The sequence below is a fragment of the Homalodisca vitripennis genome, chromosome 1 (assembly GCF_021130785.1).
Source record: "Homalodisca vitripennis isolate AUS2020 chromosome 1, UT_GWSS_2.1, whole genome shotgun sequence".
NCBI lineage: Eukaryota > Metazoa > Arthropoda > Insecta > Hemiptera > Cicadellidae > Homalodisca > Homalodisca vitripennis.
The window spans coordinates 77,876,730-78,093,156 of NC_060207.1; the positions used below are offsets into that span (position 1 = coordinate 77,876,730).

The following is a 216,427-nucleotide window of genomic DNA, read 5'->3' on the forward strand; positions in this document are numbered from 1 at the left end:
GTGCTGGATTTATCTGATTGATTTGAAATTTCAGGAGACTTTAATAAGCGCCCCACACTTGTTATTCAATTGTTACCATCGAACGATTCGATATATTAATCAACTTGGACATTACATACAAATTGTACACAAAAAGATTTACAATGCATTAACAAAAAGAATAATACATAACAATATTTAATAAAATATATTTAAGAATAACATTAAAAAATAACATACCAACTTTCACCTAGACCTACATAACCGTGAAACTTTACAATATTTTTATATCTTGCCTAGATATAAATTAGTATTTGTGAGATGAAGGAAAGGATTTTCCCCATACAAGCGCTCTCTCCTGTGATCAAAATTCACGAAGGTGATCTGCTAGACAGTCTGCTGGTATTCCACTTCTCAAACTTATCTTGACCACTCACCAGAACATTTAATTGTTTAAGTATTTGCACCAGCCAATGAATCAGTCAATTTTTTAAATTTAGCTGTAAAATGTGCAAACCCATGATCAGCTAAACTAAAATGAGACTTGCACAAGTCTTTTAAAAAGTTGAAATCATATGTTAAATTAGTTAAATGTTAATATTGAATAATTAATTGTATAAAAAGAATGGAAACATTCAATAAAAACAATTTAAACATTCGATAAAAACAACCGAATAGCAGTTGTAGGCCACTTATTAAAGTATATCCAAAATTAAAGCTAGAAAACATAACATAAAATGTGGTCAGGAAATTCTAACCAGTAAACCGCCTGCTTTGAGAGGCAAAACAGCATGAGGTGTTTTTATTAAATTGTAATAAAAAGGAGAGCAAATATAATAACAACAAATGTGTAATTTGTCTGTGCCACTCACCAGTGAAGTTCAGAATCCAGAATAAGGAAGGGGCAAGAGAGATGTCCAAGGGTTCATCCTCTATCAATGGAACAAGTTGACCCTTGAGTGAAGTGCCTCCAGGGTCAAATCAAATAAAATTACCCTTTATTATATGTTCATAAAGAACATAGTACTATAATTTTATGCATATTGGTAATGTACTCAACAAGAGATTTTATATTAGACATTCTATTCATGTTGAAGGAACTCGTTTATGAAGTAAAAAGGCCATTCAACCAACCAGCTGTGGAGTCTTGCCTTCAATTCCCCATTTCTTTTTCTTAGGTTTCTTGGCAGTGATTAATAATTTAATACCTTTATGTCTTTGCCTTTTCTTATATTAAGCTATACAGTGTGCTGGAAGAATTATAGACTTGTATACAGCCTGTCACTGTGTTTTGTCCATCAGCATACATCTCTTTGTAGAGACAGATGATGGTTGATATTCCAAGTAACTTAAAAACCTTTCTCTACAGGTGTCTAGTCTCTGGATTCTGATGGCCTTCTTTTGTACAAGCAGTTTTTTATATTTGTTCTGAAAGCTGCTCCCTAGACAGCAAGGCCATATCTTAAGTGGGCTACCCAAAGTACATTGTTTTGGTTATTGTTAGGTCATTATGGCTTTGTCTTGTTTGAGTGCTTAGATATTAGAGTTTAGCTATTTACAAAGATTGTCTGTATAGACCAGGTTAACATGTTATCAAGCGGTATGCCTAGGAATTTGACTTTCTTTAATTAAGACACCTGGATATTTATATTTTCACATTGTCCAAAACCTAATTGGATGTTTTAGTGGGGTTGGTAATTAGGTGATTGTTGTGGCAGTACTAATAGGCTGAGTTAAGAGATGTTTATGAATTGACAGCTAGGTTGTTGTTCCACTTAACAGCAGGGTGGTGTTGTCTAGATACATGATGGTACTATAGTATATCTAAAGATGTTGGGACAGGTTGTTGGTGAATAAGATGAAAAGTACCTGTCCTAGAAGAAAGCCCTGTGGTGTTTCTCAGGTTACTGGCAGATCCACAGATTGTACACTAATTGTAATAGTTTTTATTCTCTGATGTAGTTCTGACCTTTCCAAAATATGCCTAGGGTCTTAGGCTTTTTGAAAATGAGATTGTGACTCAGGCAGTCAAAAGTCTTAAAAATTTCAAGAAAAGCGCAGTTAAAGATTTTCTGTATTCAAAGTAATATATTACAGTTATGATGAGTTTAATCATTACTGTGTATTTACGAGTATACTGTGCTCATTGCAGTACATAATTAATCTCTTAAGAACTATTTTGTTCAAAGAGCTTAGAGAAGGTCCAATAGCTACTAGCAGACTGTGCATCCATTTATGTGTTTTGTACTTCATAGGAATTGATTGATCTTGTTCAAAAGTGTTATAAATATTACTTTGATTTTTATGTTTCTCACAACGCATATTAAATTTGCTTAATTTATATGAATTACAATAAAAGTGTTTAATTTGTGTGTCTTGGTATACCTTTTGTTATTACCTTATTTTTAATATTTTTAAAGTTTCGTTAGCAATATTAGTAAAGAAATTTTTTATTTGTGCTTAAATTGGTACTAGTCATGGACCATTTTACCATCTACCAAAAGACTTGTTTATACCATTGGCTTTTTTTACTTTTACATTGTTCATAATGTCCCATACAGTCTTTGATTTGGTGTCTGCATTGTTGATATACTAGATTCTGGATTCCTTAAAAAACAAAAAAGTTTAGTTTTGAAGATAATGTATGCTTCTTCTGCTTATAGGAGCATGGTTTACTGGTTCTCAGGCTCCTTGTTTAAGTAAGGCCTTAATTTAGGTTCCTACGATATAAGCACCTGGAGAATTTGGTTTGTTAAGTAGATATGATTTTACAAATTTAGGCAGTGTGATCTGAAAGGCCTGTGTTTCTCACATTTGTGATAATGTCTATTAGATCAAGATTTGTACATATGAAATCAAGGTATTATATGAGGTTATTATACGGGGTCTGTATAATAAGTAACCGGACTGACTTCAGGAAATTTTTTATTGGCAAAATATGTACAATTTTTCTTTAGAAATCTTCAAAGTAGTCCCCATTGGAGTCGATAACACGCTGATACCGTATTTTCCAATCCCTGAACGCTGCCTGGAAGTCGGCAACCTCGATGTTGTCTAGAGCCCTCGTCGTAGCACGTTGAACGTTTTTCAGAGTCCTGAACCGCGTCCCCTTAAGGTGTCTCTTGATCTTGGGGAACAGAAAGAAGTCTGGTGGTGCCATATCCGGGCTGTAAGGAGGCTGTGGCAACGTTGCCCTCGACTGTTTTGCCAACAGTTCGGTGACGAGCAGGCAGGTGTGCGACGGTGCATTGTCGTGATGGAGAATCCACGAATCGGCAATCTCCGGACGGATCGGTGAACCCGGGCGGTTAGTCGACGGAGCACCTCTCTGTAGTACTGGCCTTTTACAGTTTGACCGGGTGGCACAAACTCTGTGAACAATGCCTTTCACGTCAAAGAAAGCAATGAGCTTCACCTTCAAGCAAGCAAGACAGCAAGAAGTCGACTTCACCTTCGATTTGCTCATGCGCGCTTTTTTCGGTCGTGGTGACACCGGTGTATGTCACTCCGAACTCTGCCATTTCGTCTCAGGATCGTATTCAAAAACCCACGTCTCGTCTCCTGTAATAACGTGGTTGAAAAACTCTGGTTCGGTTTGCAGTCGATCAAGGATTTCCGAAGCGACAGCAACACGACGCTTCTTTTGCTCATCAGTCAGGTGTTTGGGTACCAGCTTCGCGCAGATCTTCCTCATGCCCAGATCGTTCTTAATAATGTTTTGAACGGTCATCTTATCAATTCCGACCTCATCTGCGATAGCCCGAATGCTCAGACGACGATCACTGTTCAACACATCACGCACTTTTTGCACATTTGTGTCCGTGTGACTCGTTGATGGAGGACCGACGCGCTGTTTGTCATCGCGGCCGTCCCGGAAATTTTTATGCCACTGAAACACCTGAGTTCTGGACAGAGCATCCTCACCGTAAGCCTCTTGAATCATTTGAAAAGTTTCCGTGGCCGTTTTCTTGAGTTTGACACAAAATTTAATGCTAAAACATTGCTCGATCGTACTCTGCATTTTCACTCCGACGGGGTAACTGAACATGCACTCCGCTCTCGCTCGATACTAACTCTCCAAGCGCTTGGAGGCAACTGCTGAAGCCTGGTTCCCTTTCACTAGACCCCCCACCACCACTACAGCACCAGATACCAGTTAGCAGACGCTTTGATGGAGCGGGGCAGGCTCAGTCCGGTTACTTATTATACAGACCTTGTATGAGTCAGGGGTTATTCTAGTGTAAGACACGTCATGTTATGAAGAGCTAGTATGTAATTCAGTGTTGCTGTATTTATGTCGGGACTCGTGATATCAATATTTATATCTCTAATTATAAATGGTAAGTTCTTGACTATGGTTTCCTCTAATGATTGTGACATTATGTTGGGTCTATCATCGGTGTCTCATGTTGATGATCTGTGCATTCCTACTATGTGAGTCGTAGTGTTTTTTAGTTTCACATCTTCACTGCTACTGTACACTGAGTGACACTGGCTACTCTTAATATGGATTTGAGCCTACTATAGTCAACATGTAATGTTTGAATGAACATGAAATGAAAGAATTCAATTTTCAATACTAAAATATTTTAATTGTTCATACCAGTTACTGCAAATTTTGTAGAAATCTATTAAGGACTGATTTCATAAAAATTATCATAATTGATACACCCATTGCTAAAAAAATGAAGTTTAGCATTATTTATATTATAATCTGCTTATAAAAACAGTATCGTTTAGTGTTCACTCATTCTGTTACAAGAAGAATGAGCCAAATGCTTAAAAAAGGTCTCACAAGAACAAAGATTCAACACCACTGAAAATTAAATCTAGTGCTTTGGATACCTTCAGGATGTAGTCCTTCAAAGATTGTAATAGGTTAATAAATCAAATAGTACGACAATCAACTCTGTGTCCAACAGGCAGAGAGAAAAATAGTGTTACTGAAGATGTGGCTTCAACATTTACTACAATATATTTACTACAAATACCTTGTTTTTTCATAATTAAACCATTATCAGACCCATATAACAAATAAAATTTAATGCGTATAAAAATTCAAGAAAAGGCCAAATACTCTTTTGATTGATCTGCGAGAAAACCGACTTGAAGATTAAACGTATACTGTATTATTATACTTTGAAGAACAAACGCGCAAGATAAGATATAATTTGATGTAATTTATATATATATTATAGGATATTCACCAGCGACTTCCTGATGAGATGATTCTTGTAACGATAGATGTAGAATCGCTTTACACGAACATTCCACATCAAGGTGGTCAGGAAGCCACCACACATTTTCTTGAAAGAAGGCCAAATAACAATAAACCTTCAACAAACTTTCTAACTTCACTCATTCATTTAATTTGAACAATGAACAATTTTAAATTAATGGATCAGAATTAACTCCAAATTAAAGGAACGGCAATGGGTACTCGAATGACCCCATCATATGCCAACCTTTGTATGGAATTTTTAGAACAAAATTTTCTTATAACTCTAAATTTCCTTCCTCTATAAATTGTGGCTCAGATTTATAGACAACATTTTTGTAGTCTGGAATCATGGGTTAGAGAAACTTCATCATTTCCTTGATAGTTTAAATAACTTTTCATGTCTTAACTTTAATTGGAATATTAATCACAAAATCATCACTTTTTTAGATGTTGAAGTTTTTCTAAAAAATCATATTTTTAAAACCAAAATACATCTTAAGGGTACTAATAAAATGAACTACCTACATTACAGTACCTGCCATTCAAATCATGTCAAAAAGTCCATACCAAAAAGTCTTTCCATTAGAGCCAAATCCTTATGTACAAATGCTTCAGATTTCAAAATTTACAAAAGTAAACTTACTAAAGTTTTTTTTAACAGGAGATACCCTAAAAAAGTTTTGAACCGGCAGCCCAGACAACCTAAAAAGATTACAAATACTCCAAAATGATCTTAAATTTATAACAAAGTTTTATCCTGGTTTGCACAAATTCAATAGAGTTATGAAAATTGGCTATGAAATTTTAATAAACTCACCCTTAACTGAGGCCACCTAGAATAGTATTTAAGAGACCGAAAAATTAGAAGAATATGCTTGGAAAGTCCAATATTCATGTTGGAAAAATTCTGAAAATTTATCTTTTGGCTATGAACCATGTAATAAACCACGTTGTGGTATTTGCCAAATTATGGATAAGACTGATCAATCCCAAAGTAGTGTAACTAAGAAAACTTATCCAATAGCTGGTAAATTGGACTGTATCTCCAACAATCCAATTTACCAGCTAACCTGTAGGTTTTGTCCCAATGGGCAAACCCCAAATTCTTTGCAGGTAAGAATGTTCAGTCACCGTTTTTCTATTAATCACAAAGACGAAATATCCAGTAGCCTTACACGCTATTTACCATAACAAAAGGATTGCTATAAACTCAAAGCTATAAGCAAAATTACACCTTGTGCAAAATAGCTATCGAAATGATTTGAATGTAAGGAATAATGAATTGGCACACCAACTTATATTAAAAATCGAAACTACCATACGGACTTAATATTCGCAAAATTATTGTTTTCCACTTGAATCCTTAGATTCTGATCTACAAATTTACCTAAATTCAAAATTATATTATACTATGTTACTATTTTTATTAAATAAACAACTAATAAAAACTTGTTTAAATGTAAAAATTGTTATTTACATTTAGAACATTTATATTATCAGGTGTTTCTTCCTTTGTTTGTTTATTTTATTCAGTGAATGTTTATAAAGTGTACTTGATAAAGTTGTAATTACAATGAAATATTGTACAGTAATAATTGTAGTTTTCTTTTAAATCTGCTCTAAGAGAATATATATATATATATATATATATATATATATATATATATATATATATATAATTGATTAAGTTTACTATCAGATGTAAAATAATCTAAGCATCTAATTTAACATTAAAAAATTGTCCAAATTTACAATATAATTGTTCCTAAAAGTATTATTTATTTTTAAACCTATTCACTTTGAATACACTAAAATAACAAAAACAATAAAAAATTATGCTGTAGTAAATTTATGACGACTGAAATGTTATATAAATAAAGCAGGTATCAGTCAGATAAATGAAGATGAGCTTGACAAAAATTAACTGTTGAATGTCCTATTGATTTGTTTTACCTAGGGAGTTTTTTGTAGTTATGAGTCTTCTGTCTATCTGTTCATGACAGCAAGTAACAAACTAAGTAATCCTATTAAATCATTTGGTCTTATTTTATTTCATTTCATATACTTCTCAAGACGAAGCCATTAGCAGTATACTATTGGTGACGTCAAACTGACGCTTAGAGCAGACCTTGTCAGTTATAGATAGACAGCAGATTTCAACAATAACTATACTAAAGAACTCAATAATTTCAACCTTTGAAGTTCTTTATTAACTCAAGTTCCATTCCACCCAGCTTAGAACTATTCTACTGTGGATCACACAATTACCAAAGAATACGAGGGCTGTCCAGAAAGTAACAGATGTAGCCTTAAGTGGCTGTGGCCACTATCTTTTTGTAAAGCTCCTATACTCAGTATACATCCATGATAGCATGAAGACTGTGCCTCTCATATTTCACTCTCTGTGATGTTAAAATCTGCTTTGCAAAATAAAATCTTGCCACTTGTAAAGTTTGTTCTCTGATAAGGTTTTTGCTGATAAGAAACACGTAACAATATAGATTTATTGTCCAATTTATCATGTGTAAGGAAAAGAAATAGTGAATGACAGCTGAGTGAGACAATTAATTGTGCACTTGGCCTTTATATTTTGTTAATTATTATTTCAAAACATCTGTTACTTTCTAGACAGGCCTCGTACACCTTCTGCCCATATCAAAATATTTGGGATGACTCCCATTTATGCTAGTAAACTATCAGTATAAAAGAAATGTACCCATTTAACTATGGGAACTATGGTTTCTCTAGATAATAACTCTAGTGTTAATGTCACTAAGAAATTTAGCTTTTGAGCGACCCATTAAAAAGTGCTAATTTTTCCATCCAGTTGTATATTTAAATGTTCAGTTAAAGTACAGTGTTGTATTTTTTAAATTAACTCCTTTTATTCTGAAAAAATAGGATAATGCGTAATTTTTTTATGATTAAGTTATAATTTAATACTTAAAACAAATATTTTGTTGTTTTTAAACAAAAATCACCAGTTGAATGTAAATTTTAAAGCTGTTGGTGTATCAATTCATATTTGTTTTACGGAATATGTGTATCTTAACTTATTTCTATTGTTTTGTAATATTATTTTTTCTCCAATAAATTGTAAAAAATCAAATTTATACAAACCACCATTGTTAGGAATATATAGGCCAAGATAAGGTGGAGGAGGCACATCCGTCTTTTCATCATTAGTTGTTAAATCGTCATCAAGTATATCACTAATGTCATTAAATTGTAATCCACTTGTACTTGCAGCCATCAGAAAAATAAATAGTACTAAATGAATAATTCACGCATTGTTTCAATACTATAAACTAGCAACTAACTCAATCCAAAGTAACAAAAGTTATGTATTTTCACGTGAAAATGAGGCCTAAAACTGATTACATTATTTAATTTCACTTTATTCTCATATTTACAATAGATTAAAAACTAAAACAAACTTGTATTGCGATGAAAACAACAATAAAAGTACAAAGAACCCCGATTCACAGTGGCTCGACTAAGTTTGTTTACATCGGTAGACAATTCAATCAGCTGAATTTTTCTTGCTCGTCTACAAACCAGTAAATGTACTGTGAAAAAACCGCTGCAATATTGTTTTAAACGGTTGAAACTACTCCCGAGAAGTAGCAGCACAATGCAGAGCAAGTAGAACCCACCAAAGTAATCTCATACGTCAATGAAATAAGATGTAATACATGCATTGCCAGTGTTTCGTCCGCTAGCAGAACTAAGCACACCAGGCAGTGCCTGTGTTTCGTCCGGAAAGGTTAAAGAGATATGTTAAGGTATAAATTTCCAGGTATATAGTTAAGACCTTTTATTATTTATATGACCATTAAATATAGCTGTATCACAGAAAAACTCCCCTACTCTACTCTATTTCGGAGTACGAGAACAAACAAAAAAAGTCCTTTGCAACAATGTCTGAAATCAACTTGTGAACTTTTTACAACAAAGTAATTATAATGTACACAGACATGTTATTACATAATACAAATGGAACGTAAAAATCTTCCTCTTCATAAAATTTTCTATTTTAACACTCCATTAATAATAAATAGATGGATGAAACAGCAGAATTTGTGTAAAGCTTATGGAATCTTATGCATACTAAATTGAATTTCATTAATGACATTGATATTAGCTAGTAATGTCAAGCATGTGTTAGAATTTTTATTTAGGGTCCAGAGGTTAACAAAGAGTAGTAACTAATTACGAAAGGCAACTGAAATTAATTTTGCCATACAGTAATCAATTGAAAATGCCTTCAATAAAATAATCCTTAATATGAAAATGATACAAATACTTAACTATATGGTAAATCAAACTACAACATTTTAAAATTGTATAAGCATAACATAATGTATAATATGCAAGTGTTTCTGAATTTAATGTCAAAACTTTAAGAGATAGTTTTTGGATTGTTATAAATAAAACAGCTACAACAAAAATTACCCTAAAATAATGTTGGCGCAGTCATTCAATCTTATCCAACATTTTCTGATAAAAAATAACAATATTCTGATTCATTCAACCAATTTATACATTTTTATGTGTGAATGCATTGATTCATTAATTCAATTTCTTACATTTCCAAAGAAGTGACTTTAGGAAAAAACAATTGGCTCATTAACCAATTTCTACAAGATTTCTTGGTGAAACATTATAACACATTGGATCATTCATTTAATCTTTTGCTTTTCTAGGAGAATCATGACAACATACTTGGGCTTATTAATTCAATCTTATCAGTTCTTTGTGAAAATGACAATGCACTGGCTCATTCACCCAATCATACTAAACATTATGTTAGTAAATTATGGCAATTAATTTACAGCATTCCTACAGTCTAGATATAACTCTTTCTGATTTTTGTTCTTCCTAGAAATAAAAAATCATATGTAGGAAGCTTTCATTATGCAAAATGTTAAACAAAATGCAAAGAAGATTATGTAAGCTATCTTCGAAGACTAATTTATAAAGAGTTTTTGGAAGAGGAAGAAGAGTTGCAATAAAAGTTAGTAGCTCATGAAGGAAAGTGTTTGAAAAGAAACACCATAATTTCTATAGTGACTTATCTTAACAAAAAAGAAAAAGATGATAATGATGTAAAGATGAGTTTTAGTATGGACTCGTCTTCAGACTAAAGCACAATGTTGGATATTGGTACTTTCCTGACAAACCCCATATATCAACAAAAACTATTCCCAAAAGTGTTGACAAAAAAATGTTGAAACACCTTGTATTTTAAAAATACTTTGTAAAACCACTATTTATATTTCGATATTTTTAAATTTAATAGTTAATTCTATTATATCAACTGCATATAATAACTGATACATTCAACTAAAAATTAATGTTTACATTTTATATGTATTATATTTAGTTGAATGAATACATTTAATATGTAATACACTTATGCATAAATTTTAAATAGGTATTATTAAATAAGTCAAGTTAGTTGGGCTGGGACTTAAATTTGGTTACTTTTTCAAAAAAAAAAAAAATATATATATATATATAATGAATGTTTAGTTATTTTTTTCTAAATTTTCTGTTTACTTATTATACTCTACAAGCATTTCTTACTATAGTGTGTGCTAAAATACTGTAAAATAAAAATTAACAATCACATCTATGGACCCTAAAAAGCACTTCCCTGTGATCTACTTGGCTAAGACTGATAAGTGCACTCACAGTTGTCTAGCACCTAAAGCTACACTTAAAATGTTAAGTAACAATAAATTTTGTATAATAATGTTTGGAGTATCTAAACAATTCTTTTTAGTATTTGTTATTTGATGTAAAGATTGATTTGACATGAAATGTAATATTATCAAAATTATACATGTTTACTTTCATGCAGTAAAACTTGTTAAATAAATTCATACATATAAAAATCTGATATTAATTCAAATTTGTACAATATTACTACTCAATAAATACTGTTATAAGATACTTAGGTTTTTGGTGCACAGCGTTCAAATGAACAAGATTTAGTAGGTTCAGTACACATTGAAGAGGTAATGCACTTAATTTTTTATTCTTCCAGGAAATATAACGTATCTATTTGCACAATTTTGAGCAACAGTAATAAGCAAAAATTTCTCCTTGAAATAAAACATTGGCTATTTCCTTGGACAAAGTCTACATAGTAAATGTTTCTGAACGCATGTAAAACCTCTAAGGAGCATATTTAGTGGTTAAAATATGGTATCTTTCCACCTATGAACATTGATATGCAATTGCTACCTTTCAAAGTTAAAACCTCGTAAGTTAAACTTAGCAAAATATTTTTTATTAATGTAACCAAAATAATTATTAAAGCATGAAAGTATTTGTCACTAAGGATTGCTTTGTGAGTAACTACATTTTGGTTATAAAACATTTAACCATCTGAGTATTTTTTGAGTTCTTAATTTGAAAGATGCAAAACTCAGGTTAAAATTTAAAAAGTTTAATCTTTGGCGATAACATCTGTAATGAGAACTCAAAAATAAACATGGAAGTTATTTTTTGCTATGACATATTGTTCTTGAGGAAACTGAGTTTGAATCTAAATATCCTCTCAGAGGAGTAGTAAAGATGGTATTCAATGAGGATACTTGCAGTCATTGCACACATATTAGAAAATCAGTTCTCTTTTCTTTGCACAAAATTTCATGAATTTCTTTCCATGACCCACGCCTCACCTCCTGCACATACATTCTTTAATAAATCGAACTCTTACATGAAACTTGTGTTACCATTTTCTAATTGAATTTGGTAATAATTTATATTGTATTACTAGATGACTATGAGAATATTGTTACTGAATAAAAGTGGTTGAATCTTATTTGGGTGGTGGAAGGCACAAATACAGAAAAATCTATCTTTGGTTTTTTTCGTATATAAAACAATTTTTGTAAGCTAAATTGTGCAGCTTAAAAGTTACTTTCTGACTATTAAACATTATATATAAATTAACACGCTGACTGCGGAAGATGCATTGTGGCACAGAAAGGTAGGGGCAGTAGTTGGTCTCACTTGGAAAGAGCAGCAGTGAAGATGTAAAACTTGTGCTGAACTCTAAAATATGCATTCATGACGTTTTTCATGCTTTTAGAAACACCTTGTATGACATATCTACAGATTTTTGAGCTAACAGAACACAGGTAAGTGTTGCCGTTACTTTCTATCTCAATCACGTAATTTAGAAATTATTATAAAAGTTGGTAAACTTTCAGAATTATTTTGAAACCATAACACATTAACTCAAATATGATAGTTAAAAATAATGATAGCTACAGTACTACAGTATTTTAAGGGAAATTAAGCACAAACGCAATATATTTCTAAAACAAATGTACTTAAAACAAAATCAATAACAAAAATAAGTTTTTTTTCAAAACTGAGCAACTGCACATTACTAATTTAATATGTGAAATGTGACAATCAGTAATACTACATTATTTTAAATATAAAATCCATTCATTCATACGACAACCCGTTAAATTAAACCTATGTAAACAAAGAACATCCTTATATTTACAGAACATTCAGGTTATATAAAATCCTCTCATAGGTACACGACACAGCAGTTAAATCAAAACAAAACCAATGAATGCAGTAAGAGGTGTAACTCATAGCCGTATTATACCACAATCTATGAATAAGCACACAACCAGAAAACACAGGAAATGTTACGTTCAAAGCTGTTACTTTTTTATGTTAGGCTCACAAGTTATTTCACCCTTCAGAGAGCAGCAGTTCAGCTATCAAAAATGATTCCATCAATTCAACACTAAACACAACATCGACTCCAATGACTGTTAAAATCTCAAGTAAATTAATATCAATGTTCAATAATGTAATATAAAAATGATGATGTTTTAAGAAATAAATTATGATGACTGAACAGATGAACTATTAGTTAAACTTAAGTCAATAATAATAGAACAAAAATAAAGTTATTAGTCTATAAAAAATAGTAGATATTGAAATGTTCAGTCAAGTCAATCATAAGGGAATCAATGTAAACAAAAATAATGTCCTTAGATAATAAAAGAAATATTTAAATATTCAAACAAAGACTTTTTGATTAGTATTTACATACAAATTGATTTTTTTATCATATAGTATAATAGTACTTCAACCCTTTGGTATTAATTGTGTGAAAATCTATTCTATGGAATTGGCCAAGTAACTCCAATGGCAGCATATGTATACAATCTATGATATAACATAAATAAAATATTAGTATAAACATTTATTCACTTTGGAAAATGAAGCAAGGAGAGTGAAAGAAGTTTGCATTAGTCTAAGGAGCCAAATGTAGATTATAATTTTGTTACATTACTTAAATTTCAATTAAGAAAATATTGGTTTTTTTTAGTACCAAAGGGTAACTGTCAGTTTTATTACTTAAAATACAAATATATTATACATCACATAACAGCTATGATAGTAATAATACTAAAACTTAAATGCTTCATACTTTATTTTTAATTCAATTTTGCTTTTTACCAAATTTGTGTTGAAAAAGATTTGTGGCATGATATTTTGGTGTATGTTTACTGAAGATTTTGTTCAATATTTCGATGTTCCCACTAGACTATTACGTTAGCAAACAATAACATTACCGAGATATTTCTAATTACTGTCTATAATTCAAACACAACTAAACTTATATATACAAACTGATGGAATTTATCAAACTTAAGTTACACTGTTAAAATTTAATTTAAAAAAATATTTTTTATTTCATAATATGATACCTTGAACACCACAACATTCTTTGAATAAATAAGAACTTAAATAAGACTGCTGAATAAACTCAATGTACACATTATATTATTGCAAAATACACTACAATATCCATTATTAGTATTATAAAGGCCTTCTTATTAGTGACAATTTAAATATAAATAATTTTACAAAATTATGAAACGTCTACCATTTCACAGTGAGTAAGGGAAAAATAAATAAAGTACTGTCCAATAAAGAAATAAGAAATTAAATTAAATTTAAAAATCAGTTCAGCAATCTAGGAAATTGGCTGCCATTAGTAGTTCCAGTGCGATCTGGGGAGCAATCGGAAACTCTGGTATTTCAGTAGAGCTGTTGGTGTAGCGCACTTTGTAAGTAAAGTACATACAGACTTTCTGGAGTACGTGTGATCTGAAACATCCATTCATAACATGATACAGAATAGCAATCATTTTTACATATTGTAATGCTACAAACATATTCAGATGACCATATTAGTATTATAACATTGTTCATTTTTACTTCTTCACAACTTTAACATTATTCCCTTTGATATATTTCCCTTCAAGATCCTACAATTTTTTTTTACATAGGGGGAATGCATTTACATGCGCACCGAGGTGGGACTCCCTTGTAGACTACCCACTAAACCCCCTACAGGCCACGGAGGACCCAGGCCGAAACCCTTTCGGATGACATCTTGCCTGGTCCGTGTGTCTGGATGTCCCATCCAGAGCAAAACAACTTGTTTCGGAAGATAGGGGTCAGCCAGGCATCCGTGTTCACGCATGCCTCTGATGAAGGATCGCATGTACATGAGTGGTGACTGCATTCCATGCATCAGCTCCACAATGGTGTCTGCCGAAACATCGCCAACTGTGGTGACGAGCGTTCGCCTGGCCTAGGTGAAGCACCCGCAAGCGAAGAAGGTGTGATGAACATCATCATCCTCCTCCGGGCAGTAAGCACACCGAGGCGACCTAACTTTTCCCATCCTGTAGAGGTACTTCCTAAAGTAACTGTGCCCCGTCAGGATCTGACACAGGTAGAAATCTACCTCCCCATGGCCACGATCTATCCAGAGTTGAAGCTCTCGAATGAGACGGAAGGTCCAGCGACCGTCCGATCCTTCCGTCCACCTCCGCTGCCAAACCTGCAGAGTCTCCATCCTGGCAGCAGCCAAGGCATCCTCTCTACCCCGCTCGGCAGCCTCCCGAAAGAGGGTTTGTCTCTCGATGGCCAGCAGATCAATAGGAATCACTTAAGCCATGACCACCACGGCTGAACCGGAAGCGGTGCGGTAGGCGCAGGCGACCCTAAGTGCTGCTCTTCTCTGCAGCGATAACAGCCTTTGACTGTATCGACTTATCCTCATGACACCCACCTAAACCTCTGCGCCATACAGAAGGGTTGAGTTTACAGTAGACATGAGGAGGCGTATCTTACTTGACCTAGGGCCTCCTACGTTAGCCATCAGCCTACTGAGAGACAAAACCACCTTAGAGGCTTTGTCGCACATTGCCTGGATGTGCTCCCAATACCGAAGACGGCAGTCGAGTAACAGACCCAGGTACTTCAGGTACTTCGCTGCAGTCCTTGTCCGAACCTCGACACCCCTCACATTCATAGAGATCAGAGTGGGGAATCTCCGTCGAGTGAGCATAACGATCTCGGTCTTGGCGACCACCAGCTCAAGTCCGTGGCTCGTCATCCAGGCATTGACTCGAATCATTACCCGATTAAGGCGTAACTGGGCCAAGTCCGAAGTCCTCGCCGTGATGACTGCAGCTACGTCATCGGCATAACCCACGAGGAAGACGTCGTGGGGCATCTCGAGACGAAGCAAACCATCGTATGAAACATTCCATAGGTCTGGGCCGACCCGTCATTTCAAACAAAATTTAAATAGCCCACGGTATTCCTCAGGGTTCTATCCTCGGGCCTCTCCTGTTTTTGATTTATGTCGGCGGATTGAATTCAGTTATCCAGCATGGAAAACTGGTTCAATATGCCGATGACACGACTCTTTGTTTTAAAAGTAAATCAATACAAGAATTGGAAATCACCTCTTTCATGGAATTGAACACATGCATTCAGTATTTCACTGAAATGAATCTAAAAACAAATCAGTCAAAAACAATTGTAGTAAATTTCAGCCTTTGTCAGCATGATCGAGTGCGTCCGGCCGTATTTATGGACGACAACCTTCTCGAAGAAAATAATTCCACAAAGTTTTTGGGAATGATTCTGGACGAAGGACTGACCTGGAGTGATCATGTTGACAGGGTCTGTGTTAGAGTTACTTCAGGTATTTATGCTCTGCGCAATCTAGCAAAATTTTGTTCCTCAGATGTTTTAAGAATGACCTACTATGGCCTAATCCATCCTCATTTTGCGTACGGAATAAGACTTTGGGGAAGTTGTGCAAAAAAGAAAATGGAGCGCGTCTTTAGACTCCAGAAAAAAGCTGTCAGAATCATTGAAAATTAATAATCAAAATCAATTTAAAACGCGTCTCAAACTCCTTTTGGTGTCCAAGGCTTTCTACTCTTGAACGTTTACGCCGTGTTGAAGCAAGCGACGGACGCCCTCAGCCCAACTAATTAAAGAAACGATGAATCTCCATTCACAATGTAGATTTTGCATACAAATGTTTATAAAATATTGCTTTATTATTGACATAAATAATTTTATGCCAAAAAAATATTGAGCAAAACATTTGCAATTTCTTGATATGCTAAAAACAGCAAAAACTAGTGTGGTACGCAGTTCTCACGTGTTCCCGCTCCACTACACCACTGTTCATGAACAAACTTTTGCCGACGTGAAAAGAGCCATAGATTCCATCTATAGAAAGAACGAATACCCGGACCTAGTCCCTAACTGAATCCTAACCTAGTTCATCCACTTAACGCAAAAACAAAATATATATTAATTTAATAACATAAAGATAAATATTACAAATACAGATTTTAAATGAACAAAAAAATGGCGATTATGGTAATAATTATCATTTATAGTGGCCATTTTCAGGACTATACTCAGAGTTCTGAGAAACCCTATAGATGGTCCCCTACCTCAAAAAAGTACAAGCTGATTTGGATAAAACTATATATAAACATTTGAGACACAGTCTAATAAACTACAATATAAGCCTTATTCTTAGCCCGCATCTATTTTCGGAGATATATTGATTTTACAAGTCATATCCCCCAAATTGTTTCTTTGTATTGTTACAATCTTAACAAATGCATAAATATTTAATTTACAGTCTTTTCAGATTAAATCTCCCACTTTTTCAATGTTTATATGTATGTTGTTGATCATCATAAAATCATCATATACTGGACATCAGTAATCAAAAACTTCTTCTAATTCATCTTTAAACTACTTAAATGACTCAAACTTGAACGTTGCAAACATTCACAACCATATAATTGTTTCAATAACGAATCCAGAGTTACTGTGGGAACTTTCCAAGTTCCACTAAAAATTTAACATTAATTTGTTGTAATTAGTTGAGCTATAGCAAATTCACCCAAATTTTACAAACATTTTAGTCAAAATCAGCAAACATTATAATCATTTTATTTTGTTGGGTGAAAAAAACTTTGGTTATCAACGCCCTTAGTTAAAACTGACACCTACTCATAATTTGGTAGTGTCACATTGCTATACAAACTTATAATATACAAAACAAAAACTAATTTGTATTGTGAAAATATTATTGCTTATAATGATCTTTTTTCATCAAAATGGCTTTAAAGGGGCCAACTCGATAAAAATAACAATCAGTAATGATAAAAACTACAAACTTCATAACAATTTTATAAATAAATAAATTTATTAAAATTTAATAGTTAAAAAATTAGATCACATGTATTAGACAAGTATACTTAAGGGAAGAAAGCAGTCTCTCCATAACTAGCTCATCATCACAAAATATCTTTTAAAGAAGGATCAATAACACTGCACAACCAGAGAACTTCACATCAATTTGTTAATTAGTCACACATTTTGTTGATTCAATGACTACTAAAACTCAACACAGACGTAATATAATGCTATATCCATGTATGTATATAGTAATTATATACTCCTGTACCAAAATTCATTCACCCCTCCCCACCACTCTAATCTCCCCTTCCCATCATCCACCAATCAGCCCCATACAGAAACACATACATTAATTTACACCTTATTCACAAGGACCAAGCTATTATTTAACGTTTAACTTTTTTCTACTTTGTGTTTTTCTATAAACTATAATTTCTTCAATAATCAATCCATTGTTAGTTCTAAAGTTTGCATAATATGGAAATAAAAAATCGGGATTTTTAAATTATGCCTATATTTATTTCCATAAGATTATAGACAATAACAATAGATTTACGATAATAAATAATAAACTTATTGGATTTCTTTCAAATAAAAAAATTACCTTTAGCTTACTTAGTAGTGGATTTCTTCTAGTTTGCCTATGAGAAAAATCATAAATTACTTCATCAAAACTAAGGCTGTTATATTTCAAGGCAAAGCACTGCCGCACTAACAGATCATTTAAATATTTTAAACAATGTAAATATTAGAAAAAAAGCTTCTTACCAAGCAATTGATTTTTAAACCTGCCATTGCTGTTCCAAAGCCAACATGAGAAATGGCCAAATATTTTAAACCAACAGTTATTTGGGATCTTCTTGCAATCCTGGGCACGAGCAGGTTATGCACAATCGTTCCAACACTGGACTCGACAGTTTGCATGTTTCAATGAACAGGCAACAGTTGTGTTAAATTCAAGGTCTGTTCACTGAAACCGGTGTTAAAAATTAAAGTTTAACCAGTGGTTTACAAAATTACTTGCCTAAGACAACGACTTTAATAAGCTCCATAACGTAATCATAGCCAAATTTCTTGAATTCCGGTCAAGAGTAAAAGTACAATGGTGACTAGGTATCAACTTTAATTCAAATGCTTCAAAAATTCTAAAAATTACATAATCAAAAATATTACACTTGTAACTATATTTTATAAAAACGTTGGTCTTAATAGGATCAGAAGATTTCGAATTACAAACTTTTGTAGTTGATTAAATTTTTAAAAGCAATAGGTAATTCTCGAATTGTATACATCATGTTCCTCTGTGGTAAACATTATATGTTGATGTTGATTTCACATGAGCAATATCCACAGGTATATTTTTTTTATTGTTCATCACAATAATCTAAATTTAATACCTAGAAAACTTACGGTATTTCTCGGAAGTGAATTTCATTAGTTTCATTTTCAGCAAATTGTCCCGGTCCACTAAGCATGGCTTTGATTGTGCCTGACATCAGAGCATGTTCCCTTTTCACGATGAATTCATGTCCATCTGAAGATATTAGTTTAACATACATAGCATCAGGGCCTTCACATCCTCCAAAGATCTTCTCCTCCTCCTAAAAAACAATAACAATAGTTTGCAAAAATAAGTATTACCTTCTAAGTATATATAAGTACACTTATACTTCTTATTTATACTTACATGCTAGTATTGAATATTCTAATATTCAATACTAGCATGTGTATGAACACTTCTGGTTTGAGTGACCACCAATTTTGACACCAATATGGAGTTTGTCTTGTTGCCACAATAAAGAAAATTCAACAAAAATATATAATTATGCCCATTTAAATGTATTCCAGTCTAAATATTTTTTGTGCCATAGTTGGTTTGCCTTGTTTTCTCGTTTAACCCTTTTACTGCCGGCCATTTTTTTATCGTACCAGTCAAAATTGCCAAGGGGGAAAATCGCTGTTGTGCATTCATTTACAAAAAATGCTGTATCTTTTTTATTTTTCATTAGATTTGCATTAATTTTTACTTTATTTACTCGTATTTAAATGCTGTTTTTCAAGTAATAAAAAGAAATTTTAATTTGAAACAAACTCATTATTTAATTTTAAAAATTATGTAAATAAAAAATAAATAAAAAAATAAAAATTGTGTTTGGCATCTGATAATTTATTTTTAAAATTATACTAAAATTTTGAGCATGATATCATTATAAACTAGAGCAATTGCTTAGAACATATACCAAATTTGAAGGTGCTACCTTGAAACATAGCTGCACTATGAGGATTTTCCCAAAACTGGTAGGCCTCCTCTAGGCCTACCAGTGGAAGTTGAAGGTAAACTTATCTGTGCCACATCCCCCTCACTATCTAATAACTCCTCATTATCTGATGGTAAGATAAAGTCAGGATCGTCATCAGTGTCATCCACATCACTTTGATTGTCATCAATAGCCCTAACACTAATATCAGAATCGTTCTCGGCATCTGAATCTGACAAATTCTGAAGGAAATTGTCACTCAGTTCGTCTTGCACTTGTACACCACCATCGATTAGACTGTTAATTATTGTTCCCTCACTCACAGGAGAGTTAGATGTAACTCTTTTACTCATTTTATCCTTGATCAACAAAAGTAACACTTCAAAAAACTTTCGATAACATTGTAAACAACAACAATGAACGAAGATTTCAGTAATCTAACCCGATCATCTGGTTTTGACAGCTGTCTAGGTAGTTCGTCAATTCTAGTCAAAGACGACGAAAATAGAAATCCAAAGTTCTTCAAATGGCTTCTTTCATTATCCTTTCCTCCTAAACAACCAAAATACCGAATATTTCGGCATTTGAACATAACAGTAGCCAGTAACAATAAAAAAAACAGACGTCCAACATATCGGACGTTGGCGTTTTCGGCAAAAATGCCGACGTCCGATATGTCGGACGTCGGCAGTAAAAGGGTTAAGGAAATATATATACATACATACATAGATAGGTTTGAGAAGTCTACTTATGTCAAAAGACAACTAAGTTGGGTTTTATAATAGTCTAAATTTATCCCTGGAAGCGTCCATCAGAAATTTTAAAGTGTGCTCTAATTTTTGTAGTTTTTACAGGGTCTCTTTGTAAATTTTGTATCAAATCCAATATGTAGTATATGTATAAAGTGTTATATACCATTTTCTTATTAAGAATCAAAGAATAAAGCTACATAGTTTTGAAGTAATAATAAAAATATATTTATTTCTACAGAATATATTATATTTAGTATTTGACATGTGAAAAAAATATATTACATTAAATTATTTGTATTACAATAAAATATAAGATGTTTCCAACAGTCTGAAATAATCAAATTGTACGAAATTTAGTTGTGGAAACAAAAATATATAGTGTTATGGGATTCAAAAATAAAAATGGAAATAATCTTTATGTTTATAGAGAAAAGAGCAGTGGAAGATTTTCACCCATTTTCAGTTACTAAGCAACACAATGAAATAACGATAATAAAATTGACTCTCATGCAAATTAATGTGTTTTATTCTACCTTTTCATGAAGTTAGTTGATGTATAACAGACGTAAGTAAGTTTTTTATTAAAAAAAAGAAAACAAGATACAATACTTCTACTTCAGACTCATCAAAATCAGTCATGTCAAATTCCATTTTAACGTCATGAATATCACTCGCTATACAAGGATAACTCATTCTGAAGTACTATATAATCAATACTGTATGATAAAACTTTGCTCAATTCAAATAAAAAAACTTCTGAACCAAGAACACAATGATTTGTTTACAAACAACAATTCCCGCTGCACAGAGGTTAACAACGAATTCATATCTGGAAAAACCACACAAATTTTAAACTAGAAACAAAATTATATTAAATTAAAGACCTCTAAACATTAAAATAAACTCATAGGCTTTCAATTAACATATAATTTAAAAGTATTTAATGGGTATTAATGCCTTTTGTGGTAAAATACGAAACAACCCTTTTGGGATCGATCCCACTTTAGAGGCTACGCAATCGACACCAAACGAGTCGGTCGACGCTTTCAGGGTTAAAGTAACTTTGTCTTTTGATACCTGCATTACAATATTGACTAAGCACTCCATACTTAATATTTGCTAAAATGTATAATTAAAGTATAATTTTACTTTAATTTTTAATTTTCTTATCTGGATATTTTCTTACACTGTGCTCAACAGTGGTTGTAGAAGAGATTGAAATAACAAGTGTTGCTACTTTATAGTAGACTATAAATATAAACAAATTATCGTCATAAAACAATATTAACATAGAACAGTTAACATTAAATTTACTAAATTTAACAGGCTCTTTCAATTAATAATACTTGTTTGCTGACATGTTTGACCTAGATGGAACTTTTTACAAGTTTGGAGATCAGGGGGGCGAACTCCAGAGGGATTTTCGAAATAAGAATATGCATATATTTAGAAACATAAGAATGTCCATATACAGTTTCAGTACAATCTGTTAAATAGTTTAGCATGAAAGCATAACAAACTTACTTTTGAATTTAGTATATTAATTAGGATATGAATCCAAATCACGCCAGATCAAAGAACGGATGCTGGACATTTAGTATTTTAGTTACTTTTTATTGATTTATAAATATTTAATATTAAATGTACTAAACCATATAAAAACAGAACCAATATCATAATATGATCCACTAAACTATATTTCAGTCTGAAATGAACATGACATTTTAAATTTAATATATTAACTTAACATTGAATTTTGTTCTTTATTCAAGCAAATTATAAAACTGAATTTGATTGAAACATTTTGCTAAAATATTTTTACATGATATTTTTAGAAACATCATTAAATGATATCATCATAAACAGGAATTTAAAAATAATTTAATAATAAAATGTTACAGTTAGAGCATTGTTTGTGGTTAAAATAAAGTTGAAAAAATACATGAATAATTAACTTAAATGAATATTTACTACGCCAACTATGGTGGGTTTGTGTTCAACTTCTAAGGTTAAAAACTACAAATTAAATATATTCTTAAATTTACCAAACAAAAAGATAGGCTATAGTAAAAATCTGAGAACTACAAACATTTGTTTATTATTTAACAAATACAGCTTTTGCTGTACAAAGAAACAAAATTATCAAGCCTTTCAACTAAGTAGAATTTGCTAAGGTTCTTTTTAGTGCTAAAAAATAAAATATTTGATAGTAAGATACCTATCAAATATATTTTAGGTAAATACATAAGGGGTATTTTAGGGGTAAGTCAAAATTTTTAAATAAGACACACTAACAAGTGACACCTCATTTAAAAAGAAGAAGGACACTAACTAGAGGTCTTTAATTTTACTCCATAAAATTTAGTGGCCAATTAACGTGTATGAATTGTTTTATAAAACACCCACAAGTTAATTTAAAGTTATTGTAAGGCAGAAAAAATTTACTCACTAGATATTTTGAAAAGATACAGCACAAATTCATAAAGTTATTACAAAAATCGACAACCATGAATAGCATAGCATTCATTAGGTTTGTTTTGTCTGACTAAAGTCCAGTAGAGTCCTGGGAATACCAATAGCTGATTTTGTCATGTTATCTCTTATTGCTTACCAGTTAGTGTGTGAGACACATTCAGTTCATTTATTGTATCTCCTGGTAACCAATAAGAGATGACATTACATGACATCGCTAATATTTCATAATTTTCCATTTTGGAAAATAAAGAGAAAAAAACAAGTTTTTAAGTACAGTGGGGACAGATTGCAGTCAGGTATTGCGGGTCAGAGGTCTGCTGTGCACTAACTTAGGTATGAGAATACAATTTTGCTAGTATACAGGGTCAGTTCATCTTAAAGATAAAATAATCATCTGTTTACTGCCAAGCACCTGATATACAAGTAAAACCAACAGACACCCTGTTGATGACAAATACAGACATAGAAAATATGAACTCAAGTAGAACATTATTTAACGCTAATACACACAAAAACTATAAAACATGTTAAAGCAATCAGTATATTGCGTATTGCCAATCAGTTTTTGTCTGCCCATAAATGCAGCAGACTCACGACGATGTTCCGAAATAAATATAGACAAATTACTATATAACAAAAATACTATTTATTAAACTATAAACTCATTTTTTTACATATCTACTTTTCATACAAAAAATATAACCAAAACACGTGTTAGCAATCGGTAATTTGCAACCTTTCGATCAGCTGTTGTGCAAGAATATAATTATTTGGATTTTAGGTTTAATTTCATCACATCACTAGCCGTAATACTGTAACCATACCATGACTTTCCAAGCGTATTTAAAACAATTCTGTTAGTATCCGAATCTATAAGCCCGGTATCAATTAGCAGAATTGATCTATTACTAGTACAAATTACAGCAACATAAAATTTCATGTAAAACCAACACTCTATTAGCTCGACAATATTAGTTAGTCAAGGTTTGGATGTGGCTGTAATATCAAAACCTCCATTTCCTTCGTTAAATTATACTATGTAATCTGATGACCAATCTGATTGTACATTAAGAGCCACACACCAAGACCACAAAAGACCAAAAATTCTTGACTGTGTTTTTGGATGTTCAGAGACCCTTATCATTCGGCCCACTTTAAATGCCTGAAAGTAGGGGAGATTAACACGACATAGGGTTAGAATTAACAAGATAAACTCCACTGTACTGGTGAAGGCAACCTTAGATTAAATGGCTTAAGGTGGGGCTTGGGAAAACATCATCGATCACACACACTAAAGTAACCACACACTGTCCACGAACTCTTATTTCGGCTTAAATCATTCATCTTCATTCAAATTTCCACAAATCAAATCTCGTAAAATACGATACTTGGACTAAATCAACTCCTGATTCAAGAAATCGTCAAATTATTTCTTGTTTTTATAAGTTCTTAGAGACAGAATAACTGTTTTTGAGATTTTTATAGTTCTACAGGTAGACTCCTGGCTTATTCCCGATTTACCCAGTTGGGCGGCCACTCTGACTTTATAATCAGGAATAAACACAGCCATCGACAAAAATCAGGCTAAACTTACAATGATGTGCATCTGGCCATGTCTCGTTCATTCATGTATTTACTCAGCTGTTCACACAATGATGAATAAAAAATTATATAGGCCTAGACTCTGTGTATTTATATAATATAACAAATAAAACAGTATAACGCTTTGTTACCTTTTACTATTTAGAAGGATAAATATATTTGATAGCTTGTGTCGTAAATAAAACATGTTGGCTACAATCACCAATTGTTTGAAACACCAAACAAAAGATTTTACTATATATGAATTATTTTAAGTAGAACGAATATAAATCAATTAACTAATTAATATATTTAATACATTATTCAAAGAGCTGGCCGTAATTAATTGTAAATAACTATAGTTAGAATGTTTTTTTATTTGATAGCTTAAGTATTTTAAGCCCATAATTTGGTACCCTGATTGTATCATAACAACTTACTATTCTGCTGCCTAACCCAAATCCACAAAAGTGCTTAATTTCTTATAGCCTTTTCCATTGTAAACAGAAAACTGGTACAACATGTAGCTGATGATTGCTACAGAACCTCATATACACATAATATCAAGAACAAAATGTACTAGACTGAAGATATAAAATCTTATATGAAGCTCTCTTTCTACATATAGACAAAATCCAGTTTGATTATAGTGTATATCTGTCCATGGAATTAGGCTGAGCATTAGTGAAATCCATCAAACACGAACCACGTCTCTTAAATACAATATTTGGGATTAATCAAACATTGGTTCAAGGAGCTGTCAAACTCCAAGATGAATTTAAGGACTAAGTTTGGAATTTTAGACAAAAGTCATTTTCTTAGCAGACAATATTAAGTTTGATTATCTTATATGTCTCATGTGATAAGGCTGAGGGTTAAAGAAGTTTATAATTCAGGGGAATATTTCACTATGTAATTGAGCTAAGGCTTGATATTTTTATGAAACAACATCTATATAACTTTTAAAATAATGTATGTACCTCCATGTAATATGGCTGCGCATTAGGGAAGCCTATTTAGTTATATTTTTATGCTAACTATTAATTTATTTAGATGAAGCTCACTTATAGGATAAATATTATGTTAATGGGATAATTTTAAATTAATTATTTACATCTAGGCTAAATACAAATAATTCCATTTTTAAGTTTAAATTACTTTATCAGGACTAAATGATTGATTAACTGCTCTTATTAACAAATCATTGTTTACTGCCTCTAGCCCATCAAATAGGATAATTGTTTAATACAAATTGCTTAATATAACAGTAACCTATAATTTGGTTGCCAACACTCCTTGAATTTCATGAATTCCGAATTTAACCTCATTTGTAATGACATATGTTGATAACACAACTAACAAATGACACCATTATAAGTAAAGCTTTAGCTTCACTGAATCAGGCCAATGTAGGCTATAACCTGGCATTAGCCTATACTTAAGGAAAAGACATGGAATATATATAAGTAAATAAACGTACCTTTTTATCATCATTCATGTCGGACATTGTATTTTATGACACCTGAAACAACAAACCCATTTCAAAAACGGAAATTTCTCTTTTATGAGCTAAGCTGCTAAGTCATTATACATTTGGAATTAGGTTATGTTTATAAGCCAAGTAATAGAATGTGAATTGAATACTGCATTACGAAAGTCAAAACTATTACACAGAACAATGTTTAATCACAATATTTACTATTCATATGCGAATTAATGCACTTTAATTTAATATACTATTTATTTACCTAATTTTATGTCCTTCAACAGTAACAAACACCCAATGGTACCAAAATATTTTTACTTCCTGTTAAGCCAAGGCCATACATATCCAGTACAGCGCTGTGATTAAGACGGCTTTGTCCAATCTGTTAGATAACTATATTTTACTTGCTTGTTACATCGTGAAAAATGTACGGGAAAATATTACGATAGCATTGAACATGTATTTAGAATTTAAAGGAATTATACAAATTACTTTGAGTTCTCTGGAGCAGAAAATAGTGTTCACGTCGCAACTCAGATGCGCTGATTTGATTCAATAAATGCTACTGGCAGCACATAGGATACTAGCAGAACATTACAGGGAAATTGAAACCTTTTTTATAATGCGTCCCAAGCTTTTCTGATATTTGTAATGCAAATACATTTTTTAACTTTTGAACTACTTAAGGATATAATGTCAAAGTGGCCAGTAAGAGAGCAAAACAGATTCTCAGTGAAATTGCCCTGTACACATTTATGTATGTAACATTTAATGGAATTCGGTTGAGTATATCTCAAAATTGCAATAGTACCTACTAAAACATTTCAAATAAGTGTGGTGGAACGATGAACGCAGAAACCATAGCTTCTTAGAGCTTAACTCTGAAATAGCATTGATATTGCGGAAAAATGATATGAGGAATTCAGTTTCAAAATGGGCCTTGTCCAGTCAACTTCATTTTGCGTTACTGACCAAAAACTGTTTCGCCATGTAATAATGTTTTAATAGCAAAGGTTAAGTAATACCGTAGGTATTTAGTTTAGTGTTACATAATATTTTTCTAGACAGGAATCATTAAAGCATGCCGTACGTATGAAAAATAAAATAAAAAGAAAGTATAAGACCTATTTTGAAACAACACCAGGTACAAAACACATTATGCTGCAGAAAGTAGAGTACAAGACCTATTTTGAAGGAAAAATAGTAAATAATTTTTACAAAAATGAGGGCTTCATAGATATCACCTCATCCTTTGATTTTTTATCGGATCATTCGCCTTTGATGTTGACCATCAGCTCAAATATTATGTTAAAGGAAAAGTCTCCTACACTGGCAAACAAAAGTACTTACTGGAACCAATAACGGGATTTATTAAATGTCATTCTAAAGCTGGACATTACTCTGAAATCAGGCGAGGACATAGAAAAAGACGATCAAATGTTGACTTCTTCTGTACAGTCTTCTACCTGAAAACCAAATCCTAAGCTGAAGAATGTAGCTACACGAGTTTAGTTAATTATAAGTTGTACATAAAACAAATGATTTCCTAGAAACGTCTCTTGCGAACTATCTTGCTAACTTCATGCAATAGTAATGATAAAGCAAATTGTAATATAACTTCAAGACAATTGACAAGCATTTTCAAAGATATAAATAATTTCAGAAATTCACGGCAGACCTTTGTCCCTTCCGAGATGAGTGTCTCGTTTACTCGTTGTGAAATGTGACTAAAAGGATAAATAAACCTCAATCATCAATCCCTCCTATTTCTAAGCCTGATGGTACTTGAACGAAAAGTGGGATAGAAACGAGAACTACCCAGAAAAGAGATGACTTTTCTAACTAAATTGTTTAATTCCATTATAAGAATTGAGTACACTCTATTTCAATAAAAGGTAGCAGAAATGGCTATTATCCTGTATCCTGGAAAACCCCTTTATCAGTTTTCTTCATACAGGTTAATAAACCTCTTATGAATTCCTTCCAAGATTTTTGAAAAATAGATTTTTAAACGGTTGCAGTCATTGATAACTGAGCTAAATGGGATTCAGAATCATCAATTTGGATTCCGATGTCAACATTCTACAATTGAACAAATGAATAGAATGGTCAATGAAATCAAGTAAACTTGAAAAAGGTAAATCCTTTTTGTAGCGTTTCTTGATGTAAACCAGCCATTCAACAAAGACTAGTATGATGGCCTTTTGCTCAAGATGAAATTACTTCTACTTCATACATTCTACAATGCTACTAAATTCTGTGTGTCTGAAAGATACTTCGGAGTTAAGTTTTAAAACTATTACACAGATCTTGCAAGATTTTTTAAATTCCATATCTGATCGGCTCAAACGCTGTAGAATAAAAGTAAATACAAATAAATCTGTGCATGTTACATTTATTCTTAACGTGGGAAATTGTTCACATGTTAACTACAACATTCAATTACCTAACTCAACTAAATGACGTAAAATTTTTGGGAATCTACCTCAATTGGCGATTAACATTACGAACACACATTTTGTAACAAATGACTGGGGCTAAATACAAAGTTTTCTAAATCTATTGGCTCTTTAGAAGAAAACCAAACCACTCTCCTGAAAAGGTGTTACTGTACAATGTTGTCTTGAAATCTCTCTGTGCATATGGGATTCAACTATGGGGTACTGAATCTTTATCTAATCTGAAAATAATTCAACGTTTCCAATACAAAGTGCTGAGTACAATACTGCAAGCTCCATGGTTAGTTACAAATGCATGGATTGCTTAAACTTGGAATTACTTATTTAGAAGAAGAAATATCAAAGTTTAGTTTACGCTAACATAACTAAGCTTAGAGGACATCAAAATCATCTTGCTTTGAATATTTTGGACAATAGTCAGCATTACACATGACTTAAAAGACTTTAAAAGAATGACTTCCTTGATTTAAGTAATCGCTTTTAAGTAGTTTGTTATGTTTCAGGTCTTTAAATACTAATCATCCATTGTCTTTTTAAAATCTCATATTTACGTTTTGTTCATTGTTATCGAATAGATTGTAAACAATAAATAAAAGTAATAAAACATACAATCCTAGATTTTAAATTAATTTTATATTAATTTTAATTCATTCATGAACTAAAAAGGGGGTGCAATGTAAGCAATATACGAGTATACTTAAATATCATGTTCATGCATACACACACGGATTCAGCCTAAAAGGAATTTACCATTTAGAGTAAAATCCCAACCAAAGTACTAATCTGATTAACTTAAGAAATGTTGATATTGCACATCAATTCATTTTAAAAATCAAGGCAAACAGATTAGTTGAATACAACATCAGTCTTTTCCCCTTCTTTTATATACATTTTTAGATGTATGTAAACATTTACAAAAATTCTACGAACAGCTGGTTGGAAACTTGTTTACACTATTTATTTGCAAAGTTAATTTTGTTAGGCCTATGTTATTAATTATTGGTTTGAGTTTTGTTCGTCTCTTTTACTAATCAGTGTTTTTCTGATGAACGGTTCTGGGAACCCGAAAGTTAAAACACGAAAACTGATATTTTTATAACTCCGACCTGCTTGTAAGAGTATATATTACAACTTTGAAGGCATTTTGTGGCTTAACCGTTGGAGATATAACAAAAAGTGACCGTCCTTTTTTGTTGGAAATTTAATTTTGTGTTCAAATTCAAAAATTAGGGCCCTTGGATTTGAGCTAGGCCCTTTTAGTTTAGCCGGCACAGACCTTGGGAGGCAAGACTGCACAGGTCCGACATTGTGAACGTACTAGAGTAATTTAATTTAAGAAATAGTTGGATTTTTGGAATTATTAAGTGGTTTCAAATACTAATCTAGTGTAAAATTTCGAGTTTCTGTTATACCAGGAAGAGTTCTCGTTTTTGTATAATCTTTGCAAGTCAGTAAAACAGGGGCTTTAAAGATAAATGTTATTTGGCTATCTGAAGAATACTTAACCAAAGGTGGTAATATTCATCAGCCGAAAAAGTAGATCAGGATGTTTCATGTCACCCAGAAAATATTCTCAGGGAGGGTAAGGTTAACGGGGTTAAAGAACAGGGGCTTCTATCATTCAGCGAGTAAAGTCACTTATATTAAGTAGATGAATTGGTCTATCCAAGATTTGTATATAATAGACCATATTATTTGTCAGCAGAATAGCGGGATTAGTGGGTTTAATTTACACTGAAGATTATATATCCAAACCAAGAAATTCCCGGAAGGGAGGTTTAATGTTATTGTTGGCCAAAAGAACGTGGTTCTTTTCTAGTAGAATTGATGTCTATGATACAAGAATATGTGTACTGTAGTTTTTATCAATACAATACGTTGATTAAGCGCTTAATTAATTCAGGATATGATCATTTCATGTCAGAGTTTTGACAATGAACCTCTATTTGATGAATTTAATTAAAAAAAAAAAAAAAAAAAAACACTTTGTCTTTGTCCCTCTTTACTATTGACGCTCCTCTAAAGCTCTTCCAATTTCCGATATGGGATTGTAGACTTATGCTAGTCACTCGTTTATGTAGTATTATAATCTCAATCTTCAACTGAAATGAATTGCGCAAATTAAAAAAAAAAATTAAAACTCCTAACATTGACAAATCACGATAAAGATTTGTTAATTGAGAGCGTTTTTCGGACTTACGGAAGGTATATACGACAAAAAGCTACTTGAAATTTGTTGTATATCCTATTATTTTCTTGTTAATACAAATATTAGATTCAAAGCTAGTTTCAAGGTATCTACTATAAACAGTTCGGCTACTATCGCTTCCAGAAAGAAGTTCCTCACGTACAAATGACAAAATATTTGTATTTAAATGGGGTTTTCTGCCAGTGTAATGAAGATAAAGCAATGGGTCACGTGACCTTTTTTCAAATCACATTATTTTGTATGTGAAACAAATTTGGTTTTAAACCCAAATAAATAGTTCGGCTGCAATTAATTGAGCTTAAAACACAATTCGCACGATAAAATTACAAAATGGTTGCATTTAATAGCGTTTTGCAGCCAAACTGTGCAGGGTAGGGTAAAATGTTACTGGACAGTTTTGTAGATAAAATAATTTGATAATTTGGCTAGTCAGTTAGATTTGAGTTATAAACCACCGTTTGATAGCTATCGGGCTCAAATCATTATTTTAAACGTAAACAATCTCTGGAATTTCAAATATTTCAAGTCACTAACGATTCGCTCGCTATTTAGGTCCATAAAAGGTCCCGCAAGGGTTAAAAATGTGTCAAATTACACGTATATATATCCAAAATCTTTCAAATTATCAGCAGTTTATAAAAATATTATGTAGCGCTTCAATATAAATCTCTTATATTATTTTAGAGTTATATGTTGCATACATTACACATAAGTTCATTTTAGTAAGGAAAATATATTAAATTTAAAATCTAGGATATGTAATTATATGTATTTTATACGAATTATAGTATTCTTAATTGTTATAATACTTCTTATAACATTAAGAAACTATTAGTTATTATAGTCACGGCAGTAACTTGTTGTTAAATGATATTATTCAAGAGGCGTTGATATAGAAGTAATGTCAATGTCAGATATTGTTTTCCATAACCCAGTTTTTTCAATTATATTTGTCAATTTTGTGTGTGTTTAGGAGTGGTAGAATTTGTATGTGATTTCGTGTAAAAGTTTATCAAGTGTGTATAATAATAATAAACTAATGCTTCGTTTAACACTATAACACACAGTGTAACACCAATTCAAGACAAAATAAGTTCAGGTTTGTGTTCATAGTTTTGTTAGTCTGTATCACTATCATATAGGTTATATAAAAAATTTAGGCTATTTTTACATTGAATGCAGCCAGTGTCTTACTGTAAAATTTGTTAATATTTTCAAGTTTTAATTTATTTTAATTTAGCAAATAATGTGGCATGCCCTAACTCATATCTAAGCTAGGCTAGCTGACCCAAATTGGATTCCAGTAATCAATATCAAATTTTAATGGTCTTTAGACCCTAAATACTTTTCAACCAGCATAGATATTTTTGTAAAATTATGTCTATTTTATCCCAAAGCTAAACTTAAATTCGTAAATATTTACTTTGCCCACTTCACATTATTTGTTGTTTTTTGCAGTCATATGTTTTAAATTCAAATATGAATTTAATATTTACAGTGATCAAACAAATTATTATAACCAAAATTAGGAAAACTGAAGACGATCATATTTACTCCTCTCAAAGTTGCAGCTGTTTCTTTCCCACAAATTTCACAAAATGGGTTTTTCGGTATGAGTCCAACATGTTGAAGCCACGAAAAAGCAACCTCGTCTAGGTTTCAATAACAATCATATGTTTTAAATTCAAATATGAATTTAATATTTACAGTGATCAAACAAATTATTATAACCAAAATTAGGAAAACTGAAGACGATCATATTTACTCCTCTCAAAGTTGCAGCTGTTTCTTTCCCACAAATTTCACAAAATGGGTTTTTCGGTATGAGTCCAACATGTTGAAGCCACGAAAAAGCAACCTCGTCTAGTTTTCTAAAATTAACTGCCATTTTTAATAATCATGGAATTACTTATGTAAAATTGAAATATTATTGTATGTGTATTATTTTAGAGTGTTTACAGCTGTTGATATAGATTAATAGTTAATAGTTCAAAATAATTAATCAGTATCGATTGATTATATCGATGGTTATGATTAAGTAATATCGTTTGCCAATTTGGAGATAAAAAACCGGGTCTGCTTATCGTACCCTAACCAACAACTATTATGAACAATTTTAAAAAACAAACAAAGCTGCTAGTTGATACCAACCCCGTCCTTTCTAAAATGCTATCTATGGTGTAGTACCAACTCACACATTTATTATTTTCGAACTGAAGTCAGAATTTTTACATGAAATTTTGTATAGCCTTAACTCTCAAATGTATTCTTAACAGCCTACTGATATTCAAATTTTTATTCCCCTGTCAATGACTTAAAGTCGTGTTTGATCAGTTGTGATGCCATGAAGTCTGATATGTGGTCTAGTGTTGATGCCACGCTTTGAGGTTATTAGTGCCAAAATAAACTAATATTGTGTACCATACATTCTAACTATTGTTGTAAATATGAGCTTTATATCTTTAGAGCATAAAATGAAGTGAAATTCATACTTTTCACTTTTTGTATTATTTTTACAAGTGTGTCTAAAACAGTTTTATTATAGTTTACATACGTATTATAAATATAAAAAGTTAACAGGCATTCACATGATCTAAGCTTGAATTTAGGTACTATAATAGATGAGTCGCTTTAAAAGCGACCTGGACGAAAATTTCTTGCGCATAGGGGGAGGGAGCAGCAGGAGCTCAATCATGCATACCGCCACCCCTTCTTTCACTGCTCGATCTATTTCCTTTACAAGACACAAGTGGGAACTGAGTGCTTTGTTTCCCTGCATTAGTGTTTTGGAGCATCACACTATGTTTTGTTATTATCGTTGTTATGGAATATCAAATATTATTATTTATGTTAAGAATATTCCATTGCATCTTTTTAATATGTTAGTATAATTAAGAAGTATTTTAACATATGTTTATTGTTGACAGCTGTTGTTATTATTACTGGGTTTGTAAAACAGTTATGTAACACATACCATATGAGTGGTAAAGTGGCGACTGAGGAGTGGTTGGTAAGGAATGTGGAGGGGAGAGTGGGTCCGCACTTCTTTTCCCTCTCCACATTTCTCTCTCTCTCTCTCTCTCTCTCTCTCACTCCCTGTCCCCCCACTGTTCACTTAACATGTTGCTTTCAAAGTGACTCATCTATAGTTCGATGGATGTTCTTTTTTACCAGAAGTGCGGGAAAGTACTACCGAAGTATGCACTGATGGCCAGAGGCATTTCCGATCGGTACTTTCCCAACATCAGATTATGTGTCAGGTCATCCATTGTGATCTGAAATATTATTAGTAACCTATTTATGACAAACTAATCTAAATTATACATCCTAATTATAACAAGTACTAGATAGGGACAGAATGGCCGGATAGAGTACGATAAGGGGACCCGGTTTCTTATATCGATATTGACAAACAATATTACTTAATTATAGCTTTCAATATAACCACCTGTTACTGATTTTTGAACAATAACTAACTTGTATAAACTATAAAATCTTTTTCATGTAATAAACGTATTTTCTATTATATATAATAACAGGCAGTCGAAAACTCATGGAGGACCATGAAACGAAGTTTAAAAAGTGGCATATCAGCCAACCTGCTTGCAGATCATCTCTGTGATTATTTGTACAAAATAAAAGTACGGTTTTCTAGAGAAGAAGATTCAACAACTTCTTGAAAGCGGAAAATCATTGCTACCCAAGAGAAAATATATAAATAATTACACATGTTTTTTATTATTATAAATGTTTTTATGTTGTTATAATTTCATTATTATTTACAACAAAATTTGATTGTTTGATTGTTATAGCTCATTTATTATTTATAAGATTATTACTTTGTCCATTATATTAATTATTATAATTAAAAATGTAAATTTTATTGTGAGTATAGATATGTTGATATGATTTATAAACACGTATTCGATAAATTAATATTTAGTAATGATGATTGTACTAATTGATATAAAAACCGGGTCCACTTATCATACTCTACCCTAGTGGCCTCCTTAACATTTCCTTTCGGAAGGCAGAAAACGAAAACAGATTGTCACAATGACATGTAATTTAAACAGTAACTAAAATAAAATTCGTTCTTTCTAATAATGTAGCTTTTTAGGTCCCTAGTACGAAAAAATAGTGGCCTTTCGGATAATACCAAAGTTTGTTTCGACGGTTTTGGTTTTGTTTGAAGTACTAAACTAATGAACTAAAGGACTATTTTTATCAATTTTAGAGTTAGTATCACCAATGATCTTAACACTGTTGTTTGTTTGTAGTTATTTTACTATCTTTTTATACTTCACGCTTTTTATGAGAATTTCTTATCAAAATATTTGTCAAACAAATATTTTGTATTTTTGTAATGAATATAAAATGGATAATATAATAATAAAATATTATCTGTTCAATGAAACCTGTGTTAAATTTAAAGTTTTTAAGTGTTTTACAAAACTATACATCCAAGATAGTAACTTCAGCTCCATAACGTAACCAATGACAAATATTTAAATGCTCCGATCTAGAATATAAGTTACTGTGGTATTTGATAATAATTTTTATTATTATTATTAAAAATTTCTTAAATTACATACTCAAAACATTACACTTGTTCTTTTTAAAAAAATTGGTCTTAATTGGATAAAAAGTTTCCGAGCTACTCATTTTCAAAGTTCCAGTTTGGTTGAAACGCACCAAAAACCGGTTTTTTTTTTACCGAAATAAAAAGTAAAAATAATTGTATGTAAATTATTTGTGTTATATGTCTAAACCCCAAATTAAACAAGCTATTTTTAACATAACTCTTGTTATTATAGCTTTTCTACTAGTTTTATTGCGGTTATGTTCAAACTCTAGTATCTTTATTTTTTGAACCGAGAATAGTAGAGTGGTAGGCGGCACAGTGGTGGTGGATTCCCTCCAGATAAATATGTATTGATACACACAAACTTATATATGGCATAACTCATGAGTAATGTATAATATGACACATGTAATTATTTTTATGCTTTGTAAATATTTTATTATGAATATGAAAAATAAAATTTAAAATCTTGCTGCACCAAAAATCATGCGTATGATTATTCTATTTTGAATACAATTTCAATGCCAGAAAGTATAATGCTGTTCTTTGTTTAAAGGTTATTTTTGACGATGGAAGGATTGTGAAGGAAACAGGATTTTTCCGGACATTTGCCATCGTTCAGTGAAACAAGAAAACAGTAACACTACGTTTCGAGATCTGCAATCTGATCTCTTCTTCAGGTAAAGAACTAACCTAATACATGGATGTATTAGGTTAGTTCTTTACCTGAAGAAGAGATCAGATTGCAGATCTCGAAACGTAGTGTTACTGTTTTCTTGTTTCACTGAACGATGGTATAATGCTGTATCTTACAATTGATTTGACATAAGAATTGGGCTATCTAAGGAAATGAGATCTAAACAGTTGAACATTTACTAGGTGTAAAATCTATATTATGATGCTCTTCAATATAGTGGCTGACATCACTAACTGCCCAGCCTTACTTCACAATATTGCTATCACAGGAGGCACAGCTTGACCTATATCCACGGAAGCTCTAACATGGCCCGAGCCAAAAGTATATAGTATAGTGGGGTGGATCTTCTCCCTGATGCCCATGAGTATTTCAGAAAACTATGGAGTCCTTCTTGTGTAATGTATAACCTGATACGAGTTTCTTGCTGTATTTTTTTATTTAAATGTTATTGTTTGTAATTTTATAGGTTGACTACTGTATATAAATACAGTAATTTACTGCATTTATTAGGGTTACTAGTTAATGGTTTTTTTAGTAATGCAATTAAAGAAATGTTGAAGAACAAATAAATGTTAGTTTCAAATTCAATTTTCATTGGTTTTTCAGGAATTTTATAAACCTGGACACTGAGACTGTATGTGACAAATTATGTTACAAAGAGAATATGACAATTAGTGTTGTTTTAAAGGGACATTTTATTGGAGATCAGTTTTTGAAACTACACTGCCACAAACCTTATATACAATTGTTTTTTGGACTGTATCATCTCTCAATCCTTAAGATATGGCTATAATAGTGAAATGATCTTGAAATTGACTTCTATTCGACAATGTTAAACCTTGGACAATTTTACGTATTTAGTAGTTATATAATATTAGAAGATGTCACATTTTAAATGTTAAGACGTATTCAAATTTATACTTTTTCTTTTAAAGTGTATAATTTTTAGTCCAATCCAAAAAGTACAAAAAATGAAATTTCTTTTGGTTATGAAAAACTATTAAAATAACTAAAAAGCATTTTGATTGGTTTATCTTTACAATGAGACATATCTCATAACAAATAAGGACATAAATGTGTTTGAATATTAACATTGCTCTCAAAGGGTTGAAATCAAGACAGCCATAAGTAAAGCCGGCCCATAAAACTTTGTTAAGATATTAATTTTGGTAAATCTTTTTGCATAATTTTAGAATTTTGTAAAAGAGGTAAGTTTTTAATTTTTGGTTTTTTTTTTATTTGAGTAAGTTTCTACGGCTCTCTATATCAAAGTGTTAACAGTAAAATTGAAATGATATTCCTAAAACTAGAAATCTTTATAGAACTTTAATTTGTTATAGGAACTTCCTGAGGTGCTTGAAAAAATTGGTGCTGTAATAACGGTAAGTCAACAGTTTGTTTTATTCATAGATGTGAATAGTAATTTTACTTCTATATTTTTGATGAAAAAATCTAAAGCTGAATTGGATTGATAATAGTACCAAATGATAATGGGTTCATTGTGTGATAGTAGTTTGGGGGTTTCAGTTTGGCTGATAATTGTATGTACAGAAAGGTGGAAAAATATAAGTTTTGCTGAAACAATTTTTAGAGTGTTTTACATTGTTGTATAATACTATCATTGACTGGTTCGAACATGGCATGAGGGCTTATTTGCTGACCTCATTGAGATACCTAGGAAATGTTTTTTACTGGAATTATCTATAATGTAATGCACAAGTCATAAATATATGTTTATTAAAGTAAAATATAAGTCTGTTAAACATAAGGTAATTGCAACTGGCATTTAATTAATTCTTGTAACTTCTATCTGCTATATTGTCTATAAATTCAGTGGTTTTTACAATTGAATAATAAAGTGTTACTCATTATTTTTAATCTGTTGTTTTATCTGAATTGTAAATGGTCAAATATATTAATTTCTTTTAGTTATTTTATTTATTTATGTTTGTAATTTCAGTCACAAAACAGATTGATTGGTTTTGTAGTAATGTAAGTAAAATAGATAGAACTAAAATGAAAGATGTGGAGTTTGTGGCAAATACATGAGAAGAGAAGGCATGTTTTTCCGAGGTCTATGTAAAGATAATTTTAATGTATTGATTTTGTATCAATACTCGTCAATCAGAAGTATGAAAGTGAAGGGGATGTGATTTTTGAAATTACTGTTATGAAGGGGTAAATGCTGAAGTGGAAGCAATGACATTAACAAGGAACTAACAACTACTTTTAATAGGAACTTCCTTAATATATTGAATGTAATAAATAAATAATTCACTCTATCTATCTGTCTACAGTAATATATCTAAATTTGTATTAATAGAACGTGTAAACATATAACGTTTACCAAAGTTTTGTTAAAGTTGGTTGATTAGGTTTTAATATATGATTTTTAAAAGAAAATGCGTACATACAGACAAAAATTGTATGAAATAAACCATTGGTTGCATTTGATTCTTTGCTTCATTTACCTCAGCAATAATATCCTACAGTTTTTGTAGAGAGTTTTGTTATACCTTGTACATATTTTTTGAATAAATAATTGAATGAAATGTGTTAGTGAGCCATCAGTACTGGCATTTTGACTTTAGTCCAATGAAAAGAATTCGTACTGGGGTTTTATCCGGAGGTCACTATTTTTTAAACAGCTTTTGTTCCCAAGGACCTACAAAAAGTACATTATTAGAAACAACAGTTATTATTTGACTTACAGTGAAAATTGCATGTCACTATGACAATATGTTCTTGATTTCTGCCTACTGAAAGAAAGCAGTTGTCGGCGAGAAGGCGGCCACTTTGTCCCTATTTGTTATAGGCTATACCCTTGATTATGATTCCTTCTGAGTTCATAATCATGGGTATAGCTTGATCCTCAGGAAAATTCCTAATCAAGGGCTGTACATCCATACGTATTATAAATATAAAAAGTTAAAATTCGACATTTACGAGTGCTCACGAGATCCAAACTTTAATTTAGAAACTATTCGTCTCTCGAGAGTTTTCTTTCTTCACCAGGAGTGTGGAGAGGCTACCGAAGCATGCTCTGATAGCCAGGAGCATTTCCGATCAGTACTTTCCCGACCTCAGATCACGTACCAGATCACCCAATGTGATCTGTTGTTGGAAAGGTTGGATTATCTGGTATGTGATCAGAGGTCGGAAAAGTACTGATCAGAGATGCCCCTGGTCATCGGTGTGGATTTCGGTGCCACCCCTCCTTTCTGGTGAAAAAAGAAAAAAACATTCCTCGGAACAGTACCCAAATTCAAGCTCAGATTAGGTATGTGCTCGTAGAGATTATCTTTAACTTTGGTACTACTAGTAACATATTTGTGTTAACTTAATCTAAACCTTCTTATATGGAGTAATAGCAGTTAGAAGATATAGTAGGGCTGAGTGGCCTACTTCTCAGCGACATTGCTTCCTTTTAAGAGTCAGAAAACAAGAACTGATCGTCATAATGTCATGTAATTTTCAGAGTAAGTCAATTAAAGTCTGTTCTTTCTAATATTGTAATGTTTTAAGATCCTCGGTAAGAGAAACTGTACCAAAAATAGTGGTCTCCGGATAATACCAAAGTACCGAATAGCTGAACATAACTAAAAACCATTTAACTCCTCAATTTTTGATCCTAGATTTCTATTAGTCTCTTTGTTTTGGAAGTATATTAGTCCTAGTATTCAATATTTTGTTGTTTTATTTGATACCAGCAGTTACCTCCGGCTTCACACACAACTTTATTTTGAAAAACAGGTAAACCATTAGCATATTCGTTTTTAATGATTTTCCAAAATGTTGTGTGATAAGTGATATTCACTCTCTTGATACAGTTTAGATTTAGGTTTAAGATGGGGCCCTGAAGTTGGAGAGTGAAACTCTTAATAATATTTCATGATATCTTATTGAATAGCTGTAACGATTTTAGTAACAATTGAAATATTTTAGGCCAGTGTAGAGAAATCCAGTCCACAAGAGTAAAAGGAGAGTAAAGACAAAAAGTCCTTAGCTTTATCGTTTAGCGTTAATCCACTCATGACATAATAAATTATAGAGTTTTACTGTAATTAATTAAAGTTCTAATAAAAAGAAAACATGGACAAGAAAAGCTTCTTCACTTAACATCACATTGTAGAGTGTAATTTACTTTGTCAGATTAAAAACAACAAACATTTCCTATTACCTGTTTGATGTTTGAATGTGTACTAATTACAACACAAAAAAACTTTAAGGCTGTTTTGAATGACGTTGCACTTTTGCAATCTCTATTATTTCAGAAAGGCTTGAATGAAGTTGCACTTTTGATTTGCACTTTTGCAATCTCTATTGTTTCAGGAAGGCTGTTAAACAATTTGGGTCCAAGGTATTTAACTAATTTTTAAAATATACTAGTCTGAAACACAGGTATGATAAGATTACTCTTGTGCCTAGTTCCAAATCTGTGGATATGAATTGGAAAAAATTATCAAAAGTGAACAAACAGACTGAATATATGAAAATAGAAGATAGAGTCAACAGGCCCTTGGCAGGGAAACGTCTCTATAGCTGACAGGACATCCCAGCCCACAGATGATTTGAATTGCCCACTCTGTAATTTAAGCACTTTTTGAAGTGAAGACTTAGTAACTGTTTCCCAGAACATAATGCCGTAACTTAAAAGAGAGAAAAATTAGCTGAAGTATGCAAACAGAAAAATGTTTTTATGGAGGAAGATGGATAATTTTCTCAAATAATATAGACAGCAGCTGAGTTTGGAGCACAGAACGTTTATGTAATGGTTCCAATTTAAATTTCGGTCGATATGAAGTCCCAAGAAACTGACAACATTTGACTTCATTATAGAAATGATATATGGCATCATCAGACTGTGTCCTTAGATGAAAAGTCACTATTTTTGTTTCACCTGTATTCAAAAACAAGGATTTTTAAACCAAATGATTATTTAGACCTGAGGAAAGTTTCTGGTTGAATGCAGTTTCTTTTTCTGATTCAGCATTTACAGCAACACTTGCTCCGTGTGATGAACAACAGTCTTTATAATACTGAAAACATAATTAAAACTTATGCTCTTTAAAAAAATAGAGTTATACTCTCAAGTTTTCATATAAACATCCGTTTTATTTTTGCATTTAATTCTAATGAAACAACCAAAAGCCTGAGGTTATCACATTAACAAAATTGAATTGTGCGTTAGTTCATTTTTCGAATCTCTTTTAAAGTAACGAAAAACAATCACTTTGTGAACCAACTTAAGTATCAAAAACAGCTTTTATGTACAGTACGATAAAAAATTATTTCTTAAAGTATAAAATAAATAATTTCTTTAAGTTTTAAGAAATAAAACACTTTTGTAAGAACTACTTAACTCATGGTAGTTTATGAGAAATGTTGTCTATATTGTAAATTAAATATGATTTTACAGTTCCAGTTAACTATAACCAACAAACAATTTTACTATAGTATTTAGAAGGGGTTATATAAACTTTGATGTAGAAATGTCAAATTACTTTACAGTATTTCAGAATAGTAAATACTTATTCAATGGAGATTTTATTCTACCATGAATATAAACCCAAAAAACCTATATTAACTTCAAAATACTTTCTATATTTTTATTTACTACGGGTTGGAATGTGAACCCCCTTGTATTAATATTTTTTCTGTAGGGTACTTTATTATTTTACAGTATAATATTAGTGGGTTTTTTAGACGTGCTTTGCCTCTAATTAGGCCTACAAATTAATTAGTTAAGTGTTTACTTCATTGCCGTAAGTGGCCGCTGCCGGCGCGGCGAGGTGGGGGCGACATGTGTCTAGTTGAGGCCATCTGCCACCCGGAGCGCCACGGTCGGCGGACCTCCACTGCGCTCGCTTCGCTCTCAATCAATACCCCGTACTGTTGGCACTTGTGTTGTGTCATCCCCTCGGTTGTCCGTGTTTTATATGTAACACCAGTTTGTGTCAGTGGCGGTGTACACATACGTGTTTATGCAGTGTCAGTGTGAGTCATCATGTGTGGTCATTGGCCTTATCACTTTGTAGACGGACTGTTTATATCACCCATTATCAGTGTTGTTGGCATAGGCGCCGGTAGCCGCAGTGTTAGTAGTGCGTGTTGTGTTTATAATCGTATCATCGGCGCGATAGCCTTTCTACGGTGTCGCATACTGGTCGATTAAAAAAATAAAATATGTGTAATACAATTTGGGAATCCGTAGGCGTTGTATTGACATCCCCATACTCTCTCACTGGACGATTACATTATATACGTACTGTTCGGGATAAATGTTAAGGGGATGAGAACGCTAACGCATAATATTTGTTATTATAACAATTTAACAAGTCTCAAATTTATCCCTCGTATTGAATAACATTCGTGTATGTTACAATTAATTAGTATCTACATTCAGATTCAAATAACCCGAGAACTAAGAAAAGAAATATATTAATTAATTATTTATTTACTGTTCACCTGTAGAAAAATAACTGCTTCTGCCAACATCACTGTATAAATTATATCTGTATAAGTAAGGACTGAAAGATACTTCAGTGACGTTTTTGTTTGCCGTTATATTTGAGAGGTTTGTCGGGCGACATCTCATACGAGAACGGATTGTTTCAGTTCGCCGAAAAGCCGGATATCCTGAACCGTCTTATCAGTGAGTTAAGCCAACCGCAGCATCTAGATAGATAAGAACAACACCGTTATCGACTCTGTTGCGTTTTGCGGGTAGTCCAAGCTACGCGGATGTCGTGCTGTTCGTTTGTCAAATTTCTTAGAAGGCTACTTGTATGTCTATTTGTTTCTCCATCTTTGTCGCGGAGGTTGGAATTGTTTCAATGCTGTGTTTTTTAATCGAAGAATAATTTGCTTTATATTTGGCTAGCAGTAGCGTTGATTTAGAAACAATAGTTTTGTTTAACTAAAATTGATATAATTTCTTTTTAAATCGTGTTGTACTATCTAAACGTTATTAATATGGGTGGGCCTAATATTTGTTGTTCAGTGTATGTTGCAATCATGATATAACCCTCAAAGTAAAACAATAAACGGGAAAGCATTTAAAAATTCCAAGTAGTTTAAAAGTCCATTGCTATGAAGAATTATTCCTACGGTAACAATAATTGGTTCGAATTATCCCTGGCATAATCGTTAGATAGATAGTACCCATGCCAAAGATATAAAACTATTATACAACAACTACCTCTCCTAAACAGCGATGAAAAATAAAACCAGTTCTTTTCGTGGGAAGTATTTATGGAAGCCTTTTGTTATTTGCGCGGTTCACTCACTATTCTTGCACCGGGCTGTGCTGCTCTAGAGTCTAGACTGTATTGTCGTCAGTGAATGCACTTTTTTCCATCGTCTGCGGCCACTAGGAATATTTTAGAATTGTTTCTCAGAAGAAGGAGATAGTGCGGCTTCGTTGTGTAATCGAGATGCAAGCGCTTGAAATCATTATTGGTCTGCTTTATTACCAGGCAGGATTTTGCTGGCGATGTAATAGAAAATACAAATTAATAAAATTAAGATTTTTAATTGTTCTGTTGTGAGAAATAATGGTTAAATTTGGAAAACTACAGGTTTATTGTACAATGTTTATTAGTTTTCTATTGGCTTGACTTTTAAGGAGTTTATGCTTTCGAGAAATCTGTAATGGAATTACGTAAAATGACTAATTCCAATTATTGTTGGAGCTCTGTTTTTTGTGGATGCGAGCGGACGTAATTTATCCCAATATTACTAAGGGGATAAAAACAAGCCAACTAAGCGAATTGAAATTCCAAATCGAATAATATAGGTTAAGAATTTGAATCTAAAATTGTTAGTGCAGCGTAGGAGTCCAAGACCAATGACCAACACATCGGGCTGCGTTTGTCTACAGATATAGGAAGCACGTCAGTCAGTGATGTGTGCGAGTGAGAGAGAAGAGACAGAATGATTGTTCCCTGCCATGATTGCTGATGACACATTCATGTACCGCCGACCTGTCTACAGAGGGTTCCAGTATCTGGAGACGTAAGTTGATAGCTGACTGTTTACCGAACATGATAAGATGATTAGTGTTTGTACGGCACTGTCTACTCACTGCGGGCGCCGAACAGGGCACGTACACACTGGAGACGGCTGACAAACAATCCAGCGGCCGTAGTGTGAAGACAGGGACGTAGCAAGGTCACAAAAAACACGTGCGGCCTTGGGTCAAAGACCGTTAAATACCCACAAACAATATATTAGACGAAAAAACTTTGGTAAAAAGGGTAAAATATAAATAAAATAATTTATGTCTATGAGTTGGCAGATTAACTTAAGCCGCGTTTACACCGGAATTGGCAACTAAAAATTGCCAACTCCGATTGCCGACGCTAGTTGCCGATGGAAATTTGCAATTTGTATCTGCAACCATGAACACAGTTTGCTTAATTTTTACTGCAACTTGCAACCAAAAAAGTAGACAGTATATGGAATGTCGAGTGCGGAAGAGGTTGTACTTGCTGCGGCAGCGTGTGTTGTTCTAGGCAAATTGAGAAGACGGAGAAGATTCTGGGTTCGACCTTCATTGCAGGCAAGAGCAAGGTATAGTGGCAACGATCTACTGAATGACTTAAATAGAGATGATACAGATCCTTTTACGGGAGAATTGAGATGCGATGGCAGTATAAAAAAACTGTGTAAGAATGTCGAGCAACGATTTTGAATGTTTAATTGTTGGTATTGGACACATAATTAGCAAAAAGGATACCAACTACAGGAAAGCAATTCCAGTGCGTGAAAGGTTAGCTATAACTTTGCGAATTTTGTGAACTGGCGACTCTTATACAAGCGTCAGTTATTTGATAGTTTCAAAAAGTGCGATTTCTCTCTTTGTGCCAGATGTTTGTGAGGCTTTGATAATATGTTTCCTGAAGGATAACATACAGGTGAGTAAATGTTAAATACCTATCGACTACGTGGAGCCGATAGGTGGGAGGGGTAGCGGGGTTAGTTACAGACTCAAGTCGCCGCTCAATTTGGCACTGCAACTCGTATTGCCGACCAAGGTTTGGCAACCGCCTTTGATCTTTACCGACTTCAGTCGGAAAACCAAATTTTGGTTTGCAAACTCGTAAAATCGGTCTGCAACTACAGTTGGCAATGCGAGTTGCAGTTGTTTTAAGGCGTTCGACTAAAAATTGGCGATAAAAGTCTGCAATCATTGGTTGCCAACTCCGGTGTAAACGCGGCTTTATACATCTCCAATCAAACAGCACAGCTCTAAGCCTTGCCCTAAGTTCTTTTTCGCCATACCTTGATTCGGAGGTGTCGACGTAAAGACACCCGACTCGGAAATTTCAAAATAATGTATAGTATGATGTTGATCAACTCATATAAACAAGTTGTTTGGGCATATAACAGTCTTTGATCCTACCTTAGTAAATCCATTGGGGGTGGTTATTTTGTGAAATAATATATTCTTAATTATAATTATTGTGTTGTTTGTTATCAAGGCAGTTCTTAAATTGTACATTGAATTGTCAATAGTAGTCTGATATTCATGTTTTAATTTTTAAGATATACTAATATACTTGAGAGCAAAAACTTACTGAAGGTGTAACATTTATTTATTGCAGTTAGCAGCAGGTCAACGCCGCATCTCTGTGTTTGAACAAATGGTTATTTGTCTCTGTTGTCTTATTTAGACATTATTGTAGTAGAATGTTTCCTTAGTCGCGATACTAAGTAAAATCTTTCTATATTTATATTTTTTAAATATATTAACACTTAAAATGTGTGTTTTGTTTTCATTATTTAACGTAAAGAGGTTAATTTTGAAAATTGTCTGCAATATTTATAATGTATTTTTGGGACATTTTTACAAGATGTACAATGGTTTAAAACATTGTTTGTTGATAATTGAGAATTGTATCAGAAAGTCTTAGACTATGAAAAATTCGAATATCTTACATAAAGAAGTAATTTAGGACCAAGATCATTTTAAAAGATTCAGTTAGTTTTTACATAAAACTGTTTTATTCAAAATCGTTCAGAACAAAAGTAAGAATTGTACAGCATTTAAAGAGATCATTTTAAATATCGCGCGTGTAATTTTGTTACAAACTAGAAACTGAAAATATTTGGCTCTGTGGGAAATGCATGTACCAATATTATCTTTACCCTAAATGTTGTTTTCTGTCGAAATTATAGATAAATCTTCATAACTGTCGAAGTTAAATACAGGGGATATGTTCCTCATTCTATAAATGTATAAAAAAATGTATATATTCTTTGTATTATAAGAATGAAATGAGGTGTAAAAAAGAATTACTAGTATACATGCAATCTCAGCGAAGCTTGGTACGTAACATGCAGTGTGACGTGACGTACTCTTATCTTGTTTTACTTAATATTGATAAGTCTATACACGGACATAATCCATGCTTGAAAGTCCAATATTTGAAACACTTGATTGGAGACTGAAGCCCCCTAAGAAACTGTGGAAGGTCACGTTGTATCTATTCGTCTATAAAAGGAAAGGTTGAGTTAGGGGTGAGTTTTTGTATGGATGAATATTACCGCACTCAGCCTTTACCTGCCACTGGCCCGCCCCCTCTACGGTGATGAGGGGAAGTATCCATTTACTGTAACCGCGTGAGATCAGCCAGGTGGAATTCTTATCAGATTATTGGAACTGATCGTCGGATCGGTTAGTCGTCAGGTCGATCAATTGTGGTACGGCAGCACGTACACATTTCGTATGCGATTAGTTTGTATCACGTAAACTTGTCATTCAATAATCGAATACGATTTTTGTATAGGTTAAATTACCTCGCTTGGCGATAACTTATGTCAGGTTAAATGTTGATGATTGGTCGTAAATACATCGAAACAGATCGACGATCGATTGATTGGTGGTTTATGTTATCGATTGTATCATGACGGAGATCGATGTTTGAAAAGTTGACACTTTGTATCTGGTAAATTGGTTGTGATTAGTCTAGTTGTCTTAGGTAGATAGAAATATGTGTGACGTTTTACAGTCATCCAATAGTCGATTGCTTTGCATCTGGTACTGTCAACTGATGGTGATTGGATAATGTAGACATCAATGATTTAGTGATACTTGGAAGAAGAGTTTTGCGCAATCCACATGTCGATGATTAGTTCGTATCAGATTAACGAGAGGCGATTGATTCTTTTCAGGTTGATCAATAGTTGTTAACCGTTCAGTAACCAGTTTGTGTCAGATCAACTAGTTACAATTAGCTGTTGTCAAATCGATCAATAGTAGTTGTCCACCGTTCGGCCATTAGTTTGAATCAGTTTATAACATTAGGTAGTGTTGTAGTGATCAATAAAGTCGATCTGTTTTGCGATTAGGTTTTATGATGTCTATCAACTGGTGTCAATCAGCTAGCGATAATTTGTTGGTTTGCAGATAGGTTTGTCGGTTGGTGGGGGTTTTACCTTATTGTGTAAATCCAAAGTAAACTTTTTTAAAGAAATGCGCTTTATGAAACTATTTCAACTTGTATGTTCTGTTAAATAAATGTGTACCATATACGGTTTTAGTTATATTCTATTTCAGTAGTATGTTTATGTGACTATAGGGGGTTGTAAATGTGGTATATTTTATTGGTATTGTAAAATTCCTTTGTTTAGACCATGATATAACCCTAATTCTGATATATTTCCTGCTAAGCGATAGAAAACGTTTGTTGTGATAATTTTTCTTCGTGACTATAAAAAACTATATGTGTATCATATACTGTTATTAATACCAGAACATTAACAAAACTTAATTTTAAAGATATTAACGACCATTATGTGTAGTGTAATTTAAATAATTTGAAACCTCTTGATAATAACACTTAAGTAGAAGAATTAATATGTCTCTGTATTTTTTTGTAAATGCACTTTACATAAAATTTAAACAGAACAGAAGAACATCAATTGTTGCATCAACGAAACGAAGCCTGTTCAAGGATACATACGAAATTACTGGCAAGCTCAAATTGGTTACAACTCAAATAACCAATCTGCCAACAAACAATCTTGGATGACAATTTAATCATAAAGCATTGTATGGAATGACAAAAGCGTGATTATAAATTCAGTGACTGACTGTGCATGAAACATTAGTTCAAGGGTTAGGGCAAGGCAAGGGCGATACAGTGTATTGTACTTGTGCGGGCACCATTCTCTAGGGCAGGGGCGAGCCCTTGTGAGGGGAGGCTTGTGTTACGTGGTTGCGAGGGTAGACTGTACATTACTCTCTATGATTATATTACAGTATTATACGATACTGCCCTACATAATATTATATAGTACTATTTTAGAGCACATCTCTGATACTTCGTGAAACTGTTACTATAAAATACCATATAGGCATTTTATATATTAACAAGCGTAGTTTTCGCTTGTAGTGTGTGCTTCTTTTTGCTTAAAATTCATATTTCACAATCTTTTAAAGTTAATATGTTGTAATTTGGCGTGGCAGTTAATTTTAATTCGACAACTTGTGCAGGATTGAAGATGATACATTAGTCTCAAAATGGCGCTCTTGTCGACACTAATGTAAAATTTCAAGAAGGCAACACAATACCAAGGACTTTCAACAAATTAAAAAAAAAACATTGTTTAAATACTTTAAAGGATTATTTTGAATACAAACTTGGTTCGATACCATCTTACTAAGCTTATTTATATTTTATTTTATTTATTAATTTTGTTTTATTTACATGCAACAATACAGGTTACACACCCAATTACATTGTGCATGTTTAAATCAAGATGACATGCAATAATATTCACACATTCAAATAAATTCAATCCAGTCCAGTGTTCCACCAAAATAGTTCCATTAAATAGATAATTAAGCCTAAAGATAAATAACAGATACATATATATATATATATATATATATATATATATATATATATTTACGGAAACAAGGCACTTGATGGTCCTGTGTTATACAGCGACCCATGCAGGTCCATCAAGCCCCCTATTTAAAACCTTCATATAACCTTGTTATGAATTTGTTCTCAGCATACATTTATGTTTTATAACTTGCTTGATAAATGTATGCTAATATTTTTTAATATATAAAAACTTTTGTCCACATGCTGGTCCGCGTGTAATGAGCGGTCCATGTTGGTCCTTTTTATACACCGTACAATTAAGCGGTACATGTTGATCCGCGGGTCGTGTGGTTGGTGGTGGGAGAAAGAGGGGAAGGGACCTGCATCTGCCTTTTGATTGTAATATATTGAAAAGACCTGTACTTGCCTTTCGTTTGTAAAACTCCAAGTTGTAAAGCATTAATTTCACATATTTTATTTCATTTTAAGGTAATCAATAATATTACCTTAGGTGAAAGTAACAGAATATCTTGGATAATCATTAATATTAAAACATAATTGCTGTTGCATCTGATCTGTGGCCTCCTTATTACCCACAGACATTTATTGTATTTCATAATATTAAACATATATTTCAATAGAATTACATTTTCTAAATCATAAGCATTAAAAATATTTTCAGTTTAAACTATTTCTATATTTACAATTATAAATAGATATGGTAATGCGCATGTTTTAATGTAAATAAAATTTATCTATGCTGTGCCTTTTTTCATAATACCGTTTTTTTAATTTTTTTAAGGGTCGCGTTTCTGTAGTGAATTTAACATACTGTAAAAGTTAATTGAGGAATATTATGCCTCAAGCGTCTCAATTATTGCTGGGTAGTTGTGTGGCCAGCAAATCAGCGAAAGGATTGCATTGAAATAGATAAAACAACAGCTTCATTTTGCCAGAACATTATAAATTTTAAATCACTCTTCAAAGTATGTTTTATTTTAAAATTTTAAACATCTACATCACATATATCACCCTAACACACTATAAGAATGGAAACATTCTACATTAATATCATTTTAAAAATAATACACCAATCATCAATGATGAACTTAAATATAAGAATTGGTTTTAATTAAACTAATTTTCGAATATGATCAGGGACCAGGAATGTATACACGTATAGGCCTACTAATTCCATACTAACTGCTGAATTACATCTACCCATTTATACTATAAGATAACCAGCAACATATTTTTCTCCTAAATTTATAAATACGGAATGAAATGAAAAATAAATGTTGTACATTTTATAATAAATCTGCCATAAAAAATTTAATTATAACTATGTGATATTGAAGGGAGTTGAATTCACTAAAAGTTCAAAAATAAACATTATACCAAGTTTATAAAAATCATGTCTTAACATGTCAATTTATTGCGGACAAAATCTTGAGCTGATCTTGTAAAAAATTATTAGTTCTCAGGTACTGCACTTAATTGTAAAGTTTTAAAATTTATTCCTTTTTCCTAAATGTTTTATAGATATAAGTGCGCACAAACTGTATTATTGTATTAAATTCGCCTATTTTTAGGTCATTGGCACCTTTAACAATTTTAAGAATACAGAAGGCCAATGCGCAATACTGTTTCTTATGTTACCCCTTTTTATTGGCCCTTTAATTTGTAAATATCGAATGTAACATGTGATGTTAGTCTTTCACTACTTTAGCCTATACTGGTTATGGTTGTATTTTATTTAACAGTCATACAAGAATTTTACTTCCTCAAATTACATATTAAATGTTTGATTGCAAGAAACCACTGAGCACTAATTTAAAGTTACTGAATTTGGGAAGAAATATTTTGGTATTACACATTGAGATATTACACAAGCAATAGCATAATATAAAACCATAAAATGTAGCTAAGGTCTGTTCACACTCTACATTCACAGATGGTATAACTCTTCGTTATACTCTGCATTAAAAGATGGTAAATAAAAGTAACATAGATCTTTTCATATTCTAATTATGTATAATTCTGTATTAAACATATCGGAGTTAGTTAATAGTATACGAGGGTGTTCTGAAAAGTTTACTTTCTGAACGTAAAGATGGAAGGCTCGTTAACAAAAGCTACTGAATTTCGTCTGTTGACAGTTACTAAAAAAAGTTTTAGCTATTTTCGACGTGCCGTTTTTTATGTGACAGTCGAGTCAGTTGATGTGAGTGTTTTTGTGATACGGACACGATTATCGTGCTGCCATTAACTATTTGTGTTTGACAGGCAATACGCCTTATTAAATCAAAAATGAGTTGGATTATGTGTATGGAAACTCTGCACAATCATTTACCTCAGTGAAATTTTGGGCTGCTTCATTTAAAATAGCCATGAGATCTTGAGAAACGATGAACGTTCGGGACGTCCAAAAACTGCAACTACCCATGAAATCATCGACAGAGTTAACCAAATGGTGCTAGACGACAACCGAATTAAAGTGAAAAATATATTAACATTTAGGCATGAGAAAGTTGTCCGCGCGTTTAATGTCGCGTTTGCTCACGTTACACCATAAAGGTTCGAGGATGAACATTTCCAACGCTCTTCTGGCGCAGTTTAGGTAAAATAATCCAAATGCGCTGATTAATTACTGTAGATAAAACTTGACTACACCATTATACACCCGAAAAAATAACAAAAGGGGAACAGACTCAAAAAAAGAAAAAATGCTGCTTCATTGGTTAGGAAAGAGATGACGACTGTTTATGCGATATTAATAGAATTAATGTAATAGATTAGCTTCAAAAAGGAAAACCATTACAGGAGCATACTATCCATCATTACTTGACAAGGTAATGGTAGACATTTTTTAAAGAAACGCCCACATTTGTAGAAAAAGAATATAATGTTTTCACCAAGGCTACGAACCTTCTCGTCCCTTAGCGGTTATGATGGCGAAAAATCCATGAATTACGGGTTTTAACTGCTTAACCATCCGTCTTATCAGATCCAGTCCCAAGCGAATTCTTTTCCTTCATCTCAAAATTGCGCTCGGAGGACAATGTGATCATCAAATGAAGAGGCAATCACCTTCGTGAACAATTATTTTTCAGAGAAATATTCCGAGTACAATTTTTACGGGTTACAGAGATGGTATCGCTGATAGAAGTGTGTAGAGTGACAAGGAGACTATGTTGATTTTTTTATTTCACAAATTATGTCATGTTTGTTAGGTCGGAAACTTTTCAGACCACTCTCGTAGATATAAAGCATTATTAATGGCTTTTAAGACCTACATACATTGAATGTAGAAAATATTTGTCAAGTTCATAAATTAGGACCAATAAAACGGATGGATATCAAAATTTTATTTTTGTACGTAATTTAGAACTTTAGGAAAGGAAAAAATATATTTTCATAAATAATTACTTATTTAAAGTTACACATATCTTAAAAATGTCTATATTTAAATCAAATATAATTTAACAATTTTATTATGAATAAAATAAAAATATTCCCACAAGCCACTTTTCTAGCACGTACGGTAAAATGTATTATCCTTATTATCAATGATTTTTAGGCCTGGATATAACATGAAGGTATTAATAATATTATAAATGGAAAATTGCTTATGTTTCTTTGTTTTGCTTTAACTATTTAACCCATTGTACTGCAATTTTACGTAGACATTCTTAGGGTTCCTTGGATGAATATATGCGTATTATTATTTCGAAAATCTCTTCGGGCTACGCCCTACTGGTCTATAACATAGCTAAAAATTCAATTTTCCGTCTCTACAGTTACAAAAATTAGTTAATTAAAAGAGCCTCTTACATGTCAACTGTTGTAAAATATTATTTGCACATTGATTATTTTATGATTATCATTATAAATTTCTTTGTGTTAGGGAACCGCCCCAAATAGAGAATGGCGTGAAAGTACCGATAAAAAGGTTTAAAAATATATATATTTTTAATACATATCAACGTTTTTACACACCTAATGCTTAAGCCGAATAAGGCTGCTTTACTCATATGTGCATTGCACTTGATTAGGGGGTCTAGCCTATAATAAGCCCTCCCCCCAATTCTTTCACACTACACAGTAATAACAGCTAAATATACTCTTATGAGATAAATATAGAAGAGGTTTCCAATGTTGCTTGATTTTGAAACTTCAACGCCGCGCCTTAGTTTTCCGTATACAGGGTGAGTCTGACCACCCGTGCAGTATTTACAGCTGTCTTAATAACTGACTTTCAAACTTTTTCTATCTCTTTTCTCCATAATTTGGCCTCTCCGAATCCGTTAAAATTATTTTTAATTTTGAAAAATGCCCCCAAAGGGCCCAATTTGGGGGGTAGGGGTACTTTTTGGGGAATTTTCAAATGTAAACATGGGTCATGTGATACATCAATTTAAAGGTCTTATTACACCGAACATTTTGGCGCAAACAAAAGTTAATTATCTTTAACCGTATGTACAGGGTGTACCAAAACGTTTTGAAATAGGACTTTAAAATAAAGTACCGTGTTACCCTACCTACAATACGGAACAGCTCCAGATTTTTTTCCTAACTTGCTATTGACCTATTTTTCCATGAAATATGTGGTACGGGCATTTTTCACTGGATTTTCTAAATTTCAAAAATATTCAAAATTTAAGAATACAAAAAATCCTAACACTCAAAATTCTTAAATAGCAACATATAATAAATTTTATATCAAATAAAAGGTCTTTTTAAAACAAACTTTTTTTGTTTTTAACTTTTTCCCCCCTATCTCTTACTGTTTCAAAATGGCAGCCGAAAAACTGAATTACGTATATCTGTTTACAAAATGTAACAAATTATTTTTATTTGAACAAACAGGTTTTTGTGATTAAATAAACAGAATTTGTTATGAAATCAGGCCAAAATTAAGCATGTTTTAAATTTCTAATGTGGCCCAATATTTTTGTAGTAGTTTCCATGTTATCTTTTAAAGATAACATTGATTCATGTATGCACAATCTCAATGCAGTCTTGGACTAGAAAGGTACTTTGTACCACCCTCAACAGGCTTATCACTTGCGGTAAGCTGGCTAGACATCTTTATCTGACAAATGTGATAAGGCTACCCTTAGTCAGTTCATTGGTGTCTGCTGTTAAGGACAGCTTGTGGTTTTTCGAAATGCCGTACACAAATGCAGAGGCATTCGATATGCTAATGGTGTTAGGCGAATGTTTTCAAAACTATGTGGCTTCTGCGAGGGTATATGCCGAACGGTTTCCAAATAGAGAACCTCAGTCACGAATGGCCTTTCAAAGACTTGCTATTCGAGTTCGTGAAACAGGACAGGTACAGCCTGACAGCAATAAGGGAAAAACGCTTGCAAGGCCTGTAAGAAGTGATAGGGCACCAGAAGTATTGGCGGCAAATGATTCTTCCAGAAGAATAGCTATTGATTCTGGTATGAGTCAAAGTTCAGTGGTGAGGATCCTGAAAGACAATAAAATGCATCCCTACAAGATGTCCCTGCACCAAGAACTTCATGGTGATGATGGCATTCAAAGAATGAATTTTTGTTTGTGGGCAAGAGAAAAGTTGCTACAAAATGAACATTTTTTTCGCAATCTACTATGGTGTGTCGAAGCTACATTTCGGAGCAACGGCGAAGTTAACCGTCACAACATGAGGTACTGGGCTCATGAGAACCCCCACTGGATACGAGAGGTTGACAACCAGAGGTACTGGACTGTGAATACTTGGTGTGGTATTGTTGGTAGGAGAATTGTAGGTCCTTTTTTCTTTGAAGGACACCTAGATGGAGAGACTTATAACAATTTTTTAATTAATCACTTGCCTAACTTATTAATAGATGTATCTGACGAAGTTGTTGGCAATATGTGGTTTATGCACGACGGTGCTCCGGCTCACTACTCGCACAACGTGCGACAAACGCTTGATGAACAATATCCTGGAAGATGGGTTGGAAGAGGTGGTCCAGTTAACTACCCACCAAGATCCCCTGATTTGACCTGTATGGACTTTTACTTTTGGGGTAGGCTGAAAGACTTAGTTTATGTTTTACGACCGACAACACCCGAAGATATGATGCAGCGAATCCGGAATGCTATAAATTCAATCAGCCACGAAGAAGTGTTGCGAGCTGTAGATAGCTTAAGTTCCAGATTAGAACTGTGTTTAGCAAATGACGGACTACAATTCGAGCACCTTTACTAGCAAAATCAATGAAAGGTAAGATTATGGCTAGTTCAGAGGTCATTCAGAGCTATTAAGCAAATTAAAAATTAAAGGACATATTTTTATTTCATATAATTTAAAATTAATTTGTTACATTTTGTAAACAGACATACGTAATTCAGTTTTTCGGCTGCCATTTTGAAACAGTAAGAGATAGGGAAAAAAGTTAAATACAAAAAAAGTTTGTTTTAAAAAGACCTTTTATTTGATATAAAATTTATTATATGTTGCTATTTAAGAATTTTGAGTGTTAGGATTTTTTGTGTTCTTAAATTTTGAATATTTTTGAAATTTAGAAAATCCAGTGAAAAATGCCCGTACCACATATTTCATGGAAAAATAGGTCAATAGCAAGTTAGGAAAAAAATCTGGAGCTGTTCCGTATTGTAGGTAGGGTAACACGGTACTTTATTTTAAAGTCCTATTTCAAAACGTTTTGGTACACCCTGTACATACGGTTAAAGATAATTAACTTTTGTTTGCGTCAAAATGTTCGGTGTAATAAGACCTTTAAATTGATGTATCACACGACCCATGTTTACATTTGAAAATTCCCCAAAAAGTACCCCTACCCCCCAAATTGGGCCCTTTAGGGGCATTTTTTCAAAATTAAAAATAATTTTAACAGATTCGGAGAGGCCAAATTATGGAGAAAAGAGATAGAAAAAGTTTGGAAGTCAGTTATTAAGACAGCTGTAAATACTGCACGGGTGGTCAGACTCACCCTGTATAGTTGTTTTAATGAAATCAAAATCTTCCTGAAAAATAGTAACACTTACAAAGTAATGTGTTTTTTGTTATGGTTAATGTTAGCAAAAAAAAATACAAATATTGTCCTATTTGTGTTATTTTTACTTAATAATTAAGGTTAATAACATAATGTTAACAAAAATAAAAAAAATGTTTAACGTATTTAAAATGAGAAATGAAAATAATAAAATTGTTTCAGCTTTAAAGAATTTCCTTAAGATGTGAACCTGGCAATCAGCGATAAGATAGATGGTCGCTTAACAATGCTTTGCGGATACCAATCCAAGAATAAATGGCAGATTTTCCAAACAAACCTATATAGAGCACACATAGTAAATATTGTAACAGTTATGAACGAATGAAGATTACTCCATGTAAGAAAAATATCATATGGGAAATCCACCGCTCCTTCCCAGGAAAGGAAGCATCGCTATCAAATGCTCCTAATCTCTGTTATGTATATACGATAGATAAACACTCAGTAAATCACGTTAAATTACTGATTACATCCTAGAGTTTAGAATATTTGTTTGCACTAATTCTGGTGCATAAATCTTAAAGCAAGGCGTTATTAAAAGTGTGTCACAAAATTCTGTGTCTGATAGTACTTAAATGATCCCTAACTAAATACGAGTATGTCCTATAAGGAACTGAGACCTATTTGATTGGATTTAAACTATATTAACATTTAAACGCTACGGGACACCAATGCACAATACTGTTTCTCATTTACCATTAAATGTTAAATACATAGTGTAACTTTTGATGTTAACCTTTCACTGAACCCATTTCGTTTATAATTAACTGCATGTTATCCAACGATCATACTTGAATTCCTTTCTCCAAATAACATATAAATGTTTCCGTCTTATTGCAAGAAACCGCTATATACTAATTTAAAGTTACTAAACACGGGAGGAAGTATTTCCTCACTACATAATGAGTTACATCAAATCATAGATACGAGCTTTTCACATATTACCTCAATATAAATCGTAAGGTAATAAGTTAATAATATAGGAATACAGCAATATTACAGGATTTTTACGATTAATATATGTGTAAATGAGAAAATGTTTGTGATGAAGTCCACATTAAACGGCCGATGCCGTTGATAAAAAAGTGAATTTTGTACTGTACGTAGATAAATAGTAACTTCAGGACGTGACATTTCTTAATTTTAATGATTTGAGAAAATTAAATTTGTTAAGGTTAAATATAGCTTTAAAATGTTTTTACAAAATATATAAATAGTTAAAAAATATTTTATAAATAAATTCCTGACATTTTCTTCAGCCAGACTATTTGCACCTACTTTAAAAATTCATATATTTATCATTAACAGTTTTTAGTTCTGGTTATGAGATGAATCTAAACAATTTTTTAATACCCAAAATTGCAGTCATTAGGAATAATAAAAAAGTCAACCTTAAAGATCGGCTGCCAACACAGAGTTAAGTGGGAGCGAGCGTTAGTTATTGAAGTGTTTTAGAAAAACTCATGAATGAATCCCTGACCAAGTGCAGGAGGTGCTGACCACGGTCACGGCACGCAGGACAAGAGTACTATTGTCGCGTCGTAGTGGTAGTAAGAGTACTATATTGGTCAGCGGGGCGGATGTTCATTCTTTGTCATTCGACTGCTCGCTCTCTCTCGCCCACTCGCCCTGTTCTTGACAGAAGACTGGAAGCGAGTTTCCTCGGTGTCTTGCACCTGCACTGAATGCACTGTATGCTTTGATCGCAGAGCTGAAAACTGTGCACTGAGCACCGAAGTAATAGAACCTGATCTGTTATGCAGTGATGAATATACCGAGACAGCACCGCAGTGGTCATCTATGCATTAGGTTCAAGATGCAATCTAACCTATACTTCAGATTGAGAACAAGCAAAGTCCTTTCCTTCCTCTTTTCAATCAGCTTTCATTGCGCCCTCTCATGAATGACGTGGTAGGTAAAGTCAATCAATACATTAGAACAGCGTTAAATAAAATTATCGCATGAGTATTGAATTGTTTTTACGATGTAAATGACACTGTAGACAGGAAAAAGTACGTTAGCTGAATGATGAAGTAGTTAATATCTACGCATGTCTATATTTTAACTGTAATTAGGATTTTAGTCCAATGTAAATTTTCATGATAGGCAGGAGTTTGGAAAATTATTGCTTTATGACAGATTTTTGATTATATTTCTATCTAATTAGCCAATTGGAATGGAACATCATGTAAGTTGATATTATGTTAGGCCAACGGTTTCAATGGTTGAGTGTTCTGAGTGGCGCGTTTATTATCTAGAAATCGATAGCCTGGAGTTATAAATATCAGGGAACCGCTCCAGAGAGAACAGCTAAATAAGACAATACTCTTGAATTGAAGACGATAACGCAATTATAATATCTTAACAGTGCATATTATTAAAAAGAGTATAATAAAATGTTTTCTAACTGTGTCGTATTTGTTAAAACCTTTCGAGCAAAATAAAGAGTTTCACAAAGAAATGCTAATTTTCCACAATATAAAATTCCTTTGATACATAAAAAAATCATTGTAGTGTGTTGATGATTTAAAATAAATTTAGACATACTAGTATGCACAAGGGGGCAATTTGTTAGGTCAAAATATTATTTTTTTAAATGTTGAATTTATTGTTAGTTAAATAAATTTACCCCTTTCCTAAAAAATATCACAGCTAACAGCTAAGCATCCACGAAACAAATATTTACTTTTTGTATATTGATAACTTCTTCTTTAGTTATTATTTATTTGATGAATATCCTGCACAAATAATTACTCAATAGAAAAAATTAGGTATTATTAATCTACAGTGTACAATTTTGTATACAAGTTTTGTGCGCAATACGAAACAAAGATATTATTACCACTCTCTGGCTAGTGCCTAACCAAACTCTATATAGTGACAGACACAGACCATCATGAAACTCGGTGTTCCTCAAATAGATATGAAGCTTCATGCACAATTTCAAGTCAATAGCACATTTACTTATCGGAATGTCGTTCGGAAAGACAGACAGAGAATCATAAATTAAGTTTTTCCAGCCCCTCGAGTTACAGGCTTCACTAATTTTGAACCAATAGCACTAACACTATTCATTAATTTAATAAATTTCTAAGGTTTTAAATTTGTTTGAACTAAATTTTTGAATTGTACATAAACAATGTTACATTAAAATCTATCACTTAATCTTTAAAGCAGAAATGTGTGTCTTTCCGTTTGTATCTCGGGGGATCTATAGAACGGTAAATTTAAAATGTGGGAGGTTTATACAATCATATTTAGTATTATTGCCAGATTTAAGAACTACATTGGCTTTTTGTATCAATAAAAAAGGTCATGGATGTATTTAAATATAAAACTATAGACTTTAATAGATGATTCTACGAGTTTTTCACTCCGGAAGCAAACCGATATGAACCTCTGGAAATTCGTCTGATTCGTAAAGAATCTGCTTTGCCGGCCGAGTCTCGGTAAACAATATAATAATATTTCATATTACTCTATATTTAATTTTTATATAACATTTATCAAAGTTTTTTTAATTCAATCCCATCCTTCCCCATCAAAAACAATACCATACTTTGCTGTTTTTTTTATTAAGGACATCTTAATAAATCATTATTACCAGTTTTCCTTAAAAAAATTTCTCCATAAATATTATACATCTCGTCACTTTACAGGAAAAGTTAAATTTTTTCTTTGGCGCTCAGTGCAGGACACTGTCAATATTAGCACTATCAACAAAACATTTACTGTACTCTAGATTTAATGGAACTTTACAGTATAAAACATGTAAACAATAAAATCACAAACCACGAAATTCCTTTATATGTAGCTAGATCGGGGTTTGACTTGGGATAATCACATCGACCACGCTTGTGCAGAAATTGCATCAGAAATTTTTGCTCTTCGCAATTTGGCACAGTATTGCTCCATCGGAGTCTTGAAAACGGCATATTTTTGCCTAATCTATCCTCATCTAGGGTATGGAATTAAACTTTGGGTAGCTGTGCAAAACACAAGTTGGAACGGGTCTTCAGACTCCAAAAAAGAACTGTGAGAATGATTTTTGGTTTGAGAGCCAGAGAGTCATGCAGAGATGCTTTTAGGGAAGTCGGGTTACTGACTCTGTCCTGTTTCTATGTTCTCAAGGTGATCCTTTACTCCAGATCAAAGTGCGCTTTGTTCGAAGGGGGGGGGGTTTCACCACCATGGCAGTATAGGTAACTTGATAACTTTCGAGTCCAACAACACAGAAGAAATGCTTTCAGAAATTTGCCTTCTCAAGTTGGTGTCGGACTAATAACAGTCTCCCTGAAGGTATTAAACAACTAAATTTAAAGATCAGTTCAAAACTATTTTGGTGCCAGAGGCATTTACTCTGTTGACGAGTTCATGATGAATCGCTGAGACAATTAAGAGCACAAAAATTCAAATTCAAAAATCGTTTTGTCACACCTGTAAACGTTAATAAAATAATAATAATTATTTTAACAATTTTTACATCGTATCGCAATAGCCAATAGTTAAAGTAAATTTACACGATTTTATCTACACATTAACGCAACCTCATATTCAAAATTCACACAATTATTCAAGACACAATCGCATTGACCTCAGATCCAGCACTCTCAAATATCCCAGTGGCTTATCATGAATTTATCAACAGAGTAGAAAGCCTTGGACACCAAAAGGAGAATGAGACGCGTTTTAAATAGATTTTGATTATTGGAAATTTTGATTTCTTCAGAGAGCCTGTTGATTAATCTGACACCAACTTCTTGCGGTAGATGTTGCGCTAATGTCAATCTGCGTTGATGAGTTCGTTATCCCTGCCTCTAGTGTCATATTGATGACCGTTCCTGCCACGAATCAAAATGCACCTTGATCTGCAGTACATGATCACCTCAAAAATATAGAGACAGGGCAAAGCCAGCAATCTCAACTCTCTGAAATATTCCCTTCACGACTCTCTGTAATTCAAATTTTCAATGATTCTGACAGCTTTTTTCTGAAGTCTAAAGACGCGCTCCATTTTGTTTTTTGCACAACTTCCCCAAAGTCTTATTCCATACGCAAAATGAAGATGGATTAGGCCATAGTAGACCATTCTTAAAACTTCTGGGGGAAAAAATTTGGCTAGATTGCGCCGAGCATAAATAGTTGCCCCTCGGTTCGGGCCGGCAAAGGACGATTCAGAAGCCTGGTTCCTGGAAGGACAGCAATTGTTTAAGTTTATCTTCTGTGTGAACAGAGCCCTTTCATAGTCCCGGGAGTTAATATGGAAGTGAGGTCATTAGATACCGTCAATATCTTTATAGTTATAACGAGAGAATAGCTACTGAGTGGTTGGTAGGTGTTCACATTATGTTCGATTGATTTCGGTTTATTGAAAAGACTTATCTGGCAATTCTTTCACCGTTCTTTATTTTACAGGAATTAGTGATTTTAGTTCATCCTGCCCAGTTTGTATGAATTGCCAAACTAGGAAGGATGCGTTAGATTTAAAAAAAGATTGCATTTACGTGTTAGGAAAATAATTCTGTTTTATCAAGATCCATTTTTGCACATATTTAATGTAATCGAGATTTGTAGTAGTATTTGGATAATATATAACTAAAAATTTAGTTATCTCAAATAAATATTTTCCCCGTGAAAACGATTGTTTTTAGCACTAAATATTAAACTTTGAATAAATCACTATTTACAAATAGTTTAAAAGATTTTACCAGATAGTGTGAATTCCTATATTTTAAAAATTATTAGAATAAAAGTACCAACTATGCCTACCCTGGAATAGCAATGAATTCTCTATAATTTGCGAGCGGATGTGACAAGTGTATCGTTAAAACATGTGACATTTGAGTCAAACAGCAAGAAGAAGTAAATCAATTCTTGATTTGCTCATCATTTTTAATTCTTCATGCTCAGTTCATGATTCTTCAACCTTTTATCACCGGGTAAAAAATATACATGATTATTAAGCATACATTCAGTATAACTACGTACCTGACTGAGCAAGTACAAAAAAAACGACGCGATCACAACATACGTAATTACTGCAGCTGCCGTCTTATTGTCGTCTGGTAGATCCAAAGATCCCAGTCGGCAAGACAAATTTTAAATTGCTCAGTTATCTATCTAGTAGTTGTATACATAAATGATCGGAAGATGCGGCTTTGCTATCGTATGTTCAGTAAAAGAATGACCATCAGTGCACTTTGCTATATCAGTTTGGTCGGCCATAAACTTACCGTCATTTAAATTCTGACTACTGCCGCAAATTATATAAACCCCATGGTTTTGATATGAAAAGGGGTTTTTTGGTTATAGTTTAAGGGGAATTTATTTTTCATAAGGTTTTAATGTGATATCAATGCAGCAGAGTACGGTGGCCCGACCTAGTTGTAGTGTTTAGAGCATTCGTTGCCGGACCTAAAACTTTGAAGTAATAATAGCGCAAAATCAATTCTCCTCTGTAACCGCTGCATCGTTTACTAATACAATCGTTCTTCTCTGTACCGAATTTCCTCCTTATTCTGTTTCATAAGATCCTTGTATTGATTGGTCACCTATGTGGACGGACAGGATACGACTAGTAAGGGTCTCTTAAGAAATACAATTGGTATGCAAGGCCCCATGGCAAAATCTGACTCAGATGCGTGGCCGGAAGCCAACTAGCATTACTTCTTAAAGCAATGAAGTTATCTAGATGCAAATATAAATTAATGAAAAAACTGAAGGCTCTTTAATATATTTTTTCTAAAAGAGGGATTGATACCCGATGAAAGCGACCTTTGAAGAAAGTAGCCGCGTTAAGTTTGCCAGCTATTTTATTTCAATAAGACAGTAGATATGTTAAAATTAGCCTCCATATGAGATGCATTACAGTCTATTGAACATATTAACGAAAAGAGGAAGGCTTTTTCCAGTTTGGAATGCCTATTCTATTAAATTTGCGTTCTTGAAATACTGATCTGGAACAACCATCATACGATAAACAAACTATAAAGCTAAACGTGGCAGCAGTAGTTTCAAACTGAGGCATCGCCGGGTTGATCTCATTTCGTGGAAATGTAGACTAAAAACGTGGCTGATTGTGCTTTTACTTTTTATATCAATGGTTTGAATTTTAATGAGAGTGCGTTTGTGGTTATATCAACCAAAATGCCAAAGCGCTGATGGTCAGTTACAACAGGCCGGCGACGAAACCGGCCCTTCTGAACCGGGCGGTGTGGCTCGCCTGGGTTGACCATTCAGGGTTGCGTGTTGTTAGTCCTATTTTAAATCGATACTCCGAGCGCCGCGGGGACTACCTGCCCGGACTAACGTGACTTGCAAAGAGTCCCAAGTATCAGGAAGTCCTTATAGAGAGAAAGACACACTGAGGTAACTATTTTTGAATTAAGGGCAAGTCTGCATTTTCAAACATCACAGCAGGACAGATTATAAAGTATAATTAAATTACATTCTAACCAATATAGGTTAACATTTCTCCGATATACTATTAATACGAAGGCATTATAAAGGATATGTTTACTGTAAATACAACTGCACAAATTTTTAGACAAATAATCAGTAATTGTATGTGTTTTCGCCGCCTTGTATGTGAGTGGTTGACCTCCATTGTGTAAATTTAGGGTCCACACACAAAGTGTGACACAAACATATTATAGCGATAGGGAAATAACCACCATAAAAGTTAATGCTCGTATACCAATATAAGTGGACAAAAAAATCTATTTAGTTTGTTGACAATTTTAATTTCAATATTCTAATTATGCCACAGACTCTAATGTCATATTAGATACTCTTTGTATTTACAGTTTTAGACAAACTATTAGTCATCAAACTGAGATCTGACAAAAAGATAGATCTGAGATGATAGTGTATTTCCTCCCCAGGCACGGAATATACAACATTTTCGTAAATCTGTTTTCGTAGCAAATTAGCATTTTATTTTTCAGTTTCTTAGAACGTTGATACGCTGAAAAAGTAAAGGTGATAGTTTTTAAGTAAGAAAACTAACGAAAAACAATGCATAATAAAAATTGGAGTAGAGTGTTCTCGATATATTGATGTTAGATCGTTAGAGAAATCGTTAAATCGTTAATATGTCTTCGAAACTATTCGAGACTATTTAAACAAAGCTCACTTATCACTTTGTAAGAAGCTAATTTTGTTTAATAATTTTTTTAATTAATAGACAAAAAAAACTTCAAGATACTTTATATCTTACAATTCAATGGCCCAATAGAAATAATAGTTATTCACAGTTAAAGAAGTTTTAACTAACATAGAGTAGATTTTGACAGGTGGGGACCCTTTTGAGTGCAACTTGGAAAATTGTTACTAATCTTCGTGATATAAACGTCAGATGTAAGAATTTAAACTCAACGAATTTATCTCGCACGATCTAAAAGAAATTTCTACAGTAAAACTATAATACTAACTTTATGGACTGCTCGGCTACATATAATTCGAATTACCTTTATTCCAGTAAACATTTCATTTCATTTATTTGTTTCCAAACAATACATACATACATTTGACGTACAGAAATTGCAAAAAGATAAATGTACTGGAATACTTCCTGCAGAGACTCCACGTCGTTGTACTTAACTCCATCAATTTCCAGTTTTCTAATGAGATTTCTTCTATTAACGGAATCAAAGACCTTATCTTGGTCTATGAATGTCACTATAACGTGTTTTGTTATGTATGTGAAATTAACTTAGTAACATCAATTAAAGCATCGGATGTACTTTTTTCTTCTCTAAAACCATAATTTTCGTTAGCTACAATGTGAAGCTTTAGGTAACTCGGTAACTGAATTCTTACACATTTCTCGAGAATCTTATCTATTTATGTCAAAAGTGACATTAGCTTAATGTTACTGTGTTGTGATTTTAGACCAGACTTATAGATAAACAGGTCAGTCTTATAGGATTCAATCTAGATCTGTTAACTGTCATGTTATAATACGAGTATATTTAGTTAATTTTATTTCTACAAAATCGAATTGTTTGAATCCAGCTTTCTTCTTGTCTTCTTCTAGTCAAATAACATGTATTTGTCTATTCCTTAACTCGCCTTTTTTACTATCCTCAAACATGTAAGGTGTTTTCTCAACTGATTTTAAAATTAGCAAGGCCTTTCAAATCCTAAAAAAATTTAATTTTAACCTTGATATCTCGATAACATAAGATTTTTTTAAATATTGAGAACATAGTACATTTATGAATAACGTGAAATCTACTGTACGTTACTGGACTAGAATACATTACTCAACTCCATTACATAAAACACTATTTTATTAAAAACAATAATACATTTTGTTCATCTAAATCCTAATCCTCATAACGCCTCGACAACTTTTGCCTTTCTTTATTTGTTCGAAAAGCAGTTACCGCCGTTGAGTGAAATGAGCATAATATTTCTCTCTGTTCTGTTTAATTACGGTTTTGACGTTACCGACCATGATACTCTCAGGGGGACTTACGGTAGTATATTTCAGTCTATAGGCTGATATATGTTTTCTAAAAATTAAATACTTGAATATTTTTCGTGATATAGCATCTCAATTCTCTGTTATTAATTAATTTATTATTGCAATTATATTGCTTTCCACAACTAACACATGTTTAAAAGTCCAGAACAAAGCTTCATAAATAGAAACAAGAATTATATAAAAATTAAAAAATTGAACTTAAAAATTTATAAACATTTAATTGTTTACTTAAGTCCTACATTATTTATGCCTCAAAACTCAAAAGTTATCTGATCGGAAAGACTTTTTACTGTTTGCATAAAGTTCTCGAGTTTATTTTGATATCATTAAGAGTTTCACATTTACTTTATGATAAAATTTTGTTACTATTAGTCTATTATTTATATATTGTTTGTGGAATTTGATGTAAATAAAATATGTTCTTTTATTTAAATAAAAACTTAAGTAAATAAAAATATACGAACTTTAAGTCAGATATTTTGATAACAATAATATAATGATTAACATGATATTTCTTTACGTTGTTTGTGGAATAATGGTTTTTGTAAATATTTCATTAAAAGATGGTATAAAATAAATTAAATGGGTTTATTACGTAACTTTTTGTGTGTTTTAAGTCACTACCAAAGGTTTGAAGTTCATTATTTGATTTTTAAATGTTGGTCAACTATAAAACACCTTTTTATAAGCGAAGGTGTCTTATTATATTTGTCAACCCCTAGAGGTAGCAGACGGACTTGTCATTCCGAGAAATTATAAAGCACAAGTTTTGTGTTTTACTATTATGTCAGCTGTTATAGTTAAAATATCGAAACAAATAAAAAACAAAACTGAACTACGAGTGTGATTCATTGTTTGACAACGAGTATAAATTCTGTTTAACGTAAGTTAAAATATAAGCCTACTTTGAATGTTTGTATCAATAACGGGAGAGGGGTTACCCCAAAAGCCTCCTGGATCCGCCTTTGGATAGGAATGGTCATATAGTCATATAGGAAAGTTGTAAGTTTCGCTTAACATATATTTTATCTAAAACAAATTATGTTGACTGAGAAATGCAATACATCACTTTCGTTAACATAAGTAAGTATTAAATAAAACGTAGGCCTAATGGCGTTCTATGTGCTGTGCATGTAGTGAGGATGTTTGTATATCTTAAATAGATATATTTATTGTAACGCCCATGTGTTGTTTGTTTTCTACAGTCTACTTATTCAACACTCCGTAATTTATTAATGCAAAACATTGTTTGCATGAATGTAAAGATCAAATGAGTATATGGCTATTTCACAAACCTTCCATGAACACAAATCTCCCCGTAAGGGAATCGTTCACCGGAAATAACTGCGACTTTGGTTTTATTTAATATAGTTACTGCACCGTAATGCCTCTCACCCATAACAAAACACATCCGCTGGTCTAGTGAAAAATATAGCGGGCATACATTGGAATGGCCATTTTGGAAATCCCCATTGCTTCATTATTATCAAACTTCTGTAAACTGCGGTACATTGATGTAGAACTGCTAATTTGCTCGTCACCCTACAGCCCTCTTTCTAATAAAGTAATTATAAAAGTCCTTTGAACAAATTTTGACCGTGAACGTGTTACCCCTACGATACCCTTAAATCTTTTACGGATATTGGTTTTATTAAGTACTTGATTCTTGAGTGCTATTATCGTGTTTGTTTCGTCCTTTAACTATATAAATGCGTTTGAACAGAACAATCTAAAATTAAAATATATTGAAATATCTGTATAGAAATCAGATAAATTAAACTTTAAATTCATATAACTTGATTTCCCTTAATTTATTGAATGCACAAAAATACACATTATACTTATAAGGAGCATAACGCTAAAATATATCGAAATAGTTCATCTCCAAGTTTGTGTTGTTTGGTAATAATTCCACCTGTCATTAAAATATATTTAGGAGTTAAAATAAAAAAAGTTTAACATACAAATATATTATGTCTGAAAAATGCTTGGTTTAGGAAAATTTGTTTTCTAAATTATCAAGTTCTCCTAAATACTAATAATATCCTACTATGGCCATTATAGTGATTTATCCTCATTTAAACTGGGAAGTCCAGATATGGGGGAAATATTTGATCTGAATATAATTTCATTCTCAAGGTACTATAAAGCAATACGTATATTTTTTTCACGAAATATTATAGGTCTTCTTGCAAACCATTGTTTAGATAAAGCAGTATTTGTAACTAAATCCTATAATTTGTTTCATTAGCCCATAGGCACCTTAGTTTTTTTATAGTTGTGGCAGCGAACAATTCCTCTTGCCAATGGCACAGTGTAACGGTTCGGGATCAAGCAACGCCGAGCGTGGCAGCTGCTTGGATAGGTAACCGCCGTTTTAAAATTGGTCATAGCAAAAATTTAAAAATATGATTGTGTTCTTATACTATAATTCAATAGGTAAAAACCGTAAAAAACAAGCAATATAATTCTTTGGGTAAATTTTGGATTGCTATTGAAAGAAATGTTAACAGTCAATACGTAACTTAGTAGTTTCAGAGGCGTAAAGAATACAAGAACGGCCAGTAAGAAGTTATGTTTTTATATGTTATCATTCAATCACATTCATTACTCTAGATAAATTTAATGAATATTTACTGTTAATAATGAACGTACTTGGGAAGTCCGCCCAAAATCATGATCATTACTTTACCCTTTATAAAACGGGATTACTTTTCCAAGTTTGAAAGTGATTGGGAAAATGCCCTCATTAATATTCTGATTTATTATACGAAGCAAGGGAAATATTAAATAGGCCAAATAAATTTGAAGGAATTAAGCTAGAATGTTATCACTGCCGGGAGCCGAGCCGCCCTTTATATCCGTGAATACGTGCTGGAGTTCGGGGCCAGTTATAGATTCTACCCGGAAGTAAGCGTCCACCAGGTACTCAGTATCTTTCGTGACGACCCAGGTTACAGGAAAAACCGGGCTAGGCGGTCCCCGACGTTCGCGTAATATTTCTTGCATAAATCTGCTTCATCTTTTACATTTTAGAGTTTTAACCTTTCGTTGACCCTTGATTGATATGATAAATTAATTTGAATCCTTTCTTTATCTTTGTTTATATCCATGGCTATTGAAATATTTTCCCACATATTTTAATTTTTCGAGTAATTGATTTTATTGCAGTAATTACCTAAATTTTTGAGGAACTAATTTTTTTGTTAAACGTCATGACCATTTGAAATTGGGTTTTCAACGGTAGCTCATCTAATTTCTGGTCTAGATTGATCTGAGAAACCGGTAATTATCCAAGGTATTTCATATGGTTAATAAACTGCCTATTTATCATCAGAAATAAAATTTTTAACATGTACATATGATAAAAGGTTGTAACATATATAAGAAATATATGTATGAATATAACAATAGGTGTATAGAATAAGGAAACTGAAATAAAATAAGTTTACAGGTATATATTTAGTAATTCCGTACTCAAATTGTTGCGAATAGAGTGAATTTTAGAAATTAAAATCAGACGATCAGCATACCTGATTTAATGTACCTGAACTCATTTAATATACATGAAGAATGAAAAGTGAAATAACAAACTTAGAAAAATAATTTTTGAAAGCAAAACTAACTTTTAGGCTCTATAAAATGAAACATTAGGGTCTTCGAATCTGTACGTATTAATATCCTACTGATAATCAAAGTATACTGTCAAGAAAGTACACACGAGCGCGGCACTGGCATAGACGAAATTTTGCAAGGTTTTACGTCACAGTTTTGTTAGAATTAGTTACTGAAGAACACTTTTAAGTTACCGATAAATAACGCCTTACAGTGAGTTGGATAGTTTATTTATCTGTAAGTTTTACCCCTAAACCTACTCGCAAAAATAGCAAGGTTAGACTTGCAATACAACTGTGCAACTCCATTTTTGACACACCCACAGAGCGACGAGCCGTATGAACAAGAAGTAACTATCACATCTTGTCTACCTGCGTGGCAGCAACAGTAGGGTCGCGGCACAGCATCTCAGTACACATTGGTTCGATTCCCACCGACAGAAGCACCTTTTTGCTGTAGAGAAACTGTTTTTATTGTTAATCTAATAAGTTTTATTTCTTATAAATTTATTACTTAAATTCTTTTAATAATCGTGACTTTTCATTTTATCTATTTATTTATTCATTAATTTATTATTGACAAAAATATGCAATTTACAATAGAAAAAACAAAAACTGGGAAACCCTGTATTCTTTTTAACAATTTTTAAATACAGACAACATAGAATTTAAAAAAATGGAGACATATCTTGGCGATGTCTCGGAAAAGATTTGCAGCGCATCGATTAAAACTGATCCAAATATAACGGCACTGACTCTTTGCAATAAAAACACAGCAGTGAACACCCAGTCACCATGCGTTCCCTTTTGTCACCGCTGTCCAGGACTCGGTCTGCGACCGACGCTGCTTCACCTACTCCGCCTGCATCTGACTCGCCGCCTGCCTGCTCCACGCCTGGCCCGGACCCTGCGCTGATCGCCACTCCATCCAGATCCTCCACCACAGAGTCATAAGGTATATACAGAGTGCTCGCGCCCATGCTTTCATGTGTTTAACAACTTTTGGGCTGTTTTGTGAACTGTCCGCTTTAGAGCGCGACGTGAGCTTGTGTCCCAGCGGGCGTTGCCATATCGTGCCCCGACGGGCGGCGCGGCGCGGCGGGTATGGAGTGGGAGGGTGGGAGTGATGAAGCGGGCCAGTATCCCTGTGTCCCAATCTGCCGCACTCAGCTCACTGTACCTTCGGATAAGCAACTGAAAAATCAGTAACAGCCTTTCAAATTAAAGTTCCTTGGCATAAATGTAATGAGAGAAGCCGCATAGAGTTATATTGCACAACATTCGATAAACTGACGGACCCGTTACAGTATTGGTTATTTCTAAATTGGCAACTCTAAGATGTATACAGAAATAATGAATGGTCTCAAACAATAGTAGTGTATTTTCTGTGAATTAAACCATTAATTAGAAATTATAGCATCGTAGGTACAAAGTTAAGACTGCATTGCTTTTCTTAAGTAGTCCTGGATTAGTTACAGTTTTGGGAGCACTGACCTAAACATTAAATATGACATTGATATATACTGAGATAGAAAAATCCGTAACGAGAAAATGTATTATTTGTTAATTTAATGCGAGAAGAATATGACACTGTATGTATAACAAACGAGGTATACACAATATTCACTACAAGTGTTATCGTTATTAATTACTTGTTATTATTTCAACTTCATAATGTAAATCAATATAAGAGTGCGTGTTAGTATTAGTAAGTAAGAGGTATGTTTTAGTAATATGTTAGTATTTTTTATTAAATGGTATTATGACTTCCGTGTAGTATAACATAGCATTTATTAAAACAGAAAGTTGTAACTGAAGAAGATACGCAAATGTTAAAAAATTCTGTTATTTGACGTTTGAATTTCACAGTTACATTATTTTTCAAGAAATCTTCTAGAAAAATTTTGTTCAAGTTAATTTTTTCATTATTTGACTGTCAAGTTGTTGATTTGTACTATATGTTCTTTTACTACCCAAATGAAGTTAGCATCCGGAATATTAATTTTTCGGTCGATCGAATTATAACCTGATGTAGGAAAGTCATAAATTTTAAATGTTACCTCAACTCCAAACAGTTTTGCTCGATTACAAAAAAAGTATGGTCGGGTGTAACCCTTTTTTCAGGAAACCCTGATTTGATAGGACTGTCTCCAACAAAGCTTAATACTAACAAAAAGGGTGTGAATATCACTTTCGAAAAGAAGACATTCTTTCGAGTGGCAGAATAATTCAAGGAGCCATACCCATTTGTTTTGAACCAGCAGAAGAACCACCAAGAGCAACTACGTCGGCAGATGCGATGACGTCTCCCCTAACATTAGCAGTCGAGCCATACTCACCAATGAGATATGGGATAAGATCTGCCGTAGAATCGGTGATAGGTTCTCCTGCAGTCAGCACGTCTTCAGCAACATTTTCAGTACAACAATCACCAGCCGTCGGACATTGGATTCAAACCGCGTCACCTTAACATCGCAGCAATTTTATAAAAGCCAAAAGATCGTTATTTGGAACTAATCTTAAGACAACTCTTGAGCGTAAATTGAAATCTAAGGATATAGACTTGGCTACCAAGAGATCCACTACTTCTCGGTTGAAAAAAAAATTAATGAATACTAAAAAACATAGAAAATGTGAAGAAAGAAGGATAAAAGAATTTAAAAGTAAAGATGCAGCAGTGCTGTGCAACATGCAGTTTAAAAGTAAAAGGCAACCCTGGACGAAAGACGAAAGAAAATTTCCCTCAGCTCTTTTACCCATAGCATATTTCATACCAGAATCTGGATTATCGTCAGATACTACAAAAGAAATGGTTGAAGATTGTGTCAAGAAGTTAACTGAAACTGGCCTTTGTGTTAAAGCAGTAGTGTGTGATCAGTGCCCAAGAAATACTTTAGCTTTTAGAAAATTAGGCATTTTAGAAGATAATGAGACGAAATTGACAGCCAATCCTCTAGTATTTCATCCAATGGAGGGGGGCCAGTTGTTGGATCGAGAGGAACATCACAAGAAGAGGATGTAGTCACCATAGAGACCTGTTCACAAGTGTATTTTGCGGGTTACATTGCTCAAAGGTATTTCAAAAAATTTAAGTGTAGACAATGCTTGCAAAAAATGTGCAACCTATCATCCAAATTAACGAACAAAAAAGAACTCTAGATTCTCAACAAATCCTTTACTACAATAAAAATTGATGAAACAAGTGGACTGTTGGCACCATCAGATAGCCTTATGCACGTTGTCGATGCTGCATTTAAGGTTTTTAAGATGAAATACCCTACATCGGCTCATAAGTTAAATCTTATTCGAAGACTAGTAAACATAACAGACAAAGTGGTTTTATTTGAATCTATAATGTGCAGTGCGTGTCAGCATAGTGACTTTGTGATGAAGTCAGTGTTTCAAATTTTAGTTCATAAGCAGTGCAAGTGGTCAGGTCATTCTACGAAAAAGAGTGCTCTAGACAAACTTAAAGTGTTAAAACGTGTATAAATCTTACAGCATGTTCAGAATTTGGAAGTAACTAGTAATATATTTTTGCCTGGTATGTGTTAGTTTTTAGAAAATTAGTAGTAATGTTTTTGTAAACGCACATCTATCTATTTTCCAATATTAGAACGGTAATGTCATCGCATAGTTTCCAGTTTCAACACTATTTCTACTTAAGCATACCATTAATTAGCAGTATTTTATATTTAAATTGTTCAAAAACGGCGTAATTATACAGGGTATTATTGTAAACGGGTTAAATAAAAAAGGGTTATATGTGTAAATTTTTGTTCATGTCTCACAAGAAAGAAAAGTTTCCATAAATACGAGTATTCCGCAAACGCTCTCATCATTAGTAGTTATTACTTAAACAGAATAATTTTGGACGACTACAAGAATCCCACAGACCTGGAAAGTCAGGGAAGTGTTTCCAAACAGGTGAAAAGTCAGGGGAAATGTAAAAGAATTATAAAAAGTCAGAGAAAATCTTATGTCCATAAACTTAAGAATCCAGAAGCTGGACAGTTATTTAAAGTGAGCTGATATCCAGAAAATTAACATTTCTTTATTTATACTTCTAACATTAATTGTTAAGTCAATCGGTCAAACCGTTTAAAAGTTCTAGAGAAAGAAGGTGGATACCTGGCAAGTGGAGCGGTTCCTAACATATTTTTATAGTAAATTTAATATTTTATTTTGACCTAACGCGAACTCTGAACTGTTTTAGTGCATTTTTGTTACACCTGAATCTTGTTTGATGTTTTTCTCAGATCCACAATTTAGTTTTACAATAATTTATTTGGCTGTTTATAGTTTACTATAATAGGATATTATTTTTGTATCGACCATCAATAGAAATTTGTGCAACGATTCATCGGTTTAAAGTAGACACTGAATCTTAATTGTAACATTAACAGATCACATTGTATTATATTTCTTTTTGTTTTCAATGTTGCAATCGTTGTTATTATTGAAATTTTGTATTTGATAGCTGTATTTACATCTTGCTTTGGATTCCTTTGTGTATTTTTATTCTAACTATGTTCAATTTGATGTTAAGTTTTTTGCATGAAATTACGTAATTTCTTTTAAATAGAGTTTCTAGTCTTACATTACTTAAAATACCACATTTTAACTGTCAAATGCTTACTACTCAATGTATAATATTTATTAAATAATCGTATTCTCGTGAAAAGGGCATACATGATAAATCTGCTAACAATATTTCTAAACATTGTATTTTTATAGGAAACAAATAGTATTGTAAATGTACAATTTTATGAAGGACATTTTATTATTTGTGAAATAATTGTTCTAAACACAGTTATTGACATCAAACACAGTAAACTCTTTGTTGAATTTTATGTTTTTATTCCATTACTGCTCCTGTATGTAATTTCCCGTTTTTAATAATTAATTAGTTTACTACTCACTTATTTAGCGCAATTTTAGTTGTTGTAAAGCAAGTTAAATAGGTGCATATAAATGCAGTACAAAATAGGCAGGAAGAAAAAAACGCTTGCTGAGTAGTAACGTAACAACAGGGGTTTGAGAGAAAGCCGAGTGCCGGGCCGACCGACTCAGATTCTTTCTCTACTACAGTACAGAGCGCGCACGAAGTGGCAACACAGGGCTCGAGCGAGATGGTCCACGAGCTGCCACCACCCCTGTCGTCGCTGCTTTGGCCGAGTCAATTTTCCCTATGGCGCGAGCACTCTGTATATACCTTATTACTCTGCGTCCTCCACATAGATCAGTTCACCGGCGGGCGAGACTACTACGTTCCACGCGTCTACGGGAGAGAAACCGACCCTTGTCATTGCAACAAAACCTGACCTGCTCGCTACTACAAACTAGAGGTGTGCCTTTGGAGCTGGAGCTGTTTCAAATCAGCGCTCCGCTGCTGGAGCGGAGCGGAGCAGCGCTCCGTGACTCTCGAAACAGCTCCAGCTCTAACCTTATATATTCATATAATTACTCTCTCGGAGCGTCTGTGGAGCTATCAGCTGTGGCCTACAACTTGTTGACAAACCAAAACAAACCAGTTTCAGTTTCAGTAGGAGTTCTAACGTAGACATACAGTGAAAAGTGATTATTTTTGTGCGGTTTACGAGTATGACTAGTATTGATTGGTTTTTGTGCAGTTAATTAACATGGCATCAAAAGTACAGAAATCTAAGACAAGTTCAATTTGGTCTCATTTTACAGTTATTGATGCTAACCTTAAAAACTGTAGATGTGAACATTGTGGCTTGGTTATGTGCTACCGTACATCAACGTACAATTTGAAGAGGCATATTGAGAGAAAACATGTCGGAATTACTTTGAGTGTTATAAGTTCAAAATCAACAAGTGTAAGTGATCGTGATGTGAATGTTACAACCAACACTGGACCTACCGATTCAGCCGCTTCATTTAGTAACTTTGCAACTGAAAATGAACCTCAACCTGGTGAGTTGCCTTCTAATCAATTAGATAAGCCAAAGGGAAGTGCTAAACAAACCACTCTATCGAGTTTTATACCAAAAAAAATGAATAACAACCAAAAGAAAAAGGTAGAAGAAGCTGCGTTTCTAAAGCTATTTTACAAAGATTTCCAACCGTTTTCTATTGTGGAGGACTCTGGTTTTCGGGAATTCGTTACAGCTTTAAACCCTTCTTTTGAAATTCCATCAAGGAAAGTGGTTTCAAAAAACCTAATACCCACCACGTACGACAAATGTAAGCTTCAAGTAGCTGAGTTAATGAAAAATGTGGAAAACATCTGTTTAACGACAGATGCATGGACATCTACGATCAATGAATCGTATATAGCTGTTACAGGGCATTTCATTACCAATGATTTTGTGTTGAAATCAGTTCTCTTAGACTGTATTTTAATGGAGGGCTCACATACTTCTAGCCATTTAGCCGAAGAAATCAAGAAAATAACGAATTTCTATAAAATCTCAGACAAAATCTTAGTTGTTGTAACAGACAATGCCTCCAATGTCGTTGGAGCCATAAAAAATGTTTTAATGTGGAGTCATTGGCCGTGCTATGCACATACTCTTAACCTAGTGGTTCAAGATGCCATATCAAAGGTAGATACAGTAATCACCAAATGCAAAAAGATTGTCTCATTTTTTAAGAGAAGCAACGCAGCCACTGAAAAACTATTAAAATACCAAATCAACAATGGCGTTAAAGACCCTAAACGCTTACTTCAAGATGTAAGTACGAGATGGAACAGCACATATTACATGCTTTGTAGATTTGTTCAGTTAAAAGAGGCTGTAATAAGCACTTTGGCATTGCTGGACAAAGACTTGCCATCTTTAATTTCTAATGAATGGAAACTTTGCAGTGACCTTTGCAAAGTCCTAAAACCATTTGAAGAGGTCACAGCAAAGATGAGTGGGGAATCCTACTTCACTGGAAGTCAAATAATTGTTTTGACGCTTGGGCTGCAAAATGTTTGCAGCAAACTATGTACACTAAATTTGCACCCTGATGCAATACAGGTAGTACAGAACCTGCTCATGGGGTTATCAGCCAGATACCATGACATTGAGTACAACAAGTTAGTAGTACTTAATACCTTTTTGGACCCAAGGTTCAAATTGTATGCATTTTCTGACGACAAATGTCAACAGTTTGCTAAGAATCATGTGATTACGGTCGTTGCAGCTATGATTTCCGCCACTTCTGCCACCGCAATGGAACAATCCCCTCCTGGTACACCATCTTTGACTTTGACCAACCAATCTGGTCCATCACAATTTGAAGAAGAAGAATGTTCAGTATTTTCTATGTTTGATTCTGTAATAAAATCTGTACAAAGGCAGACTCCCGGAACTCCCAACGATTGTGCTACCGCCGAAATCGACAGGTACATCGCTGAACCACCACTTCCCAGAGAAGGCGATCCTCTGTCCTGGTGGAGGATTCACGAGGCAGTCTACCCAAATCTCAGCAGACTCGTTAAAATAAACATGGGGTTTGTGGGTACGTCAGTACCTTGTGAAAGAATTTTTTCCCGAACGGGAATAATAATAAGTGACCGAAGATCACGTATCAAATCCATGAAAGTGACTCAACTTGTGTATCTAAATGCAAATCATGAATACTTGTGTAAATAATTTGTATATTATTTTATATTTTCTGTTACCGTACTATTTTTTATGTTTTATTACTACAGTGTGAAAATAAATATAAATAAAATGTACGTGTAGTCTTCTTACCCAAAAATTAGATTTTCATAATACGTATTATAAAAAAGTAAGTAGTAATTAAAACTGTCAGCACCTTAGCATATTTGTTTACAGTAGTATTTGCTGTTTATAACATAACCAAGCAATAAGCTCCAATCTACAAGGGAGCAGACAGATGCCGCACATCGCGCCGGAGCGGTTGCCGGAGCTGGAGCTGTTTAAAGAGCTAGCTCCGCAAACGGAGCCGGAGCTAGTTTGGCTTCTCCGCTCTCGGAGCTACTTGGCACACCTCTACTACAAACTCACTCGAAGTGCCTACGCCTGTCGCCTCTGATGCTGACGAACTTGCGTCAAAAAAACTGCAGATTAAAGGAGCAGATAAGGCAGCTCAATGTCGATCTGATGAGGGTTGTCGATCATTCCATTGAATCGGACACAAGGCTTCTTCGGTATACAAATGACATTTTTGTTGCGAGATCTTCGCTGTCCGGAGTATCAGCGGGAGCTTCTATAAGAGACTGCGCTGTTCAGTGCGATCCACCGGTGACCACCTGCTGTCAGGTCTCACAGTGCTCCGAGACTCGCGAGCCCGTCACCAATCTGAGGACAACTATTCAGGTACTCGAGGCAGAGATTGAATTTCTACGGGCCGAGAGGGAGGTCCAGGGGTGTTCCTGCGGCTACTCTGAGGCGACGGGTGATTGGATTGTCTGTTAAAATAAAAAATATGTTCCTATTACGACCAGCAATAGATTTGAACCTCTCGAAAATACAAACGAAAAACCACCCATTCTCAAAACCATCGCAACCACTAATGCAGCTCAACAAAAATATCCCTGTACAATAACCTGCAACAATGGTAAACCATCCGGCCAACACCCTCCTCCAAAGTCTTCTCCTGGTAGAAGGCCAAAATTGAAAGGCAACATTAAAAGAGAGTTGCTTTCCTTCAGGAATGTTGTGATTGAGGGTGACAGTAATACCCGTTTCCTGGCCCGCATTGTGCAGCGCCGCGTCTCATCGGCTGCCAAAGTGACTGGCATATGTAAGCCTGGGGCCAAACTCCTGAATGTAACGTCCAGCAGCCCCTCGCCTCCCTCTAGCTGCTTCCTCCTGCTCGCCAGAACCAACGACATCGCTGCCGGTGACTCACACAAAATCTATAATCGCCTGGAAGAAAGAGTCACCGTTCGACTGAGTTCGGCCGATGTCATCTTGGCAATGATCCCTTATCTTCGCGATCTGCTCGTTAGCCATCCTGTGAACCAACGGACCATTCTCGCCAATTACTACATAGAGGAGCTTTACGTGAGACACTCAAACCTCAAGCTCCTCGATATCAATGATATCGGAAGTAACTGGTTCACACGGATGGCATGCATTTGCAATTGCCGGTTTAAGAGCTGATGGTCGAAATGATAGTGGAGGGCTTGGTTGCTGCTGTCGGACCGCCTGCTGCGCCTGAGTTGTCTCTAACACTGCCTAGTGCCCGCTGCCTCACCTGCTGCTTCTGATACCTGTCAGTCGCTCGCCAGTCCTGCCCAGAACCGTCTCATGCAGCATGACACTTCATCAAAGCTACTTCGCCTATAAAACCTGACGAAAACAATATTACGCTTTCCTGTCAAAAAAAAAACGAAGAGCCTATGACGAATGTAAAACGAGAGAGGGGTATCAGATCCTGTTATTTATTCAGAACACGTTTTCAGAAACCACTCAAAATTTTCATAAAATTTCGAAATTCAAAATGATTCATCTAAATGCTCAATCCGCTACCAATAAGTTAGAAGAGTTGGACCTCATGTGCGATGAGCGAAAACCTTATATTATTGTAATATCGGAACACTGTTTTACAACCGAAACATCAGCATTTAAAACAATGCAAAATTATGAATTGGCACACATTTTCCTTCGTTCCAATTTTAAGGGAGGTGGTGTGGCAATCTTTGTAAAAATCCCCTTGAAATTTGAAAAAAATTAAGTAATTCATACTCTAGAATTTGATTTTGAGGCTGCTGGTATTAATATAAATTTAAATTCATCCGAAAAAGTTAATATTGTTGAAATATACCGTCCAAACAACAACCGAAATTTTATTTCATCCTTTTTTGGAAAACCAGAGAGACTGCTAACCAATTTTTGTTTTCAAACAATCAACTATTTCTTTTAATTGGCGATTTAAATATAAACGCACTGGATTACCCCGACCCCCACACTCGGCGGCTGCGTGATATTCTTCAATCTTTTGGTCTAAATTGGTCAGTGAACTCTCCTACACGAGTATGTGCCACGACGAGTACAACCATCGACAACGTTATCACCAACATCCCGAAAGTTGACGTTGTCGTATTCAGTCCTGCCATCTCTGATCACTTCGCTCAGGAGATTGATTAATGGACTTGATCCGGTGACTAGGCTTGCAGAAAATACGGTACAAAGAGCTCTAAACCCTCAAAATATTAACGAGTTAATTTATTAACTTAAGCGAGAAAGTTGGAATTTTTTAAATAACATTCAGTGTCCAAATAAAGTTTACACTGCTTTTAATGAACGCTTTCTCTATTATTTAAATATTTCATGTCCTTACAGAAAATTTGAAGTACGCAGTAAGCGACAAAAGAATACTTGGGTTACACAAGGTATTCTCACATCTCGTAAAAAACTCAAATTTTATCACTAAATTTTTATTAATACAAACAAAGAAAATTTTCAAAGATTCTTAAAAAATTATAGAAGAATATATAAGAAAGTTATAAAAGCTGCTAAAGCCTATGAATTAAACAAACTATTAAAGAATACCGAGAACTTTTCAAAAAGAGCATGGAAAATAATTAATTAATTCGTAAAACGAGAACATCCAGTACAAAAATAAAAACAATGTTTACTGCTCGTTGAAAACCAACTTATAGATGATCCTCAAAAAATTGCTGACGAATTTAACAAGTATTTTGCCTTAGTTGGTTCGTGTGATGAGTGCTTCACTGAAACCCTCTCCCGCAACCTTGGTAGAGAACCGGTATCGTCTATGATCTTGACCCCTGTCGATGAGGCTGAGATGGCTGGTATTGTGCAAAAAATAAATTAAAAGAAATCTTGTAACAACAGTGGTATGTCCATGTGGCTAGTCAAAAAATGCTCCAAGGGTACCTTGACTCTACTAAAAAAGTGTTAAACTCCTCATTTCTATCTAGAGTTTACCTGGATGATTTGAAAACAGCAAAAATTGCCCTGACTTTTAAGAAAGAAGATCCTCATCAAACCAAAAATTACCGCCCAATCGCAATCTTGCCAATTTTCAGCAAAATCTTTGAAAAGACATTTTTGAATGAACTACAAAGTTTTCTGGAAAGATTTGACATACTGTGTCCTGAAAAATTCGGCTTCCATAAAAACAAATCAACAACTGACGCGGTTTCAAGTCTTGTGGATATTGTTGTTGATGGTTTTGAGAGACGGAATAAGGTGCTCGCATATTTCTCGATCTTTCTAAGGCTTTTGACACTGATGCATCAGTTAGCGACATGAAGAATACGGGGTCTACCACACAGGTGGATCTCGTCCTACATAAGGATATAGACCAGTGCGTGCAGATCTCAAATGCCATGTCAGGAAAATTGAAAATGGCAAATGGCGTCCCTCATGGATCGATCCATGGGCCAGTGCTTTTTACTGTTTACGTTAACAATTTAAACTCATCGGTCCAGAATGGAAAGGTGATTCAATATGCTGACGATACGACTCTCTGCGTTACTGCAAATTCTTTGCAGAAGCTTGAAATTAATTTATTTGTCACAGTGAATTCATGCATCCAATTTTTTCGGAAATCAATTTGAAAACAAACAGCTCAAAATCAAACACAATTGATTTTTGTCTGAGACAGCGTGAGGGTAGTGCACGACCTGCTGTCCTGGTAGATGACAAACTCTTAGAGGAATCTGACTCCATCAAATTCATAGGGATGTACCTAGATCGAGGTCTGACCTGGGACAATCATGTTGAAAGTGTTTGTTCCAGAGTAACTTCAGGTTTGTATGCTTTGCGGAATCTGGCAAAACACTGTTCTCACGACATCCTGAGAATGGCTTATTTTGCCCTTGTTTATGCGCACCTTGCATATGGAGTAATACTCTGGGGCAGCTGTGCAAACATCAAACTGTGTACGAATCATTTCAAAATTAAAGAGAAGAGAGTCGTGCAGGGATGCTTTCAGGGAGCTTGGTTTACTGACCTTGCCCTGCCTCTACATCTTCGAGGTGGCTGTGTTCTGTAAATCAAAGAGCACATTGGCTCAGGGAAGGAACATTCACCAGTATGAGACAAGAGGCAGGGACAACTATCGCAGTCAACCACATCGAACGGTGGCGTCTCATAATTTGCCATCCAGGCTGGTGTTAGGTTGATTAATAGACTCTCTGAGGATCTTAAAACATTGGCAGTACCAAAAAAATTTAAATCTCGTCTTCAATGTCTATTGGTGTCAGGTGGTTTTGACACGGTATGTGAGTTCGTGGAAAGCCGCCTGTGAATAGAAAATTAAAATCGAAACACGTTTTAACAGGATCCGATTAGCTATTGCATGTTTGTCTGGATGAGGAACGTTTTGTATGTATAATTGTGTGTGAATGAGTAGATAGGCTAATACATTGGCTAATACAGACTGCTTCTATACAATATTGTATGCTGTTAAAAGGCAATAAAGACTGATTTGATTTGATTTATAAAGCACTTTATTCTATGTTCGACAATATGCCCTGTACAGAAACCCGGCAAATCTTGGTCCGAGAATGGTGGGGGATTTCCCCTCATTCGAGTATTTAGTTCGTTATACTCACGCTAGGCGAGCTACTGTACAATCAAATGAACTTTACAGGCAAGCAGCACTTCTTGGTCCAGGATGTTACACGCTCTATACAGAGCCTCGTAACTTGCGGGTCCGGACCAACAGGTTCAAGGCCCGGACCAGCATGAGGCGCGATGACCAACAAGGTACGCACGATTTACGCTCCTGGACCAGCAAGTGCTGAGGTTCTAAACATATATATATATATATATATATATAACAACGTAACTATAATAAAATTATAAACAAAATAACAACAATAATAAATAATCATAAATATTAACAAAGTCAAGATAAGCCATAACAAAAAGAACGTGTGTGTGTGTGTGTGCGCGCGTGCGCGCGCGAGTATTTTAGGATATATCGGTGTGTGTGTGTGTGTGTGTGTGTGTGTGTGTGTGTGTGTGTGTGTGTGTGTGTGTGTGTGTGTGTGTGTGTTTTAGGATATATCGGCTTTATTGTAATCATTTTGGCCTCCAATGTAATATATTATAAATATAACCTACTATTATCAGGTGAGTGGTGTTGTTTAACAAAAGATGTTTCCTTTTGCGATGCTTATTCTTGTTTAGTGTTATTTGATTATAATGTAAACTAACTGAACATAATGCCGATCCAAGTTTCTCAAGAAAAATAAGGCCATCCGTGACAGTGAAGGTCGTGATATTGGGATTCTACTTAATTTTCAGCGTTGACACGAAGTCAGCATACTCGTATAACAGGATACAACACCATCATGCAAATTCGTTGTACAGCTCAAATAACCAATCTGCTAAAAAATCCTATACGACAGTTGGATGCAATTGAATTGGTTCCGTTTTGGTGGTATAGTGATGGCTCATACTTTAGCAGTTATTGTCTTGCGGGATCGAAAATAAAAAGTTGTACAAGTGATCTCAACTTTTTAAACGTTACTTTACTGTACTTTACGTTTATAAAAATATACGGCTAATTTTCAAGTTATTCTTAAGAGTTTCTAGGAACCTTTGTTATTCGATCAAGACACAAGTGAAGACACTTCTGTTGGGGGTAAACCCACAAGCCCTCACCACACTACGTCACAGACACGTGGAGCGTACGCAAGTTTGATTGCGTTCCTCCCAAAAATAATGTGTATTACAGTACCATTCTCAGCTCAGTTGCCAAAGCAACAACCACGGAGCAAATCGAATACATCCGCTAAGCGAAGACGTTTATGGAGATGGCTGCTGGACATTGACGAGATGCCGTAAGCCAAAATTCGGCTATATGGACACAATCGGATTTTTAAGCTATAGAAACTGTCCTACTAATCAAAATATTTTAACGGATGATTTCAAGGCCTAGAACATATTAAAATAAGAATGGTATAACAGATTCTACAACCATCTAGTGGCAAAGCCATGATTCCCAGTTTAGATGAGCGGCCTTGGCGGGCAGAACCCTCCCACAAGTCATCCTATCCCAGTGATAGGTGTCTCAGAGCAACGGGAAACTTGTTGGAAAAGGTTGTAATGGATGGCTAACAAATGAGAACCAATACTTCGGGCAGGAAAATTCACTGTTTCTGATCATAATCCAATTGAACCCTACGAAGTAACATCGACCGACCCATTTGGTGTCGGATCACGTAACTTTCAAAGCACGATCGATACCGATAGGGTCGATTCATATTTTACCGCTAAAGGCATAATTACCGATCAAAGACCTTTAAATTATACATCAATCGAAATGATTGATTTTGTTATATCCTGTTTCTAGTAAACAATCTGTGTGGCTTTCTTGGATGTGATTGTGTTGTCAATCTCTGTGTGCGGAGATTGTTGTTTGTAAACAAATAATTTTGTTGTTTGTTTGGAAACTTTTTTTTTGAGTTGAGCAAAGTTTTAATATACACAGTTGTTTATATAACTCCTCAGAATGGGTAATCCGTTTAGATCAAGTAATATTCGTAACATTCTAATGAAATCTGACATAACTGTCTTTGTACGTTTTCCTTTAGCACTATAATATCGTAAACGATATATAATTGCGGTAGAGAAACCCTTGTGTATCTAGGATAATACCGGAATAGCTAAAGAATCATCCCTACGATACAACAGGAAACCCTTTCAGTCAACTTTGCAGATTTAGAACGTGTCTGTATGCCAGTTTTGTTTTACAGCCGTGAATATTAAAATATATTCAATTGTCAATTAATATCCGTATCATATTTTACTTTGGTGAAAAGTTTGTTATTTTACCCGCCCGATTTCGTGACTGTGACTCTAGTGTCTGTGCTATGTACACGCGCTAACTAACCAGCCCTCATCGTAACACAATGGTTCCCTCGTGTCACATTATTATCTCAGCCCCTGAGGCGCTAACCGCCACGACGTGCGGCTTCACACAGACCTCCGCTACCTTCGCCCCACATTATAGGGTACGGCTGACTCCCCTTGCCACTGATGTCAGAAAGTATCCACTTACCGGTTCACACTATCGACACGAGTATCCTCGCTTTTTCACCATTCTCCCTTGGTCGAAGTTTGGCCGTTATTGAACTATTCACTCTTTTAATGCGGATTACTCGTGGAAGGTAATGATTTTGGCTGATATTTGGACAAAATAGTCCAGGCCTAGAGGGAAAATGTGTGTTGTGTAAGCTCACGGTCTAAGTTTTTGTGTGATGCCGATGGAAAAAGGGGCACAATTTCAATGAAGGGTTGAAGGAAAGGGCAAAAAAATTAAAATAACCGTCACGCACTTTAAGCCACCTTAGCACCTAACAAGAGAATAACAACTATTTAGATGATAATAGCGACTTCCTGTCTCTTTATTTAGTTAGCGGGTGTTGAAATTACTATAGTTTAAGTGTCTGTCGGTCAGTTATATTATGTGTATAAATCTAACTGGCTAAACATTATTCAAAAATTATCATAATATTAGAAAAATGTAGAATGAAAGTCAATGTTAAAGTCGGTCACAAGATCTGATTTTAGCGCACTCTTGCAGGGATGCTACAGGTCAGGGAAATCAGGGAAGTCAGGGGGAAAAACAGGACTGGAAATCAGGGAAAAGTCAAGGAATCCGGTCTCAAGTCAGGGAAAAGTCAGGGAATTTCGACGTTGGTCAGGAAAAATATAAAATCCCTTTACACAAATAAACTTACTGCCGCCGCGCCGAGTCCAAGCCTGCAGACGACGCGGCGCATATTTTACTTCTGTGTTGTAAAAGATCATTTAAGTCAATCTTTTTGTACGTATTAAACTGTGTTCACTTTATTTTTTGCTTTTTTTATATTTGCCACCCTGTTAGCCTCAACACCGCTTTTTTCCACCCATTAATTGCCAAAAACCCTGGGGATTGCGTCGGAAAAAGTCAGGGAAAAATGAAAAATTTGGTCTGGAAATCAGGGAAAAGTCAGGGAATTTCATTATTGGACTCCTGTAGCAACCCTGTCTTGGGTTTAGTACCCTACTTACCTCACCGAACTTTTTAAAATTATTTAAACAGAATACTACTAAGAAACGTAACTCAATGAACACAAATGTGAATTTATCTTGTGACAATTTAGTTTAAAATTTCTGTATAGACAAGAGTGAGTTCTGTGGTGCTCTTGTCCAATCATGTAATTTGGCTGAGCGTCATTGAAACCTATCACTCTTAGTTGGGCAATTATTGTTTTGTCTGTCAGGAGATATGAAAATGTCTTTTCTGTATGATATCTGTCTCTCTATATATCCACAGGACATCACAAGAATGGAATGAGCTGTAGGCTGTAGCTAAATGTTGCATGCAACCTTAGCGGCACCTGTACTCGACGCGTGGTGTAGCTTACGCCTACCTTGTAGCAACAGGATGTGACCCTTTCGATATCCTTCCATTTCGACCTTCCTAAAAACAAACGTGACTGGGATAAATTTGTTCCTTCGAATAGCTAGGTTGTATGTTTGTACAGTGCAGATTGGTTATCGGCGGCGTTTGGACTAAAATACCATATACAACTGATGGTTACTTAGGGATAATGGGTGGGAGTGGGTACTATAACTCAGTTTAATCCAAATTCAATAACAGTAGGAAAGTTGATTGTTGTTTTATAGAAATAAAAATAGTTTTAAATCCACATTTATATACATATTTATATCTTATATGAAAGTGATAACACGTGAAAGTTGAATAGCCAAAACATCAAAACAAAGATAACAGAACTACTTCAGTCATCATCGTTGGTTGGGCATTTTATTGTACAACGAAAAAGATTACTGCCGGCATAAAACTGCTATCGTGTTGAATTTTCGTTTATTGATCTTTAGGATTCTTGTGTAGAAAAAGTGGTTCGCGGAATCCAGTCCGTCTCTGCCTGTCCGGCTTCGATTTTGTCTGGACAATTTGACGATTTGTCATTGTTTTTATTAAACATTACGGCAACAGTCTTACGTTTACCTCACGTGACGTTGCCAGAAAATTAATGATATATATATATACGATATGTCTCGTGTATATATATATATATATATATATATATATATATATATATATATATACACACATATATGTATGTATGCACGTATATGTATATTCATTATATAATGTTTGAATTGTTTATAACAACTCCCTTTTGAGGATTTAAGTGTCTTGAGTTGATTTCATCCAATATGGTAACCAGTTTAAGTTTCCTTTGTTTAAACTATATTGATTATTGCTAGATTGGTGTCAGAAATTGGTTTATTTTAGTCGTTAGTTTTATTTAATAGGAGCTTTTAATTGAGGTATAAGTAGATGGGTTGTTCCATTCAGCATTTTTGAGCTGCCCTATTCCACATTTTGGGACAGAAGAAGGCTAATTTCCACTGTCAAATTACGACATATGCACGAAAAAAATCTTAACTTTTCTATAGAAATATAATCGTATGAATGAATGAATATATATAGCCTTTGTTGTCTGGCATTTGTGATCAGACTGTCTAGAATTTTATTCTTTCACGTGATAGGTACTACCTCTAGGTAGTTGAAGTATAGTATACAAGTGTAAGTTTTGCTGGCAGATAGCGGAATTTGTCTATTCTACATCCATAAAAAATTCCCATGTGATTAAAAACATACAAATAAGATTTGAAAATTGTAAACCGTTGAAAATTTAATGGTGGGAGCTGGAGAATGTTTAGCCTCCTGGTATTTTATATATTTATGACATATATAAATATATGGACTTTATTATGAATGTAGAAATTTGCGTTGTTTTTACTTGAAATATACGTACTTTTGTTTCGTACCATGACTTTATAACCTGTTAAATAATGGTTTGTTTATAGAGGAGCAGCTGTTTCCTTGCCTCTGTATTCCTATGGTCCCATACAATTCAACACATTCAGTACAAGAATGTGAACGTGTGATCCGTGCGTCTAAACAAAACATTCGTAAGAAAATCTAAAATCTATAACTAATTTCTTTTATTAAGCACATTTAGAGAGGACAGCCGAGTAAGGGTGTGTGCGTTTGGCAGTCGAAGGAAAGCATAATATCGAGAAGGACAACAGATCGTGTGTGGACCGATAATTATCAGGGTCACTGAGGTCACTGACAACACAGTGCAGTGCTGCACCAAGATGATAGTAGGCTATCAGTGTTAAACCGCGTGTAGTCCGGCATAACACAGTGACCAATGCGATATACAGGGCGAGAAACAAGTTTGAATATTAACAATAAACAAAACATAAGGTAGAAATCAAGATGAAATGGCGATTAATAGGCCAAACTCATCTTCTTGTATTTTTCAGTTTGTATGCGTTTTGAACCTTGTTTTAGGATTTACATTTAAAAAAGAGAGCAGATACCATTTCTCGAAATGTTCCAATTATTTTTGTTTAGCTTAAAGATAAAACAGTTGATATTTTTCTTTCTTTGTCGTGGCATTATAGATGCAGACACTTAAAATTTAAAACAATATCGGAATTGTTGGCACTCAGCCATTAGTTGTTGAATAAAAAAGGTTGAAAGCAATGATGATGTAATAATTGTGGTCGGCTTAGTAGACTCGTTACTGGCGTTCGTCGTCAACGAAGTTCGACTATCTCAATTACTCTGGGTCGATCCGTCTTGTACAGGACAATAGCTTGTTTGTTGGTCTAGCTGCAAAACCGTGCGTCAACTATTCTAAAATATTTCTCATTTATGCTATATTAACGTTTGTTTACTGTTTATCCCGGACGTATTCTGTTGTTTTTACGTTGTAGTCAACAGATTTACATATTAATAACGCTTTAAGGTTTTTAGTAATCAAACCTGTAGAATTATTCTCATTAAAATGAGGCAGTATTTAAATCCCTGGTTATTTCAATAAAAAGTGGAAAATGCAAATAACGAACTAGAGTCCTGGCACAAGGACGACTCCTGGTCCTGGACGACTTTATAATGTGCCCGCATTGACGGGAACCGGTGACAACGGCCGGCCGACACCTGCCGAGCTGGCGGTGGAAAAAATTAACGGTTTTTATTTTGTGTAGTTTGAAATTGTAATGCAGCACAAAATGTGTTGAGGTTTCAACTGAATAAATCCTTATTACCACGACAGAATAAAATGCAAAATGCTCTTTCTTACAGAAAAGTAAACGATTTGTACATAGAAATGAGGTGCATAGAAGTGAGGTGCACCGATCCTAGTCGGTAAAACACGTTATGGATGTTTTCAAATGTAATGGTTTAATATGTGCGCGCGTGGGTGAAAATGTTAAGTCGTATTGGATGAAAACGTTCTTTCTGATTTTTATTCGAGTGTTTGTTATTCGGCCGAATCCGAATTAGGAGAATAAGATTACTGTATTTATTTGTAGGTTGGGTTTCATGTAGTAAAAAATATCTTAGTTTGGCAAAATATTTACTATTTACTCCAGAAAAATGAATCTCATAAGCTCGTTTACAGTTTAAATCGAATTAGAAGCTGAGTTTAAAGTTGTTAAAAAAATTGTAGAGTCTAGGCCTAACGTATGGTACCACCCATTCGTCGAGTCGTCAAATGAAAACAAGATATATTGTTGTCGAGGTAAAATAATTAATTATTATATTAGATTTCAAATATCTCCTCCAGTCAAACAAAATGTGGGCACGGTTAATTATGGTTGATTAATTATACTTCGGGATATTCGATCATGTCATTTTAGCGCTTCTAAAATAGGAGGCGAATAATGTTTATTTTAACGCAATATGTCCTCGAAATAATACGTGTATGCTTTACCAGAATTAATCTCGGATCTTGAGGATTTTTGAAAGTTTTATAATGATGTAAACTGTCCCCATTTCTGCTGTTGAGAACCACCACAATTTGCAGAGTGTACATTAATAGCCAAGGCAGCTGACATGACTGATTGTATAATGTGAGTGCAGTCAAGGATGATCCTGTAAGCGCTAAACACTTGTCGTAGAAGGCTACGTAGATAAATGTCGCTGCACTCTCCTTGCTCTCGTTATTATACGTATTAGCGACTGTCGTGGTGGCTGCGCCGCGGGTAGAAGGTCGGCTCAACAGGAGTTCAACATCCAACTTCTCACCTGACGGCAGCGTCAGCAGTGCTGAGGCAGAGGCTTCTTGTCGAGGGGGCACCGCCATTTTACACGCAGGCCTCGTCACATCGCCAATGTTACATCGACGTTGTCGTCACTACCGCTATACAATACTTCTCCATAATCTATTAATTAACAATCAGAACTGGTAGTGTATATCAGCTAATTAAGATAAGTGGAAGGAGTTTTTTTTGTATAAGCTATATAAGCACTTAGTGTTCTTTTCGTATACTGATGTATAGCAAAAAGATATTTGTGAGCCTGTACCACATTTCGTCATAAGCTCACAAAATTTTGAAAGGATATTAATATAATGCAGCTTGTGGAAATGAACAGTTACAAAAAAATCCAAATAAGTTGAAACTTGTATCTTATAAATATCTCAAATAAATTCGTTAGCATGTTTGCTACCCCATTCCGTTTCAATATGGCGGCCATTTGAACTTACACAAATTCACAACTCCGTTATTTATGAACCAAGAAAAAAACAAAAATTGTACTAAGTAATATTTATTTTAATATCACCAAGAACAAGTGATAGGAATGCTGGCTGGAACAAGTTCAAACTTGTACAAAGATTGGTGATTTAATAACCTGACTACGTTTGTCTGCCCACGTGGTACGTCATTTCTTTCCATTATGACGGCTGTTTACACTTTTTAACAATTCACAACTCTGTCATTTAAGAGCGTATAGGAAACACTAAAACAGTTCTGTAATGCTTATAACAGTTCCTAAATTTTTTGTTACAGTACAGTTTTCAATATTTTGAATGCATGTAAATCCCACGAGAATTTAATAAATTTTTTATTTCAGTTGTTATAAAATTTACCTACTTCAACCGACTGATCCGAAAGGACTACACGGGTTGTAGAATAGTTTATTAGTCCGGTAAAATAAGGATGCAACCTCGGAATGAAAGATAATAAGCTAAAAATTTGCATACGTCTTTATTTTGATAGTATAAAACTTACCTCAAAAGTCTCATATAATCACGTGTACGCGTCTTTAGATATTTAAGGTCAAAGTTCATGAAAATCAGTTTTTTGCAAATATCTCGTTTACCTTACGCTAAATGACTTTGAAGGTGGTTAGAGAAATTGTAGAACGGAAAATTCTCTTTCAACTTTTGTCTGAAGTAATTTTATGTACGTTCAACCCTTTTTGAGATACAGCGCATAGAGTAGGGGACCGCTTACCTGTATATACGGCATACGGTAATGCGAGGTCAGCCAGTAGAAATACAATAAATAAATGAGTTATATTGTTTAATTTATTCACTACCTATTATTATTATTATTACTTAATACTATTATTATTTTTTAACATTATTATCATTATTTTTAGCATTATTATCATTATTATTAATATATTAATGTTAATGTAATATACCATATTTATAGATATTAATTATATGAATGATGTATTCTCTGAATAATACATATTTTATTTTTACCAAACATACAATATTAAAAAGAAATATTTCAAATGAAGTTTAATTATATATTTATTTATTGATCCAATAATCAATTTATTAAAATTAAAAATATAAAATTTTGTTTTCATGATTAATGATTAATATTTTTTGTTTTAAATTTTCTTCTTGTTCATCGTCTTCTTCTTCTTCTTCTTCCTCTGGCTGTTCAATATCGGATTCATTATCATCATTCTCGTTTACTAAATTATCAGAATAGAAAGATTCAAGAATATCAGGTGCATATTCACTTTCTTCATTGAAAACCATCTGAAGTTGATGAATCGTTGAGGCATGATTGTCCATTACACTGCCCACAAATTAAAGTGCATCGCAATCCTGATTTCCTGCATCCGCAATTAGAAACCACAACCTTTCTTGCAATTGCAAAATATTGTATTTCAGCAGTTCATCTGGTGCTGGTGGTAATAATGTTGTTATTGGTTTCCAGGAGTTCATTTTGTAGTACCCAGCCGAATTCCTGGCATTTGGGTTTGATAATAGACACGAAGGATATGCTGACGAGCTGCTGTACTTAAAGGAGGAAGACTTGATAACTGCACTGGTTGTTTTGAGTCTTGTTGATTTGATGAACTGGGTGTATCGAAAAGAGTCTATATCGTCTTCTGATTTCGGAGCATTATACGTTGCTAAGAAAATACGTACTCCATTTTCAAATCATTCTTGTACAGAGCAGTTTTTTTGTTTAAATAGTTCAGCTGATTGATTTAAAATCGTGATGTTTTTCGAACATTTTAATAAACGATATTTTACCTTTTTCATAAAGCGCAGAAGTCGTATCACATCCACTAAATGCGTGTAAAAAATAATATGTGTTTTCTTAGAATGAGGGTATTTATCAAAACTTTTCGTTCTATCACGCACTCCTATCAAGATAACTAGCAAATCAGTATCTTCGCCTACAATGACAGAAGTTTTTTTTAAGTTCAGACTCCAGCGTCTACAATAGCTGTTTCTTCAATGAGAACATCAGCATCATCTTCTGGCTTGTTTTGTAGTGATATTAACAGTTTTTAATTTGTTGATAAGCATGTCTATAAATATTTCTTATTAGATATATATTCGATAAACTTTTTCTTAGCTGATTGGCACCTCCATTGTTTCATCAAAGCTGAGTTCGTAAGATTTTGAAACACCAGCAGTTTTTTTAATTGTTCCATTGCTTTAAATGTTTTTAGTGTAGTCTGAGTAACCATCAAATACAACAACGATACTTGACCCATAATGTGTTTTGTAAATATTTGACGTATTTATTCAAAATATCATAGATAGTATCATCTTTATTCCATACAACGCGATGCAAGACAAAACCACCATCGATGATAGGCTATATGTTGTAGTGGTTTCGAATCGGTATATTAAATAATAAATATTTAATAATAATGATAATAATAATAACAATAATAATAGTTTTGAGTAATAATAATAATATTCAATGAATAATTAACAATATAACTCATTTATTTATTGTATTCTACTGACTGACCTCGCATTACCGTATGCCGTATATACAGGTAAGCGGTCCCCTACTCTAGGCGCTGTATCTCAAAAAGGGTTGAACGTACATAAAATTACTTCAGACAAAAGTTGAAGAGAATTTTCCGTTCTACAATTTCTCTAACCACCTTCAAAGTCATTTAGCGTAAGGTAAACGAGATATTTGCAAAAAACTGATTTTCATGAACTTTGAACCTTAAATATCTAAAGACGCGTACACGTGATTATATGAGACTTTTGAGGTAAGTTTTATACTATCAAAATAAAGACGTATGCAAATTTTTAGTGCTTATTATCTTTCATTCCGAGGTTGCATCCTTATTTTGCCTTATTTTACTGAGTTATATGTCAAAAGCTTGAGGTATACTCGTATTGTGAGACCAGATGATCTAAGTAACTTGTAGCGATGCTTCCGGTAGTCTGGTAAAAATGCTGGTGACAACTTTATGAGCTTTGAAGTGTTTTTATGTGGAAAGCTGGAGGTGTGTCGAAGGTCTAATATAAACATGAAGACAGTAGTGTTAAACGGATAATGAAGAATATTACTGTTTTACTTTGTATGAAAAGCAATGTGTTACTAAAGGACACGAACACCAATATCAGGAAGGGTATTTCCATCGTGGTATCGATCAACGTACAGAATGAAATTGAAATATTTTTGGATAAGCATTAACTTTCAAAGGTTTCAAAGCTTTTCATTAACTTGAACCGAAAAACTGTGGGTTTAACAATTATGTGGATTTCCAAAGAAAGCGCGACCGAATAACTTTTTCGCTGTTTAAAATTCTGTATAACCTATGCGAACGTAAGATACTGTAACGGCTGTTATCGAGGTGTGAGGCATTTGCAGGCACCAAAGACGAGCATAAATCTCAGTCTTCAGCCATTTGTGTTGAGAGTTTGTTAGCCAGTTCTGAATACCTCATACAAATGTACACGAAGCCATTTAAATTCAGATAACAGTGACTAGTCCAAAGTAAATTTGCCTGTTTTAGATTTAGGCAAGGGCAATTCTTAGGTACTTCAGAGCACTCTTTAAGTGGCCTATTATGCGGTACAAGGAATATTTTAAATTATATATAATGGTACTTGAGCATTACGTTTTATTTTCTTTGCGATTGCACATTCTACTGTGATCTGAAATATGATGTTGGAAGAGTAAACCACGAAAATTTACTGTTGGAAGTACGTGAACTAAGATCGTGATGTAATAAACAAAATGAGGTAAAATGGGTTGTGGGCCCAATTGTAATTTCCGGAGTCAGTTTTTTGTGAATCTAATTCATCACAGCACAGGAAATAATTGCATAGCCTTTTACGTACTATTCGTGTAATGGCATTTACGGGACTAATACCATGTCGGACTTGATGAAGGATGAGATATTTCAAACAGACGTATTTCTTTTACGTGCGGAATTATCAATTACTAGTACAGTGTTCTATGTGATTTTGTGATAGCATTAAAAACAACTTATACGCTTCATTTTTATTACAAAACAATCTTACAACTAAATTATCTTGTAAATTCATTGACACAACCTAATACAACCTAATGTCATTATTAAAATTAAAAATTGAAGAAGTTTCTGTTGTTTGTCTTATTAAAACCATAATATAAATATAATATAAACTTTACCTGTATGGGCGTAAACTCATTTTTCGATTTGGTTGACTCATATGATTAATTTGTTACTAAGCTAGCCGTTGGTCTATAAATGGCTATTTTAATTTTAATAGCAGGTGATGTGAGTTATTTTAAAGAGCAGCATTTGAACAGTGAACAGCTAAATAGTATAAGTTTACGTACATCGAACCTATATCTAATACTTTTTCGGTGACATGGTGATTTGTCGGGTTAATCGGAAGTCAGTGATTTCCTTACTACAGGTTTGATATTGAATTAAATATTTATATAGTCGCTGTCCGTCTCAATCCATTTGCATTTTGGCGTCAATCACCAGATTTCCCTGATACGGGCAAAATCACCCACTACAAAGATTACGTCAGCGGCCGCTTTTGTCCGCGGAAGAAGTAAATATTTTACAATCTTGACGTCTTTGGTCCCTTATAGGGTAATGGCTTTGAGGAATAATACCTTTGGACGACGGAAATAAAAGTATCGATGTTGTGCCTCGGCGTGACACGTCAGAGGTCGTGGAAAGCAAAGGGCTGTCCTTGCCTTGGATAGGTCAGGGAGCAGCGTGCAGATGCAGGACAAGGGGTATGGCATTGAGTACATCAGGCTCTTGGAACACGATCAAATTGTGCGGGGTCGATGTTGGAGCCGGGTTGTCTGATTCCGGGTGCCTCGGGCAGACCACCCGCTAGTGTAGCGCCGCAGTCTGTGTTCTCCCATAAACTTATTTCTGTCGAGATATCGATTACCGTGTCGGTCGATACAGTAATATGAAATACAGAGTTGTTTAACAAAATATTTACTGCTTTAATAAATATTAAGGACCTGTCAAGTCCTAATAATCGGGTAGTTGTTTACCCGTTCGTGCGAAAACTCTCGATAGAGAGATCCTACAGACTTGAAACTACCAAGTACATAGTTCCGTCTGAGTGCAAACAAGAACTCTCTTAATTATAAGGAGCATCAAAAGGTAGCAGAGTTTCAAGTATTTTAACATGTTTAAATTGGTCTTAACCCAGTCTCTTTATTTCGTTGGTGGACGTTAATAAATGTTTTTTTATTATAAATGTGGTCGATTGGTTATATTATGTGTATAAAGCTCATTGTATGAGCGTTAGCGAAGCTTATCACTCAATTGGCAGAACATATTTCATTTCTGTTTGTATATTTGTCAGTCAGTCTATCTGTTTGGCTGCCCGCACGATATCTCGCAGGCGAAGTGACCTGATAATTTGTATGCTACATTTATACATTAGCGTGAGTTCGATGATGGTGAATGTTACTTCATGGGATTTGGCTGAGCGTTAGCAAATATTATTACATTGGTCTTATCATGATGATAACGGGAGTAGCAGAATAAACACATTTGTAAATAAACCGAGTCCAATTATATGTCATCTCAACCTGTGATTGTTATTTACAGAGTGAAAGGGGGAAAAATTGGAACATAGTTGAAAGTAAGTGTTAAAGATTGGTGACAGTATTTGATTTCGAACTTTTGTGTTGCAATACACCCCCTAACTCAACGGAACTTAAGTTATTTAAACACTGCTATGAAACCTAACTTAATGGACAAATGAATGCATTATATCAAGAATTCTGGAGAAGCATTTCATCTGTGGACATTAACTTTTGCATAAATTTCGTTTTTTCATAGACAAGAATAAGGTCTATGGCATTGTGTGTCTACCCATGGAATTAGGCTGTACGTCATTGAAGTCTTATCACACAGTAGGCGTACACAATCTCTCCTTAGTCTGCAGGAGGGACGTAAATAACTGTGGCATATTCACAACTGGTGGATAATTATAATACACCCTGCACTAGTAAGAAAAACTATTTGGTTGTAACGTTTTTTATTATTAAATTATGAGGAGACAATATTAAAACCAATGTAGCCAGCTAAGTTTGTGGTCGAACGTACTTTACCTCAGCTCAACGTAATTTATCTTGCAACCATCGCGTAAAGTTATGCAAGTTGTAATATAAATTTTAATTTTCAATTTCAATATTTTTGAACTTACGATAAAGCAGTGCGAGATGAGTACAAAGTGTAAGTACTTATTCTTAAGAACTCATTGAGACATTTAATAAAACAATAGATCCGCCCAGCGGCAACGGAGATAATAGCGCCAACATGGCGCTATGTGTTTTTTATTTTTTCTAAGGCTGGTTTGGTCTACTGTGGCAACGGTATAACGAAGAATAGAAAATGTGTAAACAAACTACATACAATCATATGACATTTAAAAGTAATTATTAACACATTTGATGAAGATACTGTGTTTGTTGGTTGTGCAACTGCTCAAATGTAGATACATAGATTAATGCCAATAATGGGGGATACACTATCTAGCGTCAAAGGTTAATTGAATTAGAATGTTATTTAAGTATTTGCCATATAATTATTGTCCTCAGAGGTCATGTTCATTAAAAGTTCGGACGGCAAACCGTAATTGAAGAACACTCAGCTTTGCAAGCACTTTTCAGATAAAAATACGGGATAAATCCTTCATTAAGACCTTCTAACAGATTGATACTTGTTTCTTTACCGTAAAAGTGCTAGCAACTCGTAAAGTTTATAACTTGTAGAATGTAGAATATTTAAGTAAATTGTAAAATTTTATCTATCTATTTATAATGCTGCCTATTTAAGTCTAATTGAAATTTTTATCTTCATTGTATAGAAGATAAATTACAATATGTACCTCAAGATTATGTTAATGCGCTTGATCTTTATTGGTTTCCAAATAAAGTGCCACATATAAGAAGTTAGAACATTGTAGTTGGTTACCGTCCTCACGTCTTTGGGACAAACCTACAAACAATTTGTACAAATATTCTATACGATATTTGTACAAATTATCGTAGGGGAGGGGAGGGGTTCTGACTACACTGTATGCATTAAATTACATTTTATTTGTATATACAAATGAATATATTAAGTTGTTATTCTTGGTACTTTTATGTATACAACAAATACATAAGTAGCATTCTGAGTACTCTTCACAGATACAGCTTCCATAAAATAAAATTGATCACATGACTTGAATATTCGAGATGTTACTGGTTTCTATATTGAGAATAAAAAACAATATCGCAAATACTAAATTATATTACGATGCATATTAGTCTTATTTTTAGTATAAGGTTTTCCTATAGTTCTACGGCCTAATATTAGTTCATAACAAGTGATATCTTGAAACGATTCATCTCACAGAAATCATCGGCAACAACAGTAAGATAGTAGGATTGTTGAAAGTTCATGCAACTAGTTCAGTTACAAAGCTAGTCGAAGTAAATAATATTTCTGGAAAAAGTCAATCTCTTGCTTGACTGTAGAAAATTAAGTAACCGAGCAAAGAATAAAATGGCATTTGTCTTGAAATGATGTGATTTTTATTTAAATCCCAACAAGTGCTGTGACACCGGTAGTGAATTTGATTAATGGATTCAATATAACCGAACTATTGATAACGTCACATGGCAATTTAGATTATGTCCTAGCAATGCAGTTTAGGTTCAGGTTCAATTAATTGGCGCTGATAAGTACGAAGTACGTTAGTGGTCGATGCGAGATATTACATAGAAATTAATTAACTTACACTTTACACAGATGAAGAAATGATTTTACGAAAAGCGTAGTGTAAAAAATTTGTGTGAAGTTATTTCTATAGACAAATTCAATATCCCATGCGAAGCCAGGGTAGAGTCACTGTTGACGACAACTACAACCCAGTAACAGATAAATAGGACAGCAGTAATGAAGTTGTGCGCACATCTAAATCGATGAGTGAATCGAGTTAGTGGGGCCGGGGGCGTTAATCAAAGTGAGGCGCCAGCCCGTGTACACGGGTCCGTGACAAATACTTGCTGGTCGCGTAGTTAAACGGTTAATTAATAAGTCGTCGGTTGACTCGACTATGGTGTGGTGACATGTAGACGTATGACAGCCGAGGTGTCCGCGCGAGGTCATCAGATGGGAGCTTATCACCTGCTCCGCCGTATATGGGCCGGACCTGCGGCCTCGCGGAGCGACCTCGGCCGTCCGGCGTTCGGTTATTATCGCTGTACTCGCCACTCATTATTTATGGCATTAATTCCGTATTCCGACTTGATACGTGGCTTCATGTTTACAACCAGGTGGTCTTCCAGCCCGGTGTTTTGGAACTTGTTTTCGAGCGGATGATAATTTTAGGAATTTGAACATTTTAGATAAAGAGAGAAATAATTTATATTTTGATATCTGATACATTGATGGAAATTTTACAGTGACATAAAAAATTGACATGACTTCTGTGGAAAGTCACCCTTATTCTACAGACGTTAAACATAAACTGCCAGTAAAAACATCCGCGTATACACAGGTGACAACCCTTCATATATGACAAGACAAGTCAAGACAATTCTTTATTTTCACATTCATCAAGAAGGAAATGGCGTCAAATACATATTATCTTCAAATTTTTCCCAGGTTTGTTGTTATTAGCTGCCTAGGTCTTCACATTCTCTGCGAGTCGGTTCTCCAATTCAAGAATTCTTTTACTGAGTAAAAGGGTCTCTCTTGGAACCAGGAGTGCAGGCTTTTCTTCAACTTCCTTCCTTCCATTTTCTTCAGCTCGTCAGGGAGATTATTGAAGAATTTTTCTCCAGCATAGGTTGGTTTTGTTTCAGAGAGAGTTGACTTGTGGATCGGCAAAGTAAAGTTATTGGCATGCCTAGTATTGTAAGAGTGAATGTCTTGGTGCTGTTGGACATTATGAGTTGTAGCTATCACAATACACTCTACAATATAAAGGCTGACTACTGTTGATAACCTCCACTCTTTGAATACCCCTCTACAGTTCTCTCTAAATCCATATAATGTACATACATATATAGACTTAGTCCAAGAGCAGAATACAGCCATTGTATAAGGAAAGATCCGGGTGTTTCTTGTAATCTACAGAGAGGAATCCCTCGTAAGAAAAAGAAGAAATCGATCTCCAGCCTAGTTAATTTTTGTTGCTATCGAAATTGGATGGTGTCAAACGGATTGAAAACATGAAACGATACTTTTTCTCAGATAAAATTGTACTTAGCTCTACATACTTAAAACCGACAGCCAGACTACTAGTTTAAATACATTAAAAGTCATCACTGTCGGTCTGTGTATATAAACAACCTATAACAATTGTTTCACAGCTGTTGTTTTATTTGTGGTCGAACGTTTGTAGTGGTGAAGAGTGACTAGTGGCTAGACGAGACGTAATTAGTTGTAATTGGCCGGTGTTTCTGGTGACCTCAGCTTGCGAGTAGCGTGTCTGTGAACGTTGTACTGAGCACAGCAAACTGTCTTAGAACCGATTTAGAATTTAAGGACGGGCCCATTTAATTACGTCGTCGCTGTTTTACTTTTCGTTTTAGTCTGGTTGGGTTGTGAAAGCCAACACGTATCTCTACACGAGCCGAGTTTGTGTACCAACAGAGAAAATATACACAGCGTGTAAAAAACCTCCCTGGTGCACTGACGTGAGACAGCTGGGGGGTGGTGTGGGGAGGGTCGACTCCACGCCGATTGCTCGGGTAATCACACTGATCGATACAATACTGACAACATGTAAACAACTATCGGTCGGTTCTGCGCTCTGAACATGTCTGTTGTGCCAGTGGTTTTTATGTTTTTGTTGTTTCCAGTGTGCCACAGGTGCAGATTATGACTGTAATTATTGGCATTACACTTTAGAAAGATTGGTTACAAAGTGTACATCGGTCACATAAAAGATGAAGTTCTGACAGTAATACGGACCGTATACAAGTGTAAAGCTACAGACTGTGAATAGATTGAGCAAAGACTGAAGCGATCAAACATTTATTCACATTGTATCAGTCCATCCTGACATAAGTTGTTAGGCGTACACGGTGTAAAGAGATCGAACGTTTTAAAATCCACACGAGTAAGAGAGCAGGTCAGGATATTAAACACTTTACATTTCGTCATATGAAAATCTACCTTAGCGAAACACAGGTAAAACCCCAAACACGTAGTAGAATTTCACAAAACAAACGTATTTGAAAGAATCACATAATATTATCTAGGAATGAAAAATGGACACGATCTACTATTTTTTTTGTTTTTTTTTTTTTACTTAAAACAAAAGTTACATTTTCAAATTTGGTTAGAATAACTGCAATGTTACCTGCAGCAATTATAACGCAACAAAAGAATCAGTCATCCTCAAAATATTGAGGAAAGGTGAGTTAGTGCTATCAAAAGTCATTACCGTAATCTTGGCAGCTAACAGAAGGAAAGTATTTGGGCGCGGCCGCATTACTAGTCGGACAGAAGTATAATGGAAGTGAGTTTGATGAATGGCTTAAGCTCTGATGACTGCGTAGAACCATTGTGTTGCAGATATGTGTGATAGTTTGGTTATTTTTAAGAAGGACGATTGCACAATTCCATCTTGTGTGTTTTCCATGAGCATTTTATATATGTGATTAGGTATAGTACTAATAAAAGGATTCATAGATACAGGAATGTAATATCTGTCCCAAGAAAAGTAACTTGCCGTTTTGAAATTTAGTTGGCTGATGGATTCCTATGAGAGTTAGAAATTCGTTTCTCTCTAAAATACATAATGTGTCCAAAATATAGTATTTCACAGTTTGTTACAAATAATTGTGAAGCATTGGCTAATGTAGCAAGTACTAGAGTAGGTTGAACTAAATAGCATGGACACAAGTCGATGCAAAGGATAATCGCGGAAGTCAATAAGTACAAACTAAAAGTAGTACTACTACATTACTAAACTATATCTTTACTACTTTATTTTCTTCCTTGGAACTTAAACGTAACGTTTTAAAAACAACGTAGCGCATACCACAATATGAACAAACCTTTAACACTTTTTAAACTTTTATTTTTCTTACGATGTACATTTCGAAATCTGTGATTTCATCTTCAGGTACAAAATAAGGTTAAGTTATAATATACGAGCAGCATGTATTAACTGCAGCGTTAATTAACTTAACCTTATTTTGTACCTGAAGATGAAATCACAGATTTCGAAATGTACATCGTAAGAAAAATAAAAGTTTAAAAAGTGTTAAAAAGGTTTATTCATATTGTGTTATACATATTTATAAAACACTTTTCGAGGCTACATCTCTAACGTAGCGCATACCATTGATGTTTGTAGATGAAATTATTATGTGGCTGTTTTAATCTAGAACTTTGCTGACTATGTGGTATGAATTGGTAGCATACATGCTGCTCGTATATTATAACCAGCTTTATAGTTTTTGCTATATGAACAGGGCTTAAATATGTGTGCTAATTTCTGTATTGGTTATTTATTTAGATTTATTTAGACCTTTTGGTATGCGGGTTGTTGAAAAGTACGTTTTTGATTGACACTAAACGTGTGACACAAAGTAATTCAAACAGCGGTTAAGGTCCCTTTATTACATTCACAATTACATTCATTAACTTAAAACATTGCTGGAGATGAGCCCATAAAACCGCACATAAAAATGACAACTAATGACTCAGCTCTGTTTTAACAATTAGCGTTTAATTTGTATTCCCTGTAATTATCCCGTAAACGTCACGTATTTGTAATTAAGAGTAAACTCCAACATGGGAAGTGTTATGACCGAATATGAAGTCCATGTCTACCCCACCACAGCAGAATACTGTTGTGGGTGACGCTCTCGGGTGTGATGTGCGGCACTCAGGACAGTAGAAGGCAGGGAGAATGACGTGATAATGACTGAGTCACCCGTGGGCAGATCGCGCCATTACGTGATTCACCGGCAGCAAACGGTCGTGTTCGGGTTCGTGTCCGCGGTCGGTACATTCCACCGGGCCTCACTACCAGATCTTCGCTGTCGGCTCCGACTCTCCATTACACGCTGATTCGATGATTACGGGCTTGTAAATGAGAGACCTTGAAACTCCAGAGTCATTTTCTCATCGGCGTCATTACTAGAAGAAGGTCTCACGATTGTTGGTGGAATCGTCGAGTGGTTTGTGGCGTCTTAGTTGTGAAGATATCATAGCACTAAAGGGGGTTTGTCACTTATACGGAGTTTATCTGCATTCCATTCCCGGAGTATGCTTTTGTCATAAGGTGAAAACATTGATATTGAACTATGGATGAGGCGTCTCCGCATATATACGATTGTTGTGTATACACCAACGGGTGAAAATAATCTTTTTTCCATAACATTTGTGTAAAAACTCTGTTGGAGTTTAGAGCTCTCCGAAGATTTCATTTCTTTCCCAGAGTCAAACGTTTTTAACAGTAGCTACGCGTTTCGGTTGATTGGTACCTTAATTAAGGTTTTTATGTACGTAACTGTAGCGGATGCAGGGTTACTCTAGCTAGGCTGACATCGCAGCGTCTCAACTGGGCAGTTACGTTAGACATTCCCGGTCTGGAACGTTGAGACGTGGATGATCTCACCTTTAAAACCAACACAATTTAAGCAATTTTTACGAACACTTCAATGGTATTTATTTAGCTTGATCTTATAATTCCATGTAATTTTAGTCAGCAGCATAAAATATTTTGAATTTACTCGTAACTGAACAATTCTTTTCTAAACAAACGCTCTGATTATTTTATGACTAAATCAAACACACCTTTTAAAGACAGTCGATAACAATTCTGTAATTAAAAACTCATTTTGATTTTCCGTAGTACACATTGTCCGACAGAATAGTTGCTACCTAAAATACAGTTTAACTGTTCGTTTCGTCTGTATGTTATGGAGGTCTTTTGTTGAACCTTCTTATCCCCAGGTAATGGTGTTTGCTGAATGTTATGCCCTAGAATATCTCCAAGTAGATGAAACACTGTCATCTGGGATTTTGTGAGTGATACAGAACACCATATTGTACTATATCCAAATTTCAAGCACCCGCCGCGTATCAAGTTGGACGCAGTTTGTAGAAACATAAAAATAATTGAAATTCATTTTTGACTACCTAAATTTAAATTACTATTAGTTCAAGTGTGTGATGGATATGATTGCAACATTTGAAACAGTGGTTCGTAAGAGTGGCTGAAAACTTGCAAATCCAAGTGTCATGATTCTAAATAAAATAGATGTAATTAAAGCGATCCGGATTTCACGATGCAAATCTAAGAATTAAACTTAGGCCACAACACAACATATATCTGGAACATTAATATCTGAAGCATTTTCCGGTTTCAGATTTTTATGAATAGCTTTAAAAATTATAGGCTTGGCCCCGAACTACCACAGCAATTCAGATTTCTCGTGACTTGTTGAGCGGAGGTGTCCACTAAAAATTGGAATAAGTAAAATTATATTAGTAAACATAATTAAGTAATTTGTGTGTTAGAAAACAACGATTCCGGATATCCTAAAGAAAAGAAACATACGTTTGTTTCATGGAGGGGGAATATGGGCAGCGCAGCGGAATGATTATGTGAAGGGAAACTACAAATACAAAGGTGTCCTATCAGCATAGACTCGCTCCTGGCATATTACCAATTCAGATGATCATCAATCTCGAGCTGCCGCAAGCCTTCAATCTCGCGATACTCGCCACGCTGGCCAGATCCTCACTTCCGGCTGATAAATACAAACAAAGGTCTAGGTTGTGTGTCCACCCTTTTATGGAAGAAGGTAATCATTGTAAAACCCGTGAAGTCTTGTTGGCAATCATTCCGTCTTTGGGATAATTGTCGTTGGCCGTCAGGAATGGTGATTGCCACCCGGGATTGGGGTTTAGAGGTGAGTGTTTTATTTTGTGCAGTGCTTTACTAGAATTTCCAGTTTACAAGGTACCACGATATTTTAAGATTATCGCCGTGACAGGAATTAGTTTATTGGTCGTAGCCGAAGTTCTGACAGTACGATTAATTAGATTGGAATAAACAGCTTGGCGTGACACAAGCTTAGTCAGCGACTCAAGCGGCATTGCTACTGAGTTACTAGTACCTGTGGACGGTTGACACTAGCGCAATCTTGTGTGATCGGGACACACTCGGCTGGTGGCGGGTAGAACATGAGTGACACTCCGCTATAGTTCTGACAGTGCGATTAATTAGATTGGAATAAACAGCTTGGCGTGACACAAGCTTAGTCAGCGACTCAAGCGGCATTGCTACTGAGTTACTAGTACCTGTGGACGGTTGACACTAGCGCAATCTTGTGTGATCGGGACACACTCGGCTAGTGGCGGGTAGAACATGAGTGACACTCCGCTATAGTTCTGACAGTGCGATTAATTAGATTGGAATAAACAGCTTGGCGTGACACAAGCTTAGTCAGCGACTCAAGCGGCATTGCTACTGAGTTACTAGTACCTGTGGACGGTTGACACTAGCGCAATCTTGTGTGATCGGGACACACTCGGCTGGTGGCGGGTAGAACATCAGTGGCACTCCGCTATCTAGCATGGCGTCTTTATGTGCGAAGTATACATTCTTGAGGAAATCGCAGTCATAAAAGCTAATTATTTTAAATAATACTGGTCTCAACTTTCGATATCACTTTTTTGTTATATATGCCTATTTATAAGGTATAGTAGTTGTAATCGTATTATACTAGTACTTTTTGAAACAACTATGCAGTGTAAACAAAAGTCTATAATTTTATTGTTTATTTTGCTTTATATAGTTTAAAATTTAACATTTTGTGTAACTTTTATGTATTCTTTATCAAGCATACAGTTTTCACACTGGCTAAGTGCTGAATTGTTTGAGTCGACAAAAATAAGACTTTGGCCAATTTTAGGCGTGTGCAAGACGTAAGTATGAAAATGAAAAAAATAAAAATTGTTTTAAAAGCAATTAAGCCATTGTTTTGTCTCGTACTAATGACAGACCCATGTTAAAACCCATTAGAAACTTCGATATTACGGCCGAGGAGGCGAAAGCTAATTGCATTTTACGTGGACAGTTTAATTTTTCTCAGCCAGCGCCTGTTTTAGTGGGATCGAATGACATGTTAGAGAAGGAGTAGAAATGCAAAATGATAATTTTTCACTGTTCAAATTCTTTAGCTGGAGACGTTAAAAATGAACCGTCAGACATGTACATAGTATTCATGTCAACTACAGTCAATGAGGTAGACAGACCAAAAATGCATCTGAAGAAAGACGAGTTATTTTATTTTTATATTTGAAAAGTATATTTAACGCGCTCTGTTATTTGTTTAAGCTTTAAAATAACATATAAATTACTATTTAAAATGTATAAACTGATGCACGAATATCTTTCTACTTTTTGTTGAATTGTTATGATTTTAGTGCTATAAAACAATTAATTTATAATATTTTCTTCTTTTTTATCGTAGATGTTGTTTGCTACATTTGCACAAACCAACTTTTACTTTAATAATTAATGCGGTTTATGCGGTGGTTTAAATCATTAAAATACATGCTAATACAAATTAAAAGCTGGATGTAGTGAAATCTTAAGCTTACCTCATAAGAACTGTAAAACTCTGTTACGCTTTTATTTTTCTTCGTAGAATTATGGAATTGTTAAATTTTAATGGTATGTAAATGCTTGTTATAGTTTCTTGTAAAGTGTTTATTTTATTAATATTCAAACGATAAATGAAAAGTCTGACATGTTTTGAATAACTATTAAAATGCCAAACACTAATACGTGTTGATGCGCTTATTAATGATATGTTTAAAATGAGACATCTAACATAACTGTTCGGGAGAAAATAAGGTCACTAAGGGGTGTGCTTAAGGGCTACAATCTAGATACCAGTACAGACTGCACTTTACAAAATGTGTTCATCTCTAAACTGTGTTCATTTACAGTCTAATATATTTATTCAGCCTTTTAGAATTTCAAAATTTTTGAGAAACAGTTGTAACTAATCGATGGCGTTGTTGAAACTGCATTGAAACTGTTAAACAGAAGTTTGAAGTGTAGACAAAGGTTGAATCAATCATTCGTCAGTGTCGTTCAGCGAATGGCCTTTCTCCAGACAGTAACAGTCGTCAGTACGGTACTTGTGTGTCAGGCACTTCCGTTGGTGGCAAGGGGGGTGGTGAGGGGGAACAATGAGAGGAAAGACATTGTATTGTACCTAGCGTTAACTGCCCCAGGCGTTCACTTGTCAGGTGGACACCTTTCCCTCTGACTCTGCAATGCCGTATCCCTTATTCTCATACTTATATTTTGTCTATAAGTTTTAGATAGTCTACTTTAATTTATTTAATTGTGTATTATTACAAAGAATAAAAAATTACGGAGATTGAACCTAACTATACGGCATTAAAATTTGCACACTCTAAAGATCAAATTTAGCATTAAAAGGTGTTTTGCATAACAACAAAACTCATACTCCTGTATCTATATTTGTTTGTTTCATGGAGTGGTATTAGTTTTAACTTTCGTTAGAGGTGCATTTAGAAAAATAATTTATATGTGGTGATTTATTTAAGCATAAACCATTATGAAAGTACGTACCATACCTGTAGTACCACAAACAGGTAATGCAGGTAATACACAAAATGTGGTTTGCCTTTAACAAGAAATATGAAAGTTCTATGTTACGGAGTTTTGGGTTTTTGTCATTACAAAATGATTGTATTCTTCTTTTTATGTGAACTACCGGGTAGAACATCTTCAGGTGAACAATTAACTTGTGGATAACTGGTGGAACACCTTCTACATGAACTAACTATTGAAACATCTGGCACGCGTATTCAGTTCACCAATATACTGTCGATCACGCCTTGTCTAGTAATTTTTGTACCATATTATTTGGTTTCAAACTTCAACAATGGATAGAGATACGATTAACAATATATCATGTCACTCATTGTACAGATCGTGGTTGTTTCAATGTTACAGCAGGCAATGCTTGTTTCTTTGCTCATTGGTCGTAGACTACTTGTGAACCGAACATTCAACTGTAACTTCTTACCTTGTGACATCGATGTTTGCTAAAATTTAATAGGTGTTGTGTGGTTTTTCGGATCTCGTAAAATTACATTCACAAAAATAAATGTTTTGTTTGATTACTACATACTTTTCTTTTGTCAAATCTAAAACCGATTTCGAGTGGATCGGTTGAAAGGAATATAGACTTTGTTCGTGACAGTTTTTTTATTACCATGCAAGTAACGTAGCAGAAAAAGAGGGGGTACTTTGGTGTTACCCGGTGAGAACCTGGTCACTCTGTCCCTATCTACCATTTGTTGTTAGGTAATATAAGTATATAAATTCATAAATACGTATTATAAATATAAAAAGATAACGAGTGCTCTCGTGATCCAAGCTTAAATTTAGGTACTACCTCCAGGGATGTTTTACTTTCAATGTTTTGGGTCCAACATGATATGGAAGTCGGGAAAGTATCCACCGGAAATTCCCCTGGCCATCATTGCGAGCGTCGGTGGCGCCACCCCGCACTTCTGGTGAAAACATCCCTCGAGATAGTAACCAAATTCAAGCTCAGATTACACGAACGCTAGTAGAGGTTATAACTTTGGTACTTACTAGTAACATATTTAAAATAGCCTAATCTGAATCTACTTATACCGCGTAGTAACAAGAAGTGTATAGGGAAAGAGTGGCCTACTGATCGCCAACATCGCTTCTTTTTGGAAGCAGAGAACAAGAGCCGATCGTCATAATGACATGTAATTTTTACAGTAAGTCAAATATAGTCTATTCTTTTTTAATAATCTCTATAGACATGTCTATATTACAGCGCGTAAACCAAAACAGGGTGTCCACTTACCACCCCAGTGTCAGTGGAGTTCTGGCTGTCACTATTTTAACAGACTAACTATATTGGGCTTGTGGCGTCTTTCTTCAGTGAACATCAAGTACTCTTGTGCTGTGAGTGGCATTCATAGATCTGCGGTAGCACGTCTACTGTGCCGTAAAACTGTAATACAGTATTATTACTACTGAGCAGACGCTACGTTACGTTGCGTTGTTAGAACTCCCAAGTAGCGAGCAAAGACCCATAATGTTGAGGAGCGTTTTAATTTCAGGTGCAAGATAATTTGTGTTTGGGACTCGCCTTTACTATTTGTGTTCGGACCCAATTAAAATAGTGTTAAATCGTTGAGACTCTCTATCTTAAATATTTTTGTTTCAGACTTTCGCTGAAAATAATGTGCAAAGCTTTTTCTGGCCCATGTCCTTCAAAAATTAAAAATGATCTCGTATATTAGAACTTAAAGCTTAGAATGGAAAAAAATTTTAATCGAAATACGATCTATTATTTAATCACTATTTAGAATTGTTGAATTACGATGATCATCATAAATGGAACTTTCTTGTCTATAGGAAATATGATGGGCCTTTCCACTTTTGTAGAAAGTCTATAAAACTATAGTCTGAAATATCTATGAACAATGGTTAGCGCAGTAAATAGATTCAAAATCAGTAGGTCAGGTTGGGAAACACTGGGGGAAATGAAGGAATATGTAAAATCTGTCTTTGGCGTTGGTTAGGAAAACCAATAAACAATGTCACGTTCTTGAATTAGTCAAAGGCGAATCGATTCTTGATATCCCGCATTAATAATCACTCAAATCAGTTAAAACATTGACTATAGCCAATGTTTGTGGCATTGTTATTGAACTGCTAGGACAAATTCTTACATAAAATATTCTTATTTGGACTTAATTGGTCCTGGAAATGCCTCTTGGGTTATGCTAAACTGAAAAAAGTAACAGATTCTAGGTACCTCACTGAGATAAACAATGATTATCAGTTTAGATGTTTTCAGAGACTACTTATGGCGACCTATCCGAGCTTGTGTCCTCGTACAGTCCAGTTTCAATCGTCAAAGTCACCTGAACAAGACAAGATGCCCTCTCTCTCATTACCGGTGTATCAGAAGCGATAAAACCCTTACTTGAGTGGTTAGTGTTAGGTGTACAATGGTAAACATTGAGAGGCTATTTATAGACGGTCTGCTACAGGTTATCAATGGGTGGCTGTCCCCTCCCTCCCACTTCTTACAGAACCTCTCCGACTCGGCCCGAGCTCAGTGTTGTAGTGACTCTCGCGAGAGTCAGACGCTACTGACTTGCGGTCAAGTTCACACGTGCGTGTGCACTTATCCTGGTGTTGTTTCACTGTTGTGCTGCTTTTCACACGAGTTGTGTAGTGTTGTGCGAATACGGTGTCGGTTGCCTATGTTTAACACAATTGGACAGTACAAATTGGTATTTATAATTCTGTTGTTTAATTGAACTGTCTATGTAAAATTTAAAAAGTATTAACTGTATTAGTTACTTGCAACATAGCCGTGTACATAAGGAATCTGTTTATTCTCTGATCTCTTGACGTTTCCAGGACCACTGATACTACTATGTGTTAATATTAAATACCCTGATTGCTCTTAACTGAAATTAACAAATATTAACGATAGTAATGAATTATACTGAAGTTCTTAATATAACAGGGATTTTACATTTATTAGAAATGGAAGAATAATACATTTATCACAAATGTTTGAATATACAAATCGCGCTGTTTTATAATCACGGGCTTTGATTATAAAATAGCTCCGTATTATAATGATACCCAATATATTAATTCCTATCGGTTCAAATGATACATTAAATGTATCAAACACGACATAAATATAGAATACTGTACACCGCTATGTCCTTATGGTGATAATTAACTTACGCGTTAACATAAGTTGAGTTATTTATTTATGTTATGTCTTTTTATGCGCAATCGCTTTTACGATTTCGTAATTATGCTCCAATTCAGTTAATAAATAATGCTGTAGATAAAATTTTGTATTTTATTAGCATCTGATGATTTTGAATAATGTTTACACAGGATTATATGAAACGTAATAATTATGAGTAATATTTTCACACTATTGAAAATGATTCGAATGGTCGAGGCCACAGCAGCAGCTTAGATGTCAACTCCACCATTCATCCCGACAATTGTGGATCGCAATAACACATTCAGTCAACCCGCCACTCGCCATTCCACGTCCCACACGATGGGCGCGCCGGCCCCGCTAGGTTGCTATGCTAATGGCTTACCTGTGTCTCTGTCGGGGGGCTTACCCAGTATTGGGTTGTGTCAACAGTCAACACAGTTTTAAGCAGTTTACACGGCTCCCTGACTAAGATCGCAATAACACATTCAGTCAAACCGCCACTCGCCATTCCACGTCCCACACGATGGGCGCGCCGGCCCCGCTAGGTTGCTATGCTAATGGCTTACCTGTGTCTCTGTCGGGGGGCTTACCCGGTATTGGGTTGTGTCAACAGTCAACACAGTTTTAAGCAGTTTACACGGCTCCCTGACTAAGATCGCAATAACACATTCAGTCAAACCGCCATTCGCCATTCCACATCCCACACGATGGGCGCGCCGGCCCCGCTAGGTTGCTATGCTAATGGCTTACCTGTGTCTCTGTCGGGGGGCTTACCCGGTATTGGGTTGTGTCAACAGTCAACACAGTTTTAAGCAGTTTACACGGCTCCCTGACTAAGATCGCAATAACACATTCAGTCAAACCGCCACTCGCCATTCCACGTCCCACACGATGGGCGCGCCGGCCCCGCTAGGTTGCTATGCTAATGGCTTACCTGTGTCTCTGTCGGGGGGCTTACCCGGTATTGGGTTGTGTCAACAGTCAACACAGTTTTAAGCAGTTTACACGGCTCCCTGACTAAGATCGCAATAACACATTCAGTCAAACCGCCACTCGCCATTCCACGTCCCACACGATGGGCGCGCCGGCCCCGCTAGGTTGCTATGCTAATGGCTTACCTGTGTCTCTGTCGGGGGGCTTACCCGGTATTGGGTTGTGTCAACAGTCAACACAGTTTTAAGCAGTTTACACGGCTCCCTGACTAAGATCGCAATAACACATTCAGTCAAACCGCCACTCGCCAATCCACATCCCACACGATGGGCGCGCCGGCCCCGCTAGGTTGCTATGCTAATGGCTTACCTGTGTCTCTGTCGGGGGGCTTACCCGGTATTGGGTTGTGTCAACAGTCAACACAGTTTTAAGCAGTTTACACGGCTCCCTGACTAAGATCGCAATAACACATTCAGTCAAACCGCCACTCGCCATTCCACATCCCACACGATGGGCGCGCCGGCCCCGCTAGGTTGCTATGCTAATGGCTTACCTGTGTCTCTGTCGGGGGGCTTACCCGGTATTGGGTTGTGTCAACAGTCAACACAGTTTTAAGCCGATTGTTGCAGTACCGTAATCATAGTTAGATAACTATCTCCAGCAAATAGTTACTTATTTAGAAGAATACGTTGTTTAAGCTAAAGTTATTATGATCAGAATTTCAATAAAATAAACCGATACAATGGAGTATAGAATAACCCTACATAACGCGACGATGTCTTAACTACTCATACTAAACCAACAAAGTAACTTACCTGCCAATCATACGTGTTACTATGTCGTATGGTAAAATGTCTTATGATTGTGCTCAGTTTGTTTACAAATTTAGTTATTTCTAATTTTATCCTTTTCGTCCTGGTTACCCATAAGGGAAATTTTGAAAATGTTGGAATTTAGTTTAGTTATAACTTTTTTTACCCCTAAATCAATAGAGTTGTTTTGCATAACAGAAACTATTTACCAAGTTTAACGTCTTTTGGACCTTTCTAACAAAAGTTATCGCACATCATGTTCGGAGAGTCACACATTCAAAACTTTCATTGTGCAATGAGAGGTGACTTTGTTTATTTTGATATTTCATATCTATCCTCGTGATTGTTGTGAAGACACAGTCTGCAGGAGGTGATACCAGGTCTAGGGTTGAGGACACAAACGTGGTAAATCTCCATAATCTTGCTGCATTTGGAAGAATGGAAATAAAAACTGCTTCTTTTCTCTCGATCCACAATCCAAACTGATAGGTTTTGTAAATAAAGTCTTGTTCTCAGAAAAACACTCACAAACATAAATCTTGTTGTAGCAGTGTGTTTATCGTATTCAATGTGCAGTTTGTACATGCGATTTACATAAAATTATGATTATAGTAAGAATGGACGTGGATTTTTTTCATTAAATAAAATTGGAATTTGTATACGAAATCCGACAGTACAAGGATCATTACATTTCAACTTTATAGCACAACCTGTAGGGCATGCTTCGCTGCGTGGTCTTCAACTACGGCAGGCCGGGCCGGGCCCCGTGTTCTCTCTCGTTGTGCTCGCATACACCCTCGAAAAATATGCATTAGATCCGTCGCCTTTGAGTCAACAAAATAAAAAAAGATACATTATCACTTAACAAATATCATGTATTTTGTACAATATTCTGTTCAAAATTAAATAAAAATATTTTTGAATAATATCAATAATTAATAATACAATTAATTCTTCGGTCTTAAAGTGAGATAGGAAATACTAGATACAATTGTTTTATTTATACCATACACTAGTGCTTTTTATGCACAGTATAAATATGCCTAGATGTATTTATATATTTTACATTTACTTTTTTAGTCTGAAAGTAATTAAAATATCTTTAATCTAATAACCAATCAAATACATTTTTAAACATTCAATTTTTCCAGAATTGTTCGACAGACTCGTTGGTCACTCCTAACTAAAAATGTGCCTTTTCGAAATGAAAATAAATATATAATTAAGATAAAATAAATTTAAATTGGTGCCCTTTCAAACTACTATGTGCCAATAATAGAAATTCTGTTAAAAATTGTCGTTGTTTGGCTCCCTATACATTTCATTTTGTTAGTTGATTACCAACATACATAATGTAACACTGTCTTTGTGTTTTGGGAGTTAAAACGCACTAATAATGTTCCTTATTGGAATTTAATTACCAGAGCCCACTTCAGTTATTCTTTGTAGAACTGTACGTTTTATACTAAACCTTCATTCATCATCCATTTTGACCAAAAGGTTGGACATGTTGGATTATTTTTGTCTTAAATCTCTTACACGCCAGCTTGTGGGAAGTGCCTAACGTTTTGTGCCAGTCTGTCAATAAATTGTGAATCGCCTCCTGTGCACATTTTTGCTAAGCCGTGTAATATGCTAATACCGTCAATAATCATCATCCCCGTATTATTCGAATATGACACTTATAATTTTCTCTTCCAGCATGTTGTTTCTCTTCCAGCATGTTGTTTCTCTTCCAGCATGTTGTTTCTCTTCCAGCATGTTGTTTCTCTTCCAGCATGTTGTTTCTCTTCCAGCATGTTGTTTCGGCACGGGAATGTTGACACATATTCGAGCTGTACCATTGAGGGACAACACACAGTGGAGTGTTTATCTGTCTAGCGAAGGCTAATTGTGCTGATAACTGCTTGGCATGTCGCTATTTTGATTGGTTATCACACTGTTACTGTTGGATATTCACGACTGGGTAGTCTAGCCGACAAGGATGATTACTGTGGATTGGGGGTGTTAATGAAACGAGTTTAGCCAACACGTTAGTTACACGTTTATCTGTTCAAACCTATGTTGGGTGTAGGCTATTGGGCTGAATAGGTGAACATTTAAAATAAAATAATTTTCTTCTTTAATTGACACAACAAACTATGTAAAAACTTCATCTTTCATATGTTTTCGAAATATCTAATATCAATATCGCATTAAAGCCAATCGATTGTTGAATAGTGAATATTTTATTTTGATATGCTTAACCCTTTCTATGTTTAAAAGGGTACTGCATTTATGGAATTAATTATTTTTTCACACTTAAGTATAATGTGTTTCACGATTTCGTTTCTGGTGTACAAATAAAAATGTTTCTATGTTTCGCAATATTGGATTTTATAGTACTCTCGTCCTATTATGAATAGAATGATATTCATCTAAATGGTGTAATCACATTTATTGTAATTCATAAAAATACTTATCTTTATTTATTCTTTAATGGTTACATTTATTTTACACAAAATATAATTTAAAACTACAACCTTTGGTTTAGCGTGCATGGTTAAAGTTTGTTTTTAATTAAAATAAAAAACACACACACTGAATACGTGTCGATAATGAAAACGGGTTTTCGGTGTCCATCTTTAAAACATCGTCCGAAGTCATGGACCACACCACCAGATTGACATTTGAACCTAGGTGGAGGCTAAAATGTTAAATAAATCAAAATACTACATTTATTTCATATCAATGATATGTGGTTGTTTAGTACCGATCTGAATGAATAAAGAGAAAGTTAGGGGGAGGGTTATCTAAAACGCATTTTATAAAATACCGTCCCCTGCCTCTATCTATTCTTGTTCATATACTTCAGAAACAAAAGGAACTTGAAATAAATGGTTTTTCACTCACGGTTGATCTGGATAACCCGCTCTTGCATTTTTCTAATTTTATCTCAAGTTTTATCTAGTCTAAGCTTTCTCCAATTCAGTCGTGCCGCCGCTTGTTTCTATTTTTAAAATCATGTAACGTTAGATTCTGAAGAAGTTTCCTCTCCTTCGGGGATTGTTTGTCTGCTTGAAAATGTATCCCCGATATCACCTTATTACTACAATCAAACAAACAAACGAACAAAATCTTTTGTAACTCGACACACTACTTACACGTTGATAACGAATCGTCAGGCGTAAATACGAGCTGACCTCGTAGCTGACCACCGACAATGTTTTGTGAACGGGTTGCATTTGTGATACTCAGATTCTCAGTTATCTTTATCTAGTTGAGTCGGGAAAACTACAACCTGTTGTAAAACACGCTTGTACAACGTTGAACACGTCATTACGTGTCTAAACTTGTCTGCGACACATGTAGCAACTTTGTTGTGAAACACCTGTTCAGTAGTTAAGTGCCTTGTAAAATTAAACAGGCGTAAATGAATTTCGGATTGTATAGACTGATGACTGTTATCAGTTTAGTATACAGTTTAAACCGTTTAAAATAATAAAGATTGGCTCTTTCCTTATGTAAACGTCTACCTGAATTTCATGTGAAGAAACCTAAAAGAGAAATTGTGTCGCCTATATGTGGAAATTCACTTTTTTCTTCTGGAAGCCTCCCTGAAATTGATCTGAAGGAACTTAAAAAAGAAATTGTCTTTCAACTATATGGAAATCGGCTCTTTCGTGAAAAAAATCTCAAACGTAAGTTTAATCTCTATGTAGAAATTGACTCCATCCTTGCTTGTGTTATCATTTACTTGAATTTTATGTGAAGAAGTTTTAAAGAGAAATTGTTACGCCTCTCTGTGTGGAAATTGCTCTATTTTTGTTAAAAGAAACATCCTAGAAACAATCAATTTGTAGCTTGTATGCAAAATATTAGAAATATGTGTTAAGTTAATTTTCCACATCGGGAACGACTTTGTGATTGTCGCGGGTTACGCTCCTACCTATGATAATTCATATTGGACTCTGCGGTCCACCTCCGCTAGTTACACAATCAGGGACGTATTGTAGGTACTGTACTGCCTAGTGCCTTGAATGGTGACGTGGGCCGGCGTGCCGCGCCGTCGCGGTGGGCCGGACCCTCTGTCCTGGCCTGCTATGGCGTGTATTGTCGCTGGCTGCCCTACAAAATACATTTTACGAGCTGAGCCGCCTTTACACCGTACTTCACCCCACTGAGACAGATGGCATAGCGTTTTGGAGTTGACGGTGTCCATTTTAGGTTTGTTTCTCTAAGTGAATTGGAATTTATTATGGGAAAATCCTCAGTTTCTTGAAAAAGACGTCATTTGCATTTATAACTTAGATGTTACGATCAGCTAAACTGTTTCATATTCAACTGTGAGTCACGTTATTGTATGTCCTAAACCGTTTGTGTGAAGTATCATTAGTATGTTACATTTTACACCATTTTAGCCCTTATTTTTTATCAAAGTTTCGAAGCTAAATTAATAATTTTCAAGATACGAATTGCAGTTAATTCAATTAATGATGCAAGTTTTCTACTACAAAAATTGCTATATGACCCATGTATGTAATCTCGTGTGACAGTTTCTAAGGTTCACTCTGCACATAAAAGGGCATTCGTGAAAATGTTCCATTCGCTCAAATGTTTTTCAAAAGTCTAGCTTAGGAGTAAAAAAAATGGGTAAATGTTGTGTCACATAAAATAATTAATTATTATAATCTCTGCTATTCGGACTAACGGTATAGAAATTAGAGTTTCAAGGCATTTAGTAGTTAAGAATTAATTTTTGGCCTTTAGAAACAACCAAAGAGTTTATAGGATGTTATGTCGAGTCCCCTCAAATATCCAACTTTTTATGCTGCTTTTACATTATGAATTTGTTTACACCGTGGAGAAACTGATACATTCAATCTTTATCCACGATGTTCTATGCACGTGTTTAGAAGTGGGATCCTCCACACGTAATACATCTAGACCAGATTTATGGGAGGCTGTGCAGTGGCGTTGATGGCTGAAGTAAAATATCGTAAATCTCCTCTAATTAAGTACCTTTTGATTGAATAGCGTGGCTGATATTAACAATCTTACATTGGAGTCCTTTTAACGTACACTAGAGGTTTGTTGCTTTGGAATATTTCCACTTGAAATTATCTCTGTGCTTTCCTGATTATAGTTGGCGTATAGCATGGATTTATTAAACAGATTATCCAGACTGTCCAGTATGTAGTTGAGACTTCCAGCTAATCTAATATTTATCAACAAGTAGGCTAACCGTGATTTATAAAGGATAATGTTGGGCATAGGTCAGAACATCTTAAATTATTTAAATTATCTGTGTACAGTATAATGAGATAATATATAATAACGGCTTATTTTGTTTTAAAACGATCAGTTGAACCTGTTTGGTTATATAATCTTGACTAGAAAGTATTAATAATATTGCTGTACCTTTTTTATGCACGAATAAGAAACTTTTAGTTTATAAATGTGCTTTAGAGTAATCGTAAAGAAAATCCGTTGAATAACTATCTCTTTACTTTATGACCGTAAGTATTAAATGTAAGGCTCATAATACTGACCTGTATGTTCCTCCCCAAAGTTAGAAACTACAATTATTAAAGTTTGGCATAATAATACATATGAATTTTAATTATGAACTATTCCAAATGTTATATTAATACATATGTTTTCAGATGCTACTACTTGGAGATTCCATATGTAACATCCAGTTTATCCTAATGTCAAAGATTAATCCAAAATATTTATTCATGCATACCAAGTACTGGTATATAGAAAACTATGGACGTTAGCGTTGTATCGCTAGATTGAGCTATGGCTTGTGAGGTATTGTAATTTAAACAACACTTTCCGCATCGATAAATACGTGTCCTTTAAGGCTATCTCTCCACCAGGGTCGGGATCTCAAGGAGACAAACACACTTGTCAAATGACCGGAGTAAAATATACAATATAATAAAGTCGTAGTGACGGTTACCTCCTTGGTAAATAATTGCGCCAATAAATACTCAAGATATTGTTAATCGTCCCCGACTACAAGTAGGAGTATTTCACTATTACAAAAGGCAGTAATTCGTCATTGGACTTAACCAATTTAGGCGTTTTGAAAATGTTGATAGGCAATCAATGACATTAATTTATTGTTGTCCATCACATCGGTACTTTTATAAGATTTGTGCTTATTTTGAGCACATTTAGGCCATTTCAGAGCAGCCTACAGATAGTTACTAAATACGTTCCGACTGTTGTAGATGGAAACTGTTGTTACAAGTGTTGATAAATCACTTAAAAATCTCATCTATGTTTTACAGGGTGTGTAAAATGTTTGTGAACACAATATTTGTTGGTATATACAATCTACAAATGCTATTTTACTATCTGTTTATACATTAACCATCACACACCGAAATTGGGGGGACAGAGTATCGGGAAAATATAAAATGCAAGCCTAAGTCAATATGCATATCAATTAAAAAAAGTATTTTCCTTAAAACACGATGCCGGCAATAAGTCGTAATCTGTTTTATTAATAAGTGGTGGTTGTTGAAATAAAGTCAATATTGCACCTTTAAAAGGTCGCCATTTTGTATAGAATATGCGTTTTAGGAATCTCTTAGAAGAAAAAAGACTGAGTACGTGCAGAAAATACTCTATATTAAAACAAATGTTTTTATGACATATTAGCTGTAAAATACTTGCACTTTTCACCTTCAATTACTTTTCACCTGAAATTTGTAACTTTTATTTCCAATGGAACAAGCAACGCTTTAATAATTTTTTTTAGTAATGCAACCATCCCTGAGAAAATTTGATCATTCGTTTTAAATGCATTTATATTGACCATTAGTAATAAATATAAAGTTATATAATGGTTTTGAATTTCTTTTATTACGTATCTCTCAAGAGTAACCCCCACATCAATGGCAGAAAGGAGTTCCTTGAATCCCGTTTAGATTATAATCTTTGGAGCTTCAAAATAGGCAATAATAGAGTTTTGTTTTGATTTAAATTTTAAAATAAAAGTGTTCAGTTTAAGGATAACATAATATGAGAAAATCTTCGCTACGATTCAATAAAAATCACTGCATTTGAAAATCGTTATAGGCTGGTGATAGACTTCCTGGATTATTTATTGCAGATAATGTTAGTATTTACTGCTGAACGTTGTACACTGTAAGTGTGCAAGGCTGTCAGTGTGTGTTAGACGGTAATTTTCCCTTTACAATGTCCATAACGATGTTTTCAAGGCGAGACATCACTTGCTAGTAAAAGGTACTAGTACCATCGTAATCCTCTCATCGGTCTTTCTTTTACCTTCAAGGTGTGGTTTTTTATAACGAACTTAACCAATGTTTTGGATTTCAATTGTGAAAGTGGCAATTTTCTCCATTTTTAAATACGGCATTCAGTATGTGAATCAATATCAGAGCCATTCCTCGATTTAACTACGGAGGTTGGCTCTCCACAACGAGGTCGAAATGTGTGAAGATGTTAATTACATTAGCAACATTTTGACTCTGTGCGTATTGACAACTTTGATAATAGTCGTACTAAGGGAACTACTGTTTCACATAATTGCTTATTGCTTAATCACAATAAACATAAAACAATTCAAGTAGTCTCTTCTTCTAAAAGTGTTTGAATGGTTTCCAGATATTACAAATAATATTGAGTAGTATTCATTGTCCGCAGTGCATACATTTCACACGTCCAAACCTTTGGATGCTTTAACTCTCCCTGCCTCAAAGACGACGTACGTTTTGAACATTTTCTAATAGCAACCCCTCCTTTAAAAAAGTGACAAAGGAATTTTTGCGGAAATATTAGGTTTTAATTTTGGTTAGTCGATGTTAAGACTAACACACATCATATAAGGCATCATAAACCCAATTAAGAATTCGGGCGTAGCCTACATCCACTCCCGCCGTGTGGGCCACTAACTCGAGATAAACTCGTTCAGGTACTGTTCAAAACAAAAGTTGTTACTCAGCCATCGAAATTCACAATGTCCAATACGCTCTGTCATTTCCAGGATCTTAAGAGTTTTACACGTTTACAAGTATGCATTCCCGCAAAAATGCATATTTTTCAATTTTATTAACACATAATTGAAATCGTTATACGATGTTAAATTTTAATACCCCTCTCAATTATGTAGGCTATAAAATTTTAAATATTTTCCAAATATATCACTTAAATAATTAAATAACTATCCTAGAGCCAATATATTAAGATGTGTATACATTCCTATCTTTAAATCCATCAAGATCTCATTGTTAAATTTAAAATAATCAGTTTCGAATATTACGTAATGTCCACGGATAATGGACGTATGTGGAAAAGTGATGTTTCCCGTCATTATAGGTTTCGTAAAGTGTTTCAACACTCATTAGTGCCAGCTGCTTCAACACTCTTTCTTCTATGCAATCGCATCGCAGTATGTATTAATATTAATATCGACGGTTACATCAAGCGGGCGTAATTATTCCTCTGTGGCAAGGCACGCAAGTGGCCAATGGATGTTGCGGACATTTATGAGTGCAACTCATGCGTTGTCGGAGTTATTACTCTATGGCCACGTGACACGTGAGCGGTTGATGCATTATTCAAGGCGATACCTCTGGAAGGAAGAGCGGGCCCACAGCTACAGCAGGATCCATTAACGTGTGTACTTGTAGTTTGCATTAATAGCGCCGCGGCTGGTACATGAATGGGAGACAGAGGATTCTTCATTACGTTTGTATTTTATGGTAAACGTTAACAGAGAACTTACTTAGGACTTAATTAAATTACACTATTGTATGTAAAACTTCCATGAAAATTTAGCGGTTGTCCTCCAAGCGACTTTGTCAACGAATTGTACTAATTCATTGTGGTCCGGGTAGTACAGTTTTCTTCAGTAATATCTTTAATGTATTCAGAAGATAACGCAACCAGTACTCTGAATTGAGGCTCGGAAAAAGTGATAATACGACCTCAAAGGAAATTTAATGATTGTAAAAAATGAAGAATACGATAGGAATTTTTCTACATAGTACTTAAATATTTGCATTCTCGCATAAGCAAACAATCTAGTGTTTAGTGAAATCGATAAAGAAGTTTCTCTCAAGAAATAAATCGAATGTCAGCAAAGTAGTTTTGGCGAGATCAAAAAAGGAGGGTATCAAGAATGTATAGACTATTTTGCACGAAACTTTTCTACTTGTGCAAGTTCGAATTCGATTATGCCGCTTCATAGGACGTACGTGCATCGTCTTCAAGCAGTAGAGTTCCCGGCTGCAGCCCCCTGGTATGAGTATGGTGAAACGTGAAACTTTTAATACTTTTTGGTGGACGTTGCCTCGAAACTTAGCGAAACCTGTTTCGTGACATGTGGCGTACCTTTTATGCTCGTACGAGTGAATGCGTGTTCTCTTTGAACTAGCCTATAGTAGCGAACATACATGCCACTATTGTTAGCATAACGAAAAAATACTTATTACTTGAAAACTCCAATATTATGTTACAAACTTATCTTCATAAATAGATGATAACTTTGTGCAAACTAGGAAAATATTTATTTATTTAAAAAAATTTAATTTGTCAGTATTTTTCTCAGTATTTGTGGAAATTGCAAATCACGAAACCACTCTAAATTGAGCAGCTCGCACTATTTGGGTATTGATATTTTGGTTAACTTAAGGTTTAAATTACCGATACCTGCAACCAAAAAAATGAGGTTTAATTAATGAGGTAATTTCAAATTATTGTTATCGGTACAACATATTTTGCGTTATTTTTGGAGTACATTACGAGCATGGCTATTCTTGATTTTATGCGTAGTTTTGCCACCGATTTAGCTATTTTGAGATCTAAATTATACCTTAGATAGAGGATATGTCGTATTTCTTTATACAAAAACAATTTAATTTTATTTATCTCTGAATCCGAGTTGACGATGCATGTTTATTTTGGAGCTATTGTATTGTTTCCCCAAGTGGTTTATTCACACTCTGATGCTTATCGAAAGGATATATTTGGCGACACAGCTCTCTCTCCCTCTCTCTCTCTCTCTCTCTACTTTTGTGTCACGAAGTCAGTTTGCTTAACAGCAAAGCCGTGTTCTGACGGCGATCGTACCGTTGCCTGTGCTAGTGACGTGTTTCAGCTCAGACATTCGATCTAAAAAGACAGTTTCCTCATTTCGTTAAAGGTGTGTACGATACTTTTTCGTAAAGTTGATATATATATATATATATATATATATATATATATATATATATAATTTCAATAAACATTGAATCACAAAAAGTACTTGCTCCGCCGGGAGTTGAACCCGGATCTCTCACTTGCCGGGTGAATGTGCTACCATTACACCACAGAGCGCTTACTTTTTCCAATTCAATTATTTTGTATTTGGCCATATCTGTCACATATGAGTTTAAATAAGCAAACTAACATATGATCGGAAGACCAAATACCTGTCAAACGACTTTTATTTACGTTAATATTTACGTTATATATATAAAAGTTCTCCGTTCTCATTTTGTAAAGTGCGGTTTACATAATAGTATACCAGTAATGGTTATTAATAAAAATGTTAAGGATATGTCAGATTTATTTTAAAGCCCTATAACATGCCACACGTTTGTGATAGTGTTCTTAAGATCAGTTAGTAGATGGTTTACATTATGGAAAAAAACTAGTATTTTGTAGTATGTATGTTTCACTTGTAAGAACCAGTAAATAATTATTAAGCTGGTTTCATAATTTTGGTAGAGTCCATACGTATATTGGAATCATCCGTGGTATTGGTATATTTAGATTATGTAGCGGAAGAATTCCTTACCTTTTAATGGTACACGTTGGAGGGATACTCGGTTAAAAGCCAAGTTGCACAATTTGCAAAGAATTTATCGGTTGAACGGGCGTACGCTTTTGTAAATTAATTGCCTATTCAATTAACAATAATTGATGGTTCCTTAACCATTGTCGTTGTACGATTTTCAACGACGTCTCTGAGAAATCATGTTATTAGACAAACGAGCAAGGGCAGGTTCACTGCCACCATCCATCAGCTACCGCCGCGCCGGGGGTGGCGACGTTGCCGGCTGACGCTATCTTTAGGGCCCATTGTCTCCCCTCGTCCTGCTGATGACATCTCTTTCTGGCACTGTCTTTCTGGAAATATATCGGACGTGCGACGCCAGGTTCCGGCTTTCACCAGTTTGTGCGAAGTGTTCACCTTCTTCAGGAATTTGCCAAGCCCTTCTGTTCTAGTGACGTGTTGAGATCGATTGATTGTGTTGTACATTGGGCTCCAGATTTTCGGCTGAATTTCACTGAAAGTTTTGTAAATAAGCTACTTCCTCTTAAACTACAATACAAATGAAGCTAATATGTAAATGTATACCACTCTTTCAAGTTCTTCTATTTATACTCCCTAAAGTTTTGTATTTACAGAATGTATAATATAGAGATGGAAAGCTATGTATTATTTTTTGTCACGATCATTAGATAACTTTCACAATAGAAAAATCTCCGGTATTATATATACAGAGTGTTTGAAAAATAACACTAAAAATCTTTACGGTATTGTGTTCCATAGACTGAGTTAACAAAAAACTAAATGCAACCAATGGTCCATCTTTTTGTGTACCGTATGGTTGTGTTTGTTTTTTTTTAAATTTTATTTTGACAACTAATTAACGAACTTTAACTAAAGTTCAGTAAACCCCTTATGTGCACGGGGTCTACTAATAATAAAGTTTGTTCGAATTTGCAAACATAATATTAAAATTGTGGCAATTTAAAATATTTCAACTGAAATATATATTCAAACGTACTAATTTGACAAAAAAACAACCAAAGTAAGATTTTGTACAAAAATTGAAATTGGATAATAAATGACTGACTTATTGCAATTTAGTGCGACAATGCCTGTTCAATATCAAGTTTCGTCACAACAAGGTAATATTTCAACTTTGGAACAAGTAAAATTTATTTCCATCATGTTACTTTTTTACACTTTTCCTTGTTTAACTATTGAGAATTCGATTGCCAAATTAATCATATTTTTATCATAATTTATATTTCAACATTTAAAGCAACATTTGGTTTGTTAACGCATTTTCTAAAAAAATTATATCGATCACTTTTTATTAACATTATAATTTTTTCAGATATTTTACTTTAAATACTTAAAATGAATGCAATTATGAACATGGAAACATACAGCCGGCAAATGAAAATAAATACACCATTGATTGAATTTAATGTTTGGCTCCTCTTGGTTCATTGAAAATAACCAAGCTCTTGATAATATCCATGGTTTTGAGTGAGAATTTTAGGTCTACTACTTAGTTTCTCCTTATCTACTCCTTGGGAAATATAATTATAACAAACTGGTGGATAGTTGGTTAAACATCTGACAGATAACTGAACAATAGAGTAGAATACGTTTCCACATATAGCGCAAACCCAAAACAATAATGTGTTCGTGCGTGTGGTCCTCAACGAAAAATATCGTAACTTTTAAACAAACAAAGGTAAAACAAAGCAAACAAAGGGTTCGAACGAGTGCGTAAAACTAGCAATTGTGTGGATCAGGTTGTGTTACAAACTAACGGAGATCAGCTGTTGTGGATCTCCTGACACTCTCCAGCGACGCTATTTCTGGCTGCCGCGGCCACACACCTACGTCTGCCATTGTATAATTACTTGGGGATAACCCCCGCCTGGGTATATTTTCATATCGCGTACTACCTCTGTGATTCCTGTGTGGCTCTACTGACACTCTCCAGCGACGCTATTTCTGGCTGCAGCAGCCACACACCTACGTCTACTATTGTATAATTACTTGGGAATAACCCCCGCCTGGGTATATCTTCATATCGCGTACTAGCCCTTTGACTCCTGTGTGGCTCTGCTGACACTCTCCAGCGGCGCTATTTCTGGCTGCAGCAGCCACACACCTACGTCTGCTATTGTATAATTACTTGGGAATAACCCCCGCCTGGGTATATCTTCATATGGCGTACTAGGTCTGTGACTCCTGTGTTGTTCTGCTGACACTCTCCAGCGGCGCTATTTCTGGCTGCAGCAGCCACACACCTACGTCTGCTATTGTATAATTACTTGGGAATAACCCCCGCCAGGGTATATCTTCATATGGCGTACTAGCTCTGTGACCCCTGTGTGGTTCTGCTGACACTCTCCAGCGGCGCTATTTCTGGCTGCAGCAGCCACACACCTACGTCTGCCATTGTATAATTACTTGGGAATAACCCCCGCCTGGGTATATCTTCATATGGCGTACTAGCTCTGTGACTCCTGTGTGGGTCTGCTGCCACTCTCCAGCGGCGCTATTTCTGGCTGCAGCAGCCACACACCTACGTCTGCTATTGTATAATTACTTGGGAATAACCCCCGCCTGGGTATATCTTCATATCGCGTACTAGCTCTGTGACTCCTGTGTGGGTATGCTGCCACTCTCCAGCGGCGCTATTTCTGGCTGCAGCAGCCACACACCTACGTCTGCTATTGTATAATTACTTGGGAATAACCCCCGCCTGGGTATATTTTCATATCGCGTACTAGCTCTGTGACTCCTGTGTGGTTCTGATGACACTCTCCAGCGGCGCTATTTCTGACTGCCGTGGCCACACACACACCTACGTCTGCTATTGTATAATCGATTAGTAGTAACCATGAACACCACTTGGAGAATAATGGTTCCAATACTAGGGACAACTTATATTAATATATGTAAATATTTTTTTTGTAAGCTTTCATCTGATGATAAGTAAATGTACACATTTTGTTGACATTCTGAAATATGTATTTTAATATTGAAATAACCATATTGATGTGTTTCATATGATAAAATTTATCCTGACACATTCCGTCGGAATCGTTGTAACCTTATTTTTTGTTCTTTCCTTCTTTGAGTACAAATTAAACAATTAAATTAAGATTTTATGGTAAATATGGATTTAAACAAGTACGAATTGATCAACTTTATATTATTCTTCAGCTGCCTGATCTAGTAACGATTTTGGAGTTTCATACTAAAAATTGAAAACCTAACATGATCACCTTGATTGGATTTTCAAGATAATATACATGTTAAGAGTTTTTTGTTTTTGGCCGAACATATGTTTTTATAACTTAAAATAAGTTTAAAACCAACGATCTAAACGTAGGGTCTATCTCACTCTAAAGCAGATGTTTGGGACATTATTATATTTGTATGCTTATATGGTATTCAATGTTTTTGCCTTTTACAAATATATCAGTGGCGTTTTTTTGTTATTTTTGTTATTGAATTTCATTTAAAGGGCAAAAGTAAGAGAAATAAGGGTTTTAGACTTATCAATTTTATTCTTTTATAAAAGTAAACAATATACTATATACTGCAGTAATTTATTTAAAAAATGTAGTTGGAATTGGTTATAGGCTATATTTATTTAAGTTGTACAAAAATTAGATTCAGGTTTGTTTTATTAGAATTGCCCGTAATAATAAAATTTGAAAAAATCTTATAAAACTTATATTAGTTTGAGTTTAATTCTAAACAGTTGTATTATATGAAATAAACATTTTAAAACTATCAGTTTTAAATACATTACTATTTTTATTAGGGGATCGCCTTATTATTGTACACTTATTTATTACCTTAGCAGCGATTTCATTTGATACCATTCAATGTTTCAATTGTTTATAAAAAATAATGAAAATGGTATAACAACAATAATATTTGGAAACGATTGTCAAGCGCCAAATTATGTGGAAATTTGCGATTAAAGTCGGCCGGGACCGATCCGGGAAACGGGAAAGAGTATTTTTAAGTGAGATTTGATCCTTGAAAACACATTGTCTTTGGTGATGGTAATATCACTTGATTCGCTTCCTGGATGTTCGAAGCCTCACAAGCGACGAAGCCTGGGAGCCGCGGAGTGTCGTTGACACCCTCACCTGGGCGTGTCTGATCTGGTCGGATAATCCGCTCTACACAGATTAGTTACGTGTGGTGGTAGCGCCGTAAGAGGGAGAGAACAGAGGTTGGATCTAGAGTTGGACAGGCCTGTTGGGGTTTTCACACATAGGTCGGTCTTATGATGGGGTAATCTGTTTTCCGTAGGGTTTCTCTTATTTCATAACCCCAGCCAATACGTTTTCGAGTACAGGAAAATTTTGAAATTGCAATTTTTATATTAGATTCACGCAAAACATCTTAAAATACGAATTTGAATATTGTATACTGTGTATGCAATATAACTGAAGTTTTTCTGTAATTTAATCTTTTTCGTCAGTAATATTTTATTAGAAAACGTCTTTAAATCATAATGCATTATATACTGTATTTCTTCGTAAGGTCTACTTCATTGTTGTAAACATATGTTAATTCTCTAGGTCCCTAATTCACACAGTTCTTGAGTGTATTTTGACTATGATTACACAATCAGACAAAATAACAAATGTAGATAATCTGGTGTGGTCAAAAAGGTTGGTTTCAGTTTACTTTTTTCAGGAAATGTATCTTAAAGGACTGCGATTGTAAATTTGCGATATTACCACATAAAGCAATATCAAATTGCCTTTCAGTGTCTGTACAAGTTAAGAAAATGGTAACATCTAAATCTATGAACCTGTAGCAATAACGAGATCAACTGACGGTACGTATCTGCCAAGGACCGTGATTCAGGGGCTGTAGGTGGTCCGAATATGGACACGGAGACCCCAAGGCGGGCGCCACTGAGGTCATCCCGCTGGCAATGGCAGTCCACTTCTACTGCACGCTCAACCTCACACCTTAATGAACTTTTTACCGATCGTTACCACCTGCTCTGTAAGTCAAATCCTTTTTTGGTCATCGTTTAAACGGTTCCACCAGCCAATATTCATGAGCTAGTTGTTATTCACGTTCAGGGCCATTAGGTTTATGGTAGGTCAAATTTGCATCTCTTGGCTTAAGGTCCCTCGGCTTAATTGTTTTCAGTAAATAGCAACAGTGATTAATAAACTAGTTCTACGACGAGATAGAGGGCGAGTTGAAGAAAATTAGAAGTTGACGATTCAAAATTGATAATATTGATTGTTTATTGTTATTTGCATCTGAACGTGGTGTAGGTCGGGTGATTGATTCATTATTATAAAGAGAAATCTCTTGGGGATAGTGTACGATGGATTTGTGGGATTCCAGAGCTTTATGGCAGTAACTTTCAGAATAACCCTGAGCCTGACGTGAATGTGATTATTCCTTTACAACTCCACTCCGAGTACTTTGCAGAGTGGTTATCTTTCTTAACTCATTTCACTAACACATTTCTATTCCGTGGAATAAGAGTCTGAAAGAAGAAGTAAAATTATATAACTTTCAGCACGACTTCCATACATAAGTTACCCTACATTCTAAAGTTGTTCGTAAATCATCAAATATTTTAAACCTGTATGCAAATAAATTTTCCTTTATCGTCGTAGAATGAACAGCATTTGTTATCTGTAGATTAACAATGCGATGCATAGCCTAGAGCAGCAATTTTTCAAGAGGTTCGTAACAAGGAAATTTCTCTCTTGATAGACACACAATGTTTCCTCCCTCCTAATCTGCGGTTATATAAACTAAAATTGTTTATCTGTATTCTCAATCGCTCTAAACTGTACTAACACTTTGCCCTTCACTGTATCCAAGAAGTGAGACTACGAATATTTTACAGAATAAATTCCCTAAGGAGCCAATAAAATCTGTCAAATAAGTCTGAACTGTTTTTATAAAAACATGTTTAATATCATAGATTAAAATTTAATTGGCGTAAATAAATCCAATAAATAATTAAATTAAATAAAAACACTAATTTATACCCTAACATGGAACGTTCACGAATGTTTGTTTTTATTAGCATTTGTTGGCAGTGTTCTAGTAGTAAAACAGGTAATTTATTATACAACCCATTACTCTTTCGGTATTAGCCAGTCAACAGTGGCAACTTTCACAGCATAAAAGAAATAATATTGAAGAACTAAGGGACTTATATTATTACTTATATTATTCGTACTTATATTATTCATGGAGAGATACGAACCCCAACACTGTGTTCATGTTGAGGTAATCCAACATCAGTGTTTGAGACGATGAATGTGCTTCATACTAGTGGAAGGCTTTGTTTGATGGTGAGAAGTAAAACAATTGTCTGTATTTAATATTTCAATAGCATACATGTAAAGTGATGAAACAATGTCTTCATCAGCACAGTCTGCATTAGCTTTCTGTCTTTTATTGTGTGTCAAATCAGTTGGAATAAAATTGTTTGACCCTTCTTTACATCATATTGGAGAGATTCATTATGTAACGAAGAAGATAGTACACACATTAAATACTTTAATTTTTGCATTATTGTTTTTTAATATTTGGTTTTTCCTGAGTACAGTTATAATAAAGAGATCAAATGTTTAAAAAATTGTAAGGTTTTGAAAGTTATGAATTAGAAACTATAAATGAAAAAAATCTAAAACTTCTCAATTTGTTAATAAAGATGCGTATAACAATCACAAAAGATCTCAAAACCCATGTCAAATGCATTCTTTGTCAATGGTACTGAAAAATGGTATACATAACATTGGCGGTATACGGAAGTCAACGAAAAGGATCATGACTTTAAGTTCGGTGACTTCTGCTTTAAGTATAAGATTTTTGGCATAATGATAATTAGTAGTAATGTGCCGAAGTAGGATCTGGAATCCACCGTAATTTCAACAAAGATTTGAATCGTAGAGCAATCGACGGGATTTTAAATCCCACCTGTAAAGATTCGTCACGTCATGAATTACCGTCAGTACACAAATTACCGATCGCTAAAACGTTTTTGTCGTATTAGTGTTTACAAGAAAAATCGCAAATAGATAATCTTAATCTATATAGATAATATTATATACTCGTATTTATTCTTGCATTGCTGCGACAGCTGATCGGCATTACTCAAATTATCGATCGCGAAAACGTGATTTTTTTCAACTTTGTATGGAAAACCATAGATACATAATTCAATTAAAAAGTTATCCTAGTTTAGTAAACAATATTTTGCTTATAGTTCTGTATTTATGGACACACATCGCAGCGATTCTTTTGCGCACGTTCACGGATGGCAGCTGATCGCAAGTACTCAATTTATCGATCGCTAAAATGTGTTGTCATACTTTGTTTGTGACAAAGCTTAGATATAGTACCGTATTCTAAATAGAGACGGAGTGATTTACTTTGGGGAAAGTATACGAGTATATGACCAACTGAGGAGGTTTTTGATGGTTGACAAGATTTATCTCTTCCCAAAATACTCTATTTTGGGGGTAAGTAACATTTTTTAAAAAGGATCCCCACTTCATTTTAAAGGTATTAAAGGTCTCTAATGTTACTTTCTTAAATTTGGTGGCCAATTTAAGTTTGAATTGTTTTATAAAACCTATGTTACATTTAAAGTTACTGTAATGAAGACAGAACATTTACTCATTAGTTATTTTGAGCACTCACGACAATAAATCATAAAACAAGTTATTAAAAGAATCAACAAAAATCAACATCTATGATTAACTTAACATTTATTATGTTTTTTCTTGCCTGGCCGATGTCCCGCGGGAAGTCCTGGGATTTTAGGGCCAGAAGCATGAATTGTGTAGGAAGTCCTAATATCTATTTGGTCATATAATCTTTTATTACCAGTTAGTATGTGAGACACCTTCAATCCAACAGTAACTGTCTTATTGTTGTAAAAATGTTTTCTTTTGTCTATACTTATATTTCTCAGTTTAATTACCGGAATATGCTCTAAAACATTTGTTTGTAATACATGACTTTTGTAATGGTTGTCTAAAACGACGTTAAAGGTCACCAATGTGTTGCTCTTAAAGTCGTATTATACTTTGACAGTAGACACCTACACTTCCTCATGAAATTATACATTAAAACAATTTCTCCTCAGTCTTTAGAGAGGGTTCCTTAAAGGGCTTTGATTAAAAATATTCCACAAAACACATCCTAACAGAAAACTCGATTGCACCACCGTGCGAGTTCCTGGTAGATAGACGTGGACACATGTATGACGTGTCAACCACGTGGTTTTGTGAGGGATAATGTTGTGTTCATCATTAGTAAACTAGGAGGCCACCATGGTTCTACAACTGTTTTATATCACTGACGGAGAACATTGGAGAGAAATGCCTCGTGGTTTAGTCATATACAGTGACTAAGTAATTAGGTTGTAAATAAACATGACTGACTTGTCGGAGTGCGTGAAGACGAGATACGAGCAATCGTAGTGGCTCTGAGCTTGATTGTGGTCTTACACTTCAGATCTCAAGGTTAGCTTTAAATTGGGCAGATGTTCTTACGCTGTGTCTCTGTCAATTTCATAAACAGTTTATACTATTTATCTGATAAATGACATAACTGTACTTTGTATATAGTATCAAAACTGTGTATCTCTTTCGCTACTAATTAGAAAAGTCTTAAGATTAGCACGAGTAGTTAGATGGTGTGATATCACTTAAATTAATGAGACTTATGTGTCAAAATAGTAAACTTACAAATATACTTGCCTTTCATCATCAATAACAAAAGAATGCGAACACTGAACTATCAGGAATTCACTGCAAGACCAGATTTTAGGGCCAGAAGTATGAATCACATCGTATTACTTTTTGTCATTGAATGATGTATATGGTGCTCATGACTTCAAGCGCAATCAATTTTGATTGTTTTTAATTTTTGAGAGAGGGTTTATATCATACTTTTTTAATGTAATATTTTGTTTTTAATATTATACAGATGAGTACCAATCACAAATTAGTGTTATTTTCCATTAAGTAACGAATTTTGTTTTAGTTCAAAAATATATACCTAATATTAGGTTTCTCGATTGAATATCAGATTGAATCGATGTATACAACCGCTAATGTCGATATGTTGCATCGCCTTTATCGGTAGTTAAAAGCACCGCTCCCCAGATAAATCCTGGTAATCTCAGAGAAGATTTGGGAAAACGTAAATTGTCGATCTCAATATTGGTTGGAGTAATATGAATTTACATAATTATAACAACGAGAAAGAAAATTGTGATTTTTTAATAAATAGTAGAACCTGAGTAGAAGAAAATGATGTTGGTGAACACCTAAAACACATTTGTACAAAATATTTCAAGGCCATATTAAAACCTAAAATATAGATTCCAGAATTACAAAATTGGAATAGTTTGTGTTTGGAGTACAATACATTTTTCTCTTATTCCATCGTATGTTCTTGAATGCAGAAACTACATTTCAAACTTATATGTAGCTCTATTATAATATAAATAATTTGTGAAAACATGTCTTCATAAAAATGTAAGCGATGAGAAGTTTTTTGAACGGTTTTGGTTTTATATAAAGCCCACATCTCTTAAAACGGCGTGGAATACACACATTGCCATATAAGTTAGCAGACTACAAATTCGTGTAATGCCACAATATTTCTTACAAGTAGTTTCCCTGAGTAATTGAGTAGACCATTAGCGACAAGAGCGACACTGTGTTGAAGGGAGGCATGACAAGCCACTTGTAACGTGTGAGGTAATCAATTAGTGCTATATTAATGTCGGCTTTCCTACTGTGAAGTGACTAAGTTATTGCAGGGAAACGTGCTGACTAGGGAAAGTTACCTTTTTAAATTTTAATGTAGCATTATATAATTTCAAGTGAAGCTATTAATATTTATAATGGAAATCTGGGATGGAAAGTGTAAGGGTTGAGTGAAGAAGGAAAATCTTCCATTTACCTTCTATAATTCAGAGAAATTGTCAATTTTTTGTTTTCTTAATTAGAAATGTTGTGTTCTTCTTAACTTGTCTCTTGAGCTGCTTCTTGGTGGATAGTTAATCGCAGAATTAATGTATGATTTTTATATATCTTTTATGAATTGTGTTAGAAATGGACTCGAATTCCAGATATTTTTAGGTTAATATGGTCCAATCTAACCTCCACGATGAGGTATTCTCCGTCTCAGCTTCTCGACTCAGGGAATCGGGTTCCAATTTCACTTTGGGAATTATATATTTGCACGTTAAGATACAATCTGAATCGAGACTTAAGCCTTGTGGTATACGGTGCCAGAATAGTGTTTCATTTCGATGGCTTGAAGGTTTTCATGTCACTATTAAGCAGTAAAAAGAAGGAATCGAAAGTAATACGAATTTCTATGGTTCTTACTTTGCATAAAATTGCTTTGAGGTATTAATTGACGAAACTTGCAGTGTAAATAACCGGTCTTGTATAGTAACGCGATGGCATCTCATATCTATGTACTCATCTTTTAAACATACTCGTATTTAATATGAAATACCCATTAAGCCTGCATAGTGCACAATTTTATGTAATCCATTTATTTTTACCAAAATTATATGTATCTTCAGTATATGCCGACCTTTGGAGCCCAAGCAGGAAGTAAATAAAAGTAATTTCACATTGCATTGTGACGTTTCAAAGAATAGCTATAATTTTCTATAATTAAAGTTCCGTTAGGCATGATGATTGGGGATCTACAATCACACCCTCAACGTATCTAACCACCGACCTTGTGGCATCGATTGCTGCCTCACACGTACTCGTGGACAAGAGCTGTTCTGCACATTAATGTGGCTGTAAACCACTTCTCGCACTGTACTGTAGTGTACACTGTCATTAACATATCAGCGGAATGCCACCAACAAATGAAGTGCGTGCGGGATAAACAAGAAGATAATGGGGGAACCTTATACAGTGTCTCAAGGTCCTGCGCGACCTTCGCCGGCCAGACCCTTGCACGCTGGAGGCCCTCGTCGTGTTATGAGCTTTGGATTCTCTCCAAAAACTGTCACTGGCGGACTCGATCTTCGGCCGGATGAACCGGTCTGGGAGATTCTTCTTGTTCTCGACTCGTCCCAGCCCTCGTGAATGGCCATAATTAATCGTCAGACTCGGACTATCCATTGACTTCTGGTTCCCTAGTGCTTGTTGTACATGAAAATGAGGTTGTTATGGTGAAATAAAACCGTTTTTTAGAAATGAATTTAACTTAGAATTATCTCTACTTTTAATCACTCGTATCAAACCAGCCCAATATTATTTGGCCTTTTAATGCCTTCCTTCAAAACAATTTTGAAATTAAAATGATTTTCTTCTGAAAATTAATTTTTCGTTACAGATAATTTATTGAGATAGTTAAATACTTTATGAGTTTTTGATTTAATTTCTTTTTGTAGTAAAGTTCCTCCAAACTTTTTAACACATTTATATGGGGTTAATGAGCTATTTACGGTTGCTGGGGTAATAAAACCGCCTTGGAACCTGATGTCCTTGCCAGAACTCACCCTTAGTACATGTTCGGAGAGGCTTTTCAAAACCTAACGTACCTTGTGTCCGTGAAGGCGTGTGCGTACATTTCCTTGTATACTCTACTGATCTACTTACTGACCATAGTAATAAAAAACATTTTTCTTGAATTATTTTTGAATTTTATAAGGTGTTTAACTTGTGTAATCTGATATTATAAATAGCATTTTTTAAATTAATTTATATACAAAAGTGAAGTGGTGGGTGTTCCCGTACATCTGAATAAATGTTTTTCCTTTTATTCCTGTAGTTATATAATTGTTCCTTAACAGGAAGCATTTTTATAAAGACTTTAATGTATATAGGTTCTGTCGTAAATTGAAATTGGTAGGTTTCTCACTGTGCTTCTGTACCTGGTCAGTTATCTTTAACACGAATGCAAGTCAGTATGATCGATTGGCCTCGGTGTTTTGGAATTTCATGTCAGCACTCCAGAAATTGGAGGCACGTTGTTTTCATGTGATTCGCTTAAATACGCTAGAGTGTTTTCTACAGAAAAGGTATTATCATTGTGTAAATAAATGAAGTTACAAGAGGTTGCAGTGTTAACACTCGTAATAAAGAAATAACCGATGCACGTGCTTGACACGTTCTGTCGTCCAACCAGATGCACCGTTCCAGAGGATCTCTCCCGACCCATACAGATTATTAGCCCACAAGGAAGAGCGGTGGTGCAATCGCTCCAGCCCATCGCTTAACTACAACACAAACCAAGATCGTTCTACAATACAAGGGATTTTCTTATAATATGACTGGACGTGCATACTTCAGTTTCGACATTATTATCGCCTTTGTTCTCTTTGACTGAGACGGACCCGACGCAATGTTCACAGATGATGTTTTCTCTTGTAAACAATACCTTGATTACCGAGAGTGATCGAGTGGTCAGCCTTGGCACGAATGATAATCATGGCCATGATGTAACTGTAAATTCTGGAACTATTTTCATCAGCTTTTGAGATGGGCTTTTAATTTGGTGGATAAATACAAGATAATGCGGAATGTTTAGCGATTTAAGGTATAAATTAAAGATATTTGATTGATTATGGAAAATTTAGTAACAATGTTTAATCATCATTATATTTATGTGTTATCGCGAACATATTTCGTTTGTTTTTGGTTTCTTTGAATAAATTTGATGAATATTAATTTAAAATAATTGTTTTTCTAACATAATCTTTATGCAGTGCTAACCCCTTCAAAAACACACACCTTTCTCGTTCGCATTCGTTACCTTGTCATTCTCAGATGCTCTAGTTCTGCGTGGGAAATTTGTGAATTTAAGAAGACGACTAAGAGGTGGTTCAGTACTTTGCTTCAGTACATAATATGAGTAGACGTGCGCACTTCAGTTTCAACATAATTATGGCCTTTGCCTTCAGGTAGAATTTGAAACTGCTTTATTACCTACTACGTTATAAACATTACCTACGTTACCTACTCATACGTTATAAACGTGCCATCAAAGACGTGCAAGGCTGCTCCTCCTTCCAACATATAATTCCTGGAGTTCTACATATCAGGTCTTTGTATGTATACCAAAAATCCTTCACCTCAGTAATAACTTAAACATGATGGGCATTTTTGTCAGAAGAGAAGTTTATTTTCAAAATGTTAACCCTCGAGTTTGAGGTGCTGAATTGTTCCCGTCGTCTGGAGGCTCACCGCGAGCGGCCTTCTACGGTTAATAAACCTGATGATCACTCTCCAAAAACTGATGGCCGAGACAGTTGTCTTGGAGTCGGAGAACCGGTCTCCGGTAGATTCCTCCCTGTCCACCGACTGGTGATAGACTACTCGGCAACCTGTCACGGCCTCAGCCGCGCCATTCATGATTGGTCTGGACACAATGGTGCATTCAACAAGATCCACATCTTCCTCTTAAGGGCATCACGAGGAGACGCCAGTGAATGAAAGTGTACTCTTGCTCGTCTTGTTAGTGTCCTTACTCCTAACTCTTCACAATCTACTGTTTGTTGTGCTGGACATGAGATCGCCTTTCAGAACTTCTTGATTAATCATTATGATTGTGAGTATTAGCAGTGTGCGTGTGCAGTTCTTAAAGCCGAGTTGCTCAACCGGACCAGGATGAAGGAACCTGAGTTATCCACGATCGCAGTTTGACTCGTATGAGTAATTCGGTACTAGTGAAATGGTGCAATCGGAACGTCACATCCTCGTCCTTGGTGTCGATGAAAGGGTTTGCAAGGAGTGAAAGTGCGTTGCTAAACCCATTTGTGCTGATAGATCAAGGCCCCCAATAACCATTGCACCGGGAGAGGAATTTTGGATTTCGTCCAAAACGTCTTCAAAGAAACCAGTTCTCGATTCCGAGGTATTCAACGACAATTGTCACGTCCAGTCGTTAGCTAACCACATTTGCCGTCATTACATAACCTTAGATATTTTTTACATTCAAATAACCAAATTGGGTAAATTACATGATGTAAGATAAAATAAAATATCTATAATTCATTATACAAACAGTTTATAGAATTATGGGGAAACTATTTAGCAATAGTCATCGTTATTACGACTTCATTCAAAATATTTATTAGACTATGGATAAAGTAGTGAACTTGAACATGGGATCAATTTATTCAAACGTACAGATTGTTTGGTAGGTAAAGCAACATGGAATAAGAGCACCTTAAGGTTGTAAAGATAAGTTTTTAAAAACTGTATTTAGTAGGCTAGTGTTACAGAACCTTGCAAAGCATAGTTGAGGGAAATTCAATATCTACAATTAATTAGCTCTCCTCTGTTGTACGTCTTACGTTTAATACTAGGCTTGAACAATTCAAGAGCAAAACATCTTTTCGTTCACTTTGTTTTTGAACTTAGAAACCACTTTACGCATAATGACCGTTGAGCACGAAATTAAAACGCCTTATAAATTAGACCAATTTAATTACCTCAAGCTTTAAAACCATATTTAAAATAAGCTTTAATTATACATGCAAATTTACAGCTAGTTTACAAAATGTATAAAACCCAAAAACACCTGAATACCTTCACATTGTTTGTTTTTGAAACTAAATAACTGAAGTTTTTTCTCGTCGACGCGACTGTCGTAAAGATCAAAGGGGCACTGTATGTGCTGTATACGAGCAAGCTGTACAAACCTTCATCGCCTTAGATTGGTCATGAAATTAGTTTAATTGAGTTTTGCTTTTGGTTGTGTTAATGTAGTGAGTGTATTAGACTGTCATCAATGCTATCTTAAATCTCAAAGTGCCAGCAAGTTCCTTGCGGGTGCAGTCTTTACGATTTTTTTTTCAACCGAATTTTGCTCGTAAACGGTATATATGCAAAATCAGTATTTTTAAGTGTACGTAGACAACCGTTAACCCTTGCATAACAATATGTTAATTTTATACCATGCAAAAAGTCTGGATCTGTGATCTTGTGAATTTTTCTTCCTCCAATGGTAGATGCTTGTACGGGGAGCTTCTTGTCTCTAAGTTACGGTCTCAGTGAATGAAACAATACCCCACTATATATTTCTTTTTTGGTATTTTGGTGTAAACTAAAAAAACTTTACTGCTAAAACAGATAAAAATATTTATATAGTAGAATATTTCTAAAGTTGCGAGGGTTATCTGTAATGTTAGCTGTAATTAACATTGAAGGTGTGGGTTTAATACAACTATTTCTATTTTTTATTTAAAATATGAAATAAGTGGTTTTACTCAATTGGTTTATTTTGAATGTACCCTTCACAAAACTCCGTTGTGTTAATTATTAGTTATTTTTGATAGAACATGATTTAAAAACTACTTTACATCCCACGATCAGTATTAAAAAATTTAAACAGGAAACTTGATAATTTGTAACTAGTGTAGTTTCGTAATGATTTATTTGAAATTATCGTAATCAAATAAAGTTAATTTATCATTTTTACACCATCTTATATTAAAGGTTGTAAGTTCAAGAGATATGGTCATAATGTGGAATTAATATGTCAGCGAGTGATGGAAGTGAAATACAAGTGGACTGCTGCTGACGAAAGCAGAGCAGCCTTAGCTATTAAGGGTTCCGAAACAGACTATTAGACTGTGTGAGTGGGTGTTAAAATGTAGAACTAGAAACTCGATACCAGGTCGCTAATTAAGTAGTCCGTCAGGGCGATAAGATTACCGAGATAACATCCTTGACACCAACAATGCTGCGTTTACCATAATCACTGGAAACGGAGCAGAAAACATGCCACGGCCTCCGGGACAAGGCATTCTGACGGGGGGATCCTGGTAATTAACGCGCGTGTTCCTAATTATGGGTCCGGTTTTTGCGGTTTTTTTCGCTCTGCAAACCGTGTGAATTGCACAGCCATCCTCTTCTACCGTGTTTTTAGAGGTTGTAAACATACGAAAAAGTAAGAGTCACTGCTGGATAAAATTAATAAGACGAATATGAAATATGATAGTCTAGGAGGCGAGAGCAAATTTGCACTGAATAAGCACACAACACAGCCTGGTCGTTCTTGGATAGAGGATTTTTGTTAGAGAAAAATGATCATTAGCAGCGTTAAAAATATAAAATTTTGTTTATTATTATTATTATTTTTTCGTAGCTTGATGCACTGAAACGTGAGTTATATCGTCGTCAGACAACTAAATAAAGACATTCAAAGTTGTCACCTTAAAGGTTGGGATATAGTTGGTTAGCTGATGCTGATTTTAAATTTATTTACGATTTTAACGGTTGGTTTGATTATGATCTGAGGAAGAAATTATCATTTCATATTGTCAACCCTTGAATACTCTCTCATTTCGCTATTGTCTATTGGATGATGATTTCGCTAATAGTTCAGTTATGGATTTTATCCGAGTTATTGACATTATCTTCAGGACAACCCACTTCACGGATTCTATCCAAGCTATCAATATCATCTGGAGGAAGCCGACTTCCGGAATATTTATGCATCATCGACGTTATCGACATTATCTGCATGAAGACAAGTTCCAGAATACTCCCTTTTACGGGTTTTATCCCATTTATCGATATTGCCTCTGGCAGTCTTGCCGGATTTTACTTAGTTTCACACTCACCTAAAGTTCCTCAACGAGAACAAGCAATAGTCGCTGTACTGAGCTAGTTTTCAAACTCCAAATGTAGGTGTTTAAAACTGGTTGAAAAGCTCAGACTTTTTTAAGTCCAGAAAAACAAAGTTCTTACATTTCTTTCCGTATATGTATTTTTATATTCAAACTATCTTCGATAACGTCTCTTTTGTTTGATTTCATTCAAAGCAATGAAATATCTATTACGATTCATGAACACTAAATTCCTCTTCGTTAAACCAACATGTTTTTATGGAAAGCTTTTTATAGGGGTAAATGGGATAAAGGCTCTAATAATATCAAGGCTTTACCGAATCTCATAGAACAGAAACTACAGTTGTATGAAAATGTTAAAACCAAGTGTAGTGATTCGCTACTACAGTGTCAGGGACTTGTAGTTATAACTTATTATTAGGGCATGGTATCGATATCGCATTTATTTAATATTGTATTGACTAAATTGTAATTTACTCGTAGTTTATATACTTAATTTGTGAACTGATTTCTATTTATTAAATATTTATAAAAGCACTGATCGATAAATTTATGCCTCAACGGTTACTGTATGAAGAATCAACCACATTTTGAAAATACTGAAGAATGGTAGTGAAGGTCTAGAATTTGTGTTACCAACAGTGATTGTTGTACAGAGTAGGTATTACAAAGGCACTAATTATATACCTTAGCCGTCCACGACATCCATCTACTCTACTCGTGAGCTGAGGCCTGGGGTCAAAAACGGTCAAAATATCATTAAGTTCCAGTGAGATTGACATGTTCCTCGCTGATTAGGCGGAGGTTAAAGTGGTGCCATTGTTTTTCGGTTGAGTATTGTTAGTAATGTCAACCATCCCGAAGGCAAAAAAAGTGTTGACATCCTGAAGTCAGGTCCAAAGACAAACGGCTGATGATAAGAATATGAATCTTTTACAGTATGTACGCATATTTCAAAAATAACTAAAGGGAGTTACACATCCTTTAAATTTAAAGGGTTTTATTTCCTAACTTTTGATTTAACAGTCCTGTTATCTTAAATACATTTATACACATAAACCTATATTTAAAACTTGTATTTTTGTGAGGCCTTTTGATAGGAAGGCTATCTTCTTCAGACAAAACTTTTGTGATGGTGGCCTGTATCTCGGTAAAAGTTAGCTACAGTGAGTCCCACCCATGGAAGTAAGTTCTCATGGCAAACATGTAAATGTTGACGACTCAGTTAGCTAGTAGAGTCCGATGGTGGCCCGTATCTCGGTAAAATGTTAGCTGTAGGGATGTCCCACCCAAGGAAGTAGGTTCTCATGCGAAGCACGCAAATGTTGACGACTCAGTCAGCCAGTAGAGTCCGCTGGTGGCCTGTATCTCGGTAAAACTTTAGCTATAGGGATGTCCCACCCAAGGTAGTAGGTTCTCATGCGAAGCACGCAAATGTTGACGACTCAGTTAGCCAGTAGAGCCCGCTGGTGGCCTGTATCTCGGTAAAACTTTAGCTATAGGGATGTCCCACCCAAGGAAGTAGGTTCTCATGCGAAGTACGCAAATGTTGACGACTAAGTTTGCTAGTAGAATCCGCTGGTGGCCTGTATCTCGGTAAAACTTTAGCTATAGGAATGTCCCACCCAAGGAATAGGTTCTCATGCGAAGCACGCAAATGTTGACGACTCAGTTAGCCAGTAGAGCCCGCTGGTGGCCTGTATCTCGGTAAAACTTTAGCTATAGGGATGTCCCACCCAAGGAAGTAGGTTCTCATGCGAAGCACGCAAATGTTGACAACTCAGTTAGCTAGTAGAGTCCGCTGGTGGCCCGTATCTCGGTAAATGTTAGCTATAGGGATGTCCCACCCAAGGAAGTAGGTTCTCATGCGAAGCACGCAAATGTTGACGACTCAGTTAGCTAGTAGAGTCCGCTGGTGGCCCGTATCTCGGTAAATGTTAGCTATAGGGATGTCCCACCCAAGGAAGTAGGTTCTTATGCGAAGTACGCAAATGTTGACGACTAAGTTTGCTAGTAGAATCCGCTGGTGGCCTGTATCTCGGTAAAACTTTAGCTATAGGGATGTCCCACCCAAGGAATAGGTTCTCATGCGAAGCACGCAAATGTTGACGACTCAGTTAGCCAGTAGAGCCCGCTGGTGGCCTGTATCTCGGTAAAACTTTAGCTATAGGGATGTCCCACCCAAGGAAGTAGGTTCTCATGCGAAGCACGCAAATGTTGACGACTCAGTTAGCTAGTAGAGTCCGCTGGTGGCCCGTATCTCGGTAAATGTTAGCTATAGGGATGTCCCACCCAAGGAAGTAGGTTCTTATGCGAAGTACGCAAATGTTGACGACTCAGTTAGTTAGTAGAGTCCGCTGGTGGCCCGTATCTCGGTAAATGTTAGCTATAGGGATGTCCCACCCAAGGAAGTAGGTTCTCATGCGAAGCACGCAAATGTTGACGACTCAGTTAGCTAGTAGAGTCCGCTGGTGGCCCGTATCTCGGTAGGATGTCCGGCGATTGTCTTGCCTGTCGCGCGGGCCGGACCGTGACATCCAATAGCGGATTTGCTTTGCAAGACACGCTCGATTCGTTCCCGCTGACTACGCCGTTGTGCCTCTCTCATTACTTGTATCTCGGTACCTGATGGACATCCTCTTAGAAAACCTTCAGCGTCCTCCAGACAAAGTTGAGGACTGTAAGAGATGGAATGTAACGGTGTTAACTCTTTAAAGCCTCTATATAGGTTTTCCATATAAAGTCTGAAAACAGTCAAGAACCATTTAATAGGATTTGGTTTTTCTGTCCAATAGATTCCTTGAGTCAACAAAATATTTTCTGTATTGTGTATTACTAAGTTAAAATTTAATCGGGATACTGATTTTGTTTCTGTATGGGTTAGAATTGCTTGTTGTACTATCTTTATCTTCATGCGTATATAAGGGAATTACTATACGAACAAACGTAACTTGGAAAATATAGTAATTGAACTATAATAAGCTAAAGTATAAAACATGTTGAGGCTTGCTCTCTTAGTGCCGTTGATGTAAGATCTTTTTGGAACTCAAAGTTGTCTTATTGCCGTTGAGTTTACAGGATTAAGTCAATGAAGGAAAGATGAAGATCTCATAAGGCATTCGTCTGTACTATAACGAACAGTAACATTACGCCTGAATGGTATATTTTGATTAAGAAAGGGCTGACACACACAATGATACTGGAAATTGAATTTGCATGATTTTATCTGATTTATTATTTTAAATTTACAAGGAGTAAATTACGCTGTAATTATGTGGAAACGTCAAGAGATCAGCGTGACAGTGTGTTGGGCTTTATAACAAATGGGTTAAACATGGGCAATCGCCACAGGTGAGGTCCAAAAGCCAGGTGACAAGTGATGACCCAAGTGAAGGCCACCAGTGACGGGAAGACACGTGAGTGCCGTAAGTGACATAATGCTGGAGCTTGTAAGCGGTCGGAAAGCGTCCTCAGGAGCGATGCGACGTTGCCAACTGGTGCAGGAACGGGAGCGGAATCTGCCTAAGAGACCTCATAGTTATCACGGCAAGCTGGTCGCTTCTAAGCTGCTGTGTTCCCTCAGATGCAGCCAGAACCAAGTCAGTGCCGGGGGTTTCCCCAAGTCCAACACGTGGAGGTTCCAGCAACCACCTAAGAGGTAAGTCGTCACCAGTGATCATTGGGGTTGGAGGTAATTACATTATTGACTTCGAAGGACAGTTGTGTTTTGTTTCAACAATCCTGTGCTTAAAATTCACTTGGAAGCCCTTGTTTGGTCTTGCGTGATGCCTTATTCTGAAAACGTTCTTTCAATTCTCACAGTTCTGTAAAGCACTGATGGGTAATTGTAAATAAAGCAGTATTCTCAGTTCATCCATAGACTGTAAAGTTTGCAACAAGTCCTCATTTGTGATACTCACACTGTCTGTAGTCTAGTGTGTGTCTACTGGCGCAGCAGGAGACGCGCTGTCTAGTCTCGCCCACTACGCTGACCGGATGTGGACACCCACTCGCTCTTATCATTTCCGGTAGGAGCCGCTGACCTATCGCCTTATCTTGGAGCCCCTTAGTCAGCTCTCGCTACTGTGAGAATCTTGGTCGGCGATCCTGAGAGCTTCAGGACTTCGCCGCTATCGCGATGGCTTGATAAACACTTCGTGTGCCGAGATTCTCGGACTTTTAAACCAACTGATAAAAATATGTTCACATTTTAACACTTTATTATTTGTTAACGATATGTTTTAATTTAATATATAATTTTGTTGTATATTAAACATTTTTCTTAAATGCGGTGAAGTCCGTTTGACGGAAATTGAAAATAAAAAGATATTTCATAATTGTAAATGTGACCTAAGAGTAATCAAACGTCGCTCTCCATTTTGATAAAATTATCCATCGGTTTTCACAGTGGGTGAGGGAGAGGGATGATATCTTGTACTTATCACCCAACGTTCTGTTCTTTCCGCGCTAGGTGCTACCTACACTATCGTAAGATGAAGTGGTAAGCGATGTTTAATTTATTGTAAGTGCGTTGTGATTACTTCCGCGGCCTTTTATATGCGACTCATACGTAAAACATCAAACATACATTTATTATTTGCATGCTTAATAATGCACGTCCTTGAACACCTTGTGCCGATAAAGGAGGATGACTGATTGCTTATGCAATGTGGCCAATCGCGTTTAGACCCAGTCTGTGGAGTGTAGACTGTAGACAGTAAACCGCAACTTGCAGTACCATGTATCACCGGTATAGGAGGCCGGTGCTATCGCAACATCGGCGAGGTGTTGGCGGCTCTCGCCCACGGGCCATGGTCTCGCGTCACTCGTCGCCCCCAGACCCGCTCGAGTCCCGCCAGTACATCTCATTCTGAACTGTAAATATTCCCACACCTCTGTTGCTAATTTCGGACTAAAATTTACCACTTGGTTTATTAGTTTAAGGTTAATTAGGAATGTAGTCGTTTTTTTATATATCAATGTCATTTATCCACGGTTTTGCTCTAATCCATTAGATTTTTGTCAAAGGTAAAATTGTTGTACATCTGCAGTATAACAATGAAACAAGTTTTTACGTTTACATATTCTCCGATTCTCTTAACGAAAGTTTCTCTGACATGAATATCAGAACATATGTGTAAAACGCTCATAAACTTAGACGACTTCGTTTTTGACTGAACTCGACATCTACAGTATAACAATGAAACAAGTTTTTACGTTTACATATTCTCCGATTCTCTTAACGAAAGTTTCTCTGACATGAATATCAGAACATATGTGTAAAACGCTCATAAACTTAGACGACTTCGTTTTTGACTGAACTCAACATCTACAGTATAACAATGAAACAAGTTTTTACGTTTACATATTCTCCGATTCTCTTAACGAAAGTTTCTCTGACATGAATATCAGAACATATGTGTAAAACGCTCATAAACTTGGACGACTTCGTTTTTGACTGAACTCAACATCTACAGTATAACAATGAAACAAGTTTTTACGTTTACATATTCTCCGATTCTCTTAACGAAAGTTTCTCTGACATGAATATCAGAACATATGTGTAAAACGCTCATAAACTTGGACGACTTCGTTTTTGACTGAACTCAACATTACAGTATAACAATGAAACAAGTTTTTACGTTTACATATTCTCCGATTCTCTTAACGAAAGTTTCTCTGACATGAATATCAGAACATATGTGTAAAACGCTCATAAACTTGGACGACTTCGTTTTTGACTGAACTCAACATTACAGTATAATTTAATAAGCAAAGACAGCTGTGCCAGTAAGAGGTTGTGAGAAGGAACAATCGGCGCCGAAGGCCGAGGTCGACAGGGTCGCGCCGTGTTACGGGGTTGTCAGTCGATCATTGTGTGTATTGAAGTCGTCACTTGTCATTTAATTGGGAAATCGCTCTATTATTTAGCTGGAGGGTTTCAACACAATGCTGCTTAGGTTTATGTAACGCGGTTTTTTTGTCATTCTTCGGATAAGATATCTTTAAATATCGGAAAGATCGATGCGTTTATAGATAGGTCTTACAGTGCAAATTAACAACCAAATGATTTCTGTGTGCAAACAGTAAAGTAAATTGATAAAAATATAAAGTAGCACTCAAAATGAGGTATGAAATAAATCTAGCACATGCTGGGGATTGCCATTATGGGTGGGGTTGTAAGTACAGTACTTCTGTTTCAAAAAACTACAGTTGAACTATAAGCTCAAGTTTTTTACAAATGGCATGTCATGCCTTGCCAACAAATTTGTTCACGAATAGACCACAGTGGAGTATCCGATGTCAGTAGCGGTTGATGGACAGGGAACTCTGATGTTGTGATACGATAGTGTCTTTCTGGTGATAAGTAGGGCCATTAGGTTGCGTCACCTCGCCACGTCCTGACATCGCCAGAAGGCATGGCGCGCCCGCCGCCTGACTGACTCATTGTTGGGGTCACCTGCTCGCAACAGCTGATTACTGGCCCCTGGAGTATGAAGACCTTCAAGAAAGAAAGATAATGCGTTTATGCCCTGATCATTGACCAGGAACACCACTTTTCTATCGGTGGCAGATGTCAGTACTCACTTGCCGCCAGTCCCGCCTTAAGCAGCAACATAAGTAAATGTAAGTCACTTTTGAAAATTTAAATTACCTTGCCGCGTCCGTGCCGTGCCGACCCAGCTGACTTAAGCCTGATTCAGAAGTCGAAGGAGAACCACCTGCTGACCCAGCCTGCCTGTCTCTCTGTCGTTCTTTGTCATTGCTATTAATAAACATCAGTTGATCACGAAAGTGAGGGGTGGGGGGAGGTGGCTGGAATGTTAACCGCTCTCCAACAAGAAAGGCCGTGCTCAAAGGTTAACCGAGTTATTAGCTGTAGCCATTGTGGAGTGTCGCTGAAGCGTTTTATCACCTCCCTCCTTCCTATACTCTCCTTCTTGCACCGTGAACATCTAATTTTATCTGAATCAGTGTACGTTGCAAAATGGTTTTAATTAAGAGGTTCATTTCGATTTTCATGTTTAGGGTATGATCTAATGTACACCATAGCAAGATTACTGTTCAGTAATTAGTCGATTTCAGTAAGAAAAAATTAAAATGTGTTGTTTTGCACGTGTGAATTTTAAATATAGTTTAATTAAGTTGATCTGAAGATTATTCTTGTTTAGTCAATTTGCGTAACAAATTAAAAATGTAAAAGTAATTTTAGGACAATTTGTATTTCAATTCATTGTTATCACATGGTCAGTTTACTTTGTAAAACGCGATAGAGGGGGACATTCCTCTAAGACCTCAAGAGTGGAGTATCTATGGATGGTGCCAGCGGCCTCCAGTTCAGTTGTCATTAAAAACTGTACTAACCACAGCCCTTGACTGCGGACAGGATAATATACATTTTTATTATGGTACTCCAGAACCATTTTTATATATTTAGAGTATATTAGTATATTCTGGACATTTTTTGTAACTAGACCGAGGAAAATTGATTGGAGATAAGGTTATGCATTTTTTACATCATGCGTATTATACAACTTTTATTATAGGTGTTAATATTGATTTACTTATTTATTAGAATTTGTTTGTATTAATTTATAATATTAATACAATAAATGTATTCACAAAATTTAACACAATGACAAGTTATTAACACAAAACATACAGAGAGTACTAACACACTTTCATACAACGCAGGAAATCACAATCTTATAACAATATGTTCTACATATATTTAAAATTTAGTTCTGGATATAAAAATTATTTCATTGACAACTACAGCTTATTTTCTAATTATAAGGAGAAGTTGAGGTTTGCTTGTTTGTTTATTTATATTTGGCAAGGTATCTCAGAAGTAAAAAACATATATGTTATAGAGTAAGTACTTACTATTCAGCTAGGTCATTTTTGCCAGTAACCAATTTGGAAAACTTAAAAATTTTAAAGAAATCGTCAAGAAACTTAATTCATAAAGAAATGAAATAAGTGTAGAATGTGTACACTAATTAAAACAAATTTCGTAAAAAAAATCCATTTCGTATTTCTTAACCAACCTAATCCACAATATAACTCATCAGTTAGTTGTGCAATTGAACTGTGACTTCTTCCCTAATTTTTGCACAAAGTTAACATTGAATTTTCACTAAAAGTAAATTTAATAAAATCTGGAACCACCATTTAACAATCTATATTATACTGTAATCTGGCTAACTACTTTCTTCTTATTTATGGTTACTATTTAATCCTATTGGTCGAGATAGATATCCTGTATACCCTGCGCTGCCGTGGAAAGAACACTAATGAAATAGTTATTGTAAAATATTTAACATAAAATACAATATTGTGATTTAATAAATTGAATCCAATTATGTACATGTATCTAGATTTATTAGTTTTATTTCAAGTTAAATTGAGAGAGTTGGTGGGAAAAATAAAAAGTATAAATTTGAGTGAATGGTATTTTCTAATGAATAATAATTTGATATGTAACAGAATTTCAGTACATAAACTACTGTAAAAATTCAAAACCGTCATTTTGTCTTGGGTCTGGTTACCAAAAGATCTAGTATTACTAATATATTTATTGGAATATCTATACTTCAACCGTTTCACAACATAAATTCGCTGAAATGTTCAAATATGAAGAACTTCATTAAAGTGACAATAAATGCTTCGCTTTTGGTTCATTGGTTTTACATTCTAATATACAGGAGAAAATAACTGAACAAATACAAAACACGAAAGTGTTGTATATAGACTGAGTGAATTCGATGGGTTACCTAATGTGGAACTTTCTTCTTAAGTATGAATGTACGAGTATGTTTTTTTAAGTATTTGAGGCACCGAGCCTCAATATGAGGAAACAGTATTATTAGATTTGAGTAAATAAGTTTTTTTTTTAATTTGGCTAGATGTCGTATCAAATTAAGATTATTTTCTTAGGGATTTAATTCATTAGTGGGATTTAAGCACGTTGCTCTGTTTGTTCCATGGTACCAGGATAAACTGGGTCGTCGAGACTAACGAACAACTGTATAGAGGGGTTGTTGTCGAGATGCGGCTTTAATCTTAGTCGTCAGATCTGTCATCTTTAATTGTCATCAACTGGGGAGAGTAATTGATACATCAACCAATTTAGAAGAAGTCGAGAATAGATATTAATGTAATCATCGGTCGATAACCCTACTAATCACGCTCAATTCTATCGAGAAAATAAATTCTGAATGTGATGCAATCGTTAACGGCTCGATTAGAATCTTTGAAAATCTTTCTATAAATTGAATCAATAACAATGGATGATACGGAAGGATAAGGGTTTGTGGTATTACGAGAAATTAGCTAGCTGAGAGTGGTTTTGTACTAAACTTGGATCTAACGGCTGATGTGTAGTCTTGTAATTCAAGTATTACTAGAGGTCGGAATTTGAGGATGCTTTAAATACAAATCACCATATTGGAATTTTCTTTGCATCCCTTTGATTAGATGGATCCTTGTAATTAATATCAATGCCCTGTCGTTACTGGATGGTAAATAAATGGGATTTGATGTTGTAAAAGCTTTCGGTGGGTTAACAGTAACATTGTTCGTACTTCTAAAAAAACTACGAATTCATTTGTTGTTATTGGTAATTGTGCATTTTAAATGTTGCCTCTTGCTAGGAACAGTCGATCCGGAGCTAGTAGCTAGGAAATACCTCATCCACTCATCAGACAAATCCTGGCACAGAGTAAGTACTTGGGTGTATTATTTTGGGATTCGGTATTTTTTTTCTTTTTACCTTCTTCCTTCTCTTCTAATCTTCTCCGATTTCAGAAGATAACTAACTATTGAACATACTTATTGTTTTTCTCATTTTACAACACAGTATATTTTATTATTTTCAGCCATTTTTACATTTAAATTTTATGCTGAATTAAAAAGGAGTTATGGAGGAAAAACGTCCATTTAAACCCAATTATGATAACTTACAGTGTGCGACGTCGAATAATTGCCGGTTTTACAACGTACTCGGGTTTTATGATGAAGAGTTTAACACTTACCGGACGATAACGGCATACAGTGGGCTTCGCTAATGAAGCGATAACGACGGTAACTAACAAGTACAACGAAGGAAGGTCGTGAGAATCGCGCGGTGTTCCAGCACGAGACGGGACACCTGCGACTTGTACAGACAAGAACTGCACCGCAGCAACTGGGTTAAGAACTGTGGGAACCTGCCAGCAGCAGTAATCATCATTTTAACAGCTGGTTTACCCTCGACAATGGCCTCCAGATTAACTGCCATTCTGCGGAATTCTCGTTTTGGTATTAAACTGTGAGTAACTTAATCGTAAGCCCCATAATATGGAGATTTTAGTTATTGGTACTTGGGTTACAGGCATATGACATTAGTTAACTGATAGATATGTTAATTTATAATGGGTAAGGCAGGTATTGATGTGGTGTAATCATATAAAGCCATTAACTATCACTATAAAGATGCGTCTTACCTAATTCTTATCAACATTGTCACAAGGGTGCCTATAAGTGGTATGTGTGCCATGTGCAAATAGTTAAGTCACCCTTACTCAACATCATTACGTAAGGGTGACTAATGACAAGTGGTGTTATATTATGTTGCTGATGCCAACATAATAACAGCACTGATCCTCCAGTAGGCATGGGGGCCAGTGTTCAATGACACCAAGCAACCCTGACAAGTCTTCCATACCTTCAGTTACTTATCAACATTAGCTTGTATCACAAAAGTTTTTTCAACATTATCAAATGAGGGTGACTAATGACAAGTGATGTTTATGTGTTGCAGCTATGAGCGAGTAGGCATGGAGGGCCAGTGTTCAATGACACCAAGCAGCCCTGACAAGTCTTCCACACCTTCAGTTACCTATCAACATTAGTTTGTATCACAAAAGTTTTTTCAAAATCATCAAATGAGGGTGACTAATGAAAAATGATGTTTATGTGTTGCAGCCATGAGCGAGTAGGCATGGAGGGCCAGTGTTCAATGACACCAAGCAGCCCTGACAAGTCTTCAACACCTTCAGTTACCACCCTCAAGGTCCTCAACCCCAATGGCACCTACAATATTGTCAAGTGTGGTGAAGCTATTGACATTAAGGTCAGTGAAGTTAACAACTTTAATAATAAATTGTCACATATTCTGTTAGTGACAAAGATACCCGAATATATTCATTATGTGATGTTCATGTCACATAATAAAGTTGGAATATATATTTTTCAATATTATACCCTACCCTGCACTCTAGACATTACAGATTTTTCTAGTGTTATACATGGTATGTTATAGAGATGTTAAGCTTAGTCTAAGGCACTCAAAATATTATTGGCTTCCTTTATATATAAATGCATTTCTTAATATGTTATTAAAGTTCTAATGGATGTTATTATTGTTATTATCTAATCTTGTCATGAGAAGTTTATTTCATCATTCATACACAGAATTTAATATTTGCCAATTCTTTTGGTACTTGTCTCTCTCTATTGGTTTGTTGTAGACATGACACTTATTTTTGCGTGATAAGACAGACTTGACAAGACAACGTTTTGTTATGACTTGTTTATATAACATGTTCGCTACCATTAAAAAAAATAAAAAAATTATGGACTTGGGAACATAAATGTGTGGTGACTGGTTTCTACCTGACTAAGACTACCGCTGCACATTTGCCACCATGGTCTCATTAATATAGCACACGCTTGAGGCATTGTCCTCTTGTCATTTAGTAGCATTTTTTTAAACTCTAGAACTAAACACATTTGGGGCTTGTAGTGAACATCTTAACCTAGTTTGTTTGAATTATTTGTCCACCTAAGGAAGATACAATATTTCAAGTCTCAAAATTGAATACTTAATGGCGGTAAATGTAACAATTCAGTTATACATTGTAACCCTGCTTTGTTTGACATATACTGTAAAACAAACTTTTTTTAAATACGGAGCTATTTTTGTCTGAAAGCTACAGTTAAATTATGAGTCAGAGGTTGCCAATTTTAGAAATTAAAGTCGAGTTTCAGACCCGTTCAAAAACTCCAGGTGTCTGCTTAATGGTTTCTATTCCATTAGAAATGTTTAATCGGAGTTCTTCAATGGTATCTATTAGGGAAGAGTAAACTAATGTTTTAAAATTTCCCCAACGGTAAAAGTCCAAAGGATTTAAGTCCGGTGACCTTGCTGGCCATGAAACTGGTCCACCTCGTCCTATCCATTGATTTGTGAAACTCTCATTTAGGTGTCCACGAACAGCCAGAGAGTAGTGCGCAAGTGCCCCGTCATGCATAAACCACATGTTTTGGCACAAATGTAGAGGTACATCATCAAGCAGGTTAGGTAGCTTGTCTCTTAAAACGTTTAAGTACACCACACCATTAAGCCTGGGAGGAAGCACAAATACGACTAAATGATCTGCTAAGATTCCAACCCAAACATTTACTGAAAACTGATGTTGTGGGCGATAAGGTTTGATAGCATGATGATTTCTGTCTGCCCAAGTGTGGTTGTTATGGAAGTTAATGATAGCTGTTCTTGTAAAGTGAGCCTCATTGGTAAACAAAATTGTATTTAAAAAATTTGGATCAGCACATTTTTCCAGAAGCCATCAACAAACAGCAACACGGGGAGTGTAGTCTTGTGGCAAAAGAGTTTGGACATGCTGGAATTGGTATAGGTGTAACTGGTACTTGTGTAGTATTCTCTGAATACTAGTGTAGTATTCTCTGAATACTAGTGTAGTATTCTCTGAATACTAGTGTAGTATTCTCTGAATACTAGTGTAGTATTCTCTGAATACTAGATTGGCTGACATTGAACTGTAGTGACAATTCTCTAGTGCTCTTTTCAGTATAATCAGAAATTTCATTAAAAACCAACTCTTCTATGCTCTGAAGACTTCAAAGAACCTGTTTCAGATAGACGTTGATAAATAGTGGCAAAATATCTTGCGCTTGGACACCTGCGGTTAGGAAAGTTCTCTTGATACAGACGTCTTGCTGCAGTACTATTGCAGCGTCCCAAACCACACAATACAAAATCACTAATAAAATGAATGAAAATAACTGGTTAAAATACTTAACAAAAACACACAGTATCTTTACAGTTTGTTGTTTTGTTCAACAATGAGGTGACATATGTCATCTAATAATAAATGCCCAGCTGATTATTTATTATTTAAAAATGTTTAAACAGCTGTTGTTTAAATGATTAATTATTACCAGCTGTTACCAATTAGATACTCATTCCTTATTATAAAACAGTAAAGTTTGCTCTGTAGTGTAATACGTGAGGAGTTAATTTCATAACTTTTTTACACATTTAGTTAACTTTGCTTATTATGGTTGTTTTTAGAATTAAATTCTCTACAATATGTTTAACAATGTTATTGAACATGAAAAATTTAAGACAGTAATTTTGTTATTAGATTTTTGGCAAATTTCATACTTTTTCTCAAAAACTGTTAACACTACAACCTCTAGAGTGGTTTTATTTGATTTTTCAGGTGATTTTCCATATAAATCTACCTTATTTTAGTTAAAAAGTAAGAACAAAACATTTCAGAATTACTTAATTTCACCAGGTGAACTGAAAACAAAGTAAAATCTTTCGCCAGCCATTACTCACTAATGGAGCGTTTCCGGACCTACCTTTATATAACATTTTTTTCTTTTTTTTTAGCTCTACAATCACGTCTTAAAATATTTTATCATATTTCTGACTCACCCTGTATTTATACTCATACATATAAACTACAATACATATACAAATACTTAAAGAAAATAGTTTGCTGTACAGTAATAATAGAGCTAGTTTGTCATAACACACCAAGCTTTCTAATGTAGCATCACCATTGTACTACAATTATTGAGTATTTAGGTTGCATCACAGTGAATAATTCATAATGCTGTGAACATTTTGTAAATTTCATGTTGCCTAGTTGAGCTCACACAAGCTGAATGAGCTGTAGATTTCAATCCCAACCAATTTAGTAGTGTCAGCCATTTGTTGACATTTCTCACTAGTTAGTTTCTGTTGCAGGGCATTATATCTACAATTACCAGCAAACTAGCGATAGAGCCTCGGGTGTACCAGCAATGCTATGGCATGAGGCTGCACCACACTGCCTCTGGGGAGATGCATTGGTTACACCAGGATACCACTATGACCCAGGTATTAGAAGTTCGGTTATAGAATTAACAGTTAAAAAGATCCAAAATAATCAGTTCTTTTTAACCATTTTATAACCTTAATTTCCATTTTTTATAATGTTCAAAGTTATTTTATAGGAATTGCATTTTTCCATAGTCCAGTCGTTATTTCTATAAATTCATTTGAAAACAAAATCTTTGTAACTAAAACTTTTTTTAATTTTTGTTATAGCGTACATTACTATAGTGTAAGCATCATACAGTCTGTCTATAACACATCCTTCATGAGTTACGGTAATGAACAAGCTGTAAATTATTGCTGTTAAAAGCTAGACTGCAATATCGTCCATATCAATGTTTCCAGGCATGTACCAAAATATTGTTACTTTTGCTCAAATAAATGTGTCATTTTGTAAACTTTCCTACATGACAAAAGTTAGATTTAGTGCTGTATAGGGCTATTTCCGTTTGGAATTCATTACATTATAAGGCTGTAAATAGTGATCGTTGACCTATCCTGTAGGATCGATGCCACTGCTAAATTTTTAGATATAAATATCAATTGGAAGCAAGTTTTTACTTCCCAGCCTTATTTGAAACTTCTATCTGAAATAGATTTGATGCCATCAACTTCCGGTAATTACTTCCCTAGTGGTGTATTATATTGTTAATAAAGTGTAATTTTATCAACAAGAGTAGTTTTACACTGTACTTAACATGATACCAATCATAGCAGTTAGATATAGTATGTAGTGTTGAATACAATGAATGTTCAGAAATGGAATGTCTGTTGAATTTCAACAAGGACCAATGTTATGCAGCTCAGAGGATGATAAGATAAAGAGATTACTGAGCCTCTGAAGAGGATAAGCCTTCCAGTTAAAACAGGTTCTAGAGATATACAAGAGATTGTTCCACAAAACAGCAGTTTGTGTTGTGAGAATTACGCAAAACAGAGAGATAATACTATGTGTATAACTGTGTGTGAAACAGTTCTTTTTCATTGCCTACACATTACTGATAATATTAATCCTGCCTAAACCAGTAAGCATTTTATCAGTACTCTCAACCCTCCCTCACAGATCTGCAGTGTTTGGAATAAGTGCAGAGTAAGGTTAAAAGGAGATCTGCCTCACCTTTTCTTTACAAACAATTTTAGGTATTTATTAAAATGTCAACATTTACTGTAGCGTTTATTTAAAAAACTGTGGTTTATAGCAAAGTACAAGATGCATAAGTATTCTGGCTAAGATTTTCGTGAAGAAAGTAATAATTTAAATTTGAATTTATGGAATTTCTGCTCTTGAATGATACATTTTAATGTAAACCATGAGTAGTTGTTTGTAGTGGGTCTGTCAAGATAACACAATTCTAAGTTCATATTGTAATATTTACCTTTTAGTGTATTATTAGTTTAAAAAAATCAAATATGCATGGATGTATCATGAGTAAAGGACATTCAGATTTAAGACAATTCAAGTTATAGATCCTTTGGATGTTTCTGCCTGATAAGATACTAATTAATTATCCTTTCCAAGGATCAGTTTACATGAAATATTAATGACAACGCAATCATAACACATGACATTCAGCAAATAACTCATCTCGTCTACTACTTGTGTGGGAACTCCAAAAAGATACAAAATCTAGTAGAGAGAAACTATTTTATACTGTAATTAAGTATAAATCTGAAATGATCTGAAGTAATGGTTGTATTTTATGTGTACATTTTGTACTCTAAATTACATAAATGTACTGTAATTTAAGCAATTAAAATTAATTTTTACCTGCATGTGTCCAGGTGCAAGAAAGGTTTGAGAAGATCCACCCACTCAATGAATGGCACTGTGAACTCAGGATAAGATACCTGCCTTTAAACCTGCAACATTTGTATGATAAAGATAAAGCCACTTTCTATTTCTACTACGATCAGGTAAGAACTGAAATTGTAAAATTTTCATTTCATCACCAGGTTTTGGGTAAGTTTTGAACTATACAACAAGATAAACATGTTCATTTCATGTTTACCATTTCAGATTATGATATTTTAATCTTATGTTAAATAGTGTGTAATAGAATTTATATTTTTAACTTTAATTCTTACATAACAATCGACAGTTAAGGTTCATCTGGTGCAAGAGTTATTACAAATCTCTTGTAAGGTTTACATTTCAAGAATATTGTTCTCAGAGTAGTTCCAAAATACAGAGACACTGGTGACCCCCCTGGTTCAATTTTCAGAGGAGGATTTCTCTACAGGAAAGAGGAATACTAGGTTATATTGGGAGTAAGATATATGAAAAATATCATCCAAGTTTTGGAGAATACATATTCTTGTCAGACCTGAAAATAATTAAATTACTAATAATAACAATAAATAAATGTGAAAATATTAAATTTAATGCATCTATGTCATCCTGGATAGAGCCCCTATCAATTGCCTACCAAGGCATTGATTGAGTCATTATGTCATTTCTTTGCAAAGATTTTATGCTGTCCATTGTGTTTAATAAAAACAAAAGTAATCAAAAAATGTGCTCATGGTAGATATTTCCTTCCAATAATTGGGAAATGGCTGATTGAGTTGAATGTGCTGAAGGATTAAAAAAAAAATTAATATACAGTAGAGCATGAATAAACAAGATTAATTTGGATTTAACTCCTCCTGGATTACCGAATTATCTTGATTTTCAAAATGAACCTATAACAGGTTGGTAGACGTCTTCAACGTAAAACTTTGCTAAAATCGACCATAATTAACTGTAATGGATTAATGGGAATGAAGTATTTGAATAAATTTATTTCTTTAGTTAATTTTAATGTATGTTTGGATGGAAACAATGTTCATTGGCAAAGAATTGAACTTAATGAGTTATTTTATATTATTTATAGCTAAAATAATAATTGGTTATTTTATGGAGGGCTTATCTATTTCTACAACAAAATGTATCTGAATGTGGGAGTAAAAATGTCACTATCAAATACCTTACACATTGTTAAAACTTTTTCCACATTTGTGTAAGAAGGTATATTATATATAATATATTTGATTATGTATATAGGTATTTATACATAATCAAATTAACGTAATGGGTTGTAAAGATAGAATAGTTTTTGTGTATTTTTGCATAAATATTGAGATCACAATCCGTACTGTGCACTTCCAGGTGCGTAATGACTACCTAAGCCATGAGATCGGTGCCAGGATAGACCAGGATACAGCAGTGCAGCTGTGCTGTCTGGAGATCAGGAACTACTTCAAGGATATGCCCCAAATAGCTCTGGACAAGAAATCAAACCTGGAATACTTGGAGAAAGAGGTAAACGTGATCCAAGAGTTGAAGATATATTTCTTTGCTCACCAGTGTGTTGCCTGATAAATGATTACCAAACAAACCACACTTAATCATGACTTCCATGACTGGTCACAACTAATTCAGCAATGTTGTGATGAGAATGTGCTGAAAGGGTGACCAATTTCCCATATCTAACCTTGGATTCCTTGTTCCGGGGGGTACACAACTAGTTCAGCAATGTTGTGATGAGAATGTGCTGAAAGGGTGACCAATTTCCCACATCTAACCTTGGGTTCCTCGTTCCGGGGGGTACACAAATAGTTCAGCAATGTTGTGATGAGAATGTGCTGAAAGGGTGACCAATTTCCCATATCTAACCTTGGATTCCTTGTTCCGGGGGGTACACAACTAGTTCAGCAATGTTGTGATGAGGATTTGCTGAAAATGTGACCAATTTCATAAAAGGTTGCAGTGATTCATTTTATTATATGGTTTATGCTTGTGATGCACTAAATATTATCATTTAGTATTGGTCATAACTTGAGTCAGGAAATTGGGAATACTGATGAGGTGTCAAAAAAGACTGGAGTTGGAGTATTGATGGCATGGGTGGAGCTTGTGTAGTACCATACATAGTTCTTTCACTTAGTGTTTATAACGCAGTTCATTCGCCTGTGTCGTCGACCTGGCATTTTGTATTTATGAATTGTTAGAATATTCTGATTATTTGAATGATTGTTACTTTAATGTATAACAATCCAACTGTGAAATGAAACAGTTTCAATGTTGGAATCTGATTACAAAAATCATGATATAGAAACACTCAAGATATTTTTAAAATTTTCCAAATGGTGACTTGTTATTCTTTTACTTGATAATCATCAACAGAACACGCAAACAAGAATGGTAGTAAATTTGGGAATTTGTGCTTACATATCCTTGACAGACCATTGAATAATAACAGGAATATAAGATGGAGCTTGTTCAGTGAATTTTGACTGAAGTTTGACTGATGCTAATGGTTGCTGCCAAGTTAGTGACTGACAATAATAAACAATGTTGAATTGGATCATGTTGAGCTTTGAGGTTAAAAAAATTATAGTGAAATCACACTTCAAATCAAGAATTGCTAATACATTTTTATTGATTGAAGAGGGAAAAATCCTGCTTTTTTAAATTTTCAAGATGGTGAATGTTTAATTGATGATAAGTCTTGATCTGGATTACCATCAACAGCCCGAGCAGACAATAATGTTAGTATACTCGAGGACTTGTGTTCATAGACCGTTGACAGATTGTTGAACAATAATAAGAATGTAAGACATAAGAAGAATAACTTAAGTTCAGTTCAGCGAATTTTAACTGAAGATTTGAAAATGAAAAGAGTTGTTGCAAAATTTGGTTTCAGAAAATTGATTTGTAAGCAAAATCTACCTAAAAGTCTATTAGTTCAAGCAGGATTTGAACTTGAATTAACTTTATAACTCAGATCATGACGGCTTAGGGCGTTTGGCTCCCTGTTTAGACAGAAATATAGCCTTAACTGAGTTCCTAGTTTACACTGTAGGTAAAAAGTTCAATGTAATAATTGTGCTGTATTAAATATTTATTTTAGTTAAATTCTGCATGCTTGATTATAGCAGTGATTCACAGTATTTATATATAAGTATGTGTCACACATTTCTTACTAACAATGTTGTCGGACTGTATAGGTGGGACTACACAGGTTTATGCCGAGGCCAGTACTGGAGGCAGCCAAACCCAAAAACCTGCGTAAAGCTATCCAAGCCCAGTTCAAGAGGGTGGCTCAGCTCTCCGAGTCTGACTGTATGTTTAAATTCTTCGAGTTGTTGAGGACCCAGTACAACTACCACCATGAGAAGTTTACCTGTGCACTTGGGGTGAGTAGTAGTTGTATAAGTTCACTTTTGCTCTTCAATTTATACAGATTTCCTGAAAAATATTAGAACAGTATAATACAATTTTATATTTATATTTTTTTCAACTAATAAAAATAAAATTGCATATAAATTTAAAGCCTAAAACAAAATTTCTTATGCCATTGGCAATTATATCTGCCTTCTTGGATGGAAGCTGTAGATATAAAATGTTAAATTGAAACATATGTAAAATTACATTAAATTTAAAAAGTCTGATGAAGTGAGAATAATAATAAAAATATACTCAAATTAGAACCCAAACCTATAAATAATGACAGCCATATAACCTCTTGAGTGTGGGATAGAAACTAGGGTATATTTGTATATTGTAGTTAAGTTACAAGAATGCCTCTTGCCTAACATACAATCCAACTTTGTATAGAAGTAATATCATCAGCTGATGTATTCACTTATGTTAGTAGCATGTAGAAATTATGTTATTTGTCTACTACGCAATTCATTGTAACAAAGAAAACAAACAATGAAATGGTATGCTGTTATTTACTAAGTTGGTTTACATTCAATAATTTTTATTTAATAAATCAAACTGACCTAATATTGATTTTTTTGTATTAATTTACTGTTAAAATTGAAAATTGAATTTTTAATGCTCTTGCACAACCACATGTAAAGGACTTTGTATGGGATTTACATATATTATTTCATGATATAATAAAAAGTCTATGTATTACAGGTGGTGTATACAAAAATGGTATATATCGTACAATGTTAATCTACAATAGTTTTTACAGTTAAGAAACCACATCATGAGCCCTATGTTAGCTTTAAATTTACATACATCTTTTACCTTGATTTACTTATATTTTAAATGTTTAAGTACTTCTACTTACGCAAATTAACTTTTTGTTCTATATTAGGTAATACATTCCAGAATTCCACAATATAACAGTATTATTTATGGTACTGCTATAAGAGATTTCTATAAACTCTTGTAATGCATAAACAAAACTAAATTTAGAACTAACATCACAAATAAATAAAGCTCTGATTGCATTGGTTGTTTCAAGTTTGTTATTATAACAATGGTTGACTTGAAAGGTGACAATATTTCGAGCACTTGTCATCATCATAAGTATTTTTTAAACATATAACAATTGAAAATGTTCCAAATTCTGTTCTTCTGCTGTTCATATGTTTACTCACCAGATCCATTAATATATTTTGACATAAACCAACCTTTATTAAATACGAGTTTAAAGTTATTTAATATTTAGGGTATAACATATACAGATTAAACCTAACACTGAGCTCATTATCTGATTTTTGTATAAAACCTGGTATCCACTGTTACTTTTAGACTTTTTATATGTTAAGGTCAGAATATAATTCTGTTAAAACAATTGCATAGCTAAACATAAAGCAACATAAAATTGAAATAATTTATAAAAACATTCTTTTGAAGTACACTATTGTAGTTTTAAAGTACAATATATTATTTAAGTTAATTGTAAAATTTGTAGATTGATAACATAATGATGTGGATATTTGCAGTCTGGGTGGTCTATACCAGTGGAGATTGTTATTGGTCCAGACTTAGGAATATCGTACATGACGCCTAGGGCTCCTGTGGTGAGTAACTCTGTTTGTTTTAATTCCCTTACATTATTGTTACCTATTTCTTTGCACTGTGGATTGTACACAAGTGATTTGTACCTATATGTTGATATAGGTTAAAACTAATTCTTATTAGTAGTATTATATTATATTTAATAAACCATCTAGTTTAGGAAACTTTATGTAAAGTTCTTAAAATGTATTTATTAAGACAAAGCATATTGTTATTCAAAGAAAGTAAATATGTAATTAAAAATTGTAGAAACAAAAATAAAAACAAAGTTTTAATAGGGAGTAAATTAACACTTTTCCTTATTTGGTAATTCTGATTCAAAAATTAAAGATTAACTGTCATGATCTTAAGTTATTTTTAAACTGAAAAAATTCCTGAAAATTATATTTATTTAAACTACAAGTTATTTTGTTGGTAAAATGAAACACTGTCTCTATTAATACAATATATACGGAATAAATAAGTGAAATTCTCTTAAGTAATTCATGAATACATTTGCTGCAAACTACTACTCACAGATGTCAAAATTACATGTTTCTTTTATTTTTCTATTGCTTTAACTCTCTGCGTGCTATAGAGATGTTTTACTGGTGTTTGTAAATTAATTTACAGGCTATCTCGTATCTCTATGTAGCATTCAGGGAGTTGTTAAAACTTGTGTGCTATCAGTAGTAAAGTGTTGTTAGTTCTACAATCTTAACCTGATCATTCAGTTGTAAATAAGGGATATTTCTGTACTTATGATTAATCTGAAATTTCTCACAGTTTTGTATGATAACTACTCCATGCGGTATTTAGTAATTTTCCTATTTAGTCTTTTTTACCTTTAACCCTTTGAGTGCCGGAGCATCGCTATTTGCGATCCTGCATTATATGCAAGAAATGCCAGAATCGCTATTTGCGACTTCTGCAGTAACGCTTATATTTTATATATTATTTATCTAAATTGGCTCAATGACTTACATACACATTCCAAAGGCTTCAACGTAACTTTTGATGTAGGTTTTGTTGCATTCTGGTTAGATTCTGATTTTTACGGAGGTTGTAAAGTGAGCGCGTCAGTCGAGTTTAGAATCGACCGCTACACGGACGAGCCATCACACTTTGCGCTGGTGTTTATTTCACAATTGATTGTAAATATTGAAACTTTTTAAGTGTAATTGGGTTTGTAGTTTTAGTATCTTCAAATTATTTCGTTTGTGTATGTTGTTCTAGTCTGTGTGTAAGTAGAACAATGACTTAACTGTGAGTTACGGTGATCGTAAGCTGCTAGTACTTTACTAAATACATTTGTATAGTTTTTATTTTTTTTGTGTTTGTTCAGTGATATTTATAAACAATGAGTCGTAAAAACATTGTTGACAATGAAGACCTAGTATTGCAGGCATTAGATTTAAGCATTAGCAGTGTAGACAATACACAGAGTGTTAGGTAGGTTAGAAAATTTCTAGTTTTGTAGTGGTTCTTATTTTCATATTTATTTTCCAATCTTTATTTACAAGTACTGTATAAAAAAAGTTTCTATATGTATTTTTGTAAATAATTAAATGGAGTATAAGATAGAATAACTAAAAGTGAAAAAATAAAATAGTTCATTTTGGTTAATGATTTTTTATTGGTATCCTAAACACATTAAATAAGAGATCAATGTATTATATTTATAAAGAAAATATATTTATCTACAGAAAAAACAAAAACCCAGGACATTATACCAATAAATAATTTTGTTATGGATTTTTAACCAGACCCTTGCAGAATCAGACATTTTCACTCAGCATTTTATGCATACCATATAGCAAAACGCCGTGGCACTCAAAGGGTTAAAGTGTCTCTTACAGTGATTTGATAAAACGTCTCCTTAACTTTTATTAATAATTTAAAAAGGCTCCATAAAGACCTCATTAGTAATTTAAAATGTTCTTTATACAGCCTCATTAGTAAATACACAATTTCTTTACATAGCTAACCAAAATCGCAGAGTTCTCGTCAGTGCTGGGGCTACAGACACTAGTAAGTGATTGTGACACTCACCGCAAGGCTATGCTGCAACTGAGGGTGGCGGGAGCTGCTGAGACCCTCACTATCACCTGCCCCACCCTTGCTGAGGCTGAGAGCCTAGCAGACCTCATTGATGGTTATTGTCGACTCATCAATAACAACAATACCTCACTCTGGAGTCGAAAAGGTGAGGTCAGATACTCCAAATGTTGTACCTGGATTGTTTACTCTAAAACTAGAGGTCATTATTTCTGAGATTAATATATGTTATGCAGATAACAAAGAAAAGTGTACTATCTAGCTATTACTACAGAGTGTATAGTTGATGATTTTTAACCATTTAATGCACTGTAAATACTATTTAAATGCTGATTAAACAAAACCTTACTTGAAACCTACCTTAATGAACAAAACTGTGAATGTTTGCACTAGGTACTTGAAACTAGTTGATTCCTTGATGTGATATGGCATTTTCACGGTGGATTTAGGAAAACACAGAGCAATGGACTGATATGCCTCAATTTACAAAATGGTAGTAGATTACAAGTGTTGGAAATAGATGCTTTTAGGATGAAATAAGCTTTTCATACCTTCCTATGTATATATTTTCTTGATCGGGGCAATAAGCCATACTGAAGTACGGCAGTGAAAAAAATTAGGCCAGAAGTAAATTACAATAGACAAGGATGATGAATTTTCCCTGGAGGACCTGATCAGTTGTTTTCAGCGGTTTGTAGAACTGCTGAAACCATAAACTAGTTGGCCTCATGGTACACTTCTGGGGTGTGCAAAAGGCCCTCGAGGTTTAAGTGCATGGCAATAGGCCGCCCGTTAGAAGAGAAGAAGAAATTGCAATGGCCGGAAGTAGACGCTCTTTGACCAAAGTGGAGATTTCAGTATATCTTCCAGTGGCCATCAATTATCTCAAGAAAGTTTGGTGTGTCATTTAACCCTTCGACTGATGACCGGCAGCACAGACGTTCATCGATACTGCTTGTGAACTGATAAAGACGGCACAGTCGTCGGTCAACTTTCCACTATTATTACACAACGAAGTTATAAAGACATAACTAGCACTCGACTGGTGCATCCACTACTCTTTAATACCAATTCGTATGATATAGTTTATATTCATAATATTACTCATTGTCAGCTGATATCGATCCAAATTCCGTACAGCACATAGCTGACGGACTATGCAGCTGGTGACGTTCTGCATGGCCTTGACTTTGTTACTACTGTTGTTAGATTATTATCATGTAGGATAGTGGTTTACAATTGATTGTTATGTTGTGAAATAGGCGATTCTCGTTGTTCAAATGATATACGTGACCTTCGGATGATGAAAATATTAGTTCTGATGATGAAAGTGACATATTTGCAAATAAATTTCTTGGTCAGATTTGTTGTCAGGTAGTCTGGATGATTATAAACCGGTGGAATGTGAGTTGGGTTGTGAAAATTGATAGTTACAGTGGAAAAAAATCATTATGTGATATCCTTCTTGACCAAGGAATTCATCAAACACCAATATGGATACACATTCTGCCAAAAAAGTTGTGCGTACTTTATACTTTTATAAACAAACTTTTTTGTGTTGTAAATAAGTGTATATATGTTATAATCTTTTTGTTCACTACAAACTTTGTACATTTACCGTATCTTACTATCTCAAGTAATGTGAAAGTTCCACAGAGTAAAACAAAAAATTTACAATACATATTTTTCAATTCATGTACAAATAAAAAAATCAGTACTCTAGTAAGTGCATATTTTTATTATTTTACATTTTTCTCTGGTTTCTAACAAAAAAATTGAAGGTTATTTTTGACGATGGAAGGATTGTGAAGGAAACAGGATTTTTCCGTTTTGAGATCTGCAATCTGATCTAGGAAACTATCAGATTGCAGATCTCAAAACGTAGTGTTACTATTTCTTGTTTCACTGCACGATGGCAAATGTCCGGAAAAATCCTGTTTCTTTCACAAAAAAATTGATATATAACACTTATTATTTAGCATTTAGCACATTTTTTTTTAATATCTGAAAAATATGCTACTCAAAAATAAAAACCGGTGTATCATTCTAGGAGTTTCTTATTACCAGTCGGAGGGTTAAAAGAATATATCCATGTCATCCTTGTTATTCAGCAGAATATTGTGTGTGAAGCAACAGAAAACAGCTAGTTCATATATATAGTACATAAAACGTAAAATTGCTCTTAAACAAATCATTGTTTTGTTTTACCTAAATATCTGTGTAAGTTTAGTCCAAAATAACAAAATTTTGAATTTCTTGCAACCTTTCCACAAATTTTGGAGACGTGAATGAATATTTAGAATTTATAAAGGGTAAGGTTCAACATACACTACAACCTCATTTATCTGGAATAATTTGAACCAGAGCTGATCTAGGTAAACGGAAATCCGGATAATCTGTTAATAAAATAAAGCTCGGATAATATGGTATTATAGTAAATGCTATAGGTTATATATAAGAAGGAATTTATATGTTACAAATATAACAATAAAAGTTAACCAATTCATTATTTTGTTCTATATAAATTAATAATAAAGACAAGAAATAAAATAAAAAGTAATGTGTTTATGGTTTCTTTAAGAAACTGTCTGACTGGTAGACTTCTTCCGGAAAGTATGATCTTATAAATGTTTGAAGGTCATAATTTCTCCTGATGATGTGTCAGACTAGTGGTCTGGTCAATAATCGATTGGTCTAGTGCCGTAGCATCAGAGTGATTCATGACCTCTTCCAGTACTTCATTGCTTGAATAGTTTTCATTGTTAGTTGTCCTGTGTTATCATTGAATAGCAAGCTGTTTGTGCAGTTTTTAAGTTGGCCATCATATCGGTCTGAAGCCAATAATTTACATCTATCAAATTTACACTTATCTTCATCTTGTAGGCTTACTATAACTCAGTTAATTAGCCATACTATTGTACACGTTCATATAACGTATCTGTGGTGGGAAGGGTTAGTTTAATGTAAATGTAGAGTTTGTTTCCATTTCATCTTCCGTTTAGTGCAGTGAAATCTGACACTAACAGACTAGACTCCTGGAATTTGGAGTCCACATCCGTCTAAACAGGTTTAAAAGAAGTCGACAACGAACAAAATTCCAGACGCTGCACTAAGTGAGAGGTGAAATAGAGCTGAACTCAACATTCGTATTGTACATATTATTCTGAACGATGGAAATGTGTTAACTGGAAAAGAAATTATACTGGAAATTCAACCAATATTGTTTATTCTTATCTAATCTGTAAAACTAATCCGGATAACCCAGAGAAGTGGATAAAAGAGGTCTGGTTAAATGAGGTTGTACTTTTTAATTCTGGATTTTTTGTGATTTTCTCATTTTTCCCTCTCTAAGTTCATAGTACAGCTATAATGTTACTAGGCAGTTAGTAACAGCCATTATTTCAATCTATGTTTTCATTGTTATTGAATTATAAGTGGATATAGATATTTTAAATATTTTAATGTTTTTACCTACAAAAGGTTTTAAAATTTATGCTCATTTAAAACTTTGAATAAATTTATGCACATTTTCTAAACAGCCTACTTACTACAATTTCTATAATTAATTGTAAAATTCTATAATTTCTATAGAATTTTGTGTAATACATAAAAACAATGTTTTTATATACACAAGTTTGCTAAATGTTTAGACAAAAAACTTGTAGGCATTTATATAGCTAATTTTCTTTAAAGTAGATAATAATAATTTAGTAGATTTTAAATTCATAATACTGGTTAAATTAAAACATTAAAGAAGGAATGGCTGCCTTAACCCATTGGCCTAGTAGTTTTTCTGGTGCTGCATGGACCTGAACTAGCAATTAATTTTGCTGAAAGTGTAAAGGTTTCATATAATTTTAATAGTAACCTAACTAATTAAGTTATTACCATGGTTATTTTACCATCATGTTTCTAAGAAACTAGGCTACATTTTACAATTAATTATAAAATTAGTTTTTATTTAGTTTTAAATTTACTAATAATGTTAATTATAACAAAAATGTTGGGGTTTTTATGTAAAAAGACTTGTTTTAATTTTTTTCACTATTAAAATGATTTATTATCTACAAACTGAATATATATTATTGTTCAGTAACTCTTTGTCATGAAAAATAAATTATATTAACATTTTTATCTAAACATTTATTATTTAAAAAAATTATATTTGAGTACTCATCAAGTGCAGTTTTTCCATCACTTTGCGCGGGTTGCAGATTTTGTAGCATTCACACACAATTTGCATATAGAAACACAGAGCTACACTAAAAAAATACACTGTAAAAATAAAATAAAAGTAATAAATAAAAAAATAAAACTTCACAAACAAACGACAAACGACGTTGTTTATATTTTGCAGGCTAGCCTTTTTGCAACAAAACAAAATTTTACAGAATATCACAAATAAATATTTAAATGGATTTTATAAAACTACTGTAAAAAACTTTCAATAATATTGTCAGAAGTGCTAGCCGTAATTTTAGATGTAACATAATCCTAGTATGAACACAAAATAAGCACTGGTAATAGATTACAATTATTGAAAAAAGATTACAATTATTACAAATATTTTTCTGCCATAGTTGGCACACCTGAACTCACCAACAACTCAAAAGGTCTGCAGAAAGCGTATTGGCATACCATCTAATGGGAAAAACTATAAATACTTTAAATAGTACATCGCAACGTCACCAGATCGTGCTGCACACGTGAGTCCAGGTTCGGTCCGTGCATCACTGCACGTGGTATATATGTGAGTCTAGGCCAATGGGTTTAAAACCTTGTACCAGTGACTTTACATGCCCGCTCAATAGTATGGTTAAATACAACACAAACATACTCTATACTCTTTATATATAACTTTGAAGTTAGTATAGCTTTACTTTATAAGCATGATGTCAATTGTTCATTAGAATTGATTAAACTGACTTTGTAACAATGTGTTGTAATTTACAAGCTGCTATTTGGAAGCGATTCCCCTGTCCTTGTGCCTCTGCTAAAGGTTTGTGTGTTTTATAGCTAATATGATTTCATTCACATTCTAGGTTAAAATAGTCAGTACTAATCATTGAAACTATTCTATCTTGTTTTACACATGAATTTTAAAATATATTAGTAGATAATTTCTTTATATAATAGCAAAATGTATATTTTAGAGTCAGCGAGGCATAGGAGGGAAGAAAATGATCGTAATGGCACAATACTATCAGAAGACTATGCGGAGATTGTGGATGAAGAAGGAGATTATTCTACGCCTGCAAGTGAGTGTCTTTTTATAGGTGGGGTTAGTGCATTTTTTATTGTCAACATTTTAATACAAAGGATCTCCAGAAAGTTTCTTAGGTTTTATTGAAACAAAGGAAGGGGTGGGAATACCAGTACACATCAAGCTTATATTTGCTTATACTTTGTGTACAGTTATAGTTTAAAATGTGCAAAGGGATTCACAATCATGCACTTGCAAAATATGGTCTGTAATTCAATGTATATTGGCAACAAACTGTAAATCAATTGAAATCCATCAACAAAACTGTGAGTTTGATTCATGGATACATTAAAGGTACAAAGCATTGCATTGTCGATTTTTCACAATAATTTAGTACAACCAAATTTTGTATAGCAAAATAAACTGATAAATCGCCAAGATTATCAATTTGAGTAAGAGTATCAGCTCTTTGTTGTTAATACTTACTCAATATAAACAGAATGTGCGCAAACCATTTACTGGCATTTCTTAACAAAACCATAATGAAAAGAACAATGGTAAACAACAATGTAACTCGTTAGCAGATTTTTATCAGTAAAAAATCAGTTATGAGCTAATCAGACAAGTAATTAACATGGTGAATCGTGCTATAAATTAATACGATTTTCCTAATAATAAGACATTATTGATGAATTAATCATGAATTGAACATTTTTATGTTATGTCTTTGTAGAGAATTATAAAATAAACATGTTAAAATTGTACCACATCTCAAACGTAGCTAAATATAGTTATAGCTAATGATTTTATGCTCTGGTTCTGTTTATAGCGAGAGACTATGAGCTGAACCGCAGTCAAGTTGAGCTTGCAGAGATCATTGGAGAGGGTCAGTTTGGGGACGTCCACAAAGGCACATGTAGGGTTAGAGACAACAGTGTTCCTGTGGCTGTCAAGACATGCAAGGCTGATGCGGACATGGCCACAGCTGAGAAATTCTTGGAGGAGGCTTGTAAGTAACATACTGTATTCATATTTTATTAACCTTCTCATGCCAGTATAAATAGATAGTAAACCCAAGAATCCTCCATATACCATAACAATAATATATTGAGAACCACTAATAGTGATATAGTTAGGAATTTACACAAACTGGTATGACACTTAGTAGTGAGTGGAAGTGAGAATGTGACTCACGCGCTTGTGAGAAGTAAGTGGCATTGCCTCATGTTTTTCCATAGCCTTCTGGTGTGATATTACCTCATGACAGTGGAAAAAGAAGCCACCTCTGATTCTGATGTGTTGATTGTATCTCATGAAGTTTGCGAGATCCATTGATGCCTAGAACCAAAAGGATTTGATTATGTGATCCAAATGGTATTTCTTTTATGGGTGTATCCATCTCTGGAATTAATATTTTGTACATTCTTTAATACAGTTTTGATTATTTAGCAACATTTCTTCAATCATGATTGGGAAAAAAATAAATCATTCTTTATAGTAACTTATGAGATTTTATTAAAGGAATCCTTCACTGAATAAACCAAAGTCTATTGAAATCAAATTTACTTTTTTTGCAACACGGAACTGTATTGTTTATTTCTATTGTCATATTGTTTATCAGAAGCTGGATATTACCGTCCTTATGTCAGGTTAGGTATAAGCTGTTTCTGAATATTGGCTGAATTTGTGGCTTGGTGCTGTAAATCCATCTACTCAGTGATAAAATATTTGAAATATATGAAGTGATAAGATTTGGCTACAGTATTCTCATGCAAAATGTATGTTTTTGTACCATTCCCAGTTAATTTGGAAAAAGCCTCACCAAGAGTAAAAACAAAAAATATTATTCAGTGTTTCTAATCAAACCTAAGTGGCTCCAAACTTACATTAAATTAAGAGCTCTTAGTTTCATTGATTATTAGCTTATTTGATTGGTCAACTCCTAAGTCATAACAGGAATACACAGGCCATTCACATTCTTTTTACACATCATTCATTTCATACAGAGAAATTGAAATATATATTCTGTTTTCCCATATGGTTAGAAACGAAGGAAATTTTCATTGCATGCAAATAAGAAAGGTCTTCTGGGTAATTTTGGCACCAACAGATTATATTCAGGACGGGTAGATAGGTATTGAAGTTTTCTTTTGCTGAAATCTTTGTTACAAATTCATAAGGTCATAAATTTTGATGAGGAGTAATAGTGGGGTATTGTCACTTGGAAACTAGTGCCTTGTGGACGTAATGGAAATACCTGCATTAGATCTAGGTTGAAATTGGATACATTGGAGAGATTCATTGTTGTGTTTAGTGCCATTAGATTCTTCAGATTTATGTAACATCAGATTTGTCATAGTTTGTGTTGGTTAGACTAGACAGATGTAAAACAACGGGTAATTAACCCCTCTAGAACGGACTCTTCTCTACACATTATAAATAATAAGGCTGTTCATTGCAAAAAGCAATAAACTGGTTTTTTTATTCTGCTCAATACTTGTGCAGACATAATGCAGCAGTTTGAGCATCCACACATAATCAAGCTGATTGGTGTGTGTTCGGACTCGCCTATCTGGATTGTAATGGAGCTAGCCAAGCTGGGAGAGTTACGTGCTTACCTTAAGAGCAACCAGCCACGCCTGGACCTTGCCACCCTCATCCTCTACACCTCACAGCTGAGCAAGGCCCTGTCCTATCTAGAGAGCAAGAAGTTTGTTCACAGGTCTGTTAAATAATAACAAGTAATTTTTATTACCAAAATCATGGTTTTATTCTCTATCTGTAGTGTTAAGTACAAGGTTAAGTATTCAATATAATAAAAATATGTAGTTTCCAAAAAAGACATAATTGGTCTCTTAAATGCTACAGCCACATTGTTTATTTAATATGGTATTCATAAAAAACTAGGTATTGTCTTTAACCTCTTTGTTGCTATGAGGAATTTGAAAGTTATTCAATTTTGTATATCCGTTACAAAAATTATATGGATATTTTGAATTTCACCCAACTTGAAAATATAATTTGTTTAATGCTTGATAATTTTATTATTAATTTACTTACTGAATTTCTTTGGATTAGATAATTACATAATTTTTAGATTAGTGTAGTTGGAGTAGTAAAATCGTAATAAAATATTTTAAATTACATTTTATAAGTTGATTATTCAAGTCAATATACGCTCTAAAGATTATATCAGACTCTGACATTTGATTTGTTGCTTTTATTACAGAGCGTAACCAAAATGTTTAATATAAATAGTGTGATCTTATTTTTCCATTAAAGCCTTAAGTAATAGTTCGATTAACTTCAAGATTGTTTTCACTGTTACAGAGACATAGCTGCACGCAATGTCCTGGTGTCGTCACATACATGTGTGAAGCTGGCAGACTTCGGCTTGTCACGGTGGGTAGAAGACCAGAGCTTCTACCAGGCCTCCAAAGGGAAGCTGCCCATCAAGTGGATGTCACCAGAATCCATTAACTTCCGGAGGTTCACCACTGCCAGTGACGTTTGGATGTTTGGTGAGATCTGTTTTTAACTTTTTTATCGAAAAGTGTAAGAGAATTAATCAAGAAGACTATTCCTTGATTGGAAAAAATATTCTAATATTGAACTCTTTCCTGGCACAATTAGCTTAAAACGCTTTTCAACCTCTTTTTTCTGAATATTAATGACATTATAAAAAAATATTTTATAGATTGAACATTTTATTTTCCTAAAAGATTTTTTATAGCCCTCATTAAAGTTAGAACTATTGACCAACTTAAATGTTGGTATCTAAAATACAGATTTGTTTATATTTTTTATACTATAATTTTTAGTGATTGGCTGATAAAATAATTTAGAATCCGCACTTTTGTTAGGACAAGAAGCTTAGACAAATTGCACTTAGTGCTATAAAAACCTTTGAGCTACTTTCGGAGTTACATGATATTCTTAATGGGTAAGGTAAGGGGCTGTCTCCTGTCGAGGTCCATGAGGAAGAATTTAGGATATATTTCAAGTCATGTTCCCTCGGAAGGTGGGAAAGCCAGCTCTGAATCAGCCTCTCCAGTGAAAGCAGGCAGGGGGTGGCACACCCTTGTGTCTAGGCTAGCAAGAACCTTTGACTCTTAGAGAATGAATCCCACCAACTCTAAGGCACGGTGCCGACTGCGACCGGCCCGGCCCAGCCCGGTCCGGCCCGGCCTTTTATACTCTGTCAAAATGCATACAATCAAATGGACACCTACCCACTGCGACCGGTCCGGGCTGGGCCAGTCGCAGTGGGCGGGTGTCCATTTGATTGCGTGTATTTCGACTTCACAAAAAGGCCGGGCCGGGCCGGTCGCAGTTGGCACTGTGCCTAACAGTCATCTCTCACAGTAGACTAGACCTTTTGATTAACCTTACACCCCAGAATCTCTAAATGTTTAGTTAATGATGTGCCACTCTGGGACATTCATAAGGTTGTCCAGATTTAAGTGACACATCAGTTTTTGCTGTATCCAGGTGGGTTCAACTGGAAGTTATAAACCAGCTATAAGTGAACCCTCCTGGGGTTTTGTAATAACATACTTTGAAAATATTGGTATCTGAATCGAATAAAAAGAGAATCATCAATACATTCATACCACTAAGAGTCAAGGTATCGCGGGTGGTGAATTAAACTCATCCCTCGTATTTTTTACATTTCAGTATTTAGCTGTTAAAATGTTTTAAAATTTCTTCACTATACCTCTCCCACGAAATTAGAGAAAACTCAAAATATTTTAACTAGTTTGACATTAAATTAAGAGTTTCTTTGTTGTTAATCTTTTAACTACCACAGTCTAGACAAGTCATGCAGGGCAAGTCTTGTGAAAAAGCCAAGTCCAATATGTCTCATTATCAGCTGTTTTGTTATCATACTGAGAACTGTTTTTTGTGTCTAATTTAGCTATTAGGTCATAAACAGGAAGGAGATTAATAATTAGATTGCAGCTACAATCTTGTGTATACTAATCAAACTACTTTTTTCTTAGTACAAGAAGTAAGGACTCATTACACGTTTTTCTAAAACGACCTTAGAGTTCACTCCCGGACTGATAGGACTTTCAGGATGGGTAGGGTTTTTAGTAGGGGTCACCTTCTCTTGTCTCATAAGGATAGCAGGGTCTGTTAGCTCTGTTATAGTCTCATTCAATCAAAGCTGGGAGTTGTTGGCTAGCAGCAGCCTGTTAATACCAAGGGAGCTGTAAGGTATAAACCAGCCAGAAGTGAACCTTTCTGTTCTGGCACTCAAACTACTTGAATGCCAAGTGCTGTGTATCGTATACAAGTTTGTGAATGAATGTTTATGTGAGATAGTAAGTGAATGAAGAGCTTATTAAATTAAAATTATATCATCAACCCCTAATACGAACATAAAATATGAAATATATTGTTTATAGTAGTTTGTTCTTAGCTATAAGTTTTAAGTAAACGCTTCAATGAATAAAACAGAACAAGTATATTGCTTTTACAGATTTTAGGCAAAAAACTACAACTGGCACTTGAAGTTTTGTTGCACTCTGGTCTCATGGAGATTAAAGGTTTTATTAAATTCTGTAGCACATTGCTGCTAACTTTGAATTTAAAAGTTTTTAATATGAATAAACTTTGTTAAGAAAATGTTTTTATATCATCCATTTAACTTGTGCTAAAATAGCTTAGCCTGTAGTTTTTGTTGAGTAAAGAGGGCAAAATCCAGGTTTTAACATGATAGTTTTGATAGCATGTTTATCTTTACAAATTTGAAAGTTCTTCTTCTAAGATGTGATCTACAGTATTGCCATGCACTTGTCTCCAAATTGGATTGTTATTCTTCTTCATATCGATGTCTGTTTTACAGTGAAAGTAAAAGTTGTCAACACACAATGTATTGAAATTGAAAACCAGTAACCATTCTGTCTATGGATGACAAAGTGCCCAGTGTTCAAGGAGTACATCATCTATGTTCAACTTAATGTCTCTGTGTCAATAAGAAGAAAAATAGCCTTTTAATTTGGTAACGATCATCCTATCCTTTCTTGTTCGTTTATAGCATGTATTAGAAAGTTTTGCTATGATTGCAGGTGTGTGTATGTGGGAGATTCTGATGTATGGAGTGAAACCTTTTATGGGTGTAAAGAACAATGATGTGATCGGCAAGATAGAGAACGGAGAGAGACTAGCACTGCCCCCTAACTGTCCTCCACGGCTATACAGCCTCATGTCACAATGCTGGGCTTATGAACCCTCCAAGAGACCCACCTTCAAGGAGATTAAGGAGACGCTGAAGTAAGTGGTAGCTTAGAAAGTAGAGACATAATATATTCTGTCAGTAAAGATTAGGTATTAAGAATTAGGTTTTTGCTAAAAGTTTAGTTCTTAGAGAACTAGGTTTGCTTTTCCAGTGATGGAAGAGATTTCTACTAATCAGTTTTTAACACTTTTGATTGCTAGTTTCTATAACACTTAACTCTATAAATAGCCGGCCATTTTAGTAATTTGAAAAAATTACAGTAGTTCAGAATTAAATAGGATTTCAATTTTAGCAAAAGAATTACATTAAATGAATGTTAATTTTAAGCTGGATATGACTGAACTCTCCATACGTTGGTGCAGAACAGAAAAATGATAAGACTGGAATATAAGGCTTTAGTTTTCAGAAGGTTACAAGAAAGAATACAAATCATCCAAAAAGGACCTGCCATTAAAAGAATTTTAAGTTCATAACATTATTAAAGATGTCACACTATGAGGAAACATTATTTAGGTCTTGCATTGTAAATAAAAAACAATATCAATGTTCTAGAGCATAATTTTTGTTCTTTGAGTATTTCTCTACAGTGTTGTTAAAAAACATATCTTTATTAAATGAAATGACAGGAATTATTTATTATCAAAATAAATTATTTATACAAAACTCTAATCAAATCTTTCAAACTATTGCTGTGGAAGAGTTGATTGTTACAGAGACGTCAGTGAAGTGTTATCATGTGTTTGATCGCTCACTCTCCAAAAGACTATCTTTTTATATTTTAATGGACCATTAGATATTCAATAACATAGATTCAGCTAAACATTCTTCAAAGAATAGAATTTTTGTAAAACATGAATAAAAGACTAATAACTTTATTATTTAACAATATGAGGTAAACATTTGTAAATTACTACAAAAGTTCTATTGAACTTTAGAAAAAAATCTTAGTGTTTCAACTGATCTCCATTATTAATAATAAAAATAATTTTTGACATTTGCCATTCTTATGTTTTATAAACATACAATACAATATTTTGAGAACTGGAATCTGTTCTCTTCTTCAAATGTCTAAAACTAAGATTTAAGTTTGGTCCCCTTGTCGATGATTTTTTTGCCGTCAAACAAATGAGACAAACCCATGATTTTTTCGCTGTCTCATATTTGCAAAAAATTCCATTAGACAATTTTGCTATAATTGTGCCCAAATTTTATTTGCTAGGGTTACTTTGGTTGTCACAGTTTATTTAGGCTTTGTTAATAGCAGTCAAGTGTCCTGACTTCAAGAATATTAACTTAGCAGTTGATCTTCTAATTTAATATGTACAATCTCAATTATTTCAATTTGTAAAATATCCAAAGTCCTGTTACACTTGTTATTGATGGCCAGACTAGTTATGTATGGTTTATCGCTTGTACTACATTAAAACCTTAAGAAGCTCGCTAACTATTTATATTGTTTCTTATAGTGAAATCCTCATAGAAGAGAGGGACCAGCAGCAAGAAACCATGAGAAGAGAGAACAGAAGGGTACAAGCTATGTCCTGGGGTAGGTGTTGCTTAGTACTTACATACACAGTTTCCTATATTGCATAGGTGTTAGCAATAAATAACTCAAACATCACGTTTCATGGTGACCAGGAGTACAGTCATCCGGAGGAACCTAAAAGTCAATATTTTCATATTTAACGTTTAGAGTGTTCCAAAATCTTCACTTCATACCATACATAATATATACTTAATTGTATCATGAAATTTGTATATCTTTTCTTGCATAACACTATGTACACTGTCTAATTATACAGGGTGTACATAAAGTCCTGCACGGGTATAATATTTTCTGAACGATAACAGATAAAGAAACAAGATTTGGTACATCAATACTACACCTAAAAATCTACTTTTTGAAGGAACTATCAGTTTTCTGTAATATCATGGGGACGTCCCGCAAGGAGTCAGAAGAAGGAAATCTTAAATAGGAGCATAGGTCAATATGGACATCATTTTAAAGGGCTTATCTAGCAGAGTTTAATGCCGCAAACCGCACTCAAAAAGATTGATCCAGTACAAAATGGCGGCTGTTCAAAGATTTTACTTGGTTACATTTTATTAGTAGCCATAACCCCAGTAAAGCAAAACTGCAACCAAACGAATACTGCAGCTAACTACTACATTATGCTTGTCAGTTGTACAGAAGTGAATTATGACATTAGTTATCCTCAAGGGTTACAAATTTGGTCCTAATATATTGATAACGGGAAACCTGATAACAGTAACAATTAGAAATCTCTTATCTTTGGGTCGCAGTTAGGACTTTCCTATTAGCCAGTCTGTTCATAGTAGGCTATTCTAGTTTTCTTGTTTTAGTAGTGCTGTCCATCCATGTTATCAGTGCGCTTTAGTACAAAAGAGTTTGTCGTATTGCTTTTAGTTCTTCAACTACACTATGTCGCTTGATGAACGTGAACGTATAACACTTCTTATGATGGTTGGGGAAATAACAGACGATCACACGAGGAAGCATGCTATTTATTTAATGACTACTTTCACGAGAGGCAGCCAATTTCTAGAACAACTGTAGGGAGAACTGTTCAACACTTTATGAAAACAGGAAGTGTTTCCGATCGTCATAGTTCGCTGAGATTTCTAATTGTTACTGTTATCAGGTTTTCCCCGTTATCAATATATTAGGACCAAATTTGTAACCCTTGAGGATAACTAATGTCATAATTCACTTCTGTACAACTGACAAGCATAATGTAGTAGTTAGCTGCAGTATTCGTTTGGTTGCAGTTTTGCTTTACTGGGGTTATGGCTACTAATAAAATGTAACCAAGTAAAATCTTTGAACAGCCGCCATTTTGTACTGGATCAATCTTTTTGAGTGCGGTTTGCGGCATTAAACTCTGCTAGATAAGCCCTTTAAAATGATGTCCATATTGACCTATGCTCCTATTTAAGATTTCCTTCTGACTCCTTGCGGGACGTCCCCATGATATTACAGAAAACTGATAGTTCCTTCAAAAAGTAGATTTTTAGGTGTAGTATTGATGTACAAAATCTTGTTTCTTTATCTGTTATCGTTCAGAAAATATTATACCCGTGCAGGACTTTATGTACACCCTGTATACAATAGATGCTATAAAATTAAATTGTATGTAGTTAATAAGTCAGTGCATACTGAATATAATGTTTCTTGTTAATATTTTTCAGGGGTTTTTTCTATTATAAAAATACAATTCATTGTAAAAGGAATATAATTCTTCATATTTGGTTGAAGAAAATAATATGCCCCAATTTTTTTTATGTAATAAAAATGCTCTTTGATTTAGGGTAAAGGGGACAGTATTTTGAGATTTAAAGATCATCTTGAGTTACTTTGAAATCCCCTTCCATTGTTGATGTTTATTTCGTGATCAAAGATACGAGTAAACAGTAAAACAAATAGGCCTACCTGACACTATGGATTAATTAACAGAATAGTAAATTTTACAACACTATGTAAAGCTTGCATTGCATGTGTAAATAATACTACACTGACCATAAAAAAAAATAGATAAGAAAAACACAGTATAGGATGTATTAGATAGAAAGGTGGTTACAACCCATTAATATATTAACCCTTTGCACTCGAGAGTAAAATTTTTGGTCACTACCAAAAACTCGGGCCTCTATTCAACAAGTACTGGCGAAAACCTCGGCGCCCTTTTTATCAATTTTGTAAAGGTTTTGTTAAAAAGTTGTAAATTTTTTTTGCAGATAGAGTTATAATTTTGGTTTTGTTTTATTTGTCATAAAATTCTATATTAAAAAAAAAATATTTGAAATTACCTTATTTGTAATACCTTTTTTCACTTAAAAAAAAAATTTTTTTTTAAATTTTTACAAAAATTAACATTTAGCTGTTATAACTGAAAAAATTGCATTGACATTATATAAACTATTATTATTTCTAGGTTCCTTACATAATTGTAAACATGCACATAAAATTTCATAAACTTACCTCTATAAACAAAAATGTTGTAGGCAGTTTTGTAATTTCCGACAATTTCCCCAAATAGTGAGTTATTTGTCAAATGATTAAATATTTACTTTTTTATACCTTTTTATGCCCGTAATACAGGTACTTTGGGATTATACTGACCGCACCAGTATGAAGAACACAAAAATATAAATTTATAGAAACAAACGAAAAAACAACTCTTTAATTACAAAATTACAAACTTACAACGATTATTATCAATGGGGTCAGATTCCGTTATATGCCCCCAACGCTTAAACCTTTTTCAATGAACTTAGAACTTATAAAACGATGTAGTTGAGTAACAGAACTAATATTCCATCAATCAACAAGCATTTCCAGCATATTGTGATCAGTATTTTTGTCGCTGTTATCTTATCTTTCTCGAGAATCCCGATTAGGGCAGGCCGCGCGGCATCACATGATTATTTAAGTTTTTTGCACGGTACATAATTGCTTTTCCATTACAATTCAATTTATATTTCTGATCAGCCCCTGTAGAATTTGATATTTTAGTGATAGGTACTATCTTGAAGGATATTTTTCTTTCGTTGACATCAGCGCGCTGATAGCCGGAGGCACTCGCAATTTGGGTGGCGGAGTGTGATCAAGAATAAAAACAAGTTTTGTGTGTTTTTTCAATAAAGAGTTTAGTTTTTGTTTGGTAATGTTTGTTTTTGTAGAATTTTTGTGTTTGGAGAAATGTAGGGGTAAAACACGGAAGTACAACAAAGCGACGTACCAGCTGAACGGGCGGCGAGACTCTACAATCACGTTATCTACTAGACCGCTCGACTTTGACCTCTGTCTGAGGATGGGGAGGGGTTTGCGATAAGGCAATTCTTGTTTTATATTGACGAAATATTGTTCTACGCTAATCTAGTAATCAGTAGAAGCAAAATGTCAAATAACGATTCATATCTGGGTGTGGTCGGTATAATCCCAAAGTACCGTAATACTTCCCTCACTTTCACTTTTGGCATCGTCAGATGATTCCGAATCTGATATGTTATTGACAAAAATATCACTCAGATCGTCATCATAACCTTATTGACTGAAATAACTTATCAGACTAAACATAACAATGAAGAGATCAGCTGTTGAAGTTGGGATCAAATCAGCTGACGAAAATGGTGAAGTTGACAAACCTCTACAACACAATGTAAAACTGTAAAATCACCGCTATAGAGTATAAAGGTTTACTACGTTTTTACAACCAACAACTATCCAGCTTGCGTATATCGCAAATTTACCGCATTTGGATAATTTATAAAGTCAGTATAAAGGATTTACCAACATTTCGGACGTCCGAGGTTTTGGCCAAAACAACGATGTCCGATATTTCGGACGTCGGAGTGCAAAGGGTTAATAGAAAGTTTACCTTAACTATAAGGTACATTTTCCATGAATTATAATGTTTAGATTTAAATCTAAATCTTTAGAGCATTATTGTTTACATATGATTTAAGATATTGAGCTGTGGTGTGATGTTGCAGGATCTAATGGTTCGGATGATCCACCACCACCAAAGCCATCTCGGTTTCCCAATACGAGTGACTCCATGTCCAACAACTCACTAGCCTCCACTGCCGTGATGGGTAGCGAACGAGCCTCTGTCTCCACCTACATCGTAGCCCAGAACCCTGAGGTGCTTGTCCATCTGCTCAAAGAGAACGAGTCCCGGGGTCTGAATCCGTCCGTTTACACCACTCCGGCCTCAGCGTTCAATACTCTTGCGGTAGATTTCAAAATAAAGCAGTCTGACGGTACCGATGGGATTCTTTCCGCTGGCAATTCCACACATAGCTTGAACAGTGAACTTGCAAATTCAAACTCCCAAAATTCTCATTCTTCCTCTGACATTAACACTATGAGTACGGCCTCTTATCCTTCTACTTTGAACAAATCTTTGCCTAGAAACTTTGGTGGCAGGGCTGGTAAGCTGTCTAAGCCTGGTAGAAAGTTTGCCGGTAGCTCGGAGGAGATGGGTTCCAGTGAGGAGGACTTATCTGCTCACCAGAGGGCGACGGGATCTGTCGAAAGGGTCAAGGTCATTATGGAATGGGAATGATGTCTGTAGGAATGACATTGCTGTTTCTGCTTCGTAATTGCTCATTGACTAATACACTGCATGGCGTTGTACTGAAGCTTTTGTACCAAACTTTTATAACAGTTTTAAATGAAAATCTTTGTTCAGACATGTATAGTACTTAGCTCTGTATATATGAAGGTTATTTGTGAATATTCATATGAAATTAATTGTTTAAACAACTAAAAAGTGTTTCCAAAGTTAAAAGTAATTTAAAATTAATTTACACACTGTTCTGGAAAGATGAATTCTTTTACGTAATGAAAAAAGTTAATGAAATAAAGTTTTACATATTTTTCAAGTAACAATGGATATCACAACAATAAATATAACCAAAACAATATTGGTAATATAAAACATTGCACAAGATTGTTATAACAAATGTTATTTCGTATAGTTAAAAAATAGATTTTAACCATTAACAATAATTATGTAACATTACACCAGTTACATCCAATAATAAAAAAAGAGAAAGAACTTTTGCATGGTTGTAAATATGCCGCTGTTTTTTATTATTGCTAATTTTACCTTGTTTCAAAATTTATTTTATGTTTTGCCTGCATGGATTTTAACTAGTGTTTTTAGTACTGAGTTAGAATTTGCTTTTTTAAAACATTTCTAGGAATTAATAAAAGTTTAAAAAGTCCCACGCTAAACACAAGTAAAAATGTTTGTTCGCGGATCAAATGCAGGTATATAACATCAGAATAAGGTATATTCCTCATAGAAAGAAAAGTCATTTTTTAAACAACATTATCTCTATATACGTATATATTATACACTTGGAATACATATAATTACATTAGAAATCCGTGATACTTATTTTGAAATGACTATTAAGTATAATTTTTCTTGTCTTATACATTTTTGTCCATTGTAATCTAAAAATTGTACCAACTATTATATATTACAATGGTTTCCCTTCCTTAGTCAATTCAGTAGATTTGATTATAGAGAATTTTAGTTATATTGATTCTAATATGTTTTCAAGCAGTTAATCAAACAACTTTAGGATTTTGTTTAAGTTGAAAACTTAAAATGAAATGAATAATGTGAATATCATGACTGTTGCATATGCCATCCAGTTCACACAATGTGGAACATTGTTAACATTATTAAAACCACTGTAAAAAAACCATTGTTAGTCAACAGATGTTAATCTAATTTAAATCTAAACTTAAATCAAGGAACTAAGAATACTTTGAAATTAAATTCCTTGTCTCAAATGTTTGTCTCAGATACTTCAAAACAAAATTTTTTCCTGGTTTTTGAGGTACAGAAGGTAGGGGAATGAATGAGCTCAGCGACCAGGGTGTTACCTCCAAAGTGACCAGGGTGTTACCTCCAAAGTGGACCAAGGGGTTACCTCCAAAGTCCCCTTATGAATGACTGAATAAGTAAACCTTGTAATAGATTCTGATAAGTGACTGTCATATTTTAGTCAACCATGCAACATTTTAGTGAGGTATCGAAGCAGAATCTCAAATACATTGAACCTTAAAAAAAGATTTAGCAATGGGAATTGATTTACGGGATTTAGAACTGAAATTTGATAATTGGATCTCTTGAGACTTGTCGAGTCTGGTTGCTGGATAAGTTACTTTCATGTCCTACCACTTCCAGAAATATTTCTTGATCAGTAACGTTTTCATAACATGTCCCTGGCTAAGTAATATGCACACTGTAGCTCCAGTACAGACAAACATCAATTCATCTACTGTGTTGTGATAGTTTCAATTTTTATTACTTCAGTTCTTTATGGAAATTGTCCATGGATCTCACTTTTGAGTATTATTTCTCAAAAACCATTTTCTTTTACAACTATATGTTGTTACTAACATATAATATTTTGTACTAAGGCTTACGAGTGCAGAAATATTCAACTACATAATAGTCTGTTTATTAAATATGGTCTACATAATAAATGTGTGTATGATCTACTTTTGAAAATCATTAATAAACTTTATATCTGTATTTATAAAAAAAAGCCTTCTGTAATACTGTATTATAATCTAATTTCAAATAAATTTGCAGCCTCCGTCGGTCAACTTAAAAGAAATGTAAATCCTTATATGGTCTAGATAAGATATTCAAAGTGAGAGATAATGATTTATATGTTTGCTTTTAAAATGATACATAGTATGATTTATTTATATAAACATAGATGTTTTAAAGTATGAAAAACCCCAGTAGCCCACACTGAGCATTTAAGTACTCAAGGTACAAAGTGTTAAGTTTTTTTTAATTGATGGGTCCAATCATATATTTGATAAGTCCAAGTTTATATAGAAATTTACATGTTTTAAATTTCAATTTTATGTATTGTCTGGATTTTTTTATAATGTTAAAAAATGGATCATACTTGAACGATCTACAATTTAGATTTAAATGATTATGTTAGGGATTTAGCATTTTTTTTATTCATTATCATAACATTTTCAAATAATTCTAGTAAGAGCTGCCAAAGACAATAATTAATCAAAATGCTTTTTATTATTTAGCATAAAATAAATTAATTATATAAATCAATAATGAGTTTTAACTAGTGATAGGTCCATACCTATACTCAATACAGCGGCTCTTTTCACTCGATTCCGATACCAATATTTTAAAAGTCTTTTGTTACAAAATAATGAATAAAATGAACAAAAGTGTTTAAAACACTTTCAAAAAGTCATGATTTCATAATATCATGACTACTGCTATGTCAAACCTGAATCTTGAATCCACCGAATCTTCAGATAAGTCTGTTTGCGTATGACAGCTGATTACCAATATGCAAATAGCTGATTGCTGACAGGTTTTATGGTTGTGTTTTCTGTTAAAAAAAGTCGATAGAATATGAAATTAACAACTTACCTTTGTTTAGTAAATAATATATTTATTACATCCCCACACGTCTTTTGTGTCTATGCTCAGATTTCCACTTCTCACCAGTAAACAAACAAATGGCTGGTTTTTGTTTATCTCGAATTTGTGTATATGTTAGAAATGCTCTTTATAAGGATATATGTATGGATGTTAAAATTTTCAAACATGGCTAAGGATGGTTTGAATTGTTTGGAAATATGCAAGCTTATTAATCTTTTTCTTTGTGAATAAATTTACAGAATAAGTATTAAATTAGCACTTTATTTATATGTAATCACAATTTTAAGTAGTGTGTAATAAATAAAATTCAAATTATGTATTCTATGCACTGAAAATTAAGTTAGTACCCACTAAAGTAGCATGCATGGAAGTGTGATCGCATTCAGTGTGTTTTATGTGAGCTAGATATGCATGTTGTGAATTATTTTGAATTTCTGACTATGATCATTATATGTTTCATGTTTTATTAAATAGTATGTACTTGTTATATTTTTATATTGATACAAATATTTAAATATCAGTTACTAATTTACGTATGGCTGAATTCTCATTCAGTTCATGATATCTATGAATAATTCCATTGTTGTAGACATACACCAAACATGTATAATCCATAACATTACAGATAACAATGGTGTAGATTTTATAAACAAATCATAACTTATAAATCAAAAATATTTATGAAAGAAAGATATGAAAATATAATTTATCAACCACTACAGACATTGTGCAACATCTAAAAGAACAAAAGATCAGTTAGGACATGGGCAGAATTTTCCAGAGGGGAATTTTGTACTTATTTCATTTAAAAAAATATTAATTTTATGTTACATTACATTTGTTTAATGGTACTTCCACGTTGATATAAATAATTTCAGTGTATAAACTCAAACATACATCTTTGTACTGAGTGTCCCTTAACTCTCTGGACAAAGGTATTTCACATTATTGATCAGGTCGACATTTCACCATATGATCATTGGTCTCCGGTGTTTAGTTTCTCATCTGTGTCTGAATGGGTTTTTCATGTAAACAACACACATGAACTTTCACAAGTGCCATCGTGTACCCGGTCGAGTACACACCGGGCTTCCGTAAAGTGCGTTGTGTGTTCGATAAGGTATACTTTGCTATGCTTTTAATTATTGTTTGCCTGTCTTGATGGTTAGTTAAATTTTATCCCCCGCTTAAATAAATACCTCAGACTATCATGTACCCCGTATATACATTAATATTTAAGGTAAATTAATTTTTTTAGGTACCCCTTAGTTTGCAAAGCGAAAAATTGAAAAAAATATAATGAAATAATAGTTTTTGTACAAAATTGCGAGGCCCACATACCTTTCTTGTTGTACTTAGATGTTTACCATAATAAAACCGACTATGGTTTTTAGACATTATTGAAAAATTCTACGGCAAATAAAAAAGTCTGGAAAAATGCTGATGTTATGAATGTGTTAAATGTACCAAATTTGGGCCAAATGTTTATGGTAACTACTTTCAAAACAGCAGCCATTTTTAAAATTTTAATATCTTAAAAACCAGCAATTTTAATAAATAATAATAAGGATGTCATTTTTTGTTCATTTATCACAAATCTAATGGCACCAAAATTATTGAAATTGAGTAATAAATAACTGATTAACTGCAGATTTACTTTCATGACACGGCCCACATTGAGGTTCTCAGCGAATTGCCAACAATACAAAAATCAAATAAATAGGCAGCTCCAAAATATCTTATGCCTATTGCACTCAGGTCTGAGTTCTTTTATTTAAAATAATGAAGTACATTAAGATCTGTTGTTAAGTAACTTTTGTATTATCTAAATAAATAAAAAAAAACCAATAGTGAAGATATCTCAGTTGAGTTCTCAGTTTTAATTTTGAATAGTTTAAAAACCAACTGATTTAATATTTTATACCATACAATTTGACTTCAGGTTATAAGATGTATGCAATTCAGGAATAATTTGTACTGATCAAAACTTTACTAACAACTCAAGCCACCTGCCTGAGTTGGTGGCTGGCACTGTAGTCTGTGATATTCATAGGTAATTTCCTTCAAATACCTAGTGTTCTACTTACGATCAATCGTACATTGGTTTTTCATGATTTTTGTTTCATGTTTGGTTAACCTAAAAAAATAATTATTGTTTCTTAAAGTCCAAATATAGATATGGTATTTAATTCTGTTAAGTAATTTTACACAGTTGGGAAATTTTACATTACACATAACATAGTGGTTTTTTTATAACATTTTAAGATTGATTTAATTTTTCCTTTTTCACTATCATACACATAAGTGCTAGTATGTGAGCATGATAGATTTGTTTTAGTAGTTCTATATTACATCGAAGGGATATATTTCTGATTGCGTGTACACTCAAATTTGTTTTCTTAGTGTGAATTTTAAACATTTATGTTGTTCTAAATTATAATCAATCTATTTAAAGTAATATATAATGGAGACCTCAAGAGCAGAACTTACTCAACACATTCTTGTGATCACAGTCATTTGTGTTAAAATAGTTCTCGACTAACTGGATTATGCCCTTGTACTATGATTGTTCCATTATACAATGGAGAATATTGCTTGTTAACTGTTGCTGTGACATGTACATTTGTTATCATATCAATTCATTCATCATGGGATCCGACTCTCCTTGAGTTTTGAGTATCGCTATTTTATTCGTGACCTTGAATCAAGATCCAATTTTAAATCTTAGGCTTATGTAGCTGGTTTAATAACTAACATTATAGTCTTTGGTTCACACAGTGTCGAAACATTGGTTATAATTAACTTCTTAAAATATTTCGCCCTCGCTGTAGGGAGCCATCTTTAATCAACAGATATTACTTCTAAACTGCCTATATTCAACAGTTGTCTGTATGGCGAGTCAATGGGGTGGAGCTTTCTCATGATTCGCAGAAGCTTAAGAACCGATCTCATGCTTAGCTTAGAATTTTAAATTTGATTCTGTATTGTTACATTGGTTGTGTGAATAGTATATGTTTTGTCATTAATTTCTTTCAGTTACAGCGTGTAGAAGCTTAAATATTTTCTAAAAATAAAATTATTTTTCAAAGAAATATAAAAAATAAAGTAAAATATAAATATGAGGAGTTATATTCTGGAAAAGTGCCTAACAAGGCTAACAATACCTTTGGCATCAAAAGAATTCAAACTTAAATCAGATCCATTTCTGATTTAACCCTAGAGGTGGCATTGTAAATTTTCTGTAGTGGCACGTGTTTTAGGCCAACTGTTCCTGTATTTTTCTAATATATATTACTACCTCAACTAATGCTCCAAACTTAAAATATTATACATAATTTTTTTATAAAAGAACACAGATAAACATGTTCTACAAAAAAACAAATATTTTTCTTGTCATAAATTTTTGATGCGGCAAAAAGATTTAAACAAGTAAAAAAATTCAATTTTATCCTCGGATTCCGATTTATACTTGACTTTAAGCGTATAAAAAATCAATTCTAATATATACATTTTATCTAGAATTTATTGGTGATACCAGAAATATATAATTTATATGACTTTTAAAATCCATATTTACACTTTTTATGTTTTTTTACAGAAATGTACCAACGCACTTATTTTTTATGCAAAGGGGTAAGACATAAAGCTGTTATATACATGTTGACATATAATGTATTCAATACCCTAAAACCATTTTTATGAATAATTTTGGTTATAAATCAACTAAAAAATAAATATAAAACACATTGATGTTACATACCTATATTTACAATATATACAAGTGTAGAATTCAGCTCCTCAAGCAGTTCAGAATAGCAGTTCTCTCAAGTCACTTGATGTATCTCTAAAGATTTCACTCATTTTATCACAAATTATTTACAAAAATATGTGTAATATACTATTATTTAGCTCATAAGTTATAACTAGCTGAAATAAACTCCAAACTATGGACTTGGAACAACACAAGAAAGTAAACAAATGTTGTGTGGGCGGGCCAGATGTCTGTTCATATATATATCCATAGAGGATATCTATAAATAGTATAAAACCTAATAAAATACGTTATTATTGTAAAGTATGATTCTTCATCTTTCCAAATATATGATTTTTATCACAACCAGATTATATTTACCCCTTCAAAAATAACATAATGCGACGCAACATAATCGGGCCAGAATTCCGGCGCTGCCACTTAGACGACGGTCGACCGCACCGTATATCCGGTGCCTGCCACTTCTAGAGTTAAAGTAGTTACATTTTAAAGTCGCTTATGTTTGACTACTGTATTACCATTTCTTTCAGCTGTACAAATGAATAATAAAATCTGTAGTTTGTAAAATTGTATATTGTCATACGTTAGTCTAAATTAAAAATGAGTTGTAACTAAATTAGCTATTATTAATAGACCGAGTTAATCAATTTTGCAAATAATTCATAGTTACCAGTTTATAACCAATAAATATGTACACGAGTTAATGGTTAAATTATATCCTAGATGTAACTTTGTCGTACAATAATCAGTGTGTATGATGCAGGGCTCGGGACCTCTGTATGGGGACAGTCTGGTGGATCTGAGTGGGAGCGGGTCAACTGACCACTATATAGATAGTGAGCAGCAGCTGCTGGAGAGGCGGCTCAAGCAACAGCTGCGAGAGTCGGAGGAGGATAGCAAGTGGCTGCAAGAAGAGGAGACTAACCTGGTACGATCAATCAAATCATATTTATTGATAAATGAACAATATGTACAAAATGGCTTCAAAATATAAATATACATCAAAACCAATACCATACTCAATAAAAAAAAAAAACAATGATACTAAAAGCAATAGTATTGAAATGGGTGTCACTTAATAATATTCAAATATAAGCTTAATAATCTATGTTAACTTATGAACTAATTAGTTGCAATTTTGTAAAAAAGGTTGTCCAATAAGTTTTTTTAAACATTCAATATTTGTTATTATTTGAGGTAAATAGTTACAATACATAGCAGCACCATAGCTATGTTTTTTCATAGTTTTAATTTATGTAAAGAAAAGGAAGTATGATATTTGTTCCTAGTGCTATAAGTGTGGCCCAATGTTTGTAATTTTTTTAAGTTTCTTAAAATTGACAATATTAGTTTAAATATGTAAATGTATATACAAACTAAATACTGTCATGATATCTAATTCTGAAAAGCAATGTTTAGTAGAATCAAATCATTTCATTCTGAACATAACTAATGGCCCATGTTTGTAATATTATAAATTTTTGTACATTTTCATTTGTTGTAACACCATGCTAGGTAAATCCAATCGAAATATGAGAATTTATACATGAAAAATATACATTTCTCAGTGTCTGTAAAACGAAAACTTCTGCTAATTTTCTGAACCCTTTGCAATCAAGAGGCCTTTGCTCAGCTTGGATGGAGTCTCAAGTGGTTATACTCTCAGCTCGCCGGGCCACACAATGGCCACACAATGGCCGGCTAGGTTCTGCATCACTACTTGGTGCTTGCACAATACGTACATCACTTTGTCTCGAATGTAAATGGCAGTATTTGACCTTCGGTTCTATAAATGACTGAGATTTAAATGAAAGTCTTAAATAATTTACAAAGTTTATTCATTTCAAAGCTGAAACTATCGATTGGTTATTTATGATTTTTTTAAATTAACCAAGTGATACTTTTCAACCACAGATCAACCTGTAACTCAAATTAAAGTATTTTTATTTGCAGAATAAAACCTCGTTTCCATATATTGAGCTTCGTCTCCACTAAACACACAATTTTTTTAGTATATTCATAGGATACAGTATAGCAGCTATAGCGAGACTGACACAAAAAATGGATGAAAAAGAATTCGGAACGTTGTTTAGTATGGCTAAGAGATTGCAGCATTTGAATTTTATAACTGTACAATACAGTGGGCCACACATAGTGACCTGACAAGCTGAACAACAAAACAGCGAGGGTCACTAGATGTGGCTTGGAGATCTGAGAAGACAGATCATATAATTCTAATGGTAGTCACAAAGGGTTAATGCAAAGTATGAGAATGGGAGTAAGTGTTTACAGTGTATATTCTGGTCCTTCATAATAAATCAATGATTTCCCAATTGTTTTATTTATTATTATTTTAGTTATGTTTGCTTGTTACATCACTCTTGTGTTTCAGACAAATAGTTTCGGTTTAATTTTGTGAAGAGAATAGTGATTAACTTTAAAAAAGAAAATCAAGTAGTGTGACTGTGTTGAAACATGTTACATTTTTACAAAAAAGAAACTATTTTAAAAATAGTATGTGTTTTTCTGATAATACATCCCAATTTTAGGAAATGGTTTTTTATATAAATCACAGATTTTTGATAAAAATAACGCCAAGGAAGAGTGTGATTAACAATATGAAGTGACTTGTTCACAGTTTTATTTCATTAAAGCGTATACACAGTGTGAAGTAAAAGTATGGATACACTCTTTTTAGTTTTTGATAGATAAATATGGAGGGATGGAACTCTGGACACTTTTCTGGGAAATAGAAGTGAACTTTTTAGTCACTGTTACAACTTTGGCTATTTCCCCAAAATGGGATTTTGGAGGACGGCTCAACATTTTAAAATGTAAAGACCCGTTAAGTGATGCCTCATTTGAAAGGTCTTGATAAAAGAACAGTGGAAACTAGAGCTTTCTATTTTAACCCAGCACAAAATGGCAGCTCATTGAAATTAATTAAGTTAAAAGCATGGATGGATCCTGCTCAACCTTCATTGAACAGATATGTAAAAATTAAACCCAGAACATTCCTCAAAGAACAAAAATAAACCATTTCCCCAAAATGGGCTTTTTAGGGGGCAGTTTGAAAATTTTTAATGTACAGTAGCACTAGTCTATAAGTTACTAACCTTTATTTTTTATATCAGATGTTCAAACTGCTGACACAGTTTGACAATGTCCAAGCATTTTGTAGAAATGGCACGCTGTATGGATTCACATGGAATGTTTTGAATTTCCGCTTCTATGCTGTCCCTAAGGTCATTAACTGGGATATTGTTTTATTGACGTTGTTTTAAATATGACCCCACACAAAGTAGTGAAGTGAATAGATAAAAGCTGAAAGTTGTCATCGAAGAAAGCAATGTTTTTTAACACTTTGTACCCTGGGCCCTTAATACATGTTTCGGCGTGGCTCCCTGGGGGTTTTATGATGATTTAAAAAAATTCTGTGTTATTACAGTAATTATGTTATAAACTCATACTATATATCTTTTTAAAGATAGAGATACATACTTTTTTTAATGTATACAAATATAAAGTTTATTTTTTAAATAAAATTATTACATAATATTGAATGTTATGTAAAAAAATAAACAAAAGTTTTTGCTACATAGCTTGTTAGTTCAGGTAGTTCGCCTTAGTGTGGTAATTTTTTAAAGCACAATGGTCTGAATGAAATACAGGATCTCGCACATTTTCGTTTAGATCGTTCATAAAATCAATATTTGGTCCCAGGCGTGTATCAAAATCATCGTAATTTTCCGACTCGGAGTTAAACAAAAGATCGCGAATTGCATCACTTTTGATTTCATCACCCATATTATTTAAACTAGAAAATAATAAGTAAAGAATATAAAAGAAAATCAACGGAAAGTCGAGAAGAAAGAACAAAGCGAGTGTAAATAAAAAACAAAACACACGGATAACCTCACATTGCTTACATTTGCCTTTACTTCATTCAGTAAGAAACTAAAGTTCTGATTTTTTCAAACAGTTAAATTCACATTTAGAATACATTATAATAACATTTGCTTCAGTATTTGTCAGCAAGATTTGTAGAAAACTTAGTAAGGCATTACTAAAACTCACAACAAAACACAATGTGAAACACTACAAAGCAAAATTACAGTACCGACGATCAGCCGCGGCGCCTACGATCAGCTGTCTAGACTCGCTTGTAATATGACGATAAATATACGTATTTCATTACTAAAACGTGACCCAGGGATCTCAAAACCAACAAATACGAAATTAGACAACCAATGAACATAATAAAAATGTTTGAATCCTAAAATAAGATGACTGAGCTAAATAATACAATTAAATAACACGACCCGAGGTATACTCGGGCGCCGGTAGCAGGCGTTGCCAACGCGGCCCGACCTATACTCGGGCTCAGGGTACAAAGTGTTAATCTGATCGTATTATTATCAATGAACCACATCATTTCACAAAATTCTACTCGATGATCAAAATAGTCCTCACTTAGCTCATGAATAAAATGAGTTCTTTATGCTTTATAACCAATGTCATGTAAAACTTTACAAACTGATGCTTGAGATATACGTAATATTTGAGAAACTTTTCTTGCTGAGGTATGAGGACCTTCTACAACAGGCTGTAAAAGTCAAAAGACAATACTTCATTTGTAGCTCATTTTGGTTGTCCAGGTTTTGGGCAGTCTTTAACACTGTCTATTTCCTGGAAACTTTGAATTCCAAGTTGGAAAATTTTGAATTGTTTTTTGAGCTCCTTATTTAGATATAGGGTTGTAGTTAAGAAAGTGTCATCAAAAAAATTTCTTACTTTGTTATAAGATCTCACCCGGTCTCCATAGCCTCGCATCATCAGGATCATAATACGCTCTTGTTCACTTGAACACTCCATTTCCAATGTAAAGTATCACAAAAATACATTTGAACTTTGTTAATTCCAACCAGAAACTGGAAATGATGTTGTATTTCCTTAAAACTAATAGATAAGGGAGGATTGCCCTACAGCAAGTAGTAACTGGAAAACATTTGTGAGTTTGTAAGGAAAGTGGTTGTCTCTTGAAGTTATTTACCTTCTGAATGTGGATGACCATGTTTTGCCTCAATTAATGTTTATTAAAAAACAATGAGCTGCCATGATGTACTGGGTTGAAATAGAAAGCTCTAGTTTCCATTTCCACTCTTCTTCTTTTATCAAGATCTTTCAAATGAGATGTCACTTAATGGGTCTTTACATTGAAAAATATTGAGCCTCCCCCCCAAATCCCATTTTGGATAAATGGGCAAAGTTGTAACAGTGATGGAAAAGTTTACTTCTATTTCCTAAAAAGGTGTACCGAGTTCCATCTTTATCCATGAAAAACTAAATAGAGAGTATCTATTCTTTTAACTCGCACTGTATATGCGTGTATCATTTTGGTTTGGGTGAATAAGACTTAGTCCAATATGGGTACCTGATCGTTCCTTACATGGGGTTGTTTCGAATAATTTTGGGTACATGGGTAAGCCGAGGTATAATTTTGGTCTGGTTTGATAATCAGCTGTGTTTGGAGTTGAGAGTTACTGATATTTTTGTAACCAGGTAATGTATATAATATTTGACAGTGTGTAAACTATGTACATTTTAAAATGTTCCTTGTGGTTGTGAGCAGAAGAAGAGGCTATCACTGGCCCAGAGTCTGTCGGACAGTGAGTCAGTGGAAGGGGATCTGCCCTCACCCACTGCTCCCACCCCCACCCTCGCTACCACCAGGTCCGACTCTTTGGACAGCCGTGGCAGTCAGGCAACCGGTTCTGATGATCGGATTATCGTTGTCAAGGTGAGAATTGATGCTTTAGTTAATATTTTATAAATAATGAGTTTCCTTATTTTACGGCAGTAATTCGTTTTTTTAATCAGCCAGTTAAACTAATTTGTAAAACTTCAATTTAATGTAAGAGACAACAATGTAAAGTAACCAGTATATTTTATGACAGAACAACAGAAAAATAATTATAATAAACTGATACATCAGAGTATCAAAGGATCTGACAGAACTTAACAAAAATCTGTGCTGAAGACAAAAAAGAATGCCACCTGTCCGCTGTACTGCGTGCATTGCATATCAACTATATCAAGTGCCACCGAAGAAGTCCAATTGCAGAGTAGCACTTGGTTGCCATACCAAGCTGATGTACAGCTGATGTCTACTACCAAAACAATAATTTGGACACAATACCTATCAGAATATAAGGCCTCGGTGCCTCAAACTCAGCTCAGCTCAAGCAGTGTTTTGACTGCACGTTGGGATTAATGTGTTGCAATCCTTATATTTTGATTTTGCTTGATAATAATGAACTTCAGGTATTTATAAACTCAATTAATCCTTTGCGATTAGGAGGCCTCTAATGTTGTCAAACATTATCTTACTCAGTTCGGATTTAGCCTCAAGTCGATATCCTCTCAAGTAGGGCTTTAGTATCAACAGAATATAAACTCGTTTCCATATTTTGAGCTTTTTCTCCACCAAATGCTCTATTATTTTAATAAATTGGTGGGATATAGTATGTGACCAGTTCCAAATTCTTCATATTTATAGCGTTAAGACACTTGATAGTTTCACTGATAATGTTTTAAAACTGATTGTTAGTAGTAATTATTAATGAATCTTGTTCTAGCCTTATTGGAGCAAATGTAAGGGTTGTGGGCACATAACAGATTTTGGAATATTTTTATTATTATCTTTGATACATTATGTTTCTTATTAATAATTAGGTGTATATTTAAAAAGTAGTTTATAACATGACTTTATGTACAGTATAATAATTAAAGTAATTGATAATTTTCCTTGGACAGTTTGTATTGACTTCATAATAGTTACACAGTATTTCATCTTCATCATGAGGCTTGTCTGAAAGAAGGCATACTCTTCGTTAATGCTAGTTACATATTTATTCCTCTTTAACGTGCATATATGTTCTCAGAAACTATCTGTTGCTCAATATCAATAATTCTACATGGTTGTTTCACTGTACGTTTTCTTTTGCCCGCAACTGTTTTCAAAATATTTATAAATGACATTCAACAGCTGTTAAAAATGACAATCACACAGTTGTCTATTCTTAATGTCTATTCCAAAAAAAGTTATATTTCTGAATTTTGTGTGTCAGGGCAGAGACCTCATATTCTATTTGGTACTGACTATGCCTCAAAACTTGGGAACAACTTGACAACACTGCATTCAGGCAAGGCAAGGCTCCTCCTTCAGTGGTCTTCTTTGCTGGTGATTTTTGTAATGGCATTGCCCTTTGAATTTGACTCCAAATCTCTGTTTTGGAGAAAGTAGAACTTTGTAACAAGTTTTAAGTTTTTAGAACCATTCTATCAAGAATTATTGCATAGGCGGTCAAAAACTTTGATGCTCTTCTGACCTTTAGATTTTAAAATCAATTGAGTTCTTCCTTGGATGAAGGTCATACATGATATATGAAGGAATTTTCTTTCAAGAGTTATCCCACCTATGGATGGATAAATAAATAATGACACAATGTTAAGTAAAACCTACATTTTTAATAATACAAATGCTGTTTTTGATGGTATATACATTATTTTATGTATCATGCTTATAACTCTAGTGAAGCAAACTCAAGAAACTGAGTAATATTTGGCCTGGTCGTTATGGATATTTTGAAAGAATATTTATGTTAGTTTTTTAGATGGAGTTACTACTATGATACCATTTGATAAGCTCAATAAGTATTTAAATGAGAGTTTTTCATTTCAGAAAATGGAGCCAACGCCTACAGCTGACCTCGACAGGTCCAATGATCGTGTCTACGACTGCACTACTTGTGTTGTGAAAGCTGTCATGGCTCTATCTCAAGGTTAGGCTTGATTACATTTCAGATAGTTTTAATACTTACCAAGCCAAGTATGTTAATAGATGTTAATAAATTCATATAAGCTAAGAACCAAAGAATTTATTTAGCAAACAAACTCCAAATATTTTGTTATGTTTTAAACCTGCTATGATTGTTTACATAACTGTATATTAGAATATAATAAACTATAGTAAAGGCTTAGGTCCATTTCTATGGTCACACAGTTACAGAGTTTATTAGTAATACTGAATAATTATGTTTGTGTCAGTGGTAACATTTTAGAATAATTTATGTAACAAATAGCGATGCAAATGTCTGAAGTCCTTCCACCTTTTTAAGTTGATAACAAACTTTAAACAAATAATTTGAGAATTTATATTTCTATGCCATTTCTGTAATTAGACGTACATTTTCTTGACTTGTTTTTTAAATATTTTGTAATGTAATTCTTTTTATTCTATTGGAGTCATTTTCATTTCTTTCTTTATTTGCTTTTGTTATCGCTGTATTTATGAATGGGTTTTAAAATTATTATACTGTATATTCTTTGTTAATTTAATTTTACCTGTAAAACCATAATATATAATTTTGAAATAAAATGATTAAAAAGAATGTAGTCATTATTCATTATAGAGTTTAAAAGTTTTAAGATTGTATTTTAGTCAAACTAAGCACCCTTTTAATTTTTAGTGGTAAGTTGATAAAAAAATAGTAAAAATTGTATTTTTTGGTTTTAAAATTCCTATTAATATTAGAAACTTTAAACTTATTTGGCTTTTAAGGCCTGGATTATCAAATTTTTAATATCAGAAAAACTTACAACTTTAATTAGGCTTACAAATTCGTGAAATACTTTTCTTTTGTAACTAACTAAATTTGCATCAACATGTACATAATGAAGAAGCTTTTATTTTAAACAGAATCTTTATTCAGTGTTGTAACATCTTATAGCTTTGTGAAGTCTTTCATAACAGTAATATTTAATGGAATATAAAGATTGAATAGGCTTACTTGTTTCGCCTTGGGGTTGAGTCTTCTTGAGAAAAACACACAACAAAAAATGGAATATTGTATACTAAGTGAGTTTTTATCAATCAAAAAAGTACCGTATTTGGATTTAAATTTTCTTTCATTGCAAAAATACGCTGCCTACTACTGCTGTGACATGGTGATAGGGTAGTTTACATAAAGTCAACAGCAGCAACAACTTAATACCTTATTATTTTGTGGAGCCATTCGATAGCAAGGCTATCTCTTTCAAACACATCATAAAAGTAAACATAAGACAGCTTTACTATCGAATAGCCTTGCAAAATAAACAATTATCAGTATTGGTTGTTGTGATTTTTCAATGTAGTGATTGAATTAAGAAAAGCCAATAATTTAATCTCCATCTTCCACATTTCAGCCATGTTGTTTGGAAAATGTTTCATCAATGATTACAATGCAATGTTTTTTCTAGCTGTAAATAACTTGACCATGTTTTTTTTTGTTACTTTTGAGAAAAGTTTTCCATTTTAAAATGATGAAACGCAAATCACACAGATACACTATTAACTATAACATAATTCACATGTGTTATTAAGGCTGGAACCACACTTTACTAATTGAAACTGATTCTTAAAATTGCTAAAATAAAATTCACTTGCATTATTAACATTGGAACCACATTTTAACGACTGTTAAATAGACACCAAATACTATAACAAGAGTCCTGGAAATTTCATTAATACAATAAAAATAAATAAACATTTTTTATAACAATATTTTATATAAAAGAATGCTGGATAGTTCATTTTTCCTTTTTGTTCCTTGAACATATTACCATTACAACACTTGTAAGTGTACATACAAGGTACTGCAGTTATATTATTTAAGAAGTAACAAATATTCCTCAGTTCCAATTTTCATTTCAGTTCTTTAATTGTGGCTCCAGTTCTGATTCCAACTTAAGCATTTTTAGAAACAACATTGTAAATATATGATTGACTTATTCCTTATGACTGCATTCAGACTAAAGATTGGCAAATAAACTGTTATCATTACATGTGATGGTACAATGAAGGATGATCATTTGAAACCTTTCTTGTAACTTTCACTTTATTAAAATTTCGTTAAAAAAAAAATAAAACTATGGAAAATGTACTAGCAGCTGATGTTTCTGGAATTGGAAATGATGGAACACTTGGAAGAAGATGGAAGAAACACAAACGTGAAACACTTTGACATGTGTTTTGCAGATGACTTCTAAGCCAAGCGTTATCATTATAATTCTCTATGTTATTAATCCTTTTTATAATTTAAAATCGACCTATCAAATAACATCATGACATATTTTCTAAGATATTATAATAAGTTAATGTCAAACAAAAGAAACATTGGAAAAATCTTATAAAAATTGATTTTTCGTAATTTCCAATAGTTGAATGTCGATTCCTGGAATCAACTTTCTATGCCACAATTTTTGGCTTTGCCATACACACAACTAAAAATATTTAATTGTGATATGTGATGTAATGCAATATATCATTCGATGAAATGTGCTTTAGGCATATAATGTGTTAATGTAATGTTAGTTCTGTATGGGTTTGACGGTCTGCTGATGTGTGTCTAGGAGTACAGCAGAGCCAGGCCTCACAGTACCTACAGTTAGTCAGGAAGGTTGGCTTGGAGCTGCGGGACTTACTAACCAGCGTTGATACTCTAGTCCCTCTGTTTCCGTCCACCGCTCACAAAGAGGTCATTATATTTGCATTCAAGTTTTTAGTTTGTGTTGGGTAGTTGATAAAGAAATTGGTTAGCTTTATAAACAAGTGTAGTGAAATATAAACAGAAATAACAAAATGGTTTTTGTTTTTTATTTTATCAATTTAGTTTACTTTGAGTAACTATGAAAGAATATATGTTGTAACAGTTGAAAAATCTGTAAAATATTATAAGAACTTCTTTGGTGTCACTTGATATAATTTTGTGGTACACATTTTGTTTCTGTACTTTTTTTCAAGGGATATACAAGTAAGCAAATGATGAATATGAGCTGTTTTCAGGAAAAATTGTTATTGTCAGTCATTGTGCAGTATCAAGCAAATGCTTTAATCAATGGCTGTTACTATAATATAGTATAATCAATTATTGCAAATTGTATGAAAACTTATTACAGATGATTACCTGTATAGTGTATCGTGATGGATTAAACTAGCCTATATGTTAAAATACCTGTGCAGTGTACAGTATTAAAGTACGACCACATCAATAATAGCAGACAACGTTGGGGTTGCAGGTGGAAATGGCGCACCAAGTTCTCAGTAAGGACATGTCAGAGCTTGTCAATACCATGAAGTTAGCCCAGCAGTACAGCACCACAACGTTGGATGGTACCTACCGCAAGTAAGTGTAAATAAACACTTTCCATTCTAGCCTTGTTATATAAGTAAAAAATAATCTGGACTACACAATTATGGGGATTTTCAGATGTTCCGCTATAAATCTTATATTAAACATAATTTTTTAACAAAACCTTGTATATTTCCCTTTAAAATGACATACTTAATTCCTTAACTGTAAAAATATTTAAAAACGGGGGGTTACTACAACACTATGAGCTAAAACACTTAAATATAGTATTAGAGTTCATTTCTAAGTTTTCAAAGTTTTTATTATTTACTCAGAAAGTTTTTATATCAAAACAATTTTTCTTCAAACTCATGAATTCTTTAATTAAAACTTATTATTGATAAAGAATGGTTTTTAAATGATAACGGAATTTCACATGTTTGCCATTGTTATATATTACAAAAATAGAACAGTATATATTTAGGATTGAAATCTATCCTCTTCTTTAATGGCAAAAACACAAGATTATGCAAATATAAACCATTATGTGGCAATGAACTTGCCTATATAGACAACAAAGCAAGTTGTATGTCAAAGAATTTAAGCATTTATCTGATAGTCCAGTCCTGAAGAAACACTAAACAAATAATTGCACAATACAGACACACAACAAAAAATATAGTGAAACAAAAATTATACTCTCTACAGATTTTAATATAGATATTGGAGAAATAAAGTCACAACCACACTCTTTCCTTAATTTGTTAAGACCATGTAATCTATACTGTTTAAATAAACTGTTACAAATGTTAGCAGGTTATATCAGATTAACCTAACTGAATGTCAAATTATTGAACCACATTTGTCAGATCATACAGGAGTGCTTGCAAAACTGTTTGTTGTGTTTTAGACCTGAACATGCAGTAAATATATGTAAAAATATTAGGGACCTGACTCTTACAATGGTTTTAAATCTCAATTTAGCTTTAAGAGACCGGAGGCAACTGTATTGCACGTCTGATGTAAAAGAAGCTGGCGAGTATTTCATTTCTGTTTTGACAAATTCTTTTAACGAATACTGTAAAATTAGACAGGTTAGGGTAAAAATTGTATACAGACACAAAAGATTATGTATGTATTGAAGCAAAAGGAAATTACAAAACAAAATAGTTTTAGAAAAAAATATCCTAGTGAAAACTTTATTGCCAATGTTTTCAATAAGTGTAAAGCTGCATGAAATATTATTAAAACTGAATCAGATAATTGCAATGGCTGTAACCTCTCCAGTTAAGGCAGTGTTATTGATTCCAACTCGTTTAATGAATATTATTTAAATTAGTAAGTGTAAGTTAACTATTCATGATTTATTAGCACATACACATACACGTTTTGTTTCATAGGAGGTCCATATGTCTGTATATAGTTATGTTTTTATAAAAGTAGAAGAAATTTGACGCAGAATAGCCAACTTACATTTCTATTCTTCTCACAATAACTTCATGCCATCAACCTGGTGTGCTCTAAATATTAGATGTGCTTTAATCTCAAAAACATTTTATATGATATCAAAAGGTTGTTGAATCAACCTTTTACATCACTGGTATTTTCAATAGCCTCAGTTGTAAAGTTAGAATTTGGGTTTTGTCTGCAATGCTGAGAGTAAAAAGTTTGTGGTCAAACCTAACAATATCAGTGATAACAGCCAACCTGGCATGATAGTTGCTGTACTCAAGTATGCCCTGAGTGAAACATAAGCTATCTTCATTCATTATTAAGTTTCAGTGTGATAGATATTTATGTTCCTGATAAACTTGGCTTAATTGCATCATAATAAATTTTTTAAATAAATATTTAGAAACCACTTCTGTGGTATTTAACCCTAGAACTGTTAATCGACATAATTATGTCGGTTAATGCCGCTTTTGTGGTGTTAACCGTCAAAATTTTGTCGATCAAAACATTCCCTCGTATAATTACTTTTTATAATATACTCCGGTAACGTATCGATATAATTCATGCACCATTGGATTCGGGAAGAAAAATGCTAAGGAACAGAGAAGTTTTATTCCCTCTTTGTATTATGGTTATGACGTAGCAAGCTTGTTATTTTGAACGTAAAAGAAAAACGCGACGCCGTTTGTTGTGACCGCCATATTGCCGCTGCCGTTCTGTATCACTTTCGTGCCGAGCTGTGGATATTTGTAAGTTTTAATAGTTTTTTACGCGTGTTTTAGTGTCGTATTTAATGAGTAGTGTGTTGTTTGATGTCGTAGTAGTGTAAACATATATATTTTAGAATAAATCAATTTCTATTTACTGAAATATGTTTGAGAAATTACCGGCTTTGTGTAGGCTATGGCAAAATGACTTGGCTAAAAATTCATTTCACATAGTTTGTTATTGTTTTCACTTACTAAACGTTATTTATAGCACCCTTTTTTAGCTCTGAAGTAACTATTTATTTTTGGTAAATAGATAGTTTTCACAATAATATATATATATTGCCTGTAATTTCTTTGGTTATATATAATAACTGTTTGGGTTATTCTATATTTTTTCAATATCTTTAGTTATATTTATAGTTTTCTAACTACATAATATTTCCTATTACTTATAAACCATAAATTTATAAATTTTGATATAGTACAAGCCTTAGAAAAACTATTTTATATTTTGCTGAATGAAAATTTTTCGCAAAATTTTTTGAATAATGGAAAAATTTAACTTTTTTACTTTTAAAAAAAATAATTTATGGTAATTATTTCATTACTACTGTATATTCTTTTTTATTCTAAGTAATAAAATATGCAAAATAACATGTATTCATAGATAAATGTATTAGCAAAACTTGTTTTACCAAAAAGTCTTACGTGTACACCCAATTTTCAGAATTTATACGCATCGCTGCTTTTTTGTTTCTATAGCTTTATGATGCTTTCATAAATGTGTATAATGTTTATGTTTTTTCTGAAACTAGATAAAATTTGACACAGAATGGCTATCTCACTTATAAATATTTCTCACTATAACTTCATTTGCTAGGTATGGTCCCCCCCAAATTTAAGAAATATTTTTCGTAAATTTTATATTTGATTAAAAAAAGGGTACTTTGGGATTATAATACCGACCACACTAGTATGAATAACACAAAAAATAGAAATTTATAGAAACAAACATGATAGAACGAAAAAACAACTCTTCAATTACAAAATTACAAACTTACAAGCATTTCCCAGGTATTGTGATCGCTGTTATCTTATCTTTCTCGAGAATCCTGATTACGGCAGGCCCGCGCGGGCATCACGTGATTTGCACGGTACATAATTGCCTTTCCATTACAATTCAATTTATATTTCTGATTAGCCCCTCTAGAATTTGATATTTTTACTGATAGGTACTATCTCGAGGGATGTTTTTCTTTCGTCGACATCAGCGCGGGGCAGCACCGAAGGTGTGCTGTCAATGCCCGCGCTGATGGCCGGGAGGCACTCGCATTTTGGGTGGCGGAATGTGATCAAGAATAAAAAACAAGTTTTTTAGTGTTTTTTTAATAAAGAGTTTAGTTTGGTAAATGATTGTTTTTGTTGAATTTTTTGTGTTTGGAGAAATGTAGAGGTAAAAACACGGAAGTACAACAAAGCGATGCACCATGCTGAACGGGCGGCGAGACTGCAATCACGTTATCTACTAGACGCTCGACTTTGACCTCTGTCTGAGGATGGGGAGGGGTTTGCGATAAGACAATTCCTGTTTTATATTGACGAAATATTGTTCTACGCTAATCTAGTAATCAGTAGAAACGAAATGTGAAATAACGATTCATGTCTGGGTGTGGTCGGTATAATCCCAAAGTACCAAAAAAAATGTGTTTATTAGAAAATTTTTGATGGTTTAATTTTACAATATAGTGCAATTCTACGTTTAATTCTGAACACAAAAATATATACTCTTATTTATATTGCTTTTATTTTATATTTTTAATAATTTTTTTTAAAAAACCTTGCGCGAAGCTCCAAAACAGCCCGACACTACAGGATGAAATGACCGCCAGTTCTAGGGTTAAATAACATTTTATGTATTAATCTTCAACATTATAAATGTATCTTTTATTTGATATTTCAGATGACAGCCATAGCTGTCTTCTGAATTTGTGGACAGGATATTTTTAAAGAGTTTTGTGTGCAATCACTAAGAGCTAAGTAAGAGTAATATTACACATTGTGTCGTGTGGCATTGTTAACAGAAGAGGTGAACAGTCGAGGACTGAGATGACTTTAATGTGCTGTTGAAAGAAAGGCATTGATACTACAGAGATTATCAGATATCCTTTCTTCTCTGGTATTAGATGTGATGTGAACAAGCCCGGATTATGTTCTTATTCAACTTTGATATTTCATCAAGAGAAATTGAAATTTATTTTTGGTGATTGTACATCTGGGTAAAGCTTTACACTTCTGAAGTCTGGTTCTCCTACTGTCATTGGGGTATTATAAGTTACTCCTGCCAGACATGGAACTGAAGGCTGAGATTGTATATTAAAGCTGATTTTGTTACTGTATAACCCTTAACAGAGCAAATGTGCAGCACCCGTAATGTCCTACAACTTTTACAACAGTCTACGACATAACGTGGCTATGGAAGGGTGTATAATAAGAAAGTAGCATGAGCCTATATTGATCAGTAATAGTCAAGTTTATAGATCACATCATATTCTGAACATATTGTTTTGAAATACAAAAACAATTTCACATTCAGCCAATCTTAAGAGTCTGAATGTTCTAAATTTTGAACGTTTTTAATTAGCCTGCTGTAAAATTTTATGAAATAGATAAATATGATAGTCCATTTGCAAAACATTTACAGTGTGACACTAAATTATAGAAATTAAATTTCTAACATATTGAATTTGATTTTATTATCATCCATAAATTTAATATTAATAGATTATTGTTTTAATATCATTAAGGAACATTGTTATATTTGCAATAAGTTAAACTATCAGTCACTACCCAGATTTGTTGTACAAAAATACATATGCACCTTGCTGTATAATATATTTAATAATTAATTGTATTAACTGAGTGGAAGCCTGAGACAGTAAACTGATAAAATCCTCACTGTATAATTCTTTGATAATGTCAATTCACTATAAATTATTTATTATCATCTCCATATTTGTGTGTATTACACTTTTATAAAATGGTATAAAATTTCCTTGATCTCAAATGTTAGAAATATAAAAAAAACATATAAAAATGTTATTTCTGAATGATGCTTGAACAACAGTATAGTATCTATTAAATATAGCTGATTTCCTGTGCAGGGCAATGCTGTCGGCTGCTCATGTGCTGGCCATGGATGCGAAGAACCTACTGGATGTAGTGGACTCAATTCGTATGCGGTATCCAGATGTGGATGCCCTCATTTGTTCCCCACTCACTGCTGATGACTCCCTCCCCCCTCCCCCCGCTCCTGATAGCTAGCCTTCTCCCTCCCTCTCTCAGCTTCAAGCCAAAAACAGCTCACCTCCATAAAGACTTATACTATCTATGCAATGTTGATATTATTGTAGATTGTAAACAATTTTAATTATTTTCTCCTATCATACGGTAGTATTTAATAAATTTATGGATTTATAAATATTTATTGTATAGTAATGTTTGATTTCGTAACAATTTGTATATTTTAGAGTGCTTCTTGTGTGGTTTGATAATGAACGGTTTTGATATAATTTAAACATTGTTAGTGATCACTGAAATAATGCAATGTGGGGATTTGAAAGTTTAAACATAAATCACGTTGGCTTCATGTATATTTTTGATCCAAGATTAATTCCAGAGTTTTTGCATGGCTTGAGATTAACCTATATATAGGTATAAAATCGCAAGTAGATACTTTAGAATCAATTTTGCTGATCATTATTCAAGTAGCACACTGTTTGAACCGCAGATTGAAAAAGCAGTTTTGCTAGTTGTAGACTTGCCAAGCAATCTGAGTTGTAAATATTGTACCATTTGTCGTAGAGTTAAGGTACATCCTACCAAAAATAGGTTATAGAAAAGCATTATTTTAAGAAATGATAACTATAATTTTTTTATAAATATTTAGTTTTACATTGTGTAGGGTTAGTAAAACTATTTTAAAATACTGGTTTCTTCATTAGTGCACTTATTCATGTATTTTTGTTCTGTTTTAAGACTTCAAAGGACTGATACATGTTTAGTAAATGAATTGTCATGGTTCTACAGTAGTCATGTTTTAATATCTCCATGTAAATTTTAATCAGAATTAGGTAGGTGCTTCTTATGTTTGATAAAGATTAGATGTTGTCAGACTGATTGTAGCATTATGCTAATATTTAAAACATTCAATCTTTTAAGCTTTAGTCTTAACATTAAATTAAATATTACATTTTAGTGAGTGCTTTTTCAGTATTACATTAAGAGTGTAATTGTATTAAAATATAATGAGAGGAGGGTTATAGATAGCAATTAGGTAAAGTTTCTTTTCTCCAAAATAAAATATTCTATTTAAAATAATATGTGATGAACAACAAGGAGTTAATGATTCTGATGATAAAAAATAATTTCTTTTTTGAGTTATGTATTTTCTCAAGAAATACAATATATTTCTTGTGAAATAGTTAAAAGAAAAAAAAAACTACACACACACACACACACACACACACACACACACACACACACACACACACACACACACACACACACACACACACACACACACACACACACACACACACACACACACACACACACACACACACACAATATTGTACTATTCATTGTTATGGACAACTCACTAAATAGGAGTATTCAATATCATAAATTTATTTGATTAATAACAATAAAGTTGTCTGACAATAGAATCTTTGATTCTGAAAGGCCTCACAAAATTAAATTAATTTTGGAATTTTTACTATTCGTATTAATAATTAAACTGTTTGAAAAATATTCAAAATTATTGTAAGGCTATAGTATTGGCTGACCATTAAATTTAAAGTTAATAATTATTAATTTTACTACTATAACGTCTTTGTACAGAAAGTTTGAACAGTTAAAATGTCTGATTTACAAATATAGCATTATAATCCCGTCTGATATTTATTAAGATTTAATAAAACTTCACGAACATTATTAAGTTTTAATTAATTTCCTGTTTTGAAACCAGTGTTTCTGCTTCGAGGTTAAGAAGCATGACTAAGATGTCATGACTAATTCCAGGTATTACAGCCAAGTGAGATTGAACTAGTCACAAGTTGGATCTTAATTTTGTGAAAAGAGCCTTGCTGAATAGTAGTTGTTGTCACGTTGATTGAAAATAAATAAACTTTGCAATATATCACTAAAATGAAATTCAGTCCTTAACATTTTTAAACATTATCAAAGACAAATTTTCTTTTTAATTCAAGATTTTTACAAAGTATCAGCACAAAACATATTTTTAATACATTTGTATGAAAGAATAGATTTTTGAAACCGAGTCTTTCAAGTTTGGCCATTTGACTGAGAATTTATTAGTTAAGTTGCAGTTTGTCACTTTCTGTCACTACACAGTACACAGGCTGTATCAGTCAATATTCCATAGTACTCTAGTGTCGCATTTTACCATTATAAAGTGCATTTATTTTTCCAGTTTTTATTATTTTTTACAACTATTTACTTGTTATTTGATTTCGGTGCTTTGTTTTACCACTATATATTGTGTTTTGTGTAATTTTGTGAATCGTAATGATAGACCTAAATTTGTAGTTGTAATCGTTATTGTACTTTTTTAGGTTTTGAATTCCAAGAAATATGTGTTAATTATATATTTCCAACATCGTCAGCGTGTGTCTTATTTTAACCTGATTTACTTAGTTCTATAATTTTACTTTTTCAGAGTTAGGTACATTAAATATGTAAGAAAAGGAACATTTGGTTCCTCTGTTTCAGCAGTACAGAAAACTACCCATAATAATTGGTCTTTAAATTGGAATTTATTTGTTGAAATAGACATATATGTTTATTTTTTATTCAACAACTTTAATGTCTGCATGCTTGAGATGTATAAGTATTTGAATTTTCAAATCATATCAAAACAATACTTGAAAATCAAGCCAAATCGGATTGTAGCTTCCTTACATTGACACAACATAGTACAATGTACAACAAAAAACAAACCATAAGTCAAGAAATTGGATACGTTAATATTATTAATTTAACAAAAAATATCAGGTCACAAAAGAAACACAGCTCAATTGAGTATAGATGGGTTAAGCCAAGTACAAGCCCAAGAAGGGTTCAATTCGACAACTTTTCATCTTTCGTTGGCTGTTTATTCCTGTATTATTCTCCCCAGGCATATTAGGTATTTTTCTTGGCTTCTTATTGATCTCCAGCCCCTACTTCTCGCATACCTTCATTGATGTTAATGACTATCCCAAAGATTTGTTCTCCACTCAGCTAAAGAAACTTGAATTTGCAGCCTCAGAAGTGCACTATGGAAGCTTATACATTAATAAATAGTAAGGAACAATGGAATATATAATTTGATTTACCAAAAGAATTATTTACCTAATCTGTCAAGTTTGTTGTTTATAATTAATTAGGGGAATTATAGCTTAGCATTCATGCGTTTTAGGATTATTTGTATTCTTCAAGTTTGAGCATTTTTTAAATTTGGAAAATGCAGTGATAAGTGTCCCAAAACACATTTCGACATAAAGAATAGCTCAATAACAAGCTTGGGAAAACATTGGCATTGTTCCTTATTTAATTACGCTGATACAGTACTTCATTTTAAAGGCCAACTCAAAAATGTTTTGTATATCCTGTGAATACAGTTAAGGATAATGAACTTCTGTTTGTGCTAAAATGTTCAGTGTAATTAGACCTTTAAATTGATGTATCTCACAAGCCATGTTTGTATTTATATATTCTCCAAAATGAACCTCAATCCCCTAATTGGGCTCTTTTGGGGCATTTTACAAAGTTGAAAATAATTTCACTGTATTCTTTGAGATCGAATTAGGGGGAAATGAAACAGAAAAATTGTTGAAGTTAGTACGAGAACTTTACATACCACACGGGTGGTCTACCTCACACAGCATATATTATTATTCAACAAAAACTATTTGAATACAACAATGTAAATAAACTAAATGAATGGTTTGTATTAGTGATGATAGATAGTGATTGTGAATATAAATAAAACTAATATGTAAATATTTACAATAAATCTTCCCAAGTAGAACATGAAAGAACAACACAAGGTATTTTGTTTTGGTGAAAGCTACAAAATGTTTTACTTTAGAAAGAGATGTATTTTTTAAGAGTGAAATACGTTATTGATTTTTCACAATAATCATATGCCTAACAAGTAAAATAACTCCAGTGAATCAAAATTGGTAAATTTTGTCTGTCAGCTTTAGTAAACTTAACGTTCTGTAACTAAAGATCTTTAGGAGGGTTCACTTCTGGATGGTTTATACCTTCAAGTTCAACCTTGAACATTCCCTGGGAATTACTTATTGTCTTTTCTCTACTTCATGCTTGAGTTGAACCTCCTCCTTTATTCAGTAACCTGACTGAAAATGTACGACCGATTGCTACTAAGTCTCATAGACATCAGTAAATGATAACATATTCATTCGGAATAAAGTTAAAAAGTTAATAGCTGATGGAGTAATAGAAGAAAGTCAACCACTATGTCAAGCTCAAACTTTTGTTACTATTAATAAAAATCATAAATGGTGATAGACTATTCTAAACTATCAACCTCTTTACTCTCTTAGATGCTTATCCTCTACCTAGCATGGAACATGTTGTCTTTGCACCATCGATTTGTCTAGTGCTTATCATCAAATTCCCATTTGTGATGATGAAAAGACATAAACTACTTTTGAAGCTAGCGGTAGGCTTTATAAATTTACCAAAATTCCATTCGGGGTAACAAATGGTGTTGCTTGTTTCCAGAGGATGATCGATGGCATCATACAATCTGAAAATCTAGATAGAACCTTTGCATATCTGGATGAAATTACAGTGTATGGCAAGGATCAACATGAATATGATATTTCCATAAATGATAAGAAAAGCAGCTATTCTCTCCAGTTAATAAAACAATTAGGCTATGAGATAAATAACAGAACTATTAGACCTGATCAGGACAAACTTAAACCACTAGAAAATCTACCACTGTCTACAGACACAGCTTCATTAGAAATAACTGTTGATAACTATCGCATTATTCTAAGTGGATATCGCACTATTCAGACAAAGTTCCATATTTAATACAAACAAAAACATTTCCAGTCTCATCTCAGGCTGCCTTAGACCGAAAATTTGAAACAAGAAATAATAAAATCAGCCATTTCTGCTATAGATAAAAGAATTTTGATTGAAGTTGAAACGAATACTTCTGAGCATTCCATTGCTGCTAGCCTCTTATAGAATAGATGTCCAGTAGCATTTTTCTCTAGAACCTTGATGTCAAGTGAACAAAGACACTCTGCAGTAGAAAAAGAAGCTTACGAAAAGAAGATTAGTGGTGACACTTTCTGATTGGTTATCACTTCCGACTCATCACTGATCAAAAATCTGTCTCATTCATGTTTCACATTAGTCACTCTAGTAAAATTATAAACGAGAAGATACTTAGATGGCGCTTTGAACTTGCATGTTGTAAATACAGCACTGTTTACAGATCTGGTGAAGATAGCTGACACACTGTCCAGAGTTTGCAGATCAACAGGCAACAACAAACTGTATCAACTCCACGCTGTACTTTGTCATCTTGGGATTACTAGGATGGCCCACTAATCAGAATCTGGATGGCGGAGAGGTCAGAATCTGTCTTATTCTTTGGAGGAAATAGAGGAGATGACTGCTACATGTCCCATCTGCCCAGAAATAAAGCCTAGATTTTATAAACTACAATAAACAGTGTTAATAAAATCAACTGTTCCATTTGAAGGTTCAACATGGATTTTAAGAGCTTGTTGCCAACAAACTCCAAAAAGAAATATTTACTGACAATTGTTGATGATTTCTCACGTTTTCTTTTGCTTATCCATGCTCCAACATTACTTTGAGCACAGTAATGGAAAAGTTATGTGACATGTCTTGTGTATTTGGACTGCCCTCTTATATTGCTGACAAAGGCTCTTCTTTCATGACAAAAGATCTTAAAGACTTTTTAACTCCAACAGCATAGGGACAAGTAGAACAACACCATATAATTCTCAAGGTAATTGCCAGATTGAACGTTACAACAGCATAATCTGGAAAGCTCTTACACTGTTGTTAAAAGGTCGCAATTTTAGAATAAATTAATGGGAGTATGTCTTAAATGATTCCTTACATTCTACTAGGTCTTACAAGGCTACACATGTGACACCACATGATCGAATGTTTATTCTCTTCAAACGACCAATCTTTACCAACCTGGCTGCTTCAATCTGAAAAGTGTTCATGAAGAGAAATGTAAGATAGAGCAAGTACGATCTTCTGGTAGAAAAGGTTGAACTAATAAATGTAAATCCTAATCATGCAATTGTACGTCTCAATAACGGAGATGAGAAGACAGTTTCCCTGAAACAGCTAGCTCTGAAAAGAGACAATGCTGCTGGACTCCCAAAAGATTACATAGATCAATCTGTTTGGTAGTGGATTAACCAGACAGTAATATTGTTGAAGAATCACAAATATCAAATCTGGATATATCTGATGGATGTAACAAGTAGCTCTCTGCTGGATAGTGATCATCTTGCACCACATTTTCATTCATATAAATCAAGTAATTAATACGCTCTGCCACAAAACATTGATTTTCCTCAACCAACTAAACAAATGCATAATTCTGACTAGCCGGCTTTAAGATGAACTACAAGAAATAGATTATCTTTCAAAACCTAGAATACTATTCCCTATCTAGGAGGGGTGAATGTGGGGAATAATTAAATAATAATGGTGAATAATCACGTGTTTTGTCAAAACTTATTTCATTATTCTGTATTGTTCAACTGTATTAATTTTCTATGGTTTGTTTTGAGATGATTAAAACCCTTCATTCTGAAAGGATAACAGGATTTCGGATATTTTTCATCGTTATAGGTTGTAAAAGATATAACACAACATTTTGAGGATTGGAATCTATCCTCTTCGTCAGGTGGAGGAAGCATTAATATATACAAAAATAACGAACAGAAAAAAGTAAAGAAGGGAAAGAAAAGGGTTCAATTAACTTTATTCAGTTACTTTATTAACTGGGTTTTATTTTTCATTACATTACATTAATAAAACTTAGGCACCAGTTGCTAATGAAAAAAATCCTTCAATATGCCAATGATACGAAGACTGTTTTTGTGCTGAATAATTTATTATCTTCATTAGAAATTCTAACTTTTATCAATTTAATCTCACCTATTAAAAATTTCCTTGACAGCAAATTAAAAACTTATCATATGAAGACAAAGTACACTAATTTCGCATTGCATGGTGGCTTTCTAACAAAATACCAACTGTAATGGTGGATGAGGATATTTTGGAGAATACTGATTATACCAGATTTCTTGGGACATATCTAGATAAAGGGTTAACGTAGAAAGTGTATATAGCAAAGATTTACATGAGGTTAGTTTCCGGAAGTTCTAGTCTCCAAAATCTATCACATTTTTGCACCTCTGATGTACTAATGATGTCATATAATGAATTAATATTTCCGTATTTGTCTTATGGTGTTACTCTGTGGGACAGTTACGCTATATCCAGTTTTAAAATATATTCAGATTACAAAAACATACGTTTTCTACTGTGGCAAATGTACATTGACACTGGGCAGAGACATGCATGGCTATGAAACGAGAGGTAGAGACTGTTTAAGGCCAGCCAACGTAGAACGGAAGCTTTCGATCATTAAAACCTAGGTTGAAGCTTATAAATAGTCTAATGAACTAAAAAATTAAACAAATCCAAAAATATTCAAATCCCGACTGAAGCAACACCTGATTACTTTGGGTTTCTACTCGATCTGCGAATTCATGTATCACACTAGGGAGTCTTATTACGTAAAACAAATGTGATCCTGAGTCAAGTCAAGTCAAGTCAAAATATTTTTATTGTACATTCATAAAGAATTACAATATTGTCAATAAATAGAAATCATTTCAGCTTTAGTCAGATTGTAGGAGTTCTCCGTTGTTTTTGAAGAATTCGCTTATGCTGTAGAATGGTCTTCTCACTAGCCATGTCTTCAATTCTCGTCTTAGCCTATCTCCAGTGAAGTCCTTTATGAATGCAGGTAGATGGTTTTGAAGTCTGCAGCCGGCATAAGATGGTTTTTTCTCTGATAGGGTGGTGCGATGGACTGGGAAGTTATATCTTGAGCCATGACGAGTGTGGTAGGAGTGGAAGTCTCTGTCTTTTGGTGGTGCAAGTTTGTCCACATAGAGGATACTTTCTTGTATGTAAAGAGATACAACTGTCATGATCTCTAGGTCTTGGAATGCCTGACGACAGGTTTGACGTGGTTCAAGGTTCGCCAATGCTCTGACAGCCTTCTTCTGTAGAAGGAGAATCCGGTTGATATTGTGTGTTGAGGTTCCTCCCCAGACTAGTAGACCATAACGGATATAATATTCTACTAATGCAAAATAAGCTGTTTTGGCTGCTGCTAGTCCTGCAATCCATTTTATTCTTCGGACGACATATATGCTTGTACTGATTTTTCTAGACAAGTGGTCGATGTGGTCCGTCCAAGTGAACTTGCTATCGAGCAATACACCAAGGAATTTTGTTTGTTTTGATTCTGTTATGCCTACTGCGTTGGGGACTTGGTCTTTTTTTGTGGTGAAGTGTATTTGGGTTGTCTTGGTGGGATTTATTGCAAGGTCGTTTATATTGCAGTAGTGTATTGCTTTATTCATGGCTGTTTTTATGTGGTTGGATTGTTCAATAGCTGTGTTGTTGCTAATTAGTAGTGTGGTGTCATCAGCATACGTAACTGTATTTGTGTTTTGGCTCTGCATTACTATGGGGAAGTCATTTGTTACTAATAGGAAGAGTATTGGTCCCAGGACTGAGCCTTGGGGCACTCCTCTTGTCATCTGTTGTGGTTTGGATTGATAGGTGGAGACTTGACCTTTCCATGAGTGTTGTAATTCCACGATTTGTAAGCGATCCTCTAGGTAGCTTTTAAATCATTTATTGGCCAAGCCTCTCACTCCTAGGTCTTCCAGTTTGTTGCACAGTAATTCGTGCCCCAAGCAGTCAAATGCTTTACTGTAGTCCAAAAATACAGCTGACACGTACTGCTCATTGTCTATTTGGTCAATGATGAATTCAGTTAAGTCAATCAGAGCTGTGGTTGTAGATTTGTTTTTTAGGAAGCCATGCTGTTTATCAGTCAGTAAGTTGTTTTGGATCATGTGTTGCATTAGTCTGGATAGAGCATTTTTTTCTGTTATTTTGGAGAAAGTGGAGACAAGGGAAATTGGTTGGTAGTTCTGGAGATCTGTAGTTGGGCCCTTTTTGTGTTTGGGATAAACTTTGCTTATTTTTAGAGCAGAGGGAAACTGTCCACATTCAAATGATTTATTAATAATGCTCAAAATAGAAGCAGTGAGTTCTTTTTTGCAGTTTTCGACCATTTTTGAAGAGAACTCATCGATACCAGCAGATGGCAGGTTTTAAACTGTTTATGACTTGTTCAACTTCTACAGAATTTGTCGGAGCTAGGGTTAAGGTTGCTGGGCAAAAAGTTGTTGATGGGTGAATAGTTGCTTGATTGTCTTCTGTCAATTCTTTGCTTTGTAATAGTAGTGTCAGCTATTTCTGAAAAATATTGACTTAAAAGGTCAGTTATTTTGACTGGGTCATTAATTGTCGTATCTCCAACTTTAATTTTAATTTCTGACGTGTTTCCGGGCTTAGCTCTTCGTCCATTGTTAATAACTTGCCATAGGGCTTTAGGTTTATTGTCTGATTGTTCAATGAAATTAAGATCATAGCTTCTCTTTTTGTCAACCATGTCTCTTTTGTCATCAATGTTTCCTGTCGCTTCATATTTATAGAGGGCTCTAAGATATACACTTTTAAGAGCTCTGGCTTCTTCATCATAATACTTCAACTGTTTTTTCTTGCTTAAATTTTTAATTTTTCTTAGAGGGCATGTGGTGTCAAGTGCTAGTTGTAGGATGTGTTTGAACTTATTGAAAGCACCTTCCGCATCAGGGGCATTGTGTATCCTTTCCCAGTTTTGTTCTGAGAGGAAGAATTTTAAATTTTGAAGACTTCGGTCATTTATGATTCTTTTTGTGGTTATTTGAGAATGTGTTGACTCATGAATTGTGTTTAATCTACAGAGTTGGGCAGTATGGTCTGATAATCCTGTATGTATTTGTGTATGCACTAATATCTTCTTCAGGAGTGTTATAACATACACAGTCAATGGATGTGGCAGTATTTTGGGTTAGTCGGATAGCTGGTAGAGGATACCTTGTAATGTTATGTGTCGACAATTCTTCTTCTAAAGTTGTGTTTTTGTGATTTGGTTTCAACCTGTCAATATTAATGTCCCCGATGATAATATTGAATCCTGTGATTGTATTGAATCCTGAAATGTCCCTGAGTGAATCCTACATTGAATTTTAATGTTGTATTGTGTGAATGAGGTACATATGTGTACATATATGGAGGATGAGTGAATGCCTAAAATATAACATCTTTATAAGTGCATATTTTGATTTTTGAAATAGAATTGCATTAATTCTGAACACAATAAGTTATAGTCTGTTCAATTCTAAGCATTTATATTGCATTATTTATTGTCTTTTAATAAACAGGTTACTATCGACATAGCCACATAGGCTACTACCAAATAATTGGTCAGGATTTTTACTATTATAAGCTTACACTATATACAAGTATTTAAAAAATAATTAAAATAAGCAAGTTACAATTTAGAAGAATGAAAGGATAAATAATGGCACAAAAATTAAAAAAATATTTTCAAAGATATAATAAAAAAAAGGAAGACAAGGATAAGTCATAAAAACACTGCAAAGTGGAATTCAACAGTCAGTGTTTTAACAAGTTAGGAGTAACACCATGTTTTGTAACAGGCTTTGATGAGGTTGTTTGCAAAATGTAAAGTCTATTGCTCATTTCATTAGGCTATATGCGTTACTATGTCAAATGTTAGAACTCATGTGATTATACTCCATGTTTTAAAGAAATATATTTGAGTTATTTTATTATTTATGGTCTGGACAGCAAAAATAAAGTAGTTGGTGCCTTTTATGACATGACAAAAGCATTTGATACAATATCACATGACAAACTGCTATATAAACTTAAATTTTATGGTTTTGATAGTTTAGCAGTTAAGTTTGTAGGGTCTTACTTGTCTGAAAGGCTACAAGCAGTTTATTATTTAGGCCATTTTTCACAATTTAAAATAATGTAAGAACTGGTGTCCCACAGGGCTCAATCCTGGGCCCAGTATTTTTCATTACTTACATAAATGATTTACCTGGTTGTATTACTACTAACCATGCGAGCTCTTATATGTTTGCTGATGACCTGGCTGTACAAGTTGAATGTAATAATATTTTATTTGCTAAAGATGTTCTTTCTAATATTAGTGACACTATCGAAAACTGGTCAGCTGCCAATTCACTCTGTCTTAATACAGATAAAACCCAGACTCTAGAATTTTGTTTTAAAACCGTCTAGACAATAGAACGTTGACTATGTGAAATTCTTAGGAGTTATTCTTCAAAGTAACATTAAATGGGATAGGCAGATTGAAATGTTATGCAATAAAGTGCCTAAGGGTATTTTTATATTAATTAGGCTAAGATATATTGTAACTACAAACATCCTCATTACTGTCTACTATGCATACCTTCATAGTTTCTTGTGTTATGGAATTATTGTATGGGGCAATGATTGTAACACCAAAAAATTATTAATTTTACAAAAACGTGCTATTAAGATTATAAGCTATTAAGATTATGTAAACATAAGGACTCACTGTAAACCTTTATTTAAAAAGTATGGTATTCTTACATTACACTTTATATTTTAGATTGCCTATTGTATATAAAAAGAAATTTACATGCCATACCTACAAATAGATCTGTACATAACCGTATGACTAGAAACTCAAATTCTCTTAGAATATCTGAATCTAGTCTTAAAACCACTTTAAATTGTTTTGCTGAAACAGGCATTAAACTCTACAACTCTCTTCCTTCTCATCTTAAATTTCTTGAAATTAATTGTTTCAAGAAAAGTGTAAAGAAGCTATTGATTAATATCAGCCCATATGGCATCAGTGATTATTATGCTGTAATTGGATAGATACTTGTTACTAGGCCTAGGCAGTGCATATAATAGATGATAGTTCATGTAAAAGAATAGTTCACTGAATTTGAATTTGAATCCTTTTTACAGCCATCAGGAGTTATTTTGGAGTTAGTCCAATTGCATTTTGAGAATTCTTTACTCTTTGATGTTGTGTGTTGATTTGATGTTGCTTTTTTCTTGTTATTTTAAATGAGTTTTAACCGCTATAACCGCTTGTTGTTATTTATTTGTTGTTTTGTTAGTTTATTTATAAATATTTTATTAATTGTTGAATTTTAGTTTTGTTGATTAATCCCATTGTTTTACATGTTTTAATTGTCATTTAATTGAAGTAATTTATATTAACTAATTGATGGCGTTATTTTAACAACTATTTTCACACCTTAACATACAAAAATTATCAAATTATAAAAAATTTGAATTTAAAATGTAATAGTTTATCTGTAATTTAACTTATAGTATATTTATATCTATAAGTATATCTAGACATGGCGTTGTGCTGCAATACTGACCTTAATACTTGTAAAAAGTGTTAAAACAATAAATTGATTGTGGTTTTCTTGTTGATTAGCTGAGATATTAGCGGATTATTTTTCATTTCTGTCTGTCTGTGCGATATCTAGAAAATGAAATGATGTAGACTTTAAATTTTGCATGCAACCTTCATTTCAATACTGTTGAATCTGACCACCCAGCTGTCCCATTAACCAACTTTAAAATTTTTCTTTCTCATTTTCTCCTAATTTGTCCTCACAGAATACAATTAAATTATTTTCAACTTTGTAAAATGTCCTGCAATTAGAGGTGCTTTTTGGGAAACTTTTAAATTTAAACATGGGTTGTGTTATAGAACAATTTAAAAGTCTATTTACAACGAACATTTTTGTGTGAACAAAAGTTAATTATTTTTAACCATATTTAGCGTATATTGTTAAAGAATTTTGAGTTTTTGGCTTTTTTGTGCTCTTAAAGTTTGAACATTTTTGAATTCAGAAAATGTTATGAAAAGTACCTTTACCACATTTTTAATTAAAGAATTGCTGATTAATAAGCTAGGCAAAAAATGTATTTTTTATATTTAATTATGATAACACAGTAAGCCTAAACAAAAATGTTTTGCTATAATCTGTAAATACAGTATTTAAAATAATGGTGTACCAAATAATATGATGACCTTTTTATAATAGTTACCCATAAAACCAATGTACATGTTTGCTAAGTCAATGAAATGAAATCTTCAGTGTAGTTAGAAAATGTTGATTTCGAATTATTGCGTTTTATATTGTTAAATTGGAATATTGAATATGTTTATTTGGCAGTTTCACTACAGTTGTTAAATTTGTTAAACTTCGTTTTAGAGATATCATGCTGATGACAAACAAATATGATACTTTTTCCGAGTAATAGGCTTCGCTAACGCTCAGCTACCAAACTTTAGAAACATTTATTCATATAAATGTTTCGGAAAATGTTAGAGGATATCATTCTCCTCTAATTCATAAAAAGATTTATTTTTAAGTAGAAGATCATTAGAAACAATACCTTACTGAGACCTACTGTGGTGATTTTTACTAAATAATTGTTAGTGTACTAAATAATACGTTAGTCTAATCTTGTATAACACTCGTAGTAACCCATAAAAGCATTGTACTAATTTTCACTAATGTTCAGCCTAATCCTATGTAGCGACTCACCATTATCCAAATCGATGCTATTTATGTATAAATGAAGCTTCATGCAAAATTTCAAGTCTATAAGATACTTCATTCTCGAGATGTCAGGACAGACAGACAGGTATGACATGTTTCAGTCCCGGGCGATAGGCTACAATAACGCAGTAACGCTCAGCTAGTAATCTTTAAAAATATTTATGTAGATTCTTCTAATTCATAAAAATATTAATTTTACAAGTATATGATCATGAGAAACAAAACCTTACAGAGACCAACTGCGGTTCG

The 216,427-nt window shown here is 34.0% G+C and overlaps 2 protein-coding genes across 8 annotated transcripts; one reads left to right on the forward strand and one right to left on the reverse strand.

Annotated features, from left to right (window-relative positions):
- Nucleotides 1–9,002: 9,002 nt before the first annotated feature.
- On the reverse strand, nucleotides 9,003–26,725 carry LOC124365286 (elongin-C). Its single transcript, XM_046821257.1, has 4 exons — nucleotides 26,600–26,725; nucleotides 26,332–26,373; nucleotides 19,196–19,386; nucleotides 9,003–14,359 (listed from the first exon to the last, which is right to left on the reverse strand). Exons 2-4 carry the CDS (start codon nucleotides 26,356–26,358, stop codon nucleotides 14,218–14,220), a joined length of 360 nt encoding a protein of 119 aa, XP_046677213.1. The 5' UTR covers nucleotides 26,359–26,373; nucleotides 26,600–26,725; the 3' UTR covers nucleotides 9,003–14,217.
- A 5,180-nt stretch (nucleotides 26,726–31,905) lies between these two features.
- On the forward strand, nucleotides 31,906–204,945 carry LOC124365295 (focal adhesion kinase 1). 7 transcript variants are annotated; one of them, XM_046821285.1, is made up of 24 exons: nucleotides 31,906–32,104; nucleotides 37,628–37,669; nucleotides 44,170–44,303; nucleotides 149,680–149,827; nucleotides 152,759–152,890; nucleotides 154,670–154,801; nucleotides 156,036–156,188; nucleotides 157,877–158,065; nucleotides 159,617–159,694; nucleotides 161,655–161,877; nucleotides 166,684–166,728; nucleotides 166,883–166,987; nucleotides 167,762–167,941; nucleotides 169,438–169,654; nucleotides 170,263–170,453; nucleotides 173,007–173,211; nucleotides 174,643–174,722; nucleotides 178,691–178,932; nucleotides 186,690–186,854; nucleotides 191,559–191,726; nucleotides 193,671–193,770; nucleotides 196,382–196,506; nucleotides 197,048–197,154; nucleotides 202,424–204,945. In XM_046821285.1, the coding sequence occupies exons 3-24, from the start codon at nucleotides 44,239–44,241 to the stop codon at nucleotides 202,581–202,583; spliced, it is 3,210 nt and encodes a 1,069-aa protein (XP_046677241.1). In that variant the 5' UTR covers nucleotides 31,906–32,104; nucleotides 37,628–37,669; nucleotides 44,170–44,238; the 3' UTR covers nucleotides 202,584–204,945. The 7 variants fall into 7 exon arrangements, with proteins under 7 accessions (XP_046677241.1, XP_046677258.1, XP_046677245.1 ...); XM_046821302.1 differs by lacking the exon at nucleotides 44,170–44,303 and having other exon boundaries at nucleotides 31,907–32,104; XM_046821289.1 differs by lacking the exons at nucleotides 31,906–32,104; nucleotides 37,628–37,669 and adding an exon at nucleotides 42,138–42,284.
- Nucleotides 204,946–216,427: the final 11,482 nt, after the last annotated feature.

Bases quoted from the DNA above. Each gene is read 5' to 3' on its own strand.
- LOC124365286 (XM_046821257.1), bottom strand. From the start codon at position 26,358: ATGTCCGACATGAATGATGATAAAAAG. The intron at 19,387-26,331 runs GTACGTTTATTT...ATTGTTTTTTAG, and splicing joins ACATGAATGATGATAAAAAG to GAGGAGGAGAAGATCTTTGG. The intron at 14,360-19,195 runs GTAAGTTTTCTA...TGGATGTTTCAG, and splicing joins ATTCACTTCCGAGAAATACC to ATCACACGTACTCCAGAAAG.
- LOC124365295 (XM_046821266.1), top strand. From the start codon at position 142,149: ATGCTGGAGCTTGTAAGCGGTCGGAAAGCGTCCTCAGGAGCGATGCGA. The intron at 178,933-186,689 runs GTAGATTTCAAA...TGTATGATGCAG, and splicing joins CAGCGTTCAATACTCTTGCG to GGCTCGGGACCTCTGTATGG. The intron at 193,771-196,381 runs GTTAGGCTTGAT...ATGTGTGTCTAG, and splicing joins TGTCATGGCTCTATCTCAAG to GAGTACAGCAGAGCCAGGCC.